Here is a 238,726-nt window from a genome sequence, read left to right as displayed (position 1 = left end):
TATAATTTGGTTATTTAAGCCTGTTTTAGAAATTCTCTTTTGAAAAAAATGAGTAATATTCTTTAGGTTCCTGTCGAATTAGTCCTAATTTCTTCTTTTCCCACCTCCCTCCTTCAGGCATGCAGGAAGGTGGTGCCTGAGGCTGAGTAGGAGAGAGGTCAGGTGAATAAAAATGTACAGGGAAAAGCAGTTAACTGGCACCATGTTCCTATCCGTAAATATTCATAAGCCCCCCTCCCATCCCTACTCTAAGAAACCAGGATTTTTCTTCCAGTGTTTTCCTTTTCCCCAGCTATGTCCTTTAGGAGGCAACACTCATTCCCAGCTCATGGGGGAAAATGATGACTGAGACAAGCCAATCTGGGCGGGCCGTTCCCTCCTGCCCACGGGCGGCATAGGCTGGGCATGTGGCGCAGTTACCTCCAAGGAGGTGTGGGGAATTTGGAGGGGCCTATAAAATTATAGGCTGTGTCTCAATGTTATCACGTCTGTCTGTGCTGCCTGGGAGCTGAGCCTTCACGAGCCATGGGAAGAACAAGCCAGAGGGATGGGCCGCTGTGAAGATAGATGGTGGAGCTCAGAGGGGGAAGGAACACACATCGTCAGTGTGGTGGAGCCATCAGCATCTCTGCCCACTCTCCCATCTGGTAAGACTTCTAATCAAGCCACCCAGCTGGGTCTGGTATTTGTAGCTGCAAGTGTGAGCTAGATGTTTGACTGTGAGATCTGTCTCCCTGCTGTCCCCTGTTCAGCTGGAGCTGACCTTTACCAGCCATTCCCCATTTTCCCTTGCCCAGTGACTCTGGCTATATTCAGCCAAGGGGGGACCGAGGAGAGACTGGAGGGAGCCCAGGCATTCCTTCCTCTCCCTCCTGTTCACTGGGCCTCATTTCTCTAGTGGGTTCAGCTTCCGGGAGACCACCCTTCCCTCCAGGGTCCCCCCTTCCTGCTGGGCAGTCCCTGCCTTTTCTCAGGGGCGTCTGTGTTTGCCTCACTGTCACACGTGGTCTTTCAATGGTCCTGATGTCTTTGTAGTTAGTTTTCCATGTTAAACATCCTCTTTTGAACTATTTATTGAGAGACCCTGACCCATTTTCCTAACTGAATTAACACCTGAGGAGGACAGGGGAAGGCAAAGGAGAAAGAAACACTGCGAAAGTGGTTCCTCTTCCCAGAAGGGAAGGAACTGAGTTCCTTCAGTGCAAGGTGAACTTCTCACAGCTCTCCAAGTTAGCACAAATGGAAACTCAAAAGGGAGATTAAGTAAAGAAAATAAAGGAATTTACCCTTTTTCAGTCTATCCCAGTTTGGGACAGTTACATTTCAACTCCTTCATAAATGTCATTATCAATATGCATTTTCGTGCTATTGCATAACACTATTTCCTATTAGCAGTATTTTATGTACTACTATTAAAAGGTATAATATTTGTAATAATATTTCTATTATTACTGGAATTACAGTGGCCCTATTTATCCTGTAGAGTCCAGCCCCCGTTACAATTGATTAGAACAGAATTGTGTATAGTCCCAACTTGAGCCAGTCACACCCTCTCCCCAGAATGTGGAATTGAGACCCTGTAGTCTAGTCAGTGTCTATAAACTGCCTTAACTGGGCAGGTGTGTGAAGGGGAGCTTCGGGACCGCTGCCTGCGGCCTTGTGCAAGCGGATAAAGACAACAGAGAGCAAACCAATACAGAAACACATTCTGAATGCCCCTGAGTTGTTCACTGAACAAGCAATGCCGTCCTAAAAGTTAGAGCCATAGATTAGACCAGAAATGACAATAGCTTACAACAAATTAACTCTTATTCCAACTCTTCTTTGATGTTTTTAATCTTTAAGAGAAAGGTGAATTTGAAACTAAAAGCTCTCTCTCCTCCTTTTCCCTCCTCCCCCTTTTTTCTTACCTTTACATCACATGTTTACTGACATCCACTGGCCTTATTCTTCCTGGGTGCAGAGCCACAAGTTGACAGACCACAAGTTCCAATGTCACAGAAGAGGCAAGAACCTGACACCAGTTTTAAAAACCAAACGAAGCCTACTTTTTGGAGAAACATAGAAAAGCCCTCCAGCAGAAAACATGCCCTCCTCTCAATACACGAAGCTCAGTTATTCCAGCATTTCCCCTTGATACATACACGTTTGCTTCTTTCTCAAAAGGAGGCACTCTGAAGTCCGTTCCAAGTCTGACTGCAGAGGCAGTGGCATGAGATCACTATTTTTCTGATTCTGTATTTCCAGTGAATTACCTCTTCCTTTGGGTGAGTTTTAACCTTGTCTAGTTTTAGCATCTCATGGTCCCACAGTCTAGACCAGATCATAAATGTAACCCTTGTCAACCACCTCTTCTGTACCACCATGCAGAGCAAATACAGCTGCCATGGAAAGGTCATTTAGAACGTGGGGGACGGGGAAGAAATCACAGGGCCAAAGAATATCATCTGCTGCTGGACAGTTCACAAAGCACAGTGGAGAGCCACTGCATCTGTGGGCGTCAGTGGTGAGGACACTGCTGTCAACTAACCGGGCTCTCCCATTTTGCCTGCTGGGCTTGTTCCTATCTAAGGCACGCCTACAAGGACCCTAAAGTAGACAGCCCTGTATGGGCAGAGGGGAGGAGTGTATTTGCATTTCACTTTTTGTTAAAGGTATTGGGACCAGAGTGGCCTGAGGCTCCCTGAGGAATTAGTGTTCAGTCCAGTTGCAGGAATAAGCCACAGTCCAGGCCATGGCCCACGTGATACACGCTTGGGTTTTGGCTGGTGCTGCAGGTCTAATAAAGCCTCAGTCACCTATCAGCTCCATTTTAGGACAACTTCCTAGAAGTAAATACAAAGAACTTGGTCGGTCAGCAGAGCTGCAAAGTTGAAGAACTGAGGCCGGCCTGTCCTTGTAGACTTCCTGGCAGTGGCAGCTGTGGGGACGACACACTGACAGACCGTCTCAGGGCTGTGAGGACGAGGGGCCGGCAGGGCTGCCAGAGACCTGGCCCTGTCTGTCTCCCGGGGCACCACCGCCCAGAACCAGATGGCACAAGAAACTTCCTGCTCTGATTTCTCCCTGAGATACAGGCTTCTTGGTCTGAGAGCTTATCAATTAAGGCTGCCCGCCCAGCCCCCAAGGTGGGCTGAGGTATTGTCTGTTTGCTAAAGAGTAAGTTAAGAATCTTTCCTCTTAACTTCCTGAGTATTAAAATGCAATCTTATCTTTAAGGTGGAATCCTTCCTGCCTTTTACCGTGTTGTTTATGGCAGGGCCTTCTTACCAATATTAGTTGCCCAGTTTGCAAAATCACCTCATCAGGTCTGAAGGAGGAAAGACAGCACATAGGCCTGGGCCTTTTAGCATGCTAAAGTGAATCTTACACTTGATTACAAATGATTAGCATAATAAAAACAAGGGCTACTTTCCTTTATCTAGGGAATATTAACTGATTTCACTGAAGAATGACTCTAGAGCTTAATGTTTAACACAGAATTTTGGTAGGGGGTTTCCTTGCATGTAGTTACATTGCTCTGACTGTTAAGTATCCTGCCTTGCTTTTTCCAGAGGCCCTCACCCTACTCTGACTACACCTATGGTCCCTGTCTTAGCACCACTTCTGGTACTGATTCCTATAGCACCTAGGACCCTTAGGTTGTATATACAGAACCCAAACTTGAACTGGGTAAGGGGGGAAATGCATTTTAAGGATGCACAAATATTGCATGAAACCCATATTAGTCAGGATTCTTTGCATTGCAGTTGATCAAACTCTGAGTTAAAATGTGTCTTGCCAATGGGTTATAGCCCTGGGAAAGTTTACTGTGAATTCAGTGTGACCAAAGAAATGACAGTAGAACATTCTTGGGGTGAAAGGGTTTATACCCAACTTTATTTCCATGGTGGCAGGTCCATCACTAGAATCCTGTCTGCTCAGAGCGAGTCTGCATGCAGCAAGCCGATCTCTACCTCTGGGCCGGGCCTCTCTGCCTGCACAACCGTCCCAGTCTCTGTCCTTGGTGCTGCCACCACTCCAGCCTGTGCTCTGCTCTCCTGCAGCCTTGCAGCCCTGCCACTGTGTTGCCCAGAGCACTGGGGGAAGCTCTTTATATAGAGTCAATAACAACTTATTGCCCACACATGAGTAGTGAGCTAACCAGCCAGGGCCAGGTGAGAATCTTGGCCACAGGAACCTTCATTTTATCCACAAAATGGCTTAAGCAATCATAGAGTTCTCTAGTTTACATAATTCCAGTGGTAAAGTTGAGATAATGCATGTTTGAAACCAGAGGATCTAAAGACACCACCAGTATTTAGTTTCTCTCTACTGGCCCTACTTTTCTTGGATCGGCTTTACCTTCAGGCAAACTCTGCCCTTGTGGTGTTCCCCAAATGCTAAGTTATTTGAGCTTCAGCTGCTCAGCGTGAAAAAGGAACAAGAGCACCACCACCAAACCCCTCCCCCCTCCCCAAGAGTTTCCAAGCTGGTGCCCGACCCAGCTGGGACTCAAACCAGTAACTGAGAACCTGGGCACCTGCAGGAAGTAGCAGGGAGAAGGCAGCCACAAGGCTGTGTGCCCGAAGCTCCCGCAGGAGTCTGCACAGAGACCAGGGGCTGGAAAAATAGCAACACGGAGCAGTGTTGCGCAGTCTCTAGATTTAAATACTTTGATTTTGAACCTCAAGGGCTTCACCAGCAACATGGCACTTCTTTCCTAAATTTCAATGACAACTGTAATTTTCCTGAATGGCATAGAACTATATATATATATATATATACCCCATGGTATTTAGTTTCCCCATATACTAATTTTGTGGTAAGAATATATAACATAAAATACTATTTTAACCATTTTTAAATGTACAATACAGTAGTGTTAACTCTATACACTTGGTGAAGCACCAGGTCTCTGACTTTTTCATCTTGTGAAACTGAAGCTCTGTGTGCATTTAACACCCCCCCCCTTTGCCCCCTCCCTCTGGCCCCCGGCAACCACCATTCTATTTTCTGTTTCTAAGGGTTCAACTGCATTAAACTTTTTTGTTAGAAAGTTATTGTTTCTCTCTTTAAGGTCGTTTTAAAACCAACATGCCCCAAGTTCAACATTTGGAAACACTCCCTAGAAATACTGTCCAAGGATAGTATGATTGTTACATGTCAGACTTTAACCTTGCACATCTTCTTAAGAATGTGTCAGAGGGACAGAGTGAAATATGCTTAGAGGTATATCAAAATAGTGGAATTAAACATTTTCTTCCTTTGATTACCTGGGTTAGCCAATTTAATTTGATGATCTTGGCTAACTGTAGCAAATTACTACACTGTATTATCAGGAGCAGTTTAAACTCAGCAACTATAATACATAATATATAGTTTTCCTTCAGAATTAGCACCATACCTGTACTCCAGAATGAAGGTAAAGCCATACTGCTTCTCCTAGAAGAGCTACAACACTGGACTGGATCACTGCCTCAGAACTCTGTCCAGGAGACAAGCTGCCTACTGGTTCAACTCATGTGGTAGATGTCTTTCTAAAGAGAAGGGATGCTTGTGGCTTGAAGGCCTTGTTCATTCAGAACATCATGTCTGTGCTTCTCAAACTGTCATGTATCCATCAGCTGTTTATTGGGTGCCTATACCTGCATGCATTGTGCTGAGTTTGGGGAAAGAATAATGAGCAAATTCATATACAGAGCTGCTCCCCTTATTGTAATTTTGCTCCCCATATATACTTTATTAGTGAGAAAAGGCTATGCTGAGGACTTAACATGAGTATTTGTCAACCATTCATTTTTCCATTCGATAAACTCGTTGTGGGCTGAATGTTTTTGTCCCTCTCCCCAAACTCATGTTGAAATCCTAATTCCCAAGGTGATGGCACTTGGAGGTGGGGTCTTTTGAAGGTATTTGGGGTTAAAGTGCCAGGAAATAGTTCCAGAAGTAGAATTCTTGTGTTGAGGTAAGATACCACTACTAAATTGCTTTGGAATGTGTAAATCATGCCACTACCAGAATGTGCTGGTTCATTGCATTTTCCTGCCATAGGAGACTATTAACTGAGAAATTTTGCTAACAGACCCATTCAAAAATAATTACTGAGAGGTCACATGATGCTAGACATTATGTTAAGAGAGAAAATCTTCATCAGGCTTCCACATGGCTACATTGGAGCAATCATTAGCCTTACTTAAGACCCATGTGTGGCCTTCTTTGAAACCTGCAAGATTAAAATAATCAGATGATTTTCCAGCATAAGATAAAACTTAAATATTTCTTGGTGCTAAGAACCCCAGACATAGGTGTCCTTCTGTAATATAGTTGTTCTTATTTTCAATAAAGCTCAAATAGGTGATAAAGGAAGCCTTTCCAACCCATCCTGGGTTCCCTCTTTTTGGATGTCACTCAGAAAATGGAGTCATTGGAGATGGTGTCAGTAACACCTATGTTCTGGCCTGTCCTTGCGAGAAATCCAAAAAGCTTTCATGTGTTTAAACATATTCTCATCCAGGGTACCTGTTGCAGCTACTGCCACTCACAACTGAGCATGCATTTAGCAGAGTGGGATACATGGAGTTCATCTACATCTTGTCTTTTAAATTTCAGTGAAGCCCCTCAGAAGCAGAAGCAATAATAACTCCATGGTGCTCAGCATTACCTTGGCCTAAAATAGAGGTTTCTGAACCTCAGCACTGTGACATTTGGGGCACGATCACTCTTTGTTGTGAGGGGCTGTCCTGTGCATTGTGAAATGTTGAACAGCATCCCTGGCCTCTACCCGTATCCCCAGCAATAGCACCCCCCAGTTATGACAACCAAAGACATCTCTAGACATTGCCAAATATCCCCTGGGAGGCAAAACTGTCCCTGATAGAGACCTACTGGCCTAAATGAAGGTAAATTTTTGTTACAGATATTGCTGAATAACGACAATTTAAAAATTGTCATTTTGTAAAAAAATTTTGTGTAAAATGATGTTTGTGTAAAAAATTACCATTACCAAGATAGATATTTAAGAACAGACACAGATATTTTCATGAAAGCAATGGTCCTGCCATTCTTTATTTCTCATATTAATACATATTTACAACAGAAAAAGAATTGTGCATTTTAAATTCTGATCATTATAGGTTGGCTGTTGTGGGTGAATAACATAAGAATGCATCTTTACGTGAATTTTTTAAACAGCTCCTGTTTGAAGGTACAAATTATGGTATGATAAACATTCAGTAACTGGAGGAAGCACACTTCAAAATCACAGACACTCTAGCACCCAGGAAAAGAATGAAGCAACACCATGGGAGACGGGGCCTCTTAGGAGGTCTGATCCGGAACTCTCTACTACAGACTCACAACCCAATTTTTCAAGCTGCATTTTAGAAACTTGGGTGAGAAAACATGAAGATCTATATAGGTTTTTGTAGGGTAAGAAGAATTCAGCTTTTGAACAATAACATGTGAATCGGTTTTTCCCTTATAAGGCCTTGAAAAAGCTGGATCTTGGGGTGCTTATAAAGAGAGTGAGTGAAACGTGTATTAGTGAACAGCTTCAAATAATGGTTTTCATTTTTTCCCCCAGTTTTAAATAATTGACATACATCAGTGTATAAAGTTTAAGGTATAGAGCATGATGGTTTTACAGTTTTCAATATTTAAAACAATGAGTTATAAATTCCTTTTTATAAAAGGTAAAAGGCACAGTGAGACAATGAGTATTTGCATTTCACTATTTTAGAACTCAAATTCAGAAGGCAAAATAATTTGGGCGGCCAGCACCTCATTTGTCCTGTAGGTGGCAAAATTATAAGATCCAGAGACAGGATGCAGAATTGGGGCACTGAGGTTAGGTCGGTGACTCAAACCTTTACGTAAAAAACGTTTTTTAGTTTTGGAATTTTCTTTCAAGTTTTACACATTTAAAGATGCTTTTTGTATTTGCTCTCAACTAAAGAAGATTAATTTTTCTGGGTAGTCAATACTAATACTTAGAAATACGTTCTTTATTTTTCAGAGACTAGATTTTCAGTCTGATTACCTCTGAGTAACTCCTTTCCACATGCACGAGTCCAGCAGGTTTCACTTACTGGACGATCCATCCAGACTGGAGGACAGAGGCTGTGAAACTAAAAGTCTGTTGTTACTTGTTTGCAGCTGTGAAAATGAAGCTTGAAACCAGTATCTGAAAGGCAGGAAATAAGGCCCTCTAGATTTCACCCAGTTTTGTTTTTCTAATTACCTTGTAGTAGATGGCAGAATAGTAAGCAAGACTTTTCAAAGTCATGGATAATTTATTGTAGAAAATGTTGGTCACCGTGATGACAACTACATTTATTTGTGAGGAACGAAGATGTTTATAAATGATTACAATTAAAAAGCTGACTACAGGCAAATAACAGTCTCCCTCAGGAGATATCACTAGTCTTCCTAGTCTCGTTGCCTCTTTCAAGAGGGAGACATTATTCTACATCCTGGATTCGTCCTACAGAGTCAGATATGAAAAATAGTCAAAGCCATCAAGTAAAGATTGATGGCAAGACCTGACTGTACAGCAACTTGAATAACTGCAACTACATGCGGGACAAAGGGAGAGAGTGAAGGTCACAGCAATGTCCCCAAAATGTTGACATAGTATGATTTTAAAAAAATAGGGGGAAAACAAATGAAAATATTTTAATGGTATTGGTTCTCATATAGGCAGCAGTTGTACTACTGCTACTCTGAGACTGTTGCATGTGTAAATAGGTAAAAGAAAGGGGCAATTGTGGGATATTCTACTTCGGTCATGCTGTGTCCTTGAAAAGCAGGATTCTCAGTATAGAAAAATGGAGATACTGTGTTAACAGAAAGGATGAGGTAAAAACCCTATAGTACTCAATTTGATTTGGAAGTATCAACATAAACTCATGAAGTAGTTTATCTTAAAAAGTTAGATATTTCCCAGCTCTCCCCTAGAAACAATGACCCATCTGATAGCAATGTGCATCCTTAGAGCCCTGCTTATGGTTTGGAAATACCATTTTTCACTAAAAGTAACCAAGCTTCATAGAGAAATGGCCGATTCCGGGTATGGAGCAGTAAACGTCCAAGGCTAGCCTGGACTATCCTGTCACATGAGATGGCAAGGAAGCCATTAAAGACTTCCATGGTACGGCCAAAAGGACAGAGCCAGCTTGATGAGGTTCCCAAGGCCAAAGATGGAATAATTCGAGTTTCACTAAAGCAGTATTTGCAATGAACTGAAGCCTATCAAATATGTTTGAATCCATGAATTCTTAATACTAGAAAAATCTCTGGAAGATGATAGGAAACAAGTTTATTACCTTGAAAACTGGTAAATAAAAGGAAAATTCAAATATTTACTTTCCCTTTCCTATACGAACTTTACTATTGGTTAAGCAAATAGATTTGGGGAAGCATTTCTTCAGAAAAATCCAACTAATAAAAGAAAAACAAGTGATATCCTCCAACCCACAGTAAATCAAGAGATCTAGGCATTGGCTATGAATTTCAATTGATGTCACAAACAAGAGAACCAGACACTATGTGCCCTCTGATGAAAAAAACACCAGGACCTACAGTCTTGCCAGAAGGGCTGAACCTGAGTTCTACTGAGACCTGGATTTGAGTTCTAAACAGATCTGGATCCATGTGTCAATATCCAGAGGACAGAATACACTGAACTGCTCCATGAGCATTCAGATTGTGGGGAACTGCAGGCCATCTGACCGGGTTCTTCCACTGGTAAATTTTAAGGAAAGGAAAGAAGGGAAATCTGTAAGTTAAAAAGGGATGTGAGAAATATATCAATACAATGATGTTAAATGGGTGAGATTGAAATATAGCATGCAAGACACACACCTGGGCAATAATGAAGAGCTGCAAGGAGTTGATTACTATGGATATCAATGTAGTGGCTGCTTCTGTGAGGCTGGGAAAGGGGGTTATTACCTGTGACAGGACACGCAGAGGACATCCAGGGTGGCTGGCAGATTTCTAACAGTGTTTCCTTACAATGATGTAATAAGCTATATATATGGTTTTCAGTATTTTTGTTTGGTTTTCAGTATTTTTTATAATTTTTCTAAAGGGTAAAAAAATTAAAGCCCTTAGAATTTTCCACCAAATATTATGGATGTGAATACTCCTATTGTGAATATCAGCTGCAGGTTCTTTTGAAATTACCTAGATTACAGAAATATTTCTAAATAATAAGCTATAAATATTTGAAAAATATAGTATTAAATTTTTACTGTGTATAGTTATAAAAAGCCAAATAATTAAGTATACATTCCAAACACAAAACTGATTTTTTTACAGTATTATGTTAAAAAATTTGGTTAAATGGATTTTACAGACTTTGAAAATTTTCCTTCCCTACTTCTGTACAAGGTTATTTGTGTTCTTCTATTAGACAATAGAACATGAGCGCTGGAACAGATTTCATGTTTTCCTGAGTGTCTACACTTTGTTTCATTCTCCACCTTTTTACATAGAACAAACATTAGTTATCTTGTGCAACTAGATAATAGTTATTAATATGTAGCATTACACAGTGTCAGCCAATTTTCAAATAAAGATCCTTCACCCACATACCCAGCTACTCTCTTCCATATATTAATTGCTGATGGAGGCTATTTTTTGTTAAGTGGCTAAAAAGCTCAAGAATGTAGAACAGATTTAAACCACCAAAATAAAAGCAGTTCTAAAATGCAGTAGAACAACAAACATGGACATATAACTGTTACACATTTTTGCCCATCAAACATTGACAATTTCCCTCCAATGGTTCAAGCAGCATCTTAACAAATGGTGCAACTGTATGGTCCCCTTCCCTCTCCTTTTAATAGAATTACGTGGTGTTTGAGTGATTCACATATTCCAGAAGTGACCGGTCTAAGACCCTTCGGATGAGAGTTTCCTCAATTATATTGAAATCCTACAACAGAGAAAAACAGAAGCATACAATCAGATGATGGTCTTCAGAAACTGGAGGATGAGGGTCAAGGCAGTGCTTGTCTTGCAGGAAAGCAAAGCCCTGAGTTCAGTAAGCTGTCCAAGATCCCATAAAAACTATCCCAGAACCCAGAACTTTTGCTCCAGAGCTAGTACATTTCCTGTTATATCTCAAGGTCTATCGATTAACTAATTATTGTCAAAGTAGTCTTGATTTGGAAATAAAGGTTTTACCTGATCTAACTAGTAGTTTTTAGTAAGCATTACAAAGCCTGGTCAGAATGTTATGTTCCACCTTGTAAACATGTAATATGGAGTAAAGTTAAGCCATTCCCATAGGATTCACCAACCCCAAAAGTACTACCAAATATCTAATTCTGAAAAAAAAGTTGAAAACAAAACTTTCTTTCTCCTTGCCTCCCTATGGTCAAAATGCACTCACACTTTAAGTCAGCACATACTGTAAATAAAACAAAAAAGATTAAGGGCCCTATCCTCTACAGTTCATTTCTTCTTTACAATAAGCTAAAAAATTTTTACAATAATCTCTACTGGAAGTCCATGCTAAGATCTAAAAGCTGAAGGCAAGTAAAATCCATAGGAAAGCCATTTTAACAGAGAAGACCACAGGGTTTGGACTGAATGCTGGCTTTCTCTTAGGCAAGATATTAGCCTTTGAGCTTCAGATATTTCATAGCTAAATGAAGATAATAGTACTCACATCACAAAACTTGCTGCAAGGAATAATGAGAGAATATGCACAGAGCGCCTAGCGTAGGCACACTGGCAGGTTAGGGAAGAAGAAAACAAGTTGAATACCACTTCCATCTCACTCCCATACCCAAGAATATGGTTTTGGGAGGGCAGAAAGTACTCTCATCAGAGTGGCTTCCTCCTGACTAGCTCTGGATCATACTTTGAAAAATCTTGAGAAGAACGGACTGAATATGAATAGCCAGAACAGGTATGGAGTTGACCTGGTTTTTAGAACACCTCTGGGCTGCGATGAAGAGGAAGCCCTGTGTGTTGTGGAAAGTGAGATTGCACAGATTGGAACCAGTCTCTGCTGAGGTCTCGTGTGCTTCAGGGTGAGCAAAAGACATTATTTGTGTGTGTGTGTGAGAGAAAGAGAGCACAGGACGAGAAGCTTCTGTCGTGTAGGTTGCTCACGTCTTCAAGCCATCCTAATACTCCCATTTACTCTCTCACCATCTCCAACTTGCTTAACATCCATGCCCAAACTCTGTGAATCACAGCACATGCCTCATCTCACTGAATCCCTGCCAGAGCGTTCATCCTCCTTAACAGGCGAACAGAGAATTGGGGTTAAATACCTTGCCTGAGGTCACAGAGCTGTGACAGATCTGTTACTTAAACTGAGGTCAGAACCCAAGCTCCTTGGGTTCAATCTGGATAATCACAGTGGGCACATCAGAAAGCCGGAAGAACATATTCAAATGACAATCTTTAACAATTATTAAATGCTACCTTGGAATTGCCTTAAAAAGAAAAAACAGTCAAAATCATGTGAAAATTACATGTAATTCATATTTAGTCCTTAACATTTCATGTATTTAGATCGAAGTAGTAATAAAGTATAGTAATACAGTATACGGTTTCAGACACATCTATGGGTGATTATTCCCTCCCGATATAGGCAATACCCCTTTGAAGAAAAGGGGCTCAGTGACAACACATGGCCTTCACATGGCGACATGCGGACCGAAGTAGAATGAAGAGGATGCTGACTTTCTGCCTGTTATTCTCATTTCTGATCATGGGAAATAATAGTTGTAAGTTGGGAGTATTCGTGCCATATCTAACTTTTCTTCCATTGTAAACAAATTGTTGGTGGGGGGAATTGATGAAGGGGGTCAAAGGGGCAAACGTCCAGTTATAGTTATAAGATAAATAAGTACTGGGGATGCGATGTAAAACATGAAGACTGGTTACTGTTGCTGGGTGGTGTATTGGAAAGCTGGTAAGAGGATGAGTCCAAAAAGTTCTCATCACGAGGAAAAAACTTTTTCTCTTCCCTTTTGTGTTTAGATGAAATGGTGGATGTTAACTAAATGTGTGGTAATCATGTCACAATACGTAAGCCCAGTCATGCGTCTGCAGTGATACACAGCAATTATATCTCAATAAAAGTGAAAGAAAAAAGTCAATATAATAGATTGGCCTTGGGTGGTAGTTACTGATGGGCAGGTACATGATGGGCATATGGGGGTTCAGTACACCATTTTGTTTACTTTTGTGTTTATAATTTTTCATAATAAAATTTCTTAAGTTTAAAAAAGTTCAGTGAACATGAGTTTTGGGTTTTCTAGAATTTACATTAAAAAACGGCCTCATTTTGGCCATGTGTTTTACTATAGTGATAACTTCCTATGTGGTGCTAGCCATTGAATGTATTATCAAAGCAACTGGATGCAGAACATACTCTCCGAGCCACTTCGTTTCCAAAGTGATTTCATCTCAGCTATGTAAGTCTTCAACTTCACAAAAATGAAAGCTGTATACAGGGAGGAAAATTAAAATAATCTGGAAGCAAAGTCTAGCTCTTCGTATGATAGCTAGTTAGCTAGATCACAAAGAAAGTACTTTTGTCTAAGGCAGATAACTACTATTAACGGTCAAATTTACAAAATACTATGTTTTTATGATTTCCCACTTAATGCTGATGCTAAACCTCAACTCTTACCAAATTCTTTCCTCTAAAATTTCATTTACTTAGATGTACAAAAGCTTAACCGACACACCATAAAAACATAATACGAAAGTATGAAAATATACTTACGATGAAATCGTCATAAAACAAAGTGTGACTGACTTGCAAATGTCTTATTAAACTGCCATTGAAGCTGCTTGGATTCTCATTAGGTATTAAGTGGCAAAGTGGACAGAACTGGAAACACACAAAACCAAGAGTTCAAGAAAGGATTTAAAATAGTCATTAGCATCAGAATTAAAAAATTAAATAACAGAGTGAAGTTTAATTTTATGACTCTATTGACTGTATCTCATTGTTTCAAAATTGCATAAATATTCATTCAACATAAAATTATGTTTATTTCTTCATATACATTTCTTGTACATAACATATTTCAAATATGAAACATAACTGCTTCATATTTATCAATTTATTATATAAACAATACTGCAGTTAGTAAATATATCCTAATTTGCTTAATTAGTTGTCAACCTCTTGGAATACTTAAGTTTTTTTTATATGTAGATACTTTGTTATTACAAATGACATTATCTACAGTGTTTACTTTTTGGGATATTATTTTCTTAGGATAAGGGACCAGAAATGGAACTAGCAGGCCAAAAGTTATGAGCACTTACAGTTCATAATATTTGTTGCTCTCAAGTGTTTTATTGTCACCAGCAATGCAGATTATAACACCAGCATCAGTTATTGGTACTCACGTATAGTTTCCTCATTTAATAGCCACTAATGGCTCTTTAAAAAGACCTTTCTCATTTCAAAATATTTATAAATTCACAGGAAACTGCAAAAATAATGCAGAGGTCTCATAACCCCATGACCCAGCTTCCCAAATGGTGAGGTCTTATGTAACTATAGTACATTATGGAAACGAGGAAACTGGCAGTTAACTGGACCACAGACTTAACTTAGATTTCTCCAGTTTTGCATGAACTCATTTTTTTGGGTGTGTGCATAGTTCCATGAAATTTTATCACACATATATTCACATAAAAATCAACACAAAATGCACAGCTGTTCTGTCTCTACAAAGCCCCTTGACTTCTTGACATCCATGTTCTCCACTGCTACACTTTCATTATTTTGAGAATGTTACGTATGTAGAATTCTATGGTATTTAAACTGGGCTTTTTTCACTGAGCATAGTGCCCTGGAGGCTCATCCATAGTGTGGGCGGTCAATAGTTCCTTCTGGTTGGCTGAACAGTATTCCACGGTAGGGATGTAGCACTGTTTACAGCTTACTGTCTGGTGGAAATTTGATGTTTCTAGTGTTTGGCTGCTACAAATAAAGCTGCAGTGAACATCTGTGTTTGGACATTTGCATAAATGTGTGTTTTTAGTATTTCCAGGAGTAATATGCTGGGTCACATGGTAAGTGTTAAGCCTAACTTTGTGAAAAACTGCCAAACTATTTCCCAGAGTGGCCGTCCCATTTTACATTCCAGCAGCAATGTATGAATTATCTAGTTTTTCCTCATTCTCACCAACATTTGGTACTGTCAATATGTATTTTTGTAATTTTAGTCATTTTGATAGGCATGTAATGGTATCTCCTCATGCTTTTAATTTTTACTTCTCTAACGACTAATATACATTACTCTTTCTTTTACTACTTTATTACATTTTAACCTAGTTTTTTTAATTCTATTTCTTCACATATTCATTATTTAAAAACTGAGATACAGAATCATTACTGAGTGTTAAGTATCTGTTAGGTATTAAATTAGGTGGTATTCTTATTTGATCCTCACTATAACCTAGTGAATTATTATCCTTATTTTGCTAATGAACCCAATTTCAGAAAGGAAAGAAATTAGCTTAAATTCCACCACTACAAGTATCAGCTGGAATCTAGGCCTCTAACAGGCACCCGATATTCTTTACATATTACAACAGTATCTCATTTGCCAGCTTGGATGGTCATGTTTTTATTTAAAATTAAATGAGGTCTTTATACAATTCTTTTCTTATAGTTTTATGAGGGCCTCAGTTTCAATATTCTCAATTCCTATACAGAGCTCTATTTCTGAAGTTTGCTGGACTCCAGTAATTGCTATGTCTCATTTTTAATAAAACTACATAATTTATTACTGCTCTATGACCATGACCATTTATGATTTTCTAATGCACTAGCCATCTTGGTTAATAGGTGAACTGGCTACCCAAAGATTACACTTAATCTACTCTCAGACCCTCATGTAGTAACAAGAACAAACCTGAGACCAAGAAATATTTTAACTGAAAAGAAACATTATTTCTTTGTGGTGCAGAAGAACACTAGTTGTAGAAACCTATTCACTCAACTCTCTCTATTGTGGAATCTCTGCACGTGGAATCAGAATGCCAGGAAGATCGGGTTGGGGGCACAGCCTTTGGAGTCAGAGCTGGGCTCAACACTGAGCACCAGTTCCCACCAGTTCCCACCAGCAGTGTGACCTGCAGCACAGGTTTCCTCTTCTATGAAACAGAAACACCACCACCTACTTGTAGAGTAGTGATGATGTAAATAAATAATGTCCTTAAAGTGCTGGTACATATTAGGCATTCAATAAACACCATGTATTTACCAGCACTGATCCCTGTCCTTTAACAACTGGGGCTCCTGAGGGAAAGGCCCACATGTGTATATTGTTCACCTCGCATTCCTAGTACCTCACAATGAGTATCCAAGTTCATCCCAGCCTCTCACTTCACCTTGGCAAGAAATTAATGGTAACCTATAAAAAGAGAATTACCTGCTGTTGGTAGATTTAAAATAATCTGTCATTTAACATTGTGAAGCTCAGTCATTCCATTAAGTTCAGTACAAATGCTAAGTGTACTAATTTGTACCTTGGCACAAATACTAAATGGTTGCTGTTACTACCACGTAAGCAGATTCTTTTGGTGCTGCACAGGAAATGCTACATTCAGGATATGAACAACCACTCCAGACTGGAAAGGGAACTGTTAATTTTGCTGAGGAAATCAGGAACAGCCTTGGCCAAGCTGCTGCCAACTGAAGCGAGGACAAGCCAGTCATGCAGGGGCGAGGGGCATCACAGGCCGAGGAATGGGTGTGGGAAAAGGCCAGACACCCTAAAAGGACAAGCCTGAACAGGCAAGCGACCCAGCTCAGGGGAGCGAGGCTAGGGCGTGCAGGGGAAATGGGTAGGAGATGACCCGGACTGGTCCAGCTCAGTAGAGATTTATGTGGGCTTCCTGTAACGGCTTCTGTAGGTCCCACACCAGAAGCCAGAGGTACAGAGATGACTGAGCCCTGGCCCATCCACCAAGGACCTTCGAGTCTAGTGGAGGAGAAAGATAAAGAAAACCTAGAATTTTAAGTGAAACAGTTTTCTGATGCTAACAGGACACTAGTGGAGCCTCCGGCCTTCTGGTGTACATAAAATTCAGTTATGTGACTAAAGAGACTTCCACCAGAAGGTCATTGCAGAACAATGGGCAAAAGTCTATAAACTACTTCAAAATGTCTTTTGTTTCTTAAACTGGGGAATCTGCAGGGGTAAGAAAGGAAGGGGAAAGAAATGGTGAAGCAGCTCACTGGCCATTCCCTTAACACCTATAGGTGTTCACTACCTTCTCCCACATGGCCGACTGCCTGACATCAGCTCACCCTTCATTACTGGGCTCTACACAGCGCTCCAGGCTCCACTACTCATATGAGGAACCAGCAATTTTACAGTGTAAATTCAAAAGATGTTGGCCTTTATCGGATAGTGAGTGCACTGCATGAGTGACAGCCACCACATTAGATGGTACTGCTGCCTTCAGTCCTTCGAGTGTCTGGCCCAGTGGACACCCGGCTCCATCCACTGTTGAGAGGAACTTCACAGAAACTCAGCCAATTACAGAACATTTTCTGTAGGATGGCAAATGCCATTTGGGTAAGAAATTAATGATAACTGAATCCAATACTGAAAGGAGAAGAAGGTACTGAAAATAATTACAGGCAAATATGTAACCACAACTGGATTGCACATCTGGTTCAACAGCATTTGTAGCCCTATCTAATTAAGACTTTCCTTCCTCCCCAGACACTGAGGCACACACACTTCCATGGCCACCAAGTTACAGATACACGAAATACCTGCAGAAATAAATTGCAGTGTGACAAGTGGCGCCAGTCACCAGGGGATGTTTGAGACCAACAGTCCTGTCTCTTCCCCTAAGGAATGAATCTCAGCAGCATGGCGGGAAACGGAAGATTACCGGAACCTTTGACTCCAGCTGGGGAGAAATACATTTTTCTTTACTATCCTATCACTACATCCTACTAAGGCTAGATTTTCTGCCAAGAACTGGGCATGCAGTGTTGAACAAGGTTAAGTTCAACGACTTCATGAGCCTAATAATTTAGAGTGAGAGACAAGAAATGAATACACAATGAGACAAACTGTGATAAATAAGAAAAAAAAAGATGGGAAAAAAGCAAGAGCTGAAATTTCCATTCAGGGTGGACTACCTTGAAGAAGTGAGATTCAAGCTGAGCTCTCAAGGATGTATAAGAGCCACAGAGAAGGAAAGGGCGCCCCGGGCTGAGGGGACTGCCAGGAAGTGCAGTTTCTGCTGGAACACCTTCCTTTGCAAGATAATACACCAAACTGCTCTCCCAAGTGGTAGCATGATTCAATCTGAAGCATGCTGTGCCATTTGCCCCCTTTGAACCTAATATTCCATGGATACAATTTTTCAAAAACAAAATATGGCAGAATATAATTATAGTTGACTTTTGAACAACACAGGTTTAAACTGTGTGGGTCAATTACACGTGGGTTTTTTTCAATAAATATATTGAAACTTTTTTTTTGAAGATTTGCAACAATTTGAAAAAACATTTTCTCTAGCTTACTTTATTGTAAGAATATAGTATATCATACATATAACAACAATATGTGTAATGGATTGTTTCTGTTATGGGTAAGGCTTCTGGTCAACAGTAGGCTATTAGTAGGTAAGTTTGGGGGAGTCAAATGTTGTATGTAGAATTCCAACTGCACAGGGAATCGGTGATCCAACGCCTCACTCTTCAAGGGCCAGCTGTACTGTGAGGCAAAAGGGCGTCTGGATCTTAAAACTGCATATGAGAAAGGTCAAATTCCCTGATGTTCCTAACTCCCTACCGCAGACCTGAGCTACTCAGCACAAAAAGGTTAGCTGCTTGTGGTTTGATCTCTGAGTCATCTAATTATACCTGGAAGGCAGAGTCATTTACACAAACCTCTCACTGGTATGAAACTTCCTACACCAGTTAAGTCAGGTGATGTCACTGATCTTGTCTGCAGTCAAACCCAGCAGTCCAGTTCTCCGAAGCATGAACGTCCTGCTAACTTCCACACCAATCCAGAATCAGCCTCAGACTCTGTCCCCTCTGCCCAGCACTTTACCGGGCTGTTTTCATCTACCGTGTCCCCACTGGGGACCCCTAGGCATGTGAGCCCAGCAGTGCCAGAGCATCTACCTCCAGCCCTTCACACTCAGTGTACATCCTTAGTGTCCCGAAGTCCTTCAGAGCGATATGTGTCTCAAGCATCACAAGAAGCTGCTCAGAGGGAGCCTGGAGGTCTTCTGTTAGAGTGACCATGTCTGGATGGCCCCAGTGTGTGACCGAGCCACAGGTTTTCTGAACAGTCTGCTCCTGCCTCAAGACCACGAGAGCATCCCGGCCTTGTGAGTTCTACCACTTCATGTCCCCAACCCTCCTGGCTTGGGTCCCCCAGCTGCGAGAGTACATGGCTTCCACTGAGAAATACCCACCAGCCTCATTCTACACATTTGCATAAGTGGTGGTGACCCACCATTACCAGCTGACTGAGTCACTGCCCTGGCCTCACTGTGCTCATCCTCCCCATCTCACAGAAGACTAACCACAGGCAGAGAGGTTAACGGGGTTTTCTGGGATGTAAATCGAAGCTTATCTCAGCCAAAGCCTAGGCTTTCAATCCCTGAATTCCACGGGTGTTGGGAGCAAACCTGTGGGCCTTTAGGCAGATTTGGTCACAAAAGCCTTAAGACAACAGCAACGTTTGAGTAAGGTCTTTCCTGTAAAGTCAGCAACAATGAATCCATCCACACGTTAGAAACAAGTTTTCCCCTATTACCAAGAAACGCATTTAGTGAACTCCTAGGTTAGAGCTAGTGGTTAGGTTACCTCGCAACATGTGCTTTTCTAGGTTAGAGCTAGTGGTTAGGCTACCTCGCAACATGTGCTTTTTCTGTCCTTTGTTAATCAAGAAACACCCTCTGCCCCAGGGGAAAGCCCCTCCCTTCAAAAACCTCCCTCCCAAGGGCCCCCACCCCCAAAATGGTGAACTCCCCGCTTCTCTTCCGGGTCCTCCGTTCCCGCGGGCGCCAACCAAGACCCAATCACCCCTCTACACCTCCCCGCCGGCGCCACCTAAGGTCCAATTATCTCCTGACCCACCCCTTACTTGCTAACCTGTATAAATTGAGCCTGCAAACAATAAACTGTGCCAGCTTGATCAGACATCCTGTCTTGCTGGTCATTCTTTGTGTCCCTTGCCCCTCTTTTTTTTTTTTTTCAATTCTCTCCTCCAGGTCGTCGACCCCCGTTGATAGTCCTGCAGGTCGGGACACACGGGGTATCTGGTCCCACCAGTCCTGGTTTCTATTGGCCCTCAGACCAGCTGTCTGTGATGACCCCTACGACCTCTCATCAAGGAAGCCCTAGTTCCCAGGCTTAGCAGCATGTGGACTGCTCTCTGCTGGGGCAGGTTCACAGCACCCACGCGTGGCCCAGTGTGTGGCCTGCCCTGGGCTGCTGCTGGATTGCAGCCCCAGACCATGGCCCCATGTACCTGGTGTTCCCCCAGCCACAGTGGCACCCCGGGTACTAGGTTAGGGCTTGGGCTGGAGGGAGCACACCTTCCTCACGGGGTTGCCCGAGGCAGAGGGGCACTCAGAGCTCAGAATGGCAGCTATCGTCATGCCACCCTAACGCTTTCTTCTAATGTCTCCCAGCCCCCCAGGGACTCGTCACAGCAACTCCTTAGCCCAGTTCCTCCCACAGAGAAAAGCAGGAAAATCCCTCAGAGCCCTCCTGCCCTGCCAACACTTCTCAGGCTCCTACACAGCCTCCCAAAACAAAACCCCCAGGCTGCCGGGGCCCGTGACAAACACTGGGCTGTGGGTCTTTTCCTGTGAGCTTGCTAGGGAAGCACAGGGGTTCCCAGGCAGGCCCTGGAACCACATGACTGTGTGCAAATGAGGGCTCTGCTCCTTACCAGCTGTGACCTCGTAGGATTTACTTAACCTCTCTAAGCCTCAGTTTATCCTGTGTAAAATGGAGGTAATCCCATCTACCTTATAGGATTGTTGGGAGAACTAGCTATTTCTTTATCTGTCAATTATCTATCTATGTAATGTACTTATGTTTCAATCTCATCAACTTTCTAAAAGGATTTTATGGCAAAATAACTTAAAACTCAGATTTAAAAAACCCCAAAATTCATAAATATAAAAACAGCACCCACACATATACATATACACATATTATACCTATTGTGGGTAAAACTTTAATATTTCCAGAATATCTCACCTGGCTTTAGTACATCTGCATATCAACCGGTGCTCAAAGGTGGAGAGAAGTATGGCTTTAGCGCATTTGCATCATTCCTCAGGGGTGGAGAGAAGTTCATCTCCATATTGATGGGTAATTAATTACCTGGGCAACAGTGGGCTTATCTGTACCTGAAAGGTGAGGGGCAGGCAGGTTTTGCTGCTGCTGGAGCAGGAAAGAGAGATGGTCCCAGACTGCAGTTTTTAAGCAATAAATGGATTTTAAACTTTATTTCTCCCTTTGACTGATTTCGGTTTTTAGAGGTATTTTGCCCTGGGATTTCCTTTCCCTGGACTTACACCTATGCATAACAAAAACTAAAAATCAAAATAATCTTTAAGGTATCATTCTATACCTGTTAAGCATGAGTAATTTAAAAGTAAATGTACCCAAGAATGGCCAGGTTAAAGTGAGAGCTGTTTACTCATAAACTGCTTATGTAAATATATAAACTGACTCAAACTTTTTGGAGCACATGGTAGAAGTGTATTTCAAGAGCTATTAAAAAGTGTTCATTCTTGGCCCCAGAGATATTAATATAAAGAATTTCCTCTTTGGAGAAAAGTCCAATGGAAGGACGAGTTTAAATGTACAAGAATATGAATTCAGATCTTAAAATTGGCAACAATCCAAGTGTTCAAAAACAGTACAGTGGCTAAATACCCACCCACTGAAGGCAAATTCTGCTGCGCTAAGACCCCCACCCCTTAAGATCCAATCACCACCAACCAGATGGTCATCCACCCCTTAAGATCCAATTACCAACAACCAGATGGTGGCCCACCCCTTAAGATCCAATCACCAATGCAGAACACACCCTACCCCTACTCCTTAAAAACGTGTTTCCTCACCCACGAACTGCTGCTCCCTCTCTCTGGGGGCAGCCATTTTCTCTTTCAGATAATAAAATCTCTTGCGTGGGTCCGTGTCTCGTGAGTCGTTCTGGGGTAAGGAGGGTTGTGGCAAGATACCCTTTCACCCACCACCCTGCTTTACCTCACAACCACCCAGAAATAAAAATTATAAAAGCCACACAGCAAAGGACCACCAAAAGCCAGGCTGAGACAGGAAAAGGCAGTATTCACAGTGGATCTAGGAAATGAGGAGCAATATATACAGTATTCAGACTATGAAATAAAATAATAGATTGACTAGTGAAGATTAGTAACTTTCTACTTTTTGCTTCTAACCCTATCTGCACTATTAAAAAAAATGTTCCTCACTTAGGACATGACCACAGTTAGTATGTCATTCTTACCAGTTTCAGCTCAACACTTCGAGTATCGTTAATAGTCACAGAATCACCATAACCTTGACATACACTATACTTTGTAACATATCTAGGAGCTGAAGCCCATCACCGGGACTTCCTAATACATGTGGGCTGTAGACACGGCGGAGACATATAGCGGCAAGAGTCCGTACCACAGGCCTCCTCTCCGATCTGTGATGAGTCACACAGTGGTCCAGCAGGCTGTCTTCATCCAGCTCCCTCTGACAGAACGGGCACACACACCTGGGAATCGCAGAGAATACAAACATTACTGCGATGGCTGGCCCCCAACTCGAGGTGAAAACTAGGCGCATCTGGTTTGCAGTCCTCATCTGACGTTGCTTTTCACATCCTGAAACAGTCTTGGTACCTACGTGTTTTCTCAAGAGAAATCAAAGTGTGTGTCCTTAGAGGTACAGGGCAGGGTAACAGGGCATCCTTGAAGCCTTTTACCCTCCTTGGAAGCCAGGCGTACCGTGAACACATTAGAGACACTGAAGGTCACATGACCCAGCCATCCTAGGTTACCTTCCCGTTCCCTCTTCCTCCCTTTCCTAATGCAGGTAACATCTGAGTGGGGTGTTCTCTGTTCTCCAGATCCACTAGCATATGTTGCTGCAGATGTCTGGAAGCAGCATTTGCCCCTTACACCCGAGCTGTCCAATCACAGTAGCTATTAGCCATGAGTCTAGGCACTTGAAATGCAGCTAGTTCAAACTGAGGTGCTGGGTGTATACAATAACCCTGAATTTCAAAGGCTTAATATTTTAAAAAAGTAAAATGTCTCAATAATTTATATTGGTTACATGTTCAAATGATAATACTTAGGCTCTATGTGGTTAAATAAAATATATTAAAAATTAATTTCACATTTCTTTTTACTTTTTTGTGTGGCTGCTGCTAGAAAATCTAAAATTACATATGTGTTCAGCATTATATTTCTGTTGGACAGTTCTGCCTTAAATTCTTAGGGACAATATGGAGGCATGGAATTTTTCTGCTCATTTTCCATCATATTTATAACTTCCTGTTCTCCAAGACTTGTAGTCTAGGCAAGCTCCCTGTATAAGAATTTTTAAAATTTCAACCCTTCTCATTTTTTTTTCTCATAGTTCTTTTTTATTTAATTGTAACTAGCGGAAATTAGGGTTTAAATTAGCTTTCCTGTATTTTTAAATTTCCACAAAGTATATCAACCTTGCAATTAAACCCATACACTTTTCCAACTCATTTGTTACCCTTCCTTCCCATTCCTGTAACCTTTTAACAGAATCCAGACTAAAATACTCCTTTAAAATTTATAGGGTCATGGTATAAAGCTAATCCTACAATAACAGATATATTTACAATCTCTGATTTGCTAATCAAAAGGAATGGGGGGCAATCGTTTAGACTCTTGGGTTAGAAAATTTAAGTTATGTTTTGAGTATGTTTACTTAAAATAAGCAGAACTAGCACTTTTCTTCAAGAGGAAGAAACCCCCCTCCTACCAAGCACCACCACTGGAGAACTGAGTTTATAAGCGCATTCCACGGGTTCAAAGCCATCAGCCTATGAGAAGAATACAGATCAGTTCCTTTTCCTTTGGAAGACAGAGAGACTCCAATCTGTGCACTTACTCTGGCCATCAGGATAGGGAGGACCCAGGTTTGTTTCTTTTCTTTTTGTTAAAGAAAGAAAAGAAAAGAAAAGCTAACGATCAGTATCCTTCATTACACCTCCTGACCACCTCCAGCTCCTTGTAAGATGACCCCCCAGAAAGATGTAGGGTTCAGGAGGCCTGCCACCGGTTTCATCGTCCTTAGAACGTATATACCCAGAAGAGGAGCCAGCCTTCTCAAGAGGAGCCGGCTGAATGAAAGACAATGGGCTGGGGACTGAGAAGTGGGCTGGAAGAGTTAACAGACGAACCCCTCTGGATTGTGATCAACTTCAGCAGCAGGTTAGAAAACAAAGCCTAGCAGAGAAACAGTTCTGCATTCTATTTTTGGGTCTTCCCTAATACAAACTTGTCCGAGGAAGTCTCCCTAACTCTCCAGTGTTCCCTTGGTTCCCCCCATGCAAAGTTTTTAAAATAGAGCAAAATTCCTTCCTGCTTACTGCTATTAACAAGTGAGTTCCAGTAACAGGCACTCACTAAGAGCCTAAACATAACCACACACCTATTCTCACTATAAAAATGTTATAGACTTTCCAATTCATTAAATTCTGCAGAGGCGCATCAAAACACCATAGAATGCTACCATAGGGAAACAGACCTTGCTGCCATCTCCCCGAGTTCTTGGAGTGGTCCGTACTTCTCCATGTACTTCTGACAAGTCTTGATGTGCGCCCTCATTTCACTGAGGCAAACCTACATGAAAGCAGATTCAAAATCAACTCACTGTTGGAAAAGGGCTCGGGGAGGTCTTGTGTGACCCAGCCCTGGTACTTTGTTATTTCAAGCCAGGTGACCATGTGGGGGTCAGTCACCTGAAACGATGCCTTCATGATAATGGTACAACAGCCAAGCCATCATCAAGCATAATGCTACTTTTAAGTTTCTCTAATACTTAGAAGACCCAAATGTTGAGTTGTTGAATTTAGTTCTCCCAGAAACCATATATATGTGTTTTAAAGTGGAAAGATATATGTTAGCTCAAGTTCACTTTTTCTGGGTGCTGTTACCTACATGGGCGATGGAAACAAGTGAGGGAGAAAGGGGACAGGGAAATGCTAACGAAAGAAAGCAAAGGAAAAAACAGGCAGGAAGAGACAGAGAGGAGGAATCAGAGAGAGATACAAAGAATGAATGGGTGGAGCTTGGATGTGTCTGTACTAGGACAAGGAAAGGTGCCCAGGGAATGCGGACGACCGCAGCATCGGTGCCTGCGGGAGTACCCCATGAATTCATGGTACCCAGCACACTATACGGCCCCATTAGGAACACACATAAAGGGCAGCACGTGCAGTTCATCTTTATAAAGTCAGAACAAAGAGCCCTGTTACTCCAGATACACACTCGGAGGTCCTAAGCATGAGGGATCTATTGCTAAATAACACATATTCTACTAAACGTTTCATTAGAAACTGATAAGATCTTGTGCTAAAGGAAGCGCGGTGCAGCTGCGGTAAGGCGGCTGTCCCGCCCACCCGCTCCAGGGAGGTCGGCCCAGCTAGGGAAGTCAAACCTCGAATGTGAAATCTACCATGTCAAGGGAACAGTTATAACTGCTTAACAAAAGGCAAAAATAAAATTAGGTGGGAAAGTAAGAACACATCCTTGCCCTACAAATAACCATCTAAAAGCGTAAACCTAGGACCGAGCTCGATAGACGTCTTAAAACAGACTGCTGGCAATCTCTGACATCCAGCTTCGCCCAGGCCTGCCCTCTCATCTCTTCGTGCTTTTGCTTAAAGCACCTTTCTTCCCCTTTATACTCCTTGACAAAGCAAGCATTTCTCACATAAACTAGCAATGTGGGGACAATATACTGACAAATGAATCAATGAATTTATAGAGTGTCCCCTCAGGAACACACATAAAATTATGTAAGATGCTGAGAGAAATGACAGGAGAAACCGAAGCCACCATGCTTCTCTGCAGGTGCTTCCCCGTCTGCTGGGGACAGAAAAGAAGACTTGCAGACAGGGAGCCGGAAGCTGTGTGACACTGGACTGGAGCCCCAAGGCCAGGCCTCACGGGAGTGACATCTGCCGGGGCTCTGAAGAGTAAGAAGGGACTAACACAGCTCTAGAAGGGGTGGCAGTATTCCCGGCAAGAGGGACAGCACAGAAACGAACAGGCAGGCAGAAGAAATGCCTCAAGGGGAAAATCAAAATTCTCATGAATAATCAGAAATGAGGGGTGAAAAAGGCAGGGGATTTCCACCCAGGAAAACTGACAGAATGTTTTTGTTTCTGACAGGTGCCAAAGGTGGGATAGAAACTGGATGACAGGATAACTTGACAAGTTTGATTTTGTGCAAGTTGATTTTCATATCATGACAAAAATACCCAAGTAAAAATAAGCTACCACTGGCTACTAGGAACGTGAAAAGCTCTGATTTTGAGCATTATGTTTCAGACGGTGCTAAAAGCCATGCGTGTTTTATCATTTACTTTTGCAACTATCCTGTAACATGAACACTGTTTCCTCATTTTACAAAGAGGTAAACAAAAACTTACATTCACACCGTGCCCAAATCACAGCGAATAAGAGAATCAGCGTTTGACCCCAGGATGTCTGACTCCAAAGACCGCACCTAAATCCCGTAGTGGGCAGCCAAGGTGGATTCGTGCAGCTCACGTAAATATTCAAAAAATGTATTAAGCCTTTACTATGTGCCAGTTCCTTTTCAAAGTGCTGGATACACAGTGGCCAATAAAACAGACAGTGTCCTTTCCCCCATGGAACTCAAACCTGATGGGGATGATTGACATTAAATTTAAAAATCATAAAAGCATTATTACAAATGGTGACAAATGGTACAAAGAGAAAGCTTTGTGGGTGCTGAGAGAAAGTACAGGCTTTAATTTAGATGGACATAATTTAGATTAACAATCTAGAACGGTTCTCTAAAAAAATTTAGACCCTCAGTACAGAATTTCTCTTTTGGTCTCTAGACTGGTTTCCCTAAATATCCTCCCTCTTGTAATTCCAGCTTCATGTGTCTAAAACAACTCTGGATTCTTCCACAAATCTGTTCCCCAGATCAGCACCTTCACCTACTCAACGTCAGACAACCTGGGAGACAGTTTTGACATCCCACTCTCACTCACCCTCACATCCACGCAGTTACCAGTTCCTTCTATTCTCTTTCCTAACTACACGGCAAAGCCTGTCCTTCCCCATCTTCTGCCATCGCCCTAATGCAGCTTCCTTATCTGGCCCACTGGCCTCACCAATCCTTCTCTTGTTCCTACAAACCATCCCCTGGCACATGGTAGAATGACAGCTTAAAAACATAAACCCAGTCAAAAGCTTACACTCTCTAAGAATCATTATTGCATTTAGGATAAAATCTAGAATCCCTTCCTGGCCTCCAAGACTTCACAGGGTCTAACCAGGATAGACCAATGTCAAAGGAGGAAAACTGCCACATGGACTCAGCGATCAATAAACACTGCAAAGTCCAGAACACAGTTGGAATAACACCACTGGATTTCATAGGGCGGCTTGTCACTGGTGGGCTGCAAGGGAGCCTTAGGAATGGACACTGCATAATAGGGAGTTTTGGAATAATGGGAAGAGAGGAAATGGAGGTGGTCCATGACAACATTTGCTTGAAAAATTAAGACACGGTAGGAGTCAGGTGACGATTTTACCACAGCCTGCACTTGTGAAACTGGAGGAGAGGGAGGGGAGAGGCAGAGACCAGGAACTTTAGAAAGTCAGGGTGGGACGAGGTCCAAGGACACGTTAATTGATTAGCTCCCTAACAATTAACCAGGCAGGTGAGCCTCCGGCTAGGCGTGCAGGCAGGGTCGCGTACCAGGCTCCCACACTCGGCGCAGTCCTGGCGCTCCGACCTCATTCTTCTGGCTACGTCAGTTGCAGGAACCCCTTCTGAAGGAAGATAGGCACGGCAGTAGGGGCACGTCCACTTACTGCTCCTCAGGCTGGTGGCGAGGCAGGAGCGGCAAAATCTACCGAAAACAGACCAAGAGTACATCACTTCCCTTGCAAAGCGAACGGGAGGCACCAGTGTGTTCATCTGCCTGCATTGTCTTTGAAGGACCTCCTGCACTCTGTGACTGTCCTGCCAGGGTAGAGGTCTGCTTCCATCCTACACTTTCCAGAGTCTCTCACCCTTCCAGTAACACCTCTTTGGGGTCCCGTCTTCTCACTGCATTTAAACAAAAGAATATCAAGTGGTCAAAGACCATTCCTACAAATAGAATTAAAATTCTAATGCAAAGGATAACTATTCTGTCCTTTCCTTTCTTTAATCATTTTTACCCAAAATTTTTTGGGAAAATAGGTCTTTGATCTGTGAGATTTTGTGTATTAGATAAGAAAATAGCAGAAAGTCGAGGAGGTAAAAATACCAAACACAATGTAAGTCTTTCTAAAACAATTTTAAGGGCATCCCCAGATACAGAAAATTATCTAATTAAAATCCCCACTCTTAGAAATGTCCTCCAAGTCAAGAAATGAATTCTCTGATTTAGTTAAAGATGATCATGGTAAAATCTTAACATAATCAACAGAATTCACAGGAAATCCTGACCTATTTATAGCTGTTGAAACCTAAGTGCAGGCAGAAGTTGAGATAAACACTTAGACTATACACATTAGATGATCTCATAGCTCTCAAGTACTCAGCAGATAATATCTGTTTGGGAGTATAATGCATGGCGAAAGTTAAGCCTTTTAAAATGAAAAGTTCATATATCATAGCTACACAGTCCAGTGAAATTTTTCAAAGTGATATGTTAGCCATTATTGATTCATGAAGATACTGTCTCCTGTACCTGTTACCAAATTCAGGCACAGAGAGGACGCTGGCGCTTGCACTGTCCCTGAGGCATCTGCCGAGCATTCGTATCTCCTTGCAAAGGCACCTGGCGTTGCTCTGCAGGAGCCGCCCTCTCCCGGGAGCTGCCGGTCAGGGCCCCAGTCCAGGTGCCCGCGGTCCCGGCTGACGGCGGGGCGCCTTCGCGGGAACATGAAAGACCAACCGGGCGGCAACGGGTGGGGCGGTCCTGCTCCATGTGAGGCACCCCACCCTTCGGGTTCCTGCCCCTTTTGTCTTCCAATGTGTTTGCTGTTTTTGTTCTTGGGTAAAGTTTTATTTGATATGATTTCAACCTTGATACACTGTTTTTTTTTGTTTTTTTTTTTTTTTTTACAAATGTTTCAATACTTCCACATACCTTACTTAATTTAACCCCAGCAAACCCCTAGGAAAGATCACTATTTCCACTCACGGATGAGGCAGCTGAGGTAATAAAGGTTAAGTTACTACGGCAGGTCACATGTACAGCCCGCGCCGGAACCTGCTGGCCTGAAGCGGAGTTTCCCGACTGAGAACCAGCTCCCCCTCCTTCCCACCAGCGCGCCGCCGGACGGCAGTATTCTCAGAACCAGCAGGCCTGGCCGCCGCTCTGTTTCACTCTTCTCTGCCTCGGGTCAGCCGTACATTCTAAGGCAGCCTCCCCTTGCGTCTCTCGGGGTCCTTGAGCATCGGGTCCCCGAGTGTACTCCTGACGGGAATTTATTACAAGTGGTACAGAAGTGCAACTTACAATTACCACTTCTAACAAAATACCTCTGCTTCTGACAGGCGTAACCTGTTCATGCAATTTAGGAGTAAGTAGGCAACACTTTGCTTTTGTTAATAAACGTCCTCCCCTTTTCCTCACAACTCATTTGAGTTTTATGCCAAAACAAACAGGTTAATATGGTGCCATGCCCAGGGCTGGGCACCAGGGGACAAGAGCTCCCTGGCCTCCCACAGCAACACCAGAAGGCTGCTCTGCCACCTTCTCGCTTGCTGATGCCCAGCGCAGGTTCGGAGGAGCAGCCACTTCCCAGGCACACAGCTGGAAGGTGCTGGTGCTTCCAACGGTCTCAGTAGGGGTGCAAAGTTTGTAGGCTTTTCACGGTCCCCTCCACCCCTCCCAGGGACAAGCAGACACAGCGCAACTGTAAGATCACAGATATATCTGTATAAACCAGTGGGCTTTGCACAGAGCACATTTCTGCTGTCATTGCACAAAAGCTTTGCACATGTTTTTGTAACTACAGTTGACAGCTGCGGCCATGGAAGTGCCTGGCAGGAACTCATGAAAAGCAGTATGCTTTAGGCATTTTTTTAAACAAGTTCCCTCTATCCTCCCCACCCCCAACCGCCCCATATATACAATGCTGTTGCATGTGGCATGACACGGTCAGAGGAGCATTAGATAGACTTACTGCATCATGTGAGAATGTCAGTTATAAATCTGGTAGATCAATCACTCAGCTACACTCAATAAGGGTGACTATTAAATGGAGAAAACACATCAAGACTCAGGTGTTCTGGCTATGACTATATAAAAGCCATGACTTTTTTAAGTTTTACAAATAAGGGAAGGAATTGGATGTCACTGCAGCTTACGTCTCTCTTTCTGGGGGGCAGAATCAGGCACAGAACTGCTGAGTTCAAAAAGATGGGTAGTTAAAATTCTCCCTGTAAAGGTACAGTCATAAATTCACATCATGAGAACTGGAAAACTTAACATCCCGGCTCTAGTACCTTAGCATAAGATGTATCTAAGTGATCAAGTATTTTATGAACTGTCTAATTGGATTCCACACAGGGCCAATGAATATATATATAAGCTATATAGCAAGGCACATAAAGAAGATAATTCAAAACCAACACCTCTTAGAAAGCAAAATAAAGAACTGCGTATACAGTATCAGCGACTTGTAGGTTTTGCAGCTGTAACAAAACATCTAGAAGGATAAAGAAAACAATAGTATTTACCCACCTATTGGAAAAATGGGAACTGGAAAGAAGGAGTGGGTATGTGGTGGAAGGAGGGTATTTTCATTGTCAAATTTTAAGTTGAACTCTATTAACCACATTACCTTCACAATAAACAATTTTTTTAAAGTTAATCACCTACAACCACCAATGGAGTTTCTTATAACACAAAACATAGAGGCACCCCATGGTCCCACAACACCAAGCCTCTGTATTTACTTAAGAGGAATGAAAACATACCCACTTGTACAATAATATTCATAAGGAATGTTTTCATAATAGACCCAAGCTGGAAATAACTCAGGTGTTCATTAACAAGAAAACAAATAAATGGGGGAATATTCCTACAATGGAATACTACACAACAATAAAAAAAAATTTACTGACACATGCAACACATGGATGGATCTCAAAGACACAGTGAGTGAATGAAGCCAGACACAACAGAGCACATCCTGTCCAGCTCCACTTACATAAAGTTCTTGAGCAGGAAAAACTGGTCTATGGTAGGAAAAAAAGTCACTACATGGCTGCCTATGGGGTTCATGGACAGGGCTGGGCTGGGAGAGGGGGGGAGAGAACTATCTGGACTCAGTGAAAATACTCTGTATCTAGATATGGGTTTGGGCTGAACATTTGTCAAAACACAGTAAATGGTACATCTAGGTTGGCTGTCTTTCATGTATGTGTAATTTACTTTAAAAACAGACAAATAAATATTGAACTATGATTAACACATGTGCTGATGTGAGAAGGGATAGAGTGTGCTGATTTGTAACCTACTCTGAAATGCATCTGAAAATGAGATGGGCTGACAGATGAAAGGTATGCAATAAAGTGAGAGATAAAAAAAATAATACAGCAAGTTACAACTGTAGAATCTAGGTTGTGGCTATATGGATGTTCATGGTGTGATTCTTCAACTTAGCTGTATGTTTGAAATTGTTCATAATAAAATGTCAGGGAAAACGAACCACTTTATAGGACTTAACTTTTCTTCACTTCTAGGAAGAATTTAGTCAGAAAATTAGGAAGGGAAATGTTTGGAAGATGAGATATCTGACATTTTTAACAAAAAGTTATGTGAAGAAGAAAACATTTTTTAAAGAATATTTTTAAAGATATCTGAATTCAGTGTAAGGTTACACAGCATTTATGATTATGTATTTAAATAATTCTAAAGAGCACAGAACAATTGAAAATATAACAAAAGGCTGATGAGAGAAAATATAAAACTTTCAAAACATGAACTTGTGTGGCATTTGGCAAGAACAGTTCATTCCTGGTTATGGTGAGACTTTATGAGAGTGCGTAAATCTGTATAAGTCCCCTCAGACCCACTGGTAGAAGCATTCGTTCACGGGGGAAACTTTAGTAATAGCTTATGACCACTGCCAGCCAGGGCTGGCCACACGAGAGAGGAAACTGCGGGGCACCCCAGGTCCTGTGCTCTGGGTGCTAGATGAGGAAAGAGGAAGCTGCAAGGTAACAGAGGGCAAATGACAAATGCTGTGAGGAGAATAAAATAGTTGATGATATAAATAGAGTGGGCTGGGAGAGGGGGCAGGGAGATGGGTGGTCCCCAAGACGGTATTTAAAGGCACCAGTCTGGGAATGGTTTTCCAAGCCAACAGCAAAAGGTACAAAGAGGAGGAGCCATCTCACCGAGGGACAGGAAGCCAGTGTGGCTGACAGGTGGGCCCTGGGAGAGTCGCTGGGGAGGGGTGGGGAGGTGAGGCCACGGCTGAGCAATAGAAGGCACCAGAGGGTGACACAATGTGACTCACGTGATGTGAACCCCTCAGCTTCCTGTGGGAGGAACAGATCACAGAGCAGAGGAGCCTCCAGGAGGGGCCCAGGTCGAAGCCCATTGTAAGAGTGGGTTCAAGAGAGGGTAAGGGCCTGGACCAGCAGAGTAGCAGCAGACAGTGTAAGTGGACAGACAGAGGGTTTATTCTGGAATCAGAGGCAAAAAAGATGACAACATAGCAAATGACAGTATGCTCAGTGAGACACAGAACACAGAAGGCTACTTCCTGTATGATCCCTAAACTGATGGGGTGCCGGGGGTGGAGGACTTGGGGAGGGGCAGACGACACAGGGTTCGAGGGACTTTTCAGTGCAATGGAACTAGCTGTTCTAGGTCTTGTCTGTGGTGGTGGTTACAGGACTGCAATCACTACCACCCATCAGCCTGCATGCTTTGTGCTGGATCACCTCAAGAAAGCTGGAACCACGATACAACAAAATAAAAATGCCCTAATGACAACAGGTCAGTCAGAGCACCTGTAGGGAGTTATGTGAAGAAGAAAACATTTTTTAAAGAATATTTTTAAAGATATCTGAATTCAGTGTAAGGTTACACAGCATTTATGATTATGTATTTAAATAATTCTAAAGAGCACAGAACAATTGAAAATATAACAAAAGGCTGATGAGAGAAAATATAAAACTTTCAAAACATGAACTTGTGTGGCATTTGGCAAGAACAGTTCATTCCTGGTTATGGTGAGACTTTATGAGAGTGCGTAAATCTGTATAAGTCCCCTCAGACCCACTGGTAGAAGCATTCGTTCACCAGGTAGAAGCACTGTAGGGAGACCACAGACATACACAGCAGAGAACCATTCAGACCTCATAGGCTGCCCACCTACAGAGCCCCAGGCAGATAGGAGCTGCTCAGTAAACTGAAATGACCAAATCCATTATGAGGAATCGCCCAAAGGAAAATTTTCTGGGCAGGGCCCAAAGTTCCCAGTAATAAATAAGAGTGCTGGGTCCTTCTGGAAGAACCACAGGGACGGAAATGGACACAATCCTAAGGAGATAGGGGATTCCGATCTGTCTACCCTGCTCCCCACCTCCATCAGGTAGTGGAGAATGACGAATCATAGAACATATGATCACTCTGAAGTTCTGCATGAGTTACCATTGCTGCAAAATCAGATTTCACACACAAACCCGAAATTCTGGTTTCTCCTGAAAAGCCAGTCTCCCGGCAACTCTGGACTCAATCCCCTCAAGGCCGCACAGGGTGGAGCCCCTTCCTGAGGTGGTCATCCTCCACATTCATTTACATCACTTGGGCTAACTCCTGTTGAGTTTACAGCTCCAAAGAAATTAATTAGGAACTAGATAATGACTCTAAACACTCTAAGAACTAGCTGGAAACTTAATTTCCCTGCTCCCATTGGTTACTTTATTAACCGCTTTCCATGTCCCTAAATTAGGTGATTGGCAATAAAACCCTTGTAATGAAGAGGTCAGCGAAAGTGTTGACAGGAAATGGGGAAAGGGCTGCTGGAGACACTCAATAAAACTAAGGCCCCAATCTTAAGCAGTAAAACTGAACCCTATATACAGGAGGTTCAAAGAGAAAAGGAAAGCATTAATTAGGAAAAGGATCTATGGGGCCTGGGGCTAGACAGCAAAATAAGTATCCAGAGGTGGTCCCCAAATACAGTTCTGGAAGAAGCCACTGGCAACATGCGGCAAGTCTAAACATTTCATTTATGTTCTCAACGCTAGGCTGCCTCACAGTGAGACACCAAAGTAGAGCCAAATGAACATCTTGAGCCGCTTGATGAGCTTGAAAATGTAGATAGAATAAGGGGAGTAGCTATTGTTATTTTAAGTGACCATAAGAGTCTCAGTCTAAAATATTCTAGTAAAGGGCAATAAACAACCCCCCAACACACACACTCCCTCTTGCCAAGGATGAATCAGCATGGTGGGGCCCAAGTGCAGGCCAGGCCTTGCACAGCCCCTCAAGATTTCCTTAGACATGCTTCTGTATCCCATTAGGCTACACTCCTTATCCATCCTGGGAGTCCTTCAGCCTCCAAACACTGACTGTGTCTATATGCTCCATTATGCCTTGATTCTAAATTTAACTCCCTAAGGAATATTCATTTCCTTTAACCTGAAGTCTTAGAAGGTACCTTTCTATAACCTTCAAACACCGCTATCAACGGTTTCTTACTGTCAATTGAAGACGGTCATCTAAAGCTGTGCTTTTCAAACCTTAAAGTGGATCTAACCCACCTAATCATCTTGTTAAAATTCAGGTTCTGATTCAGTAGATCTGACATGAAGACTGAGATTCTGCATTGCTGCTGGTCCAAGGAGAATCTTGGCAGAAAACTCAATCTTTTACATTATTTCAGTTCTGTTTGTTAGATGATACATCATCTAATAGATCCCTAATATTTAATTTGCCCAGGAAAATACCAGTGTTGCTAAGTAAACACAGAGCAGTTCAACCACCAGAGGACGCATATTTCAGGCCAGCTTAATTACGTCTTTCTGAAATTCTCAGTAACACAGGAAGAGATGAATAACTCTGTAAAAGAAATGGAGTGGAAACGCCACCATGGGACTCCTCTCTGTTACTCAGATGAGCCCCAACCACAATCACAAAGCATGGGTTGGGGGTACCACGCAGAGCAGCCCCACCTGGGCAGTGTTCACCCGAGTATCTGAACTACACATTGTCCCAGAGTCGCTGGCTCATCCCACTGACACCTGACGCTGCTGAGTGCAGAGCTTGCAGGGAGGCCCAGGGAAGAGTGGCATTCCTTTTTGACGGTGGTGTTCTCAAGGGTCTTGGACCTCGATGGCACCAAACACTCCAACCATCCTCTTTAAGGCCACTCATAAGCACACTTGGAGAAGGAAGTATGCTATCCACATGCTTGTTTTAGCATCAGGGGCCTGGGTATTTCGTGGTTAAATAGCAAAGCTTCATCTTAAAGTCAAATCACAGGTCAAAATGTACGTCAATGATCATTTGCAATCAGATCCACAAATTCCCAATACATCAATTCAGCTACCTGCATCTGTGCCCATTTAATACTCTGCATCCTGATGGATGGATGACCTGTCCATCCTCCCAGCTAAGGCCGAGGGCCCCACTGTAAATCCCAGCTCCTCTCCCCTCCTCAAGGGCATTCCTCCTCAAACTCCCTCCTCCCTCTGGTGCATCAAATTCTGCCTCACTGTACAATCATCCCCAACAGCATTTTCCATTCTCCCTCTTCTCGGAAAAGAAAACTCTCTCAATTCCACTTCTCCCCGCTATTGGTCAGATTTTTCTCCTCCTCTTTGACTCCCAACTCTGTTTTCTAACTGGCTCATGCACCCACTCTGGTTAGGTTTCAGAGCCCCCCATTACACTGCAGCGGCTCTTCTCAAGGTCACCAACAGCCTCCACGTTACTGCATCCAGCGGCCAGTTCCCAGGCTTCACTGACTTGACCTCTAAGCAGCTCTATATTCAGCAGATTCCTCTTCCCTCAAAACTCCCTGCACATACTCGGCCTCCAGGACACCAGGCGGTTTGCTTCTGAATATTGGTGTGCACCACAGCTCAGTCCTAGGATCTCTAGTTTTTTCTAACTTATTCCTGAATGAGCTCTTCCGATCATAGATTTATATCAAGTCATGTTTATAGTCCAATTTTACTTAACTACAGCCCAGACCCTCTGAAGACTCACATACCCAACTGCCAATCAGCAGTTGGGCATCTCAGACTTGGCTTGTCAGTAACTGACCCTCTGACTAAACTTTGTTCCTCCCCACCCTTGGCCTTTCCCACCTCAGTTAAGGCAGCCTCAGCCTTTGTTCAGGCAAGCCCTTTGCAGTCGCCCTGGATTTCTTGTCCTTCCCCAAAGTCCATGCTGAGTCTATCCCGTTGGCTGCACTTGCAGGCACAGCTAAAATCCTGCCATTCACACCACCTCCATGCCCCCCATGCTGGTCCTGCCATCTCCTGCCTGCATTATTACAGCAGTCTCTTGCCTCTCTCCTGGTCCTGCTCTTCCCACTGCAGTCTACCCTCAACACGGCCGCCCACACCAGGACTCTGCTCAAAATCAGCTCTTGGAAAAAAATGGCCCCACACACCATACAACTGCCCCTCACTTTGCTCCACTCAAACTAGCATCCTCACCCTCTACCTTCCTCTAGACGGAGGCTGCACAAAATGCGGCTCTGTTTAAAAACAGTTCATGCTTGATTAAGTAGAGAAATCGGGAGAAGTATTAAGAAACTTGTGTAGAATCTGACATCAAACTCTCATGTCTGTTGAACCTAATAATTATTTTTTTCTTTTTCTTTTTATTTATTTTTTTGTTTTGTTTGCTTTTTTTCTACCGTTTAAAGTATTAGATCCATATCATGCTTAATTTTACTTACTTTTAGGAACTCTGATAAATTTTTTTAAGTTACATTTTCTTTGCCTATTTTTCATACCCAATACTTTCTTTTGGTTCTGAAGGGTGACAATATGGCATCCCAAAACATGTCATTTTGGCATAAAGATTATTTTGAGTCAAAGTCACTTGAAAAGCAGCAAATAAAAAGGAAAACAATTTACCTTCCTTCTTTTTCTTAAAAGCAGATGAAAGTACCAAGTGAAAGAAATCCTGAACCACAGAAAACATTCTTATCATCAAGGATATGAAGTTGAGAACAAAGAAATTTTACCCAATCAGACCTTGTTAAAATAATTCTTGTCTTCCTTTAGCCTCTTCACACAATTTACTTTTCTACAATAGCCTCTTTGTTCAACCTACTAGAAAAGCATGAAGGTCCCATCTTTCCTTTGCACCTTCATTCTTTATGAAAACTTTTATGCCACATAAAACTTACATAGATTTATATCTTCTTCTCCTGTTAACCCATCTTATGTCAGTTTAGTTCTCAGGGCCAGCTGAAAAACCCTGAGAGCAGATGTAAAAATCTGCCTCCCCTTTAGGCCCATATGACTTCTTTATGTCACTTTCATTTTCTTGATTATTTTCCTGTCTCTCTTCTAACCCCTCATTAAATTTCCATTAGTCTATTTTCATTCAGGCACTTTAAAATTTATTCTTCATCCCTGAAATAATTTTGTCTTTTTCTTCCATTTCTTTCCTGTGTTTCAATCAACTCCTTTTTTATTTATCCTGGTTTCTATGTACTTTGCACTTCTGACATAGAGTTGATTTTTATCTTCAAATGACTGAGTGTTCTTAATTCTGCCTAGAGTGTGAACTTAAACTTTTCTTCAGTTTATCATTATTTTGTAGGGGAGGATTTTCTTTAGTTGGTGGTTGTGACTTGTTCTCTGATTTCCTGCTATATTTCCCTTGCTTTACTTTCTCTTGTCCGTTTTTATATTGAAGTGCTCCATCAAAGCCCTATTTTAGAAGTTTTTTTTGTGCTCGCCGTGACCCTCCTTACCCAGAATGACTCAGGAGACACGGGCCCACGCAAGAGACTTTGTTTTCTGAAAGAGAGAGTGGCTGCCGCAGAGGGAGTGGAGAGAGGGGGCGAGGGGGAGAGAGAGAGAGAGAGAGAGAGAGAGAAGAGGGAGAGCAGGGAGAGCAGGGGGACAGAGAGACAGAGACAAAGAGAAAGAGAGCAGCCTAATAATTATTTTTTAAAGGAGGGCTTTTATTTTGTATATCTTTGATGTTTTATATTTCATTTTTCCATAATATGTTTTTTTATTTTGCAGAAGTACTGATCTGTGATGGGCTAGAAATTAAAACAAAACAAAAAATGGGTCTTTACAACTGATAATTGAGAAGCTCTAATTAACCTAAAATTGCAGTTCCCCTATAAACTTTCTATCCTGTTTCATTGCCTTATTTTTTTAATCCTTAACACCCATCACTGTATGACAAACTATATACTTAACACTCACATCTTGCCTGTTGCTCATCTTCCTTATGAGAACACAAGTTCCAGAAGGAGAGCATTGTATCTATGCACTCGGCAAAGGCAGATGCTTACCAGATCAGTGGCTCAATGCACCCCATACAATAGCAGAGCTGACCAAACAACCCCCAATGGGTCAAAAAGATGAAAAGCTAAACAAACAAGGATTTGATTTTAAAGAAAACTGCGTGGATTTCCACTGTCTGCACAAGCAACACGTATGTGTGTGCAGGGGTGCCTAACAGCCAGACTGCTTAGGGTTCTGAAGGATCTGCTAGTAAAGCCCGGTAACAAACTAATGTTTGGTTTGATCACCAGATCATAATAACCCTTAAAAAACCATTTTAGAGATGGGATGGTTAGTTTTATGTGTCAAGTTGGCTAGGCTAAGTACTCAGTTACTTACTGGAAGACTTACCTATGTGTTGCTGTGAAGGTAGTTTGTAGGTGTGGTTAGCATCCATCATAAACTGGCTTTAAGTAAAGAGATTATCCTCAATAATGTAAAGCAATTCCTTACAATCAATCTCTCTCTCCATTTATCTCTATCTCCTCTTGGCTGTTTCTCTGGAGAACCCTCACTAATAGGTGATGTACAAGTAGGTAATAAACATCTCTGATAAATAATAGGATAAGCAGCTTTAATCTTACGTTACAAAAGAAGTCTTTGGGAATACACATCTCCTGTAAGAATGAAAGCACCGTGGAGGAAGGGGTCAGAAGGCACAAACCTCCAGGAATAAAGTCACGTTGCATCACGTTGCAGAGCTAGAGCTCAGCGTGGAGACGTCAGTGACACTGCTGTACTGCGCGTCTGAAAGTTGCTAAGAGGGTAGATCTTAAAAGTTCTCACCACAGTGAAAAAATGTGTAACTCTGGTAACAGAGGTTAACAGGTCTTTCTGTGGTGATCATTTCACAATATGTACAAATACCAAATCATATTGTACAGGCTGAAACTATATTATAATATGTCAATTATACCCCAATAAAAAATAAAAATACACTACATTAAAAAAAAAAAAGAACAAAAGCTCTCGTATTGCTGGGTCAGTTGACAACCCATCAGGAAACTCTCGGATCCTCAGAACCACTAATTTGGTTCAGGCTCTACTGCTCACACTTGACCACAGATGGAACGTTCTTATCCACTTACCCAAAAGCACTTCAGACTTATCGTCAACAGTTTCATCTGAAAAATCAGGCAAATTCTGTGACCTGAAGCAATTTAACCCAACCGAGTTCAGTGGAGTGTGACTCTCCGTACCTTGGAATAAGCTCCAGGCTGTACTCAGCTCTCCTGGCCCATCCTCATTTTTTTGGTCCTTTTAGCTAACTCCCCCTGGCCCCAGCTCTGATCCCTTCCCCAAACCCTCTCTGCCCAGTGCCTTGGGCATGTCTCCACTTGGGTATCCCCCTATCAGGCTGCTATACATTCAACAGGCCCAACATGAGTTCATGGACTTCCTCCTGAGCTCAACTCTGCCCACTTCTGTCACCCGTTCGGAAGTTACCTTTGACTTCTTTCTCCTCCTGAACCTACCATATCCAGTTGGACAATACATTTGTTTGAATATTTAAATGTAAATCATATTTTCTCTCAGTTCCATTTATACAGCTTCAACTTACCTATTTTTTTCCAGCTCACCAATAATAGAAGATAAGGCAGAGGTAGGAAGCCTTCTCCCCAAATCTATTTTCACAACTGATACAGCTGTATGAATAAAGTCGATATGAAGTGACAGAACATTAAAATGGAACTTCTTAAATTAAAATCTATCAAAAAAAAAAAAGAACTTGGCTAAAGGCAAGGCCATCTGGAAATGTCATATCTTGGAAATATCACAAACCTATCTTTTTTTTTTTTTTGAGAGGGCATCTCATATTTATTGATCAAATAGTTGTTAACAACAATAAAATTCTGTATAGGGGACTCAATGCTCAATGTACAATCATTAATCCACCCCAAGCCTGATTCTCGTCAGTCTCCAATCTTCTGAAGCATAACGAGCAAGTTCTTACACGGTGAACGAGTTCTTACATAGTGAATAAGTTCTTATATGGTAAACAGTACAAGGGCAGTCATCACAGAAACTTTCAGTTTTGATCACACATTATGAACTATGAACAATCAGGTCAAATATGAATATTTGTTTGATTTTTATACTTGATTTATATGTGAATCCCACATTTCTCTCTTATTATTATTATTATTATTACTTTTAATAAAATGCTGAAGTGGTAGGTAGATGCAAGATAAAGGTAGAAAACATAGTTTAGTGCTGTAAGAGAGCAAATTTAGATGATCAGGTGTGTGCCTGTAGACTAAGTGTTAATCCAAGCTAGACAAGGGCAATAAAACATCCACGGATGCAGAAGATTTCTCTCAAAACAGGGGGGGTGAGGTTCTAAGCCTCACCTCTGTTGATCCCCAATTTCTCACCTGATGGCCCCCCTGCGACTGTGCCTGTCTTAGGTTATTCCTCCCTTGAGGAATCTTACCTGTCTTTGGCTAATCAGTCATCTTCCGGGGCCATACAGGGAAGTGTAAAGTTGGTAAGTGAGAGAGAGGCAATATTGTTTGAAAAGGTTAGCTTTTTACTTCTTTGCAGATTTATGCCCTGTGGCTTTTATGCCCAGCATTTGTCTTGAGGTATCTTTACCACTTGGAAGAATTATGACACTCAGTAAACACAAAGCTATCTTTTGTGGCCATCTTATTCCAAAAGAAATACAATGATAAGAAATAATACCATTCATGGGTTTTTGCTTTGTGGAATGACTTTGAAGGAAATAGAAACTATGTTTTGAGCCTTTATTACAGGCTACTTTTACATTTTAAGTACTCATAAAAATTCCATTACTCACCCCATTTTACAAATGAAAAAACTGAAATCAAAGAGATTAAGCATTTTGTTCAATATCATACAACCCAGTAATTCCACTTCCATGAATGTACCCAAAGAAAATAAAATCCCATATGTGCATCCCTATGTGTATCACTATGTTTATGGCATTATTTACAATAGTCAACTTATGGAATCAACCTAAGTATATATCAGTAGAGGAATGGATAAAGAAGATGTGGTATATATACACAATAGGATATTATTCAGCCCTAAAAAAGAATGAAATCCTGCCATTTGCAACAACATGAATGGACCTAGAGGGTATAATGCTAAGTGAAAAAAGCCAGGCAGAGAAAGACAAATACCATATGATTTCAGTTATTTGTGGAATCTAAAACAAAACAAAATGAATAAAACAGCAGCAGACTGGACACTGAGGAGGGGCTGGGTGGGTGGATCGATGGGGAGGGCGATGGTGGATAAAGGGCACAAAAGTTTTCAATCAAAATATAAGTTGGTCATGGGGAGGGTAGTACAGCACGGAGAATATAGCCAATGATTCTGCAACATCTCCCTATGTTGACAGACAGTAACTATACTAGTTGTGGATAAGATTTAATAATGTGGGTAACTGGTGAACCACTGTATTATATATTGGAAACCAATATAAGATTGTCTATCAATGATACAATTTTAAAAAAGGGATGAAGCACATGGTGATCACACAGCTGGGTAACGGGGAGCTGAATTTCAGACCTTGCTCTCTATCAAGCCCACTGTTCTACTGCATCATAACATAATTTATTAATTGCTAGGTGCATATTCATTCAAGGTATTGTCACTGGACTTGAAATAGGCTTATAAACAGAAAGTAGCATAAATAACCTAGTTCAACAAGTCTGGAAATTAGTTTCGATATTGGGTAACAGGTTGCATTTGCATTTCTTCATTTTCCAGTGCAAGTCCAATGGAAGAGGGTGAATCATTTAGGAAGTAGTATAAATGGTGTTAGCAGCTTTCACCACAATGCGGAAGGGGCTCCAGTTAACGGTTATAAAGTGCGAGGGGCCGCGCACGTTCGCCAAAGGGAGAAGCATGGAGTTCTGCCCACAGCCAGAACAATGGACACAGATTTGTCAAAACAAAGAACAACAGAGTGAGGGAAGGCGATCTGTCCAGCCCTTGTGCTACTTCATGACTGTCTTTCCAGTTGCTGGTTTCCTATTCATTCTCACAGAGAAAGACTAAACATGGCATTTAACATTTTGCAAATTTATACTATCGTTTTTAGCAGAAGCGAAAACACTGCAAACAGTCAAGTTACAGCATTCAAAATGCAGACCAGGGAAAACAATCTCAAATCAGATAACGATCTCTCATAGCAGAGGGGCCCGGGTCAGATCTACAGGAGTTTCCAGACCGACTGCGCGTCTTTGGCCCAACATTAAAGTTACACTAAGCTTAAGGGCAGTTATCCTGAGGCTATGGCTGCCCTGAACTATCCAGCGCGTTTCACAGTCACACAGCATCTCGGTATCATGTCAGCGAACTACATCCGCACAGCCGGCGGACGTCAGTCCATCAGACAGGAGGCCAACTCGCCTTGAGTCTGAAGTACAAAGCTGAAACAACAGGCCTGAAATACAGCACAGAAGACGCCCAGGGCTCCTTATTTAAACAAGCGTGGGCTGTCGGTTTTCCTCCCTGGCTCCCTGCTGGGCTTTTCAGTGACGAAAACTCCTTGGTTCCTGGGCAGTGGGTGTCAGGGACCGTCTGGGCCCTTGGACTTCGGCCCTGCTCTCCGCCCCGCCCCCGCGGTAGCGCCCGCGCGCACCCCCACCCCCACCCCCGCCCAAAGCCGCTGCCCCAGGAAGGCACCGCGGGCCTCGGCCCGCTCGCCGCGCCCCCGCACGCAACCCGCGGGCGCAAAGCTGGCACGTTAGCGAGTCCACAGGTCCAGCTCCCACTTCTTGTTACAGGACGCGCCACTTCCATATGGGAACTTTGTTTTTAAACTCTTCTTGGAAACCACCACGGCTGTGCGCTAACCGCCAGTTTGGGGCAGACAGCACTTGGCTTTTACGAGTTATTTTACCTGCACTTTCCGTGGACGTGGGCAGGCGGCCCGCCCATCTGCACCCGGGCGGCGGGTCCCGTCTCGCTTCCGACCTGGCGAGGGCGCCCGCCCCGGGCCCGCGCAGGCTCTTCGCGCTGCGCCCGCCAAAGTACTCCTGAGCTCTGCGGGGCCGCAGGCTGTCCCAGGCAGGGAGAGCGGAGGGCCGGCGTGCGAATCCCCCGGGCCCTGCGGAGCGCGTGCACGCAGCCTGCGCCCCCCGGGGACCGGCCGCGGGGCACACGGTCCACTTAGCCGCTGGGGCGGGAGCCCGCGGCCCGGTGCCCGGCGGGCCTGGCCCTCCGGCAGGGCGACCTCCCGCTCCTGGGCTCCGCGTCCCCGGGGCCCCGCGCCCGGGCCGCGGGAAGGGGCAGCTCTCGGCGGCTGCCGGCCCGCCGGGTCCCCTGGTTCCCTCCGGCTGGGCCGCTTGCCCACGCCCGCACCCCGCGCGGACGCCGAGCGCCTCCGCCGCACTTACACGTGGCCGCAGCGGGTCCGCACCGGCTGGTGCAGCACCTCGAGGCACACGGAGCAGTCGAAGGACGTGACGGGCAGCTCGGGGTGGGCGCTGCGCTCCAGGGCCCGCGGGGCGGCCGAGGCGCGCGCCGACTTGCCGCTGTCGCTGCTCAGCACGGAGCCCATGGCCGCGCCCCGCGCCCGGCAGCGGCCGCGAGCTCAGCGCCGGTGGCCGGGCGGCTCCGCGGTCTGCGCGGAGGAAGGAAGTCCCGGCCCAGGCGGGACGCCGCCGCCCAGCACGCAGCCTGCGCAGCCCAGCCCCCGCGCCCACCGGGCCCGCCGACCGCCGCACGCAGCGCCAGGCTCTCGGTCGCCGGGGTGCAGCCTGCGGGCGCTCTGCGGGCTCGGGGTACAGCCGCCCGGGAGGTGCGGCCTGCCAGCCCTGCGCCAAATCACACTAGGCTGCGGGGCGCGCTCGGAGCGCCTCCAGGCAGGTCCCTTGACAGAGCGGCTGCGGCGTCGCGAAACTCGGAGGCCTGGGCCCAAAGCCCACGTCTAGGGCGGGGACGCCAGCGCCAAATCCTCTGCCCCAGCTTCTCTGCGCCAGCCCCGAGTCTCGGTCGTTGGTACTTGGCGCCCCGCCCTCTCCTGACCAGGCCCACACAGAGCTTATTAATAATGCATTCGGGAAGCCTTGCTTAGGCCCTCCGCCCGCCAGCCTCCTTCCCGGTGATGGGCACGCACCTCTCAACAGGCTAACGCAATCCCAGTTCCCACAGAGCTCACTTGTCTTTAAAAAAGCACATTTACTTTGAGACAATTATAGATTCACATGATTATTTAGAAAAACATTTAGTAATACCTAATACATATACATAATCTATAAACCTCACCCATTTTCCACCACTATATTTTTCATGGTAAGTCATAAGTAATCAACAAGTAAATAAGATCATTTCAGATGTTAAGGGTCACAAAGAAGATAAAACGGGGCGTGAGGATGGGGGTGGGGAGGCTAAGGTCAGAGAAGCCTGGCTGAGGTGACATTTGCGCTGAATCATGAATAATGAAAAGGAGTCAGCCGTTCAGAGATTTAGGGAAAAGCTTGCCGTGCACCAGGCCCCGTGAGGCAGCAACGCAGAACAGAATCTGTGCGGCGCTGGAGGCGGGGACCAGGGGATGATGGATGGAGTGAGATGAGGTAGGAGACAGGCCTGATTACATCCAGGGCCAAAAGTGTGAATTTTATTTCAGGCACCATGATTTGATTTACTCTGACTGTTGTCTGGTTTCCGAAAGACTGGACCGAAACAAAATAAGAATGGATGGTCAGGAACGAGTTAGAAGGCTGCTGGAGTCGCCAAGTGAGGATGGTATGGCTAGAACCAGGGAGCTGTCTGGGTAGGAGGTGAGATGGACTAGTTTGGGATACGCGTAGGAGGAAGACTAAATGGGCTTGCCAATGAATTGCATATACTCGCATCCATTATTGTCCCTGTCGGATCTATTATCCCCATTGCAACTAAAGTGATCTTTGGAAAAACAATTATCTGTGCCACCCCATGCTTAAAAGCCTTTAATGGAGCTTCACAAGCCTCACGATTAAATTTCAAATCCTTAACATGATCTCCAAAGTCTTTCAATAAATATAGTAAGTTAGGATACCTCCAACGCAGGGAATAGAATTTCAACTACAAGTGCCTAAATCAGTAAGGATATTTATGAGCTAATAAGGTGATTAGCCCAGAGATGAGCAGTTCCAGGATTGGTTCAGCAGTTCAATGAAACTGTAGGACCTCAGCCTCTTGCCACACTCGCTGTGGCAACTATGCCATCCTCCTGGCAGAAAGGTGGAAGGAAGCGCCCCAGCAATCACGTCTACGTACAACAGTCTCCACAAGAAGAAGGTAAAGAACAGATGTGACCTCTCATTTCAGATGGAAGAAGCTGTTTCCCAGAGGCCTTCTGCAGACTTCCCCTTGCATCTCATTCATCCAAACTGGGGCCCATGACCATTCTTAAACCAGTCACCAGCAAAAGACGAGAGGGTACTCTGATTGGCTTACACACGCTGCTTATTCCATAGGGCTTGGCACTTCAGCTATCTGAACAATATAAGGCTTCTTTTACCAAGAAAAGAGAGGAAAACGCAATTAGATCGGCCAAGAATAGGGCCTCCCCAAATAACCATTTTGGGCACCATCTGCTGTCACTGTCTCCTATTCTCCATGGTCCAGAATTTCTGTACTTCTTCAAAGTCCGTGAATGTACTAAGTTTTTTCTGGCCTCAGGGCATTTACACGCGCTGTTTTGCTCTGCCTGAACACTCCTACCAACACCCGCCACTCTCAACTTCCTGTAGGCTTCAGTGTGGCAAGGGAACCAAGGGAACCTGGAATGAAAGGAAGACAGGCAGAGAGCCTTCCAGATAGAGCACAGACAAGGAGACAAGGATGGCCTGCGCTGCTCCGAGAGTCTGCAACCAGTTTTCTGGTGCACAGATCAGGTGATGGGAGAGGAAAACTGGAGACCAGACAGAGGCAAGATCAGATAGAGCTGTTTTGGACTGATTCAAATTTTTCTGCTTGCTTCTGTGGCTTTGTGGAGCCAATGAGGAGTTTAAGTAAAAAAATGACATGGCCATACCTGCATTTTGACAAGTCATTCAGTGTATGTCAAGGGTTCTCAAACCTTATCATAGCATCAGAATCACTGAGTAGCTTGTTAAAATGGCACTATACCAAGATATTTAATTCAGTTGGGCAGGGGTGACTCTGGAAGCCCCAGAGGGGTCAGTGGGCCATCATTTGGGAAGTACAGTTCTACACAATGGAGCAGCAGACCCTTCTGGTTACTTTGGCAACAGCACAGATGTCCAGCAAGAGGAGAGTTACATTCATCCTCAGTAATCCGCCCACGACCATAACCGTGCCTCCTGTATGCTGGATGACACTACACAGGTTGATACGCTGGAGCTGAAACATACATTCTTTTGAATTTATAAGGACAATTAAAAAAATTCCTATCAGTTAACCGTTTGAGAGAAAGATTCACAATATTCTACAGAAATAGAGCATATAGTGAGAGATGACACTGAATAGAATTCAGCACAACTCCACAGTCTGAAGTGCTACCAGATGATAAAATGAGGCACGATTCTCTTCTTAAAGGGAGGAGGACACCATGACAAATGAAGTTCTGTTGTAAGAAAGACCTGGGGGTTCACCCAGACAGGCCAGACTAGGACCTGGATATTATGCCATGGTTTCACCATGATTGGTTTCTCAAACTTGAGTATCATCTTCAGTTTTCCTGCCAGCCAGTCTTGCTGCAATCAGTTGCCAGGGTTCCTGGATAGCACGTCAGGGGCAGCAGTTCCAGGCCATTATGACCACTGCATTGGTTGCAGCCATGGAAGTCATGTTGCAGCATATCCCAAAGCATACTGTCCTACTCAGGGATAAGTCAGTGAGCGTTTCCATGGCCAGCACCACTGGGAAAATGTTTAGACCAAATCCACATTTGGGGTGTTTTACTTCAATGAACTTGAAATCATGGCATGCTTGGAATGGGAAAGGGTCATAGAAGGCATCTGATCCAATTCTTCCCTTTTGCAGATAAGTAACTGTTTCCCAAGAGTTGAAAAGCATTTGCAGTATAGCCTTCAGCATTTCAAATGGAAATGTTTGAAAGAAAAATTGAGTCATTAAGTACTTGGAAAGCACCAGCCTGCTTACAAGAGATTCAATCTATTTGTGTGGGGTGGGGGGCAAGTCACAAATGGTGATGAGATAAGTAACCATTAATGATTTAAATAGTGGTTTAAAACAAATTAGAAGCAATATAACAAAGCAGTCCATGATTAACTGCATACAAACATATGATCCTTTTGTGATTTTGCACAACACTGACAATTATATGAATAGTTTGTCTTTGGATGTTCTTCTGTTACCTAAACAACTGGCCATCTTTATTTCCAGAAGAATGACCGTGCTTCAGGTTTTAATTCCAAAACAATGTTATTGCCTGCTGTGCTGCCTTTATAAGTAATAATACAGATAAATTATGTCTTATTACCAGGGAAGGTGAAAATACATTTCATTGGCACATATGAGTGTATGTCAATGTGTGCCCAGTATGGAAAGCTTCTTTAAACTAGCAGATAAAAAGAACAAGATACTATTTTGGTTGATTACTAATGGATCATGCACAATGTTTAATGCCATATATGTATATGCATGTGTATGTGTCAGCATTAAAACAAACCATGTATACACACATCTACAGCTACCTACATGCATATCTGTATATGTGTGTGTATGTAGTTTAATGGTTGTGATGACACGTTTCTTTCTTATCCCCTTTCCAAAGTTCAGGCTCAGAGAGCCAAACTCAGAGAGCCCTGTAGTAGAGCCAGAGTGTGAGCCCACGTGCTTCAGCCTGCCCTGTCTCTGCCTCTAACCAGGATGCGGGCATACAGTCCCGTTGTTTCCATTACACCATCAGATAGTAGGTAAGACTGAGCCTGTTCTGTTTATGCTAGTCGTTTTCTTTTATGTGTTGAAAGCTTAGCACTCTGAGTTCCTAAATCCAGAAAATTACATAGGATATGGTGACAATAAGCAGACTTGATTTTTTAAGGCACAGTATAAATACTTGAAGTATCACAGCATTAAAGGTGCCTTGGAATAGAGTAGATGTAAACCCTAATATTCCTATTTTACACATGAAAAACTCAAGAATAGACCTAAGACACCATTTATTTCTTGTCCTATGCCCCAATTGGAATCGTTGGTCAGCTGAAAAATAGACACCTAGATATTACAGTAGAGGTTAAATTGCAATGATCTGGAGGAGCAACAAAAACTAGTGTATGGATTTTGTGCAGAAATTTCTGGTAAGATTAGTGGTAAGAGCTACTCTTCTGTGCCTCAAACTAAAAGAGCAGCTTCTCTTAAAAAAACATAGCCATAAGAGTTGCAGGTGTCATGTTTTGCAATTATACCAAAATCTGTACCAGTCTTATGTGTGAGGGACTCCTCAGATGTTAAACAATTGCCTGCAAGAAAGATCTAGAGTGAATACACTCTGTGCAGTGTTTGCGTTCTACCTTCACCCCTTTTATATTTGGTCTTTTGGTCCTTTATAAAAGCAACAGGAAAAGCAGGGAAGGATGGGGAGACATGGTCCACTTGAGAATTACGGGTCATGGACAAAAGCAGGCGCACACTCTTGGGCCAGATGGGATGATGAGATGCTGAGGTGATTCTCCTGATGCTGTGCCAGGTGTTTGAAGCCTTCCTACCACAAGGGGCCTGCCACATTAGGTGGGGCATCAATGGACACTGGATTACACTTATTAATTTTAAGACTCAAACTGGGGTTATTAAGGCTGCAGCATTTCTCCAACTTGAGTGCAGTATAGCAAAACAGTATCATCACTGGCAATCAAAATTCATTGAAAGCTCAATATCCAGGTTGTGCCAATTTTCTTCTATTGATCCCAATATGTAACTGGCTTCCCCTCCATTACAGGAAACTGGTTACTATTATGCCAACGTGGGTGTAGTGAGAAACTCTGTGGTCAGAAACACATCAGTATTGTCTGTTAGATTTGAAGCTATTTGATTCAGAGCTGATGATTCAACTTAAAAGTAAACAGCTCAGGTTTGCCTTATACTTGGCCTTCATATTTACAACTTTAATACATAAACTAACAAACTCAAAAGATTTAATGGCGATACAACTTTATTAGGTTTGCTTCAGAAAATCATTTGCAACTCCATTGCCAAAGGAATGAAGAGCTCAAAGGGTGGTCAAAAATTGGTTATTAATAGTGATCTGTAGAATCCCAGCCATACAAAGGATAGTGGACTTATGTGGGAAATGCTTTATGTTAGAGTAATATAAAACTAACATTAACTACAGGTCAATTCTACCCTAAATACAAAGCTTGGAGGAATAAAAACCAAACAAAACTTTTAAACAGAACCACTGTGCCCTTGGCCATGTAAGGGCTGACCTGGGAATAATGGCCTTCCATGCGTGTGGTACCTTCTTTCCAGCTTATCTCTGTGTTGTCAGAGTGGATATAGAAAAATCAGGTAACTCCAGGTCAGCAATTGCTGAGGTAAGAGAAGAACCACCGTTTCCTTCACTTCAAGGCACTGGAGAGCCCTCCCTCAGGAAGCAGGGGGAAAATCAATGCCCAGTGGCTCCCAGAAGGTGCTGCTAATGGTTTGGCTCTTCTCCAGGCCCCTGAGGAACAAATTTTCTCCCAGTTAATCAATACAGTAATGCAGCCCTGCGGGCTTCATAGCTTGTGAAGCACTGGCCTCCTTGGGAGAAGAAGCTGCCCTACCAGCCTTACCCTTCCAGACTCTAGCAAAGACCATTGCTCCCAGGACCAGTGATTTATGGCAGGGCTCAGACAGAGCAGCAGAAATGCCCCTCTCCCCTTTCACTTTTTATCTGTTGCTGAAATGGTATTTTAACCAACTGAAGAAAACTCATAAATAACTTTAGCTGCTACTTATATGTGCCAGTACAGGAAAATGCACTACATAGATTGACTCATTATATGAGTTTCAGGTGCACCACATAATGATTTGACATTTGTCTATGCTGCAAAATGATCACTACAATAAGTCTGTTTTCCATCTGTTACCATACATAGCTATAATTCTTTTTTCTTATGATGAGAATTTTCCTAGGAAGTTTCAAATTTGCAATACAATATTACTGATGATAGTTTCCATCCTCTACATTACCTCCTCTTGACTTACTTATTTTATAACTGCAAGCTTGTACCTCTTGATCTCATTCACCATTTTATCTACCCCCAGCTCTTCTCCCCTCTGATCTCTGTATCTGAACTCTCACAAGCATCAATCTGATCTCTATATCTATATGGGTTTTGTTTTGTTTTGTTTTTTAGATTCCACATAAAAGTGAAATTACATAGCATTTGTCTTTCTCTGTTTGACTTATTTCAGTCAGCATAGTACCCTCTAGGTCCATCCATGTTGTGGCATGGAGCAAGATACTTTTTTATGGCTGAGTAATATTCCATTGTATATATATCACATGTTCTTTATCCATTTATCCATCTATGGACACTTAGGTTGCTTCTGTATCATGGCTATCATAAACAATGCTGCAATGAACATTATAACATTTTAAGTTAGTGTTTTGTTTTCTTTGGATAAATGCACAAAGTGGAATTACTGGATCATGTGGTAGTTCTATTTTTAATTTCTTGAGGAACTTCTGTACTGTAACTGCACCAATTTACAACCCCACAGAGACCACACGAGGGTTCCTTTTTCTCTATGTCCCCACCAACACCTGTTATTTCTTGTCTTTTTGATACTAGCCATTCTGACTGTGAGATGATATCTCAGTTGTGGTTTTGATTTGCATTTCCCTGATGACTAAGGATGTGGAGCATCCTGTCACATGCTTTTTGGCCATCTGTATGGTCTTCTTTGAAAATATCTATTCAGATCCTCTGCCTATTTTCAAATCAGATTGTTTTTTTGTTGCTAATGTACTTCATTTATCCTGAACTCTTGGACTGATATTATTATCCCCATTTGAAATGAAATAACTGGTACAAGGCTCTGCAGCTAGTAAGTGGTGGAGCTGGGCTGTAGACACCCATCTAAATGACAGTGAAGTTTCAGTGTTTAATAGCTGAATTATATATTGTTCTAAAATGACAAATCAGAAAGATTATTTATGACTTCATAAATAATCCCATAACTCTGGTAAACCTGCTGTCATTTTCTTGTATTCCCTTTCTCTGTTGTTCATATGAATATTGCTGGAAACTCCTTTCCCATTTATCATTCTCCCCACTCACTCTATCCTTTTGGTTCAGCGTGAGTAACCACTTTCCTAGAAATTACCTTCACCCAATACCCACCCCTCAGCCTCCAGCCACTGTGCATCAGTTCAAGGGTGGCAAAGCAACCCCAGCTGGGCTAAGAAGCCTGTTCTGTGGGAATTGAAAAATTTGGGCAGGTGGATTTCAGAACAGAGAGAAGGAGAGAGAAGAAGAGTGAGGGAGGGAGGGAGGAAGATGAACCAGTTTCTCTCTACATTAGCTGTAACATATGAAATTCAGAAGCTGGATGTAGTCATGTTCTTCACTGGGGGCCGTGGAGAACAGAAAGCACTTTGGTGGTGAGAAAAAGGCAGAAGCACCAGAAAGAGATGGAGAATGAAGACCCTTGGGCTTCCGACTCTGTTTCAGGCTTTGGTTTATTCCTGAGGCCCAGGTTTGTCTCTGTCCTTGGAGTCCCTGGGATGTGTGTCCATTTCCTACAAAGTCCTCTGTTCTGCTTAACACAGCTACACTTGGCTCTTGTTGTTTGCAACCAAAAGAGTCTGAACTAATACTTTATAAGAAATAAATACTTGAAGCATTTCCCAATTGTTCATCTCATAAAAACATGGATAGGTCAGGAGACTCATGCGGCTACAAGGCCAGAGGAAGTGCAGGTCTCGGGCTGACGTAATCCAGGGGCATCCACACCATTTCCTTTTATTTTGCCCCCTCCATGCCCACGTCTTTCTTAGGCAAGTGGCAAGATAACAGCCACATCTGAGTTCAAGGAAACTTTCCTAATGTCCCCAACACATTTTCACACCTTTAATTTTTGCTGCAAGTCCTGTGGCCTGGCGTGTCACGTGCTGACCTGAGGCGAGCTGAGTCCTAAGCCAACATCTGGGAGGTGGGATGGAGGTTCATGAGGGTCACTTTCCTGAATGCCGTGGCTGCTTCTCTGGGGTGGCGGAGGGACGGATGACGGAGTCGCCTCCAGAATGCCCACCCGAAGTCCCTGGGCTCTGTAGCACCTTGCACATGCCCCTTCCTCTGCCTTTCTGAGAAGCAGTGGGTACAATATGCACAGCATTGGCTGCGGAGCCAGACTGCCTGAGAATGGTTCAGATTCTCAGCTTTCCTGGGTCCTGTCCTGTCGTCATCAGCAGTCGCCCTGGTCACATTCGCTGCTTAAATAAGGCACTGCAATCTTGCTTAGAGAAGGCGCTTAGCTCCCCAGAGACCTCAGTGCAGCTGATGACTGCCCCACCCCGCCGAGACACCAGAGAGGCCAGGCGCTCCCAGAGTGGATGATACTCTTGGCCACGTGCAGGCTGAGCCTGCCACCAAATTGTATTTGGGCTGCACTTGTTGCTTGTAGCAATTGTGTGTTTTCCTTGGCCCTGAACTTCTCTGCAGTGGTACCAGGCATTGAGGTGGTGGTTGGCTCATAAGCAAGATTGGAGTAGTTAGAAACAACAAAGGATTCTCAAAACAGCATGGTTAGGCTTGGCTCCCAGCTTTGGCACTGCCCAGCTGGGTGACCTGGGACAGCTTACTAAGCTGTCTGTGCTTTGTACTCCTTATCTGTAAAATATGCTTAGTAATGGCACACAGGGTTGTAAGAATTAAGTGGGTTAATATATGTGAAGCACTTTGAAGAGTGGCTGGTACATAATAAGCCCTCTCTAAGTATTTTCCTAACATCATTGTCATTACCATTTATTCTCTTAGATTGGATTGCCAGGAAATGGACTCTGAGATCGGAATGTAGATACAGTGAAGTTACTGGGTAGTACTGTTGGGGTTAACCACTTGCGCGGGGTTGTTCTTGGTCAGAGGGAACAGCTGGACTCTCACGCAGTTGTAACAGAGCCCATGGGGAGACGTGGGCAGGACATTCCCTTTGAAGTCTTTGCACCATCCCTCAGTCCGCATCCCTACCTGTGGCAGTGCTGCTGGCTCCCGAGGACAGGTGTGATTCGGAGGCAGGACCACTTGTGCCGCGGGATCTGGCTGTGAGCCACCGGCAGACCTCACTCCTGGAATGAGTGCTTTGGTCAGGGGGAGAGCCCTGCAGCCTCCAGTACACATACCTTCATGCATGACCCATGTACACGGGATGCACGCACCTGGGAGTCAGCCCAGTGACATCCAATTGTGATTCAGCACCAAGCTCAGCAAGCTGGGCATTGTGTTTCATCTTTATCAAGTCCAGTTATAACTCCTCAGGGTGCCTACGTCTGAAGGATAAATTGTCCCTAAAACCTCAGTATACAAAGAACAAGATAACTGATTAAAAGCTGGAAAATGGGAGGCTGGGAAACAACACAGAGTTCCAAATACATGTCATATCCTGTTGGACAGGAAGAGCAAGAGCTCTGCCCTGCAGAGGGGTGCGGTCCTTGTTAATCACATTTGCAGGTGGAGGCTATGTTCCCAAGAGGATCACCCCTTCTATTGTCCTTCCCGAGCCCTAGTCTGTCCTCTGGGTGGATCTCTTCCACCCAATGTCCTCTCTGGCCATATCTGGGATGAACATCAGCCCAGGAGATAAATCAACATATCCTAAGGATTACTTCTACTAAGCAACTTATTTCGTGATGGTAGGCTTTCCAGGCCAAGGGGATTATTTGGGGATTGAATAGTCATAAGATGTTCAAAGTAAGGACAGTTCCAAAAAATCCTCAAGAGACTTTGCTTGTTGGCCTGAACTAAGTCATACCCATTCTTGAGCTAAGAATAGTCTAAATAACTTAGTCCTGGGACCGTTGAGTACTGACTGGGGAAGGGGGTGGGTGTACCGGGTTGGGGCATACCCCTGTAGAGGCTGTTAGTTTCCCAACCATTTGGCTGCTATGCAACAGGAAAGTGACATAACTGCTGTTGGCAAGTGACCCGTTCATTGCCCATTAGCCGTAGAGCTGGGTCAGCTGGTGAAATAGGCAAGACACACAGAACACTGATGGCTGCTGACAGTTTTGCAGGCTGACCTCCAATCACATGCACGAATCCCAAAGTGCACTTTGAGCCTAACAAACTGCTCAAGGGAGATGATCTATTCTAGAATGTAGCTGAGGTAAAGGCACAACAGGGGATTACGTCTGCAGCAGGGAAGAACAATTAGCAAATTAATTTATTTTGCCTTAATGTGTGTTGCTGTTAATATGGTGGCTTGTTTTCTTATATTAGATATTCTGACTTTGGAATCATTAATGTCAAAGGTTAACATGCAATCATCAATTGCGTTGTCTGTCTCCCCAGTTAGGGACCCGATCTCATTTAACCCAATAGATCTAACATCTAGCATAAGGTCTTAAACATGGTGGGAACATGACAGAAGGTAGTTCAGTGGCCAATGGAAGTTCCTTGTAACTACTCATGGTCATTCCATATTTATTGGTATTTTTAAAATGAGCTCTGCTTGGAAAGCAACGTTTACTTCCCTCATCTATCTGCATACTTAGTATAAGATGCAGGGATACAGTGAGTTCTTGAGAAATTGAGTCATTAATATTATGCCAACATATCTTCACAGGCAAATAGGGTCCTCTAAAGTATTTGAAAGTGGTTGAAAATAATTTACTTGTTAAGGTGTATAAGAATATCATCTATGTTTATATAGTGAAAATGGTTCATGGGAAAAGTAAAATGAGCCAAATTTTCCAAGGCTTTATCCACTTATAGAACATATGGAAACATAAACAACCAGCATTGAAATTTCTCAGTCCTACAGTCACTGATGCAGGAGCTCTCTCATCCACTTCCATTTTGCCCATAAGTACTTCTGGGGGTTATCATGAGGTATCCCACATCCTTCATGCTTGCCAGAGAGTCTGTTCCAATCAGGGACCATCACTGCCTCGGACAGTCCTTCATCAGGTTCTGTCACACTCTGCTAGATGCTGCTGCATACCCTCACAGGGCAGCCCCAGTTCTCTGCCTTCCACAGGACGTTTGCCTGGGACCCCTACAATTCTCATAGGCACCACTGTCTCTGTTGGCTACTGCCACTAATAGGAGTTTCTTTCTGTATTAGTAAAAAGAATTACATGAAATATTTTTATTGGCTCATATTACTATTCGACACATGAAAATGTATATAATTTTACTGTGTACTTTAGTGATAGTTTATGCAACATACCATAATTGATCCAACCAATCCCCTATTATTGGGCATGTAGTTATTTTCTTTTTTGCTATTATAAATAATGCTGCAGTGAACATCCTTACAGTGAAATCTTGCACATTTCCTTAATTTTTGCTTTAGGGTCATAATAGCTAATTCAGTCTGTTTTACATGCTTCTTAAAAACAAGAAGAGCTGGGTCAGCTGGTGAAATAGGCAAGACACACAGAACACTGATGGCTACTGACAGTTTTGCAGGCTGACCTCCAATCACATGCACGAATCCCAAAGTGCACTTTGAGCCTAACGAACTGCTCAAGGGAGATGATCTATTCTAGAATGTAGCTGAGGTAAAGGCATAACAGGGGATTACGTCTGCAGCAAGGAAGAACAATTAGCAAATTAATTTATTTTGCCTTAATGTGTGTTGCTGTTAATATGGTGGCTTGTTTTCTTACATTAGATATTCTGACTTAGATATTCTGACTTAGATAATCAGTTCAAGGGCTGGATATTTTTCAGAATTTAGGAGAGCAACTGATAAAAATAGAAAACACTAACAATCATACCATGTATACCAGTTTAATTACCAGCTACAACAATTCCAGGAAGAGCTGTCCAGTGGCCTACCGTAACCATCTTCCTGGTACGTTGATTTTGTTTAGAAACTGCTCACCATCAAGTAAGCAATGTAGTTTTGGAATAATTTTCAGATGTTTTTATTGCTTTGTTTTAAATATGCAATTAAGCTATTTGAATCTAAAGAAAACTACAACTGAACAAGAACTAAATGAGCTCCTTTAATTTTACTGGTTTAAACAGGAGGAGTAGAGTTTATATAAGAGTGTATTTCCAAGAATAATCAGAGTTCTAAGGAGGGCAAAGCGAAGACTTAAGGAAGTTTCTAAAGCAGGGCTGGCTAGGACTACAGGAAAACTCCAGCTGAAAAATAGGAATTAAGAAGGAGATTGCACAACATTTATGCCAGTTCTGCTTTGTGCCTTCTGCTGGTTTCCTCACTGCAGCCAGAGTCTAAGTCGCATCTGCCAGGGGCAAGTCCCAGCACAGTTCTTTATCTCTCATTCCAGGCTTCTGTCTTCAGAGACCAGCTCTGCTCACCACAGCCCTTACTCAGTGATAGGGAATTTCCATTTATCCAGATAGATCTCCCAGTCATGGTTACATCGAGTGACTTACAAATTAGTTGCCTGCCTAAAATTAAAATATCTATCACTTGTATGTACTCTGCACTGGAGTAAAGCCTTTACTTTCTTTATTTGAATGTAGCCTTACAATAACCCTAGGATGCTGTAATATGCAAACCCAGAAACCTGACCTAAGCCTGGTCAGTAAGAGATTGCTCTGGTTCATAGGACGGGAAGTGCAAAAGTCAGATTAGCTTCGGGTATGGTTCGATCAGGGTTCTGCCTCCACCTCCCTGCAATGCTGTTCAATTTTATATGTCAGCTGTGTTTTGATGCTGATTTCCCTGGTGGTGTGGAATGGGTGCTAGTGGCTTAAGGGCCTTTTGATGCGTGGAATGAAAAAGAGACTTACTGTGGTTCCTCCAGCAGAGCAAGGAAAATCTTTCCCAAGTCTCCATTAAGTCCTTTGTGTTAGTCAGTGTGGGCTGCCATAACTAAGTACCATAGACTGGGTGGCTTGAACAAAAGAAATCCATTTCTTCACAGTCTGGAGGCTGAAAGTCTAAGATCTAAGAGTCACCTGGTTGAGCTCTGGTGAGTGTCCTGCTCCTGACTCGCAGACTACTGACTTCTCCCTGTGTCTCGATATGGCAGAGAGGGAGAGAGAGCAGTAAAGGGTGGGCTCCCCCATAACCTCCTCTAACCCAATCACCTCCCAGAGGCCCCATCTCCAAACACAAATACCATAACACTAGGGCTTCTGCCTTTGCCAGGAGTCGTCTGTGGGGTGTAATGTGATCCATGGCACCCCTCTTCTCATTCCTTGGCCATCCCTGGCCCAGTCCTTTAAGCCCAGGCATTAGCGAGGAGAATGGGATTCCCCTGGTGGTCTTCAATGGATCAGCTGAGGTGAAAGAATTTCAGGGAGTCAATCACAAACACAGTAAAGTAGGAGACTTTTCACAAATGAAGGGACTGAATCTGAGAAACATCAAGTGACATTCCACAAGAGCCAGGGCACATTGTTTGTTCACTGGGGACCAATGGATAGCTATTTCAACATGTGGCCTAAGGTCACCCCCTGGTCCCACAGAGCAGGTACCTCGACCTTCCCCTCAGTTGAAACCATGTTCACCAATTATCTTTATGTGTGGGTTCGAGTGAGGTTGACTCACTCTCCAGCAGGAAGTCTTGCAGACACACAGGCCAGACTCGTGGCTCTGTCTGAACTCTGTCTCTTTGTTCCTAATGGCTGGAATTGCTGCTCTGGTTTCAGTTGTTGCCATAGCTCCAGTAAGGTCCTATTTGACTTCTCATCTAATTTCCTTCTGTCTGCTCCTGCCTGTATTAAATCAACCCACATCTGGGTCCTCATAACCTTCACGGGTCCCTTTAAATTCTTTTTGTGAGTAGCAGACCTTATTTCTTTCTGTGTTCTCATTGCTTCAGCCTCTCCTAAGTCTGCTACTGTATGCATAACCTTGCTTATGGGCTGCCCTAAGTGAGGGGCAAGAATGGCCACTAGAGACCTAAAGAGGGATGTAGGAGCTATTTGAAGCACGGCAAGAATGGCCACTAGAGACCTAAAAAGGGATGTAGGAGCTATTTGAAGCACAATATTTCTCATCCCTGCAGTGAAAGGCTCCTCATCTGGGCCATGATTCTCTGGATTATAGACAGCATTTTTTTATGCCTAGCTCCTGTAACACCTATTGGAGCTTAGCATAGATCTGCCATCTAGTAGGAGAGGATAATAGATCGCCCTGATTGGGCCAAAAAAACAAAGTGCAGCCATAAGCAAAATCAAGGAGGGAGTGATTTCCTGGGGTCTGATGTGCATTTTGTAATCGCTGCCTCAAGGCAGGCTAAACTGTCAGGGAAGCCTGCTTTCCCATCTCTGATCCAGACAGAACAATTTCATCCACCCCTAAGTCTCACAAATGCAGGAGCCAAGCTTATATTGACTCCGAGGGCTTCTGCCTAAACCAGGAGCCCAAATCCACCAGCTCAGCCTGAGTATAGGGGCAGACCATAGAGTGCTCCATGACCTGGGGAGGGATCTGCACCTCTCCTTGGGGAGCCCTCTGTTGCTGTGTCTTTATTTTCTTTACAACCACTGGTCATGCTTTTAATAGAGAAGGAGTCAGTGCCCCTAGCACCACCCCTTCATCCCTCCCCAGCTCCCCCATTTTCAGGGCTGATGGCACCTTTCTCTCCCTCCTCCGGGTGCCTCCTCTGCTACAACCTTTACCTTTTCTACAGTGCCTCACAGCAATGCTAGCTGAGTCTTCAGCAGCTCTCTTACCTTCCCCTCAATGCTTCACAGCTGGCGTTCTTGTGCCACCTCCTCCTGGCAGCACTGCTGTCTCATTCTGTAAGGAATCTTTCATCTCCTTCACTGGACCTTGCAGCTCATGTTCTTGCACTGCCTGTTGTGGTTTTTTCAAGGGTCCATCCTTTTCCTTCATGGCCTTTACCTCTTTAACAGCACCTCACTGCCGGTGTTCTTGTGCTGCCTCCTTTTGTATCAATGCCATTTCATCCTTCAGTGAATCCACAGCAGTTCGCAGCTCGTGTTCTCATGCCACCATTTCTTGTGTCTGTCTCAGAAGCATGTCCTTCTCATCTGTAGACTTTTTTAATACTGTGAGAAGCAGCCAACCCACAGCCCCTGCTGCCTCACAGGCACTCTGTCTCTCAAAAGACCTACTTACTATACCAAGGGCCACCCCTACTGCCTCAGGTATCACTTCAATTTCCTCCAGTCCTGGGATGGGGCCCAGCACTCTAGAAGGCAAGCCACCTCAGACCACATACCCACTGGGGGACAATCCATTGTCTCTCCATTCACAGGGGCAGCCTGCTAAAGCACCCCTCCCATAAGGACAGCCTGTCTTTTATCTTAGTCAACAATGAACCTTGCCGACTGTCACCAATTATCTTGCCAATGGGTTTCAGCCCCTGGCAAGTTCACTATAGATTCAATGTGACCATAGAAATGATAGTAGAACATTCTTGGGGTGAAAGGGTTTATTACCCAGCTTGTTCTCCTGGCGATAGTTTGAGCACTAGAATTACATCTGCATCCAACAGTTTGCAGGTCTGTAATCCTCTGTCATCTCTGCCTCCACCCAGAGCACTGGGCTGAGCTCTTTATATAGTGACTCAGTCAATAATAGCTTATTGCCTATGGGTGTGGAAGCAGTAGCCTAGCAACAGGCCAGTTACATCAAGAGGTTTAGGTTCAGTGAGGATCCTGGCCATAGGAACCCCAACTTTCCCCACAAGAGGGATTGGACTTTCAGTCTTACTCCTCCAGTTGCCAGGAGGGGGAGAGGGGCTGGAGGCTGACTTGGTCAGCAATGGCCAGTGACTTCATCAATGTGTCTCTGTATGGAAGCCTGCACAACACCGGAGGGACGGGGCCCAGAGTGCTTCTGGGTTGGTCAGCAGGGCCAGGGGAGTGGCACACCTACAGACAGCATGGAAGCTCTGGCCCTTTCTCCCACCTGCCTTATGCGTCTCTTCCATTTACCCATTCCTGAGTTGTGTCCTTTTATAATAAGCCAGTAGTCCAGGAAGTAAACTATTTTCTGTAATTCATGAGCTGCTCTGGCAAATTAATCAAGCCTGAGGATGGGTTTGCAGGAACCTCCAATTTATATTAGTCAGCCAGAAGCACAGGTGATAGCCTGGACTTGCAATGGGCACATGAAGGAGGGAGAGGGGACAGTTCTGTGGGACTGAGCCCTGTTGAAATAAATTTCCAGGCCCAAGATGGAACTGCGTCTGCCCAGGGTGCCACCTCAGGAAACCAAAGCCTAACCTTCTGTGTGTCTATAAACACTCTGATTGACCAGAATCGCAATGTATCCAGCAGCCAATCCCCCACGGCCAAGAATCTGTAATGGTTTCCTTTTTCTAAATAAGGTCAGATATTCAACCTCAGCCAATCAACTTAAACCAAAGGCTTTTTCCTTATTCCCTGGCTGACCTGCTGGCCTTAGAAGGAAAGCCCCGACCTTCTGGCCAATGAAGCCCTGGCTCTGTGTTTCACCAATCTGTAAAACACGCTCTTGCCCAAACACCTTCGGGAAGAGGGCTCCACAGCTGGTGGACCACTGCAGTCCCCTGTCCACGCCTTGTTTTCTCTTGAATAGAGGGCATCAAATTTGTTACCCAATTGTTTTATTTTTGTCATTTGGCAGCTTTTAACCTGTGGGATCTGACTATCTCTGGGAGGATAGTGTCAAAACTAAGTAAAATGGTAGGACACCCAGTTGGTGTCCCAGAATTGCTTGGTGTATGATGAATCTGGGGTCAGAATCGAGGTAGTGTTGTCAGAGCACTGAGAGTAGGGGACGCACACAAGAGGTATGTGTGTTTTTCTTTTACAGATACACATGGGTTCCAGACCCTCTGCTGTTTCCTGGCTGAACAGACAAGCTGGCCCTCAGCTTCCTCCTTGGTAGCCTGCTGACACCTGTCTCATGGGGCTGTTCTGCACTATGACGTGATAACTTCTGTTGCTGCTTTGACTTCTATTTAAAACTCACTGTTAATATTTAACTTTCTAATTAGATAATAAGCAACTTGCAAACTTTGCATTAGGCACAGTGTCCTATCCCAGGTAGAACTTTCACTTCTTCAGGTACAGTTAACACTGCTTTAATATGCTAAGTAAATAGATGCTAGACCATGAAGCTGACAGCAGAAAAATGGTATTGGAAGGCTCTATACCCCTGCACTGCACAGGATACTGGGGTCATTGTGCACAAGGACACACAGCCTTAGTGCTGTTCTGACATGGATGTGCCTAGTACTATATCTGAGATTCCCAGAACTGCAAGGGCAGGCTGCTTAGCTCCCCAGAGGTCCTGGGCCCGTTTTCAGCTCAGCCCCCACTTGCTCCCATTTATAAAGATGGCTTCTGCTTGGTTCCTGCGGCACATGTTGTTTTCCTGGTGTCCTCCCAAGTATTCCATGCCAAGGATGACGTGTGTCATCCTGAGCAGAACCCTGTTGGGGATGAAAGGGGGTGCTAGCTATACTTATATCAGGATAGCAGACATGACATGGTGCCAGAGACCTGTCTGGGAGACCCAGGCTGGCTGGGGAGTGGAGGTCGCCACCAAGTACCGGGTCTGCTGGACACGGATGGCCTCCGCACACTGCGCTTTGCACCGCAGGCTGGACTTGTCATCTGGATCAGACTCGCCCATCCCCTTCCTAGGGAGTGAGCTTGGCCGAGTCCCAAGGTTAGCTCCCATTTCACTCTGAGAAAATAGTCATGTTTCCTGCAGTACAGCAAGGGCTGCTATTAATCTGTCATCAGCTTACAGGACAAGCAGTCCTCGACCATGGGCACAGACATAGGGCACTGTGCACTTACAGGACTCTGTCAGGTCCCCCCGGGCTGTGACATCAGGGCCCTGCCAGTTGCCCCCTGGGCTGTAATGCGCAGCACCCCAGCCACACACAAAGTAGGTCACGGGGTCAGAATGCTTTCGGGAGTCCCAGCAAACCTGGCGTGGCCGCAGCTCTGACTCCCAAGCAGCTGCCCCCAACCCCAGCTCCCCCTGACCTCTTTGCTAAAGCATGGACTTGGGTCTCTCTGACTCCCACTTTGAGGCGCCATCCACACCAAAGTACTCCCCCAAATGCCCCTGCCTGTCATTACATATAATGATCACATAGTTTCTCCTTTAAGTGAAAAGCAGTTTCCCTTAGAGGTCCTATGAAAAGCGCACGTTCACTTGAAGGGTAAGAATGCCCATTACAGCCTTGGGGTTATCAGAACACTGGTGCTTTAGAGGAAGATCTTTTAAGGGTGTGTGTGTGTGTGTGGTGGGGGAGTCCCTAGACATCATTTGTCAAAGGACTAGCAGTATTTTAACTCCTGGAGGGTGTTTCTGGTAAGTAGTAGGACAAGGTGACCAGAGACGAGTTAAAAAAATTATTCTTGAAGTCAATTCAGTCCCTTTCCCAGGTCTGTGTCTCTCTTTGGTGAGTTCTGCACTTCTGGAAGTTCAGTTAAATGCTGTTCCTCAATCCCTTATCGAGGCCAGCTCTGTGCATGGTGTTACACACTAGGCGTGGGTGGTGCCACGAAGGGTAAGACGTAGTCCTGGTCGCTGAGCAACTCCAAACCTGGCAGCCACTCCAGAGAATTCCACAGTGCCAGGACTTGCTACCTGCCCCTGCTCAGTCAAGGTTTCAGCCCCCATATGCTGTTCTTATTTCTTTAAGAATTATACATGCATTCCTAGAAGAACAAAAGAATCACCCCTCACCCAAGTGGTGAAGAAGAGTGACAGACAAGTGCCTTTTCTAAAGAAATGTCCTACTGGGTTGCAAGTGTATTCTAACTCTGTCTTTGAGAGATTTTTTTGGTTGCTGAGTCTCAGTGTATAGATGACCACATTTGTAGTGAATCCCATGGCATAATTGCCTCCCACCTCTTTCACAAGCTAGGGAAAAGAGAGTAGAATGAAGACCCTGCCTGTCCCGGACAAGCTGAGTGGCTGGGCCCTTCCTGAGCGAGGCGCTCTCTCTGCTCTCCTTCAAAGGGCCCGTGGGTCTGGGTGAGCACCAATGGGCGCTTTACAGGGACACAAGCAAAAGGCTCCTAACTACTGTGGCCCAAAAATAGAATGGCTGCCATGACAGGGAGTTTTTCTTCACGAGCTTTAAACAAAGCAGAAGCTGGACAACCTCTTGAAAGGGGTGTTGTAAAGATGAAGAAAAGCATAAACGATGAATAAAACAATAGTCATCTTTATGAGGCACCTACGGCCTGCACTCGGGTGGGGAGGGCTCCCTGAATCATGCTGTGGGGCCAGTTGGAATGCCACTGAATGCTTCAAAGGCCTTTTGCTATCATCTAAAATACTGCATATGGAATGTTTATCGAATGAACCTCTTTCTCTTGGGAGTGAAGGGAACTTGATAAAACACAGTGTTATCAAACGGTTACCCAGGTTTGGAAACTCTCAAGGACATACTAACTGGGGCTACTGGCTGGGTCCCCAGGCTTTGCCAGCTTAGAAACTCACATGTGTTTAAGGAGTGATTTACTTTAGGCTGAAAGGCTGTTGCTTTAACAAAGAGAGAGAATCTGGGACATTATTCAAGGCTTTAGAACAAAGTTTGAACCCAAACTGGGACTTGTGCCTGGGCATTCGTCGACTTTGCAAATGAAAACAAAATAAAATTGAAAACAATCTGTTCAGATGAAGTAAGAAAGGGCGTCATTACATGTTTGTGAAGATGTACTTTTAATAATGTTGCTGTTTGTAAGGTACCACTGGTGACAATTTAGATGCAACTTGAAACCAACTGGACATTTTCTTTCAAACTGGTTTAAATGGGATTTTATCATTAATTTCAAAACACTGTTTGAGGCCTGTGATAGTGTGATTTGTAATTAGAAATACATGGTCTTTGTCCTGTTCTGCACAGAGCTCCTGTGTTTATGGTCAAATCCTTGTTTTCTAAGTGATGAGAGAGGTAAAGTCGTCTTTTGTTACGTCAATGAAGTGACTTTTGGACCCCACCTAAGGATGGGAGCTGGTTGCCGGGGAGCCAACCTTGTGATTAGGGGGTTAGAACTTTCAGTTCCACCCCCCAGCATCTGGAGAGAGGAGAGGGGCTCAGGTTTGACTCCATCACCAGTGGCTGTTGAGTTAGTCAGTCATGCCTGTGTGATGAAGCCTCCATGCAAACCCAAAAGGACAGGGCTCAGGGGGCTTCTGGGCTGGGGAACCCACGGAGATTTGGCAAGAGTGGTGCATGGGAGCGGGCATGGAAGCTCCACCCTCTTCCCCATACCTTCTCCGGCACGATGCTTCCATCTGGCTGTGCGTGAGATATATGCCCTTTTATAATAAGCCAGTAATCTTTCCTTTTTTAAAAATTTTTTAAATTTCTTCTTAAAGTATGATTGATATACACTCTTATGAAGGTTTCACATGAAAAAACAATGTGGTTACCACATTTACCCATATTATCAAGTCCCCCCCACCCATACCCCAATGCAGTCACTGTCCATCAGTGCAGCAAGATGCCACAGATCCACTATGTCTCTTCTCTGTGCTACACTGTTCTCCCCGTGATCCCCACACCATGTGTACTAAACATAATACCTCTCAGCCCCCTTCTCCCTCCCTCTCCACCCACCCTCCCACACCCCTTGCCTTTGGTAACCACTAGTTCCTTCTTGGAGTCTCTGAGTCTGCTACTATTTTATAAACCAGTGATCTTGTAAGTAAAACGTTTCTCTGAGCTCTGTGAGTCGTTTTAACAAATTACTGGAACTCGAGGAGGGAGTCTTGGAAAGCACTGATTTAGAGCTGTCGGAAGCTGGTGTCCTGGGGGCGGCCCTCCCTTGTGCCCCTCCGCACCGCTGGGATTCCTACCCGAACCTACTTAGATACCAACAGCCTCTTAAGTGTTTACTTGGCTCATTGTCAGGAAAACTGGCATTCTCAGTCCCAGAACTCTAAATTATGGAGAAACACTTCTCCTAATGTAAGACTAGCAACCCCCCCTGCACCATTTAGAACTCATTTATCTAAATAACAGCTGTTCTTTTATGCACCCTAAAAAATCCTAGTAATAGCTTACCCTTGCTGAACCCATATACTGCATCAGACATTGCTCCTTACATGTATTAAATCAAGAAAATCTACTTTACAGGTTAGAAATCTTGAAAAGAGCTGACGTTTTTCTTCTATAAGCAGTCTTTGTGTCAATGGTCTCTGGTTTTTTTGTTTTGTCTTATTTGCGTGTGTGTTTCTCCAGAGGATTGTCACACTTCCCTTTATGTGATCTTTCTCCCGGAAGCTTCAGAAAAGAGACCCAATCTCTTCCAACACTCCGAAGACTGATCAGAAATCCAGGAGGCTAAAATTTTCAAGAGCTTCCCAGTGACTCGTGATTCGTGTGCTTCATATGGGTATTAAAGTCGGAAAGCCGCCCCGGCTATCCCTCTTGAATTTCCTGGGATGCTGGTGGCCCCCGGGCGCTTCCTCCCTTTGGAGCCCTGCCCCCCAAAGGAATTCTTCACTTTTTCCTTCTTTCTCTGCCACTGGCCAGCCTCTGGTGCAGATAAAATGGAAAACCTGCATCATCCTGAGAACACATATTTGGAGTCCTCTTCCTGTATTTTTTTTTAATGCCTTATATTGGGGCAGCAGTGGAATAGCGAACGCACAGCGTAGGTGGAGATAGTGCTTTTCAACCAGGCCAGGCGTGCAGTGAGAGAACTGAGGGTCTAGCCCCACGACAGCCTGTCCATCCATTGTCAAGGTCCAGGCCCAGAGCCGCCCTACCTCCAGCAGATGTCGTCACTGGCAGCAGCTCACAAACCGAAGGCTGGAAGCTTCTTGCCTTCTCAGATTTTCCCATCTTACATAAAGTAGGCTTCTTTATCCTCTAGCTGTGTATTACTAGTTTTGATAAATTAATACATTTGTGGTGAAAAATTAAAACACTACAAAAGGACACACAGTGAAAAATAAGGGTCCTCCCACAGGAGACCCCACCAGTGACACACCATTGCGGCCGGTGGCGAGGTGTTCTCCAGAGGTACTCCATGCGTGCCAAGCATATAAATGTATTTATAAACACCCTTTTGTACACAAATGGGAGCAGACTGGGCGCACACTCTACATCTTCCTTTATTCCCTGGACAGTAGATCTTGCAGATTGTCACCCATCAATCCCTCATTCTTGGTAACAGCATATTCACTATGTTAGAATGTGGTGTCGTTGTGCTGCCCCTTCTTGCACTGCATGGCTCAGAAGATGTTTTGAGATCTCTTTGATCACCCTGCTCACTCTGTTTCAAGGCTTTCTGAAGTGTGCTTCCTTCAAGATAGGCTTCAGTATAACCATAATGAAATGGCCGAGGATTTTTTTTTTTTTTGAGAGGGCATCTCTCATACTTATTGATAAAATGGTTGTTAACAACAATAAAATTCAGTATAGGGGGGTCAATGCTCAATGTATAATCATTAATCCATCTCAAGTCTAATTCTCGTCAGTCTCCAATCTTCTGAAGCATAACGAACAAGTTCTTACATGGTGAACGAATTCTTACATAGTGAATAAATTCTTACATGGTGAACAGTACAAGGGCATTCATCACGGAAACTTTCGGTTTTGATCACACATTATGACCTATAAACAATCAGGTCAAATATGAATATTCGTTTGATTTTTGTACTTGATTTATATGTTGATCCCACATTTCTCCCTTTATTATTATTATTATTTTTATTTTTAATAAAATGCTGAAGTGGTAAGTAGATGCAAGATAAAGGTAGAAAACATACTTCAGTGCTGTAAGAGGGCAAATGTAGATGATCAGGTGTGTGCCTATGGACTAAGTATTAATCCAGGCTAGACAAGGGCAGCAAGACATCCATGGATGCAGAAGATTTCTCTCAAAGCAGGTGGGGGTGAGGTTCTGAGCCTCACCTCTGTTGATCCCCAAATTCTCACCTGATGGCCCCCCTGCGACTCTGCCTGTCTTAGGTTGTTCCTCCCTTTAGGAATCTTACCCGTCTCTGGCTAACCAGTCATCTTCCGGGGCCATACAGGGAAATGTAAAGTTGGTAAGTGAGAGAGAAGCCATATTGTTTGAAAAGGTTAGCTTTTTACTTCTTTGCAGATTTATGCCCTGTGGCTTCTATGCCCAGCACTTGTCTCGAGGTATCTTTACCACCTGGAGGAATTATGATACTCGGTAAATTCGATATGAGGCACGAATTCTATTTAAGGGTTGTAATTAGGAAGAAAGAAGAAAAGCTATAGATGTAGCATATGGAAGGAAACATGGGAGGATTGATTATTTCTTTGATATATCTTCCTGTAGAGTACCTTAAGTATGTATAGGTTTTAAACTACTAACTAATTTGCACACACATATTAACATAATAGGAATATGGTGACATAAACAAAGCAAATCTATAATTACCATCCATCTCCAGTGAAGCCAAGAAAACCATTTAGGCACCCTAGGCATTTGTGAAAATTTGTCTATGGTATGATGGATATTGTCCAACTGTACTTGAACAGTCTGAGAGAAATCAGACAAATTAAAGCAGCCCATTTCTGGGATCTGTTCACATCCCATATGTTCTTTTAACCGTAGATAGTCTATAGTCATAAGATTTTGGAGTGCTACACCTTGCACCCCTCCAAACTCCTGGTTGAGTTCCAACAGTACAGATCCGGTCAAATTCGTTGTCTCACTATATGCACATGCCAGCCTAGACATCTCCCTCCTCATTCCTATGGCAAGTCCAGGAGACGATGGGCTGGATGCAGCCACAACCGCAGCATCGTCTGGATCCCTGTGGAGGTTTTTTGATGATCATCCCCCGGCACAAGTCCTCCAGATGATGCCGGAAGCTCCTCCTCATATCGTATCTTAGTTCATTTTCTGGGTATCCAAGCTAGGCCTTGATCTTCTGCATAGAAACAAACAGACCCTTTGCCCACACTTTGACATGACCTCTATACCACTGTGCAGAACTCATTGGAGGTCAGCACACAGTAACTGCTTTTTTTTTTTTTTATTAAGAGAAAGGAATATTATCAGAAAAGAGTACCTCCATAGCTGATCATCTGACACCCTTTAAGTGATCAACATTAAGGATATTTAAAGCATGCGTTGATCTTTGATTTACCAATAGTTTTATCCTATCAAGGAGTAATCCCCCTTTTCTTTCTTTCTTTCTTTCTTTCTTTCTTTCTTTCTTTCTTTCTTTCTTTCTTTCTTTCTTTCTTTCTTTCTTTCTTTCTTTCTTTCTTTCTTTCTTTCTCTCTCTCTCTCTCTCTCTCTCTCTCTCTCTCTCTCTCTTTCTTTCTTTTTTTTTTTTCTTTCTTTTTTTTTTAATTTTTAATCTACACTTACATGAAGAATACTATGTTTACTATGCTCTCCCCTATATCAGGTCCCCCCTAATAACCACATTACGGTTACTGTCCATCAGCTTAGCAAAATGTTGTAGAGTCACTACTTGTCCTCTCTGTGTTGTGCAGCCCACCCTCCCCTTTCTCCCTCCCCCCCATGCATGCTAATCTTAATACCCCCCTTCTTCTTCCCCCCCCTTATCCCTCCCTGCCCACCCATCCTCCCCAGTTCCTTTCCCTTTGGTACCCGTTAGTCCATTTTTGGGTTCTGTAATTCCGCTGCTGTTTTGTTCCTTCAGTTTTTCCTTTGTTCCTATACTCCTCAGATGAGTGAAATCATTTGGTATTTCTCTTTCTCCGCTTAGCTTATTTCACTGAGCATAATACTCTCCAGCTCCATCCATGTTGCTGCAAATGGTTGGATTTTTCCACTTCTTATGGCTGAGTACTATTCCATTGTGTATATGTACCACATCTTCTTTATCCATTCATCTACCGATGGACATTTAGGTTGCTTCCAATTCTTGGCTATTGTAAATAGTGCTGCGATAAACATAGGGGTGCATCTGTCTTTCTCAAACTTGATTCTGCATTCTTAGGGTAAATTCCTAGGAGTGGAATTCCTGGGTCAAATGGTAGGTCTGTTTTGAGCATTTTGATGAACCTCCATACTGCTTTCCACAATGGTTGAACTAATTTACATTCCCACCAGCAGTGTAGGAGGGTTCCCCTTTCTCCACAGCCTCGTCAACATTTGTTGTTGTTTCTCCTTTGGATGGCAGCTATCCTTACTGGTGTGAGGTGATACCTCATTGTAGTTTTAATTTTCATTTCTCTGATAATTAGCGATGTGGAGCATCTTTTCATGTGTCTGTTGGCCATCTGTATTTCTTTTTTAAAGAACTGTCTGTTCAGTTCCTCTGCCAATTTTTTAATTGGGTTACTTATTTTCTGTTTGTTGAGGCGTGTGAGCTCTTTATATATTCTGGACGTCAAGCCTTTATTGGATCTGTCATTTTCAAATATATTCTCCCATACTGTAGGGTTCCTTTTTGTTCTATTGATGGTGTCTTTTGCTGTACAGAAGCTTTTCAGCTTAATGTAGTCCCACTTGCTCATTTTTGCTGTTGTTTTCCTTGCCCGGGGAAATATGTTCAAGAAGAGGTCACTCATGTTTATGTCTAAGAGGTTTTTGCCTATGTTTTTTTCCAAGAGTTTAATGGTTTCATGACTTACATTCAGGTGTTTGATCCATTTTGAGTTTACCTTTGTATATGGGGTTAGACAATGGTCCAGTTTCATTCTCCTACATGTAGCTGTCCAGTTTTGCCAGCACCATCTGTTGAAGAGACTGTCATTTTGCCATTGTATGTCCATGACTCCTTTATCAAATATTAATTGACCATATATGTTTGGGTTAATGTCTGGAGTCTCTAATCTGTTCCACTGGTCTGTGGTCTGTTCTTGTGCCAGTACCAAATTGTCTTGATTACTATGGCTTTGTAGTAGAGCTTGAAGTTGGGGAGTGAGATCCCCCCTTCTTTATTCTTCTTTTTCAGGATTGCTTTGGCTATTCGGGGTCTTTGGTGTTTCCATATGAATTTTTGAATTATTTGTTACAATTCATGGAAGAATGTTGCTGGTAGTTTGATAGGGATTGCATCAAATCTGTATATTGCTTTGGGCAGGATGGCCATTTTGATGATATTAATTCTTCCTAGCCATGAGCATGGGATGAGTTTCCATTTATTAGTGTCCCCTGTAATTTCTCTTAAGAGTGACTTGTAGTTTTCAGAGTATAAGTCTTTCACTTCTTTGGTTAGGTTTATTCCTAGGTATTTGATTCTTTTTGATGCAATTGTGAATGGAATTGTTTTCCTAATTTCTCTTTCTATTGATTCATTGTTAGTGCATAGGAAAGCTACAGATTTCTGTGTGTTAATTTTGTATCCTGCAATTTGCTGTATTCTGATATCAGTTCTAGTAATTTTGGAGTGGAGTCTTTAGGGTTTTTTATGTACAGTATCATATCATCTGTAAATAGTGACAGTTTAACTTCTTCTTTACCAATCTGGAGTCCTTGTATTTCTTTGTTTTGTCTGATTGCTGTGGCTAGGAACTCCAGTACTATGTTAAATAACAGTGGGGAGAGTGGGCATCCTTGTCTGGTTCCCGATCTCAGAGGAAATGCTTTCAGCTTCTCGCTGTTCAGTATAATGCTGGCTGTGGGTTTATCATATATGGCCTTTCTTATGTTGAGGTACTTGCCCTCTATTCCCATTTTGCTGAGAGTTTTTATCATGAATGGATGTTGAATTTTGTCAAATGCTTTTTCAGCATCTATGGAGATGATCATGTGGTTTTTGTCTTTCTTTTTGTTGATGTGGTGGATGATGTTGATGGATTTTTGAATGTTGTACCATCCTTGCATCCCTGAGATGAACCCCACTTGGTCATGGTGTATGATCCTTTTGATATACGGTTGAATTCTGTTTGCTAATATTTTATTGAGTATTTTTGCATCTACATTCATCAGCGATATTGGTCTGTAATTTTCTTTTTTGGTGGGGTCTTTGTCTGGTTTTCGTATTAGGGTGATGTTGGCTTCATAGAATAAGTTTGGGAGTATTCCCTCTTCTTCTATTTTTTGGAACACTTTAAGGAGAATGAGTATTATGTCTTCTCTGTGTGTCTGATAAAATTCTGAGGTAAATCCGTCCTGCCCTGGGGTTTTGTTCTTGGGTAGTTTTTTGATTACCGTTTCAATTTCTTTCCTCGTAATTGGTTTGTTTAATTTTTGTGTTTCTTCCTTGGTCAGTCTTGGGAGGTTGTATTTTTCTAGGAAGTTGTCCATTTCTTCTAGGTTTTCCAGCTTGTTGGCATATAGGTTTTCATAGTAGTCTTTAATAATTCTTTGTATTTCTGTGGAGTCTGTCGTGATTTTTCCATTCTCATTTCTGATTATGTTGATTTGTGTTGATTCTCTTTTTCTCTTAATAAGTTGGGTTAGAGGCTTATCTATTTTGCTTATTTTCTTGAAGAACCAGCTCTTGGTTTTGTTGATTTTTGCTATTGTTTTATTCTTCTCAATTTTGTTTATTTCTTCTCTGATCTTTATTATGTCCCTCCTTCTGCTGACTTTAGGCCTCATTTGTTCTTCTTTTTCCAGTTTTGATAGTTGTGATGTTAGACTATTCATCTGGGATTGTTCTTCCTTCTTCAAGTGTGCCTGGATCCCTATATACTTTCCTCTTAAGACTGCTTTCGCTGCATCCCACAGAAGTTGGGGCTTTGTGTTGTTGTTGTCATTTGTTTCTATATATTCCTTGATCTCTATTTGATTTGTTCATTGAGCCATTGATTATTTAGTAGCATGTTGTTAAGCCTCCATGTGTTTGTGAGCCTTTTTGTTTTCTTTGTAGAATTTATTTCTAGTTTTATACCTTTGTGGTCTGAAAAATTGGTTGGTAGAATTTCAATATTTTGGAGTTTACTGAGGCTCTTTTTGTGAGCTAGTATATGGTCTATTCTGGAGAATGTTCCATGTGCACTTGAGAAGAATGTATATCCTGTTGCTTTTGGATGTAAAGTTCTATAGATGTCTATTAGGTCCATCTGTTCTAGTGTGTTGTTCAGTGCCTGTGTGTCCTTACTTATTTTCTGCCCGGTTTATCTATCCTTCGGGGTGAGTGGTGTGTTGAAGTCTCCTAAAATGAATGCATTGCAGTCTATTTCCCTCTTTAGTTCTGTTAGTATTTGCTTTACATATGCTGGTGCTCCTGTATTGGGTGCATATATATTTAGAATGGTTATATCCTCTTGTTGGACTGAGCCCTTTATCATTATGTAGTATCCTTCTTTATCTCTTGTTACTTTCATTGTTTTGAAGTCTATTTTGTCTGATATTAGTACTGCAACCCCTGCTTTCTTCTCACTGTTGTTTGCCTGAAATATGTTTTTCCATCCCTTGACTTTTAGTCTATGCTTATCTTTGAGTTTATGGTGAGTCTCTTGAAGCAGCATATAGATGGGTCTTGCTTTTTTATCCATTCTATTACTCTGTGTCTTTTGATTGGTGCATTAAGTCCATTTACGTTTAGTGTGACTATTGAGAGATATGTACTTATTGCCATTGCAGGCTTTAGATTCGTGGTTACCAAAGGTTCAAGGTTAGCTTCTTCAGTATCTTACTGCCTAACTTAGCTCGCTTATTGAGCTGTTATATACACTGTCTGGAGATTCTTTTCTTCTCTCCCTTCTTATTCCTCCTCCTCCATTCTTCATATGTTGTGTGTTTTGTTATGTGCTCTTTTTAGGGGTGCTCCTATCTAGAGCAGTCCCTGTAGGATGCCCTGTAGAGGTGGTTTGTGGCAAGCAAATTCCCTCAGCTTTTGCTTGTCTGGGAATTGTTTAATCCTGCCATGATATTTAAATGATAGTCGTGCTGGATACAGTATCCTTGGTTCAAGGCCCATCTGTTTCATTGCATTAAGTATATCATGCATTCTCTTCTGGCCTGTAGGGTTTCTGTCCAGAAGTCTGATGTTAGCCTGATGGGTTTTCCTTTATAGGTGACCTTTTTCTCTCTAGCTGCCTTTAAAACTCTTTCCTTGTCCTTGATCCTTGCCATTTTAATTACTATGTGTCTTGGTGTTATCCTCCTTGGATCCTTTCTGTTGGGGGTTCTGTGTAATTCCATGGTCTGTTCGATTATTTCCTCCCCCAGTTTGGGGAAGTTTTCAGCAATTATTTCTTCAAAGAGACTTTCTATCCCTTTTCCTCTTTCTTCTTCTTCTGGTATCCCTATAATACGAATATTATTCCTTTTGGCTTGGTCACATAGTTCTCTTAGTATTGTTTCATTCCTGGAGATCCTTTTATCTCTCTCTGTGTCAGCTTCTATACGTTCCTGTTCTCTGGCTTCTATTCCTTCAATGGCCTCTTGCATCTTATCCATTCTGCTTATAAATCCTTCCAGGGATTGTTTCACTTCTGTGATCTCCTTTCTGACATCTGTGATCTCCCTCCGGACTTCATCCCACTGCTCTTGCATTTTTCTCTGCATCTCATCCCATTGCTCTTGCATTTTTCTCTGCATCTCTGTCAGCATGTTCATGATTTTTATTTTGAGTTCTTTTTCAGGAGGACTGGTTAGGTCTGTCTCCTTCTTAGGTGTTGTCTCTGTGATCTTTGTCTGCCTGTAGTTTTGCCTTTTCATGGTGATAGAGATAGTTTGCAGAGCTGGTACAAGTGACCACTGGAAGAGCTTCCCTTCTTGTTGGTTTGTGGCCTTCCTCTCCTGGGAGAATAGCTACCTCTAGTGGCTTGTGCTGGGCAGCTGTGTGCAGACAGGGCTTCTGCTTCCTGCCCGGTTGCTATGGGGTTTATCTCCGCTGTTGCTGTGTGCGTGGCCTGGCTGGGGCTGCTCCTCCAAAATGGTGGAGCCCCGTTGAAGGGGGAGCGGCCGGGAGGGTATTTATCTCCGTAAGGGGCCTCTGTGCTCCCTGCTGCCCAGGAGGTTAGAGTGCCCAGAGATCACCAGATTCCCTGCCTCTGGTCTAAGTGACCTGTCCTGCCCCTTTAAGACTTCCAAAAAGCACTCTCCAAACTAAAACAGCAACAGCATCAATGAGAGAGGGAACAGAAAAAAAAAAGGAAAAAACACGCAATTTTTTTTTGTCCTCAGGCGCCGGTCCCAGGCACCCGCTCACTGGTCCTGCTGCCCTGCCTCCCTAGCACCCGGGTCCCTGTCCCTTCAAGGCTTCCAAAAAGCACCCTCCCACTGGTCCCGCAGGGAAAAACGCACGATATTCTTTGTCCTCAGGCGCCGGTCCCAGGCACCCGCTCACCAGTCCCGCCGCCCTGCCTCCCTAGCACCAGGGTCCCTGTCCCTTTAAGGCTTCCAAAAAGCACTCGCCAAAAAGAGAAAAAAAAGGGGAAAAACGCACAATTTCCTCCGTCCTCAGGTGCCGGTCTCAGGCACCTGCCCACCGGTCCCACAGGGAAAAACACGCGATATTCTTTGTCCTCAGGCGCCGGTCCCAGGCACCCACTTACCGGTCCTGCTGCTCTGCCTCCCTAGCACCAGGGTCCCTGTCCCTTTAAGGCTTCCAAAAAGCACTCGCCAAAAAGAGAAAAAAAAAAAAAAAAAGGGGAAAAACGTGCGATTTCGTCCGTCCTCAGGTGCCGGTCTCAGGCACCTACCCACCGGTCCCGTAGGGAAAAACGCGGTATATTCTTTGTCCTCAGGCGCCGGTCCCAGGCACCCGCTCACCAGTCCTGCCGCCCTGCCTCCCTAGCACCGGGGTCCCTGTCCCTTTAAGGCTTCCGAAAAGCACTCGTCAAAAAGAGAAAAAAAAAAGGGGAAAAACACGCGATTTCCTCCGTCCTCAGGCGCCGGTCTCAGGCACCCGCCCACCGGTCCCGCAGGAAAAAATGCGGGATATTCTTTGTCCTCAGGCGCCAGTCCCAGGCACCCACTCACCGGTCCTGCCGCCCTGCCTCCCTAGCAACGGGGTCCCTGTCCCTTTAAGGCTTCCAAAAAGCACTCGCCAAAAAAAAAAAAAAAAACCGCTCCGGTTTCTTTCCACCTGCCGGGAGCTGGGGGGAGGGGCGCTCGGGTCCCGCTGGGCAGGGGCTTGTATCTTACCCCCTTCGCAAGGCGCTGGGTTCTTGCAGGTGTGGATGTGGTCTGGATGTTGTCCTGTGTCCTGTGGTCTCAATTTTAGGAAGATTTTTCTTTGTTATATTTTCATAGCTCTATGTGTTTTGGGGAGATTTGCACTGCTCTACTCACGCTGCCATCTTGGCTCCCCAGTGGCCGAGGATTTTTTAACCCCACTCTTATTTGAATTCATCCCAGGCAGACCTCAGGTTCAGTCAATATTACTGCACAGCTCACAGGCAAGAGGAAGATTAAAGGGAAACTGAGGGGGAGAGATGGCTACATCACACACCAGCATTTATTACAGTGGTGTTTTCAACTGCAGATTGTCACCCATGGATAGGTGGTGAGATCAATTTAGTGGGTTTAAGAATCCAACATACATTATGATGAAAGAAAAATAGAATAGGAAATATGTGTAGCACATATAGAAAAAGTATTATTTTATGAAACATTTGCTCCAGTTTTGCATTTACAAGAATGTGTGTACTGGTTTCTGACATAAAGTATATCCTAACTGACGTCTCGGGGGTTGGAGGGTGGGTAGGAATTGAAAAACATTGTCCCCACATGTACCCCTTGGGAAATAAGACCTTTAAATCTTAAGAAAAAGTAAGAGGTTTATGGTCAAATAAGTTTGAAAAAGTCTGAAAACCAGTGTGCCTTTTGGAGATTCAAAACTCAGTATATTAGAAGCCCTACAAAGTCTAGTATAAAGGAAATTGTTTAACCGAACATTCTCCAGAGCCTGGATGCTGAGCTTTTCTCCATATACATCCTGGCCTTGCCAGCGGCATGCTGTCATCTGCGCTGTCATGACCTCTGATTTCTACAGCAAGTTTCGTCTGATGGTGCTAACTCTTGTCCCCACATCTGATCTACTCCTGTCTAACCAGGTTATTACAGAGAGGGGACGACCATGTGTGTGGCATGGAGAGAGGCCCTGGACAGTAGGCAAATAACAGCATGTCATCTGCTCCATGTCCATCCCGTCAGGCTCAAATTGTTCCACCATGTCTTGCTTTTGATCCCTCATTCCCATTCCAGGGTTTCCCCTGGGTCTGTGGTGGAGACCTCTGCTCGACTGTCCTCCAAGCTGGGCTAAAGTAACTGATCTGGGATCAGAGTGTGAGATCTTAGGGTTTTCTCCTGGTAATTCCTCTGCTGCTCCACAAACATCACATGAGGAGCCCTGGATTAAGAGTCGAGTCCTAACAACCCAGGATGGTGCAGTGACTAACCAGACTGAGCTACTGCAACCGGGGACAGTCACTTAACTCCTCTGTGTCCAGTTACAGCACCTAAAATGAGGGGGTTGGACACTGCTTTCAGAGATCCCATTCTCCATGCACATTTGGGTCTTTATCTGCTATTCTTAATCTCTAGAGTAATCCTGAAATTTCTTCCCTCCAGCCTTTCCTCTCTTCCTCCTTTTTTGACTTAACTTTCCAAAGATTTTTTGAGGGTCTGCTTTCTGCCAAGCACTGCACCTACTGCTGGAGATATGAGGGTGGACAAATAATTTTGCATCCTGTTCCCAGCAATCACCTGCTTGGACAAAATGGTAATGCATAACTCTGTCTAATCTTAGCCCAGGTGAATTTTAACAAGGGTCTTCTTTTATCTGATCAGTATTGTTACTATAGAAATCATTTCTTCATTTCACAAAAACATCTGCTGTGCTAAAAAAAATACATATACAACTCATATTTACATTAGGAAATAAGTCATACCAGTCTCCTATTTGGGATGCATCCCCAAGTACCATTCCCCTTTGTTCCCTTGGAGAAGAGCCAACTGACGTCTTGGGGGTTGGAGGGTGGGTAGGAATTGAAAAACATTGTCCCCACATGTACCCCTTGGGAAATAAGACCTTTAAATCTTAAGAAAAAGTAAGAGGTTTATGGTCAAATAAGTTTGAAAAAGTCTGAAAACCAGTGTGCCTTTTGGAGATTCAAAACTCAGTATATTAGAAGCCCTACAAAGTCTAGTATAAAGGAAATTGTTTAACCGAACATTCTCCAGACCCTGGTTGCTGAGCTTTTCTCCATATACATCCTGGCCTTGCCAGCGGCATGCTTTCATCTGCGCTGTCATGACCTCTGATTTCTACAGCAAGTTTCGTCTGACACTGTTCCATTAATCATTAAACAGCTGGCCAAGGCTCATATTATACCCATGTTCTGAACAGGTCCTGTCCAGTGGAATTCTGTTCAGGCAAGATCACTCCTGAGCAGTTGATAGACTGATTTAAAATTGAGCTAAATGGAAGTGGTTACTGGTGTTAAAGCAAATAGGTCTTTATAGTACAATACCCATGTGAAGCCTGAAAACCAAATATTGTAGGAAGGTGGATACAAAGTTAGATGTCCCATAAACTTTTAACCATGTATTCTGCAAGTTTTCTTAAACACACACACACACACACACACACACACACACACACACACACACACACACTAAAAAAATACAAGTAAAACATGCTAGCTATTAATTTAACAACATTCAGAAATATTTTTGGAGAGTCTGTTCCACACATGCCAGTCACAGTACAACTCTTTTTTAGCCTCTATTGGTTAAATGACATTAACTATACTCTCCAGATGATGGAGGATAATAGTTGCATTGTACTTTGTATGGCAGGTTACACCTGGAACACTATGTTCGGTTCCAAGCACAGGATTTTTAGAGGAACACAGACAAATGAAAGTATTCTGAGAGAAGTGAGGGAAAAATGGAAGAGGAACTTAAAACCATATATGAACTGAACTGCTAAAGAGGGTATGTATTTTTAGACTGCGGAAGAGCAGACTGTAAGGGCACACAATAGTGAGCTAGCTCTTCAAATATGCAAAGTAGCATTCTTACTACATCCTGCTCCAGAAATCTAAATCCAGACAAAGAGTAGAAGGTATGAGGGGGATGTTTCAGCTTTTGTAGATTAGACCTTTGCTTTGGGGCTTGATCATCAGAGGTAACTAAGCAAATGCTCGATTATTACCTGGCTGGAATATTATAGCTTATAATTCTATTTTGGTGTTAAACTTTTTGTCCCTTCTACCCTCTGGCCAATGTGAAAGCCGGAATCTGATGAAGGAATTGGCTGTATCATATAATTCTACCATACATTTGAAAATCTTTATCTGGTACAATTTGGTACAGAATCCAGGTCTTTTTTGGAACCTTGTTACTCATAGCTGTAAGCTATAATGCTATGCCTGATCTCATTCATATTTCTCATGTATATTTCTGACAATAAGTAGTATATAAAATGTCTTGTATTATGACCTCCAGGACAATTTGAAGATATGTGTAACTTGCAGAACCAGAAATGTAGCCTTTCAGCTTTTTAAAAATTGGAACTTCAAGAGTGTTTTTTTAAAGTAGATTGAGTTCAACTTGCTCTGCAATTTTCTGGAAGAAAACCTGTTGCCAATTTTTGGAGCATCATCCTGGGAGGTGCCAGCTGACTTTCAGAAGTAGGACGAAAATCACATCCTGTGTGTATTGCATGCTATGTGCAGGTAGGGTGCCTCTATGAAGCATCACTCGTGGGTGCACTGCTCTGAGTGAGGGGTGGAGGTGTGGGAGACAGGACAAAGCCAGGGCATGCACGTGAGTGAGGCACGGAGGGAGAAAGGCACGATGGGAGGGCAGGACACTCAGAAGGGGAGGAGGGCTAGCTGTACCCCTGTGAGCGGAGGCTCCAGCATTCAGCAGAGCAGTGAGCATTCTCACAGATGAGTGCAAGGAGGCTGAAGAAGGAGTAGTGATCTCGGCTCCAGAAGGGCACTAGGGTGAAAGGAGAATTTTGTACTTTCAGATTTCAATCCTTTGGTGCTAAAGAATAGAGCAGCCTACAGATTCTGAGGATAGTAAAGATACTACTTAATATTTCAATGCTCTATTTTCAAAGTTCTTTCACATTTTTGGGGACCACCTATAATGTTGTAGACACTTAAAAATATTCTTGAGGTTTCTGGGATCCCAAACCTGTTAGTGATCGCCAAATTCAGGGCATCACATTGCTCTATGAGGCCAGTGACTTCAGTGGGTTCTAGTGATTGATCTCTGCATTTTGTTTTTGCAGAGACTGTGTCAAGATCATGTTCCCAGTCACATTCTGGTCCACAGTATATTTTAGAAGTTTAGAGTTAGTTTTATGGTGCAGAATATTGTCTAGAGGGAAATTTGGCTGGGACATGGACTCAGTTGCTTAAAAGCATGAATGGCAGACCAGGATGCATTTTATAAATTTATTCTGGTTTATTCTAATAATGTTATGTCTGTGTAGATTTGAGGCTTGTGCCAGTGATTCCTTAAACTAAGTCAGAAATGTTGGGTACTATTTTCCAATTCAGTATTCTTCATACCCTGTGTTCTTTCCCAGAAAATACCAACTCCAGTATTTCTCAAAGATATTATTAAGATCTCCATTCAGATTCACTTATCAAGTACTTATCAAGGAGAAAGTCAAAACAGAAGTCATGACACTACAGAGTCCTGGTAATAGAAGGGGCCTGACATGTAACAGGCGAGAGCTCGGAGTCACTAGCTGCCACCTCACAAGGGGTTCCCGGGGTGCCTGGAAATCAGCTTCTCTGTGCCTTGGTTTCCTTAGGTGTGAAGTGGGGATAATAACAGGACCCACTTCTTAGAATCCCTGTGAACGTTCAATGAATTAATACATGTAGAACACTCTGAAGAGTGCCTAGCCTTGGGCAAATGCTAAGTGGTAGCTGTCATTATTTAAGGGCTTCTACTTGGAGTTCTAAGAATTCAAGCAAAAGTTTCCTTATCTTTACCATATATTTTGAAGTACTGGGAAAGAATTTTAGATCCCAGGCCTTTTAGAAATTATACTTCTTACTGGTTTCAGAATTTCAACTCAGTGGGCAAATGTATCTATAATAATGTTTAGATATTAAAATGAAAGAAATTCATTTTTAAAGATGAGAAGATTTAGATGTATGTAGATTAAGGGCCTTGCTGGAGACAGAGAAGAAGACCACATCTGGCGGTCTGTCTTCGGATGGTCTCTGGAGCATCGCTTAAGCCTAGAAACCAGTCTGAGAACAGGACGAAATTCACAGCCAGAGCCAACTCTATATCACAGATACTATTTTTTAAATCTCTGATATTTAAGTTTCTAAAATTGGAATATAGTTGATATATTATATTGGTTTCAGATGTACAACATAGTGACTCGATAATTAAATGCTCACCACGGTAAGAATGGTTCCCCCTGTTACCACACCTGGATAGTATAATATTATTAGTGTGTTCTCTAGGTTGTACTTCCATTCCTATGACTAATTTATTTTGTAATTTGAAGTTTGTACCTCTTTATCCCCTTCACCTATTTCACCCTTCCCTCCACACCTCTCTATGGTGACCAAAGTCTGTGTTAGTATTTCTGAGTCTATTTCTTTTGCTGTTTGTTTGTTTCATCCTTTTATATTCCATATGTAATGAAATCACATTGTATTTGTCTCTGTCTGATGGTCATCATGTTTGCCTGCCACAAATATTATCAGTGCTTTTGTATCGTTTGGTATTTTTACAAACATGGCTTTAAATGCAAGGTTAGTCAAAGTCCAGGGTGAGTCTAAATGAGTATGCTGAGTCATCTTACCTTCTGGAAAAAGTACTCATTTGCTTTTCCACGGCAGCAGCTTTAAGGTAGTCTTTATACACAAATGAGGAAGAATGACTAACTGGGAAAAGCAAACCATAGAATTCAAACCAAATGACCACCTTTGTCTCAACTGTCCAAATAACTAGGACTAAATTGGTCATTTTTTGTTTTACTGTGTTTGATTCATTTTGGACATTGGGAGATGAGCAGAAAAGGTGAATGAAAAAAGAACTAAATTTTCCAAACAACTGTCTCCTGTTCTACCCAGGGTCAGTCAGTGTTGGTCCTTAATATAGATAAAAGGAAGCACTGTGGAAGTGTTCTTTCCCAGAAAATACTAGATCTATCATTTCACTGTTATGTCATAACTTCTATTTAAGTTTTATGTTGTAAAAATATTGCCATTATTAAGATGCTTATTTTAAGCTACTATCAGCCAAACCTGTATTTGCAGTGTCACTACTGCCCCTCAGCAGAAAGGTAGGCTAGCACACAGGTGTACAAATGCTTGTCTAGGAGGAGAGAAAGGGCTCAGACATAAGGTGTGAGAGAGAGGACCTGGTTTTCCAATGTGCCTGGCTTGAATTCAGTCTAAAATGTAAACCCAAGAATCCTCAATCAATATGAAAGCAATTGAGTTCTTACACATGGAAACAAAATAGCTAGAGCAAAATCAATGATCAGTTGCCACTACCTAAAAATACTAGAAACCTTTTAAAAGCATTGGTCATCATAACTGATGTGAACGAAACTATCAGCTACCTTAACTGATGTTGACAGAACTCTATGCTTAACAACCACAGAGCTGTTCTCTTCAATTGCAACTTTCAAATTTTCAAATTTCTTTTCGAATTCATGTTGACTCATGAAAAAATATCTAATGAAAAATCATAATCATGTAGAATAAGTTACATGGCCAAAATAGAATTAAATTACTCATCACAAATGAGGTACCTTGATGTACGAGGTTGCCCAGGTCGCCACCACACAGTACCACAGACAGGGGGCTTCAACAAGAGAAGTGTATTTCCTCACAGTTCAGGGAGCTGGAAGTCTAAACTCAGGGTCCCAGCAAATGTGGTTTCTGGTGAGCATTCTCTTTCTGGCTTGTAGACACTGTCTTTTCACTGTGCCCTTGCGTGCTCTTTCCTTAGTGGGTGAGTGAAGGTAAAGAGCAAAAGGGAGCAGGTTCTCTGATGTCTTTGCTTATGAGAACTCCAATCCTATTGGCTTAGGGCCCCACCCTTATAACCTTTTTAAACTTTAATTATTTCTTGGGAGGCCCTATCTTCAAATAAAGCTACAATGGGGGTTACAGCTTCAACATGTGAAGTTTGCAGGGAAAAAGCATTCACTCCATAAGACTTGGAAAATCTCAAGTATTTAACAGTTGAACAACAAACTTCAAAGTAATCCATAGATCAGATCAGAAATAACGGGGAAATTGGGGAACGTTTCAAATCAAACAACAATGAAAATACAAAATATCCATTTTTGGGGGAATGAAGCTAAGAATGCTCAAAGAAAAACTGATAGCTTTAAGTTTTTATACTAAATAGAAGAAGACCTGAGATCAATGATCTAACAGTCCACCTTAACAAGCTTAAGAAGAGCAAAGTAAACCCCAACAGTGTAGAAGGCAGGAAATAAAGCTAAGAGCAGAAATCAGTGTAACAGAAAACACCAAATAATAGAGAAAATTAATAAATGTAAAAGCTGATTTTACATTATTCATTAAGATATTCAAAAAGATTAGTATAATTAGTCAAACCTTGGAAAACTAATCAAGAGGAAAAAGAAATAACACTTATTACTAATAACAAGAATGAGATACAAGTTACCGCAGAATCTACCAACATTAATTAAAAAAGATATTAAAAATTTTGCCAATAAATCTGATAAACTATATTAAATGGAAAAGCTCTTAGAAAAATATAACTTATCAGAATTGGCAAAGATGAAACAATATCTGAATAGTCCTGTATAGTAGTCCCCCCTTATTGGTGGGGGATACATTCCAAGACCCCCAGGAGCACCTGAAACCACAGGTAGTATTGAACCCTATATACATCTTCTATGTTTTTCCTATACATACCTACCTATAGTAAGTTCTATTTACAAATTAGTAAGTTTTAATTTTAAGTTATTAACTTTGTTAATCTCAGCAAGAGATGAACACTAATAACTAAAAATAAAATAGGACAATACAACAATATACTGTAATAAAAGTTATGTGAATGTGGTCTCTCCCTTGCTTTAGTGTCTTAGTGTACTGTACTCGCCTTGTTCTCCTTGTGATGAAGTGAGATGATAAAATGCCTATGTGATGAGATGGAGGGATGTGAGTGACATGGGCTCTGTGATGTAGTTAGGCTGCTATTGACCTCTGGCTGTACATCAGGAAGGAGGATCACCTGCTTCTGGACTCTGGTTGACCGTGAGTCACTGAAACTGCAGAAAGAGAAATTGTAGATAATGGAGGACTACTGCATCCATTAAATCACTGATTTTTTAATTAAAAACCTTTCCATGAAGCAAATTCTGATTTCAATGGTGAATATTCAAATAGTCAAGGAAGAAATAACACCAATCTTAGATAAACTCTCTCAGAAATAGAGAAGGAAGAACATTTACTAATCTGTTTTATGTGGCCAACATAACCATAAACCAGACAAATATAATAAATAAAATCACAGACTAATACTCCTCATAAACACAGACTCAAAATAAGAAAACACAAGTTCTTAATAAAATATTAGTAAATCATATCCAGCAGTATATAATAAGGATAATATGTCACAATGTCATATTTACCCTGGAATGCAAAGCGGTATAACTTTTGAGGATCAATCCATATAATTCACCATATGAAGTGAATAGAGAACAAAAGGAACATGTCCTTGCAATAAATGTGAAAAAAGTGTTAAAAAAATCTCAATATCCATTCATGATTCAGTTAACATCTGAATTAAGAACATAATCAATGGTGAAATATTGAATTTCTAAAGTTCAGGACCAAGTAAAGGATGCCCTTTTCATTGCTTCTATTGAACCTCTTAATGGAGGCTTAGTCATTGCAGTAAGGGAAGAAAAATAAATTCAAATTTATAAGTAAAAATCAGAAAAGAGGAGCACTATATTTATAGATGATGTGGTTGTTTACTTATAAAATGAGAGAACACAACTGCTAGAAATAATGAGTGATTTAACAAGGTCATAAGTTGGAAGATCATAAAGACAAAATCATATACAAAAATCAATTATATTTCTACATGCAAGTAGCAAGACTTCCTCACTGAAAAGTACAGGACATTGCTGAGAGAAATGATAGAGCTAAATAAATGGCAAAATACACTATGTTCATCGATTAGAACATTAGATATTGTTAAGACCTCAGTTATTCCCAAATTGATCTAGAGAGGCAATACAATCATTACTCCAGTGGGGTTATGTTTTTAGAAATTGATGAGCTGATTCTAAAGTTTATTTTAAAATATGGCCTAGAGCAGCCAAAGTAATTTTGTAAATGTTGTACATTCAATAAATATTTATTGATAGGTGTTATAGGACAAAGTAGTTTTAAAAGAAGAATACACTAGGAGGACTTAAATGACCTGATATCAAGACTTACTCTAAAGCTATAGTAATCAAGATGGTGCAGTACTGGTCTAAGGATGGACATAGATCAATGGAACAGAATAAAGAGTCCAGAAATAGACCTTCAGATAGATGGATAATTTATTTTCTACAAAGGTGTCAAGGCATTTCAATGGGAAAGAAAGTCCTTTTAACATATTATCCTGTAAGAACTTAAAATGTGTATGAAAAAAATTAATTACTCTGTCTCAAGCGATTTATAAAATTAATTTGAAAGGGATTATAAACCTAAATATAAAAGCTAAAAGCTATGAAATTTATAGGAAAAATACAGGAAAAAATCTACATTACCTTGGAGGTGTTTTCTTGGGGAAGTAAATTTTTAGAAATTTAAAAATAAATTATCAAGGAAAGTATACAAATTTAAGTTTACAGATCATTGAACTTTTATAAATGAATACATATATGTAACCACTCCCCAGATCAAGATCTTCAATATTACCAACACCCAGAAACATATCTTAGGACCTCTCCAGTCAGCAGTCTTCCACCAAAGTTAATCACTATTTTGATATCTGTTGTTATTTCATACACATGGAATCAAACATATCTCTTTATTATTTCATTCTTTTTTGTATAATATTCTATTATATGAACATATCTCAATTTATCATTCTACTGTCAATACACATTTTGAGTTTTTCCAGTTTAGAGATATTATCAATAAACTACTATGTACTTTCTTGTACAAATTTTTATGGGCATATGGGCGCGTGGTTAAATATGTGTTTGAGTGGACTTCCTGCATCCATACAAGTATGCTCAGCTTTATCAGGTAACTGAGATGTGACTTGTTTTTGTTTCTAAGAAGGTCCTGGTCTAAGTAAGCAAGCCAGTAATGGGTTTATTTAGGTCTCAGGATTCTAAGGGTAAAACACAGCTGGGACAATGAGACTGAATCAGCTTGAACTCCCACCAGCAAAGTATGAGCGTTCCAGTTGTTCCGCATCTTTGTCAACACCAAGTATTGGCGGTGGCGTGACTTTAGCCACTCTGGTGGGTGACCAATGATGTGGAGCACCCTTTCCTATGCATCTTGGGTACTTGGGCATACTCTTTTGTGAAATATCAGTTCAAATCACTTGCCTATTTAAAAGCTGTCTTGTTTTATTGATTTGTAGAAGTTCCAAATATGTTCTGGATACAAATTTTTGTCATATTTGTATATTGCAAATACCTCCTATTTCATGACTTGCATTTTCACACTTTTAATAGCATATTTATTGAATAGAAACTTCAATTTTAGCCAAGTCCAATTTAGTAATTTCTTTCAATGTGTGTCTTGGGTTATGTTTAGGAAATTTTTGCATACCTTAACATCTTGGATGTATTCTCCTATATTAGATTCAAAAAGATATTTTTCTTGCACATTCAAATCTATGAGCATCTGGCATAGATTTCTAGTATTTGTTTTTGAAATTTGTATTCTGTTCCACTGGTCCATTTGTCTACACTTGAATCAACACCACTCTGTTTCTATAGCTATAATTAGAAATACATTTGATATCTCATAGTGTAAATTCTCAACTTTGTCCTTTTCCTTCAATATTGAATTTGTTATTCTTAGCCGTTTTCATTTTGATATAAATTTTAGAATTAGCTTCACTAAACTTTCAACTTCACAAAAAAAGTCTCTTCAATATCGAAAGAACTATCATCCTTAAAACATAGAGTCCTCAAATCCATGATGATGACATATACCTTGAGTCTAATTTTTCTTAATGAAGTTTTGTTGTTTTCTGAATATAAGTTCTGCATATCTTTTGTTATTTTTTTCTAAGTTATTTGATGCATTTTGACACTATTATAAGTTATATTGTTGCAGCATTTTATTATGTAATTTTTTCCAATATATAGAAACACAAGTATTTTTTTAATATACTCTTATATCCAGTGACCTTACTAAACTCACTTATTGATTTTAGTGGTTGATCCAAAGTTCTTTTCTGATTTTCATGTACACAATTATATCATCTGTGAATAATGACAATTTTATTGATTTTTTTCCCCATTCTTTGTGGCTTTTCTTTATCTTGCTTAATTGCACAGTTTACATCAAGTAAAATATTATGGACATCCCTTTATTTTTCCCAGAGAAGAATTTGGATATTTAACCACCAAATACATTTTCTAAAAGAGTATTGTACATATCTTTTGTCAGAAGGAGTATATTTTTTATTCCTTATTTACTAAGAGTTTTAGAATAAATAGGTGTCATATGAGTGGATATTAATTTCTACAAAAAAAATTTTTGGCATTTCTTGAAATTACTGGATGATTTATCTCCTTTATTTTGTTACTGTGGTAAATTAAAATGATTGATTTTTCAAATTTGAATGAAGTTTGTATACTCTGGAATAAACCCAAGTTGGTCATTATGTAACACATGTATCTATATGAATTTAATTTGCTAATTTTACTTCTCATTTTTGCATCTATGTTTATGAGGAAACTATTACTTTACTGCTTTTGTAATGTACTAGTCAGGTTTTCGTGTGGCTGTTATGGTGGCTAAGTATAATGAGTTGCAAAGCATTCCCTCTTTCTCACTTATCTGAGTTTAAGATAAATCTCTTTTATGTTTTTAATAGAATTTACTGATGCCACTTGGCATCAGAGTTTGTTTTGTGAGAATTTTTTTTAATTACAGATACAATTTCTTTAACTGTATAGTATTATTAACATACTCTCTTTTTATTTCCATTCTGCAAGGGTTGGTTAGTTTCATTTAAATATTCAAATGTATTGACATAAAGTATCTCATTCTCTTATTACCTTTTAATGTCCCTGCATCATCTTGTCATCTTTTTCATGCCTATATTTGCATCTTATGCCTTTTTTCTTGTTAAATTTTGCAAAGGGTTAATTTTATTAAAATTTTCAAATAAACATTATTCTTTGTTATATTATCTCTATTACATTTCTTTTCTATTCCTTTGATTTTTAAAATCTTATCTGTATTATTTCCTGCTTTCCATTTTTGTTAGGTTTAATTTGCTGATTTTCTTTTAGCTTCTTTAGTTTGATACATAAACAGTTGACTATTGGCATTTCTTTTTCTTTGTAAATATTAGGTAAGTCTATAAATTTCCCTCTAAGCATTCCTAAGACCCTAAGTTCGAAATTAAAAATTTAAATTAGCATCCAGTTCTGAACTTTTCTAACTTCATTCTGATTTTTTATATGACCAAGAGTTATTTAGAAATATTGCATAATTTCTATTCATTTGTGGATCTTCTAGTTACCTTTCTGTTATTAATTTCTAGCTCAGTTCCTAGTCAAAGAACATACTCTATATGATTGTATTCTTTGATATTTGATTAGTGTTGATTGATGCCCTAGCATATGATTTATTTGAGTTATTGTTCCATGTACTTTTGAAAATAATGTATATTCTGCAGTTGCTGGATGTACTATATTTTACATAACAATTACATCAATTTTGTTAATTATGCTATTCAAATATTAAATATCCTATTGACTTTTTCTGCTTGTTTTATAAATTATTAAAAAGTTTTGTCCATTTAAAAATTTTAGTTCTTCTAGTTTAAGCTTTATATATTTTGAGGTTATATTGTTAGGCAAACAACTTTATTTTTATTTATTTATTTATTTAAAAATTTTATTTTGATATCATTAATGTACAATTACTTGAACATTATGGTTACTAGACTCCCCCCATTATCAAGTCCCCCCCACATACTCCATTACAGTCACTGTCCATCAGCATAGTAAGATGCTATAGAATCATTACTTGTTTTCTCTGTGCTATACTGCCTTTCCTGTGATGCCCCCCCACATTATGTGTGCTAATCATAATGCCCCATTTTCCCTCTTACCCTCCCTTCCCACCCACCCTCCCCAGTCCCTTTCCCCTTGGTAACTGTTAGTCCATTCTTGGGTTCTGTGATTCTGCTGCTGTTTTATTCCTTCAGTTTTTCTTTGTTCTTATACTCCACAGTTAAGTGAAATCATTTGATACCTGTCTCTGTCTGCCTGGCTTATTTCACTAAGCATAATACACTCTAGCTCCATCCATGTTGTTGCAAATGGTAGGATTTGTTTTCTTCTTATGGCTGAATTATATTCCATTGTGTATATGTACCACATCTTCTTTATCCATTCATCTCCTGATGGACACTTAGGTTGCTTCCATTTCTTGGCTATTGTAAATAGTGCTGCGATAAATATAGGAGTGCATATGTCTTTTTCAAACTGGGCTGCTGCATTCTTAGGGTAAATTCCTAGAAGTGGAATTCCTGGGTCAAATGGTATTTCCATTTTTAGTTTTTTGAGGAATCTCCATACTGCTTTCCACAATGGTTGAACTAGTTTACATTCCCACTAGCAGTGTAAGAGGGTTCCCTTTCTCCACATCCTTGCCAACATTTGTTGTTGTTTGTCTTTTGGATGTTGGCCATCCTAACTGGTGTGAGGTGATATCTCATTGTGGTTTTAATTTGCATTTCTCTGATGATTAGCAATGTTAAACAACATTCTTTTCAAATTAAATTAAATGTTAAACAACACTTAATATCAGATCTGCCCTCTTAACACATTTTAAGTATATAATGCATTATTGATGACAGTATGTACAATGTTGTATAACAGGTCTCTAGAGCATATTCATCTCCCTTGACTGAAATTTTATGCCCATTGATTAGTAATTCACCACATCTTCCTCCCCTCCCCTGCTGCCAGCCACCATTCCACTCTTCAATTCTATGAGTTGTTAGATCCCTCATGTAAGTAGAATTGTGCAGGATTTGTGGTCTATGATTGGCAAATTTCATTTAGCATGTCTTGAGGTTCATCCATGTTGTTGCATATGGCAGGATTTCCTTCTTTGTAAGGCTGACTCATATTCCACTGTATATATATATACCACATTTTCTTTACCCTTTCACCTGTCAATTGACATTCAGGTTGTTTCCACATCTTGGATACTGTGGTGCTGCAGTGAACCCTGGAGTGCTCAGATTTCTTAGAGATCCTGATTTTAATTATTTTGGATACAATCTCATAAATAGGATGGTTGGATCATATGGGAGTTTTATTTTTAATGTTTTTGAGGAATGTCCAGATTGTTTTCCCTAATAGCCTCATCATTTTGCATTCCTACCAACCATGTGCAAAGGTTCCATATCCTGGTTAATGCTTGTCTTTTGTTTTTCTGATAACAACCATCCTGACAGATGTGAGGTGCTACCTCATTGTGGTTTTGATATGCACTTCCCTCCTCATTTTTGATGCTGAAGCCTTTTCATATGCGTGTTGATCATTGTATATTTTTGGAGAATAATCTATTCAAGTCCTTAGCCCATTTTGTTAGTTATTAACTTCTTTGCTGTTGAGTTGTGAGAGTTCCTTGAATATTTTGGAGATTAACCTTCATCAGACACGTGGTTTGCAAATATTTTCTCTCATTCTGTATGTTGCCTTTTCACTCTAATGATTTCCTTTGCAGTGGAATTTTGCAGCTGAAACTATTAGAAAATAATCTCAAAATAAAACTACTGTTACTGCCCGATTCTCTAAGTGGCTATGCCTTTGTAATGATCTCTCTTTCTCTGTCTTCTACCTTTCTTTTTTATTATCCTCTCTTCCTTACTCTGCTTCAACAACTCTGGGGAAAGATTCCACTGCAGGTATTTGTGAACTAAACTTACGTCTTGATGGGCAAGTATGGTTCAGAACCATGGAGAGCAGCCCACACGGCTCAAACTTCTGAGTCATATGATGGTGGCAGGTCTGTGTTGGCCATGGGAACCCTAGAGTTTAGAGCAGTGCCTAACATATAAAAAGTAGTCAGTAAATATTTGTTAAATGAAATGAATGAATTTTCCATAGTGGAATCAATTCATGGAGGGTTATGAACACTTTCACAGCACTAATACATGCCACTGAACTGTTTTTCAAAAGTGGGACACAAACTTACAGAGCCACCAAGTAAAATTTCTGATTTCTATATTTTTATCCTTCTTTCATTTATCTTATGTTGGTGATGAAATGAGTGCCTACTGTGTACCTGCTCTCAACATACTCTGAATTTAAATGGGGAAAAAGATAAGAAAACAGATTATTATATTACAGTGAGATAGATTCTATATCAAGGCCTTAGACACAGAAAAAAACATCTTATTGCTAGACTTGAAGGTCAAAGAATTCTATCTCATGAGAAGATAAAATCTGAGTTGAATGTTGAAAGAATAAGAATTATTTAGGTGAAAAAAGGATGATGTAGAAGTGGTGGTGGGATTCAAGGAAAATTTTATATTAGTTTCATTGCCTGTCCTTCCTATACTACTTTCCATAGTAATGACTATTTGTCACTGACCATCCTTAATTGAAGCAAGAATGGACACCATATATAACTAATCCTTTTATCTGTCTTAATAAACTGAACCAGGGGAACAGAGGGAATAGTTTATTGCATCAAGTAGAACTGAAGTTTGGATAACCATATTAAGTATGGTGCAAAATGAGTAAAGAGAATGGGGTGTGTGTGTGTATGTGTGTGTAAGAAGGAGCAGGAGGAGGAGAAGAAGGAGGGGACAAAGGGGAAAGATAGGGAAAAGAAAAGGAAAGAGAGAGGCTTAGGGAAAAGCATAAACTCCACATGAGAAAAGAAGCTGGGATGAAAAGGAGAATAAGAATCCTAATTGAGGAAGGAGCTTTGGCTCTAGCATTTCTATTTCTGTGTGCATCAAGCCCAGTTATATTTCAATTCCTGCCCCTGGGTTTTATAAAAAGTCTACATTGCAACAACTTACTTTCTCCTGGATGGCACCTGAGTTATTTTGCGTGGATTTAAGTGTTCAAAGCAATGCCTAACCTATAAAAGTAGTCAACAATACTTAAATTTTCAGTTTTAAATTTGTTTTATAGTTTAAAATTTTGTAGTAGTAAAATTTACCCTTTTTTTCAGAATTCTTGTATTTTTAACCTTTGAATTGAATTTAAGATTAATTTGGTAAGAACTGGCACCTTTACTGTGTTGAGTTCACACACACTGTGTATCTCTCTATTTAGTTAAGTATTCTTTTAAATTCCTTAGTTCTTTAAATAAAGTTTTGTAATTTCCTTCACAAAGCAGTTCATGTTTTTAAAATTCTCTCTCTATATGCACATATAAATATATATGCACATATTGCAGTAATCTCAAATATTTTATTGCTATTAAAAAAGGTCTTTTAAAACATGTATTTTCTAATTATCTGCTGCTAATATGTAGTAGCACAATCAACTGTTTGCATATTGATTTTTTATCTAGCAAACTTGTAGAACTCTTTCTGTTACAAATAACTTTTCCATGATAATAAAATAAAATAAATTTTTTTATGTAGAACATACATATGCCAAATAACAGCATACTTACTTTTTTTCTCATCTGTAAGCCATTTTTTTTTTCTTGTCTAATGATGCTAGCTAGGGTCTCCAGTATTGTGCTGAATAGGAGCGGTCATAGTGGGCATTCTTAACTAAAAGAGCCAATTCATCAAGAGGACTTGGCAATCCTAAATGTTAAGCGCTTCAAATTACATGCAAAAACTGGTAGAACTGAAATTAGAAATAGACAAACTCACAATTTTGATCAGATTTCTATACTTCTCTGTCAGTAGTTAACAGAAGTACACCACAAATCCACTTTAAGTCTAAAGATACAGAAGGACACACTGTCCTGTGAGGATACCATACAGAGACAGGGAGGCAGCCCAAGAGGCACCAAGGCAGAGGTTTCCACAAGCCGAGTTATGCTAACAATTGTCAATGCTCTCTGCAAGCTTGAGGAGGGAATAGGAGTCTTCCCTAGAGCCTCCCAAGGGAGGACGGCCCTGCTGAGACTTCAAAACTGTGAGAAAATAAATATCTGTTGTTTTAAGCCATTCAGTTTGTGGCACTTTGTTATAGCAGCCCTAAGAAACTAATAAACACAAGGATATAAGGTAAAGATGTAGACTTGAAGAACAGTATCAGTCAATGCTACTTAAATGAAACTTAGAGAACATCCAACAGGAGGATGCATCCCTTTTTTTAAGCATGCACACTTTACAGGATAGACCAAATTTTGAGCCTTAAGCCAATTCTCAGTAAGTTTAAACTTATTCCTCATACAAAGTACATTCTGACCACAATGAATTAAATTATAAATAAATATTATAAATCAATAATAGAAACATTTCTGAAAATCCCAAATATTTGAAAAAATAAATTACACTTTAAATAATCCAGAGGTACAAAAAGAAATAGCAAAGGGAAATGGGACAGTATTTTGAACTTAATGAAAATGAATACCAAACATTGAATTTTGTGGGATGCATCTGAAGTTGTGCTTATTTGGAATTTAAGTAACCATTAACTGTGATCTTATCTGTCGTTGTAGCATTTCAACAGGGACATTTAAGGAGTTTTGATTTTGTCATATATGGGTATTGACATTTTTCAATGATTGAGATAACATTCTAATCCAGGAGTATAGACTCAAGTGCCATATCTTATCTTAAAATATTTTCTTATTGGATAATTCTTGTATATTGCTATTGATTTTATGAGTTTAGGATATTTTATTGAATACTTTGATGAATTCTTATTTTATTTTTTTGGTAAACTTGTCTGAGTGCTCTAAGTATCTAATAATCTAATTTTTCTTTTCCAATTTTTATACTTCTTATTTTTATTTCATCAGCCCAAATTATCAGAACAATGTTTAGCATTAATAGTATCAACAGTCCCTTGTTCTGATTTTCAGCTGAATGCCACTGACATTTATCAGCTTCTCAGAGAGATCCATGTTCCTAAAAGTTAAGAACCATCATTTAGAATCATGAGTTATTAGCATTCATACATTCTTCCATCTATAAGGTAAGGATTCTTGAGATCAGAAAGGTTAAACTGGTTCCAAAGTCTGAGGTGGTGGAAAAACCATGATTAAAATTTATTTCCACTTATGGTTCTGTTGTTATCAAACTTTACAATTAAAATTACAGTGGTTTTCCTCAATCTCTGATTTTTTAAATTGCAAAATATTGCACTTTTTTTTTGGTAACAGCTTTATTCAGATATAATTCACATATTGTACAATTCACTCATTTAAATCACACAGTTCTATGGTGTTTTAACACATTCATGGATTTGTGCATTATCATCTTGATCATTTTAGAATATTTTTATTACTCCCAAAAGAAACCTGGCACCGGTGAGCCATAACCTTCCAACTCTCCCAGTCCTCCCACCGCCCTCCTAATCCTGAGCCATAGGCATCTACTAATCTATGTTCTCTATAGATGTACCATTCTGTATGTTTTATATACATGGAATTACAGGTCATCCCTTGTGACTGGCTTCTTATGCTTAGCATGTTTTCAAGGCTCATCCATGTTGTAGAGTGTATCAATAATTCATCTCTTGTTATTACCAGAAAATAGTCTATTCCATGGCATATACATTTTATTTTATTTTATTTTATTTATTTATTTTTTTGAGGGCATCTCTCATATTTATTGATCAAATGGTTGTTAACAACAATAAAATTCTGTATAGGGGAGTCAATGCTCAATGCACAATTATTAATCCACCCCACGCCTAATTTTCATCAGGCTCCAATCTTCTGAAGCATAATGAACAAGTTCTTACATGGTGAACAAATTCTTACATAGTGAATAAGTTCTTTCATGGTGAACAGTACAAGGGCAGTCATCACAGAAACTTTCGGTTTTGATCATGCATTATGAACTATAAACAATCAGGTCAAATATGAATATTCATTTGATTTTTATACTTGATTTATATGTGGATCCCACATTTCTCCCTTTATTATTATTATTATATTTATTTTTAATAAAATGCTGAAGTGGCACGTAGACACAGGATAAAGGTAGAAAACATACTTTAGTGTTGTAAGAGAGCAATTGTAGATGATCAGGTGTGTGCCTGTAGACTATGTGTTAATCCAAGCTAGACAAGGTCATTAAAACATCCACGGATGCAGAAGATTTCTCTCAAAACAGGGGGGGTGAGGTTCTAAGCCTCATCACTGTTGATCCCCAATTTCTCACCTGATGGCTCCCCTGCGACTGTGCCTGTCTTAGGTTGTTCCTCCCTTGAGGAATCTTACCTGTCTTTGGCTAAACAGTCATCTTCCGGGGCCATACAGGGAGATGTAAAGTTGGTAAGTGAGAGAGAAGCCATATTGTTTGAAAAGGTTAGGTTTTTACTTCTTTGCAGATTTATGCCCTGTGGCTTCTATGCCCAGCATTTGTCTTGAGGTATCTTTACCACTTGGAGGAATTATGATACTCGGTAAATTTGATATGAGGCATGAATTCTATTTAAGGGTTGTAATTAGGAAGGAAGGAGAAAAACTATAGAGGTAGCAGATGGAAGAAAACATGGGAGGATTGATTATTTCTTTGACATATATTCTTGTATAGTAACTTAAGCATGTATAGGTTTTAACTACTAATTAAATTGTGCACACACATTAACATAATAGGAATACAATTACATAACCAAAGCAAATCTATAATTATCAGCCTTCTCGAGTGAAGCCAAGAAAACCAGTTAGGCATCGTAGGCATTTGTGAAAATTTGTCTATGATATGATGGATATTGTCCAACTGTACTTGAACAGTCTGAGAGAAATCAGACAAATTAAAACAACGCATTCCTGGGAACTGTTCACATCCCATATGTTCTTTTAACAGTAGATAGTCCGAAGTCGTAAGATTTTGGAGCGCTACAACTTGCACTTCTCCTAATTCTTGGTTGAGTTCCAACAGTATAGATCCAGTCAAATTTATTGCTTTAATGAAAGCACAGGCCAGCTTAGATATCTCCTTCTTCATTCCAATGGCAAGTCCAGGAACTGGTGGGATGGATGCAGCTACAACTGCAGCATCGCCTGGATCTTTGTTGAGGTTTTTTGATGATCATCTTCTGGTATGACTCTTCCAGAGAGTGCTAATGTTGGAAGTTTTTGTTCATATCATATCTTAGTTCATTTTCTGGGTAGCCAAATTAGGCTTTGATCCTCTATATAAACACAAACAGACCCTTAGCCCTCACTTTGATATGCCCTTTATACCATTGTGTAGAACTCACTGGAGGTCACCACACAGGGACTTTTTTTTTTCTTTTTTTGTTATCATTAATCTACACTTACATGACGAATATTATGTTTACTAGGCTCTCCCCTATACCAGGTACCCCCTATAACCCCTTTACAGTCACTGTCAATCAGCATAGCAAAATGTTGTAGAATCACTACTTGTCTTCTCTATGTTGTACCACCCTCCCCTTTCTCCCACCACCCCCATGCATGCTAATTTTAATAACCCCCTTCTTCTTCCCTCACCTTATCCCTCCCTACCCACCTATCCTCCCCAGTCCCTTTCTCTTTGGTACCTGTTAGTCCATTTTTGAGTTCTGTGATTCTGCTGCTGTTTTGTTCCTTCAGTTTTTCCTTTGTTCTTATACTCCACAGATGAGTGAAATCATTTGGTATTTCTCTTTCTCCACTTGGCTTATTTCGCTGAGCATAATACCCTCCAGCTCCATCCATGTTGCTGCAAATGGTAGGATTTGCTCTTTTCTTATGGCTGAGTAGTATTCCATTGTGTATATGTACCACATCTTCTTTATCCATTCATCTATCGATGGACATTTAGGTTGCTTCCAATTCTTGGCTATTGTAAATAGGGCTGTGATAAACATAGGGGTGCATCTGTCTTTCTCAAACTTGATTGCTGCGTTCTTAGGGTAAATTCCTATGAGTGGAATTCCTGGGTGAAATGGTAAGTCTGTTTTGAGCATTTTGAAGTACCTCCATACTTGTTTCCACAATGGTTGAACTAATTTACAGTCCCACCAGCAGTATAGGAGGGTTCCCCTTTCTCTACAGCCTCGCCAACATTTGTTGTTCTTTGTCTTTTGGATGGCAGCCATCCTTACTGGTGTGAGGTGATACCTCATTGTAGTTTTAATTTGCATTTCTCTGATAATTAGCGATGTGGAGCATCTTTCATGTGTCTGTTGGCCATCTGTATTTCTTTTTTAGAGAACTGTCTGTTCAGTTCCTCTGCCCATTTTTTAATTGGGTTACTTGTTTTCTGTTTGTTGAGGCGTGTGAGCTCTTTATATATTCTGGATGTCAAGCCTTTATCGGATCTGTCATTTTCAAATATATTCTCCCATACTGTAGGGTTCCTTTTTGTTCTATTGATGGTGTCTTTTGCTGTACAGAAGCTTTTCAGCTTAATATAGTCCCACTTGTTCATTTTTGCTGTTGTTTTCCTTGCCCGGGGAGATATGTTCAAGAAGAGGTCACTCATGTTTATGTCTAAAAGGTTTTTGCCTATCTTTTTTCTAAGAATTTTATGGTTTCATGAATTACATTCAGGTCTTTTGATTCATTTTGAATTTACTTTTGTGTATGGGGTTAGACAATGGTCCAGTTTCATTCTCCTACATGTAGCTGTCCAGTTTTGCCAGCACCATCTGTTGAAGAGACTGTCATTTTGCCATTGTATGTCCATGGCTCCTTTATCAAATATTAATTGACCATATATGTTTGGGTTAATTTCTGGAGTCTCTAATCTGTTCCACTGGTCTGTGGTTCTGTTCTTGTGCCAGTACCAAATTGTCTTGATTAGTATGGCTTTGTAGTCGAGCTTGAAGTTGGGGAGTGAGATCCCCCCTACTTTATTCTTCTTTTTCAGGATTGCTTTGGTTATTCAGGGTCTTTGGTGTCATATGAATTTTTTAATTATTTGCTCCAGTTCATTGAAGAATGTTGCTGGTAATTTGAGAGGGATTGCATCAAATCTGTATATTGCTTTGGGCAGGATGTCCATTTTGACAATATTAATTCTTCCTAGCCATGAGCATGGGATGAGTTTCCATTTGTTAGTGTCCCCTTTAATTTCTCTTAAGAGTGACTTGTAGTTTTCAGGGTATAGCTCTTTCACCTCTTTGGTTAGGTTTATTTCTAGGTATTTTATTCTTTTTGATGCTATTGTGAATGGAATTGTTTCCCTGACTTCTCTTTCTATTGGTTCATTATTAGTGTATAGGAAAGCTACAGATTTCTGTGTGTTAATATTGTATCCTGCAACTTTGCTGTATTCCAATATCAGCTCTAGTAGTTTTGGAGTGGAGTCTTTAGGGTTTTTTATGTACAATATCATATCATCTGCAAATAGTGACAGTTTGACTTCTTCTTTACCAATCTGGATTCCTTGTATTTCTTTGTTTTGTCTGATTGCCGTGGCTAGGACCTCTAGTACTATGTTAAATAACAGTGGGGAGAGTGCGCATCCCTGTCTAGTTCCCGATCTCAGAGGAAATGCTTTCAGCTTCTCACTGTTCAGTATAATGTTGGCTGTGGGTTTATCATATATGGCCTTTATTATGTTGAGGAACTTGCCCTCTATGCCCATTTTTTTGAGAGTTTTTATCATGGATGGATGTTGAATTTTGTTGAATGATTTTTCAGCATCTATGGAGATGATCATGTGGTTTTTGTCTTTCTTTTTGTTGATGTGGTGTTTGATGTTGATGGACTTTCGAATGTTGTACCATCCTTGCATCCCTGGGATGAATCCCACTTGGTCATGGTGTACGAACCTTTTGATGTATTTTTGAATTCGGTTTGCTAATATTTTGTTGAGTATTTTTGCATCTACGTTCATCAGGGATATTGGTCTGTAATTTTCTTTTTTGGTGGGGTCTTTGCCTGGTTTTGGTATTAGGGTGATGTTGGCTTCGTGGAATGAGTTTGGGAGTATTCCCTCCTCTTCTATTTTTTGGAACCCTTTAAGGAGAATGGGTATTATGTCTTCTCTGTGTGTCTGATAAAATTCCGAGGTAAAAGCGTCCGGCCCTGGGGTTTTGTTCTTGGGTAGTTTTTTGATTACTGTTTCAATTTCTTTGCTTGTAATTGGTTTGTTTAACTTTTGTGTTTCTTCTTTGGTCAGCCTTGGCAGGTTGTATTTTTCTAGAAAGTTGTCCATTTCTTCTAGGTTTTCCAGCTTGTTGGCACATAGGTTTTCATAGTAGTCTTTAATAATTCTTTGTATTTCTGTGGAGTCTGTTGTGATTTTTCCATTCTCATTTCTGATTCTGTTGATTTGTGTTGATTTTCTTTTTCTCTTAATAAGTTTGGCTAGAGGCTTATCTATTTTATTTTCTCAAAGAACCAACTTTTGGTTTTGTTAATTTTTGCTATTGTTTTACTTTTCTCAACTTTGTTTATTTCTTCTCTGATCTTTATTATGTCCCTCCTTCTGTTGACTTTAGGCCTCATTTGTTCTTCTTTTTCCAGTTTCGATAGTTGTGATGTTAGACTATTCATTTGGGATTGTTCTTCCTTCTTCAAGTGTGCCTGGATCCCTATATACTTTCCTCTTAAGACTGCTTTCGCTGCGTCCCACAGAAGTTGGGGCTTTGTGTTGTTGTTGTCATTTGTTTCTATATATTCCTTGATCTCTATTTGATTTGTTTATTGATCCATTGATTATTTAGAAGCATGTTGTTAAGCCTCCATGTGTTTGTGAGCCTTTTTGTTTTCTTTGTAGAATTTATTTCTAGTTTTATACTTTTGTGGTCTGAAAAACTGGTTGGTAGTATTTCAATATTTTGGAATTTACTGAGGCTCTTTTTGTGAGCTAGTATGTGGTATATTCTGGAGAATGTTCCATGTGCACTTGAGAAGAATGTATATCCTGTTGCTTTTGGATGTAGAGTTCTATAGATGTCTATTAGGTCCATCTGTTCTAGTGTGTTGTTCAGTGCCTCTGTGTCCTTACTTATTTTCTGTCTGGTGGATCTATCCTTTGGGGTGAGTGGTGTGTTGAAGTCTCCTAAAATGAATGCATTGCAGTCTATTTCCATCTTTAGTTCTGTTAGTATTTTTTTCACATATGCTGTTGTTCCTGTGTTGGGTGCATATATATTTAGAATGGTTATATCCTCTTGTACTTAGCCCTTTATCATTATGTAGTTTCCTTCTTTATCTCTTGTTACTTTCTTTATTTTGAAGTCTATTTTGTCTGATATTAGTACTGCAACCCCTGCTTTCTTCTCACTGTTGTTTGCCTGAAATATGTTTTTCCATCCCTTGACTTTTAGTCTGTGTATGTCTTTGGGTTTGAGGTGAGTTTCTTGTAAGCAGCATATAGATGGGTATTGCTTTTTCATCCATTCTATTACTCTGTTTCTTTTGATTGGTGCATTAAGTCCATTTACATTTAGGGTGACTATTGAAAGATATGTACTTATTGCCATTGCAGGCTTTCGATTCGTGGTTACCAAAGGTTCATGGTTAGCCTCTTTAGTATCTTACTGCCTAACTTAGCTCGCTTATTGAGCTGTTACGTACAGTGTCTGGAGACTCTTTTCTTCTCTCCCTTCTTATTCCTCCTCTTCCATTCTTCATATGTTGTGTGTTTTGTTGTGTGCTCTTTTTAGGAGTGCTCCCATCTAGAGTAGTCCCTGTAAGATGCCCTGTAGAGGTGGTTTGTGGGAAGCAAACTCCCTCAGCTTTTGCTTGTCTGGGAATTGTTTAATCCTGCCATGATATTTAAATGATAGTTGTGCTGGATACAGTATCCTTGGTTCAAGGCCCTTCTGTTTCATTGCATTAAATATATCATGCCATTCTCTTCTGGCCTGTAGGGTTTCTGTCCAGAAGTCTCATGTTAGCCTGATGGGTTTTCCTTTATTGGTGACCTTTTTCTCTCTAGCTGCCTCTTTCCTTGTCCTTGATCCTTGCCATTTTAATTATTATGTGTCTTGGTGTTGTCCTCCTTGGATCCTTTCTGTTGGTGGTTCTGTGTATTTCCGTGGTCTGATTGATTATTTCCTCCCCCAGTTTGGGGAAGTTTTCAGCAATTATTTCTTCAAAGAGACTTTCTATCCCTTTTCTACTCTCTTCTTCTTCTGGTACCCCTATAATGCAGATATTGTTCCTTTGGATTGGTCACATAGTTCTCTTAGTATTGTTTCATTCCTGGAGATCCTTTTATCTCTCTCTATGTCAGCTTCTATACGTTCCTGTTCTCTGGTTTCTATTCCTTCAATGGCCTCTTGCATCTTATCCATTCTCCTTATAAATCCTTCCAGGGTTTGTTTCACTTCTGTGATCTCCTTCCTGACATCTGTGATCTCCCTCCAGACTTTATCCCATTGCTCCTGCATTTTTCTCTGCATCTCATCCCATTGCTCTTGCATTTTTCTCTGCTTCTCCGTCAGCATGTTCATGATTGTTATTTGAATTCTTTTTCAGGAAGACTGGTTAGGTCTGTCTCCTTCTCAGGTGTTGTCTCTGTGATCTTTGTCTACCTGTAGTTTTGCCTTTTCATGGTGATAGAGATAGTTTGCAGAGCTGGTACGAGTGACAGCTGGAAGAGCTTTCCTTCTTGTTGGCTTGTGGGCTTCCTCTCCTGGGAGAATATCGACTTCTAGTGACTTGTGCTGGGAAGCTGTGCGCAGAAAGGGCTTCTGCTTCCTGCCCAGCTGCTATGGATTTTATCTTCACTGTTGTGGTGGGCGTTTCCTGTCTCGGGATGCTGCTCCAAAATGGTGGATCCCCGTTGGAGGGGGAGCGCCAGGAGGGTATTTATCTCCGTAAGGGGCCTCTGTGCTTCCCACTGCCCAGGAAGTTAGAGTGCCCAGTGATCCCCAGATTCCCTGCCTCTGGACTATGTGTCCTGCCCTGCCCCCTTAAGACTTCCAAAAAGCATTCTCTAAACCAACAACAGCAACAACAAAAGAAAAAAAAAATTAAATATTTTTTTAAAAAAAGAAAGAAAAACACACGATTTTCTTTGTCCTCAGGCGCCGGTCTCAGGCACCCGCTCACCGGTCTTGCTTCCCTGTTTCCCTAGTATTAGGGTCCCTGCCCCTTTAAGACTTCAAGTAGCACTGGCCAAAAAAAAAAAAAAAAAAAGGCCGCTCCCATTTCTTTGTTCTCCGGCATTGGCCTGAGGCACCTGCTCACTGTTCCAGCCACCCTGTTCCTCTAGTATCCAGGACCCCACGCATGCCCTGTGTTTGCGCTCTGATCTGGATGGCTGGGACTGGGTATTCAGCAGTCCTGGGCTCCTCCCTCCCTGCTGACTCCTCTCCACCCACCGGGACCTGGGGGGAGTGGCGCTCATGTCCCACCAGGCCGGGGCTTGTATCTCACCCTCTTCATGAGGCGCTGGGTTCTCGCAGGTGTGGATGTGGTCTGGATGTTGTCCTGTGTCCTCTGGTCTCTATTTTAGGAAGAGTTGTCTTTGTTATATTTTTGTAGATAAATGTGGTTTTGGGAGGAGATTTCTGCTGCTCTACTCACGCCGCCATCTTGGCTCTGCCTGAGATACATTTTATTTTTACTTTATCAGTTAATGAACATTTGGATTGTTTTCACTTTTTGACTATTATGAAAAATACTATCATGAATATTTATGTACAATTTTTTGTGTGGACATGTTTTCATTTTTCTTAGGAGTGAAATTGCTTGATCATATGGAAACTCTGTGTTTAACAGTTTGAGAAATTCTGTAGTTAACAAGTTGTTTTCCAGATCAGCAGCACCCTTGTACATACCTGACAGGAGTACATGAAGGTTCAAGTTTCTCCACATCCTTGTCAGATTGTTCATTCTTTGTATTTTTTTATCATAGCCATCCTAGTGGGTGTGAAGTGGTATTTTATTATGGTTTTGATTCTCATTTACCTGATGGTTAATGATGTTGAACATCTTTTCATGTGCTTGTTTGTATATCTTTGTTTTGAGAAGCATTTATTCATCTCCTTAGCCCATTTTTTAAACTTTGAGAATATTTCAATGTTTATGGGCCATTCAAGGTTCCTCTTCTGTGAAATGACTTTCTGTCACTTGCTTATTTTTCAATTGTATTGTTTGTCTTTTTCTTACTAATTATAGTTTTTAGTGTGGATATATATCTTTTCATATTTGAAGGTTTTATTTTCACTCTTTGTGGTCTTTTGATGAAAAGAGGATCTTAAATTTATTGTAGTCCAATTATAAATCTTTTCTGTTCTGGTTTGCACTTTCTGAATCTTGTTTAAGAAATCTATCCCTACTCTGCATGAGACAGTGCCAGTATAATACAGTGGTTTAAACAAAGGGCTCAAGAGGCAGATTACTTCAGTTCAAATTACAGCTCTACTATGAAGTGGCTCTGTGGCCTTTGCCAATTTAAGCTCTTTGCCTCAGTTTCCTCACCTATAAAATGGGAATGATACTAATAGCACCTACTTCACAAGGTTGTGAAGAGGAATAAATGAGTTGGCATATTAAATGCTTGAAACTGTATTGGGCACATAATAAGCATTAAGCACTTGCTGTTATTATTTGCATATTTATTCTACCTGACCTAATGTTTTCAGTTCTGTGACACAGAAAATCAATCAGGTCTTTTTTCCATAAAGATAACCAATTACTAAAGCATCGTTTTTTTTTTTTACAACTACTGTATTAGTTTTATTCAATAAGTCCATACATCCCCTTTCCATCAGAATAATTTTTCTTATATTCCTTTAATTTTCTACATGGGACCAGGAATGGCTATCCAGAAACAGGGAAAGGGCAGGGGTATGAGGTGGGGAGACATCAGAAAGGAAGAGGGGTTGGATCTAAGATAAATATGTTGCTAATCTAGTTAGAGTTCTGCAATAGCCTAGCAAATATGTATCACTATTATCTGTCTACTCTTACCCCTGGCAATTGTTTACTGTCACCCATAACCAGGGCAACAAAAAAGCCCTATAGCGTTTAGAGACCAGAGCCTCTGAAACAGCTCCCTGGAGTACATTCTCTAACACCATGCTCAGTCCAGTTCTGGCTGATGCGCAAAGCCATGCAAACGGCATTCTGGGGCCCCATGTTTACCAAAGTCTCTATAAGAGACCCTCAGGGCAAGTGCATTTCAAAGCCCACATTTGCTGAACGGCAGCAGCTGGCTCTGCTGGACTCTTCAATCCCAGCGGTCAAGTCCTAGGGAAGAACTCTCAGAACCGCCGTCTGGGGTTTCACCTGCTGATGGGCAAAACCACTCCTGGAGAAGGCCAGGATGTGTGTTCTTCTTTCCCAGTGACTCTGATTTTCTTAGGCTCCTTTGCTATCTTTTCTATCTATGGGGAGAGCTAAGTGTTTCTTAGGAGTGTCGTCTTTTGAATCATCTGTCCTTTCCGCATTGTTTTGTTTATGTTTTAGGCTGGTCTCTCCTGCAGCTCTCTGTCCTAATCCACTGGCCTCTTTGTCTCCCCTGATTTTTAATAATTGCCTTATAACTTTAATGCACCTTGATTGCTAGTGGGGTAAATCTCTCTGTATTCACCTTCAAAATTACCTTAGCTATTCTTAGACTTTCTACTTAAACAGGGATTTTAGGATTAGTCTGTCAACTTCCACCAAATCTCTGTGGTTATTTTGATTGGAATTGCACTGAACCTCTAGTTTCATTTGGGTAGAACTGACATCTTTATGGTGTTTTTGCCACTACTAATGAGAGTATAAATTAAAGCACTCAAAAAATGTTTCCTCTTGTACTTCACTTTCAGATGGGATTCTTGCACATACAAGTCTGATAAAAGCCCAGGGAAGTGATGATGCCTTGACTACAAGAGAACCTGGAAACATGAAAATATGAGCTCTGCCTTCTACTTTTGGGAGGGCAAGAGCACACATGAACATGACGAGGGTGCACTATATATTTAGTCCATTATATCCTTTCTACCTAAGTAAGATTTTGCTTCTTCCTGTTGAAATCCTACAAACCTTCTTTTTCTTCCCTAACTGCTTTTGTAGGAAGCTAGAAAAGTATCAAAAAGGAACAGTGATAATGGGCATCTTGTCTCATTCTGATATTAAAGAGAATGATTCTACAGCTCACCCTTAGGTGAAGTAACATGGATTTTACCTAGTTAGGAGTTACCCTTAAATTTTATTTATTTTTTATTGAGGTATAATTGACATATAATATTAGTTTCAGGTGTACAAATAATGATTTGATATTTGTATATATTGCAAAATGGTCGCCACAGTAAGTCTAGTTAATATTTAAAAGTTTGCAAGAGAGTAGGTATTAAAAGTTCTCATAACAAGAAAAAATGATGTAACTGTGTATGGTGACAGATGCTAACTAGACTTTACCCATATTTTAATTGGGCTATTTGCCTTTTTATTATTGAAGTGTAATAGTTCTTTACTTACGCTAGATTTTTTTCCCCTGTATATCTGTATTTTTGGATCCAAATCCAGTTTTTGACAATACTTATCTTTATCAGATATTTATGAGGTTATATTAGATACATGATATCCAAAATTTTCTCCTATTCTGTGGGTTGTCTGTTCACTTTTAAACAGCATCCTCTGAAGTATAGTTTTAAAGGTTTGATGATGTCCAGGAGATTTATTTTTTTGTTCTTGCTAATACCCTTGTTGGCATATCTCAGAATCCATCGCCTTATTCCAGGTCATCAAGTTTACGCTTATGTTTTCTTCTAAAAGTTTTACAGTTTTAGCCCTTACAGGTAGGTCTTCAATTAATTTTGAGTTAATTTTTGTATACGTGTGAGGTAGGGGTGTGACCTCATTCTTTCACATGTGGAGGCCCAGTTACCTGGCATCATTTCCTGACAAGACTCTTTGTTCCTCCTCTAATTGCCTTGGTGCCCTTTCAAAAAGCAATCACCCTTAAAGTGAGGGCGATTTTGGACTCTCATTTCTATTTCATTGATCTGTGTTTTCCTTTATGCCAGTACCACACTGTCTTAGTTCCTGTAGCTCTCAAATAAGTTTTTATTTACTGTGAGTCCTCCATCTTTGCTGTTTTTAGAGATTGTTTTGGCTATTCTAGGTCCCTTGAATTGTGACATATATTTTAGGATCAACTTGCGAATTTCTACAAAGAAGCCAGCTGGGATTTTGATACAAATCTGTAGATCGAATTGGGGAGCATTGCCATCTTAGTGATATTGTCTTCCAATCCATAAACATGAGATGTCACTCCATGTATTTAGGTCTCTACTGTCTTTCAAACTGTATACATTTTTAAACTTGCATAGCAGTTAGCAAAAAGTACATAGCTTTTGGAGACTGTTTAGCATTTGCAACTACTCCTTTCATTTTTATGTAGATAAAATCACTTTCAAGGTGTTAGAAGTATAAAACATTTATAAAGAAGTACTCATTAAAATATGTTGCTTAAATAATTTCTGAAACAGAAGGGACAAACAGAAACAAACTCTAGCGAATGTATAAACTGAGAAAGTACAATGAAAAGTGTCTGACACTGTAGGGCAGGAAACCTGGGAACCTTTACTAGCTGTGTGCTTAAGCAGGCACATAATCTTGGGAAAATTATTTTACCTCTCTAGGTTTGTTTCCCCACACATAAGATGATTTTGTAATTTTTCCTTAACAGAAAATCATAGGTCTATGCTACTAAACAACAATATGGCATGAAACTGTGTATTTATTTTTAGACTAAATCTTGAGGATTAAAACATTCAAAAAATTGTTTGAAGTTAAGAAACAAAGGGGAAGATATTTATGAAAGATTTTTCCTTGCTGTAGATTAAATTATAGGAAGATATATATGGAGCTAAAATACCTGTAACAAACATGAAAGACAATTATGGGCCTTAGAGTGCAAAACTGTGGTTATGATTTATCTTCAGAATAATTAGGAAATGGACGTCATCTGTTTTAGTCAGAATTTTAATGTTAATAAATCACCTTAAAATATCCAATACAGCAAATGAAAGTCTGGGCCAATATGTGGATTACATATTTAAACTTTCTTTTTTTTAGTATTTTAAAGTAGCATCAAATCTTTGAGCTTAGGAAACTCCTAAGGTATACATGTTCAAGGCAGCCCTGACCTTCCAGTGCTCTGATATAAAGGCACATACTGCCATGTAAGAACTTAAGTACTTGGGAATTAGGACTGTTTTTACTGGTTTTTAAATCAATACTCAATAGCACCATCTACTGTTAGCGTCATGAAATTCAGTAATAGTGGAAAGAATAATTCAGATCTTCACACTGAAATGAATATAAGAAATCTAGTCTCAACTTTCAAAGCTTACAGATAAAGAATGTGAGATTTGGAAAAGATAAGTAACTTGTCAAAAGTCACAGGTTTCTTGCTAAAACGATATATACTATTGAAAACTAAAATTTCTGTAGGTGCTTCCAAAGCAAGGAAAACATGGAAAACCAATTTATCCTAGTGATCCAGTCTCTAGAGTTACACTGAGTGAGTACTCTTTTTCGCTCCAGTACTGACTATCTTTGGGAAAACTAATTACTGCTTTGAATTTTTTTTAGATCTGAAAATTGGTGACCAAAGGGCTTCTCAGGGTTTGCATGAGAAGCAGAAAAAGTAGACAGTGTATGTAAAGTACCATGCCTGATATGTGGTGATCAATCATGGTGATACTATTTGTATTCACAACTGATAGAGCTGCCTTTGAACCCAGGTCTCTCTGATTGCAGTGCCCATGTTCTTTAAACTTGATCATGACAGCCATCACAAGAGACTAGCAGTATCATACATAAAAAGTGAGACAATCCATGAATATCTGATAACATGTTGTATCAAAATATAAGCCCCAGAGGCATAGCAGAAACTTCATGGGATGATTTGACATTGGGGAGAGAAGAAAGCTAGCTTTTATCTTCAGTATTTGGAAAAGAGGTCCTTAGTTGTGTTGTTATATTGGCCAGCAAGTAGCCTCTCTTTTAGTGATGGGCCTGTACTTGTGGCCCAGGCATGGCCAGTTACAGCACCTCATTTTTCCTGGACACAGTGAATGGTCCGGAGGACATGGGATACAAAAAGAGCTGAGTCCAGAGGAGTGAGAGAAATAAGAGCTGTACACTATCTTAGATCCCATGCAAATACATTGTCCAGGTGCCTCCCTCCCAATAAAGTGTGGTGGTCATCTTTGACTGTTATCTCATGTTCCTCCACCTCCTCTTCACTTAGCAGCCGAACTCTCAAGTTTTCCACTCTTCTTTGGAGATAGGTATGACCACAGGACCTATGGGGCCTGTGGGACGTGAGCAAAATTGCTGAATGTCATTTCTGCAGTTTGATCTCAAACCATTAGTCATATGTTTTTCCATTCTCTTTTCTCCTTTCCTGCAGGCTGGGTAGCAAATGCAGCAGTAACTCAGCTTTAACCTTTAGATGAGGGCAACACCGAAGATAAACACTCTAGAGGACCTGGACAGACTAGAAAGAAATGGATTTTTACTGAGAAGTTACTCATGGGAAACACTGTGCAGGTGCAGCCTTAGATTGTAAATTCAATGCACAAGACAAAAATCCATTTAGTCTCAGCTGTAAGAAGGAATGAAGTATTGACTCATGCTCCAATGTGCATGAACCTTGAAAACATTATCCTAAGAGAAAGAAGCCAGTCACAAAAAAGTCACATATTGTATGATTCCACTTACAGGGAATGTCTGGAATAGGTACACCTAGAAACAGATTGGTGCTGGAGGGCTGGAGGAGGTGCAGGTAGTGGCTGCTAATGAGTACCAGGCTTCTTTCTGGGGTGATGAAAATATTCTGGAATTAGTAACAATGCTTGTGCAAACTTCTAAATGTACTAAAACCACTGAAATGTTCACTTTAAAACAATGAATTTTAGAGAATGCAAATCATACTTCCAAAAATCCATGTAGGCTAAATCACCCTCAAAAGTCCTTTTCAGAGTCTAATACAGCAATAGTTTTATCTTAGTTGTAAAAGTAAGTTGCCTTTAAACTCTTATTTTGGGTTGAGTACAACATAAAGTAGTATGATTGCACTGAGTAACCCTTTTATCAAAAAGTTATCCTATCACTTGAGAAATACTCAGTTGTATTAGATTCTCCCCTTAGATGAGAAGTATTCAAAGGGAATATGAGTACCCCTGGGGAACAAGAAGAATTTCCAAGAGGTGCTCAGGCAAAGAGTTTTAAGGAAATGAAATTTCCAGATCCTCAAGTTGCACCGGTTGTCTTTTCTAAATCATCTGTGGCTAAGCTGTCGCAGCTGTCATGTCCTTTGTGTCCTATCGTCTTTTCCTACCTCACATTTCTCAGCTTACTGTTGTAAGCACACCCCTCAGTCATAAATCCTTACCACGGTCAAACCCTCCGGGCGCCAAACAATCAGACCTTCGAGATACTGATGTTGGGGAAGCATTTCTGTAAACCGAGGCAGCATAAAATCAAGACGGAGCGTTGCATTTTTCCTCGCCTTGTATTTTTGGCATTTAATTTAGAAGGAATTCAAAGACTGTAGTAAAATTCCTTTCATTTACCTCTACTTCAAAGCCAAGCACTGAGAGCCACGAATGGAAGCCGGTTCAGGACTCCACTGGGCACGTAGTTGTCGGCGTCCCTCGCCTCCCCGCGGCGAAGGCGTCACCCCAGCCGGTTGAGGAGGGCGGGCGGCGCCCCCTGCCGAGCGCCGACCGAGGCCGCAGCGCGGGAGCGCCCCGTCCCCTCGTGTGACCTGGCGGCGGGCCGTTTTTTAAAGCGGAGTCGTTCAAACCCCCGCTCAGGTTAGCTCCGTTAGCAGGTGCCCCCGGCGCTCCGCGGCGCGTGCGGGGAAGCGCGGGCACCCCAACAGCTAATCGCCGCGTCTGCGTTTCCAGGGACAGCCTTCGGGCTTCCACCCCGGCCGGGCCGGCGCGGCAGGGATCCCGGTGCCGCCGTCACCTCGGCAGCGCTGACGCCGCGCGTCGGCGCAGCTGTCGATTCCCCGGGGACACGCTTGAGACTCGCGTCCCGCACAAGGTGCCTCCTTGGCTCCGCCCGCCGCGTTATAGCCCCGCCCCACCCCGCCCAGTAGGGGCCCGCCCGTCGCCCCACTTCCGGCGCCAGCCTCCCTACCGGCCTCCGTCGCTTCTCACTTCTCTCTGCGGGTGCCCTTCTCTCGCCCCTATCGTCGCCTCCGACGCGGTCACGTGAGGGGCCGACGCGAGGCCTGCCGGGACGGGTCGGCCGCTGGGTCAGGGTTCGGCCCCAACATGGCGGTCCCAGCCGGGTGGTGACTGCGGTTTGGCCGTCGGGAGGCCTCCCTGGCGGTTGTCGGCGCGTCCTCCTCTGGGTGGAATGCAAGATCGCCGGGGCGAGCGCTGAGGAGGCCGTGACGCGGCGGGGGCCGTGCGTTCCGTTGGTCCCAGGGCTTTAGTGCGGACCCCGCCCGGCCGGGCCAGGCCGGCGGGCGGCGGCTGCGGCCTCTGCGGCCGCGGGGTGGGCGCCGCCCTGCCTCTGCCACGGCCATGGCCCAGTGCGTGCAGTCCGTGCAAGAACTCATCCCGGACTCCTTCGTGCCCTGCGTGGCCGCGCTGTGCAGCGACGAGGCGGAGCGGCTCACGCGCCTCAACCACCTGAGCTTCGCGGAGCTGCTGAGGCCCTTCTGCCGCCTCACCTCCGAGGGTATGTGGGCCGCCCCACCGCGCCGGCAGGGAACGGGAAGCGGGGGGCGAGGGCTGCGTCGCGGAGCTGCTGCTGGCGGCCCCTAGGGCCGGAGGACAAGCCCGAGGGGAGCCCTGCGCCGCGCGGCCCTACCCCAGGTCTGCGGGCGAGCTCCTTCCGCGCACAGGCGGAGCTCTTAGGAGATTTGTGAAGGAGGGAAGTGGAGTCGGGAAGCTGCGCGGGAGGTGCGGGACGGAAGGGGCTGCCTCTTGGACCCATGGAGGTCGCAGTAAGGCGAGGCGTCCTTGCCTGGGCGGTAACTGGACTTCCAGAGTTGTCTTAAGTACATCCTTCTACCCATAAGGCTCATCTTCTTTTAAGCTATCCTGTTATTTTGCTTTTTTCTTTGAAAATCTAGGCCTTTTTTTAGGTCTATAACATAACAGTCTCTCAAGGAAATAAAACGTTATAGAAATAACAAAATTTGCAGCTGCCTTTTGGCTGATGGACGAGGACGTTAAGACAAATTGTAGTTAGTTTAACGTAGATTTCATAGGGATGGAAAAGGCCTGAAATGTACTTTTTCAGATAAAAGTATAACCAGCAGGAGGAATGTGACTCTGAATGAGGAGCTACATGTTTAACTAGCTTTGGAGACTATTGGGGAAAAATGAGCGTAATAAAACTCCCAAGTATGTTTAGACTAATATCTTTACCTGTACTTTGCAAACAGAGCATAGCAAAGTGTAGGTAAAATTCTATGCAAAGTGAATGTTTCTACAGTCAAGTTGTGTCAAAGGAATGACTGTGATGTTTATTTGGTTGTGATGACTTCTCCACAAAAAAACAGTACCGCACTGTAAATTGATGTACATGCCACAGGTGTGCACTTTTTGGGGAAGTATAGCGCTATTTTAAGTTCAGCATTTAAAGGAGAGAGGGAGCTGTCCAAAAAATAAAGTTTGAAGCTGTTGTATCTCTTGGGAACTCAGCATGTACCTTAGCCATCAATCCCAGCTCCTCAGTATTGTACTAAATCAACAAGCACAAATTGTCCCACACTTTTAGATTCTTTACACAAGGCACATGAGAGCTAGTCTGACTTTAAAATATGTGCTCTTTCCTGCTTTCTTTAAATAAAGAATAATACCTGATACCTGCTTTACTTGGCTTTTCCCTTTTAGCCCCCACTGAATCCTATAAGGTAGATACTGTTACCACTATTTAAAATCTGAAGTCATTGAGGTATAGAGATGTTAACCTGTCTGCAGTCTTACTTGTGGGAAAGATTTAAAAGCAGGCAGTGTGACTCAAGTGTTTTTTATTGTCATCCTATCTCCTGGCATTATTTAATCATTCATCTTAGAGAGCAGTGCTGTCAGTACAAATAAAATGTGAGTCACATATGTAATTAAAAATTATTTAGTAGTCACATTGTGAAAAATTAAATAGAAGCAGGCAAAATTAATTTTGATAGCGTATCTTATTTAGCCAGTATTTACAAACTGTTAACCATTTCAGCATGTAATCAATACGAAAAATTTTAATGAGATATTTTACGTTCTTTTTTTATGGCCAAGTCTTTCAAATTTGGTGTGCATTGTACACCTAACATTACACCTCACTTGGGACTATACATATTTCAGGTGCTGAATAGCCGCACATGGCTGGCATCTTCTGTACTGGTGGGTGCAGTGAGTGGAGGCTCAAACCTGTATTCTGGCTTCTCCTCTTAGACTGAAACATGTAGGGAAGCAGTGTAATGAGTAGGACTTTGAGGCTAGGTGGAGAGCCTGTGGGATGGAAGAGGACCAACATTGCTGGTCAGAAGGGAGGGGCATGAGGTTTGAGTGGTAGAGGCAAAAAGTATAATTTTGAGTGGCTTTAGTGATTGGGAACAGTGAGGAAACTATTACTGGACTACAGGAAGGTAATGGATGATGCCTGGATAAGGGAGGATATTGAATTCTAGGGAAGTAATTTTGGATTTCATATCTAATGGTAAATGTGTGGCAGTTGTAGATTCTTGAGCAACGATATAAAATTTTAGATTGTGGTTTTTAAGGATAGAGAAGAAGTGATAAACATTTAAAGGTTGAATATGGTTAGGACATAGACCATGGTAGTGGCATTGAAAGTTGGTGAAAAAGACTTAATTTTTCTATAGTTTAGTTTTTTTGAGGGTAAATCTTGGGGCTGGCTCTTTACCATCCAGAAAAGACTGCTTTTTTGTCTGAAGCAGGAGGATTCCTCAAAGATAGCTTATCCTTAGGCAGTGGGGCAAGAGAATATGACTCCAGGCAACCTAATTTAAGAATACAACTAACTAAAACAAGCTTAGAGGAAAAAAGAATGTTAGAAAAATGACTGGACTCCATTTCTGACCTGTGAGTATGCTCTTATTTGAGGTCAAAACTTGCTGTGACTACTGAGATATCAATGTACAATGTTCAGTATTTTCAGGGGACTTATTTTTAAATTTTATTAGAAAAACACATAGTTTAAAAAGGGAGGGTTGATAGGTCAAATTTGACACCATCCCTTAGTAGGGCCTTGAAAATAGTTTTTAGATTTGATGTTTAGGCAATGGAGAGCCATTCTAGGTTCCTTGGACACATTTTTAAAAACCTGAAGTATATCCTTTTATATTAAATGTTTATTGTATATATTTGATCATTATGCTAGGTAAATGAGATTTAGACACATTATTGCAACACAAATTTTGTGAACCTAATACTGCTTGAGAAATTTCTCCTGACCATCTCTTTCAAAGAGTAGTAGTGATAACATATTACTTAATCAAACCTTACTGTTTTTGCTGTCATGGTGGTAGTTTCTTGATATTTCTGAACAGTCTTTCAGCATATCATGTAGACATTTATAAGATTTAAGAAAATTTCACTTTTATTTTAAAAAAATATTGGGCTGTCATTTTTAAAAGATATACTATTATTTTAAAGTTGATTACATTTATTTAGGAGTTTGAAAAGGTAAGAATAGAATGCAGTTTTTATGTAAATCTTTAATGTTTTCTGAATGAACTAGCAAAAGTGGCAAATTGGAACAGGAAATGATCCTTGAAGAATAGTTAATGTCTCCAGTTTCAGTAAGTTTCTTTAAAAAAGTTATAAATATTTCATCAATCTTAACTACCATGTTGGTATAACCAGGTAATCAACCTATAAGTTTTTTAAGTATCAAACTTTGAATAAAATTTAAGTTGATGTTTCAAAATTTAGATACATGTGTTTGTTTCACTTTTGTGCAAGTTACTTTTTTCAGCAATTAAGGTTTTCTTTGTAAAGTTTTGTGTGCTAGGTAAAAATGTAAAAGATACATTATTTCATTTTTCAAAGTATATTTCAGAGAACATCGGATGTGTTATATGCTCCCTGTAAACAAATTTGTGGTCAGATAAATTTGCTTAATATAGTATGTGTTTGGAAGAATTACAGTGCGTGTAGCAGTTTTAGGTTCACAGCAAAAGTGAGCAGAAAATACAGAGAGTTTCCATATAACTCATGTTCCAACATGGTCACAGCCCCCTTCACTATCAACATCACACACCAGAGTGGGCATTGATTTTTATGCTGGTGGGGTAGGGGCTGAGAATGCAGACCGCACACTTGAGGAAGCAGAGGGAGTCTGCACACAGCCTTTAGTTCCCCTTTCCTCCCGTTTGCTGTTTCAGTGTTGACACCACAGACCTCACAGGTCACCCTGCCCTAGACCAGCGTTAGGGGGAAGGGAATTAGTGATTTGGTAGTTGGATGGATGGGAGCTGGTCCCTGGCAACTCCAAACATGGGGGATGGAAAGGACCTACAGTCGGAAGGTTATGAGCAGCAGCACTGTGGGAGGAGGTCGGATGGTCAGATACCCTTTCAGTATGTTAAGGAATATTTTAAGTCAGTTGTATTTCTGGAAGACTGTTTCACTTGGAATTTTTGGTTTCTGCTTTGTGGGAATTTCTGGTTTCTGATTTGAGCATCCTTTTTGTGTAAGCTAGTAACACAATTTTTTACTATTATAGTTGGGTTGTTATGCTTGTCTATAATTTATTTTAGGTTTTTTCCTTTTTTTTTTTAAGTTCATATGAGAGATCCCAATAATCAGCTTCACATAATTAAAAATTTGAAGATCGCAGTAAGCAACATTGTCACCCAAGCACCTCAGCCTGGAGCCATTCGGAAGCTTTTGAATGATGTCGTTTCTGGCAGTCAGCCTGCAGAAGGATTAGTAGCTAATGTGATTACCGCAGGAGATTATGACCTCAACATCAGTGGTATGTAATAAAATTTATTAATATTATTTTCTGGATAAAGTTTTTTTGTCTTGCTAGAAGAAGTAGTTCTGTATCTTGGAAGTCATTTGACAAGTGTTTACTGAGTGCTAGAGCCTGGGAATACAGTGTTGAGAAAAACGTTCCTTGTTTTTAAGGAGGTCACAAATCCCATAAGTATACAGCCATTCAAACTGGGTTATATGATTTCATTCTGTTTTTCATATTGAAAGTGTTTTTGTAGTTTCTAATAGTAAAATTAATACAAGCTTCACGAGGGCAGAAACTTTAGCTTTTTGTTCCTAGTACCTAAAGTAATGCCTAACACATGGATAATAAATATTCCTTGAATGAAATCTAATGGTAGATAAAAGACCAACATAAATAGAAAGCATTAAGTTTATTTTTTATGTTGCTTAGTGTTAAGTAGAAGAAATGTTTATAATACAGAAATAAAATTTTCTAAGTGCATCTTAATCTGCTTTCAATAGTAAATGTTTTCATAGTAAGATTGGTAGGTAAAATTATATATTAATATGTAAAGCGAATTAGCAGTATTAGGTGCAGCTCTTTTCCCGTATGAAAAAGACTTAATTACTAGGGAATCACGGGATAGATTTTTAGAGGGAAAAGAGGATACAGGTATATCATCTAATCAGGCTATTTTAGCAGCCTAATAAAATAATCTTTTTAGGTCAGTATAACTTATAATCTGATATTTTAATACTTCCTAAGCATATTTAAAGACTTTTCCTAAACATAAGAGAGCTTAAGTAATGTGTTAGTTGACAAAGTTGGTTGGTTGCACTTTATAGTTAGAATTCTTTTATTTAAATGTTCATAATTTCCTTCTATGGCATTAATTTTAGTTCCATCAAAACTTAACTTTATAATTTTTACTTTAGAATATTATGGTTATCTTTACAAATCAAAAGAATCTGAATTTCAGGATACATATTTTAAGCAGTTCCTAGCATAACATGTTTTAACAAGGCAAAATTTGAATATTTCTCCTTGAAACTGTCATTTCCCTGTCATCAGTGGGAAATTCATGTTGCAATGTAAAGGGCAGTAACTCAAATGCCAGAGCAACTGAGTTTTTGGACTACTATAATTAATTGGATATTAGTTAATTGGATAACTTGAATAAGTCACATATTCAGACTTGGTTTCATTCTTTGAAAAGAAGAGAATTTGTCTAGTCTTTCATAAGGCCTTTCTTAGACCTTTAATCCTATGATTCTGTTTTATAGGACCTTTAACATTTTTGTCGTTCATATAACAAATATTTATTAATGTCCTCCTATATGCCTTGCATTGAGATACAGAAATGAGTAAAACATGTATGAGTTCGTAATCTGGTAGGGAGACAAATATGTAAATCAGTAATCATTATACATTCTAATTTACAGTACCATATACTTATATAAGAATATGATATAGCTGGTATGACAGAGTGCTAAGGGGGCACAGAGGGATTAGCTATCACATTAAAATGAAAAAAATACTTTTTGTACTACAAATGTCTTCCTTATCTCCAAGGCCATAATATCTTTTACTTAAGAAAAGTTTTATCAAAATGATACATGTACGTAGATAAAATGCTAAAGACTTTGAAGGAAAAACAACAGTGATCTGTACCTGCACACCTGGCCCAATTCTTTTAATGGTTTTCCTCTCGTATTGATTTAGTGTTTCTAAGTAGTATTTTTATGTACCTATCTATGGCTTAATTAAAAATTTTATTCATTAATTTCTCATTTTAATTGGTGAAGAGTTAGCTTAATTATTCCCATCCTCCTTTCCTTTCTCCCTAATATAGTTTTCATAATTTTTGGTTAACAGTCATTGTTTACAACATTATGGTAAAATAATCGTTCATTTCCAAGCCAAATATTTCAGTCTGTTCTTACACAGCATTTTGGTGTTTTCAGGACTCAATCATTGCCTTTTTTAGAACAACTTGCAGAGAGTTTTTTTTTAATTTTTAAATTTTGATATCACTAATGTACAATTACTTGAACAACATGGTTACTAGACTCCCCCCATTATCAAGTCACCCCCACATACCCCATTACAGTCACTGTGCATCAGCTTAGTAAGATGCTTTAGAATCATTACTTGTCTTCACTGTATATACTGCCTTTCCTGTGTCCCCCCACCTACATTATATGTGCTAATCGTAATGCCCCATTTTCCCCCTTATCCCTCCCTTCCCACCTACCCTCCCCCATCCCTTTCTGCTTGGTAACTGTTAGTCCATTCTTGCGTTCTGTGATTCTGCTCCTGTTTTGTTCTTCAGTTTTTTCTTTGTTCTTATACTCCACAGATAAGTGAAATCAAATTTGATACTTTGTCTTTCTCTGCCTGTCTTATTTCACTGAGCATAATACCCTCTAGTTCCATCTGTGTTGTTGCAAATGGTAGGATTTGTTTTCTTCTTATGGCTGAATAATATTCCATTGTGTATATGTACTACGTCTTCTTTATCCATTCATCTCCTGATGGACACTTAGGTTGTTTCCATTTCTTGGCTATTGGCAGAGAGTTTTTTGTATCACTTGCTAGCCTCTCAGATTTCAGTAGTCTGTCAGTAAGATTTTCTCCTTAGACAGATTAGTTTGTCAAAGACCATTTATCAAGGTTGTCTTGCTAAAGTCTTCTCTTTTTCTACTGTATGCATTATCAATGGGGAATGATGTCCGTTAATGGGGAGAAAGTTTGGTTCTTGGGTGAAGGCCAAAAAAATCATAGACATTACAATGGTTTGTGGCTTTCTAGCGGAGCATGGTACATATAAAAAGATTCACAGCATGTCTGTGGTATTGTTTTAAAGTATTTTTTGGGGGTGGGGAGAAAGGCCAATTATTAAAAAAAATGTCTAAAAAGGCTCATGGGGAGATAATGAAATAAAAATTGCAAACACTGTTCTATCCCATATTGGACTTGTTACTCTCCAAGACCTGTTCTACAACTGTCTTCCTGGGAATTTTCTAACCTTTTAGTCATAGCTTTTTTGGTTTATTTCCTTTGGTGAAGGACAGATCCAGTAGTTTGCTGAGAAAGGTTGCTTGGAAAGTAAAATTTTTGAGAAATAAATGTCTGAAAATGTCCTTTTATGATTAATTGATAGCTTATATATATTAGAAGTAATTTCCCTCAGAATTGTTTTTTCTTCTAGCTTCTAGTATTGCTGTAAAGAAGCTGGATGCTCTTATTATACATATCTCCCTGCCCCCTTCCTGCAATTCCCTCCAACTTTTAGAAGCTCTTTATTTCTGTTATTTTGAAATTTCATATTGGGCCTGATTTAACTCCTTTTTCATTCATTGTATTGAGTAGCCCCTTTGATAATCTGTGGTCATACATACTCTTTAGTCCTGAAAAATTTTCTTATATTGTTTCTTTGTTAATTTTTCCCCCATTGCTTTCTCTGTTCTTTCTGGAACTGCTGCTAGTTGGATATAGAACTATCTGAGTTGCTTCTCTAATGTTCTTAATCTTTTTTTCTAATACTGCCCATTTCCATCTCTGTGTGTCTTTTACTTTCTGGGTGATATCCTTGATTTTATTTTCTGAACCTTAAATTAATGTTCATTGTCATTTTTTTTTTGAAACTTGTCTTGCTTGCTCAGTCTTCCTTTTTTATACCATGTAGTTGTTGTTCATGTTGTGGCATCTTAACTGAGGATATTAATAAATTGCTAATTGTTATCATTGATTTCTTTTAGTTTTTAAATTTTCTTCTAACCTGTGATTTTTCTCTCATTCATATTATTTTTCAGTTTGTTTTGGTCTCTTTTTCATATTGGAAACTTCCCTCAAATGTCTGGTGAGCCCTTGGCATTGTTTTCTATTTCAAGTTAAGACTTTAAAACCCTGACTGGGTATTACAGAAGTTATCAGCTAGTACACTTTTATTGGATGGTAAGGCAATGAATAGGCTTGATAGTTGCCCAGTTTTTATTACTAATAGTTCTTTTATTTGTGACCATTTAGTTTCTCCAGAGAAAGATTCTCAAGTCGAATGTCTGGCTATCTGTATATTGAAGGTGGACTTATTTTTTTTTAAAGTTTAAAAATGTTAAAATTAAAGTGGTTTAGTAGGTAGTTTAGGAAAAATGGTCATGATTTGGTTTTGATAGTTACTTTATGTAATAATACATTCTCAGGTCACTGCCAAATCTCTGCATAAGGAAAGACTGAGTGCTGCCCTCTTCAGAGCACATCAGGCAGCAAGCAGAGGCACGGCCGTAGCTGAGCTCCTTAGACATATTTTTAAAAGAATCCCATGTTTAGGATAAACCACATGCCAGAAGAAAAAAGTTTCTTCAGTTCTTTCCCTGCTACTTTTTAAGGCACATCCTTTCAGTTTCATTGTGTTGGTCTTGAAGACTGGGAATGTGGAATGTGATATGATGAAGTACTGAATTCATTTTAATAAAATTCCATTATAACAGAGTAATTCTCTTTGGAGACTTTAGAGTGATTTTACCCATTTAAAGAATACATTAATTCTCTATGTGTCTAGAAATATGCTTCTAATTTTTACCATTAGTGTGAGTCAGCATAGTTTTTACCATCCTGTTTAAGAACATGTTAGATATTTATCTCATAAGCCTAGCTTAACAGTGCCGTGTTTTCTTCATCAGATCGGTCCATTAAAGCTAGTGTTGCTTGGTACAGTAATTGGAAAGACACACTGATGGAATTGAAAGAATCCTCGTTATATACAGGTATTGCCTGAAGTGGTCTCAGTTTTCCAGATTGTTTTTACTCTTCCTTACCTATTATTTTTTCAACTCAGCTACTACTTTTTTGTTTTGTTTCAGATTAACCTTTCTGTCTAATTTTTCTGAAATGGAGGTGGTCTGGTGATGCTTGTTCAGTCAACTGTGGTTATCTGTCCTGCCTTCTGTTGTCTGTTGTGATCACTCTTGATTTACAGTGTTATCTGCTGAGTCTAGGCATTGTCTTTGAATGAGATAATTTGGGCTGCATCTTGTTTTGATAAGTAGGAAGAATATATTTTTCCCCTTAAATGTGTAGTATACTTTTTCTGACTATGTTAATTGGTGTAGCTCTAAAATACCATGGTACTTTAGGGAATAGTCCTGTGTAAACAGTTTTTTAGAGCATTATTTAAATATTTTAAAATATTTTTCCCTAAATTTTTACTTAAGAGCAAAAAAGGTAGATACTTTTAAAAAGATGACAATTATTTTAAAAGGGGCTAGTACAAGACAGGAACTTAGTGTCCTTGTTTTTTCAGTATCTTAAAGTATTTTGGTATTGTTCATCATTCTAGGAATTTTTTATCAATTACTAATCACTCCAAACTATGAGAAAGTAGAAGAAGGATGAAATTGCCTGGAAGGATGGTGCTGTAGTGAAATACATCATCATTTTATCATCCTTCAGTTTTTAATGTTGCATTGCCCAAAGTATTGCATTTTCTTCCAGAATGTATAAAAGAGTCTGGAGGCACTGTCTTTGTAGCCCTTGTTGTTGTCTTTCTTTTCCTTCTCTTTCATTGAGTGCAGTTGAGAATGAGAATTTCTCATTTCTCGTTCATATTTTCAATGAAAAGGAAATTGACCATGGAAGACAATTTTTCAGTTATTAGACAAACCAGAAGATGGATGCAGTGAAAGGCAGCATTCTGGACTAGCACTGTCCAGTAGAAATATGTGAGCCACTTACATAATTTCTGATGCTCTGTAGCCGCAATAATGTAAAAAGAAGCAGGTGAGATCTTACAGGTTTTATTTAACCCATAAAATAATAAAATACTATCACTTCAACATGTAATCAATGTAAAATTTTATTTTGGGGGGTTACCGTCTTTGAAAGTTTGTGTGTATTTATATGTGGCACGTCTTGATTCATACGTCCAGGTTTCAAGTGCTAGGTAACTACATGTGGCTAGTGTCTGTCCACCCTACTGGGCAGCCTAGTCCCAGACTCTTACGGCATTGGTGAGGTTGATCATAAATTTGATAATACACAGAAATCCCAGCTGATGAGTCTTCCAATGACAATATCCAATACACATTTTCTTAACTCAAGAAATAAATAAGTGAGCAATATATGTCTAAGAACAAAAAAGAAATTAGTACACATTGGACAACATGGGTTTGAACTGCATGGGCCACTCATTCTGTATTTTTCCAACAAATACACTGAAAAATTATGTAGAGATTTGCAGCAATTTGAAAGAAAATTTTCATTTCTCTAGCTTACTTTATCATAAGAGAACAGTATATAATAAATATAAGCCAGAAAGTATGTGTTTATCAGCTATGTTATTGGTAAGTATTCCAGTCAACAGTAGGTTACTAGTAGTTTAACTTTAGGGCGAGTCAAAAGTTACATGCTGTTTTCCAACTGGGTGGGGGTTCAGTCCCCCTAACCCCCTGCATTGTTCAAGGGTCAACTGTATTTTCACCCAGCTAGTTGGTAATTTAACAGGAAGGACTTCACACAGTAATTTGAGACAAGAATCTAAACCATCCCATTTTGTTAAAGGACATGTGACAGTATTCTTTCATCCTTTATGATGTTTGTGTAACAAAATTTACTTGGTGTAGTTTGTACATGAATAAATGCTGAAGGCAGGGGTGTGTATGAAGGTGATTAGAGAAATTATATGATGTAGAAATGAAGAATCCACTGGGTTGATTGATCATTCTCTTTGCTCTTTTGAAGTCTAAAACTGCAAATGTTTAACAGTGATGGATGTTCAAATAAGCTGACCTTTTTCTCTTCACTAGAATTATTAGCCATCAAAGTGTTGTATCTTGACTGTGCAAGTGCAAAGGAGAACCAGAAGTAATGACTAACTGTAACTTGCTAGAGGTGATTTGAATCTCAGTCACTATTTCTGTGACCATTGAACTGTCGGTTGTGTTCAAAGAACATTACCTAATTGAGGCATATATGTCTTTAAAACCAGGAAGATATGGAATACACATTTGAGTTTGCTGTTTAAATTCTTGCTAAAATTTCTAATAAAGTTGTTTTTTACTGTGCCTTAATTCATAATTCTTTAAGTAATTGTAAAATAAAAATTTTACATCAAGGGGCAATTAGATCCAGATGGGAAATGACAATGACTATTTTTTCCTGATGTATAGAGTATTAAAAGGAATAGTTTGAAAAGAGGACAATTTATTTATTTATTTATTTATTTATTTTTTTTTTTGAGAGGGCATCTCTCATATTTATTGATCAAATGGTTGTTAACAACAATAAAATTCAGTATAGGGGGGTCAATGCTCAATGTACAATCATTAATCCATCTCAAGCCTAATTCTCGTCAGTCTCCAATCTTCTGAAGCATAACGAACAAGTTCTTACATGGTGAACGAATTCTTACAGAGTGAATAAATTCTTACATGGTGAACAGTACAAGGGCAGTCATCACAGAAACTTTCGGTTTTGATCATGCAATATGACCTATAAACCATCAGGTCAAATATGAATATTCATTTGATTTTTGTACTTGATTTATATGTTGATCCCACATTTCTCCTATTATTATTATTATTTTTATTTTTAATAAAATGCTGAAGTGGTAGGTAGATGCAAGATAAAGGTAGAAAACATAGTTTAGTGCTGTAAGAAGGCAAATGTAGATGATCAGATGATCAGGTGTGTGCCTATGGACTAAGTATTAATCCAGGCTAGACAAGGGCAGCAAGACATCCATGGATGCAGAAGATTTCTCTCAAAGCAGGGGGGGTGAGGTTCTGAGCCTCACCTCTGTTGATCCCCAAATTCTCACCTGATGGCCCCCCTGCGACTGTGCCTGTCTTAGGTTGTTCCTCCCTTGAGGAATCTTACCCGTCTCTGGCTAACCAGTCATCTTCCGGGGCCATACAGGGAAATGTAAAGTTGGTAAATGAGAGAGAAGCCATATTGTTTGCAAAGGTTAGCTTTTTACTTCTTTGCAGATTTATGCCCTGTGGCTTCTATGCCCAGCACTTGTCTCGAGGTATCTTTACCACCTGGAGGAATTATGATACTCGGTAAATTCGATATGAGGCACGAATTCTATTTAAGGTTTGTAATTAGGAAGGAAGAAGAAAAGCTATAGATGTAGCATATGAAGGAAACTTGGGAGGATTGATTATTTCTTTGACATATCTTCTTGTATAGTACCTTAAGTATGTATAGGTTTTAAACTACTAACTAATTTGCACACACATATTAACATAATAGGAATACAGTGACATAAACAAAGCAAATCTATAATTACCAGCCATCTCCAGTGAAGCCAAGAAAACCATTTAGGCACCCTAGGCATTTGTGAAAATTTATCTATGATATGATGGATATTTTCCAACTGTACTTGAACCATCAGACAAATTAAAGCAGCCCATTTCTGGGATCTGTTCACATCCCATATGTTATTTTAACCATAGATAGTCTATAGTCATGAGATTTTGGGGTGCTACAACTTGCACCCCTCCCAACTCCTGGTTGAGTTCCAACAGTACAGATCCAGTCAAATTCGTTGTCTCACTGTATGCACATGCCAGCCTAGACATCTCCCTCCTCCTTCTTATGGCAAGTCCAGGAGACGGTGGGCTGGATGCAGCCACAACCGCAGCATCGTCCGGATCCCTGTGGAGGCTTTTTGATGATCATCCCCCGGCACGAGTCCTCCAGAGAGTGCTGATGCCGGAAGCTCCTCCTCATATCGTATCTTAGTTCATTTTCTGGGTATCCAAGCTAGGCCTTGATCTTCTGCGTAGAAACAAACAGACCCTTTGCCCACACTTTGACATGCCCTCTATACCACTGTGCAGAACTCATTGGAGGTCAGCACTCAGTAACTGCTTTTTTTTTTTTTTTTTTAATTAAGAGAAAGGAATATTATCAGAAAAGAGTACCTCCATAGCTGATCATCTGACACCCTTTAAATGATCAACATTAAGGATATTTAAAGCATGCGTTGATCTTTGATTTACCAATAGTTTTATCCTGTTAAGGAGTAATCCCCCTTTTCTTTCTTTCTTTCTTTTTTTTTTAAATTTTTAATCTACACTTACCTGAAGAATACTATGTTTACTATGCTCTCCCCTATATCAGGTCCCCCCTAACAACCACATTACGGTTACTGTCCATCAGCTTAGCAAAATGTGGTAGAGTCACTACTTGTCCTCTCTGTGTTGTGCAGCCCACCCTCTCCTTTCTACCTCCCCCCCATGCATGCTAATCTTAATACCCCCCTTCTTCTTCCCCCCCCTTATCCCTCCCTGCCCACCCATCCTCCCCAGTTCCTTTCCCTTTGGTACCTGTTAGTCCATTTTTGGGTTCTGTAATTCTGCTGCTGTTTTGTTCCTTCAGTTTGTCCTTTGTTCCTATACTCCTCAGATGAGTGAAATCATTTGGTATTTCTCTTTCTCCGCTTGGCTTATTTCACTGAGCATAATACTCTCCAGCTCCATCCATGTTGCTGCAAATGGTTGGATTTTTCCACTTCTTATGGCTGAGTAGTATTCCATTGTGTATATGTACCACATCTTCTTTATCCATTCATCTACAGATGGACATTTAGGTTGCTTCCAATTCTTGGCTATTGTAAATAGTGCTGCGATAAACATAGGAGTGCATCTGTCTTTCTCAAACTTGATTGCTGCGTTCTTAGGGTAAATTCCTAGGAGTGGAATTCCTGGGTCAAATGGTAGGTCTGTTTTGAGCATTTTGATGCACCTCCATACTGCTTTCCACAATGGTTGAACTAATTTACATTCCCACCAGCAGTGTAGGAGGGTTCCCCTTTCTCCACAGACTCGCCAACATTTGTTGTTGTTTGTCTTTTGGATGGCAGCTATCCTTACTGGTGTGAGGTGATACCTCATTGTAGTTTTAATTTGCATTTCTCTGATAATTAGCGATGTGGAGCATCTTTTCATGTGTCTCTTGGCCATCTGTATTTCTTTTTTGGAGAACTGTCTGTTCAGTTCCTCTGCCCATTTTTTAATTGGGTTATTTGTTTTTTGTTTGTTGAGGCATGTGAGCTCTTTATATATTCTGGACGTCAAGCCTTTATCAGATCTGTCATTTTCAAATATATTCTCCCATACTGTAGGGTTCCTTTTTGTTCTATTGATGGTGTCTTTCGCTGTACAGAAGCTTTTCAGCTTAATGTAGTCCCACTTGCTCATTTTTGCTGTTGTTTTCCTTGCCCGGGGAGATATGTTCAAGAAGCGATCACTCATGTTTATGTCTAAGAGGTTTTTGCCTATGTTTTTTTCCAAGAGTTTAATGGTTTCGTGACTTACATTCAGGTCTTTGATCCATTTTGAGTTTACCTTTGTATATGGGGTTAGACAATGGTCCAGTTTCATTCTCCTACATGTAGATGTCCAGTTTTGCCAGCACCATCTGTTGAAGAGACTGTCATTTTGCCATTGTATGTCCATGGCTCCTTTATCAAATATTAATTGACCATATATGTTTGGGTTAATTTCTGGGGTCTCTAATCTGTTCCACTGGTCTGTGGCTCTGTTCTTGTGCCAGTACCAAATTGTCTTGATTACTATGGCTTTGTAGTAGAGCTTGAAGTTGGGGAGTGAGATCCCCCCTACTTTATTCTTCTTTTTCAGGATTGCTTTGGCTATTCGGGGTCTTTGGTGTTTCCATATGAATTTTTGAATTATTTGTTCCAATTCATTGAAGAATGTTGCTGGTAATTTGAGAGGGATTACATCAAATTTGTATATTGCTTTCGGCAGGATGGCCATTTTGACGATATTAATTCTTCCTAGCCATGAGCATGGGATGAGTTTCCATTTATTAGTGTCCCCTTTAATTTCTCTTAAGAGTGACTTGTAGTTTTCAGAGTATAAGTCTTTCACTTCCTTGGTTAGGTTTATTCCTAGGTATTTTATTCTTTTTGATGCAATGGTGAATGGAATTGTTTTCCTGATTTCTCTTTCTATTGATTCGTTGTTAGTGTATAGGAAAGCTACAGATTTCTGTGTGTTGATTTTGTATCCTGCAACTTTGCTGTATTCCAATATCAGTTCTAGTAGTTTTGGAGTGGAGTCTTTAGGGTTTTTTATGTACAATATCATATCATCTGCAAATAGTGACAGTTTAACTTCTTCTTTACCAATCTGGATTCCTTGTATTTCTTTGTTTTGTCTGATTGCCGTGGCTAGGACCTCCAGTACTATGTTAAATAACAGTGGGGAGAGTGGGCATCCCTGTCTGGTTCCCGATCTCAGTGGAAATGCTTTCAGCTTCTCGCTGTTCAGTATAATGCTGGCTGTGGGTTTATCATATATGGCCTTTATTATGTTGAGGTACTTGCCCTCTATTCCCATTTTGCTGAGAGTTTTTATCATGAATGGATGTTGAATTTTGTCAAATGCTTTTTCAGCATCTATGGAGATGATCATGTGGTTTTTGTCTTTCTTTTTGTTGATGTGGTGGATGATGTTGATGGATTTTCGAATGTTGTACCATCCTTGCATCCCTGGGATGAACCCCACTTGGTCATGGTGTATGATCCTTTTGATATACTGTTGAATTCTGTTTGCTAATATTTTATTATGTATTTTTGCATCTACATTCATCAGGGATATTGGTCTGTAATTTTCTTTTTTGGTGGGGTCTTTTCCTGGTTTTGGTATTAGGGTGATGTTGGCTTCATAGAATGAGTTTGGGAGTATTCCCTCTTCTTCTATTTTGTGGAACACTTTAAGGAGAATGGGTATTATGTCTTCTCTGTGTGTCTGATAAAATTCCGAGGTAAATCCGTCCGGCCCCGGGGTTTTGTTCTTGGGTAGTTTTTTGATTACTGTTTCAATTTCTTTGCTTGTAATTGGTTTGTTTAACTTTTGTGTTTCTTCCTTGGTCAGTCTTGGGAGGTTGTATTTTTCTAGGAAGTTGTCCATTTCTTCTAGGTTTTCCAGCTTGTTGGCATATAGGTTTTCATAGTAGTCTTTAATAATTCTTTGTATTTCTGTGGAGTCTGTCGTGATTTTTCCATTCTCATTTCTGATTATGTTGATTTGTGTTGACTCTCTTTTTCTCTTAATAAGTTGGGCTAGAGGCTTATCTATTTTGTTTATTTTCTCAAAGAACCAGCTCTTGGTTTCGTTGATTTTTGCTATTGTTTTATTCTTCTCAATTTTGTTTATTTCTTCTCTGATCTTTATTATGTCCCTCCTTCTGCTGACTTTAGGCCTCATTTGTTCTTCTTTTTCCAGTTTTAATAATTGTGATGTTAGACTATTCATTTGGGATTGTTCTTCCTTCTTCAAGTGTGCCTGGATTGCTATATACTTTCCTCTTAAGACTGCTTTCGCTGCATCCCACAGAAGTTGGGGCTTAGTGTTGTTGTTGTCATTTGTTTCTATATATTCCTTGATCTCTATTTTGATTTGTTCATTGATCCATTGATTATTTAGTAGCATGTTGTTAAGCCTCCATGTGTTTGTGAGCCTTTTTGTTTTCTTTGTAGAATTTATTTCTACTTTCATACCTTTGTGGTCTGAAAAATTGTTTGGTAGAATTTCAATATTGTGGAATTTACTGAGGCTCTTTTTGTGAACTAGTATGTGGTCTATTCTGGAGAATGTTCCATGTGCACTTGAGAAGAATGTATATCCTGTTGCTTTTGGATGTAAAGTTCTATAGATGTCTATTAGGTCCATCTGTTCTAGTGTGTTGTTCAGTGCCTGTGTGTCTTTACTTATTTTCTGCCCGGTGGATCTATCCTTTTGGGTGAGTGGTGTGTTGAAGTCTCCTACAATGAATGCATTGCAGTCTATTTCCCTCTTTAGTTCTGTTAGTATTTGCTTCACATATGCTGGTGCTCCTGTATTGGGTGCATATATATTTAGAATGGTTATATCCTCTTGTTGGACTAAGCCCTTTATCATTATGTAGTGGCCTTCTTTATCTCTTGTTACTTTCTTTGTTTTGAAGTCTATTTTGTCTGATATTAGTACTGCAACCCCTGCTTTCTTCTCACTGTTGTTTGCCTGAAATATGTTTTTCCATCCCTTGACTTTTAGTCTATGCTTATCTTTGGGTTTAAGGTGAGTTTCTTGTAAGCAGCATATAGATGGGTCTTGCTTTTTTATCCATTCTATTACTCTATGTCTTTTGATTGGTGCATTAAGTCCATTTACATTTAGGGTGACTATTGAAAGATATGTACTTATTGCCATTGCAGGCTTTAGATTCGTGGTTACCAAAGGTTCAAGGTTAGCTTCTTTAGTATCTTACTGCCTAACTTAGCTCGCTTATTGAGCTGTTATATACACTGTCTGGAGAGTCTTTTCTTCTCTCCCTTCTTATTCCTCCTCCTCCATTCTTCATATGTTGTGTGTTTTGTTCTGTGCTCTTTTTAGGGGTGCTCCCATCTAGAGCAGTCCCTGTAGGATGCCCTGTAGAGGTGGTTTGTGGGAAGCAAATTCCCTCAGCTTTTGCTTGTCTGGGAATTGTTTGATCCCACCATCATATTTAAATGATAGTCGTGCTGGATACAGTATCCTTGGTTCAAGGCCCTTCTGTTTCATTGCATTAAGTATATCATGCCATTCTCTTCTGGCCTGTAGGGTTTCTGTTGAGAAGTCTGATGTTAGCCTGATTGGTTTCCTTTATAGGTGACCTTTTTCTCTCTAGCTGCCTTTAAAACTCTTTCCTTGTCCTTGATCCTTGCCATTTTAATTATTATGTGTCTTGGTGTTGTCCTCCTTGGATCCTTTCTGTTGGGGGTTCTGTATAATTCCATGGTCTGTTCGATTATTTCCTCCCCCAGTTTGGGGAAGTTTTCAGCAATTATTTCTTCAAAGACACTTTCTATCCCTTTTCCTCTTTCTTCGTCTTCTGGTATCCCTATAATACGAATGTTTTTCCTTTTGTATTGGTCACATATTTCTCTTAGTGTTGTTTCATTCCTGGAGATCCTTTTATCTCTCTCTATGTCAGCTTCTATACGTTCCTGTTCTCTGGCTTCTATTCCTTCAATGGCCTCTTGCATCTTATCCATTCTGCTTATAAATCCTTCCAGGGATTGTTTCACTTCTGTGATCTCTTTCCTGACATCTGTGATCTCCTTCCGGACTTCATCCCACTGCTCTTGCATTTTTCTCTGCATCTCATCCCATTGCTCTTGCATTTTTTTCTGCATCTCTGTCAGCATGTTCATGATTTTTATTTTGAATTCTTTTTCAGGAGGACTAGTTAGGTCTGTCTCCTTCTCAGGTGTTGTCTCTGTGATCTTTGTCTGCCTGTAGTTTTGCCTTTTCATGGTGACAGAGATAGTTTGCAGAGCTGGTACAAGTGACCGCTGGAAGAGCTTCCCTTCTTGTTGGTTTGTAGCCTTTTCCTGGGAGAATAGCAACCTCTAGTGGCTTGTGCTGGGCAGCTGTGCGCAGACAGGGCTTCTGCTTCCTGCCCAGTTGCTTTGGGGTTTATCTCCGCTGTTGCTGTAGGCTTGGCCTGGCTGGGGCTGTTCCTCCAAAATGGTGGAGCCCTGTTGGAGGGGGAGCAGCCAGGAGACTATTTATCTCCGTAAGGGGCCTCTGTGCTCCCTGCTGCCCAGGGGGTTAGAGTGCCCAGAGATCCCCAGATTCCCTGCTTCTGGTCTAAGTGACCTGTCCTGCCCCTTTAAGATTTCCAAAAAGCACTCTCCAAACCAAAACAACAACAGCAACAATGAGAGAGGGAACAGAAAGAAAGAGAAAAAAAAAAAGGAAAAAACAAGCGATTTTTTTTTTTTTTTTTTTTTTTTTGTCCTCAGGTGCCGGTCCCAGCACCCGCTCACTGGTCCTGCTGCCCTGTCTCCCTAGCACCAGGGTCCCTGTCCTTTCAAGGCTTCCAAAAAGCACCCACCCACCGGTTCCGCAGGGAAGGAACGCTCAATATTCTTTGTCCTCAGGCACTGGTCCCACGCACCCGCTCACCAGTCCCGCCGCCCTGCCTCCCTAGCACCGGGGTCCCTGTCCCTTCAAGGCTTCCAAAAAGCACTCGGCAAAAAGAGAGAAAAAAAAGGGGAAAAACGCGCGATTTCTTCCGTCCTCAGGTGCTGGTCTCAGGCACCCACCCACCGGTCCCACAGGGAAAAATGCGGGATATTCTTTGTCCTCAGGTGCCGGTCCCAGGCACCCGCTCACCAGTCCCGCCGCCCTGCCTCCCTAGCACCGGGGTCCCTGTCCCTTTTAGGCTTCCAAAAAGCACTCGCAGAAAAGAGAAAAAAAAAGGGGAAAAACGCGCGATTTCCTCTGTCCTCAAGTGCCGGTCTCAGGCACCCGCCCACCGGTCCCGCAGGGAAAAACGGGGGATATTCTTTGTCCTCAGGCGCCGGTCCCAGCCACCCGCTCACCAGTCCCGCCACCGTGCCTCCCTAGCACTGGGGTCCCCGTCCCTTCAAGGCTTCCAAAAAGCGCTCGCCAAAAAGAAAAAAAAAAAAAAAGGGGAAAAACGCGCGACCTCCTCCGTCCTCAGGCACCGGTCTCAGGCACCCGCCCCCAGGTCTCGCAGGGAGAAACGCGGGATATTCTTTGTCCTCCGGCACCGTTCCCAGGCACCTCCTCACCGGTCCCGCCACCCTGCCTCCCCAGCAACGGGGGTCCGTCCCTCTAAGGCTTCCAAAAAAGCGCTCGCCAAAAAAAAAAAAAAAAACCGCTCCGGTTTCTCTCCACCCGCCGGGAGCCGGGGGGAGGGGCGCTCGGGTCCCGCCGGCCTGGGGCTTGTTTCTTACCCCCTTCACAAGGCGCTGGGTTCTTGCAGGTGTGGATGTGGTCTGGATGTTGTCCTGTGTCCTGTGGTCTCTATTTTAGGAAGATTTTTCTTTGTTATATTTTCATAGCTCTATGTGTTTTTGGGAGGAGATTTCCACTGCTCTACTCACGCCGCCATCTTGGCTCCGCCTCTCGACAATTTATTTTTAAGTCTTCCACTGTGGTGTCTGAGAAATTTAAAAATTGGGCATAAGTAATCGTGACTCTTGTCTCTAGAATGCTTTGATTTCTGCCAATTTTTTAAAAAACACTTCATTGGCAATAGTCTTCTCAAGAATAGTTCTTATGGGTATTATTAAAAAACATAAGAAGTTAGTATTTTTTAGTTCTTCATATTAAACTCTTCCATGAAATTCATTCTATGAGACCAGCCTCACCCTGATACCGAAGCTAGACAAAGACACTACAAAAACAAAATCACAGACCAATAACCCTAATGAACATAGATACAAAAATACTCAGCAAGATATTAGCAAACCAAATTTTAAAAATACACTAAAAGGTTCATTCACTATGCTCAGGTGGGATTTATTCCAGGGATGCAAGATGGTTCAATATCTGCCAATCAACCAATGTGATACACCACACTAACAAAAAGGATAAAACCACATGATCATCTCAAGAGATTCTGAAAAAGCATTAACAAAATTCAACACCCATTCATGATAAAAACTCTCAACAAACTGGGTATAGAGGGAACATACGTCAACATAATAAAGGCCATATCTGAAAACACACATCTAACATCACACTCAATGGTGAAAAGCTGAAAGCTTTTCCTCTAAGATCAGAAACAAGACAAGGATGCCCACTCTCACCACTTTTCTTCAGTGTAATACTGCCAGTCCTAGACACCACAGTCAGACAAGAAAAAGAAATAAAAGGCATCCAAATTGATAAGGAAGAAGTAGAATTATCACTATTTGCAGATTACATAATACTATATACAGGAAATGCTAAAGGCTCTACCAAAATCTGTTAGAATAAATAAGTGAATTCAGTAAAGTTACGGGATACAAAATCAATAAACAAATATGTTGCATTCCTATATACAAACAATGAACTAGCAGAAAAGTAAGTGAACACAATCCCGTTTCCAATTGCACAAAATGAATAAAATACCCGGGAATAAAAGAGGAGGAAAAAACTACTCTGAAAACTATAGTATATTGGTGAAAGAAATTGAAGAAGATGACACAAACAATGTAAAGATATTCCATGCTTGATGTCTCTTGAGTTAACCCTTTTATCATGGAATTGCCCCTTTTTATCTCTCATAATATACTCTTGTCCTGAAAGTCCAAAAAAAATATAAAGAAACATGGATGAATAAACTGTGATTTGTTTAAATGAATAACCTGGAAATAGAGGTACCAACTTTAATAAGATTTCCCAACATAATGTTAAAAAAATGAAATTGCAACCTAATACAAAATGAATTTTTTAAAATTCCAAAGTCAATATTATATTCTCTTTGTGTACACATACATGTGTACTTAAATTACAAGGCAATGGATGATAAAGGTACACATTAACTTCAGGCAAGCAGAAAACTTTAGATCGGATAGAAAACAAAAGGTATTGGCTGTAATCTATAAAGTTTTACTTCTTAAAGGGGTCTAAAGGAAATACGGCAAAATGTTAAGATGTGTAAAATAGGTGCAGTGAGTACACAAGAATTTCTCATACCTTGTGCTTCTCTGAATATTTAAAACAAAATTTTTAAAGAAAAAACAAAGTCTTCGATGATTTGAAAAATAACATATTCTATAGTCTGGTTTTTGTTATAGCTTTCCTATTCTAAGAACCTCTGAATTAAACCATATCTCATAATCTCAGTGTTTAGTGTCAAATATTTTTCAATCTTGAAGTTGTACATTTATTGAGTTAATTATACAACATGTAATTCCTTTCCCTTACCTGAGTATTTTCATTCTGAAAATATATTTATATATATACTACTGTTTATCTAAAATTACATAGTTGTAAGTGGCAGTGTTTTTTGGAATTTGTTACTTTGTTGTGTGGTTTTGTTGAGTCTTGGTAGTGATTTTGCTGGTACTTAAAGCTTTTGTGAACGAGTGGAAAGGGAAGAAGTGTGATATACAGGTGGTGGTTAAATTCAGGAGATGTATTCCTTTTCTCCTGCAGATTGGGAGTTACTAAGTGCTTTTGGCTTCAGTGAGATAAGGACCTCTGTTGCTCTAGGTCTAGCTCACCTCTGGCAGCCCTTGGTAGATAAGTATGAGGGACACTGGTAACTCTGATCCCAGGTCACTGCACTACGAAGGGAATAAAGAAGGCACAGAGAGCTGCATTTTGTGAGCACGGTTGGAGGATAGAACATTTTTTCAGTGCTAGCTTCCTTCCCAAGACAAAGTACATTCTGCATAGAGAAACTTAACTGTGGTAGAATGTGGTAGCTGTTTCAAGTCTAAACAAAGAACATGTGGAAAGGGGTCTGAGCAAAACACTGACTTCATCCCAGAATAAATACAAGATAATTTTTAAGGGGAGAGAATTGTCATTAAGGTTAGAGTCTTTTGTTAACATGGAACATATTAAAACTACATTTTCCCCTTTATACAAAAATGTCATTTGATAAAGCAAAAAATGGGAGGATGCCCTGATTTATTGGCATGTAAAAAAACTGAAGGAAGACTACTTAGCCCCTTAAGGGCAAATGTACCTTATTCAACCTAAACATGACTGTCAAAAAGATAAAACCTACTTCTGCCAAACACATCTAAACATTTTTCTTGGCTCCTTATGTCCTTAGTTGAGTACCCAGTGTCTTCTTGCACCATTATTTAGAAAGTATTTCAGCAATTTAAGAACTGGTATGTGTGTATGTGTATTTTTATTTGTAATTTTTAATTTAATTTTAATTTTGTAGGCATATGTAGTTTCAAAGGCAAAACTATAAAACGGTGCATTCAGACAGGTCTAGCTTCTATTATGTCCCTTGCCCTTTCTTATCTTTTCTGTTACTTTATGTATAACTGAATTAATTAGAATTATCCTTTTTTTGTATTTGACAGTGCAGTAAGCAAATATATGTAAGGCCTTTGATGTTTTCTTCTCTTTCTTGCATAAAAATGGATACTTTTCTGCTGTTACCTCTTTTTACTCACAGTATATCTCAGGGAGCACTTTAAAGTAACATAGACATTTTCCCCTTTCTTTTACAGCTGCATAGTGCATCCATTTAAAGAATATACCATAATTAATTTAACCAGTCCCCTCTTGATGGGCATGTGGGTTTTCTAGTCTTTTTTTTCTTTTTTTTTCCTTTTGTTATCATTAATCTACAATTACATGAAAAACATTATGTTTACTAGGCTCCCCCCTTCGCCAAGTCCCCCCACATACCCCTTCACAGTCACCATCCATCAGCGTAGTAAGATGCTGTAAAATCACTACTTGTCTTCTCTGTGTTGTAGGGCCTGCCCAATACCCCATCCACATTATACATGCTACTTGTAATGCCCCCTTTTTCCCGCCCTTATCCCTCCCTTCCCACCCATCCTCGCCAGTCCCTTTCCCTTTGGTAACTGTTAGTCTATTTGTGGTTTCTGTGATTCTGCCACTGTTATGTTCCTTCAGTTTTCCTTTGCTCTTACACTCCACATATGAGTGAAATCATTTGGTATTTGTCTTTCTCCACCTGGCTTATTTCACTGAGCATAATACCCTCTAGCTCCATTCATGTTGTTGCAAATGGTAGGATTTGTTTTCTTCTTATGGCTGAATAATATTCCATTGTGTATATGTACCACATCTTCTTTATACATTCATCTACTGATGGACACTTAGGTTGCTTCCATTTCTTGGCTATTGTAAATAGTGCTGCGATAAACAAAGGCGGTGCATCTGTCTTTTTCAAACAGGGCTGCTGCATTCTTAGAGTAAATTCCTAAAAGTGGAATTCCTGGATCAAATGGTATTTCTATTTTAAGCATTTTGAGGAACCTCCATACTGCTTTCCACAATGGTTGAACTAATTTACATTCCCACCAACAGTGTAGGAGGGTTCCCCTTTCTCCACAACCTCGCCAACATTTGTTGTTTGTCTTTTGGATGGTGGCGATCCTTACTGGTGTGAGGTGATATCTCATTGTGGTTTTAATTTGCATTTATCTAATGACTAGCAATGTGGAGCATCTTTTCATGTGTCTGTTGGCCATCTGAATTTCTTCTTTAGAGAACTGTCTTTTCAGCTCCTCTGCCCATTTTTTAATTGGATTATTTGCTTTCTGTTTGTTGAGGTGTGTGAGCTCTTTATATATTTTGCATGTCAGCCCTTTATCGGATCTGTCATTTATGAATATATTCTCCCATATTGTAGGATACCTTTTTGCTCTATTGATGGTATCCTTTGCTGTACAGAAGCTTTTCAGCTTCATATAGTCCCACCTGTTCATTTTTGCTTTTGTTTCCTTGCCCAGGAAGATAAGTTCATGAAGAAGTCACACATGTTTATGTCCGTGAGATTTTTGCCTTTGTTTTTTTCTAAGAGTTTTATGGTTTCATGACTTACATTCAGGTCTTTGATCCATTTTTAACTTACTTTCTTGTATGGGGTTAGACAGTGATCCAGTTTCATTCTCTTACATGTAGCTGTCCAGTTTTGCCAGCACCATCTGTTGAAGAGACTGTCATTTCCCCATTGTATGTCCATGGCTCCTTTATCATATATTAATTGACCATATGTTTGGGTTAATGTCTGGAGTTTCTATTCTATTCCACTGGTCTGTGGCTCTGTTCTTGTGCCAGTACCAAATTGTCTTGATTACTGTGGCTTTGTAGTAGAGCTTGAAGTTGGGGAGTGAGATCCCCCCCATTCTATTCTTCCTTCTCAGGATTGCTTTGGCTATTCGGGGGTCTTTGGTGTTTCCATATGAATTTTTGAACGATTTGTTCCAGTTCATTGAAGAATGCTGTTAGTAACTTGATAGGGATTGCATCGAATCTGTATATTGCTTTGGGCAGGATGGCCATTTTGACTATATTAATTCTTCCTAGCCAAGAGCATGGGATGAGTTTCCATTTGTTAGTGACCTCTTTAATTTCTCTTAAGAGTGTCTTGTAGTTTTCAGGGTATAGGTCTTTCACTTCCTTGGTTAGGTTTTTTCCTAGGTATTTTATTCTTTTTGATGCTATTGTGAATGGAATCCATTTCCTGATTTCTCTATTAGTTCATTGTTAGTGTATAGGAAAGCTACAGATTTCTGTGTGTGAATTTTGTATCCTGAAACTTTGCTGAATTCTGATATTAGTTCTAGTAGTTTTGGAGTGAAGTCTTAAGAGTTTTTTATGTACAATATCATGTCATCTGCAAATAGTGACAGTTTGACTTCTTTACCAATCTGGATTCCTTGTATTTCTTTGTTTTGTCTAATTGCCGTGGCTAGGACCTCCAGTACTATGTTGAATAACAGTGGGGAGAGTGGGCATCCCTGTCTTATTCCCGATCTCATAGGAAAAGCTTTCAGCTTCTCGCTGTTCAGTATGATATTAGCTGTGGGTTTATCATATATGGCCTTTATTATGTTGAGGTACTTGCCCTCTGTGCCCATTTTGTTGAGAGTTTTTATCATGAATGGATGTTGAATTTTGTCAAATGCTTTTTCAGCATCTATGGAGATGATCATGTGGTTTTTGTCCTTTTTGTTGATATGGTGGATGATGTTGATGGATTTTCGAATGCCTGGGATGAATCCCTCTTGGTCATGGTGTATGATCCTTTTGATATATTTTTGAATTCGGTTTGCTAATATTTTGTTGAGTGTTTTTGCATCTGTGTTCATCAGGGATATTGGTCTGTAGTTTTCTTTTTTGGTGGGTCTTTGCCTGGTTTTGGTATTAGGGTGATGTTGGCTTCATAGAATGAGTTTGGGAGTATTCCCTCCTCTTCTATTTTTTGGAAAACTTTAAGAAGAACTTTAAGAATACCATAAACTTTAAGGGTATTATGTCTTCTCTGTATGTCTGATAAAATTCTGAAGTAAATCCATCTGGCCCAGTGGTTTTGTTCTTGGGTAGTTTTTTGATTACCGCTTCAATTTTGTTGCTGGTAATTGGTCTGTTTAGATTTTCTGTTTCTGGGTCAGTCTTGGAAGGTTGTATTTTTCTAGGAAGCTGTCCATTTCTCCTAGGTTTCCCAGCTTGTTAGCATATAGGTTTTCATAGTATTCCTTAATAATTCTTTGTATTTCTGTGGGGTCTGTCGTGATTTTTGCTTTCTCGTTTCTGATTCTGTTCATGTGTGTTGACTCTCTTTTTCTCTTAATAAGTTTGGCTAGAGGCTTATCTATTTGGTTTATTTTCTCAAAGAACCAGCTCTTGGTTTCATTGATTTTTTTCTATTGTTTTATTCTTCTCAATTTTATTTATTTCTTCTCTGATCTTTATTATGTCCCTCCTTCTGCTGACCTTAGGCCTCATTTGTTCTTTTTCCAATTTTGATAATTGTGACATTAGACTATTCATTTGGGATTGTTCTTCCTTCTTTAAATATGCCTGGATTGCTATATACTTTCCTCTTAAGACTGCTTTTGCTGCATCCCACAGAAGTTGGGGCTTTGTGTTGTTGTCATTTGTTTCCATGTATTGCTGCATCTCCATTTTGATTTGGTCATTGATCCATTGATTATTTAGGAGGATGTTAAGCCTCCATGTGTTTGTGAGCCTTTTTGTTTTCTTCGTAGAATTTATTTCTAGTTTTATACCTTTGTGGTCTGAAAAGTTGGTTGGTAGAATTTCAATCTTTTGGAATTTACTAAGGCTTTTTTGTGGCCTAGTACATGGTCTATTCTGGAGAATGTTCCATGTGCACTTGAGAAGAACGTGTATCCTGTTGCTTTTGGATGTAGAGTTCTATAGATGTCTATTAGGCCCATCTGTTCTAGTGTGTTGTTCAGTGCCTCTGTGTCCTTACTTATTTTCTGTCTGGTGGATCTGTCCTTTGGAGTGAGTGGTATGTTAAAGTCTGCATTGCAGTCTATTTCCCCCTTTAGTTCTGTTAGTATTTGTTTCACATATGCTGGTGCTCCTGTGTTGGGTGCATATATATTTAGAATGGTTATATCCTCTTGTTGGACTGAGCCCTTTATCATTATGTAGTGTCCTTCTTTTTCTCTTGTTACTTTCTTTGTTTTGAAGTCTATTTTGTCTGATATTAGTACTGCAACCCCTGCTTTCTTCTCACTGTTGTTTGCCTGAAATATGTTTTTCCATCCCTTGACTTTTAGTTTGTGCATGTCTTTAGGTTTGAGGTGAGTCTCTTTGAAGCAGCATATAAATGGGTCTTGCTTCTTTATCCATTCTATTACTCTGTGTCTTTTAATTGATTCATTCAGTCCATTTACATTTAGGGTGATTATTGGAAGATATGTACTTATTGCCATTGCAGGCTTTAGATTCGTGGTTACCAAAGGTTCAAGGTTAGCTTCTTTACTACCTTACTGTCTAACTTAACTTGCTTATTGAGCTATTATAAATACAGTCTGATGATTATTTATTTCTCTCCCTTCTTCTTTATATGTTGGGTGTTTTGTTCTGTGCTCTCTTTAGCAGTGCTCCCATCTAGAGCAGTCCCTCTAAAATACCCTGTAGAGGTGGTTTGTGGGAGGCAAATTCCCTCAACTTTTGCTTGTGTGGGAATTGTTTAATTCTTCCTTCATATTTAAATGATAATCGTGCTGGATACAGTATCCTTGGTTCAAGGCCCTTCTGTTTCATTGCATTAAATATATCATGCCATTCTCTTCTGGCCTGTAAGGTTTCTGTTGAGAAGTCTGATGATAGCCTGATGGGTTTTCCTTTGTAGGTGACCTTTTTTCTCTCTCTAGCTGCCTTTAATACTCTGTCCTTGTCCTGATTTTTGCCATTTTAATTATTTTGTGTGTTGGTGTTGTCCTCTCTGGGTCCCTTCTATTGGGAGTTCTGTGTGCTTCCGTAGTCTGAGCAACTATTTCCTCCCCCAGTTTGGGGAAGTTCTCAGCAATTATTTCTTCAAAAGACACTTTCTATCCCTTTTTCTCTCTCTTCTTCCTCTGGTTACCCCTGTAATGTGGATATTGTTCTGTTTGGATTGGTCACACATTTCTCTTAATCTTGTTTCATTCCTGGAGATGCTTTTATCTCTCTCTGCGTCAGCTTCTACAGCATTTCTGTTCTCTGGTTTCTATTCCATCAATGGCCTCTTGCATCTCATCCATTCTGCTTATAAATCTTTCCAGAGATTGTTTCATTTCTGTAATCTCCCTCCGGGCATCATCCCTTAGCTCTTGTATAGTTCTCTGCAGCTCTGTCAGCATGTTTATAATTTTTATTTTGAATTCTTTTTTAGGGAGACTGGTTAGGTCTGTCTCTGCAGATCCTGTCTCAGGGGTTGTCTGGACTATATTGAACTGGACTGAATTTTTCTGCCTTTTCATGGTGATAGCGGTAGCTGTAGGCAGGTTGTGGGTGTGTCAGCTGGGAGAAGAAAGTCCTTTCCTTCTTGATGAAAGCCTTGCCCTTCTCCGCTGCCTGTGTCAGTTACCTGCACTCCTGGAGCAGCCACCAGGTTAATCCCCTAAGCTGCTGTGGGTGGGGTCTCCGTCAGAGCAGCGCAGAGCCCTGTGGGGAGTGGCAGGCATGCCAGGTGCATTCCTCCATGATAGTGGCGCCCCTGCTGGGCAGGTGTGTGCCAACAACGGCCTTTGGGTCTGGCCCAGGTGGCTGTACGTCGGGCTGGGATTCTGGTCGGCTGCTGGGAGCACCGCTGCTCCGTCTGGCACTACTACAGGTGTGCGTGTACCTCTCCTGTGCCCCTCTGGCACCGCCGCCACTGGCATGTGTGGGCCGCTCCTGGGTCACTCGGTTGCTGCTGCCGCAGGCTCATGTGAACCTCTCCCGGGTCCCTCTGGCGCTGTTGCCGCTGGAGCACTCCAGCCATACCTGGGTTGCTTGGTTGCTGCCGCAGCGGGCTCACACAAGCCGCGACTGGTCCCCTCTGGTGCCACCGCCCCCGGTGCATGCTGCCACTCTCCCACTACTGGGCCGGTGTGTTGGGGTGGGTGCCAGTTGGAATGACTGGCAGGCTGCTTAGTGCCGTGAGGGGCTTCAGAGCTGCGCTGCTGCCCAGGGGGGCTAGGGCGCCTAAAGTTCCCCGGGATTCCCAGCTGCTGTCTAAGTGTGCCGGGACGACTTCATCCAGCTGTGGGGTACCTCTCTCCTTAAGACTTGCGAAAAGCACTCACTTTTCTTTTGTTTCAGGGGCGCCGGTTGCGGGGACCTGCCCACAGGTTTTGCTTTTCCATTTCTCTAATATCCAGGACCCCATGTACCTTATGTCTTCGCTCCGCATGCGGATTTCTAGTGCTGGTTGTTCAGCAGTCCTGGGCTTTCACTCCCTCCCCGTTCCGACTCCTTTCTTCCCACTGGGTTCTGGGGTGGGGTTGTGTTCAGGTCCCACCTGCTGCGGCTTGTGTCTTACCCCCTTGTGATGTTGAATTCTCACTGGTGTAGATGTATCCTGGCTGTTGTACTGTATCCACTGGTGTCTCTCTTAGGAATAGTTGTATTTATTGTATTTTCATAAATATATATGTTTTTGGGAGGAGATTTCCACTGAACTACTTATGCTGCCATCTTGGCTCCTCCCTTGGGTTTTCTAGTCTTTTATTACAGATAGTGTTGCAGTGAATAGCTCTTTGGAAGATTTAATTTGGTTAGTCGGAATCCCCAATCTTGTGATGAAGCAGAACCTTTCCCTGGGTCTGTAACTTGCTTGTTACTAAATTGTGGTGGCATGGGAGCCGCAGAGTGACTGGGAAAATAAAACGCATAGCATTGTTTCCCCTTAGCTGTGGAGATTCCTTCCTGTTTAACCAAAATTTCCATAATCTGTTCTTTATTTTCTTTTTTTCTGTCCTTGGTACTAAATGAAAGTATACATTAATTTTCTAGACAAAGACTAATTTTGACTGATTTATGGGGAAGATACATGTTACTGCTTGGTAAGAAAATGGGTTTTGTATTGTAACAGACTAGTCATTGTCATTTATTCTCCCCATTTGCCACTTCTTGTCTAGATTATAGTATTTCCAGAAATGTTTTCCTCTTCTACAGTTGTGAACATGCAGTTGTTAACAGTGATAGCCCCCCTAAACAATGTGTGGGTTATTCTCAGAAGGAATTTATTGGGATTAGAGTTTTGTGTACGTGGCACCTGGTTAGGTAGGTTCTCTGAGAGAATGAGTAGCTTGCTTCATTCTGCTTTCCCAGTCGCTTCAGGCAGACACCATGTATTTGTGCATTTTCAGTGATAAAGAACAACAAAAAAAATACGAGGTTTGGTAGTCAATATAAGTAGCTAGGAATGGAATGTCCTTTTAGTAAAGCTGTGATATAAATAATCTGTTTAAATCTAGTGAAATGACTAAGCTTAAATTCATATTTAGAAAAATAATTCTTATAAAATGCTTGTTAACAGGTGAGAGATTTGACATTTTAAGTCATATACATTTATACAGAAAGTGAAAATATACCTCTTTGTATTTTATTGTAAGGTAAAGTATGCTTTGAAATTTCATTTAAAGAACTTTTGTTACTGTCGTACTCAAGTAATGAAATTGTAAGTAGCATTTGCCAGCCTTACCACTGTGGACATGCAGGTCCGAATTCTTTGTTGTGGGGGCCGAGTTCTCTTCACTGTGAGATTCTTTGCATCATCCCAGACCTCTTTCCCTAGATGCCAGTGGCACTCCCCAAACCATCACCTGCAACCCATGCCTAGTTGTGACAACCAGAAGTATCTCCAGACTTTGCCAGATATTCCTCAGGTTGGGGAGTCACTCTTGGTTGGGAAACCACTGCTCTGAAATGACACTGTTTATGAAAAGGAGTGTATGACGACGTAGCTAGTGGCAGGTGTACAAAGCTTTAATAAACTTTTTCCTCCCTGTGGGTAATAATTTAAAGGTTATTAGATGAGTAAATTGTGAAATCATTGTGCAGGTTTGGGATTATTTTTTATTTTTGCAACTATATATGCTCCACGTATGAAAATATTTGTGGCTTAAAAAACATGTTCACATTATATACATATCAAGCATAGGTGAAAAATGTGTGTTTACTGCTAGAAATTATCATTGCTTTTAGGAATATAGACTTGAAATTTTGTTTGTTGTACATGGGTTCTGTTGAGGAATTTTAACTGTTTAATATATTTTTAATTTTAGCTACTACTCCATGGTTTGAGTCCTATAGAGAGACCTTTCTTCAGTCGATGCCAGCATCAGACCATGAATTTCTGAACCACTACTTAGCATGTATCCTTTGACCTTTATGTTCTCTTAAAATCAAATATTTTGGAAGTTACTAATCTCAGATAGTTATATTAAGGCAAAATTGTTGAGAGTACATAGAGAATGGAGAAATTATTTTTTGTTTATGATACTTCAAGTTTTTGTTGTTTTTGTTAAATGGCATCCTAGATACAGAACTGATGTAATAAATTGATTTTTGGTTACAAAATAAAAATACTGGGGCTCACTGTTTTCCCTAGCTCAAATATTTCACACTTAATAATATTTTAAGCCATTTTAGTAAAAAAGTATAACTGTGTTCTCTTTAATAGCCTGTTTTATAGCTGTTAACCTCCTTTGACAATTATGGCCCTTTAGTTTTCTTAATGAGGTTGCAGAGAAAAGTTAAATCATAGGATGGAGTATGAAACTACAGTGAGATTGAATGGAGAGGAGCAAGATTCAGCAGAATTGTTCACTATGTTGAGAGTTGTCAGTTTTGGAATTGTCCATTTTAACTTTCATGAACTTTCTTATATATGTAAATGACCTAAAAAACTGTCAACAAAAAATCTTTAATAAAGATTTATAATCTTGAATTAATTAGTGTAAGGTTGAAGGCACTGGGGGGAGGGGTGAGCACTTCAGACACTGATGATGTGACATGCCAAAGTCCCCAGCTGCTGCCCCCTCCCAACCTGAAAAATGTGCCTTAGGCTAGCCAATCCTTGTGCCGCTGTAAATCTAAGCTCTCCCTCCCTCTACCTTCTTTAAAAACTTGCCGCCTGCCCTGCTGGGTGCGACTTTCCCAGACTCCATTTCTGTAGCCTGAGAAACCTCGCCCGGGAATTTCGTTAAAAAAACTACCTAGCCCTTTGTTGCCTCTCTTCACCTGCTTATTTCGGCTAAAATTTATCTTACATTTAGATGTGTTGGAGAAATTATTTTGTGTTGAAGTGAACATCTAAGAAGACTATTTTTTAGCTCAGAAAATAACACCTTTAAAGTTTCTTGTAATAGGATAATATTTATTATTGAGTGATGTGATAATTACCTTAATAATGTGGTTTATAAGGTATGTTGGTAGCATCATCTAGTGAAGCTGAACCTGTGGAACAATTTTCAAAGTTGTCACAAGAACAGCATCGAATTCAGCACAATAGTGACTATTCCTACCCCAAGTGGTTTATACCAAATACTCTTAAGTATTATGTACTTTTACATGATTTAAGTGCAGGAGATGAACACAGGTAAGTTCTCTTTTTCAGCTTAAAATTTTTTCATGTAAATGTTAATCTGGACATGGCTTGTTTAAATTTTAGGTATATTTTTCATACAAGAAACTAAAAATTTATTAATAAAACATCTAACTACATCTTTTATTCCAGAGTTATATTAAACAGCTAAGTAGGTTTATGTTGGATTTCATGTGCTTAGCCACACTTTCCTTTAAGTATAAATCTGTTACCCTAATCTTTGTACAAAAGTACCTGCCATTTTACACCTGTAGATCTTAGTTATTATTGCCTACTTTGTATAAAATTACTTGTTTTTTCTTTTTCCTCCTTCCCAGTTTTCCTCTAAGTTTTCACTTCCTGATTATTGCTAAAGGTGTTTCCTTTTTCCCCCTGCACTGTCTTGTCACTTTATATTTTTCGCCTTGTTTTTCATTCACAGTCTGAAAAACATCCAAACATGTCTTTCTTGTATTTCCTTTAATATTCATTACGAGTAATTGGCTCTAGTCCTTTTATCTTTTGGATAAGTGATTAACCTTATTTAACTTTATTTAACCATTAACCTTAACTTAAATGAAATAAGTTCTTGAAAGATAACATTAAAGGCAATTTATTTTTATGGCTTTAGTTAACTTTTGGTTTCAAGATGTGAACTGAATTAATCTTGTTTCAAACTATTGTTTTGTTATCTCAGTGCTATGGAGGATATGCAATTAAATAATCATTTCCTGCCCTTGTTCCAAGCATAAACCATTATCTTGTTAACAAATTTTCCTATAAAGCCAATCTTGTTACCAAATTTTCCTATGAAACCAAAAAATTATTCTCAGGCTTGCTAATCTTCAAGAATTTTTGAAATCATAAACAGTCTGTAGCCTCTGGATAAAGCATACTATAGAAATAGAAATAATTTGACCCTTCTATTAAAATTAGTTTCTGTCAGTTGAATATGGTATATATCTTCCATATTGAAAGGTTATAATTGGGATATTTAAGTGGTAATTCAAATGATTTTTATGTTTAGCAGTATCATTGGTAAAGCTTGTAGTTCATTGTACTTGCATGTATATATACATACATATGTCTGTGTTTATTCTGTGTTTATTTATAACTATTTTACTTATCTAGCCTTAATTTTATAGTGTGTAGTATGGTTTGTTTGCTAGGCTTATTTGTATAATATTAGCATCTGCATTTTAAATATGATAAAATATTTTCCAGGGGTTTTTTTTGGTACCAGATGTCTGAATGACAAAATAAAGAAGACCTATTTGAACTAGTTAGCTCTGTGTACCAAAATGTCATTTTTCCTCAGAATGTACTGTTTGTTTTCTTAAGCTGCTTTATCATTTGAATTAACACTCACTAACTAGTATAGTTTAATTAACTTGAAGTATGGAAGTCAAAATACTTTTTGTTACATGGGTCCAGCCATTAAAATTTTGCAAGAGAAAGGTGGATTTTATGTAATAAATACCTTAGTTGCTTTTCTTGAGTTGTGTCTCTTCTTCCTCTGAACCGTGTCCCTTTGGAGACAGTTACGGGAAGCGTGAACTGTGGTAGGGAAAGATGTTTTGTAAGTTTTGGGGTGCTGTGTTTCTCAGTTTTAGCACTTATCAACATATGTCTCTATCTAAGACAGTTTCCTCAAGTCGTATTTCCAAAGTCTAGTCCTTGGAGTTGAAAGTTCTGATCTGTGTTTGGAGCTGCTTTTTAAATTCACTGCACATTAGCAAATGAGAGGCTGGGAAATGGGTCTGCTGCAAAGAAACTTTTGCTTTGTTTACTGAAGTTCCCCAAACTAGTTTGACCACCATAAAATAATTTGCCTCTCTTTGATAACATAGGAGTATCTTCCAAAATTTTATTCCACACTTTTGTAGCTCTGCTTTAAGGTGATATTCAAGCTATCTAAATTTCAATTAGAATCATGATCTTTGTTTTACCTTTTTTTTTTCCTAATTTTTTATGCTAAGTTATATTTAATTTTCTCTTCTGCCTCTCTTCTGGATTATTTTAATATTTATTATTGCCTAAGGTCTGCTCCCCATTTACTACAGACTTTTCCATTTTCTATTTTAGAGCTGAATCAATTTATGAAGAAATGAAACAGAAATATGGAACTCAGGGTTGTTATTTACTTAAAATTAATTCTCGAGCATCTAATCGAGCATCAGATGAACAGATACCAGATCCTTGGAGTCAGTATCTCCAGAAAAATAGTATTCAAAACCAGGTATATGTAAAAAACAACAATGAAGCAAACCACAAAAGCTGTATTTCAGTTTTATAACGTGATGGCATCACTGTAGAGTTTTTCATGTCTTGGTTTAACCAGTAGTATTAATGCTTGCTTTGTGGAATCTGGCTTGTTTTGATCCATCAACATGTGAGCTCTTAATTCAGTGGTTTAAAAACTGCTTTTTTTAACTAACTTCAGTAATCCCTTATATGTATTCCTTTCAGTATATTCTATCAGTGTTAATTGATCTTTTCCTTAAAAGATGAAAAGTGAATTACACATAAGAATTGAATTAGATTGGCTAGACATGTAGAGAATAGAATTTTTGACTTGTGCATGTAATTCCTTATCAAGTTTACAGTCGATTCTTCATTATCCACATGCTCTGGGGTTGCCATCCTTCCTTTTCAACATGCTGTTCTTACAGCCTTAGAGTTCATACTTTTTAGGTGGGTGGGCTTTTTCCCCTAACATTCTTCTGATTTCCTTTCCTTCTGAAAATTTAGAAGTGCTTGCTCTTTTTAATCTACCTTTTTCTTAATCTAGACTTCTAGACTAATTTTAATTGTTTGTTGGCTGAAGTGGGTGGGTGTAAAATTTCACACTGTCAAACTTTTAAGCGAAAATTATATGTCACTTGGGAGACCAATGCCAAGTTCCTATGCTTAGTTCAGATAATCAAGAGTTGACTGTTTTTTTGTTTATGAGGAGATTCTTAATTAAATGGAAATATATTTATATTTTGTACAGTTAAACTATATTATGTATTCTTTATGTGATTAAAAATATCAGTTACATTAAAGTATATAATTTTTGATGTTTAAATACTGTTTAATCTGTTTATTTGCCCTGTTTTTCTATGTTACATATGGAATTTTGATCCAAATGTAGTGCTCTACTGATACATTACTCACTTTAGTATTGATATGATTGCTGAGTTTCTTTAAAGATAATTCTGGGGTAAAATGTCTGAGAAAAAAAGAATGAATTAGATGTAAAGGAGTTTTGGTTTCTTAAATGGTCTTTCAGGGCCACACAGAATAGGAACAATATTGACAAATTCAGTTCAAAGCCCAGCCACCTAAGGTTGAAGGGGAGCATTAGTCAGATTATGCAGTTTGAGAAATTATTCAGGTATGAGAAATTCTATAGTTTAGAATCCTAGAATTGGAGAAGATCTCTCAAATCTAATGCCTGATGTAAAGCAAACTGTCCTTTAAACCTATGACTGACCCCATCCATTGACACCCCCCACTTTCTGGTTGGATGACCCAGTACACATCTCAGCACCTTGAGAATCACCCGCACAGGTTTCTCCTTTTGCTTGTATTCACAGGGGACCTTACCAGTTTTCCATTAAGACAATTTTCAAAATACAGAAGGGCAGTTTTCAGTTTCCCTTTTATATTTTTCCAGGCTAAAATATCTACATCTACTTTTTAACTCTTTCTTGAATCATGCTTTCAGACTGTTTTCTTGTCCTGATCACTTTCCTCTTATTAAATTTTTGTTTTAAGTATTTCCTACAAAGTATGGTACTCAGAATTATAGCTCACATTTACTGGTCTCATGGAGCAGTTTGGGTACTTTTATATTTTCTTAGTTGACCTGGAAGCCAAGTGCCTTTGTACAAGTAAACATCGCCGTAGACATTATTCTAATATGTTTTGGCACGCTCAGAATTCACTTTAGCTCACTAACACTGAGTCCATTACCCAAGAGATCCTTATCATCCCTCTTTTCTCACCCTGCTTGACTCTGGTGGTCCTTTTTCTTGCCATTATTCCTTCTTTAAGACACCTCTACAGGAATTCATATAGGCATATACTTAACCACACTTAAAATAGGTAAGCTGAGATGGAGATCATTTGCATTCAGAAGCATCAGGATAGTGGATTGAATGTTTAAAGAAATTCAAGAACACAGTATGTGTGGATCGGAATGATAGAGTAAGATAAAGTGAAAGAAGTTAAGAGTTTGGAGGACTGGAAGGCAAGTCCCTGTAGCAGATGAGGCTTACAGAACACAGTTGATGAATTTGGTGGTATCTTAAACGTGATTAAATGTAACTGCTAATGCTTTTTTATTTTATTTTGATAGGAATCATATGAAGATGGCCCTTGTACAGTAACTTCAAATAAGAATTCTGATAAAAGCTTGCTTTCTTTGGATGGATTAGATAACGAAGTCAAAGGTCTTGATACACTTTCTCTAAGTTTCTTTTTGATTGAAAATTACACTGTTGTTTAAGCATGCTAGTCTTTATAGCTGACAGATGGGGGACATTTTCTTAATAGAAAATGATAATGGGCAGGTGAGCTTTTCCTCTGGGAATTTTATCTAGTCTTTTTATCGAAAAACACATTTTTTGATATTTAAAAATGTGTTTTATAAGAGTAATATACCAGATTTATTTTAAAAATTTTTGAAGAAAGCAAGGGAAGATACAATAGGCAACCCTATTAATCATTCCCAAATTCCCATGATATTTACAGCTTTATTTCTGTATTTTAAATTACAGTTTTGGTAGAGATAACACTAAACTTTCTTTTGTTAAAATTTTTCTTATTGCTTAGCTGTGCTACTTAAATGTGATTCTTTATATTATTCCGACACTTTTTTCTTTATTTATTTACATGAATTTTTAAATTTCTATTATATAAAAAAATATTAAATTAAGCCCTGTAATTTTGGCGGGGGGAAAATGTTAGTTGTTGTATTTCAGGCTTCTAGATATACAGAAAGAGAAAGGGTTCCAACATTCTTCTTTTTAAGCTTTAACGGTATGGTAGTAATATCAATTTTCTGTTGCATTCTGCAAGTAAAAGAAAGGTCTGTTTTTCAGTAGATGGCTTACCAAATAACTTTAGAGCACACCCACTTCAGTTGGACCCATCCAGTGACCTTTCTAACAGCACCGATGGCCCAGATCATGTAAAATCTGCTTCATCATTATATGAGACAAAGAAAGCAAATACTGGAATTATTCATGGTGCATGTTTAACCCTTACTGATCATGATAGAATTCGACAGTTTATACAAGAGTTCACATTTCGGGGCCTTTTGCCACATATAGAGAAAACAATTCGGCAATTAAATGACCAGGTAAGATTTAATTGTCTGGATGAGTTTTTTTTAATTTCAGTAAATAGTACACTTGGGAATACAGTATAAATTATTTAAAGCATTTGAAGTTTTTTTGTTTGTTTTTGTTTGGCTACTGCTAGGATTTACTGACTTTACTATCAATGATGAAGTTCTACTAAATCTTAGGAGAGGCTTGTACATTGCCACCAGGGGTTTTGCTGGCAGTTTGAACAGTTTTCTTTAAATCAGTATTGTTAAGATGAACATTTGCTCACTACTAAAGCTTTTTAATTACTTAGAATTTTAAAATTTCATGTAAAATAAAAAGATTAAGTTCTCGTATTTGTAACACATTTTATCTTTTGTAGCTAATATCAAGGAAAGGTTTGAGTCGATCTCTATTTTCTGCAACTAAAAAATGGTTTAGTGGCAGTAAAGTACCAGAAAAGAGCATTAATGAGCTGAAAAATACATCTGGATTGCTGTGAGTGACACATTATCATTCTGTTTTTCCTGTTTGACTTTGTTGTTTGGCTGTATGATGTCCTGTAGAAAATGACTGTCTCTTTAGTTTCTTAGTTTAACATTGGTCAAAACTTGGGTAGATAAGATCGGTGACTAAGTAAATTAAAAAATTTAAAAACCTTTAAGTAATTGAATATCTGAAAATAAACATGGTAACGGGGAAAGTCACTTGCTTTAGGGCTCTTTCTCTATTTATAAAAAAAGATGGAAGTTATGTTAGGTATTCAGTCATAACACTTCTAAACTAAAATATTGTGGCCTAGCAGTTCCAAGATATGGCAACATATGTTTAATATAAAATCCTGTTTTGAGGGAAAACAAATCATTTTGAGGTTTTTTTTCCCAGTAATATATAAAAGTGGTTCACCTGGACATAAACATGAGTGACTTCTTCATGAACATATCTCCCCAGGCAAGGGAAACAAAAGCAAAAATGAATAAGTGGGACTATATCAAGCTGAAAATCTTCTGTACGGCAAAGGATACCATCAATAGAACAAAAAGGTATCCTACAGTATGGGAGAATATATTCATAAATGACATATCTGATAAGGGGTTGACATCCAAAATATATAAAGAGTTCATGCACCTCAACAAAAAGCAAATAATCCAATTAAAAAATGGACACAGGAGGGGGCGGAGCCAAGATGGCGGCATGAGTAGAGCAGCGGAAATATCCTCCCAAAGCCATATATATTTTTGAAAATACAACTATTCCTAAAAGAGAGACCAGAAGACAGAGGACAACAGCCAGACTACATCCACACCTGCGAGAACCCAGCACCTCGCCAAGGGGGTAAAATACAAGCCGCGGCCTTGCGTGACCCGAGCGCCCCTCACCCCAGTTTCTGGCGGGAGGAGAGGAGTCGGAGCGGGGAGGAAGAGGGAGCCCAGGACTACTAAATAGCCAGCCCTAGCCATCCACACTGGAGCGCAGACACACAGTGCGTGGTGTGCTGGATGCTAGGGAAACAGGACAGTAAGACCTGTGAGCGGGTCCCCACAGCTGGTGCCCCTGAGACAAAGAAAAGTGAGTGCCATTTGAAAATCTTAAAGGGACAGGAACCCCCACAGCTGGACGGAAGTGTCCCGGGACACTTAGCCCAGCAGATGGGAATCCCAGGGAACTCCAGGCACCCTAACCCCCTGGGTGGCAGCACAGCTCGGAGGCCCCTCATGGCAATAAACAGCTTCCCAACCGTTTCACTCTGACGCGGCTCTGCCATATTGAAGCAGCAGCCTGAGGCCAGCCACACCCACAGCAACTGCAGAGCTTACTCCACGGTGGCCAGGCAAGAATCAGACACCCTGTCTACGTGCAGCTGCCCAGCATAAGCCACTAGGGGTCACTGTTCTCCCCAGAGAGAAAGGCCACAAACCAGCAAGAAGGGACGTTCTCCCAGCCAATAATCGCGCCAGCTCCCCACAGCTACCTCTATCACCATGAAAAGGCTGAAGAATTTGATATGAACCAGACTAACCCAGACATCCTCCTCTGAGAAGGAATCTGGGAAGATAGACCTAACCAGTTTCCAAAAAAGAATTCAAACTAAAGGTCATAACCATGCTGATGGAGCTGCAGAGAAATATGCAAGAGCTAAGGGATGAAGTCACGATGGAGATTACAGAAATGAAACAATCTCTGGAAGAACTTAAGAGCAGACTGGACGAGGTGCAAAAGGCCATTAATGGAATAGAAATCAGAGAACAGGAATGCAGAGAAGCTGACCCAGAGAGAGAGATAAAAGGATCTTCAGGAATGAAGCAATATTAAGAGAACTATGTGACCAATCCAAAAGGCACAATTTCTGCATTATAGGGATACCAGAAGAAGAAGAGGGAGAAAAAGGGATAGAAAGTGTCTTTGGTGAAATAATTGCTGAAAACTTTCTCAAATTGGGTGAGGAAATAGTTGATCAGACCATGGAAGTACACAGAACTCCCAACAGAAGGGACCCAAGGAAGACAACACCAAGACACATAATAATTTAAATGGCAAAGATCAGGGACAAGGACAGTTTTAAAGGCAGCTAGAGAGAAAAAAAAGGTCACCTACAAAGGAAAACCCATCAGGCTATCATCAGACTTCTCAACAGAAACCTACAGGCCAGAAGAGAATGGCATGATATATTTAATGCAATGAAACAGAAGGGCCTTGAACCAAGAATACTGTATCCAGCGTGATTATCATTTAAATATGAAGGAGGGATTAAACAATTCCCAGACAAGCAGAAGTTGAGGGAATTTGCCTCTCACAAACCACCTCTACAGGGTATTTTAGAGAGACTGCTCTAGATGGGAGCACTCCTAAGACTAAACAGATGTCACCAGAGAAAAATAAAATCACAGCAAAGAAAGCAAACCAACCAAACACTAACTAAAGGCAAAAAATAAAATCTACTACCCACAAAAGCAGTCAAAGGAAACACAAAAGACCACAGAATAAAACAATCAACATATAAAGAATGGAGGAGGAGAAATAAGAAGGGAGAGAAATAAAGAATCACCAGACAGTGTTTATAACACTCAATAAGCAAGTTAAGTTAGACAGTAGGATACTAAAGAAACTAACCTTGAACCTTTGGTAACTACAAATCTAAAGCCTGCAATGGCAATAAGTACATATCTTTCAATACCACCCTAAATGTAAATGGACTGAATGCACCAATCAAAAGGCACAGAGTAATAGAATGGATAAAAAAGCAAGACCCATCTATATGCTGCTTACAAGAGACCCACCTCAAACCCAAACACATGCACAGACTAAAAGTCAAGGGATGAAAAAGATATTTCATGCAAACAACAGGGAGAAAAAAGTAGGTGTTGCAATACTAGTATCAGACAAAATAGACTCCAAAACAAAGAAAGTAACAAGAGATAAAGAAGGACATTACACAATGATAAAGGGCTCAGTCCAACAAGAGGATATAACCATTATAAATATATATGCACCCAATACAGGAGCACCAACATATGTGAAACAAATACAAACAGAACTAAAGGAGGAAATAAAATGCAATGCATTCATTCTAGGAGACTTCAACACACCACTCACTCCAAAGGATAGATCCACCGGACAGAAAATAAGTAAGGACACACAGGCACGGAACAACACACTAGAACAGATCGGCCTAATAGACATCTACAGAACTCTACATCCAGAAGGAACAGGGTAAACATTCTTCTCAAGTGCACATGGAACATTCTACAGAATACACCACATACTAGGCCACAAAAAGCCTCAGTAAATTCCAAAAGATTGAAATCCTACCGACCAACTTTTCAGACCACAAAGGCATAAAACTAGAAATAAACTGTACAAAGAAAGCAAAAAGGCTCACAAACACATGGAGGCTTAACAACACGCTCCTAAATAATCAGTGGATCGATGAACAAATTAAAATAGAGATCAAGGAATATATGGAAACAAATGACAACAACAACACAAAGCCCCAACTTCTGTGGGATGCAGCAAAAGCAGTCTTAAGAGGAAAATGTATAGCAATCCAGGCATACTTAAAGAAGGAAGAACAATCCCAAATGAATAGTCTAATGTCACAATTATTGAAATTGGATAAAGAAGAACACATGTGGCCTAAAGTCAGCAGAAGGAGGGACATAATAAAGATCAGAGAAGAAATAAATAAAATTGAGAAGAACAAAACAATAGAAAAAAATCAGTGAAACCACGAACTGGTTCTTCGAGAAAAAAAACAAAATAGATAAGCCTCTAGCCAAACTTGTCACACATCAACAGAATCATAAAAAAGAAAGCAAAAACCACAACACACCCCACAGAAATACAAAGAATTATTAGAGAATACTATGAAAGCCTATATGCTAACAAGCTGGAAAACCTAGAAGAAATGGACAACTTCCTAGAAAAATACAACCTTCGAAGACTGACCAAGGAAGAAACACAAAATTTAAACAAGCCAATTAAGAGCAAAGAAATTGAAGCGGTAATCAAAAAACTACCCAAGAACAAAACTCCTGGGCCAGATTAATTTATCATGGAATTTTATCAGGCATAGAGAGAAGACATAATACCCAGTCTCCTTAAAGTTTTCCAAAAAATAGAAGAGGAGGGAATACTCCCAAACTCATTCTATGAAAGTAACATCACCCTAATGCTAAAACCCGACAAAGACACCACCAAAAAAGAAAATTACAGACCAATATCCCTAATGAACGTAGATGCAAAAATACTCAACAAAATATTAGCAAACCGAATTCAAAAATATTTCAAAAGTATCATACACCACAACCAAGTGGGATTCATCCCAGGGGTGCAAGGATCGTACAACATTCAAAAATCCGTCAACATCATCCACCACATCAACAAAAAGAAGGACAAAATCCACATGATCATCTCCATAGATGCTGAAAAAGCATTTGACAAAATTCAACATCCATTCATGATAAAAACTCTCAGCAAAATGGGAATAGAGGGCAAGTACCTCAACATAATCAATGCCATATATGACACACCCACAGCCAACATCATACTTAACAGCGAGAAGCTGAAAGCTTTTCCTCTGAGATTGGGAACAAGACAGGGATGCCCACTCTCCCCACTGTTATTTAACATAGTACTGGAGGTCCAAGCCACGGCAATCAGACAAAACAAAGAAATACAAGGAATCCAGATTGGTAAAGAAGAAGTTAAACTGTCACTATTTGCAGATGACATGATATTGTACATAAAAAACCCTAAAGACTCCACTCCCAAACTACTAGAACTGATATCGGAATACAGCAAAGTTGCAGGATACAAAATCAACACACAGAAATCTGTGGCTTTCCTATACACTAACAATGAGCCAATAGAAAGAGAAATCAGGAAGACAATTCCATTCACAATAGCATCAAAAAGAATAAAATACCTAGGAAAAACCTAACCAAGGAAGTGAAAGACCTATACCCTGAAAACTATAAGACACTCTTAAGAGAAATTAAAGGGGACACTAACAAACGGAAACTCATCCCATGCTCTTGGCTAGGAAGAATTAATATAGTCAAAATGGCCATCCTGCCCAAAGCAATATACAGATTTGATGCAATCCCTATCAAAATACCAACAGCATTCTTCAATGAACTGGAACAAATAGTTCAAAAATTCATATGGAAAAACCAAAGACCCCGAATAGCCAAAGCAGTCCTGAGAAGGAAGAATAGAGTGGGGGGGATCTCACTCCCCAACTTCAAGCTCTACTACAAAGCCACAGTAATCAAGACAGTTTGGTACTGGCACAAGAACAGAGCCACAGACCAGTGGAATAGAATAGAAACTCCAGACATTAACCCAAACATATATGGTCAATTAATATACGATAAAGGAGCCATGGACATACAATGGGGAAATGACAGTCTCTTCAACAGATGGTGCTGGCAAAACTGGACAGCTGCATGTAAGAGGATAAAACTGGATCACTGTCTAACCCCATACACAAAAGTAAAATTTGAAATGGATCAAAGACCTGAATGTAAGTCATGAAACCATAAAACTCTTAGAAAAAAACATAGGCAAAAATCTCTTGGACATAAACATGAGTGACTTCTATATGAACGTATCTTCCTGGGCAAGGGAAACAAAAGCAAAAATGAACAGGTGGGACTATATGAAGCTGAAAAGCTTCTGTACAGCAAAGGACACCATCAATAGAACAAAGAGGTATCCTACAGTATGGAGAATATATTCTTAAATGACAGATCTGATAAAGGGTTGACATCCAAAATATGTAAAGAGCTCACGCACCTCAACAAACAAAAAGCGAGCAGTCCAATTAATAAAATGGCCAGAGGAGCTGAACAGACAGTTCTCCAAAGAAGAAATTCAGGTGGCCAACAGACACATGAAAAGATGCTCCATGTCGCTAGTTATCAGAGAAATCCATATTAAAACACAGTGAGATATCACCTCACACCAGTAAGGATGGCTACCATCCAAAAGACAAACAACAAATGTTAGCGAGGTTGTGGAGAAAGGGGAACCCTCCTACACTGCTGGTGCGAATGTAAGCTAGTTCAACCATTGTGGAAAGCAGTATGGAGGTCTCAAAATGCTCAAAATATACATACCATTTGACCCAGGAATTCCACCTCTAGGAATTTACCCTAAGAATGCAGCAGCCCAGTTTGAAAAAGACAGATGCACCCCTATGTTTATCACAGCACTATTTACAATAGCCCAGAAATGGAAGCAACCTAAGTGTCCATCAGTAGATGAATGGATAAAGAACATGTGGTACGTATGCACAATGGGATATTATTCAGCCATAAGAAGAAAACAAATCCTACCATTTGCAACAACATGAATGGAGCTAGAGGGTATTATGCTCAGTGAAATAATCTAGGCGGAGAAAGACAAATACCAAATGATTTCACTCATATGTAGAGTATAAGAACAAAGAAAAACTGAAGGAACAAAACAGCAGCAGAATCAGAGAACCCAAGAAAGGACTAACAGTTACCAAAGGGAAAGGGACTGGGGAGAATGAGAGGGAAGGGAGGTAGAAGGGGGCGGAAGATGAAAGGGGGCCTTACAATCAGCATGTATAATGTGTGTGGTGGCACGGGGAGGGCTGCGCAACACAGAGAAGACAAGTAGTGATTTTACAGCATCTAACTACGCTGATGGACAGTGACTAATGGGGTATGTCGGGGGGAGTTGGTGAAGGGGGGAGTTTAGTAAACATAATGTTTCTCATGTAATTGTAGATTAATGATACCAAAAAAAAGTGTGGTCCACCTGGAGTTATCCATTTGTTTCATAATTTGACCATGAAGAAAATGCTTGCCTGCTGTTGAGAAGTTCTCTGTATAGGGCTCTAACTTATATAAATGAAGATGTCTCTGACTGTTCCCAGGTTTCTTTGAGAAATCACACTCCCTCCATTGAGATAGAATTCTTATAAGTCAGCCTTAGGTTTCCTTCTGTGTTGGACAGTTGAGCAGCTTGTTAGACATTTTATAATATTTAATGGGTTGGAGGTCATAAATTATGAATCGCTTTCATTACTTACTCTATATTTGCAGGTACCCCCCAGAGGCACCGGAACTTCAGACTCGGAAGATGGCTGACTTATGTTTCCTGGTGCAGCATTATGATTTGGCCTACAGTTGCTATCACACTGCAAAGAAGGATTTTCTGAACGACCAAGCAATGCTTTATGCAGCTGGTGCCTTGGTTGGTATTGTACAGTATTATAATTTCCTAGGTCTGCTACCATGAACGACTGAAGCATTTCTCCTTAGTAAATGGCAAGCGAAGTACCTAAGGGTAAAGTTGTCCAGAGAGCATACAGTGCTTTATAGATTTCAGATTATGCTGAATTGATCGATTTTCCTCAAACTAGTGTAGAAACATGGTCCTATATGAGGTGAAGGGGATAAAGACTGTTATGAAATAAATAAGTCAGAGGCATGAAAAGTCTAACATAGGGAATACAGAGTCAGTAATACTGTTGTATCTCTGTATGGTGACAGTTGGTAACTGCACATTTTGTGGTACTTCATAATGTGTATTTTGTTGAATTGCTGTATTGTACACCTGAAACCAAAGTAATATTGTGTATCAACTGTACTTCAAATAGAAAAAAGAACATGGTCAGAAATGAGGGTTGAGATTTCTTAGCTTTGATTAGTACCTTCTAAATCTGTATGTTTTCAAACTTGAATTTGAATCTGAATTATTATTCATAGTATAAAAGTTTTTCTTAAGGAGAAAGTAAAGACATATCTGCTCTAACATAATATGTGTACACCTGAAAATGCTTGTAGTCCATAAGTGGTGCCCTAAAAATAATCGGCCATGGAGACAATAAGATTGGGGCAGATCTCCTAAAACCTAGGATCTTTGTAACCAGGACAGAAACAAAAAATGTTTTTGTACCTTGGAAGGTGACCTGTAGTCAGACAGTTCCAGCATGCCTGGAGGTTAACTTAATTAATTAAAAAAATACGCAAACCAATATGTAAATTCTGGTGGCTGTGGTTAGTGCGTGGGAAGAGGAACTCCTTCCTACCCAGTGGCCTTCCTAGGAAGGGGAGCATGGAGGAAGTGCAGCCTGCCTGAGTCAAAAGCTGTGTGAGCATACTGGGTATGTACCTCTCTGCAGAGTTCACAGGCATTAGACTGTAAGAATTTGTATTTTATTTTAACATACAGACAGAAAAACTCCCACCTGTGAAACAGCTGAGCTCAGGGCTTTTTCCTTTGCTGCTGAGGTTATAATTCTGTATGTTATTTTTGATTGCCTTGATTAAGAAAAATTGTGAATGAATACAAATTTTATTTGTATTATTGTAGTAGTACTGGGACTCTTCCCTATTATCATTCACACATTAACTGATTGATCAAGTCCAAGTGTGTTGTAGTCGGACAGACTAAGCTTACTTGCCTTTTTAGATGAAAATTATGGACAATATTTAGTTAAGGTAATGATAAAGTTACAAATCATATACAACCAGTAATTCTTGAAGAAACACTGTTTTGTAGTGTAATCACTCAACTAACTGAAGGTTGAGCAGATCACTTGTTTCTTGATGAAAAGCTTTGTAAAATATATTAATTCATTATTATAGACTATAAGAAATGACTTAGTGGTTGGTTATTGACGATTATGTGGTAACTTGCACTGATCATTCTGAATTTTCTCACCAAATCTGTAGAGACTATGTTAGTTTTGTTTGTATATTTGCTATTTAATGTTTCTTGCAGAATTAAATTGGAAAATAACTTAAAAATTGGGGTATATTTTTCTTAAAGGATTTTTTCTTAGCACACTTATTAATGTATACATATGTAATATATATGTTTATATTATGGTAAATATTGTATTTTTTGTACAATATAGTGTTATACCATATATTCATTATGTATATTAGTTAAAATCTAAACTAGTTAAGAAAATATGATGTTTCAGAGCAGTAGTATATTTTGTCACATGGATAGGATGCATTTTCATTCAGTTCGTTCAGTAAATTTTGGAGCAGCCACTGCTAGCTGCTGAGGCTAGAGAAGCATTTTAAAACACTACAGTTTGTATCATTATGGATGTTAGAGCCTGTCAAGTTAAAGACTTCAGTCATATTCCCAGTTTTTAGATAATTTTTTTCTGTATTTTTTTTTATCTTTAAGAATGTTACTGAGAAATACATTTATTCTTTGTAAAAGTAGATTGGCCTGAACAGTTTTTTCCTCCAAGTTATTAAAGTTTCATTTATTTCTAGTTAGATTTTTCTTTAAATTTGGTGAGTATGTTAGCACAAGTATGGACATTGTAGGATGTTTTACTACGAAAGCTAAAACTTGTATATTAGTCTTCATTTCTAAATCCTTTAGCACCACTGTATATTATTTTGAATTATTAACCAACGTCACAGACGTTGACAATAGAATGACTTTTAAAAATGAAATAAAAAGACCTAGAAAAGACAAGATACAGTTCTAAGATATGGTCACTGTGCCATCTGTATGATACAGTATGTAAACTCGAGTGTATAAATAGCTGAAAGTATAGGACAGGCAATTGTGAGCGCCTTTTTCATATTTCGATGGCCAGTAATTGGAAAGAGATGTACTTTATTTTGTCCTGTCACTGGTCTGTTCTCTACGCCCAGAGGGATAGGAAAGAGCAAGGAGGAGGTGGCAGAAGAAGGAATCTTATGCTAGGCTAATATATGTCATAACTCGAAGTGTTTACTGGGTCTTTTGAAAATCTTATTTAAACAAATGATAGACTTTGAGTAGAGAAATTTAAAACTAAAAACATAAATACATTTTTCAAGTCTACATTACTCTGAAATTTATACATGTGCATACATAAAAAACCCTAGCAAACTTCATTCCAATTTTTAGGCTCCTGAACTACAAGAATATTTATTCTTTTGAAAAAGTACAAATAATGTCATTTCTTTCCTGTAGGAAATGGCAGCAGTGTCAGCTTTTCTTCAGCCGGGAGCACCTAGGCCATACCCTGCACATTACATGGATACAGCGGTTCAGACTTACCGGGATATCTGCAAGTAGGTGACTAGAATGTTCAGGTCATGTCCATTTTTTCTTAAATTAGCGTTCTATTATATCCTCCTTTCCTTTCCTCTTCTGCTTGGATTTGTGGTTAGAAATTTGATATATGTACTATTGAGGTTATATTTCAAGTTGAGGGTGGTTTGTACCATGGGAACATCTCTAACCTTAACTGCTATTAAGCCAGGAGTTCGTCAAAAACAGTGAAATGACAGTCCAGGGAAAGGAGATGAGAAGTGTTTTGTACACACAGAGTTCTGCTGGCACTTTGTGTAGAGTTAGAATTTACCATTGTAAGGAGACCATGAACTGGTCTGAAAGGGTCAGAGTAGGTTACATGGGCTGTTTGAGGACCAGACCGTGAAAGAAAGGTAGTTGGGATTTGATAGCCATGAAGACCTTTCAGGATTGTGATCGTCAAGAACACTGTTTGGATGCAGCGTCACTGGTGAGACATAGTAGAGCCCTGGCTGTTGGTTAATGAGCAGGTGTTTTGAAAGAAATCAATGTGGAGAGCCTTCTTAACTCTCATTTATTAACGTTATTGTTAAGCTATAAGAATGTATGTAGTAGCAAATGGGAGTTACTGAGTATTTGAGTAGAACCTTGACATAATAAAAGTAATTTTGCAGGAAGAGTAATCTGACTTTTCTGTGTAGAATGTATGGGCTCGAAGAGACACAGGCAATTTTGTCTCCTGTAGTGCCAAAGGGGGAAGAGCAGTGGTAACAATGTGTGTTTATAGTGCAACACTGATAATCAGTAACGCGTGCTCAGCATTTGCCCATCTGCCAAAATGACTCTGTACTCTCATTTAATCTTTACAGCAAACTTACCAAATGGTGGTACTATTATTACCTCAGTTTTACAGATGAGACTGAAACTTAAAGTTTAACTTTCCCAAGAGCATTCAGCTAATAAATGGTGGCAACAGTATCAAATCCTACCTCCTATACCTTAAAATCTATTCAAGAATGTATTGGCCCTTCTGGCAAGAGAGAGAGCCTCCTGAGAAAAGAACCACTTAAGGGTTCTGAAAAGGAGAGATACCAAAAGTAGAACTTGGAGAGGGAGGGATGGAGGCAGTCAGAGTCACAAAAGTTTCAAGAAGTTTGAATATTCTTTCTCTAGAAAGATATTCCTTGTCTTCAGGAGGCAGATGGACTGATGGGAAAGGAAAGGGAGAGTGAGGTGCAGTGGCCTCAGAGTCAGATGAGCTGTGGCCATGCGGTTTCAGCCTCCTGCCCAGCACAGGCTGCATGGTCCTCACTGAGTGCCTGGTACCACGTGTCTCCCTTAGAATCTCCGTTCTAAGTTACCGTAATTGATAAGCTTTATCATCAGTTGAGTCGATTTTGGGGGGTGAATTAGAAACACATTAATTGTATACATCAATTTTAAGAAGCTATGTGATTTCAGAAATACTAAAATGTGAATATGTTTTTTAGAATACACAAAAGTAATACACAAAGTATTACTTTGGCAATGCCCTTTTCTCAGAATGCCACGCTCCATTTTTTAACTGATGAGACCATATTTATCCTTAAAAGATTTTCTCTTTTTTTTATGAAGCTGTTCATCCTTCCCCAAAGCCCAATAAAAATCAAGTGTTCCCTGTTCCTTAATCTGTTTTGTAAAAGTTTCTGCCTTAAGTAGGGATTGTGTCATAGAAATACTTGAATTCTCAGCACTTTCATATCCTGATGCAAATGATTTTTTAAATGTTGCTTGGATAGACAATAAAGGCCTCGACTTGGTAGTTTTGTGCCTTACCTGACCACATGGGAAATAGGTAAGAAGTACACGTACATAAATAAGACAAGAGTGTTAAGATTTAAGGGGATTTTAAAGTTTGCTTAAGAAAACTCTTTAAGAGCTAAGCATATTTGACCATATAGGTGAGTATGTGTTGGTAATAGGAGTTAGTCTTTTCAGTTTATAAAAACAATTTTAGATACTTGTAAATACCTTCTAAGAAAGGCTATGATTTGTAGAAAGTTCATGGCAGATCACTATAGTAATTTTCCAAAGTTGTAAATTGTATTTTAAAAATAACACTGTTCAGAATAACCTTCAAGTTAATAATCTTTGGTTGTAATTTGAAGGCCAAGTGTTTTCATAAAAGGATTAGAAAGTAAAAAGAGAAAAGCTTTGCTATTTCCCAGCCAAAGGGTTGCGTTTTATAATTTCACAGTAAGAATGTTTTCATTTATTTCTATTAATTTTAAGAATGAATAATCCAATTCTAGGTTACCGATTGTAGTAGTTACAAAGAAAAATCAACTGATGGTGTGTTTTTACAAAGGTCTTGCTCGGGAATCAATCAGGCAATACTGGCTCAGGCTTTCTCCATTTGAAACCAGGAGGAAGCACTTAAAATATGCTTAAAAGTAACTAGTGAAAGGAAATACACCTCATGAGAGTTTGCAGTGAGGAAGGAAAAAGAAATGTTTATATTCTTCTCTGTTCATAAAAAGTTTTGTTAACTAGCTGCTGGTTCAGAGACACCAGTTAGGTTCTAGCTTTTTGCATACAGGAAGTATGACTTGGCATTGCATTCTATGAAATTACATGAAGATAAAAAGTTTTCATGAGTTAAAAGACTTCTTTGAAGTTTTCTTATCAGCCTTTTTGGATAAATGGATAGCAAAGACATGGATTTCATTTTACTTAAAAACCAGAACTGGAAAGTTCTGTACATGGCTGCTGTGATGTGCTCAGACATTGTAGTGCTGATTACATTCTTTGTGCCTTTTTTCTTCAGGAATATGATCCTGGCTGAAAGGTGTGTGTTGCTGAGTGCTGAAATCTTAAAAAGCCAAAGCAAGTACTCGGAGGCTGCAGCGCTCCTGATTCGGTTGACCAGCGAGGTACTGAAAATGTGTGGCACTTGCTTTAGTCAGCATTATTTAATGATTTTGAAAAGTTTGTGTTCTCTTGAGAGTGTGTGCAAAACAAAATCAGGGGGAAATCTCTCTTTGGGATTTTATAACATGGCTTCTTTAGTTCTTTGTTGAATGAATTTTAAATGCAATCTTTTACAAATTTTATAAATTTATGAATTTATTTTATTTACAGATTTTAAATCTTATTGTTAACCACAAATATTTATTGGGTGTCTTCTATGAATTAGGTTCTGGCCTCTGCATAATGATATTTAAAGCAATGTGCATGTGTATCATTCTTAATACAAATTTAATACTCAAAAAAGAGCTGTCACTCAGGAATTTCAAGTGTGGTTAAAGACACATCTTTTATATGAATGCTCAAGAACAAAATTAAACACCTGCCTTGTGTGCCCCTTAAATATTAATGTACTTTATAGTTTTACTGTACATGTTTTTTGGGCAATTTGTTCAGTCATAATTTTTAGTCTCAAGTCTGTCTTCAACCCGAATCTCCCCTGGAGCTTTGAGCTTTTTATGACCAGCTGCCTTTTAGACTGACCTACTTACTGTTTCCAAGGCATCTTAAGTCAGCATATCTAAACTACTAAACTCTTAAGTTTTCTTACCCTGCAGATCTTGATCTTAAATTATAACCAACTAGCTCTTCATTTGCTCAAGGCAGAAATTGCTTGAGATGCCCTGTAATTCTCCTATCCTGTTAGTAGCACAACCAGGGGGGATTTTCTTTTTAACTTCTTAAACTTTTTAAAAAAATATCCCCAAGTATTTACTTCTTTCTTTCTCTCTCTTTTTTTTAATCTTGATTCATGTTCTTAGTGTACTCCTGGACTGTGGCTCTTTTCCTTTCTTCACCTAATTCACTAGTCCTGGTATCAGTTACATCCTTTGGGTAGCCACCCGCGATACCCCAGGTTGTTCAAGTATCTCTGTTGTGCCTTCTCATGTAATGCTGCTGTCAGACATGACGTGCCATTGGAAATTTAAGCTGTTACCTTCTTGAGGGGTGGGAACTATGTTGCTTTCTACATTTTTATCCCTTGTGCCTAAAATTGGGGTTGGCACATAGTATATGACTTACTAATGTTTGTTGAATGAACCATTAGTTATAAAAATGATGTAACCAGTTAGGTTAAGGGATGATGTTAAAAATTTTGAATAATTATTATTGCATGGATGCTGACCAGTATGGACAGTTGCCAGACATAAACTATTTGGCAGAACTAAATAGAGGCTCTTGAGTATGTTTATGTTCTGTATTATAATAAATGATCTTAACTTAGGTTTGAGTATGTTGTTGTTTTTCAACTTAGGTATTATCTGTGAATATAGAATGAGTTTGTGGATTAGGAGCTTGAATAAAATTTCTTTGGAGCATTAATTTGTCTGCATTGTAACCTTGCTGTTTCCTGTCATTTTTCTCTTTTCCTTTACCACTCTTTGTTTTCACCTTTCTTTTTCAAACCTGGATGATTTATTTTGTCATGAAATTGTAGGAAATTTATCATTGTCATTTATTGTTTTGGGGTGAGGGGTGGGGGCAAATGGTTGGTATATTTCCCCCAAAATTGTGATTTTCAGTATCCTTTTCTGCTGTGCCATTCAGATTCTTTGAGATAACTGGAAAGTACTAACTCCATGCATAATGTGTATAAAATCATGTTAAATTTTAACTATGAATTTGTGTTCATTTTATGTGTATTGTTCTTAAGCAAAAGACAGCTGTGAGGACTGGGTGAAGAGTTGTGCTTTGACTGTATTTTTTGAAAGGCAAATTTATGGGCAAGTGTATCTTGTGTTATAACTCTTGTGTTATACCCTGGGATTCTTAGGATGGCAGAGCAAACCCAGCTTGATAAACCTGCCACATTTACCACCACATAGGGTAATATGTCTGAATTTGGTGCTTAAGACATAATGCTTTTCCCCTACCTGTGTCTTTGTTTCTGCGTTGAACATTTATTCTGGTCTTACAGTCTTTTTTTGTCTGTTACTGCATTTAAATACAGTAAGTCAGTTTTTTGCTATCAGGGTTAGCAGCAGTTTTTATGTTTCTCCAGCTTGGGAGAAACTGCTCCTGGGATAAGTTGATCAGCTGATAGCACCTTTACTGTTAACCTCACAGTTAGGCTAAGAAAAAAATCTCAGAACCATCTTTGAGATTTGAGTCAGTTAAATTTGTGTATTTGGTGCCTTTACCACCTGTGTTTTTGTAGAAGTCTACCTCAAATGATTTTGTCCCCTTTATCCTAATTTTAAGTTGATACTGCCTTTTCAGTTTTGTTAACATTCTCTCTTAGTTGTAGGCAAATTTCATAGGCTGGCCTCTTGTTGAAGTGGCATCATAGATTTTTTTTTCTTAATTCCTAATTGAGCATATGTAGGAGACTTGTCATATTGTCATACCATAAATAGGAACTACCACTAAAATAAATTTTTATTATTCAGTTCTTTCAAAGCTTTTGCTTTCTCGGTAAAACTCACTTTGTGAAATACTTTTTTTTTTTACGTCAGCACTGATGGCAATTATTCTATTTAGGGCCATTTTTTTGTTTCCAAGTGATGTTTTATAGTCAGGGACCAAAGAAGAACAAAGCTGCAATGAGATATGAATGTAGGGTATTGAACTCTGCAGATCAATTCTCAGACAGCAGCTTTACTAGATACAAGAGTCAAATTTTTATTAAGCTAAATTAATATATGCCATGGGCTTTCAGGTCTCTCCTGAGTTGGTCTGTCCTCGAATGTTCAGTTTGAGAATACTAAGGGTTCAGTCTGCTGGTTTTCAACTTGATGGTACATTAGAATCATTTACACACCATCAAAGATATTTAGCGCATGTTCTTTATCTTAATCAGAATGTCCAGGATTGCCCATCCAGGTTTTGCAGTTTATGAAGCTTTACAAGCTTTACAAGCTTCATACAAGGTATATGTGTGGGTGTATATGTATGTGTGCACGCTAGGCATATACTTAAGAAATTTATAGGATTTGAAGAATAAAGCTTGAAATATTGAGAAGTCTAAATAAAATTCCAAAATAGAAGAATTAATTAAAGAGAATTACCTATTGAAGATATTAAAATATAAGGCTACAGAACGTAAAACTGTTTACAGTCACAAGAATAGAATGGAATAGGATGAGAATTTAAATGCTGTGCATGGTTAAAATTACTAGGGAATGTTAGGTCATTCACTGGGTGGTGGTGTGACATTGCACTAGTTGTGTGTGGGGGTGGTTGGAGTCCTATCTCATTCATTACTTGATAATTGTAATTAGGGCTTAAGTTAAAATATGAAACACAAAACAAAACAGAGTCCAAAAAAGCCTAGGGGATAATTTTTTAGACTCTAGGAGTGATAACATCCTTTCATAGCTTGATGCAGTATTTTGAAGCCATAAAGGCAAAGGTACTATGCTTTTCTACTAAAGAAACTCTTCACCTTAAAACAGGGAAATGCTGCTTGCAAATGTATGGCAAAAGCCCACTAATAACTGTTCAGAAGGCTCTTAAAAACCAAAAATCACAAAAACCCATTCACAAAAGGGGATAAATAGGCAATTATCAGAAAAAGTACAAAGACCTTTAAGCATACAAAAATAACAGCTTTACTATTAAAGATCTGTATGTTGAGGAACAAAGTGTCGTTTTTCTTTTATTAAAGAGGTAAAAATTTTAAATGATTTTGGGCTGAGTAGAATAGAAAACAGCATTCTGATTTCCTGTTGATGGAATATATATTGGTAACTTTGTGTATCAGTTTGGCTATATTGATTAGAATTTGAAGTTTATACTTAGCTTTCCTGAACTGAGTGGTTGGTCTTATTTCCAAAAACTAGTCTACTAAAAATATTTGAATAATTGGTCAAAAATACTTCCATAAAGATACTTACCAAAGCATTTTTTGGTAGTAAGAAAAGTATGAAGCAATATTAATCAGTTGAAGACTATTAATAAATTATGGTATATTTATACAATGGGATACACTGTAACTTTAAAAGAAGTGAGGGATGTAGATGTGGCAAGATGTCCATGATACCAAGTTTAAGAAGATAAAGAACATTCTCTCTAATACCATTTGTGTATTAAAAAGTGTGTTTATTTTTTAAAAACTGTGTATTTAACACATAAGCGCATTCATGTATATACCTATATACAAGTACTGAGAGACATACCACCCTAATACCAAGCTATAGCAGGAGTTGACCTCTGGCCATCTGGAAGAGGCTTGGGATGGGAAAGAAAGATGTTAGCTTTTTTTCTTCAAACATTTATTTTTTAAGAAAAAGAAGTGTGCATAAATAGTTTTTTAAAAAGAAAACATTTTCCTAAAATAAGGTAAGCTCCCTAGCTCCCCCAAGTAGTTATGATGCAACAAGCCTTGGCTAGGACCCACTTGCCAATGGTGTATATTCCTGATTTTCCCACTTACTAGCTTTTGGATCTTACTAGGAAAATCATCTCATCATTTAATTGTCATGAGAGGTTGAAATTAAATAATAACATCTACCATTTACTGAATGTTTTCTAGATTGTTTCCTCAGATTTGTTTCTGCTTTAATATAATTTTGTGCTTGCTATGGAGATAGTTAAAACAGTGATCTATGAACACTTTTTGATGTAACTATAATTTGTTGAAATTATTGCATTTAAAGCAAATGTTTTCTGTTTTCAACTTTCCCTGGGGAAAATAATGGCAGCAGAACACATGGAAGGGCGTGGTAAGTTCAGCCTGAGAACAGTTGAGAACCGGGAAGAAGTCTCAGTGAAAGTGTTGTTGACAGTCGATCAGCAGCTTTCAGTGCTTTCTCATGTGTTTGTGAAGTGGTGACGGCTCTTTCATTTGAAAGTTTGCCTTTTGGGTGAGGATGTAAATAGAGTATGTGTTTTCTGTGTACAAGGTGTAAGAGTCAGTTGAAGTGGAAACTAAATTGAGTTGTGTCATTTACAAACTTAACAGCAGTTAGAAATCTTTGAAGTATTAGCTTTCTAAACTTTTAAATGAAAGACAGTCATTGTGGCCCTCTTGAATTACAGCATAAATTGAGAATTCCTTCTAAATGCTGTAAACTTCATAGGAGAAAATGGAGTAGATTTGATTATTTCATAATCTACACACATTCTGTTACCTTTCCTTGAATGGATGGAAGTATGCTATTGAGTGTCACAGATCAGTTTCTGGAAGAAATGACATGGATGTAAATCTGTTTTTTTCTGTGCTCTGTTTTCTGGTTTATTTTTAATCAGTATACCTGCATTACATTCCCAGTTTATATGCTTTTTTTTTTGCCATTTATAAAGGAATTGCATTTCTTCAGAGATTTATTACATGGTACCTAACATAACCAGACACTTGCTTTATGAAATCAAAAGGAAATATTACACGGTAGAGAATTTTTTTAAGGATTAAAAAAAAAGTTTGCGTATTGGAAAAAGTCATCAAGATAGGATTGCCCCTTTCTCTCTGCCCTCAGATACGCTAAGTTAAACATTGAATATGTTATTTTAAGAAAACAAATTTTTTTCATCAATTATCTTTTCATGTTTAATTTTGTGAAACCTTGTTTTCTTTTAAACGTTCAACAGGATTCTGACCTTCGAAGTGCACTTCTTCTGGAACAGGCAGCACATTGCTTTATAAACATGAAGAGCCCCATGGTTAGAAAATACGCATTTCATATGATACTGGCAGGCCATCGGTTTAGTAAAGCAGGACAGGTGAGTACATTTTCTTTAAAAAGGGCAGTTTATTATAACAAGTAATTTGCTGTTTATTTATTATAATTTACTACTTATTTTATAAATATGTTTCTTGTCAATTTTCTTATGATTTTAAAATGAAAGTAAATTTTGTTCCAAGGTAATATGTTATATTGGTAAGGGCATGAGATTTGGATTTAGGCAAACCTGGGTTTAAACTTGGTCTTCTAGTCACAACTTGACTTTGTCAGGTAACTTCTTTGAGCATCAGTTTTTTTTATAAAATTTAGAATTCTATCCAAACTTTTGTGAAGGTTAAACCAAATCATATGTGAAAGGTATGTCATAGACATACTGAATGCATTCAAGCAGTATTAACTGTTCTTTGCAGTGCTTGAACTCTCTCTCCCTCAGCCCTGGCCTCCTGTTGTCCTTCAGAGTGCCTTACAACGGTATTCACTGAATACTCAGCAGAAAGCTGCTGTGTGCTGTCCCTGGCCATGGTGGGGGTGGAGAGTCTTTTTGAATTTAGAGAGAAATGTCTGTCTCTGATAGCCTCTTATTATTGCTGGATGGGCTTCACTGGAGGGGAAGATGGTAGCAGCCTTGATGGTGGATTACTGTAAATTTAGGATCAAGTGTGGATTGAATAATCCTCTCTATTCCGGGCACTGTCCTGGAGCTGAGCATATACCCATTAAACCAACATGGTCTTGTCTCTCAAGGAACTTTTGATTTAGTATGGGAGTATGAAGATTTTTATGAACTTGTATTTTTCATAGTCTGTACTCATCAGAACATGCCAGTGTTATAAACTATGTGTTATTTAAAAGGTACAAAAAAATAAAGGTGTTCAAAAGTACTCTCAATTTTATGTAAAAAATGCCGTGATTTTTAAAAACCAACATTTCAAGATTGGGTTCTTCCCTCTGTTTTTTGGAAACTGCCAGGTTAGACAGTATGTGAACTTGGATTACATTAAATACAAACTGCAAAAATATTTATACAATTAAGTGTGTTTTTATAATGACTGATATATGCCACAAATCAGAATATCTCAAACTCTAAAGTGGAAAAAAATTAAAACTGTAACTATTATTGTTCACAGCCCTTCTTCCATAGTAAGTATAGGTCCATCTGAAACATGTCTCATTGTTTATCTTTGCTAGAGGTGTTCTGTTTAAAAATTTACAAAATGTATGAATATTAAGGATGTGGTTTCCTTTGCTTAGAAGGAAAATAATATACTCCATTATAAATGGTCCATTGTCTTTTATTTAAAATAAGACATCTTTTCTCCACATCTTTGTCTGCTTTCGTGAATGGTTTTATTTGTAAGAATGATGATACCATTGGACTGGGAATAGCTACTCATATTTACCTTCTGAAATTAGGGCATATTGCTTGCAGGAAATTTATAGCAAGTTAAAAATGTTTCATTTGTGATAGGTTGAGATACATTTGTTATCTGGCCTACTGATGATCTCTAACTGGAATTACCTCATGAAGTTAATGATTCCAGGGTAACTGGGTTTGCTATTTCATGACCACAGTCTCTATATCCTGAACCCAAAAAAATCTCTTTCTCAGTTGTATAGAAACTTGTATGACTAAAAATGCAGATCTGTTGAAAAGGCAGGTGTATGTCTCATTGAAGTTGGTCAAGAGCTGTATCTTCCTTCAAAGATAAAGCACAACCTACAGAAGTCTGACTGGGGAGCACCCATGTGCCTTGACATTTCCACTGAGAACATGTGTATTTGTTGTCAAGGAAGAGGGAGGCTGCTGGGGAGGATACTGTAGACACTGTGACTCCATTTCTCAGTCCTCTGAGAGAATTCATGTTGATTGCTTACCTTCTCCCCAGAAATATTTTAAGTTCTTTTTTTAAAATTAAAAATATCAAGTAAAAAGCATGTTAAAAAAGAGAACTGGCATTATAGAAGATTAAAGTCAGTAAGGAAATGTCAGGGAGTGCTGGGAGGGTGTGTTTGTGCCCAGTATATCTGGACATTCTTTCTGTTCTTCAGAACGCAGATTTTAATCCTGTTACCTTTTAAATATCTTTAGGTGTTTTTCCAAGACATCAAAAACGCACTTGGACTTGACATTTAAGCACAGTTAGTTGTTTCTCTGTATCTCAGTTTTTCAAACTGTGTGTGTTCCTTTACTAAGTGCAATATGGAGATTGAGTTGTTGTTTTCAAGAAATAACACTTAAAAATTGTTTGAAACAGCCTCACACAGAAAAGTTACAAGAACAGTTCATAAACGTGTGTTTATTTGACCATCTGAGAGTTAAAGTTTGTCTGCCTGGTTACCCATTACCCTAGACTTTAAGACCTATTTCCTGTTTCCTGGAAATAACTTTTCTCCTATATAACCATAGTACAACAGTCAAAATCAAGAACTCAGTACTGATACGGTATTGTAATCTCAGACCCCATTCATGTTTCATCACTTGTCCCATTAATGTCCTTCATAACAGAAGAATGCTGTTCAGAAAGATCCTTCGACTTTTGACGGCCTTAACCCTCTTGAAGATCACAGGCCCCTTATTTTGTAGAGTGTTCCTTGATTTAGATTTGTTCCATGTTCCCTCATGATGAAATTCAGATTGGGTATGTTTGTAGGAATACCACAAAAGAGATACTGAGTTCTCATTGCAGGCTCTTGAGTGGCAGGTGACTTTGATCAGCTTTCATTATCTCTTAATCAAGAAAAGTTTTCTTAAAAATAACAAAAGTTCTGGCTGTACATGGTACAGAGTTTTAGTTCACCCTGGCAATGGGAGTTGGGTATAGAGTACACTTTGGAGCAGAAGCCTTTTCCTTGGTACTAAATCCCATTTTTAGGCCAGAGGTTACCTGAATTCAGAGGGTGGAAGTAATGCATAGTTAACACCAAATGCCTGCCCATGGGTGCAGCAGGACGCAGCAGTGGGCGGCAGCAAGTACCAGCCTCTGTCACTACCAAACACATGGAACAGTGGTTTAAATATGTGTGCATGTGGATAAATATGCACGTACACTGTATCCTCACACATGGCAGTTTTAGCATGCACATTTCTATTCAGCCCAGGACAGTACTACAGAGAGAGCCATTTAGGAGACTTCATAAAGTAGCTCTCAGTTACAGACTAACAACCAGACCTCTAACAGGCTGCTGCTTTGGAAATTCCCAAATGGGTTTTCATGAAGTTGTCCTTCCTGACTTAGACTTCTGTCCATTGGACAAAGCACCTGCTTACCTGTTTCAGGGCTGCTTGGTTTTTAGTAATAATTACAAAGGGGTTTTCAGAAACATTAGTTTCACTTTCCTCCTCATCTTAGTCGCTGCTAGGAGAGGAACCAGTTACCAGTAACTTAATCATGTGTGTGTGTGTGTGTGTGTGTGTTTTCCCCAGTCCAAGAGAAATTTGGATTATAATACTTGTTCTGTTTTCTTACAGAAAAAGCATGCTTTACGCTGCTATTGTCAAGCCATGCAAGTGTATAAAGGAAAAGGCTGGTCTCTTGCAGAGGATCACATTAACTTCACCATTGGGCGCCAGTCTTATACTCTTCGGCAGCTGGACAATGCTGTCTCTGCTTTTAGGCATATTTTAATCAATGAAAGTAAACAGTCTGCTGCCCAGCAAGGGGCCTTCCTCAGAGAATATCTTTATGTTTACAAGGTGAATACTTAGCTGCAGGAGTAGATACTAAAATTACATTTGAGTCATCATTTTCAGCAAAAAGCATATTCATTACTATCTAGTAGGAGTTTAATAAAATATTTATATTAGAATATATGTAATTATCTGTCCTAGTAAAGTGTGGCAGGGTAGGCTTTTTGGTTCTAGCTGTGAGTTGCATTGCCCTTCCACAGTAACGAGAATTGCAGTGTGCTACTAAACATTGGATTTGTGGCTGTTGGAATCTTATAAGATGCCACAAGCTTTCTGGACTGTTTCTTCATAATGTTTTTTTGAATCATTACTGATTTTACAATATATTGGGTTCTCTTAACCATCCTTTGGAAAAGTACGTTCCCCTCTTTTTCCTATGAAAAATGAGGTGGTACAGGTTTGTGGGAAGTAAACAAATTATTGTGGTGTAACCCAGAAAAATTAATAGGAAAGGAAAATAATTCATTGAGACAGGAGGATAGAAAATACAGAGCATTGTTCTATGGACAGAATGAGAAGTTACAAATTTTCCTTCAAGAGCTATGACTAGTGAGCATTGTATCTGTCCTGCAGAAATTAACTACCCTTTTATACTTTATTAATTTGAAATCATATGGGTTAAAATCTGAGCAGATAGGATGCAGTGATGAGTCACAGGAAGTACAATGCATACTAAAATAATGTTTGAAAGTTTCACAACCAAAGAGAGCTAGCCAGCTGAGGAACCTTAGGAAGATTGTCTTGGGCCAGAAAAGATGGTCCCTAAATGACTCTGATGGATTAAGTAAATCTAGCAATTCTTTATGTTCTACCTTAATGTGATTTTACTACCTTATGTATTAAAAAATGAGGAAGCATATAGGAAGAAAATGGAGTTCTCTCAAAATTCTTTTCTTCTTTTGAATCTGTTCTAGAATGTAAGTCAGCTGTCACCAGAGGGCCCTTTGCCGCAGCTCCCTTTACCGCACATTGACAGCTCAGCAACGCGGGTGTTCTTTGGCCATGACAGACGGCCAGCAGATGGTTAGTAAAGGTGTATTTGGCCTTTTCACCTAGTGACCTGTTTCTTTAAAGATTTTTTTTTTTTGCTTTCTTCATTTAAAAAATGATGTGCAGTTGTTAAAGAATATTTGAAAATAATTATACCTGTTACCTATCATCCTGCACCTGAAGATAACCACTCCTTGAGTGTTTTTCTTCCAGCCTCAAAAACTAAAACAGTAACAAAATAGCTGTAATTATAATGTCATTTCTCACACAATATAAAGCATGATTTGATAAATATTTTTAATGACTGTAAGATACTCCAATCAGTGCATATAAATACTTTAACATTTGCTTGTTATATAGTTCCCATCCTTTTGCTTATATAAAATCGTGGTTGTGATGGACATCTTTGTGGAAAACCTGCTATCTTAACTCTATATTATGGAAAATTTCAAATGTACACAAAAGCAGAGGACAGTTGGCAATATCTATCATTCTTACTGTAAGACTTTCTAAAATACAGGATTATTTCCTGAGGACTGAGCCTAAGAATGGCAGTACTGGCCAAAAGTATAAATATATTTAGGGTTTTGATGCGTGTTAAAGTGAACTTTGTAATTCTAAGCATTCTTATATTTGAACTTAATGTGTTTTTTCTTGGGATCTAATTTAGTGTTTTGTTAAAAACTATCAGGATGTTCATAGCAGCATTATTTTTAGGAGGAGGAAAAGCGAAACAACAGCAAGGAATGAATTGACAATTTTTGGTATATTCATGTAATAGATTCAAGCTGTAGGACATGAGTGAACTAGTTCTCCATGTTTCAACATGGATACTACCCAAGACATAAAGTTGAGTAAAAAAAGTTACAGAATGATATAGTATATTTAATATTTCAAATATAATTCCATTTATATGTTTCAAACATGGGAATCAGGTCTATTCATTGTATATGTATATACTTATATGTGGTAAAGTAAAAAAATGGATGAGAATGCCATATATACTTCAAATATTTATTTCAAAGCTTCAGTTTTGAAATAGCTCTGGGAAGAGGTGGTACTGGTGGAAATGAAAGAGAGCTATAGGATTGGGGAGGGTCACACAGGGCATTAACTCTAACATTTTAAAAGAAACACTTGCTATCATAAGATAAAAGTTGACATCTGTTACATTTTGATACACAAATATATATTACTCTCCATGCCTCTTCTGTATGTTTGAAGTATTTTCATATAAAATGGTGAAAGACTAGAAAAAATACATTCTTTCAGAGTCAAGAGAAAAAGAGTATCAATATTATAATGTAAGCCAAGTTCCAGTTAGGCTAGGTTAATAAGGGTTTTTTTTTTCTCTTAGATAATTGGAAATATGCAAGAGTGAGTGTGTGTACATATATATTTTTGCTTGTGTACTTCAGATTTTTATTTAAAATGTTTCATCTGAGGTTGCGGGTTAATGAACATGTGCATTTAATTATGACATTTAATTTTTTTTTAAAGGTGAAAAACAAGCAGCTACTCATGTAAGTCTCGATCAGGAATATGACTCTGAATCCTCTCAGCAGTGGCGAGAGCTCGAGGAACAAGTTGTCGCTGTGGTTAACAGAGGAGTAATTCCACCCAATTTCCACCCCACCCAGTATTGCTTGAACAGTTACTCAGATAACTCAAGATTTCCACTTGCAGTTGTAGAAGGTGATGTACTTGAATTTTTATTCATGAGTTTTTGTTTCTTTGTTTCATATAACAGATTCAGGGCTCTTTTCTATATGCCAGAAATCACCAGAAGCTGGGGCTGTAAGGATTAGGAGCCCATCACTTACTGAGCTGCATTTGTAAAACCAGTCAGTGTGGGCTCTGATACAGGCTGTGCAGCATGCTGTTGGAGTGTAGAAGAGAGAATGATTGATGTTCTGTAGTAAAAGAAATTGGGGAAATCTTCTAGAGGAGGTAATTTAAAAAAACCAAATCCTGAATGAACAGACCCTTACCAGGTAGTAATGACCAATCTAGGCGGAAGTGCAGAGCCACAGTGCAAGGTGTGTGCAGGGACGTGAAGTGTGGGGAGTGGGGGTGGCCAGGGTTCCTAATTAAGGCCTTTCTTTTATAGAACCAGTAACAGTGGAGGTGGCCTTTAGAAACCCGTTGAAGGTTCCACTTTTGTTGACTGACTTGTCATTGCTATGGAAATTTCAACCTCAAGATTTCAGTGGAAAGGAGAATGAAGAAGTTAAAGAACTAGTAAGTTGTTAAAAGGTATTTGTACTAAGTGTGTTTCAGTAATAGCCTAACAGATAACTGTACTACCATTTCACCTTCTGTTTAGTGGGCTGCACTTACTGGTTTGTATGCTTATTTTCCCTACTTATAAAAAGTATGATACGTACTTCTGGAAAATTGAGGAAACCAAAGAACAAAACAAATAAAAATAAAACCATCTTCTCAGTGTTTAGAAATAACCGCTTTAACACTTTGCTGTATGTCTTTCTCGTCATTTCCATTTGTGTTTTTCCCTTATATATGGGATTCTCTCATACTGTGTTGCTTTTTTCATTTTGTATTGATTTATGTGCGTATTCTAATATGAATATATCTTCATATTTCTGCACAATGGTCCATCTTGTGGGTGGATGATCACTGAGCCCCTTCCATTCTCCTTTGGCAGTTGCTTTGAAAGTTCCCATTTATTTACTATCATAATAGTTCAGTGGTGAACATTTGGGTGCATCATTTTTTATCCTGATTATTTCTGTAGGAAAGATTGCTTGGCATGAAGTTAGAACATTTTAGGGAATAAGTATTTTAATACTCTATTGCTTTCCCAAAAGCTTATACCAACAAGCTTTTTACTAGAAGCATATGGGGCTGAGTATCTCATCTTTGCAACATTAAACATTTTTATTCATAAAAAAATCTCGTAGATTGGTAAAAAAGTGCCATCTTATTTTACTTTCCATCTCATTGATTTCGCATGAAGTTCTTGTATTTGCACTCCCTCTTTTATAAATTGTCTTTTCATACCCTTAATATGCATTTAACTTTTTTTTTCTTAACCATGCTTGTAATAAGCTTTTTATTTAAGATAGTTATTTTTGAAGTAGGAATGACTTGAAAAAATAATTTTTGTTACTCAGCTGATTATAACAGAAATAACTTGGACAAATGCATTTTTCTTACCTAATTATTTGCTTATTCACCAGTGTTTGTTATATAACCTTTATTTCTTTATACTACCTTGATACATGCTTTAATAATGTGGTAAAAATTATCTTGGAACTGGGGAATACTCCCAACATTTTGGTGCTGATTCATGAAGGGAGCACTTGAAAGAGGATATCTATTGTACTAATTTTAAACTATTTAAACTATTTCTCTTTTAAGTGTTTTGATTTTTTAAAGATTGTCTTATTTAGCACCATGCTAATTTAAATTCATTGAAGACCTTTGGTGATTATTTATTTATTTATACTCTTTGTGAGTGGTTTAAAAGATTGAGATTTCCCAGGTTCTATTCTGGCTTGAATTTTAGTAATCTCAAATTATTTTTCTAATATTTTTGAATTTCTGGAAACAAATTAGAAAGGTATGAAAGATTCACTCTTGAAAAAGTTTTTTTAAAGGTACTATTAACTTTTTAATCTGTCCAATATATTAGGTTTTAATGGAGTTTTATTAAAGTTATAATTTTCACTGTATATATAATTAAGTTACATTTTTTTCCTATATATTTCAAATTATTTGGATTTCTTTATGAGCTGCTTCTAGTGATAGAGTAAGACACTGAACTGGAATTTAGGGAAATTTAATTTTCATTTCTTGTGTCAAGTGACTGAACTGATTTCAAGGTAAAAGTAAAGCAGTGTTTATGAGGATCAGGTTTACCTGCAGTGTGAGCCAGTTAGCTTTCCTCCACTCTGTTAACACAACTGGAGATTATAGTCTCTTATAGAGGTCATTGATTTGGAGGAGACAGGCATTCTGTGCTCTCTCCGCCTGCCCTTTTTGTCCACCAGTCTTTTATGCATTCTGCTTAGGCTCTTTTTCTATGTGTAACTAGCCAATTTTGAAAAAGGGGCTGGTCAAGAGTAAAAGATGACAAAATTTGCTCTTTTTGCAAGATTAAATTAAATGGCCATTTTGACTCTTGTTGACAATTAGCAGCTGATCTTATCTCTTAAGGTTTTATCCTCTTGGTGGCTACAATTTTGAGTAGATGACTTATCTTCCTCCTTGAGTTGCATTGAACAAAATGAACAAATTACCAAGTGTCTAGAACTACAGGGCTTCTTTATTCTGCATGTTGCTTAGTATATAATAAGCACCTAATAAATGCTAATCATAATTATTGTTACTCTTCTTAAGTATTAATATATAGGAAGATTGATAATATGATACTTTATTCATTAGAATGTGCATTTTATGAAATAATTTATTTTTCAGGTAACAGGTGAACCTGAAATGATTGGAACTGAAGTTATTTCAGAGTTCTTAATTAATAGTGAAGAATCTAAAGTGGTAATTGCTTTATTATTTTTTCTGTCTCAAGCATTTCTAAAAGCAAGACGAAAACACATTTTAAAAAAAATCACTTTACTCAGCTTGTTTTAAATTCTAGTTTTTTTTTTAAACTAAAATGTAGAAGATGAGGAAACTAGAATTACACAGAAGGAAGTTGGTGGGGAAAGGAGATTTGCCTTGGTCTTTGGTTTGTTAGTTTCTAGAGAAGCTGGGAAAAAGTATTTACTTTTTTTATTGGGGTCAGTGTGGTCATTTCATAAGATATTTGGTTGGCCAGAATATTTTGATTTATTAAAAATATTGATGAGGATTCAGGCCTATATAATTGTTGAATTTAGAAATTTTTTTTTTACTAAAATGCTTTCCAGTAAGAAAAATGCATCAGTAATTAGTAAGTTTAGTCATGAGTTTATATTTCTGCAACAGAATTTAGGTATTGCACTATTTAAGATATTATGAAAACAGATAATAAGTGACTTAAATATCTCCACAGGCAAGACTAAAGCTCTTTCCCCATCACATAGGGGAGCTGCATATTCTGGGAGTGGTTTATAATCTTGGCACTATTCAGGGCTCCATGGCAGTAGATGGCATTGGTGCTCTTCCTGGATGTCACACAGGTAAAAGCTACAGCATTGATGAACAAATAGAAAACTATACTTAATTAAATCTCCATAGAATAAAATGAATGAAAATAAGATATTTATAAAATAGATTTAATGTACCTTTAGTGAAGACATTTAGTCAGATGAAAGAATGAATAATTGGGATATTTTAAACTCTCATTGCTTCAAAAATAACTTTATTCCCTTCTGATGTATTTTCTTTTGATTACTCTTAGGTTCTGCCCTATTAATTTTTTTCTGTTATTGATCTAAATTTGTAAGTTCTAACCAAGTATAGTGTAATCATTGATTGAGATGTCTGTTGCCAGTACAAAAACTGTCTTAGCATGCTCTATTTTTTAAATATTCTCTTTTTATAAAACATGTAGCAAATTAAAGACCAGTATTTTTACATTATTGGATATTACACACCTTAAATCATGTTACCTATCTTGTAAAGAGAGGATTCTAGGGTTAGGCTGATATTCTTGGTCCCCAGATATGTGTAAAACTACAAGATACAAATTTAACATAGGCTACTTTTATCTTTAAATTCAGAGAACCCTTTTAGAACTACCTTGTCTAGAATACTATCTTGTCATTGTTATATGTAGTTATTTAAGTTTGCAAGATGCTAGGGAGAGTTCATTATAAAATCCCTTATTGCCAGCCCTGCATTTTAGTAGATACATCTTAACTTTTTAACAAATAGTAATTGACAGACTTGAATTAGCTTAGACAAAAGCTGATTATTAATATTGGGAAATCTTTTGCTAATACTGGGAAAATTTGCAGCTTCTTTTAACATTCAGTTAAATAGTCCTATTTGCATATCTAGGATGACTCAACACAAAATTTTTTTAACAAGTAACAAGTTACTCTTTAAAAGTAAAGTAAGAAATCAAAATTATAAACACTAATGTACCAATTAATTATAAAATTCACACCAGAATTGAGTATGGTATTCTGTGTTTTAGTTCTGTATCTGTAATTTTTGGTTGACAAGCACCAGAATACATTCATTACAAGTAATCTTACTAATTTATTGCATTTTAAGTAAGTTAACTGTTAAGAACTTTTTCAAGCTCCTTTCCTTTTCTACTTGTACATGCTAGGATCTTAATCTAGTATCAGAAAGTTATGGTTGTCAGTAAAATACAGCCAATAGCTTCGTTTAAAATACGTGATATGATATCTATATGTTATTTTACACATCAGTGGGAGGAAACACTGAATTAACTATTAAAATAAATTGCATCTTGTAAGCAGAATTTGCATGATGTTTTAGTGTATTTCAGTATTATTCAATAGTTCAATACATATTTAGTAGTAAAATGCTAATAGGATCTGGATCAGATGAAATGCAGCATTACGTACCTGGTCTGGGAATGTCACAGGGAGTCTCAACACATGAAAGGCTCTGAGAAGTCTTTCAGTAAAGGAAGTTGTGTGCCCCAGCCTTGTTTGTACCTGTGTACACTGTATGGAATCCTTTGGGAAGAATATCACATGAATATTAGCTGAGTTTAATTTTGAGAAAGCTACCTGTACTGTATTTAATTTTCTTTGTACAGTCTATTGAGATGATGTAGTTGTTTATAATCCAGAAATAATTGGAATTAATATATACACTTGAATGTGAATAAAAGGCAAAATTGACCTCTTCGGTGCTTTGGAAGTTTTTTCTTGAGAAATAGAATTTTCTCATAGCCTGAATCAAATTGTTGGTCCCAGCATAGCTGTTCTCTCAGATCTTTAGTGGCCACTTTTCATTACAGTTAAATACAGGTTTTCAGAGAACTTCCTATTTAGTGATGTGCAGTCTTTCTGCAAAGCAAGTAAATCCTACTGAAAGGAGAAATTAAGAAGCATACAATAGAAAATAAAGTATGCTTGATTCTTTGATTAACTTTGCTAATCAATAGTTGTCAGATTTTTCTAGAAGTAATCTGAAACTTACAGTACTAATATATCAAGCTAAATTGATGTCAGTTAGCATACCAAATTATTTTAGGGCATTGATTGTTTTCTGTTTCAGGAAAACATTCCTTGAGTATGTCAGTCCGAGGGAGACAGGACTTAGAAATTCAAGGTCCTCGACTTAACAACACAAAAGAAGAGAAAACATCTATTAAATATGGTCCTGATCGACGTTTAGATCCCATAATCACTGAGGAAATGCCACTCTTGGAGGTATTTCACTTTTAAACTTTCATGGACTTAATTGATAAAGTCAGATGACATTTAGAGTAAGTTAATTTTAGACCTGAAAGTCATTGATATTTACACTGAATTGTACTTTAAAATTATTGTGAAGCTGGGGTTAAACAGCTCTAATTCCCAAAGATAAGGTAATCATCAAATTGTTAAGTCACAGCCAGGTCATAAAATAGAACCCTCAAAATATTAATGGAAATTGGGAAAACACTTTTAAAAGGACATGTTTGGTTGTTACTAAAATCAGTGGCTCTGTTTTGGTAATATATAAAAATAATATGGGTATTAATGCTTATAAAAATTTAAGCAGTATAGATAAGTATATGTATGAATAGAAAGCAATATTCCCTTCACCCTCTTGGTATCCCACCGTGTCCTATTTCATGCCATATGTAAGCTGAAGCTCATGTTGTTGCAAAAGATAGAAACTGAGGCTAAGTAGCAAAACCAAAAAAAAAGAAAATATATTACTTAGTTGAAGGATACTGGGTGTCTCTTGGGAACTAAATTATTGTAAAACAGTAAGTGTCAAAGAAGAATAAGGAGTTGGCAAGTTTAGGGAATTTAGCAGCAAATACTTGAAGCCTTTTGAAAGCAATGCTTTTGATATGACCAGTCTAACAACTTTGTCTTTATACCACTTTATTACAAGTATCAACTTTCTGGGAGAGAAATCTGGCCTGCCTTGGGTCGAGTGTTTCTGTGGGAGGCAGATCAGTGGAAGGGTCGTGTGGAGAAAGCATGAACACTGGGAGGAGGTCCAGTTAGAGGACCTAGTGGGGGAATTAATAGGCTTAGCCACTTAGCTTCAAAAAGTTCCGGTAATACCAAATTGGTGATTTTCTTTTCAGACCTTTCACTGTACACTTATATATAGTTTTGGTAATTGTAAATGGAGTCATGCTGCACATTTTATCCTGTGACTTTCTTTTTGTTTTAAACAACATCCTCAGTCTTTGTTTTATTATCCCATAAAAATTCTTTTATAGCTGAGTGTAGTATTCCTTTATTTAGAATACATCATAATGTGTTTTAACGATGTATCATGAGTGTAGCTCTAGTTATTCATCATTACTGACAGTTCTGCAATAAATATCATTATGCATTGTCCTAGTTTAGACTAGACTTCAGAGAGAGAGAACTGCGGAGTCAAAGGGTATGTAAATGAATAGTTTTTCATTATACTACAAAGCAGTCTTCAGCAGCACTGCAGTAATTTGCACTATCCTTCCTCAGAGAGTGCCCAGTTGCCTCACATCTATATGGTACTAGATTTTCTTTTTGACTTTTGCAAATCAGATTGGTGAAAAATAAAATTGTTTTTATTTATGCCCCTGTGATAATTAATAAGATTGATAAGTCTTCATATGTTTTTTTTTGTCCTCAGTCTTTTTTCTTCTGTATGTCCATATGATTCCCTATTGATAACCTTTTAATTGTGTATTACTTCTCTTTTCTCAGAGATTTTTATGGGTACTAATCTATACATAGAGTGATGGGGTAGGTGATATATTCATGAAAAGATGGTGTGTGTGTTGAGGGGAAGGTATTGCTGAGCTTATGTATTCTGCCCACGTTTTACACTTGCATAATTGTGTTGCATCTAAAGAATTGCTTAGGGCAAATATAACATTTATAGACAGGCTTCAGTTTTAGTATTTTAACTTTGATTTGGTGTTTTTCACCATGTTAAGATTTTTGACTTAAATGAAGTATCTGCTAGTCCTTTACTTTTTTGTTTCTAAGTTTTGTAATTAGTTGGAGAGATTTCCTAGTCAAAACTAAGTTTTATTTTTTTTAATGTCCATGTTGTTTTTAAATCCAAGGGAATATACTCTTCTAAATGTTAAGGGTCAGAGTTTATTTGTTTCTAGTCCGAATTACTGTTAATTCAATGTTAGTAACTTCGGTCCATCTTCCTGATAACACTAACATCTTGAAAGTCCGCAAACCAGTGCCTTCCTCATCTCTCTGTCAGTGCCTGCTCTTGCTCTAGTATCTTTTCTCATCTGGCAATCCAAGTCCTCAGGATCTTTAGTATTATTCTTTTTTCTTATACTTGTACCATTTCTGTTCAAGCTTGTCAAGTTCCTATAATAATACATTAGATTTTTATTTGAATTGCTTTGCTGTAGTAGGTAAGAAGTCTGAGGCTGAGGGTGGTTCAAAATGAATTGGGATCTGAATGTTATTTTAGTGCTAATCACTATTATAGCTTAGAAGTCACTAGCTAATAAACATTTTGTTTGGAATTATATATGTAAGAATTTGCTAGAGCTTTCAGAAGGGCAGATTTTCATACTTTTGGTTAAATTTTGAGATCAGTCAATAAAGGACACCAAAATACCAGTTTTTTTTTTTTTTGAGAGGGCATCTCTCATATTTATTGATCAAATGGTTGTTAACAACAATAAAATACTGTATAGGGGAGTCAGTGCTCAATGCACAATCATTAATCCATCTCAAGCCTAATTCTTGTCAGTCTCCAGTCTTCTTAAGGATAACGAACAAATTCTTACATGGTGAACAAATTCTTACATAGTGAATAAGTTCTTACATGGTGAACACTACAAGGGCAGTCATCACAGAAACTTTCGATTTTGATCATGCATTATGAACTATAAACAATCAGGTCAAATATGAATATTCATTTGATTTTTATACTTGATTTATATGTGGATCCCACATTTCTCCCTTTATTATTATTTTTATTTTTAATAAAATGCTGAAGTGGTAGGTAGATGCAAGACAAAGGTAGAAAACATAGTTTAGTGTTGTAAGAGAGCAATTGTAGATGATCAGGTGTGTGCCTGTAGACTATGTGTTAATCCAAGCTAGACAAGGGCAACAAAACATCCACGGATGCAGAAGATTTCTCTCAAAACAGGGAGGTGAGGTTCTAAGCCTCACCTCTGTTGATCCCCAATTTCTCATCTGATGGCCCCCCTGCGACTGTGCCTGTCTTAGGTTGTTCCTCCCTTGAGGAATCTTACCCATCTCTGGCTAACCAGTCATCTTCTGGGGCCATACAGGAAGATGTAAAGTTGGTAAGTGAGAGAGAAGCCATATTGTTTGAAAAGGTTAGCTTTTTACTTCTTTGCATATTTATGCCCTGTGGCTTCTATGCCCAGCATCTGTCTTGAGGTATCTTTACCACTTGGAGGAATTATGATACTCAGTAAATTCGATATGAGGCACGATTTCTATTTAAGGGTTGTAATTAGGAAGGAAGAAGAAAAGCTATAGAGGTAGCAGACAGAAGAAAACATGGGAGGATTGATTATTTCTTTGACATATCTTCTTGTAGAGTAACTTAAGCATGTATAGGTTTTAAACTACTAACTAAATTGTGCACACACATTAACATAATGGAAATACAGTTACATAACCAAAGCAGATCTATAATTACCAGCCATCTCCAGTGAAGCCAAGAAAACCAGTTAGGCATCCTAGGCATTTGTGAAAATTTGTCTATGATATGATGAATATTGTCCAACTGTACTTGAACAGTCTGAGAGAAATCAGACAAATTAAAACAACGCATTCCTGGGAACTGTTCACATCCCATATGCTCTTTTAACAGTAGATAGTCTGTAGTCATAAGATTTTGGAGCGCTACAACTTGCACTTCTTCTAATTCTTGGTTGAGTTCCAACAGTATAGATCCAGTCAAATTTATTGCTTTAATGAAAGCACAGGCCAGCTTAGATATCTCCTTCTTCATTCCAATGGCAAGTCCAGGAACTGGTGGGATGGATGCAGCTACAACTGCAGCATCGCCTGGATCTTTGTTGAGGTTTTTTGATGATCGTCCTCTGGTATGACTCTTCCAGAGAGTGCTGATGTTGGAAGTTCTTTTTCATATCGTATCTTAGTTCATTTTCTGGGTAGCCAAATTAGGCTTTGATCCTCTGTATAAATACAAACAGACCTTTTGCCCACACTATAATATGCCCTTTATACTACTGTGTACAACTCATTGGAGGTCACCACACAGGAACTGGTTTTTTTTTTTTAAGAGAAAGGAATATTATCAGAAAAGTGTACCTCCATAGCCAATCATCTGACACCCTTTAAGTAATCAATATTAAGGATATTTAAAGCATGCATTAATCATTGATTTACAGTTAGTTTTATCCTATCAAGGAGTAATCCCCCTTTTCTTTCTTTTTTTTTTCTTTTTTAATCTTTAATCTACACTTACATGAAGAATATTATGTTTACTAGGCTCTCCCCTATACCAGGTCCCCTCTATAAACCACTTTACAGTCACTGTCCATCAACATAGCAAAATGTTGTAGAATCACTACTTGTCTTCTCTGTGTTGTACAGCCCTCCCCTTTCTCCCTCCCCCCCATGCATGCTAATCTTAATACCCCGTTTCTTCTTCCCCACCCTTATCCCTCCCTATGCACCCATCCTCCCCAGTTCCTTTCCCTTTGGTACCTGTTAGTCCATTTTTGGATTCTGTAATTCCGCTGCTGTTTTGTTCCTTCAGTTTTTCCTTTGTTCTTATACTCCACAGATGAGTGAAATCATTTGGTATTTCTCTTTCTCTGCTTGGCTTATTTCACTGAGCATAATACCCTCCAGCTCCATCCATGTTGCTGCAAATGGTAGCATTTGCCCTCTTCTTATGGCTGAGTAGTATTCCATTGTGTATATGTACCACATCTTCTTTATCCATTCATCTATCAATGGACATTTAGGTTGCTTCCAATTCTTGGCTATTGTAAATAGTGCTGCAATAAACATAGGGGTGCATCTGTCTTTCTCAAACTTGATTGCTGTGTTCTTAGGGTAAATTCCTTCGAGTGGAATTCCTGGGTCAAATGGTAAGTCTGTTTTGAGCATTTTGATGAACCTCCATACTGCTTTCCACAATGGTTGAACTAATTTACATTCCCACCAGTAGTGTAGGAGGGTTCCCCTTTCTCCACAGCCTCGCCAACATTTGTTGTTGTTTGTCTTTTGGATGGTAGCCACCCTTACTGGTGTGAGATGATATCTCATTGTGGTTTTAATTTGCATTTCTCTGATGACAAGCAGTGTGGAGCATCTTTTCATGTGTCTGTTGGCCATCTGAATTTCTTCTTTAGAGAACTGTCTATTCAGCTCCTCTGCCCATTTTTTAATTGGATGATTTGCTTTTTGTTTGTTGAGCTGTGTGAGCTCTTTATATATTTTGGATGTCAACCCTTTATTAGATCTGTCATTTTCAAATATATTCTCCCATACTGTAGGGTTCCTTTTTGTTCTATTGATGGTGTCTTGCTGTACAGAAGCTTTTCAGCTTAATATAGTCCCACTTGTTCATTTTTGCTGTTGTTTTCTTGCCCCGGGGAGATATATTCAAGAAGAGGTCACTCATGTTTATGTCCAAGAGATTTTTGCCTATGTTTTTTTCTAAGAGTTTTATGGTTTCATGACTTACATTCGGGTCTTTGATCCATTTGGAATTTACTTTTGTGTATGGGGTTAGACAATAGTCCAGTTTCATTCTCCTACATGTAGCTGTCCAGTTTTGCCAGCACCATCTGTTGAAGAGACTGTCATTTTGCCATTGTATGTCCATGGCTCCTTTATCAAATATTAATAGACCATATATGTTTGGGTTAATTTCTGGAGTCTCTAATCTGTTCCACTGGTCTGTGGCTCTGTTCTTGTGCCACTACCAAATTGTCTTGATTACTGTGGCTTTGTAGTAGAGCTTGAAGTTGGGGAGTGAGATCCCCCAACTTTATTCTTCTTTCTCAGGATTGCTTTGGCTATTCGGGGTCTTTGGTGTTTCCATATGAATTTTGAACTATTTGTTCTGGTTCATTGAAGAATGCTGTTGGCATTTTGGTAGGGATTGATTCAAATCTGTATATTGCTTTTGGCAGGATGGCCATTTTGACTATATTAATTCTTCCTACCAAGAGCATGGGATGAGTTTCCATTCGTTAGTGTCCCCTTTAATTTCTGTTAAGAGTGTCTTACAGTTTGCAGGGTATAGGTCTTTCACTTCCTTGGTTAGGTTTATTCCTAGGTATTTTATTCTTTTTGATGCTATTGTGAATGGAATTGTCTTCCTGATTTCTCTTTCTATTGGTTCATTGTTAGTGTATAGGAAAGCCACAGATTACTGTGTGTTAATTTTGTATCCTGCAACTTTGCTGTATTCCGATTTCAGTTCTAGTAGTTTTGGAGTGTAGTCTTTAGGGTTTTTTATGTACAATATCATGTCATCTGCAAACAGTGACAGTTTAACTTCTTCTTTACCAATCTGGATTCCTTGTATTTCTTTGTTTTGTCTGATTGCCATGGCTAGGACCTCCAGTACTGTGTTAAATAACAGTGGGGAGAGTGGGCATCCCTGTCTTGTTCCCAATCTCAGAGGAAAAGCTTTCAGTTTCTCGCTGTTAAGTATGATGTTTGGCTGTGGGTGTGTCATATATGGCATTGATTATGTTGAGGTACTTCCCCTCTATGCCCGTTTTGTTGAGAGTTTTTATCATGTGGTTTTTGTCTTTCTTTTTGTTGATGTGGTGGATGATATTGATGGATTTTTGAATGTTGTACCATCCTTGCATCCCTGGGATGAATCCCACTTGGTCATGGTGTATGATCCTTTTGATATACTTTTGAATTCGGTTTGCTAATATTTTATTAAGTATTTGTGCATCTACATTCATCAGGGATATTGGTCTGTAATTTTCTTTTTTGTTGGGGTCTTTGCCTGGTTTTGGTATTAGGGTGATGTTGGCTTCATAGAATGAGTTCGGGAGTATTCCCTCCTCCTCTATTTTTTGGAAAACTTAAGGAGAATGGGTATTATGTCTTCTCTGTGTGTGTGATAAAATTCCGAGGTAAATCCGTCCGGTCCTGGGGTTTTGTTCTTGGGTAGTTTTTTGATGACCGTTTCAATTACTTTGCTCGTAATTGATTTATTTAACTTTTGTGTTTCTTCCTTGGTCAGTCTTGGCAGGTTGTATTTTTCTAGGAAGTTGTCCATTTCTTCTAGGTTTTGCAGCTTGTTGGCATATAGGTTTTCATAGTAGTGTTTAATAATTCTTTGTATTTCTGTGGAGTCTGTTGTGATTATTCCGTTCTCATTTCTGATGCTGTTGATTTGTGTTGATTCTCTTTTTCTCTTAATAAGTTTGGCTAGAGGCTTATCTATTTTGTTTATATTCTCAAAGAACCAGCTCTTGGTTTCGTTGATTTTTGCTATTGTTTTATTCTTCTGAATTTTGTTTATTTCTTCTCTGATCTTTATTATGTCCCTCCTTCTGCTGACTTTAGGCCTCATTTATTCTTCTTTTTCCAGTTTTGATAATTGTGATGTTAGACTATTCATTTGGGATTGTTCTTCCTTCTTCAAGTGTGCCTGGATCGCTGTATACTTTCCTCTTAAGACTGCTTTTGCTGCATCCCACAGAAGTTGGGGCTTTGTGTTGTTGTTGTCATTTGTTTCCATATATTCCTTGATCTCTATTTTGATTTGTTCATTGATCCGTTGATTATTTAGAAGCATGTTGTTAAGCCTCCATGTGTTTGTGAGCCTTTTTGTGTTCTTTGTAGAATTTATTTCTAGTTTTATACCTTTGTGGTCTGAAAAATTGGTTGGTAGAATTTCAATTTTTTGGAATTTACTGAAGCTCTTTTTGTGAGCTAGTATGTGGTCTGTTCTGGAGAATGTTCCATGTGCACTTGAGAAGAATGTATATCCTGTTGTTTTTGGATGTAGAGTTCTATAGATGTCTATTAGGTCCATCTGTTCTAGTGTGTTGTTCAGTGCCTATGTGTCCTTACTTATTTTCTGCCTGGTGGATCTATCCTTTGGGGTGAGTGGTGTGTTGAAGTCTCCTAAAATGAATGCATTGCAGTCTATTTCCCTCTTTAGTTCTGTTAGTATTTGTTTCACATATGCTGTTGCTCCTGTGTTTGGTGCATATATATTTAGAATGGTTATATCCTCTTGTTGGACTGAGCCCATTATCATTATGTAGTGTCCTCCTTCATCTCTTGTTACTTTCTTTGTTTTGAAGTCTATTTTGTCTGATATTAGTACTGCAACCCCTGCTTTCTTCTCACTGTTGTTTGCCTGAAATATCTTTTTCCATCCCTTGACTTTAAGTCTGTGCATGTCTTTGGGTTTGACGTGAGTCTCTTGTAAGCAGCATATGAATGGGTCTTGCTTTTTATCCATTCTATTACTCTGTGTCTTTTGATTGGTGCATTAAGTCCATTTACACTTAGGGTGACTATTGAGATATATGTACTTATTGCCATTGCAGGCTTTAGATTCATGGTTACCAAAGGTTCAAGGTTAGCCTCTTTAGTATCTTACTGCCTAACTTAGCTCGCTTATTGAGCTGTTATATACATTGTCTGGAGATTCTTTTCTTGTCTCCCTTCTTATTCCTCCTCCTCCATTCTTCATATGTTGTGTGTTTTGTTCTGTGCTCTTTTTAGGGGTGCTCCCATCTGGAGCAGTCCCTGTAAGATGCCCTGTAGATTTTGTGGGAAGCAAATTCCCTCAGCTTTTGCTTGTTTGGGAATTGTTTAATCCCGCCATTATATTTAAATGATAGTCGTGCTGGATACAGTATCCTTGGTTCAAGGCCCTTCTGTTTCATTGCATTAAATATATCATGCCATTCTCTTCTGGCTTGTAGGGTTTCTGTCCAGAAGTCTGATGTTAGCCTGATGGGTTTTCCTTTATAGGTGACCTTTTTCTCTCTAGCTGCCTTAAAAACTCTTTCCTTGTCCTTGATCCTTGCCATTTTAATTATTATGTGTCTTGGTGTTGTCCTCCTTGGATCCTTTCTGTTGGGAGTTCTGTGTATTTCCGTTGTTTGTTTGATTATTTCCTCCCCCAGTTTGGGGAAGTTTTCAGCAATTATTTCTTCAAAGAGACTTTCTATCCCTTTTCCACTCTCTTCTTCTTCTGGTACCCCTATAATGCAGATATTGTTCCTTTGGATTGGTCACATAGTTCTCTTAGTATTGTTTCATTCCTGGAGATCCTTTTATCTCTCTCTATGTCAGCTTCTATATGTTCTTGTTCTCTGGTTTCTATTCCTTCAATGGCCTCTTGCATCTTATCCATTCTGCTTATAAATCCTTCCAGGGTTTGTTTCACTTCTGTGATCTCCTTCCTGACATCTGTGATCTCCCTCCGGACTTCATCCCATTGCTCTTGCATTTTTCTCTGCATCTCCCTCAGCATGTTCATGATTTTTTTTTGAATTCTTTTTCTGGAAGACTGGTTAGGTCTGTCTCCTTCTCAGGTGTTGACTGTGTGAACTTTGTCTGCCTGTAGTTTTGCCTTTTCATGGTGATAGAGATAGTTTGCAGAGCTGGTACGAGTGACAGCTGGAAGAGCTTTCCTCCTTGTTGGTTTGTGGCCTTCCTCTCCTGGGAGAATAGCGACTTCTAGTGGCTTATGCTGGGCAGCTGTGCGCAGACAGGGCTGCTGCTTCCTGCCTGGCTGCTATGGAGTTTATCTCCACTATGCAGTGGGCCTGACCTGGCTCGGGCTGCTGCTCCAAAATGGTGGAGCCTCGTTGCAGGGTGAGCGGCCGGGATGCTGTTTATCTCTGTAAGGGGCCTCTGTGTTCCCTGCTGCCCAGGGGGTTAGAGTGCCCAGAGATCCCCAGACTCCCTACCTCTGGGCTAAGTGTCCTTTCCTGCCCCTTTAAGACTTCCAGAAAGCACTCTCCAAACCAAAACAACACCACCACCACCACAACAAAATAATTAAATAAATAATTGAACAAAAAAAAGAAAGAAAAAACGCACTATTTTCTTTGTCCTGAGGCGCCAGTTTCAGGCACCTGCTCACTGGTCTTGCTTCTCTTTTTCCCTAGTATTGGGGTCCCTGTCCCTTTAAGACTTCCAAAAAGCACTCGCCACAAAAAAAAAAATGGCCGCTCCCATTTATTTTGTCCTCCGGTGCCACCCTCAGGCACCCGCTCACCGGTCCTGCTGCCCTGTTTCCCTAGTATCCAGGGCCCCACGCATGCACTGTGTCTGCGCTCTGTTCTGGATGACTGGGGCTGTGTGTTCAGCAGTCCTGGGCTCCTTCTCCCTCCCTGCTGACTCCTGTCCTCCCGCTGGGAGCTGGGGGGAGGGGCGCTCAGGTTCTGCCGGGCCGGGGCTTGTATCTTACCCCCTTCGCGAGGCGCTGGGTTCTCGCAGGTGTGGATGTGATCTGGACGTTGTCCTGTGTCCTCTGGTCTCTATTTTAGGAAGAGTTGTCTTTGTTATATTTTCATAGATACATGTGGTTTTGGGAGGAGATTTCTGCTGCTCTACTCATGCTGCCATCTTGGCTCCACCTTTAAAATACCAGTTTTAATTGATTCTACCAGGTTCAAATCTTCCTTGTACCATAGCAGTTAAACATGCTTGAGTTACTATGCTAAATGTTCAAGTGATTTTCAAGTGCAGTACTTCTCAGATAACATATTATTATGGTTAGAGCTTGCTTTTTGGCTTCTAAGCCCCATATCTAATTATCTGACCTTGGCATGTTTTTTCACTTAAAAATAAGGAAAGTTGAACCAGTTTATGTTTGAGTTTGAACTGTTTAACTTAACAGGCTTTAAATTTATGTTTATCTTGCTTTTGATGTTGCCAGTTCTGGACTATTCTTTCATGCCATAGTTGTTTTTTGTTTCTGTTTTAATTTTACTGCTATAGATGTAGTTCTCCTTGAAAGGAGTATTTTAGCAGAAGGCCTTTTATTCTATATAACAACATCTGGTATTTCGTTGATTAAATAAAAAAGTTTGTAAATTGAGTTAAGAAAAAACAATAGATCCAAACCCTAAATATTTTACCTTAATCGAAAACTTACAAATGTACATTTATTCATATTTTGGGGGGACTGCATTTAGGTTAGAGGCCTTTTCTGTGAGTTTTTTGTACTGGTATGGGTTTACTAATGAGTTGTGTTTCATGCATCCAACCACATCCATAAGTTGCCATTTACAGTTTCCAGTTTTGGTTTCTTTAGAGAGAGACTCTAAATACAACTTTCAGGTAGTCTTAAGTACAGTGTAAGTCCTGATTTTATTCACAGGTGGAAGGATACTCTTAGGACAGATGGAAACACTTTACATAACACTTAATTTGTTGAAACAAGTTTGAAAACAAATTGGGATTCTTGAAAAGGAGAAAATGGGCATAGTGGGCAGCAGCAATCCACCATAGACATATTTTCTAAGACACTAGAGAAGTCAGTTAACGAGCAGGCTTAGTATGATGAAAGGCAGTTAAGATAATTTGTATTGTATTTGGATGATCAATGGTAGTCATTGATACTAGTAAAACCAATTCATAGACTATTCCTATTCCAACATTTTATGTCAGAAGTGTTCTACAGAACTTGAAGTGTTTAAGGGAGTATGCAAAGAAGTTAATCTACAGTGTCTGCTGAAGTAATCTCTTCCAATATGTACTTATCAAAATGAATGAGGAAGAAAATTATTGAAGCTCATTGAGAAAAAATAAGAATCCAGGGGTTGTGTTTATACTGCCATGTGTATAGTGGACACAAGCACACAGCATGAGCTCTCTCCACTTACTGGGAATTGTGGATTAGAAATACTTTTTTCTTAAGCTCTATTGGAGAAAGTGGTTTCACTTGAAAACTTTCTTCATTTATTTGCTTTTTTTTTTTTTTTTTTTGTTAGTAATCATTTTGATACAGAAAAGCAGAGATCAGGCTCCTTCACGCATCCCCCACTAGGTTGTGTTGCACCATTTACACAAATTTATTCAGCCTAACTTGGGTACGAGATGTTTGATTTGCATCCAGTCATGTGCTGTTATGGATAAAACCACAGTGATGACCTAACACGGCTCATCTTGTCCTCCCACAGGTGGACCTTTAGGTGAATCAGTGGGAGTGAGGTTCTTGGATCTTGGTCCTTTTTGACATTTAAATTTGAAGGTGTCACAAACATCCACTGTTGAAAAGGACTTTTAGCAACTATGCATTTCAAAGTAAAGGCTACATGCACTGCTGCTCCTTAAAGGAGAATGCTGTATACTTAGTAAAACTTTTATTCTGAGGATACGTTGCACAGTACCCCAACACGTGGCGTAGCTCTGGCCTCCTGCATCTGTCACTATCCCGTTTGGCCAGTGCAGCAGTCCTCTGCATGGTGGCCAAGTGTCTGTATTTTAGTGTGTCCCTAAATTTTAGTGTGTACTTGATTCCATCTAGTCATGCAGCTGTTTTTTTGTTTGTTTGTTTGTTTTTATTTTGGTATCATTAATCTACAGTTACATGAGGAACATTGTGTTTACTAGGCTCGCCCTTCACCAAGCCCCCCAACAAACCCCATTTCAGTCACTGTCCATCAGCGTAGTAAGATGCTGTAGAATCACTACTTGTCTTCTCTGTTTATGCAGCTGTTTTTGACACACCATCTCAAAGTTGATATTCCCACACAAATTTTAGCTTATTTGAAACTGTTTATTTGAAACTGGCTAATCAGTACATAATCAGTGTCTTCAGTATGATAGTATGCCAGCCTTATTCTTTCATATCTTTTTAATCTATGTTTTGGAATTCTACATTAATTTATTTTCTCATATCTATTGTTAAAGCTTCTGATGTTCATAAATTTTATCTAATTCCTTAAGACTATGGCCATAATTAAGTTCTGTTCAGTTGATTAAGAAACAGGTATTTCCACTGGGCTTTCATAACTCCTTTGGGACATTTTTCCTATACTGTTACTTTTATATTCCTTGTAGACACTGTCAGTGTAGTTCTTACATGCCTACTCTGGGATCTTTTCAATGCAAATGGCCTAGTAGATGATTTCGTGAGCTCATATTGCTGCTGCTTTAGTGTAGGCCCACAATCCCTTACCTGAAATCCTGTGGCCAGGTGTATGTCAGAAGTCTTTTTTTTTTTCTTTTCATAGAAATTGTGTGTGTGTGCTTCTGTCTGAGGTGTTGTGTAATTCCTGTTGGGTCTGTACAGCATCTTGTAATCAAGTACACCACTATTGCTTTAGTGAGCCCTGTGAGGGTCACACTCCATGGGAAAAGCTATGAAAATCCTCTGTTAGTCAAGTCAGGTTGTGCCCTTGTGTGCATCACTAAAAGCTTTTTGGATTTTAAAATTTATGGATTATGGAATTATGGATCTATATGTTCTCTTTTAAGACCTGTAGTGTGTCTTTTCATCTAAATGATGTATAAATAAATAGTTGAGCTACTTCTCATGTTGACGTTGATAAGGATTTTTAAGTAATTATTTAATTAATATAGCCATGTTAGATTACTTGTACCATCTCTTGCCCCTAATCTGCACCTTTGTGAGAGTTTTGCTGATGCCTGTTTGTGACTGACGTTTTACCTGTAACTTGTAACTCTGAAACCCACTACTGAGTGATACTGTCTCTTTTCATTGTCTTTTCTAAAATAGAGCTGTTAAGTCACCACATATCCTGGGAGATATCAAGGGTAATTAATAGAATACTCATAAACCTTTAGTAAGGAAATACAGTCTCTTAAAGTGTTTTTTGTTAGAGCTATGGAATTTGTCACAGACAATATAATAATATTTTTTCCCTCCAATGCAGGTGTTCTTTATACATTTTCCTACAGGGCTCCTCTGTGGAGAAATCCGAAAAGCATATGTGGAATTTGTCAATGTCAGCAAATGCCCTCTTACCGAATTGAAGGTTGTTTCTAAACGTCCAGAATTCTTTACTTTTGGTGGTAACACAGCTGTTCTAACACCGCTCAGTCCCTCAGCCTCTGAAAACTGCAGTGCCTACAAGACTGTGGTGACAGATTCCACCTCTGTGTGTGCAGCCCTCCTCTCCTCAGCTTCCTCTGTTGACTTTGGCGTTAGCACAGGGAGTCTGCCCGAGGTGGCTCCTGTCCCCCTTCCTGACGCCATTCTTATGCCTGGAGCTTCAGTTCAGCTACCAATGTGGTTACGCGGCCCAGATGAAGAAGGGGTCCATGAAATTAACTTTTTGTTTTACTATGAAAGTGTTAAAAAGCAGCCTAAGATACGGTGAGTATTTTAAAACATTGTGATTTAATCTCTGATTAATGTATGTGCACTAATTCAGGTAAACATTTGATATTTAACATCATTGCTTATAAAGAAATTACCCTCTTCCAAATTATGCATGTTTATATCTGAGGTTTTATCTAATAGAACTAGAAGTTCTAAGTAGCCAAAAGTGGAAAAAATTAAGCTACATTCATCTTTTTCAGTGGCTTCTATCTGTAAACTTCATGATTCTTTGATACAACTAAGTACTCTAGTCAGACTCTCATCACTTAATAATGAAATTCACAGGTACTGTTTGTCCAGGCTGCCTATAGTCCTTTCCTCTTTTGCCCTTTCCTGCCTCCTAAGAAGTGAGGAAAAATGTTGCAAAACAGATAATTAGGGTGGTGCTGCAGTGGGGATAACTGAAGAAATCAAACCCAGCTGGAATTCACAAGAACATGTGGTCTATGTGTTACACAACAGAGTATTTTATTTGTGATAATACCATTGTCATTTTTACAGTATCAAGTAGGAATAATTGTGCCACATGTTTATTTAATGGGATATTCAAGTATCTTGTAAAATTTACTGTGAGAACAAATGATACAGTATTTTTAAGCATGGCTACATTTGAGGTCCTCAGTAAATGTTAATTCTTAAGAAAGTGATAGTGCTCTGACCAGGACACCCAGGGAAGGCTTTGTGGAATGTGGTAGTGGGGAAATGAGCTTCCAACGAAAGCAAGGATTTCAGAATTTGGATATCCAGGGGCATAGGCCAGAAAATAGAGAGCAGTCCAGGGAGAAGCCATACGTGTTAGTAAAATACTTACAAGCTAGGAAATATGACTTGAATGTAGTTAGTGTGGATGTAGTTTAAAAGCTTTATTTGGAATTAGAGAATTGTAACACAGGGAGAGGTTCTTAGGTTAGGTCAGCAATTTTCTATTTCTTCAGTCACAGAATATTAAGACATACTGCAGTCATTTGTACCAGCCGATCTTTGAATGTACGAGCCAGTGTCTGCAGAAGTAATTCTTTTGAAGATGAGGAGGGCAGAGGAGGCAGTATGCTTGTCTTTGTGGATGTGGAGAATACCAATACTGTAAGTTGGTTTAAAACTAAATTTTGTTTTTAATTATATTTCAGATGTTTCCTTTGTTTTTGTAATGAATTATTTTTGTTCATGAGACTGCATAAGCTAGAAATTTAGGAATGTTCATCTAGAATGGAGTGTGAAAACATTGTAATTCTCCATTTGCTTTGTAATTTTAAGGCTTTTTTCAAATAGAAGATTTGGTGGCATTGATATGGCACATGTTCATATGATCTGCAGCCCCATGTCCCAGAAATTCAACTCAAAAGAGATCTTCTAACGTGCTTTCTAGTCCCACCATTGAGAGTCTATTGATGTAATTAAATTTACGAAGTTCTGTTAGGGTTTTCTTTCAATATTAACTTGATGATAATCCTTCATTTACACATTTCTGACAGTGTCATTTCCTTTATATAAAGCATTTGAAACATTTTACCAGTCCTGTTTATGTACTGTAGATATAAAATGAATATTCTTGAGGAAGGTAATGTGATCTCATGATTAAAATAGAACCTTAGCTTCAGATTGATTCAGTTCATATACTTGAAATGTTACTTATTAATTCTGTAATGTCCTTTGCTTTTTGTTTCATCAATTTGTAAGGTCACCTTTTTAGGATATTTAGGGCTAATGTGCTAATACTTTGGTGATCTTCAAAAATAATCAGTATTTGTATGAATAAGAAAATTTTAATAATTTCAAATTTGTTCTTATTCAGGAGAATAAAAATCACATACAATTTAAGTAACTTTATGTGCATGCTGCCTTATGAGTTTTTTGCCTTGATGGGAATGACATATCTCAGAAAGATAAGAAAAAGAAAATGATATAGTTTTGATTCAAATTGACAAGAAATCATTTTTGATCTACTGAATACTACCAGTAACTTGTTATGATAGATTCTAATAACTGAATACCTTTCAGTATTTAAAATTTGCCACTGGGAGGACCACATCTTGGATAAAAGGTGGACTTACCTGTTTTAAGAGGTTTAAAGAGGAATTTAAATAACTTGAAGATTCTGAAACATATATTATTTCAAAATAAAAATTTTATCCTGAGTGATACTGACTTTGATAGCACTGTCCTAATACTGTTTTCGTTAGAATATCCTGTGTTAGTGCTCCAAAGTCCTTAATAACTCTTAACTTCTTTTTGATAGAGTGAAGCGGGTGTAAAGGAATTCCATATAGTCCAAGTATCAAGTAGTAGCAAACACTGGAAGTTACAGAAATCTGTAAATCTCTCTGAAAACAAAGGTTTGTGCTTTTTTATTTCTTCACAGTAAATTCTGACATCTTCGTTGTTTGATTATTTTTTCTTTCAGATGAGTGCCATATCACAAAATTATTAGTGCCTCTCTCATACTTTTAAGTATTCAGTTGTGCTTTCATTAGTTTATGTGACTATAAATCAAATTACCTATCTTGATCCATCTTTCCCATCTTATTATTCCCTTTCACATTTTTCTATTTGCATTTCATTTTTATTCAGTTGTAAAATCAGTGTCTGAGTATATAATCACTGTCAAAGTTTCACAGTACAGAAAAAGGACGGGGATGAGGAAGTTTCTCTTTGTTTGCTCTGCCTTTGGTGGGCTGTTGCTCCTCTGTATGACCATACCTCTGTTCTGACTGTCTTTTCCATGTATTTCCATACCTCTGTAACATTCAAACAAAAGGGTATACATTCTTGTGATACATACTGACAAAATTGATTTGCAGAATATTCTATCATTTGTCATCCTGCCAGTGATAGGAGTGTGCCTAGTGCTCATAAGAGTGAAGTGATGCTGGCAGAACATTTGGTCTTTCTGGAAAAGAATTGTACAACATATTTCAAAAGATGGAAGTTTAAACCCTTATTTAGCCTCATGGTAATCTTTATTTTTGGAATTTGTACAAAGCCATTAATTTAAAATATGGTGAAATCCATATATTCAGAGCAGTTTATTGCAAGATTATGTTTAATAGTGTGGCTCCGTATAAACCAAGCCATAATCCAGAGTATTTTGTAGTCATTCAAATATATTAGCATTTTAAAAGTGTCTGCAATAGTGGGAAAAATGCATCATGTGTGTTTTATAAAACTCTCCTCATATAGCAAAGTATGTGCATATAACAATATCAGTGTAAATCATGCCTATGAAAAAATATTGAAAGGAAATGAAGAAATGATAAGAGTGGTGGGATTATGGGCTCCCTGGCCCCCAAGTTCTTATCTTTCAAACTTCTTGTTTATCTGTCTCTATAAATACTATATGTACTTGGGAGCATGTGTTTCAAGAAAAATGAATTTTATCCTCTTTAAGAGCTGAATGACATTCACTTCATTGAGATGAAATCAAAGACTTTTTTCATTAAATATTATTTGTAATTATGAATTATTTTCCCATTGACTAAGGAAGTCTGATGAGCATTAAACTGTACCATGTCATAAAACCGAGAAAGATCTTTGAGTTCTTTTCTTCCTAGATGCCAAACTTGCCAGTAGGGAGAAGGGAAAGTTTTGCTTCAAGGCAACACGATGTAAGGAAAAAGAAGGTAAATTCACTTTACTTTCACACTTTTTCAATGGCATTTTCTGTTTTCTGCCAGTGACGTGATCTGTTTGTTTCTTCTGTTTTTAGTTGCTGCACAGTCCTCAGAAAAACACACCTTTGCAGATGTCACCTTAGGAAACGAGCAGGTATGCGGTGAGCAGGGTAGCACTGCTTTCAAAGCTCAGTCCTGGGAGGTCTGACCATTCTGGAAAAACTATTGCTTTAGTAACCCCCGATTCTTTGGTAAATGGACATGTCAACTCTGTTGGGTTTTGCAACTTGCCTTCATGCCCCAAAACACCAAAAATGCTATATGGACAATCCCATTTTAGTTACTTAAAATTTCCTTTGAGAGTATCACATGAAATAAATAAAATCCTTGGGATTAAAAAAAACAGGATTAGACAAGGGAACCTACTGACTAGGGAACATGGTCACAATGGAACATATAGATGATAATCCTCTGGATTTTGATATATGATATAGTTCTAAGACCCAAGTAATTAGCTCTTTTATGATTTGTAATATCGTGTTGTCTAGGGTACTGATATTCCAAAGTTAATTATCTGTGAGAATCACCTAGAGCTGTGGTTTTCAAACTTTCCAAAAATGTGCCTATGAGACACCTGGGCATCTTGTTAAAATCCAAATTCTGATTTACTAGGACTGGGGTGGGAGCTGAGATTCTCGGTGATGTTGAGTTATTAGGCTATATACCCTATTTTTGACCTAGAGAATTTTATAAAAATAGAAGTTTTTCCTCTCCATCTCTAAAGCTTTGGTTCATTATGTTGTGGGTAGAGTTTGGAAATACAGTGTTTGCAATCAGCAGATAATCTGAAGAACTGATCTGGGGAGCTGCTTTGAAAACTGCTGGCCCATTGGTATAAAATCCATATAGTTGTGCATGGTATTATTTTCTCTTTGTGCCTTTCTCCTTGAGAATTCCAAACATCTTCATGTTTGTGTTTCTTATCTGACTCACTCCTTGTGCCTGTCTTGGCATTTGAGGAAGCAGTTACTAGAATTACCTCTGAGCACCACAAGCCTGGAAATTTGTAAGCGAGTGCTAACTTTTGGAGACACTGCACTTCCTGAATAGCTGGGTGTCACTTTCAGGACTTGAGTTCTTTGTTTTGTTAATTTCTTTTTTAAGTTTAGAATCCCTGGAAACCTAGTCAGGACCCTTAAGTTATATTAAGGTTTTTGATTTTCATCGTATTTGTTGCTAAATGATTCTATATGAAAGTCCTGAATAAGGCAGAAACAAAGACATTCTCCCTTCTGATGAATCTGGTAGACTGAATGGACTTTACCAAGCACTACATATTAATGAGAAAACTGTGGGGACAATGGTTTATGCAAAAAAGTCACTCCTAAGGGAAAGTATATATTTATTAATATTTAATAATTAACTCAAAGCTTAACATCTGTATAATGCAGGAATTCATGAGTATAGAGATCTTACTATGAAACACAGTATTCCATTAATTAAGGCAAATCCTTTAGTTCTGAGTCCATTTAAAATTCTTTTCACAGGTTTTCTTCCTCCAGGTACCAATAACTCCATTTGCTTTGTCTCATTGGATGTTGCCTAGTGTTCTGAGCATTTGAATGAGAGAAGACTTCTTTTATTTTAATAGTAAAAGATACTTTTCATACTTTGTTTTCATTTTTTTAAAGTTACTTATTCACCCTCTCTAGATGCTTGGAATGTCACACCTAATACCTAATATCATGATAGCGTCATGATTTTAAAGTAGCAAGTATTTTAGATGTGTAAGTTTTCATGTGGCCTCCCTGTATTGACAGATTGACAAGAAGTGATTGAATAATCATTTTGGGTATAAATAAATTATAGAAATACAAATCATGGCAGGGTATATTTAGTTGAAAACATTTATGTAGACAAGTGATTTTCTTTTAACAGATAGTAAGTTCAGCAAGCCCTTGTGCAGACTTCTTTTATCGAAGTTTGTCTTCTGAATGTAAGAAGCCACCAGCCCAGCCGTGTGTGCATACAGAAAAGCAGTCAGTAGGGGAAGCTGTGAGATGGATTCAAAAGTGCAATGAGGTGGATTTGAGTATTGTCGTCCTGTGGAAGGTACATGTTTTGAAATTATTTCAGCAAGCCTCGCTTAGAGATACTGATTAAGCTAAATAACAAATGTAAGCTGCTATTTATATTTTCTCCACTTAAATTATCTAATTTCAAGTTCCATTAGGACTTTGTGCCTAAAAAATATTATTCATTCAAATAAGATGACCTTCTTCTGTATTACTTTTACTTCTGAGTGGTACTGAGAATATTGCAGACATGATAAGCTCCATGCCAGCAAATATTATTAAGTAAGTAAATATATAGCCACTTAGAAATATTGGAAAAAGGAAGAATAGTACCACGACCTGTAGGCACTTGTGGCTCAGTCACCAGTAGCCACTAATTTTGCTGGTATTCATCTTTCATCTACTGCATTGGCCCGTCTCCTTGGTTCCTTTCTTTTACCTTCCTTTAGTTTTTGCTGTAGTGTATTTTCAAGAGATGACATTTTCTCTGTATGTACTTCTAGCAGATGAGGACTTTGTTGTTTAATAAAACCCCACAATGTTACTATGTCACACAACCAAATTAACAGTAATTCTAATTGTTGGTCTGTGTTCAGTTTTTCCAGATTACTTGAAAATACCTTTTTAAATTAGAAAAAAACGATCAATACATAGCAGACCCAAATGAGGTTGTGCAGGCATTAGTCTTCCCTAAAAGTGCTTGACCTGTAATTCCAAGGAGGCTTGTTTTCCACAGTCCGCCTTTCTGTATCTTATACATGTATTACTTGCTTTTTCAAAGAAATGATTCTATAGGGAAATTAAGGATCTTGCTCAAGGATATTCATCTGGACCATGTGAAAGAGTTTGATTTTGCATTGTCTGATACAAGGGCTCGCACAGAGATACGTCCATAGTGAATGATCAATACTTGTAGTTAAAATTTAATCAGGTGTCCTAGAGTGTTCTTTTTACTAAATCACACAGTTTTTAATAAACTTTTTTGAAACCAAACTGGTATGAGTTTTTTATGTTTTGCCTGAGTTTCAATAAACCTGCTTATGGAAATTGATAACTTTTGGTGATTATAGGTATTTAGTATTAAAAAGATCAGTTACACATTATTAGCTTGAAATCAAATGTTCTTGAAGCTTAATGTCAAGAGGATCCTATAACAGAAACCAACCAGCCGAGAAATAAATATATGATAGCCTTTGGGCATTTATGACTGTCATGCCACAGATTCTTACCATGTAACAATTTGTAGTACTTTTGAGATAAGATTTTGAGTAATGTGTACTCTGTACTCATTCTTTGTATAGATTAAATAATGGGAAATTAAGTTTGGTAAGACTGATGTCTGTGATAAGTCTATTGTTTGCTCATTTGAGAAACTGACTGGTAGATTTTCTTTAGTAAAGGCTGTAGGTAACACAAACATGACCCAGTGAATGAAAGAATACTTGAGAAGTCATTTTAAGTTGTGTAGTGGGATGCAGAAGAAGCATAGAAGTCTTGAATAAAATAAGATTCAGGAGAAAACTGAGAGCTTGGACAATAAATCTGTGAAAACAGTTGTAAAGGGGGCATAGTTAAAATTCCTAAGCAATCCTAAAACATAAAGGTTTGTTTTAAAAAGGAAGCCTTTGCAGCATGGAGAATGCAGTATAGAAGTAGACGTGGCTGTAGGTGACTTTTGCTTGATGAGGTCATTGGGAAAGATGTATGACATGTCTCAGGTGATGAGGTCATTGGGAAAGATGTATGACATGTCTCAGGACCTTACTTGTCAGCTTGAGTATCACCCATCAGGTGTCCCCTCGTCTGGAGGTTCTGGGTGGTGCATGGGTGAGCCCTGAGCAGGGCCAGGGCTGTCCTGTGCCCAGTGCAGCTCTACTGCAGGTGTCTTCCTTGGGTGGCAGACTGCCACTAGTCGTGATAAAATAAGTACCAACATTGAAAATAAACATTTAGAAATTTTTACGGCGTCTTGGCTGAGTCATTTTATGTCTGTTGAGTCTGGCAGTAAAAAAATTGGGCTTGTCATAAAAAATGTAGTCCTCTGTAGTTGGATAATATGACAATAATGTATATCAGAGCCATTTCCATGTTATATTTTCACTGGACAAAAGAAATTTAAGAGGGAGAAGAATGATGTGCTGGAACAAGTATTTTGGTATAATGAAATCAGTTCACCACTATATGGGCAGAAAAAAGCCTTTTTAAAGCATGTGTACTTAGAGGTAAGTGCTCCCAGGGCACGGCGTTTCCTTTTCCTGCCCTTGGGATTGTACTCACTGATTTGTTCTCTGTGTGGTAAGCCCGGGGCACTTGAGAAGCAGGAATATAACAAAATACCTCCTGCCTGTAGTTGGCAGTCCAGGAACAAGCTGTTCAGCACTGTTCTTTTGGTCTAGCTTTGAAAGAGCTCTAGAGAAAATTGGGAAGGATTTCAAGATTTGTAGCTCAGACATCCTTTCAAATACATCTGTGTTGAGTTAAGGCAAGACAGATTTTGTCAGATACCCATGGTTGAAGGAGTAAATGAAAGTAGAAATGCTGCTGCAGGTTGATAACCGATAGACATGAGCAGTACTGTGCTTCCATCAAGTATTGGTTGGTTCCCTTTGAGGTTTCTGCCAAGTGAGACGCCATTTTTGTGCTTTGTGTCCCCAAGGCTTACGTTGTGGAGGACAGTAAGCAGCTTATTTTGGAAGGCCAGCATCACGTTACCCTTCGCACCATAGGAAAAGAAGCCTTTTCATGTCCACAGAAACAGGTAATAAGAGACTTTGCTTTGGGGTGTTTTGTTTGGTTGCCTTTTGTGTTTCTGGAGGGGTCTGGGTTGTAGGCTTTTATGTTGGAATTTGAGTGGAGGGTTGGTGGAAGAAGACTGATGAAAATTAGAAATGAACATAAATTGATTTTAAAATTCATTAGTCACCTTAGAAGAATATTATGATCCATTTGTGATCTTGGGGTTTCCTAAGATATATTCTGTATTGAATCTAGAATTCATAATTAAAAAAGAATTGATGTCTTTGAGAGGAAGGAAACCATATTCTCTATACTTGATCTGTTGTGTCAGACCTACAGCGTTGCAGAGCTCCAGGGGCCTGTCGGGAATGTTAAGGATGGCCTCTCGAGTTGTGCAGCTGGTAGTAGTGTTCAATATGTTTTCTTATTTTTACTAAAATACTTTTTAAATCTTATCAGAAAGTTCTTGTAGTATATAGGAACAAAATTTAAACACATGTCCTATAATTCAAACAGTGACCTTGTATTATGTTTATAATCTTAATTGTTAAGCTTGTGTTTTGGGCAACTTCTGTTTTGAAATAACTTTACAGCTCAGAGACCAGCTGCAGAAATAGTGCGAAGGGACCTTCCTCCTGGTACACGGCCCCCGGGGCTGCCAGGCTGCCTTGCTTCCTTCGTCATTCTTCCTCTGTTTGCCTAGGTTTTGATTGTTTATTTCATCGTTCTCAAGTAATTGCTCCCAAGTGAGTTGCAGGCATCCTGCCCTCCCACCCCTAAATGTCTCACCGAGAGCACAGTCTTACATGGTCACCAACATCATTATTAAATTCAGGAAGCTTAGCATTGCTGCAGTACTCAATGTCTGTATTCAAATGTCATCAGAGGCCTTAGTCACATCCAGCATCTAGTTCATGGTCATTAATTCATTTCATTGTCATGTCTCTTCATTCTCTTTTAATTTGGAACAGTTGCTGGGCTTTTATTTATCATGATGACATTGACACATTTGCAAAGCATGGGCTGGTTACTTCAGTTACACTAATACTCTTCTGGGTTTTCCCTTTGTTCCCTAATGATGAGGTTGAGGGTGTACATTTTTGGCAGGAATATGGCATGAGGTGTTATGAATTACATCAGAAAGCACATGATAGTAATTTGTCCCAATATCAATGATGGACCATTTGGTTAAGGTGGTGTCTGCCATGTTTCTCCACAGCAAAGTTACTATGTTTCCTTTTATAATAATGAGTAATTTGCGGCGACATGATCAGAGACCATGTGAGTGATTTCTCATCAACTTAGGTCAGTCTGCTAGTTTTAGCATCTTGGTGATTCTGTAATTTGAACCATTTTTTACTTTGGTGGTTACTAATAATAATTTTCCATTAGGTTTAATGAAGATACCCAATTTAATCCCAAATCTGTTTCTTATTTTAAGAAAATCATTTTTCTCTCTTTAATAAAGAAGTCCCAAATTTTAGTTCTAAATGTCATAAGCTTTTGATATTTTGGAACATTTCAAATAATAACAATTAGCATTTAGAAAATGAAACAAAGTGATTTTTATAAAATTTACTCTTGTTTTATTCCCACTTTTCATCCTTTGAATGGTATATCCTTCTTATTTCCCTGTATTTCACCTTTGAAATGTTTTCTGTTTATGTGATTGATTGAGCTTGGGAGGTAAGGCACTTTCATCATACTGTGAATAATAGATATAGAGCCCAAAGACTCTCAGATTGATGATCTGGTACAAATTACTTCCATAGCTTGGTGAGTGAGCCTCAGCTCACTCTTAGAAAACAAGGATAGGAGGAGTACTGTACCCTCACCTCTCTTGTGGTGGGGACAGCATAAGGTGGAGTCAGACCCTTACTGGGAACCTTCTGTGCAGATGGTTAAGCACTCACTGTGAAAATGCTTCCTGCCACTCTTGAGCTGGGACAGGCAGAAGCTCTTCCAAACATTCCCTTAGGAAATTAGCTGTGGGCTTTGGCATCCCTTTGTGGCCATAGTTCTGTGTTTCCCTTCTAGTAGGAGGTTTGTAGAAATTTATTTAGTGTATTTCAGAAGGCTGAAACAATAGCTTATTTTCTTTGATGATAATAATATATTAAATAAACATAGTAGATTTTTTGAACTTATTATTAAAATGTAACATAATACAGAATAATGAAGAGGTAATTGATTTCACAAATGGAAGAACACTCCAGTCTACCCAGAACCCAGATGAAAATCAGCTCCTGCTTTCTCCTGTCCACAGGTCTTCCTCCTCCAGGGTCACTCTCTAGCCCCTTTCTCTGACTTAGAAGTCAGAAGGACACTTAGTTACTGCTTTTGAAGCCACAGAGATGAGAGGTCAGCAAACTTTTTCTGAAGAGAAGCCTGATAGGAAATACTTTAGGCTTTGCTGGCCAGGTGGTGTTTGTCGTAAGTACTCATCTCTCTTGTCCAAGAGCAAATTATAGCTAGTTTGCCACAATTCTCCTGGATGGCAAACTAAGAGAAAAGTAACTGTGGAGAGAAAATTACTAAGAAAGAAAATAATAGTAGAAATGGAGTGTTATTCTCTATTTTCATGTAGGTGATAATATTTATTAAAATATTTACAGTGTGCTTGACACTGGCTGTATTAAGACTTTTACATGTGTGTTAGCCTTCAGTTAATAGAGTTGAAGCACTGTGAGCTATAAAACACAGCCATCTATTTTCAAAACGAAATTTTAAGGCAATTTTAGTGCTTCAGCAATTAGAACGGATGCTGTACAATGTAAGATCTATAGCCTAAATACTAAGTACTAAGCAGTTTTACCTGATGAGAATCACCACAGTTTTTGAAATTGTAATTATTATGAACCCCTTTTTACATATGAGTAAGTTAAGTCTTAATTTGTTAAATAGCTTAACCAAGATCACAGAAGTAACATGTGAACTGCTGGAGTTCAAGTCTAACTCCAGCATATAAAAGATAAGGAATGAATAAATGATTTCAAATCCTAGATTCTTTATAGATTGTATTGCCTGATTCCATATGTCAGTGTAAGTAACATAAAAAGTTTCATTTTTGCTTTACTTTATTTCTGCTGGTTTTAACTTCTTTTGTTTGTATATGCTATACTTTATTTTAACAAGGCAAAATTTGTATTGTTACATATCTTTTCTCAGGAGCTGCCAGAAATGGAACTGTTAAGATTTTTCAAGTCAGAAAACACTACAGTTTCTTCAAGGCCATCAGTAGAGCAGCTTTCTAATCTCATTAAAACGAATCTTCACTATCCAGAATCATTTAGCCATCCATTTCATCAGAAAAGGTTTGTGGTTTTGTTTTTGTTACAGTTTTTCTACAGTTTTCACTCACATGTAAATGTGCATACATTTATTTATTTATTTTGACAATGGCATTAACTCCAATATTGAAGAAGAAAGTTAGAATTATTATTGAATCTATGGAAATTGCTCTGAAGTACTTTGCCCTTTACTATGATTACTGTGTGTTACCACTGTGGTTAAAGATGGATATTGCCCTAGTCACCTCAGTTGCCAAAACTTTCCTCTTGAGCAGGTTTATCATAAAATCAAAAACAATGGAAAAATATTATATCATTTTGTTTCAGATAGAGAAATTAAACTTAAGACATGACTACAATACAAACTTATCACATAGTTCAAATTTAAACAGAATCATTTACTTAAGATTTATTAAGTGCTGAACTTCCTTAGGAATAATTACTTACAATTTTGGTAAATAGCTTGATGATACAAACTTAAGTCTAAAATAAATCCTGAAATAAGATGTTACTTGAAAAAGTTTGCTGGTTTGCAGGTATAGGAAAAGACAGACATCTGTTAGGACCAGTCTAGTCTAAGTGATAATTGAAAAGTCACCTTGAATAGGGGTGTGAATGGGGTGCGATGGAGCAGAGAGGATGGTGACCTGCAAAGCGGTGACAGTGGAGCCAAGGAAATAGGAGGCCACGAGGAAGGCTGAGAAGTAGCATCAAAGAGTTAGGAAAAGAAGACCAGTGAGGAGAAAGTGGTATCTCAAAGGCTGAGTGAGAACAGTACAGGGAGAGAGAAGTAGTTAAGTGGTTAAAATGCTACCCGCTATGTAGGAGAGACACTCTGAGTAAAGGATAGATTGCATGGGGCCCTAATTCAGAAGCTATTGTATTAGTATTTTGTTCTTATTTACACAAATAATTTCTCTGGAGTGATTTTTGAACTCAGTTTTTTCCTTACTTGGATCTTTAAAGGGGCTTGCTATGCTCCATCTGTTAGGTATTCTTTAGTGTTATTGTCAAGAAAAAGAAAATTGTTTTTTGTTTTGTCGTTTTTTAAAACACATAGCTAACCTCTTTTTCTTAATTTCCTCCCATAGCCTTTGTTTAGTACCAGTGACCCTTTTACTTTCCAACTGCTCCAAGGCCAGTGTTGATGTGATCGTGGATCTTCGGCATAAAACAACAAGGTAGAGATTGTTTAGCGCAAGATGGATTTGAGAGCAGTTTAATACTTTCAAACTGTGCAGATAGTTACTTAACAAAGAGAAAGTTCTTTTACTCAGCCATGCCCTATGTTTTTGTTTGGCATTTCAGAAGAGTCACTGAGGACTGCTGTAGCATTACAGTACTGACAGAATGGAAGGCAGTTTCCAAACACAGCAAATGATTGTGCCCAGAGACAAAATTTTTTATAACAATTTATTGGTGCTAACTTTAAAATTGAAAATCAGCAAGGTTGTGATAGTTTGTTTTTTCAGGTTTTTTTGCTGATTATAAAATAATACTTAACAAAAAATACTAGTCCATACTCTCATATCTGGTACCCCAAGAGCTAGAAGCTTTTTAGAATTCATAAATTTGGGGGTTTTTAGGAAGGTAATATGAAGCCTATGCTGGTTATTACAAATAACACCCTACACGGGACTCGGGTGGCCCTGAAGTCCAGGCGCAGCCTGCGTATGAGTGCACCACAGACAGACTGCCACGGGCTTTGTTGGCAGGTACTGGGTTGCTCTCCATTTTTCGGTGCTATAAACTACGTTTGATATTAATGAGCATTCTTGTATACACGTTTTTTTTTATGTGTGGATTCCCAAGGAGTTAAAAGCTCAGGTTTGAAATCAGGTTCCATCATTACTAGCTGCTGCTGTGAGATAGAATGAGATGCTCAGCATTGTGCCTGCAATGTAGTAACAGCTAGTAAATGTTGGCTATTACAGTAGCTGTTGCCATTAAGTTGTTATTACTAATAAACTTGGCTTCATAAAATAATTTCTAGAAATAGAATTGCTGGATGAAAGGGATGTGTTACTGGGACTTCGGAAAAAAATTTAAAAAGGAAAAAACCTTCCAACTTATATTTTCCTCCTCCCTTAGTCCAGAAGCATTGGAAATCCATGGATCGTTTACATGGCTTGGACAAACCCAGTATAAACTTCAGCTTAAAAGCCAGGAGATTCACAGTTTGCAGCTGAAAGCGTGCTTTGTCCACACAGGTGTTTATAACCTTGGAACACCAAGGGTGTTTGCCAAGTTATCGGACCAATTTTCAGTGTTTGAAACAAGTCAGCAGAACTCCATGCCTGCCCTGATCATCATCAATGATGTGTGACAGCTTGTAGACTTGTTGGAGTGCACAGGAGCCAGCTTGTTCACAGAGTGGGCCTTGCAGCGGTGTTTGAAAGGCCTGCCTTGTTACAGATACTGGTGTCAGATCAATGCACAGTCCTTGGACTTGTCAGTTTGTTGAGGACACAGAGCATGTTGGACTGAGAATACTTACATTCTTTTTTTGTATTTCTTTAAACCCTGGTAATAATTTGTGTGCTCATAATACAGAATTTCAACATATCCATGCACCTTATGAAGCCCCATCTTAAAAACCTATGTCTGAGTCTGCTGTTACAACTTATCGATGATATATGAATATCAGGAGATGATTTTGAGGAAGGAAAGGCCTTGTTGGCAATGCTCCTGTTAAGCCATTAGTCTGTAAATTCCAGCTTTACTGTGAAGTTTCTCTAGAGTGTTAAATACAAATTTTCCTGTTTTGCTTCATACAGTTCTCTAAAATCAGGTTTGAACTTTGGTTATAGAGTCTTCATACTTCAGTATCTGGTGGTTCCTATGGCTTATACATAGCTTTGTAAAACAACATTTTTTTCTGATTCTTTGAATATGGTTTCAAAAGGAGTTTGACTTTTTTTCCTCATTCATCACTGCATAGAGTGCACTATTTCACAATATGAGATTTTTGTCATTTAAATTATCATATTCTTTATTATGGAACTTTAGCAATTGAGTTGATCTGTTTAAAATATAAATCTACTCAAGTGAATTAAAAATAAGCTTTTCAAAAATGTATTATATTTATAACAAATGTACTGTAAATAGAATAAAGACATGCTATTCACTGTATAGATTTATTAAATGCCACTTTTTATTCTGAGGACTTATATTCCTTACGTAAAATAGTACCAACCACATTATTACAGCAGGTACCAGACCAATCTCCTGAGAAAATTTCATCAAAAGTGAAATACAGACTTTGTTCCTGGAGTCCTTTGTGGACTTGTTCACATGAACAGATGAGCTTTATCTTTAAATGTGCCTTATGCCCAGTTGGTCTTTTTATGGCTGGGAGAAAGGAAGATCAGGGCTCACTGGATCTGTGAGCAGCCAGCCACCTTGCAGACCCAAAGACTGGGTGTGGCAGACGGGGTGATTGTGCCTTCCTGCTGAAGAAGAGTGAGGAGTCTGAATTAAAAGAAAAAAATCCCACTAAAAGCAAAGTGTTGAGAATATAATCAGGTATTAGTGGACTGAAATCCAGGAGAAGAAAATCTGGAAAGATGGAGCCATCATTTGGGACTACTTAGCCCTGGGAGCTCCCGCTCAGGAAGAAGCGGCTGAGGGGCAGAGCTTTGCACTTGACATGCTTTGAGACAAGTATAGGTCAAAAGGATGGGAAAATGACAAAGACGGTAAGGGACCTACTGGGTCCAGTGAGACAATCTTACATGTTTATTTGGAGTCCTAGAAAGAGGAGAAGGCAGAGCAGTATTTGAAGAGAATATATAAGAATTTTCCTAAATGGACATCAAGTTATAGGTTCAAGTAGTTCAGTAAATAATCACAGACAAAATAAGTAGAAACAAACCTATATCCAGATTGATTGTAGTGAAACTGCTGGAAATTGAAAGGGGAAACAGTCTTGAATAGAGAAGACAAAAGTCCCTTGAATGGTAACAATAACTGAACTGATAGCAAACTTAACAAAAATAATGGAAGTCAGAAGATACTAGTGTATCTGCAAAGGATTGAAAGGAATGAATTGCTAATCCATAATTCTATACTCAGCAGGGCTGACTTTCAAAAATGGAAGTGAAACAAGGATGTTTTCAGACAATTAAAACTACTGAGTTCACTTCCAGGTGGTCCCAGGATAAGGGTGTCTGTCTGTTCATAAATCTTCCCATTCATTCTTCAGGTAAGTATACAGATGAGTAAGAAGAGCAGCCGAAGCCCACACCTGCCACATGCTCTTAGCTAACACGGAATACTACTAACTTCATGTTACCTGTAAACGGAAAATTTCACATTAAATTCCAATCAGCTGTGTCAAGCATCTACTTGCGAGCATTTGTGGAGAGTGGAGGTGGGGAGGACACTGGGGCGGGGTGAGGACGAACTGAAGTCCCTCTAAGCAGAGAACGTTCCTCTCTCACTGAAAGTACTTGGGATCTTGAAGGCAGGCAAGGTATGGGGGCATTGCCTGGGACCTCGCAGGGGGAGCAGGAAGCAGGTCTATTCAGCACGCAGCTCAGGAAATGCCTCCCAGGGACAGTGACCCTACAAATTGGCTACTTGGAAGAATAGTGTTGGGAGACTTCTGCAGCCCAAGTAACTTTCAATCTCAACTGAAACTTTTCCTTTAAGACCATACCCTCAGGGCCTGATTTCCAGGAGACCCCGTTAAAATGCAAATGCCTGTAGGTAGCTAATAGCACACCCTAATTGAACTTTAAAATAACGAGATCTGTTAGGCAGCTTGTAAGAGCAAAGCTTTCAAGGGCATGGGGCACAAGAACAATGCCTCGAAGGGAGTGAGGTGTGCAGGAAGGTGGACCAGAAGGAGCAAGTGGTGGGAGGTGAAAGGAAAGGAGCGACACACAGCAGCAATTCACCGGAGAATTCCGCTTTATTAGGGAAAGGTGCTGGGTTATATAGGAAGGGGCATGAGCTGATTGAGGTGTCACTTCTATGGGGCTGGTGGCTATTGGCGAGGTGCTGGGAGTGGGAGCGGGGAGAGAGGTGATTGGTCTTCAGGTGGCTCTTCAGGGAACCGAGGACCTGGAAGAGAAGCCGGAAGTTCGCCATCTTACTGGTGGGGGCCCTTCAGGAGGGGACAGAAGAACCTGGCCCCCTTTATAACTGCTCAAGGTCAGCCCTGTTTGGTGATACCGCTTTGCTTGATCCTGGGGGGATTACTGGGCTGTAGTTTCTCACCTCTGGAAAAGTTTGTCATGTGGATCCCTCCCACCCCATGTTTCTGATTTGATTTTTAAACTGTGATCGAATTTAGTTTACCAGCTTGAACAGCTCTCAGTTCCCTACCTGCCTGAATGAATTACGCTGTGCTGGGTGGCACATCTGAGGATTGGGCGCTTTTGTGAAAGGCAAAAATCAGTCTTCTTTGCATTTGAACAGTGTGTCTTAATTCAGTAAACATTCCGCCAGGATGTAGTATATTAAAAAATCTGAACTTTTTTGAAGAACATTAGTATCTGTTGATTAGAAAGTCTGGTTTTAGAATAACTTTTTAACCAGAGAAGGTGTATTGGGCCGGGAGATGGAAGTCCGGGACTTGTCTGCAAAGCCCTGGTGCAGTTGAAGGGGAGGAGGGTGTTTGGAAGCAAGGCTGTGACTGAAGGAGGGGACAGGCCCAACTTGGGCCCCGAGGCCTGGGAGAGCCAAGCTCAGCCCAGTGGGAAGCAGGCTGGCCCAAGGCCGGTGCCCTTGGCAGCTGCCCGGATTTATCCAGGAGGCAGCCCAGCAATCCTCTGGGGAACCTGAACAAAAGTGAGGGCAGATCAAAAGACCCCGTTTTCCAGGTTCAAAAAGACTTGAGAGGCAAAAGCTGGGCACAGAGCCACTCTTGCTGAGACCGGAGTTGCATCTTAGGTGGGTCTGTGGCGTCCCTCCCTCCCCTGCACTTCAGGGTGTGAGGGGCAAGTGGAGAGGAAGGGCCATCTAGGAACACTTACGGAAATTTAGGGCCTTGGGTTTGCAAAAGGAAATCCCGCAATGAGGAAATTGGAGGGTGAGAGGGAGAGGCATAGTCCAAGTGGTGTCCTGGAGCACACTCACACCATCGCGAGAGCCAGTTACTACATTTTCAGGAATTCTGTGAACCAGTTCTTAAAACAGCTGCTAATGAAAAATTAAGTCACATCAACTTACAAGTGAGTGTTGTTCTAAAGGTAAAGGTAATAAATACTGAAAATTTTTCACTTACTGAGTATTTTACTGTTCCCCGTCGCCCAAAGTTAAGTCCGTTGATGGGTGTGGTGGGAATACCGTGTAGCGGGGTGCTTCTCTCGGCTCTGCCCAGTGCTTCATTCAGCTGTCTCACGCTAGTAGCTCCAGATTTCCTATAGCGGGAGTGTTTGCCTCGGGGGCATCAGATGCTACACAGGAGGGCTTGATGTATTGATTTTCATTTACACCTAAACAAGTGATGGGAAATGTTAATAATGCAGATTAACTTACACATGTTGCATACCTCTGGCTGTTACATCACAGAATGTTTCTCCAGGTTCCAGAAACTGTCATCCAGGTGAACAAAGAAGTTGCTTGTGTCACTGGTGACTAGGTGAATATGTCTCCTCACTTTCCTCTTCCTCCTCAAAGTAAAAATACCAACCAATATTCGTGCTAGAATTATTTCCATTTTGTTAATTGTAGCATAGGTTGGTTCTTTTAATAACTCTGCAAAACTCATCAATGGGCTGATGGGATTTACAGTAAAAAGTATTGCATACTTCACCATTTTTTGTAAATTGTGCAACATGAAGACTTTATATCCTTTTAAACACTTTTTTCCCCCCGCAGGGTAATGTGTGTAAATACTTCAACACACCCCTAGGTATGGGCAGAGACCATGGTAAGGTTAGTGTTCTGACATCTGCACTATCATTAGCCAGGAGCTTAGGTGTTTTAGGGAATCTTCCAGCCTTTGGGACCCCACAGGGCAGTAATCCTCAGTACTGTGTGTGTAATCACTGGGGCAGCTGCTAAAAACGAGTTCCGAAGTTGTCTTCTCCCACATTTGGTCTGTCTGACTAGACCGATTTTGTTGGTCTGGTTTGAGTGAGGAATCTTGTTTCTGTTGTTGGGGATGTTTGTGTTCTTGTTTGTTTTCATTGTTTTAAAATCTTGGGGTTTTAACAAGCCTGGATTCCGAGGAGGGGACCTGAACACTACACTTTGGGAGACATTCCCCGGGAGCCTAAGGTTTCTGTGGTTTGTTCCTATCAAGTTTCAAGCACATCACAGAGACATCACTTTTCTTTGAAAGTTCTAGGTTGCTAGGCCAGTGTTTTAAACGTACATTCCTAAATTGCCACGATTTGTTCAAAGATTATAATTTTCTACTTAAAGGTGTTGAGATAAAAATGGGTTTACAAGTAGTCCATTTGTTCAGTAGTACGTTTAGGCTGGAACTCAGTGTGTGATCCCAGCTGACCTGTCCATTTATTTCTCAGACACTGATGATACATCTTAATTCTTACCAGCTTTTGGTGGTATCAGTTCTGCCGTCCCGACGATCTGGATGCTTTGGCAGGTATTTGTTGTCTCCACTAGGTGTGGGCGGATCAGAGCTGTAGACAGGATGACCATGTTTAAGTTTCCACCCAAAATAAGGTGTTTTGAGAGTGATAGGGGTGCTGTTAACACTTAGAATAGGACAGCAGATGCCCAGGCACCGGGGTGTGCGTTGAGAGTCGCCTCAGTGCTCCTTTCAGGCTGCTTGCCTGGCAGGGTGCCACAGTGAGGTCTGCACATACAGATGCTGCTCATAAAGCATCCTTAGATGCTTGGGAAGCCTAATTCCCTGCCTTTTGGGGGAAATACCCAGATCAAATGTGCGGATCGGTGGCAAGATTCAGGTTGGAGTCAGGTGACAGACTCGTCCTGCTGAACGCAGGACTGAATTCTAACCCTGGGCCAGGAATGCCTCCAATGGGTGTAGGCCTGACTGGATTCTCAAGCTCTCTCTATGCAAGTGTGGGGAGCTTGCACACTGTCTCTGGCCAGTACACATGTCTTGAACACGGCTTGGGTCACCTCTGTGTTGATTAACAAACTTGTCAGTACTAATTAGACAGCTGATTCTTGAAAGGCTTTGGTGCCTCTTCTGGTTTATGGACTGAGCAGAGTCTTTCAAAGGCTAAATAACCACCCCTGGATTAGGTGCTAAAAGTGTTTCTTAACTACTCCTAGGTGGTTAAAACTACCTTAACTTATGTATCACACTATCTTTGGTGAACTACATTAAAGTAAATTATACTCAATGTAACATTTGATTACAGCTTAAGTTGTAAAAAGTACAGATATACCAAGATATTGCCTCTTTTGATAAGAGTGTAATTAAGATGTATGTCTTTAAGCAAAATACTATAAAATAGTATTTCCCAAAGATGTTAATCCTATTCACTGAAAGGATGTTAATGGGTAGTAAGTGAAAAAGAGTTCCTAGACCAAACAAATAAAAGAAGTACAGAATTAAAGAATAACTGAGGTGGCTTCTTTACTACTTGTGTGCATTCTGGGGATTTCCTAAGCATCTTCGCCTTCTGGGCAGAGGGCACCTGCTCCTCCAGCCAGAGCAGCCCTCACGACCAGTGGTGTGGTCATGACGGGCTGTGTGTGAGTAGCAGGTGTCCTGCGCCTGTGAGTCTGAATCCTAGAGTGATGCTGCCAAACAGTATGGAAGTGAACCGGTGTGGCTGTTACTGAAAACAAACACCTGTCCCTGTAAGCATATTTGTATTAGCCTTAACCAGTGGTACTATCGGCACCTCTGGGGAGCTGGGCAAGACTACAGGATAAGGAGAGGAAAAGGGGGAGGACGTTGCATAGGAAGACTTGCCGCTTTGCTTCCTGGCTGCAGCTGGTTTCGCGAAACCCTAGCAAGTGATGCCCAGACTCAGCTCCGTCCACCAGAGGGCGCCAGGGTGCAGTCCGCCTCAGCACCGTCCTGAGAACTTGCTTTAAAATGTGGAAATTAACGTTTTATGAGGTAGCACTTAGTGGAGCTTACTATTTTTCTTCTTCTGGAAATTAGAATCAGGCAAGTTAATGATGATGTACCAACCTAAGGTACTAAAGATATTAACCAGGAAAATACAATTAAAAAGGTTGCTCCCTCCAGTGGTTGTTACCTCATCCAGAGGATCAAGGTGGATGGGTTTTCTTGAAACAATATTGTAACACGTAATGTTTTACTGATCTGAAAGTCATTTACTGTGTCATAGTGCAATCTGCAATGGAGGCTGAAATGGAAAATTGTTAAAACCTCTGATAAAAGATGTGGGTCAGAATTCCTCTGCCCCTATTTGTTGGGTGTGGACAAACCTCTTAACCTCTTTGCTTCCTTGCAACCACAAGACTGTCCTCTGGTGTGTCTGAGTGAGATAATGGGCTTTAAAGCGCTCGGGACACGTGGTGTCCAGCACATTCGTGATCATGCCAGCGAGCGGCCTCCTGTGGCAGCCGTGCTCCTGGAGAGCTGGGCTGTTACAGGGCGAGATGACCTGAAGCAGCAGGGCCAGGCTGCGGGGGGCACAAGAGCTTCTGATTCAGCCACCTGGGCAGCTTTATAAAGTGTGTCCCAGTCGGCAAGTGCAGGCTGTGCCCCATGCAGCCACTTTCCTTCCTCCACCTGAGGCTGCCCCGTCCATGGCCCTGACCCTCGGCTCATCCCTCGTCCCTGGAAGCTCTCCGGGCGTCTAGACAGAGCCCTTCTCACACCTGGGCTGAACGGACCGTCTCCTGGATGAACCTGCGAGGTCGTGCAGCACCTCACCTTGTCAGGAGGCCTTCTGCCTTTTTATTCTTGGAATATGGGACATCAGGGAAAATGGAAACAGAAGGAGTCCCCATTCTACCAATCCATATCGTTCATACCGAACGACTTAGTTTTCCCTGTGCAGTCATTACTGCGTGTTGGCCGTTCCCAAGAAGTGCTGCAACCAACCCGACCTGTCAGAGTCTTTGATGCTGCTCTTCTCCGGAACTCGTGCGCCCCCACTCCCCCCGGGAACTTGTGCACTCTTATCATTTCCATTTCCTTTCTCTCTGTTTTTTCAACCTGTTCTCTGTGTTCCTGTATTTTCCAGCAATGTATGTCTCATTTTTTGTGCTGCTTCCAATAGAGATTTTGTTTGTACCCTGGGAATCGTTTTATTTCCCACTTTTTCAGGATATTCTCAGCATCTCGTCCTCATGGTTTTAGGTCTCTCTCTGTTCTTGTCATGTGGAGGGGATTGCTTCACTGTCTCCTTTTCTAATGTGGCTCTCTTAGGTCACGTGCTCTGCTCTGTGGCAAGATTATTTAGATAAATTTTCTTGTTCTTTTTCCCTTGTAGTATTTTAAAATTTTCTAAATTCATCTTTAAAAGAAATGGGATCCTCGACCAACTGAGCAAGAAGTTCATGGAGAGAGGGTTGTGTATGTTCAATAATACTGTGTTTCAGTGATTTTCCTTATGATTGAGGATTACATATGAGAATAATTTTAGCCTTTTCCATTTTAGCTAACCAAAATCAATACCTGTAGAAGTTGCTTCTGAATCTTTTGATTCCACTCTGCCTCACTGTGAGATTTTTTTCTTTGGAATGATTATTGCTTAGTGTAATAATTATGTAAAATAATTAATGTAATAATTTCTATATTCTTAGGAACTTGGAGGTGGCTGTTTCGCACAAACACTTATCTGCTTATTATTATTTTAAAATGTAAATTTAAGCCTGCCATATAAGAATTTAGAACTGTATACTTTTCACAAACACATTTTTCAGTTATAATTATTTTTAAATCTAAGTTAGATCCATCATTTTGAATATGATGATCCATCACAAATTTATATCTGTTGCCTGTGGTGTATTGTATGGGTGTATGCCCCGGGGGAGATGGCTGGTCATCCCACAATCCTTTCCCCCCTTTTCACACAGGATAGCCCTACAGATCTAGCTGACACATGGCTTGTAAGAATAAGGGACGCTCCAGGAAGTAGATGTGACCATCCTATGGCATGTAATCGGAAATATTATGTGCAACTTATGGGAAGTATCCTTAAAGGGAGGGGTCCGCCTTCCTTCTGTCCTTGTGTCTTGCTGAAGGCCAGGACGCACAGACGACATGGCTGGAACAGGAGAACCATCTTCAGCTGCGAGGTGGAAGCCATGCATGGAGAATGGAGCACTGGTCAGTAGAAGCCATGGTCCTGGTGGAGGCAGGGTTGTATAGCAGCCTGGGACTCTACCAGGATTTTGTGAAAAAGAAAGAAACTAATCTTATCTAAGGTGTGTTGTTACCTCTAAGCATTAAGGTTCTTGAGGGCATGTGTCTTGTTCACCATCCTACCTCTGGATCCTAGCACAGTGCTGGCCATAGACTATATGTTCCAAATTACTTGTTCAGTGAATGGGTTAACCTTACACCTTTATGGAGGCAGGCTGGTTTGGTGTGACATGTTTTATTATTTATGCCCAGTTTTTAATGCAGCAGGTAATTTGGCTGAGTTCAACATTCTGTCATAAACCAGTTATCCCCTAAGTTCTCCATCTCCCAGACACATCCTTCTAAAGTCTAGTTTTTGACCAGGTTCCCTCCACTGTCCTCAAGGACGCATACCTCACAGCGAGTCCATCCTGGCCGTGCTTGTCCGGACAGCTGCTGCCCTGGCTTTGGGGGCTGCCTCTGGCTGCTGGGCAATCAGCAGGTTTCTGTTTGGCTGCAGCTTCTCCCACGCAGCTGTGTCCCAACCCAGGTGCTTCCTTAAGGCCCCAAGACACTGCTGATACCAAGCTGTAGCCTTTAAACAAGAATAAACTGAAGGCTTGCTGTTAACAAAACAAACTACAGCCTGTTTTAAAAACAGTACAATTGCCCAAATGGCTACATTTTGCCATTTAAGTAAAAATATAAAGTCTAGTCTTCACTGGTCCATTTGTTTCCATGGGCTGTCACTGGTTGGTTGTGGAACCAGGTAGATTCAAACTGCTATTGACAGAATGTTTGAGATAACTTTTATAATGGACTGTAAGCATGACTGCCTGACCCTCTCTGCAGAGGGAGGCATTAGCTTTGTTATCCTGGACACTAGCTTCTTGTTCATGGTACAGACGTTCTGGATGGTCTAAAACAAAAGGCCAGAGACCCCGAATAGCCAATGCAATCCTGAGAAGGAAGAATAAAGCAGGAGGGGGATTACACTCTCCAACTTCAAGCTCTACTACAAAGCCACAGTAATCAAGACAATTTGGTACTGGCACAAGAACACACCCATAGACCAATGAAATGGAACAGACTATAGAGAGCCCAGATATAAACCCAAGCATATATGGTCAATTAATATATGATAAAGGAGCCATGGATATACAATGGGGAAATGACAGCCTCTTCAACAGCTGGTGTTGGCAAAACTGGATATTATATGCAAGAGAATGAAGATTACTGACTAACCCCATACACAAAAGTAAACTCAAAATGAATCAAAGACATGAATGTAAGTCATGAAACCATAAAACTCTTAGAAGAAAACATACGCAAAAATCTCTTGAATATAAACATGAGCAACTTTTTCTTGAACGCATCTACTCAGGTGAGGGAAACAAACAAAAAATGAACAAATGGAACTACATCATGCTAAAAAGCTTCTGTACAGCAAAGGACACCATCAGCGGAACAAAAAGGCATCCTACAGTATGGGAGAATATATTTGTAAATGACATATCTGTCAATGGAAATATCCAAAATATATAAAGAACTCACACGCCTCAACACCCAAAGAGCAAATAACCTATTAAAAAATGGGCGGAGGATCTGAATAGACACTTCTCCAAAGAAGAAATTCAGATGGCCAACAGGCACATGAAAAGATAGATGCTCTACATCACTAATTATCAGGGAAATGAAAATTAAAACCACAATGAGATATCACCTCATACCAGTTAGGATGGACAACATAGAAAAGACTAGGAACAACAAATGCTGGTAAAGATGCGGAGAAAGGGGAACCCTCCTACACTGCTAGTGGGAATGTAAGCTAGTTCAACCTCAAAAAACTAAAAATAGAAACACCATTTGACCCAGGAATTCCACTCCTAGGAATTTACCCTAAGAATGCAGGATCCCAGATTCAAAAAGACATATGCACCCCTATGTTTATCGTAGCACTATTTACAATAGCCAAGAAATGGAAGCAACCTAAGTGTCCATCAGTAGATGAATGGATTAAAGAAGATGTACACATACACAGTGGAATACTATTTAGCCATAAGAAACAAATCCTACCATTTTCAACAAGATGGATGGAGCTGGAGGATATTAATGCCCAGTGAAATAAGCCAGGAGGAGAAAGACAAATATCAAATGATTTCACCCATCTGTGGACCATAAAAGGAAAAACTGAAGAGCCAAAACAGCAGCAAACTCACAGAACCCAAGAATAGAATAACAATTACCAAAGGGAATTACCAAAGGGAAAGGGACTGGGGAGGGTGGATGAGAAGGGAGAGAGAAGGGGGAAAAAGGGGCATTATGATTAGCACACATAATGTAGCGGGGGGCACGGGGAAGGCAGTATAACACAGAGAAGACAAGTAGTGACTCTAGAGCATCTTAATACACTGATGGACAGTGAATACATTGGGGTACAGGGGGGGTACTCAATATTATGGGTGAATGTAGTAACCACATTGTTTTTCATGTGAACCTTCATGAGAGTGTATGTCAATAACTTAATAAAAAATTGTCTATAAAAAAAACACAGGAGACGGGAGGCTGAGCCAACATGGCAGCGTGAGTAGGACAGTGGGAATCTCCTCCCAAAAACATATATATTTTTGAAAAATACAACAAATACAACTAATCCTAAAAGAGAGACCAGAAGACACAGGACAATAGCCAGACTACATCCACACATGCGAGAGCCCAGCGCCTGGTGAAAGGGGTAACATAAAACCTCCGGCCCGGCGGGACCCAAGCATGCCTCCCCCCAGCTCCTGGCACAAGGGAGAGGGAGCCCAGGACTGCAAAACACCCAGCCCCAGCCACCCGCACCAGAGCACAGACACAGTGCATGCGTGGAGGGCTGGAAACTAGGGAAACAGGGCAGCAAGACCTCTGAGCGGGTTCCAAAGCTGATACCCCTGTGACAAAGAAAAGTGAGTGCTTTTTGAAAGTCTTAAAGGGACAGGGACGTAACAGCTGGACAGAAACAACACAGGTCACAGCCCAGTGGCTAGAAATTACAGGGAAAACTGGGCACATTAACCCCCTGGGCAACAGCTCTGAGAGCCCTCACAGAGGTAAACAGCCAAACAGCCCCCCCCCCCCCGTCCATTACCCCTCCAGGCGCTGTGAAAGCAGAGAAGCAGCCTAAGGCAGATCATGCCCTCAGAAAGGGAGATTCCTCCATACCAGCCTGGCAAGACACTAAGACCCAGTCTACACGCAATTACCCAACAAAAGCCACTAGGGGTTGCAGTTGTCCCAGTAAAGAAAGGCCAGTAGCAAGTGAAAAGTTTGGCCCTCCCAGCTGACAGTGAATAGCACCTGTCAACATGAAAAGGCAAAAAAATATGACCCAGACAAGACTAACGCAGACAGCTTCAGCATCTGTTACATCATCCCCTGAGAAGGAACCTGGGGAGATAGATTTAACCAGTCTTCCTGAAAAAGAATTCAAAACAAAAGTCAGAACCATGCTGACGGACTTGCAGAGAAATATGCAAGAACTAAGGAAGTAGAATACAGAAATAAAACAAGCTCTGGACGGACTTCAAAACAGAATGGACGAGATGCAAGAAACCATTAATGGACTAGAAAACAGAGAACAGGAATGCAAAGAAGCTGATGCAGAGAGAGATAAAAGGATCTCCAGGAATGAAAGAATTCTTAGAGAGCTGAGTGATCAATCGAAATGGAACAATATCCACATTATAGGGGTACCAGAAGAAGAAGAGAGACAAAAAGGGATAGAAAGTGTCTTTGAAGAAATAATTGCCAAAAACTACCCCAAACTAGGGAAAGAAATGGCCTCTCAGACCACAGAGGTACACAAAACTCCCATGACAAGGGATCCAAGGAGGGCAACACCAAGACACATTATGATTAAAATGGCAAAGATCAAAGACAACAACAAAGTATTAAAGGCAGCCAGAGAGAAAAAAAAGGTTACTTACAAAGGAAAACCCATCAGGCTATCATCAGACTTCTCAACAGAAACCCTACAGGCCAGAAGAGAATGGCATGATATACTTAATGCAATGAAACAGAAGGGCCTTGAACCAAGACTACTATATCCAGCACGAATATCATTTAAATATGAAGGAGGGATTAAACAATTCCCAGACAAGCAAAAGTTGAGGGAATTTGCCTCCCACACACCACCTATACAGGGCATCCGACAGGGACTGCTCTAGATGGGAGCACTCCTAAAAAGAGCACAGAACAAAACACCCAAAATATGAAGAAGGGAGGAGGAGGAATAAGAAGGGAGAGAAATAAAGAATCATCAGACCGTGTTTATAATAGCTCAACAAGCAAGTTAAGTTAGACAGTAAGATAGTAAAGAAGCTAACCCTGAACCTTGGTAACCACAAACTTAAAGCCTGCAATGGCAATAAGTACATACCTTCCAATAATCACCTTAAATGTAAATGGACTGAATGCACCAATCAAAAGACACAGAGTAATAGAATGGATAAAAAAGCAAGACCCATCCATATGCTGCTTACAAGAGACTCACCTCAAACCCAAAGACATGCACAGACTTAAAGTCAAGGGATGGAAAAAGATATTTCATGCAAACAACAGAGAGAAGAAAGCAGGTGTTGCAATTCTGGTATCAGACAAAACAGACTTCAAAATAAAGAAACTAACAAAAGACAAAGAAGGACATTACATAATGATAAAGGGCTCAGTCCAACAAGAGGATATAACCATTATAAATATATATGCACCCAATACAGGAGCACCAACATACCTGAAACAAATACTAACAGAACTAAAAGAGGAAATAGGATGCAATGCATTCATTCTAGGAGACTTCAACACACCACTCACTCCAAAGGACAGATCCACCAGACAGAAAATAAGTAAGGACACAGAGGCACGGAACAACACACTAGAACAGATGGACCTAATAGACATCTACAGAACTCTACATCCAAAAGCAACAGAATACACATTCTTCTCAAGTGCACATGGAACATTCTCCAGAATAGACCACATACTAGTTCACAAAAAGAGCCTCAGTAAATTCCAAAAGATTGAAATCCTACCAACCAACTTTTCAGACCACAAAGGCATAAAACTAAAAATAAACTGTACAAAGAAAGCAAAAAGGCTCACAAACACATGGAGGCTTAACAACACGCTCCTAAATAATCAATGGATCAATGAGAAAATCAAAATGGAGATCCAGCAATATATGGAAACAAACGACAACAACAACACAAAGCCCCAACTACTGTGGGACACAGCAAAAGCAGGCTTAAGAGGAAAGTATATAGCAATCCAGGCATATTTAAAAAAGGAAGAACAATCCCAAATGAATGGTCTAATGTCACAATTACCGAAATTGGAGAAAGAAGAACAAATGAGGCCTAAGGTCAGCAGAAGGAGGGACATAAGAAAGATCAGAGAAGAAATAAATAAAATTGAGAAGAATAAAACAATAGCAAAAATCAATTAAACCAATAGCTGGTTCTTTGAGAAAATAAACAAAATAGATAAGCCTCTAGCCAGACTTATTTAAAGGAAAAGAGAGTCAACACAAATCAACAGTATCAGAAACAAGAAAGGAAAAATCACGACGGAACCCACAGAAATACAAAGAATTATTAGAGAGTACTATGAAAACCTATATGCTAACAAGCTGGGATACCTAGGAGAAATGAACAAATTCCTAGAAAAATACAACCTTCCAAGACTGACCCAGAAAGAAACAGAAAATCTAAACAGACCAATTACCAGCAACGAAATTGAAGCGGTAATCAAAAAACTACCAAAGAACAAAACCCCCGGGCCAGATGGATTCACCTCGGAATTTTATCAGACATACAGGGAAGACATAATAACTATTCTCCTTAAAGCTTTCCGAAATAGAAGAGGAGGGGATACTCCCAAACTCATTCTATGAAGCCAACATCACCCTAATACCAAAACCAGGCAAAGACCCCACCAAAAAAGAAAATTACACACCAATATCCCTGATGAACGTAGATGCAAAAATACTCAACAAAATATTAGCAAACCAAACTCAAAAATACATCAAAAGGCTCGTACACCATGACCAAGTGGGATTCATCCCAGGGATGCAAGGATGGGACAACATTCGAAAGTCCATCAACATCATCCACCACATCAACAAAAAGAAGGACAAAAACCACATGATCATCTCCATAGATGCTGAAAAAGCATTTGACAAAGTTCAACATCCATTCATGATAAAAACTCTCAGCAAAATGGGAATAGAGGGAAAGTACCTCAACATAATAAAGGCCATTTATGATAAACCCACAGCCAACATTATATTGAACAGCGAGAAGCTGAAAGCTTTTCCTCTGAGATCAGGAACTAGACAGGGATGCCCACTCTCCCTACTGTTATTTAGCATAGTACTGGAGGTCCTAGCCATGGCAATCAGACAAAACAAAGAAATACAAGGAATCCAGATTGGTAAAGAAGAAGTTAAACTGTCACTATTTGCAGATGACATGATACTGTACATAAAAAACCCTAAAGACTCCACCCCAAAACTAATAGAACTGCTATCGGAATACAGCAAAGTTGCAGGATACAAAATTAACACGCAGAAATCTGTGGCTTTCCTATACACTAACAATGAACCAATAGAAAGAGAAATCAGGAAGACAATTCCATTCACAATAGCATCAAAAAGAATAAAATACCTAGGAATAAACCTAAACAAGGACGTGAAAGACCTATACCCTGAAAACTATAAGACACTCTTAAGAGAAATTAAAGGGGACACTAACAAACGGAAACTCATCCCATGCTCTTGGCTAGGAAGAATTAATATAGTCAAAATGGCCATCCTGCCAAAAGCAATATACAGATTTGATGCAATCCCTATCAAAATACCAACAACATTCTTCAATGAACTGGAACAAATAGTTAAAAAATTCATATGAAAACACCAAAGAGCCCGAATAGCCAATGCAATCCTGAGAAGGAAGAATAGAGTGGGGGGGATCTCACTCCCCAACTTCAAGCTCTACTACAAAGCCATAGTAATCAAGACAATTTGGTACTGGCACAAGAACAGAGCCACAGACCAATGGAACAGACTAGAGAATCCAGACATTAACCCAGACATATGGTCAATTAATATTTGATAAAGGAGCCATGGACATACAATGGCAAAATGACAGTCTCTTCAACAGATGGTGCTGGCAAAACTGGACAGCTGCATGTAGGAGAATGAAACTGGACCATTGTCTAACCCATATACAAAAGTAAACTCAAAATGGATCAAAGACCTGAATGTAAGTCATGAAACCATTAAACTCTTGGAAAAAAACATGGGCAAAAACCTCTTAGACATAAACATGAGTGACCTCTCCTTGAACATATCTCCCTGGGCAAGGAAAACAAAAGCAAAAATGAACAAGTGGGACTCTATTAAGCTGAAAAGCTTCTGTACAGCAAAAGACACCATCAATAGAACAAAAAGGAATCCTACAGTATGGGAGAATATATTTGAAAATGACAGATCCGATAAAGGCTTGATGTCCAGAATATATAAAGAGCTCACACGCCTCAACAAGCAAAAAACAAATAACCCAATTAAAAAATGGGCAGAGGAACTGAACAGACAGTTCTCCAAAAAAGAAATACAGATGGCCAACAGATACATGAAAAGGTGCTCCACATCACTAATTATCAGAGAAATGCAAATTAAAACTACAATGAGGTATCACCTCACACCAGTAAGGATGGCTGCCATCCAAAAGACAAACAACAACAAATGTTGGTGAGGCTGTGGAGAAAAGGGAACCCTCCTATACTGCTGGTGGGAATGTAAATTAGTTCAACCATTGTGGAAAGCAGTATGGAGGTTCATCAAAATACTCAAAACAGACTTACCATTTGACCCAGGAATTCCACTCCTAGGAATTTCCCCTAAGAATGCAGCAATCAAGTTTGAGAAAGACAGATGCTCCCCTATGTTTATCGCAGCACTATTTACAATAGCCAAGAATTGGAAGCAACTAAATGTCCATCGATAGATGAATGGATAAAGAAGGTGTGGTACATATACACAATGGAATACTACTCAGCCATAAGAAGAGGGAAAATCCTACCATTTGCAGCAACATGGATGGAGCTGGAGGGTATTATGCTCAGTGAAATAAGCCAAGTGGAGAAAGAGAAATACCAAATGATTTCACTCATCCGTGGAGTATAAGAACAAAGGCAAAACTGAAGGAACAAAACAGCAGCAGAATCACAGAACCCAAGAATGGACTAACAGGTAACAAAGGGAAAGGGATGGGGGAGGATGGGTGGGTAGGGAGGGATAAGGGGTGGGAAGAAGAAGTGGGGTATTAAGATTAGCATGCATGGGGTGGTGGGAGAAAGGGGAGGGCTGTACAACACAGAGAAGACAAGTAGTGATTCTACAACATTTTGCTATGCTGATGGACAGTGACTGTAAAGGGGTTATAGGGGGGACCTGGTATAGGGGAGAGCCTAGTAAACATAATATTCTTCATGTAAGTGTAGATTAAAGATAATTAAAAAAAAAGGAAAGAAAGAGAAGGGGGATTACTCCCTGAGAGGATAAAACTAACTGTAAATCAATGATTAATGCATGCTTTAAATATCCTTAATTTTGACCACTTAAAGGGTGTCAGATGATTGGCTATGGAGGTACACTTTTCTGATAATATTCCTTTCTCTTAAAAAAAAAAAAGCAGTTCCTGTGTGGTGACCTCCAATGAGTTCTGCACAATGGTATAAAGGGCATATAAAAGGGTAGGCAAAGGGTCTGTTTGTGTTTATACAGAGGATCAAAGCCTAATTTGGCTATCCAGAAAATGAACTAAGATACGATATGAAAAAGAACTTCCAACATCAGCACTCTCTGGAAGACTCATACCAGAAGATGATCATCAAAAAACCCCAACAAAGATCCACGCGCTGCTACAGCTGTAAATGCACTCATCCCACTGGTTCCTGGACTTGCCATGGTAATGAAGAAGGAGATATCTAAGCTGGCCTGTGCGTACAATAAAACAACAAATTTGACTGGATCTATACTGGTGGAACTCAACCAAGAATTAGGAGAAGTGCAAATTGTAGCGCTCCAAAATCTTACAACTACAGCCTATCTACTGTTAAAAGTACATATGGGATGTGAACAGTCCCCAGGAATGGGTTGTTTTAATTTGTCTGATTTCTCTCAGACTGTTCAAGTTCAGTTGGACAATATCCACCATATCATAGATAAGTTTTCACAAATGCCTAAGGTGCCTAACTGTTTTTCTTGGTTTCACTGGAGATGCCTGGTAATTATAGGTCTGCTTTGGTTATGTAACTGTACTCCTATTATGTTAATGTGTGTGCACAATTTAATTAGTAGTTTAAAACCTATACATGCTGAAGTTACTCTACAAGAAGATATGTCAAAGAAATAATCAATCTTCCCATGTTTTCTTCTGCCTGCTACTTCTATAGCTTTTCTTCTTCCTTCCTAATTACAACCCTTAAATAGAAATCGTGCCTCATATCGAATTTACCGAGTATCGTAATTCCTCCAAGTGGTAAAGATACCTCAAGACAAATGCTGGGCATAGAAGCCACAGGGCATAAATATGCAAAGAAGTAAAAAGCTAACCTTTTCAAACAATATTACCAACTTTACATTTCCCTGTATGGCCCTGGAAGATGACTGGTTAGCCAGAGATGGGTAAGATTCCTCAAGGGAGGAACAACCTAAGACCGGCACAGTCGCAGGGGGGCCATCAGGTGAGAAATTGGGGATCAACAGAGGTGAGGCTTTGAACCTCATCCCCCCTGTTTTGAGAGAAATCTTCTGCTTCCGTGGATGTTTTATTGCCCTTGTCTAGCTTGGATTAACACTTAGTCTACAGGCACACACCTGATCATCTACATTTGCTCTCTTACAACACTAAACTATGTTTTCTACCTTTATCTTGCATCTACCTACCATTTCAGCATTTTATTAAAAATAATAATAATAAAGAGTGAAATGTGGTTTCCACATATAAATCAAGTATAAAAATCAAACGAATATTCATGTTTGAGCTGATTGTTTATAGTTCATAATGCATGATCAAAACCGAAAGTTTCTGTGATGACTGCCCTTGAACTGTTCACCATGTAACTTATTCACTATGTAAGAATTTGTTCTCCATGTAAGAACTTGTTCGTTATGCTTCAGAAGATTGGAGACTGATGAAAATTAGGCTTGGGGTTGATTAATGATTGTGAATTGAGCATTGACTCCCCTATACAGAATTTTATTATTGTTAACAACCATTTGATCAATAAATATGAGAGATGCCCTCTCAAAAAAAAAAAGTACAGACTTCCAATGTAATGTATAGCATAAGGAATATAGTCAAAATATTGTAACAACTTTGTATGGTGATAGCTGGTAGCTAGAATTATCATGTATATAAATGTTGAATCACTGTGTTGTACACCTGAAACTAATGTAATACTGTGTGTCAACTACCCTTCAATAAAAATAAAAATAAATAAATAAAAAAACACAGGAGAAAAAAAAGAAAAGAAAAAAGGAAATAAGCTATGGACAGGGGTGAGCCCCACCAAGTGTAAAGGTCTGTGTGAATGTTGGGAACCCTGGAACAGCATTATCAGCCATTTGAGGATGGACGGCAGAACCACTGTGTTTATCTGCAAAGAACGCCTGATTGTCATCAGACAACTGAGTCGGTACGCCAGAAAATGAATGTGTAGCACAGACTTTCTGTTTATGATGTGACACTAAAGAGCAGAAAAATGGTTTCTAAGGCTATCCACATTCCTTGGCTCTTGGCTAGCAGTCCTAACAATTTGCTTATTTTGTACATCCTTTTTTTCTTAAGATTATATGCCATGGATAATTTTCCAGGTGGAGTATATTCTGAAAGTGTTTTGCTTCTCTTAACGTTACTCAAGCTTTTTATAGGCTCCAAGTTACCCTCAAGGGACATAATGCTGGCCTCTGTTGGAAGCCCATTCTCCACAAGTCTCTTGCATTTCTGCATGCCCTGCATTAACCGGTCTTTTGTTTTGCTTTTTTCTCTATTTTTATTTTTCTATTTTTATTTGTAAGCTAGTTCAACCTCAGAAAACTAAAAATAGAAATACCATTTGACCAAGGAATTCCACTCCTAGGAATTTACCCTAAGATTACACTATGTGTGCCAATCGTGGTACCCCTCAATCCCCTTGTCCCTCCTTCCTCACCCCGCCCCCTTGGTAACCGCTAGTCCCTTCTTGGAGTCTGTGAGTCTGCTGCTGTTCTGTTCCTTCGGTTTTGCTTCATTTGTTATATGCCACAAATGAGGGAAATCATTTGGTACCAGGAGCATGGGATTAATTTCCATTTATTAGTGTCCTCTTTAATTTCTCTCAAGGGTGTGTTGTAGTTTTCAGGGTATAGGTCTTTCATTTCCTTGGTTAGGTTTATTTCTAGGTATTTTATTGTTTTTGATGCAATTCATGTGTTCACTTTTAAAGCAGTGAACAACTATTATTAAGTTCCAGGCTCTGCACTAGGATATGTAATGTGAGCAAACACAGACTCTGGGACCGTTCTTGGGGTGCTTTCACAGACTTCTGACACATCTGTCCCATTTCTGCCTTTGGTCTATTTTCCTTGCCTCCACCAAGGAGACACCTGCTCCCCGCTGTAAGGTTGAAGGCACTGGGGGGAGGGGGGAGCACGTCAGACACTAATGACGTGACAAAGTCCCCGGCTGCTGCCCCCTCCCAACCTGAAAAATGTGCCTTGGGCTAGCCAATCTTCGCGCCGCTGTAAATCTAAGCTCTGCCTCCCCCTACCTTCTTTAAAAATTCGCTGCCTGTCTACTTTCGCGCGACCTCCCCAGCCTCCATTTCCATAGACTGGGGAACCTCGCTCGGGGGCATTAAAATAAATTACCTGGCCCTTTGTTGCCTCTCTACGCCTGCTTACTTCGGCTAGAATTTATCTTACACCCGCCCTTACTGACCCCAGTCACTTCCCACTCCTGAGCTCCTGTTGGAGTGCCTCAGCTGTTCCTCCGCCCCTGCCCCTGTCCCGCCCCAGCCCTCACGGCCCCCCGACCCCATGGCCCTGGCCCTGTCCCCACAGACTTCCCAGGTTGGGCGGAGTTTCTGGCTGGGTCTCCGCTGGGCGCCTCTCCAAGCGGGAACGCACCCTGCCCAGCTCGCAGCCCCTCCTGGTGGCCCCACCCCCTTCTCTGTCTGCATCTGATCCCCAGTGGTCCCTGTAAGGAGAAACCCAAGCGGGCCCCCAGGAAGTATCCTGCGGTGCTGGGGAGGCTGGGTGTCCAGCCTGGGCCGTTTTTCTCCCATCCTGGGAGTCCTAGACCCACTGAGTGCAGCGCCGTCGGGCCTGGGCGCGAGCGCACAGCTCCTCCCACCCGCCCCGAGGCTTGCCCAGCTCTCCGCTGCTGCTCCGGCCTCCCCCGGGGCCCTGGGACTTTCACATTGGTGTCCTTGTGGTTGTGACTTGGTCCTGTGAGGGCCACTGAAGTCAGGAATGGCTGATTTTTCCATGGTCATGACGTCACTCTGCAGGAAGGATTTCTGTGCTGGCGGTGAGGCGGAACTCCTGCTCCGAGAAACCTCAGGTTATGTTCGGGGTTTTCCCCTGATAGGATGAGCTCCACCTACGTTAGCAGGGTATTCTCCTTTACTTAAGGTCAACTGACTGGTGATGTTAATCACATCTACAAAATACCTTCACAGCACCACCTAGACCAGTGTTTGCCCAGATACCTGGGCACCATCGCCTTGTCTAGACAACACATAAGGTTGAACCAACCTGTCAAGTTACTTTCCGCAGAGGCTGTACCCATTTACTCTCTTACATAGAATGTCTGGAACTGGACGGCAGGAGGTAGCACCAGGACATATACACCAAAGCATTTTGAAAGAAGTTCCGGTTTGTCTCTGAAGGCCACCCTGTACTCTTACACCGGTGATAGCTCTGCTTGGCTGGTTTCTTGCAGCATCCAGAGGCTGTACTTCATTCTGCTGGTGGGAAAATGATATTGAACTGAATTTTTTGTCTCCTTTAAACGTTAAACTCCCTCTGTAAACAATGCCTTTCCCGAGGAAGTCTCCCCAGACACTGTGTCCTCTGCAGCTTCCCAAGGACAGCGCCTGTTTGCCTCTTCCAGATCACCGCACCTCCTCCTGCAGCAACCGGTCTCAGACCTCATGGCGCCAGGCTCTCCGAGCGCTTCTCTTCATTGCTTGTGTTCCTACCAGCCCCCAGATCAAAGTCTCTCACTTCTCTGTGTTTTAGTTCCTGGATCGCCATTAGTCTTTTCAACTCTATTTCCTTCCTAGTAATTGGCCATTTTAATATCTACATAGGTGAAGCTTTCACATTCTGTGCAGGTTGACCTGGATTTTTAAGGATGAGTAAGGATATAGGCAAATGAGGTGGGAAATGCCATTAGAGAAAAATTCAGAAATGGGGGATTAAGGTTTTGTGCATCAGAAACTACAGAGTGAGGGCCAGATCACAGCCAAGTGTAATTATCGTAATTTATTTGACTATTGAGTGGGTGATGAGAGTAATGGAAGATTTTAGGAATAAAAGGCTAAAATTTGTGTCTATAAAGATAACTCTGATTGTAATGCAGAAGAAGGACTGGAGTGCTAAAGAGGTGTCTCTCTTGGTGGCATATTATTTCTTAGACTATGTGTTTGTTCATTGTGCCACATCCTGGATTTGGGAGGCCAAAATAAATATTTCCTGATTGGCAGTGCTACCCATGTCACCTGGGCTAAAGTCATGTTGACTGATGATATCTCCAGGGTATCCGCAGTAAGGTAGGTGGTTGGGTAAAGTAACCTATGGGTCCTCTCCTTTAAACTGAGTAGGACAAGGAGCATTTCATTTTAATTTTTTGTAGATGGGTAGGGGTAGAAAAAAGTAATATGTGGATAGACATGTAGTTTTGGAGCCAGAAAGGCTGGGCTTGGTTGTGAGGTTTGTTTCCTATCGACTGTGTGATCTTGGGCAGATCACTTAATCTCTGTATGCTTTTTCCTTATGTAAAAATGGGAATAACAATAGTATCTTTGCATCACTATTTGCAGATGAAATACTACTATATATAGAAGACCCTAAAGATCCCACCAAAAACTATTAGAATTAATAAATGAATTCAGTAAAGTCACAGGAAAGAAAATCAATACATAGAAATCTGTTGCATTTCTACATACAAATAATGAACTGGTAGAAAAGAGAAATTAAGAAAAAATTCCATCAAAAAGAATAAAATACATAGGAATAAATCTAATCAAGATGGTGAAAGACCTATACTCTGAAATAATGAAAGAAACTGAAGATGACACAAATAAATGGAAATCTATCCCATGCTTATGGATAGGAAGAATTAATATTGTCAAAATGGTCATCCTGCCCAAAGCAATCTGCAGATGGAATGCAATCCCTATCAAAATACCAGTGGCATTTTTCACTAGGCAAATTTCTATGGAACCACAAAGGACCCCAAATAGCTTAAGCAATCTTGAGAAAGAACAAAGCAGGGGTATTACACTCCCTGATTCAAGCTATACTACAAAGCTATAGTAATCAAAGCTGTATGGTAGTGACACAAGAACAGATAGATATATAGACCAATGGAACAAAATAGCCCAAAAATAAACCCAAGCCTTTATGGTCAATTAATATATGACAAAGGAGGCAAGATATATAAATGGGGAAAAGACAGTCTCTTCAATAAATGCTTTTGCGAACATCAGGCAGCTAAGTATAGAAGAATGAAACTGGATGATTGTCTTATACCAGACACAAAAATAGACTTAGAATGTACTAGAAACCTAAATATAAGACCTGAAACTATAAAAATACTAGAGGAAAACATAGGTAGTAAACTCTTAAACATCAACATTAGAAATATCTTTCTGGTTACATCTCCCCAGGCAAGGGAAACAAAAGCAAAAATAAGTGGGACTACATCAGACTACAAAAACTCCTGCTTCTCATTATGTTACTGGGAGGAAAGTTCAGGGTATGTAGTAACGGTTGAGTTAAATTACAGGCCTTGGATCTCATTACTCAGTTTAACAACAGGTTTTAGTGTAGAAGTCTCTTCAGGCATTCCCTGTCATCTCTCTCATTACCAGTCCCAAAGCCAATTTCTGGAGTATTTTGATTGTATCACCCAGACCCGACACTCCCTCATTCCTGGAGACTCGGTCCCTTTTGAATTCCGGGTCCCAGGCCTGCCTCTTCAGCTTTGCAGTCGACTGACTGGTGGTTAAGAGAGCTGAGAGTCAGAAGCGTGGTAACTGGTGAGTCAGCCTGAAGGGTCCAAACCAGTAAGATGGCAAACTTCCGGCTTCTCTTCGGGGTCCTCAGTTTCCGCCGGCGCCACCTGAAGTCCAATCACCTCTCGCCCCCCTCCCAGTCCCAGCACCTAGCCAACAGCCACCAGCCCTGTAGAAGTGACACCTCAATCAATTCATGCCCCCTCTTATATAACTCAGCACCTTTCCCTAATAAAGCGGAAATCTCCGGTGAATTGCTGCTATGTGTCGCTCCTTTCCTTTCATTGGTGCCGAAACCCGGGAGACAGGACACCCCAACTGGGCCCCGTCTTCCCCTGACACCAGCAGCAGCTTGCCCTCGTCCTCTTTTTCCGGCGCTGGCTCATCACACTCACCACTCCTCTCTGGCCTTTAGGTAAGTTTTCCCCCCGGAGTGGGCCACTCTTCCCCGAGCTATCGCAGTGCCATTGACTGTGATCGTCCGGCAAGGCCCTGACGCTCGGGGATGAGGAGGGAACGCTCCCCGCCTCAGGCCTTCACGGCTGGGGCGGACCCTCAGGCCCCTCCTCCAAAAGCCATAAATCCCCGCCTCAAGCCTTTACGGCTGCGGCAGACGCTCAGGCCCCTCCTCCGACAGTCAAACGCATTCACCATCCCTTCCATCAGTGCTGAAAGTTTTTAAGCAAAATTTCCCCGGGGTGGGCCACTCTTCCCTGAGCTATCGCAGTGCCATTGACCGTGATCGTCCGGCAAGGCCCTGATGCTCGGGGATGAGGAGGGAACTCTCCCCGCCTCAGGCCTTCACGGCTGCGGCGGACCCTCAGGCCCCTCCCCAAACAGCCATAAATCCCCACCTCAAGCCTTTACGGCTGCGGCAGACGCCCAGGCCCCTCCTCCGACAGTCATAAATCCCTGCCTCAGGCCTTCACGGCTGAGGCTGACTCTCAGGCACACCCCTCCAACAGCCATAAACGAGGTGACTCCTTTGTGGATGAGAACGCTCCCTTTTCCCCCCCTCCTCCTTCTGTTCCGTCCGCCGAAAACGCCTAGCGCTAGGTACCTCGAGACTCCGGCACTCTGCCTTCTTAGGGAACTTTGGGTGACGACCCACACTTTCCAAGAAATTCCGACTCGTATACGAGTTTCCGCAGACCACCAAGGATCATCGGGGACGCCCTTTGTCTTCTTGTGGTCTGCTTCCAGTCCGAGGATCTCCGTTCGTCTTCCCCTGTTTGTCTCCTTCTCTGTCCTTTAGCCATGGGAGCCTCCTCATCCCTCCCTGAAAGTTCACCTCTTGAATGCCTGCTTAAGCATCTGGCTACCCTCTCCCTGATGCCTGATATAAAACCAAAACTTCTCCGTAAATATTGCTCCCAAGATTGGTCGACATACCCCCTAGACAATAAAAACCAGGGGGAACTCTTGATCCTGACATCACTCGCAATCTTTTTAACTACTGCCAGCGCCTGAAAAAATGGAAGGAGATTCCCTATATGGAAGCTTTCTGCCTCCTCCTCTCCGCGCCCCCTCCCAAGTTCTCCTAGCCTGCAAGCCGCCACCCCCGCAGAAGCCTCCTGTTCACTCCCTTCCCCTTCTCCTACAACAGCCCTTCTCCCTTCCTCCCCAACCATCTCCTCCCCCATCTCACCTCCTCCACCTTCAGTCCCTGCAGATTAAGCCTGAGCCTTTCAGCCCCCCCTTTAACTAGGTCCCAGGGGCCTCCTCCGTCTTTGCCCTCATCACCTGTTTCTCCCCTGTTAGGGACCGCCTTTGTCTTCTCACATGTTTGTAGAGAGAATGGGAAAGCACCTCCCCCCATGTCTGAACGCAGCATGGGAAAGCACAAGCTAGAGAACAACCGGTGCAGTCCTTAGAAGTTATCTGTCCACAAAAACATATCTTGCCAAGACTCCTCACTCTGAAAATAGGGAGATCTTGAAGATGTGTAGAAACACCGCCCCTGCTTCTAGCTATGCCCTTCCCCCACTTGCCGATGTGGCAGGAATACAAAACAACGCATTCCATAAGCAATTAACTGGAGCCCTGCTGTAGCTCAGTAGAGCATGGGACTCTTAATTCAGAGTCATGAGTTCAAGCCCAACTAGAGCGGCAGAAGTAAGCAGCTGGGCTGCTAGCTGGCGACATGTGGGTCCGATTCTATCTTTCTTTATTTTCTTTGCCCCCCTTCTGCACTTCAGGACTTGCTCGACTAGGCACGGCTAGACCGCGTCACTCCCCCACAGACTGAGCCAGAACCCTTCAGTCCCCCTCAGACTCAGTCCCGAGAGCCTCCCAAAATTATCGCCCCCCTCCGGGAGGTAGCAGGATCCGAAGGCAGCGTGCGCGTTCACATCCCTTTCTCCTTAAGAGATTTAGCCCAACTAGAGAAACGCCTAAGTTCTTTTTCCACTGATCCCATGACATACATTAGGGAGTTTCAATACACCCTCCAGTCTTACAGCCTCACACATCATGACATTTTCATGCTCCTGGCCAATACTCTCCTCCCTGAAGAGCGTAGACGAGTTTAGGACTTCGCCCAAATGCAGGCTACTGAAACCCACAGGACTGACCCCACCTATTCCCCTGGCCCCACTGCTGTCCCCGAACAAGACCCACACTGAAATTATAACACCACCATGAGTCTCCGCTCTCGAGATATTTTTGCCTCCTGCTTAATAGCAGGTCTGAAAAAGGGCAGCTTGTAAAGTAGTCAATTTTCAAAAGCTCCAAGACATAATTCAAAAGAGAGATGAAATCCCCTCCGAGTTCTTAGACAGACTCACTCAAGCCCTATTACAGTATACCAGCCTGGACCCAGAAACACCTGAAGGAAGACATGTCCTTATGACATACTTCCTAGCTCAAGGCTACCCCGACATTAAAGCTAAACTCAAAAAGTTAAAACAGGGCCCCGCTACCCCACAGACTGAGATCCTAACAGTGGCCTTTAAAGTCTTCCATAAGCGGGAGGAGGAGAAAGAATGCCGTAAACAAAAGGCTGATCAGGCCAATTTCCAGATGTTGGCCCAGCTGATAAAACCACAACCTGGGCGCCCCTCTACAAACAAGCCCCCCCAAGAGCTTGTTTCAAGTGCAGAAAAGAGGGACATTGGTCAAGGGCGTGCTCCTCCCCCAGATCTCCTACCACCCCATGCCCCAGATGCCACAAAAAGGGCCACTGGGGGTCTGATTGCCCAACCACCCGAAGGGGAGGCTGGACGAACAACCCCCATCCTAAGCCCGCCGTAGTGGGGCTGGCAGAAGAAGATTGACGGGGCCCGGGGGCTTCTCGCCCGACCATTTCCATCACCAAACAGGAGCCCAGGGTTACTTTAACAGTAGACGCTCACCCCATCTCCTTCCTCCTAGATACAGGAGCCACCTTCTCAGTCTTGTGAGAATACCAGGGCCCTACCACACCAGCCATTACTCCTATAGTCAGAGTAGGAGGTAAACAGATTTTCCCATTAAACCCCCCACCCACCCTTTTATGCACAATCCAAGACAATCCCATACCTTTCTCCCACTCCTTCCTGGTTATGCCCCAGTGTCCCATCCCTTTACTAGGACGAGACATCCTTTCCCTCCTCCACGTTTCCATAACTATATCCACTCCCACAGCCCCCAGTACTCCCTTTCTGATGGCCCTCATAGCCGACGACCCCCCTCTACCCAAAGAAAGCTCCGGTTCTGCCCTCATACACCCTGTAAATCCCAAAGTTTGGGACATTACAAGCCCCTCCGTGGCCCTATGTCCCCCTGCCTCTATCAAATTATGTGACCCCTCTCAGTATATCTGTCAGGCCCAATACCCCCTAACCACTTCAGCCCTCATAGGCCTCCAACCCATCATTCAAGCAGACCCACTCACTCCCCATTTAATATCCCCATATTAGCTGTTAAAAAAACCAACGGATCTTGCCGCCTTGTCCAAGACCTTCGCCTCATCAACATAGCCATTGTCCCTATCCATCCCTTAGTTCCAAATCCATACAGCCTCAGCATCCCACTTCTCAGTCCTAGATCTCAAAGACATACCCCCATATTAGCTGTTAAAAAAACCAAAGGATCTTGCCGCCTTGTCCAAGACCTTAGCCTCATCAACATAGCCATTGTCCCTATCCATCCCTTAGTTCCAAATCCATACAACCTCAGCATCCCACTTCTCAGTCCTAGATCTCAAAGACCCATTTTTCTATCCCTCTAGACCCCTGCTCCCAAGATTTTTTCATCTTCACCTGGACGGACCCATACACAAGACATTCTAAACAACTCACTTGGTCAGTTTTGCCACAAAGCTTCCGAGATAGTCCCCATATTTTTAAACAGGTCCTAGCTCAGGACCTCAAACAGTTTCATCATGATCACTCCAAGTACACCTTATAATACATAGACAATCTTCTACTCTGCAGTCTCTCGTGGGAACAGTCTCAACTTGACACTGCCTCCCTACTTAACCTTCTTGCTTCCAGAAGTTACTGAGTATCCCCCGTCAAAGCTCAAATCTCTTCCCTCCTATCACTTACCTCAGATTCCTTCTATCTCAACAAAGAAAGTCCATTACCTTAGACAGAAAATGGCTCCTCTCTGACCTGCCCATTCCCAAAACCAAGACAAAAACCCTTTCCTTTCTATGCCCTTTCTAAGCCTAGCTAGATATTTTAGAACATAGATCCCTAACTTCTCCCTGCACCCTGTTGGCAAGACCCCTATACGACCTCAGCAAGAGCCCCCCTAAAAAACCATTATCCTCCTCACCCCGACACTCCTTCATTAAGCTCCGTCAAGCCCTTGTAGAAGCCCCAGCTCTCCATCTTCCTGATTTGTCGAAGCCCTTCTCATTATACATTCATGAGAGGTCCAGTCAAGCTCTAGGAGTCCTAGGCCAATATTATGGCTCATCCTTTGCCCCAGTAGCTTATATCTCCAAGCAATTAGACCCCACAGTTCAGGGATGAGCCCCCTGCCTACGAGCATTAGCCGCTAGACAGCTCTTGCAGAAAGAAGCTCATAAACTGACATTCAGGGCGCCCCTTACCATTCTGTCCCCACATCACCTAAAAGATCTCTTAACCTACAAAAGTTTACAGACTCTCCCTCCCTCCAGACTCCTGACCTTACTGTCCTCTTTCCTCCAAAATCCCGTTCACCCCCTTTGCCATCCATACCCGAATCATGACTTTTTCCTCCTTTACTGCTCTCTTGCTTTTTTCCTCATTCCTATTGTCTTCCCCACCACCCCAGCCTCCTTTGTATGGCGATTCAAAGTCAGACAGACTTACACACAGCATCAAACAAAAGTTACTGCCCTCATTGCCACACCAGACTGCCCTCTGAAAAGCTGCTCTGAGCCTTTATACCTCCACTTTCCTCCCTCCACTGAAGTGTTCACTAGCAGCTACCCTTATTCTCCCTACCTCTGCTTCCTCTATGACCAAAAACAAGCCTATTGCAGGTGATGGCCAGATACCTATGGGGGATGTCCCTACTGGTCTTGCACCATTCACTACATGGGTAACTTCCAGTACCCACAGTATTACTCCTCCAACCGTTTCATGAAATATCCCAGTGGCTCATTCTCCTTATCAATCCCAGATCCCTGGGACTCTCGATGGGCTGCCAGAGTCACAGCCTCAGTTTACTACGGGGGGGTCCTCGACCCCCCACGGTACCCTTCATATCTCTCGAAAGTATGTTCCCTCTCATTCCCAGATCTCTCAAGTTGCATCAGATACCAGACATTCCGAAAAAGTCATTATCCAAACTCTTGACGGCGCCTCTTCTTCTTCTTATCCCCACCCCTCTTCCCATTTCTCCTACTCTTCATTACAGCTCATTCAGGACACCACCATCTTTCTCAACCACACCCTTAACACAGCCAATTGTTTCTTGTGTGCATCACTACAGCACCCACTGCTGGCCGCCATGCCCCTTAATATTTCCAACTACTCCTTCCATGCAGAAAGACAACCCCTCTGCCCCCTGGCAGACATACCCCTATGTGAACCAGAATACGCAGATAATCTCACCATCCACCACTGTGTAGGCCCAACTCCACCCCCCTCCAGCACACTTCACTGCCTCTCTATCTACACCCCTACCTCCGGCTCTAAGACTTTTATGCTACCGGGACACTTCTTTTGGTGTAATGGCAATCTTTTCAACTCAGTGCCTCTCAACTCCGATACACCCTGCATTCTCGTCACCCTAATCCCACAGTTTACACTTTACAGCATGGCAGAATTTCTTGAGCTCCAACCTCCCTTGCCCTTGCGCACAAAAAGGGCTGCTTTCCTTCCCATCATGGTCAGTATCTCTTTAACCACCTCAGCCATTGGGGCAGGGTTTTCGGGAGAAGCCTTGGGTCACTCTCTATAGGCAGTTAGAGATCTCAACGCCAAACTTGAGGGAGCCCTGACATCCACTGCCGATTCCCTAGCCTCTCTCCAAAGACAGGTCACTTCACTAGCTAAAGTCACCCTTCAAAACCGGCGGGCCCTAGATCTGCTTACAGCCGAGAAGGGCGGCACCTGCACTCTGGGAAGAGTGCTGCTATTACATCAACGAATCCGGCATTGTAGAAACTGACATTACCAAACACACCGACCTTGCCTCCAGTCTCCACTCTGCTTCCAATTCCAACCCATTCTCGTCAATACTAACAAACCCCCTCCTCACCTGGCTCTGGCCCATTGCAGGCCCCATAATAATCATTCTTCTCGCCTGTCTCTTCTTACCCTGTACAATAAAGTTCATCAAATCCCAAGTCGGAAAAATCCCTAATCAAGCTTTCAACCAGCTTTTATTCAGGAACTACCAGCTTCTGGCCA

At 40.1% G+C, this 238,726-nt stretch overlaps 2 protein-coding genes and 1 long non-coding RNA gene across 10 annotated transcripts; 1 reads left to right on the top strand and 2 right to left on the bottom strand.

The window, feature by feature from the left end:
- Positions 1 to 7,016: 7,016 nt before the first annotated feature.
- RNF125 (ring finger protein 125) lies at positions 7,017 to 44,723 on the bottom strand. Of its 3 annotated transcripts, none has more exons than XM_037004733.2 (6): positions 44,125 to 44,720; positions 28,001 to 28,154; positions 24,785 to 24,879; positions 22,679 to 22,769; positions 13,739 to 13,846; positions 7,017 to 10,921 (listed from the first exon to the last, which is right to left on the bottom strand). In XM_037004733.2, exons 1-6 carry the CDS (start codon positions 44,286 to 44,288, stop codon positions 10,835 to 10,837), a joined length of 699 nt encoding a protein of 232 aa, XP_036860628.1. In that variant the 5' UTR covers positions 44,289 to 44,720; the 3' UTR covers positions 7,017 to 10,834. The 3 variants fall into 3 exon arrangements, with proteins under 3 accessions (XP_036860628.1, XP_017535066.2, XP_073068827.1); XM_017679577.3 differs by lacking the exon at positions 44,125 to 44,720 and adding an exon at positions 43,629 to 44,079; XM_073212726.1 differs by lacking the exon at positions 13,739 to 13,846 and having other exon boundaries at positions 44,125 to 44,723.
- A 55,906-nt stretch (positions 44,724 to 100,629) lies between these two features.
- On the bottom strand, positions 100,630 to 109,906 carry LOC118969843 (uncharacterized). Its single transcript, XR_005057685.2, has 3 exons — positions 109,415 to 109,906; positions 108,561 to 108,656; positions 100,630 to 108,336 (listed from the first exon to the last, which is right to left on the bottom strand). It is a non-coding gene; the product is annotated as an uncharacterized lncRNA (long non-coding RNA).
- Positions 109,907 to 110,109: 203 nt separating this feature from the next.
- On the top strand, positions 110,110 to 209,683 carry TRAPPC8 (trafficking protein particle complex subunit 8). 6 transcript variants are annotated; one of them, XM_037004735.2, is made up of 30 exons: positions 110,111 to 110,537; positions 114,606 to 114,800; positions 119,450 to 119,533; positions 141,799 to 141,888; positions 142,940 to 143,114; positions 145,185 to 145,338; positions 147,445 to 147,538; positions 148,193 to 148,449; positions 148,800 to 148,915; positions 155,995 to 156,145; positions 158,885 to 158,985; positions 161,754 to 161,859; positions 167,483 to 167,614; positions 171,047 to 171,271; positions 172,180 to 172,288; positions 173,756 to 173,950; positions 174,366 to 174,496; positions 176,696 to 176,770; positions 177,267 to 177,393; positions 179,417 to 179,571; positions 193,191 to 193,633; positions 194,575 to 194,722; positions 195,876 to 195,972; positions 197,188 to 197,256; positions 197,343 to 197,401; positions 199,186 to 199,359; positions 201,979 to 202,080; positions 205,227 to 205,372; positions 206,440 to 206,529; positions 207,440 to 209,683. In XM_037004735.2, the coding sequence occupies exons 1-30, from the start codon at positions 110,381 to 110,383 to the stop codon at positions 207,672 to 207,674; spliced, it is 4,392 nt and encodes a 1,463-aa protein (XP_036860630.2). In that variant the 5' UTR covers positions 110,111 to 110,380; the 3' UTR covers positions 207,675 to 209,683. The 6 variants fall into 6 exon arrangements, with proteins under 6 accessions (XP_036860634.2, XP_036860630.2, XP_036860629.2 ...); XM_037004734.2 differs by having other exon boundaries at positions 148,190 to 148,449; XM_037004737.2 differs by lacking the exon at positions 119,450 to 119,533 and having other exon boundaries at positions 110,112 to 110,537.
- The last annotated feature ends 29,043 nt before the right edge of the window (positions 209,684 to 238,726 follow it).

Source organism: Manis javanica, chromosome 9 (genome assembly GCF_040802235.1).
Source record: "Manis javanica isolate MJ-LG chromosome 9, MJ_LKY, whole genome shotgun sequence".
NCBI classification, from domain to species: Eukaryota; Metazoa; Chordata; class Mammalia; order Pholidota; family Manidae; genus Manis; species Manis javanica.
This window is presented reverse-complemented; position numbering and strand designations above follow the sequence as displayed.

Coding starts and splice junctions, on each gene's coding strand:
- RNF125 (XM_037004733.2), bottom strand. CDS start 44,288: ATGGGCTCCGTGCTGAGCAGCGACAGCGGCAAGTCGGCGCGCGCCTCG. Junction 24,880..28,000: donor GCGCCGAGTGTGGGAGCCTG/GTACGCGACCCT, acceptor GCTTTCATGTAG/GTTTGCCTCAGTGAAATGAG. Junction 13,847..22,678: donor GATCGGAGAGGAGGCCTGTG/GTACGGACTCTT, acceptor GTGTGTTTCCAG/TTCTGTCCACTTTGCCACTT.
- TRAPPC8 (XM_037004734.2), top strand. CDS start 110,381: ATGGCCCAGTGCGTGCAGTCCGTGCAAGAACTCATCCCGGACTCCTTC. Junction 156,146..158,884: donor TTTATGCAGCTGGTGCCTTG/GTTGGTATTGTA, acceptor TCTTTCCTGTAG/GAAATGGCAGCAGTGTCAGC. Junction 172,289..173,755: donor TGACAGACGGCCAGCAGATG/GTTAGTAAAGGT, acceptor TTTTTTTTAAAG/GTGAAAAACAAGCAGCTACT.